Source organism: Equus caballus, chromosome 23 (genome assembly GCF_041296265.1).
Source record: "Equus caballus isolate H_3958 breed thoroughbred chromosome 23, TB-T2T, whole genome shotgun sequence".
Taxonomy (NCBI): domain Eukaryota; kingdom Metazoa; phylum Chordata; class Mammalia; order Perissodactyla; family Equidae; genus Equus; species Equus caballus.
In genome coordinates this window covers 30,660,392-30,924,086 of record NC_091706.1, presented here as the reverse complement: position 1 = coordinate 30,924,086, position 263,695 = coordinate 30,660,392, and the positions used below count along the sequence as shown (strand labels likewise).

The window sequence follows — 263,695 nt, the reverse complement described above, 5'->3', positions numbered from 1 at the left end:
TCATTAGGGTGGGCCCTGATTCAATATGGCTGGTGTCCTTATAAGAAGAAGAGGTTAAGACACAGAAACACTCAAGGGGAAGATCATGTGAAGACACAGAGAGAAGGAGGACATCTGCAAGCTAAGGAGTGAGATTTCAGAAGAGACCAGACATGGTGACACCTTGATCTTGGCCTCTAGCCTCCAGAACTGTGAGGAAATAAATTTCTCTAGTTTAAGCCACCCAGTCTCTACTACTTTGTTATGGCAGCCCTAGAGAAGTATTACAGTGTGTTACCATCTTTTGGAATTCCCTGCTTGCTCCTGAAATTTTATAAATAGGGACCTGGGATGAAGAGATGCTGGTAACAACAATGGAGAGGAGGAGAAATGATCTTTGGGGGCATGCATCTGCTGTGGGTGAGGATAGAGAATATCATGGATTGTGGGAGGACTGCTGAATTATTTTATTGAGGGAGTAGAGAGTATTGTGTTCTGCAAGATCACATGAATGTTGCAGATGAAAATAAACATGGGCTGGGCTTCATGAGAAGGGATGTTTGCCTATGCTAAAGGGCTTCTGGGAATATTTTAGCGCATAGGGTGGGAGGAGAGGTGCGGTGGTAATACATCATGTAGTCCTTAGTTTTGTACAACTGTTCAGTGTATCCTATTCAAGAAGCATTTATTGAGCCTTACTGTGTGTTATGCCCTGACACTAAGGTTAGATGACTTAGGTGAAATCCTATTTGGTCTTCAAGGGTCTCCAAGCAAAATAAAGAGTTTACAATATACTGATCCATTATTTCCAAGCAATAAGAATGATTATAATAGTTTTTTATATTATTATTATAGGTAGCATGTGTTGAGCACTGATTAAGTTCTAGTTGTAAATGTGTGCTATACATAATTTCATTTATCTAAATACCAACCGGAGAGGCTGGGTCTATTAGGTCCATTATAAAGATTTGAAAATGCTGCTTATAAGTTTAGTGACTAAAGTCAGCTACCCGGGGCGGGGGGGGGGGCCAGGATTTAAAAACTAGGTCAAATCAATGACATAGAAGTCTAGGCAATACTGGCCAGCGTGCTTAAAATTACTAGAGATTCATGTTGTGATAGGTTGAACACAGATTTGAAAGTCAAGACCTAACTTTGGCCACCAGACAAGAAAATCCAAACTGGCATCTGTGGAATGTTACCTTGTATCCTTTCTACATCTGTCAATGTCAAGGAAATCTTTCCCGTACAGTTAAAGGCCATTTATGGACTCTATGAGTCCATGGTAAAACCACTCCTTTTTGACATTATCACAAAGTAAGTACAAGATGATGAGTGGGTTCTTGTGAATCTGGCACTGTGTCTGCCAGTGAATTTTTCTGCCTCCACTTGCATTTCTGTCCCCCTTTTTTGCCTTCCTAGACAATTAGATATTTTAGTCAACACAACAATTAGCTATTAGATAGCATCTAGTGACATTCTAGTTTATCAATTTATAGTGAAAAACAGAGTCTATACAAACTACAAACCCTTTATGAGACTGATTATCACACTGTGTCCCTGAAGGCCTTGGAAGCTGGATTATAATCAGAGGGTTGCTTGAAGTACATGGGATCAGAACAAAGAGAGTTAGACAAATCAAATATTTAATGATGTCAGGCTAAGACATCCTGTTTCATCCCATCTTCTCCAGAAGGAGATGGCCTGCCAGTGGGACGGGACTACCCCAAATCTGCAATACTCCAGATGGATTCTAAAGGATGCAACAGAATTTCAAGTGACTCTTACATCAGCCTTGAGAAATATAGACCATAATGAGGAAATATTTTTTGTCTCCTCTTCCATCCTCCCTTCCTCCCTCTCTCTCTCTCTCTGTCTTTCTTTCCCTTTCTCTGATTGCCTATTTCTGTTACATCTTTTTACACTACACTGGCTGCAAGTGTGGACCAAGAAATATCATCAATTTGTAGTGAGGTACCAATTTTCCCAGAAATGTAGAATTCAAAATGTGAGAGCTAAAAGGATAGATGAAAGTAATAAGATCCAAAGAAATTATTCTTCATCCAAAGTTAGTATAACTATTGTCAGTGGAGGGACTACAACTCAGGCCTTCTAAGTCACCATCATTTATCTTAATAATAACTGAATTTGTGCATTAAGGCAAATAATGTTCTCTCATTATATTAAAATCCTTCTCTGTTTTCCTGAAAAATATTTAGATGTTTCTGTGACTAAAATTTTAACTTGGAAATCTTTATAAGGCTTTTCTTAAGATGGGTCAAATGAGATTTAGTTGTTTATGCTTTTTAATGAGGATAATACACTAGATATGTAATTTCAGAATTTTAGTTTCAAAATGATATTGGAAATTAATGATTTTAACACTGCATTTGCTTATTTTTATGTGCATATGTATGTTTGCATAAATGGAAAGTAGCTGTTTGAATACCAGTGTTGGGTGACCATTGAAGATTTCAAGTGAAAAGACTCTCTAAGACTTGGATTTCAATGAATGTTTCAAATATTTTGTATGATTTAAGATGATTTATGATAATTTCCTATTGTCATAAAAAGCCTCTTAGGACTGTGGTGTGCCTTGAATTTTCCCAAAAAGGCCTACATGGAATGGTAGAAAATTCTCTAGATTTTGGAACCAAATGCACTTAGGTTTGAACTGAAGCTCTGCCACTGAATAGTTTGTGACCTTGACAACTTGTTTAACCTCTCTGAACCTGGTTTATCATCTGAATATGGCAGGATAATCTGTTAATATATTGTCTTGTGTTTCTGCTTGCTGTTCTCCATCCCAAGAAGGTAGGTGGATGCCTTTCCCTCAAGATGTTAATGACTTACTGCAGAACTTGCAAGGCCCCACAGGACAAGCTCCCACCAGGACTTCCGGAAAATTGATGGGGGCTGGAACTTGGAGTTGAAGAGGCAGAGGAAGCCTACCCTGGGAAAGAGAAGAGCGATTCATTCCTGGAGATAGGGGAGATGGTGGTGTTTTGGGTGAGAGGTGCAGGGCTTGTGAAGGGCTAGTTCATGGATATCAGGAGAACCTGCTAGGAGCTATAGCCTAAGAAGTCACAAGAAGCAATATGTGTCCATGCTAATCATGGATCAAATGAAGCTTTCTGCCTGTGAATGGATCATATGGGCTGGGTCTGTGGGCCTGATGGCCTAAAGATTAGAAGCTCTCACTGTTTTCCAAGTGCCCAGTGAACTACCTTTGTTCTTTCTTGTTTTATAATCATCAAATATGACTCATATTGACTCTCTTGTCATTTTGGAGAGAGGGGACCTCTATCTAGATTTAAAAAAAATAAGGTAATATGCCATTTCTTGCACTTGAATGTTGTAGAGAAGATTCATTTCTGTAAGCTAATGTCTACCAAGCAGGATTATTCTGAGAATTAGAGGTAATGTACATAGAGCACACAATAGGCACGCTGAGAAATTATTATTAATAATTATTAGAGATGTTTCATCACCAAACAATCTCCAACCCAAGATTGGTGGAGCTGGAGCTGCTTCCTTCTCTCATTTTAAAAAATAGACTTTATTTTTCAGAGCAATTTCACAGTAAAATTGAGCAGAAGGTACAGAGATTTCCCATATATTCCCCACCTGACATATGCATAGCCTCCGCCATATGCTTCTCTTTTCAGTCAAAGGACTACTAGTTCATGACATTGATCCTAGAATGCCAAAATTGAAAGGATCCTGTATTAGGGGAGGCTAGGCAACAACAATAAATGGACACCAAAATGTGATGACTTAACACAATAAACGTTTGTTTCTTGCTTACTTAATGGTCTGGGACAGTCTGTGGTGAGTGGTTGAGTTCTTTGCGCCACACAGTCTTTCCGTGACCCAGGCTGACAGTGATTCTGCCATCTTTAACAGATGGGTACCAAGGTTGCCCTGGGCAATCTGCAGCCTCATCACCAGAAGGGGAAAAAACATTAAGAGGAGGAGAATACATGGAAGGTTTTATGGGCCAGTCCTGAAAGTGACACACATTCTTTTGTTCACATACCATTGGCTAGAACTCAGTCAGTCACAAGGTCATACCTACATGCAAAAGAGGCTAGGAAATGCAGCCTAGCAATATGGCCAAGAAAAAGAGAAAAAGGAGTTTGATGAACAGCTAGCAGTCTCCGTCAAATTAGGGATTATCTATTGTGGTCCAATTCCTTATTTGATTGAGTATGGTTCTGGAAGGCAGAGTGTTCTTTGGTATGGTTTTGGAGAGTGGGTTTTTTCTTTCTACAGAAATGTTTAATAAAAAGTTCTCCTTATTTAGGACACAGCACACTTTTGACTAACTCTGCATATCTTCTTGCACCAGACATTTCCAATATATCATCAGATATATTCCTTTTTATCTTCCCATAACTCATTTATAATGGCAAAATCTTGGGGACAAAAGAAGTAAAATCTAATTGGAGTGAGAGTTGGCTTTATTGAGCACTGTTAGTTTGGTGACAGCTATAAAATATGTCCATTGTAACTTTGCTCTCGCTGCTGGACCCCCACCCATCTCTCCCCTCACTATCCCTCTAAGCAACATCATGTGAAATCAAACATTTCTTGCCCTCATTTCTAAATTGTGTATAACCAGCTAGCAGGCATATAAGCAGTGAGGTAAGGGTAGAAATTTACATAAGGAGCCTATTAATATACTATACAAATGAGGGTCCTGGGGAGAATGTTAATTCATTTCCTACACTGGATGGCCATGATCGCTGTAAATTTTCACCGCACAAGAGCTAAGATGGAGGTGGAGGACTTGGGTATACATAGGAGATGGGAATGGACTAAATTTTATGAAGAAAGTTAATTATCATGTACCTTTTCTACAAAGTAGAAGATCTGAAAGGGTGCTCTAACTTTAAAGCTTGGATGCATAAACTTGAAAATGATTTTTAAGAGTCATCTTGGATCATTTCTTATAGAGCAGTGGGTGCGGAATTGAAACGTTTTAAGGAAATATTTCAATTTATCAAATTTTAAAATTGAAGTCATTTCTAGAGTACTATTGTCAAAATTTATGATCTACTCTTTTTTAAGCCCCCCAGGAACTATGGCTGACAGAGCATAGGGAGACTAGAGAGTTCATGTGATATTTTTGCAAGGCCCTGGTGGCCACTCAATTACTTTATTGGTTCAGTCATTGATTTATTGATTTAACTAAGATTCATTAAGTGCCTAGCATTTGTCAGGCACTGTGCCAATATTAATAAGGTGAGTGCTCACAGGTCTGTGGGAAGACAAACACGTAAAACAACCTCATTGCACCAAAAGCCACAATTGAGGCATTTTCAAAAATGCTTCTGCAGTCAAGTGAAGGAGGGACTCCTCCTCTCAAGAGAGGAGGGAAGGCTTCACAGAGAAGGATAAGGAGGAGTTTACCTGGTGGAGGGAACAGCAGCTGGGCGAGATGTTTGGGGACTGGTGAGTAACTCGGGTAGTTCTAGAGCATGTGTTGGGATAAGGTAAGCGGTAGCAAGAGGTGAAGCTGGGAAGAATGGGTAAATTTGTTAAAAGATTTTCACGTAATTCTAAGAAATTGAGTTTTATCATGCAGGCTAGTGAAGTTATGAACTGTTTTAAATGAATGTGGGTTAATTAATTCATTAATTCAGCAAACTTTTATTAGTCATCCACCAAGTATAAATTGCTTGGCCTCAGAAGTGTAACACTGAAGAGATGTAGGCGCTGCCCATAAGGAACTTGCAGTTTGGTGAGTGATTACAACGAGTAGAGATGGCTCGAAGAGACTTTTGGGAAGAGTTTTCATTGCTCATACCATGAATCCCTTCCAGGTTTTCTTCATATCACCATTAACATCAGATTGTCTTTCATGTGGCTGATGGAAGTTTTCTCAATCTTACATCAAGTGTGTTTTTGGACAACTCTGCTGTTTTATTGATTTATAAGATAAAACCTATATAAAAACAATGCCCTTAATATACAAGCAAAAAAGATCCCCACCCTTTCAATCAGGTTGCTCCCATCCCACACCTGTCCTGTACAGGAAGTCTGGAGCACCCAACAATGACGTTTTACTGTAACTGAGACAAGGTGCTCTACTAGGTGTCTACTGAGAGCTACACAGACCCAATCAGTTGTTATAGCACAAAGCTGTAGGTGGAGAGAGAGAAGGTACGTGCAGAATCTCTCCTGTGGGCACTTACGGTGCACGGCAAAGGGAAGCTTCCTGGAGGAGCTCAATCCTGCACCGAGTCACAGGGAATGTGAAGAGTTTGGGAAGAGGAGACAAAGGGCATTTCCAGCAGGGGGCGTGAGTGGTTTGATAGGAGCATCAGGTGTTTCAGACCAACTGCTCTGGTTGCTCTGTGGACGAGAGGCTGGAGGCTGAGGATGGAAGAAAGATGTGATCATCTTGATGAATAAAAGGTTCTGAAGAAAGTGTTCAGGCTCATGTGACCAACATCTATTCCTTGATAACCATCCAGTGGATTCAAGTGAGATGGAAAGAGAGAAAGAATGTCCACTTTTACTGACTCAGCATAGCTCTCCCATAAGTTCTTGTTCTTGTTCCAAGAAATCTCGTTAAACAATGAAAACCATGGCCCCAGTATAAACTGGCAAGGATTTCCTTGGCTGTAGTCTACTTTTCAATCTTGTTGGCATCTCTTTCATAACCTGCATGTCCTGGTCTGAGAAGTTGAGTGTTGCATATTTGAGCCTGGTTGATTTCCCTCAGACCAAGTGGACCACCTGGGTTAGTAAGAGTCCAATTTTCGTTGGACCTTAGGGTCTGAACTTGGGGACTCAGGAGAAGCATGCTGAGAAAAAACACACAAAAAAAACTGTAGGTATGCATGATTTTAAAACATGGAAAATGGCCTTGCCCCTATTTAATTTTTACAGGAAGTAATGAAAACTGAAGATTAAGGGCTCCAGCAGGGATGTAGCATTTCAGCTGACCAGATAGTGTTTCCTGAAATACCATGGACCATTGGCCCTCCTCTCACTGGGGTTGTCAGGCACACAAGCTCTGTAGGAGTGGGAGGCTTCTCATACTTGTTCCGGCCACGGTACAGTCTAAGCTTTCTTTAGCAAGGCAAGACTAGACCAAGAGTCTACATAAAGGAGTGAAAAGAGGTGCAGTGAATAGTTCTTAGGTTTGGCATCAACTTTCCTAACCATGGACATTTAAAAATCTCCTGACCTGACAGTCTTCCAGTAGTTTCTCTTTTCTTGCCAATGTTAACTGATTAACCATATCAATCGTTTATGGGCTATGTGCCTGATCCTTGTGTCTCTGACTCCTGCCCCTGCCAAAAGCATTTTGTAAATCATGAGTAAATTTTTACATTATGTATCTCTGACCTGTGTACCTTTGACTCTTTCAGAGAAAGTGTTTCATTCGGTTTTGGAGCATTAGCTGAACACTCTTGGTCTCTGGGCGAGGGGGGATTCTGCTGCCCAGGGCTCCCCTCACGGCCACTTGCCTACCTGGGAAGGCTGCTTTCATCCTCTTTTCTGGGAGGAAGAAGGTGGATAAGATCAGGGAGTACCATCATCCCTTATCCCTCTCTTCTGATACAGAAAGCTTTGGTGCCTTCTCATCTTATTTTTGGCCTTGCTCAGGTACAGTAACTTCCCGCTGGTCCAGCCAGATCCAGACACTCACCCCAGCCTCCATCCTGAGCCTTTCAGCCCCAGCTAGGACTTGAACTCGTGGTCCCGAGAGCTGGATGGATTAGTGCTCAGGGCTCCCACGCTGACTCTATCAAAGCTTTCCTCCGCACATCTCCATTATGTGAACAGCTCTGTTAACCAAACCTATTATCTTTTCCCCTTGGTTTTCAAGTTGAGAAAGGGAAAGCAACTTCTTTAATGGCCCACAGATTGATGATTAACATTTTACATGTCCCTGCTGCTAAGTAAAAGAACTGCTTTGTGGACAGTGAAAATGCCTAGGAGAAGGAAGCGGGAGTCAACTTGGTTTATTAAGTTGTGCTGCTTCATTAATCACAATCTTTTTTTATGGCAGTGCTTAAAGGCCCATCCATTGTACTTCTCGGGAATGGGGTAGATCAAAAACAAGTGCTTTTAGTGCACCTTTGACATCTGGCATAGCAGCCGGCTATCTGCGATATTGCTCTCAAGCAGTGTGGGGAGCTGCATTTACTGTGACCATGCTGGCCCTTCTGATTTAAGCTACTGCAGAGGGCAATGAATTACCTTAAAGGAGCTCCACTGCAGAACTCTAAGTTTTATGCCGGACCCCTGCCAGCTTCCCCGCTTTATGAGTATGAACAATCAGACAATTGAACTGATTTGACTTTGCCACTCCTGGAGTTTCATTGCCTCGAACCTGGCATGTAATGATGGCAATGCCATGCTAAGTGCCGCTCTGACTAGCAGCAGCGCCCGCTGCCCATTCAAGTAGGGCACCCATTCTTGTTAGCTGAAAACTGCTCTGATTTGCAGCAAGGGGGAACATAGATCCCATGCAATCAGATTAACTCAACTCTGAATGCTATTTTCATTTAACACTGTGGAACCAGGCAGTGTCCCAATTTTTTTTCCTTAATGGTAAACTCTTTAAAAGGCAGGGTTCTTTCTCAAGGAGTCTTACAGCACTGGTGCGGAAGGCACCTGCCAAGTCCTGATACCGATTGTAGACACACACAGTCCTATAAACTGACACACATGACACACATACACACCTACTCCGCAGACAGGCTCAGGCTCAACTACTATCATCAGTATACAAAAGGTCATCTGGTCCAGTCAAAATGACCTGAACACAGGTAATCTGTAATGTTTAAAGCTCGTGTCAGCACATACTCATTTTAGCTCTTTGGGTGAAACCGAAGACAAGTGCTAAGGGTTAGTTCTTGGACACTTTATGTGTCAGAGAACATATTCACTTTCGGGATTTATTATATGTAAAACGAATTTCCTCTAACACCCTTTGGAAATAGTGTTATTGTATTTGGAAGAACAATCCAAGGCTCACTGTAAAAAATTCAAGAAATGCAGTGAAGAAACCAAAAGAATGTGCAAATCACCCACTGTCTTACCGCTTAAAGATCCCTATTATTATAACTTTATCCAGACGTCTCTCTTTGTAAATGTGTGCTGGTTGATTGATTGCGTCATTCATTCATTTTGCATCTATAGGCAAATCTAAATTTTGTTAAAATAGTTTGGACAATGTGATTCCATTTATATAAAAACAAACACACATATGCTCTCACACACATACATCCACACCTGGAATGTCAGTTCCCTACGTCGGAATGCTTGCTTGACATGGACTGGTAGACTTGAAGTCTGGCAGACATTGCAAACAATTTAATATCTGAGCTCCTGATACCCCCAAAATCTACTTCTCCCACAATCTCTCCCATCCCAACCCATCCTTTTGGTTGCTAAGGCCCCAAATTTTGGAGTCATCCTTGATTCCTCTTGTTTGTTTCACTGCATATCCAGTTTATTCACAAATCCTCTGAGCTCTACCTACAAAATATGTGCGGAACACAATCACTTCTCACCATCTTCAGTACCATTATTACTTACTCACCTGAATTGTTACAATAACCTTCATGTTGGTGCCCCTGATTTCTGAATGCAATTTGGATGGAAATCACCTTTTAGGATTGTCCAATTTTTTTATGTCCTTCAAAAATATGGTGACAGTGAGGTATTTTGGAAAGAGCAGATATTTAAAACCAGATAGACCTGGGTTTGAATCCTAGTTGTGATGGTTACCAGCTGTGTGGCCTCAGAAAAGTCACTCTTATTTTCTAAGCCTGTTGGTTTCTTCATCTGTAAAGTGGGGCTAATAATATCTACCCCCTGGAGGTCCCATGAAGATTAAGGTAATTCACACTAAGTAACTAGCAACAGTCTGGTACACAGTAGGTACTCCGTAATTGTTCATTCTCATGTTCCCTCTCATTCATCCAACTAGGATGGTGTCAAACTCTTTCCCATGGTATCCAAGGCCTTCACAATTGTGACCCAGCTTCTTTAGGCTAGACACCTCTACCTCCTCATGGTGTATCCCATGTTTCATCTATAGTAAACAGCCCATCTTTCCCCAAACCCACCTTCCCTACCTCCTCCACAAACACATATTGAAGTCACCCCGTTGACCTCCCTGATGCCTTGTCTCCATCTTCCGCATTGATAGCAGATTGACTTATCACATATGCAAATCTGACAATATTATTAATGTCATCCTTCCAGCCCACTACAGGGTTTCCATTGCATCTATAATAATGTCCAAACTTCCTAATGTGGCATCAAATGCCCTCTACCTCTCCAGATGCAGGCCATCATAGTCCTTGCCTTACACTTCCTTTCTCTTGCCTTTGCTATGTTGCCCCTTCTGCCTGGAGTCTTCTTTCCCCACCTTCTCTTTGATGGATAAATCTTATTTAGCCTTTTAAAAAATGCTCATTTTCTGGGGCCAGGCCCATGGCCTAGTGGTTAAGTTCAGCAAACTCTGCTTCAGTGTCCCAGGTTCGTGGGTTCCGATCCCAGGAGTGGACCTACACCACTCATCAGACAGGCTGTGTTGGCATCCCACAAATAAAATAGAGAAAGAGTGGCACAGATGTTAACTCAGGGTCAATCTTCCTCAGCAAAAAAGAAAAAAAAGGAACCCCCCCCAAAACAAAAGCTAATATTCCTTACAGACTGATGAATTTTGACAAATGCATATATTCATATAACCATCATCTAGATCAAGATAGAGAACATTTCCATCACCCTAGGAAGTTTATCTCATGCCTCTTTCCAGTCAACCCCCAGCCCCTACCATGTTACTGATTTCTATTACTCTGGATTAATTTTTGCCTGCCCTTGAACTTTTTATAAATGGAATCACAGAGCATATTCCCTTTTGTGTCTGAATTCTTTCACTCAGCATGTTTTTGAGATTTACCCATGTGATTGTGTGTACAGTCATGTATCGCTTAACAACAGGGATACATTCTGAGAAATGCATTGTTAGGTGATTTTGTTGTTGTACGAATATCATAAGAGTGTACTGAAGGGAAACAAAATTGGCCAACCCAAAGTGTGTCTCTTTAATATGAGGGTTATTTTAGACTGATTATCTTTAAGTAACAAAAGACTCAGAAAGGTTTTCTTGTTACCTCCCCTTAACTACCTGAAAGAATTCAGGTAAAAACACCTGCCTTATGAAGCGAGCTATCACCTTAGCCTAACATGAACTAGGTGGTAAACTGGGAGACCCCTAGAAATGCCCATTTATTGGGCTCTCTCTCTGTTCTTCTGTTTCTGTGTGGCCAAACAGTTGTTTTCCAGATGTTTGCTCCTTTTCACTTACCTGTGAATTGTCCTCCTTCCCTTTGAAGTCCCTGACTCTCTCCACCCCCAACATCTTCTTTTGTCTTTAGCTGAGGATGGTATTTAAGGTGAGGGCTTTGGCCACTTTGGCAAATTACTCAGTTTTCCTGGTTTCTCCCATGTATAACATATTATGAAGCTTTTGTTTGTTTTTCTCCTGTTAATCTGTCTCATGTCAATTTAATTCTTTGACCAGTCAGAAGAACCTAGAAGGGTAGAGGAAAATTTCTTCCTCTCCTACAGTACTTACACAAACATAGAAGGCATAGCCTACTACACACCTACGCTATATGGTACTAATCTTATAGGACTACCATCATGTTTGAGATCCATTGTGATCAAAACATTGTTATGCAGCGCATGACTGTATAAGGAGTTCATTCTTTTTATGCTAGACATGAATATTGTGTATAACGGTATCTCATAGTTTTAATTTGTATTTCCCTGGTTGTCTAATAATGTTAAATATCTTTTCCTATGTATATTGGCTTATTTCTCCTTTAAACTAATGTCTTTCAATCTGCAGGTTTAGTCCAATGGTGAATTATGAAATCAGTTTAGTTGGTTGTAACTTGCATTTAAAAAAAGGGAAAAGGAAAAGAAATAGGATAAATTATAATGGAAAGTATCAGAGAGACTCACAAATGGTGAGGATAAGTATTGTTTTGTGAAAGTTTTTTCAGATATTGGTATGAGTGTGCAAATGTGTATGGGTGTGTATGTGTGTGTGTGTACTGGTAGAAATGTCATTTTTGAAAAGAGTTTGAAAAGGGTTTGAAAGCAATTGATTTAAATTTCAATTAATTGAGGCACAAACTAAACAGTGAAGGATGGAGAATGATTTGGGGTAGGGGGTGACAAACAGAAAATAAACATCATAACTTTCTTTGGGAAATCTTACCTACTTCCCCAAATAAGATTGAATTAGATACCTCATCTCTGATTTTATTTTGCTAATGTTTTGTCATCACTGGATTTTTTGAATCATAAGGATTACGCTTCTTTCTATTTGTGTTTCCCCTAAATATTGACTTCCATTTTAAATCCTGTTTTTTGGTGAGGGGGTTAAAAAGAACTCAGTCTAGGGCTGGTCCCATGCTGAGTGGCTAAAGTTCTGTGTGCTCTGCCTCAGCAGCCCAGGGTTTGCAGGTTTGGATCCCAGGTGAGGACGTCCTCCACTCATCAGCCATGCTGTGGAGGCATCCTACATACAAAGTAGGGGGAGACTGGTACAGATGTTAGCTCAGGGCTAATCTTCCTCAAGTTAAAGAAAAAGAGAGGAGGATTGGTAACGGATGTTAGCTCAGGGTGAATCTTCCTCACAAAAAAACAAAAAACAAAGAAACCCCTTAGTCTATGGGACTTTTAATGATAGAATTTAAACTCATTATACTATTGCCATAAACAATTGTTATATTGACTAATTTCTCTAATTTTATGTTTCCCTTCTATTTCAGTCTATATAGCTATCTTGTGGTTCTACTTATCTTTAGTCATAATTTGTCAGCTAGATACTCTACCATTTCATCTTAAGTCTTTTATCTAGCGTTTTTACTTGTCTGGAAAACTTTTTATCTCTCCTCCAATTCTGAAGGGCAACTTTACTGGGTAGAATATTGCTGGTTGGCAGTTTTTCCTTTCAGCACTTTGAATATATCTTGCCACTCCTTTCTGGCCTGCAAAGTTTCTGCTGAAAATTTTGCTGATAGTCTTATGGGAATTCCCTTGTATGCAACAAGTTGCTTTTCTCTTGCCACTTTTAAGATTCTTTCTTTGTCTTTAACTTTTGTTTTGTTTTGTTTTGTTTTGTTTGTTTGTTTGTTTGTTTTTTGGAGGAAGATTAGCCCTCAGCTAACTACTGCCAGTCCTCCTCTTTTTGCTGAGGAAGCCTGGCTCTGAGCTAACATCCGTGCCCATCTTCCTCTAGTTTATACGTGGGACACCTACCACAGCATGGCTGCCAAGCAGTGCCATATCCGCACCCGGGATCCGAACCAGCGAACCCCGGGCCGCCAAGAAGCGGAACGTGTGAACTTAACCGCTGCGCCACCGGGCCGGCCCCTCCTTGTCTTTAACTTTTAACAATTTAATTATAGTATGTCTTGGGGTGAGTCTCTTTGGATTCATCTTATTTGGACTTTCTGGGATTCCTGGGCCTGGATGTCTGTTTTTTTCCCCAGGTTAGTGAAGTTTTCAGCCATTATGTCTTTGAATAAATTTTTTGCCCCTTTCTCTCTTCTCTTTCTGGGATCCCTGTAACATGTATATTGATACACTTTATGGTCCCATAAGTTCCTTAAGCTATCTTCCCTCTTTTTCATTGTTTTTTTTTTTTTTTGCTCCTCTGATTGCATGAATTCTGCTGCCCTGTCCTCATGTTTGCTAATCTTTTCTTCAGCTTGATCTAGTCTGATGTTGAACCTCTATATTGAATTCTTAAGTTCATTTATTGTATTCTTTAGCTCTGTGATTTCTGTTTGGTACTTTTTAAATATTTCCTGGGGCTGGCCCTGTGGCCTAGCGGTCAAGTTCAGTATGCTGTGCTTCAGCAGCCTGGATTTTGTTCCTGCGTGTGGACCTATACCACTCATTAGCAGCCATGCTGTGGTAGTGACCTACACACAAAATAGAGGAAGATTGGCAACAGGTGTTAGCTCAGGGCAAATCTCCCTCAGCAAAATAAATAAACAAATATTTCCTATCTCTTTGTTGAAATTCTCACTTTGTCTATGCACTGTTTTTCTGACCTTGGTGACCATCTTTATGACTGTTAATTTGAACTCTCTAGCAAATAAGTCACTTATCTCCCTTTCATTAAGGTCTGTTTCTGGAGTTTTATCTTGTTCTGTTGTTTGGAATATATTCCTTTGTTTCTTCATATTCCTTGACTCTCTGTGTTGGTTTCTATGCATTAGATAAAACAGCCAATTCTCCCAATCTTGAAAGAGTGATCTCATGTAGGAGACGAACCTCATCAATCAGCCTGGCCTGAGCTCCTAGCTGTCTCTCAATGATTGTTCAAGTCCCTTTCTTTGTTCAAGGTGCCTCCCAGTAGTTGAGGGCATGCCAAGACCTGTCAGTGTCCTAAAGGGGAGGATTGCAGTCAGCACCTAGATGCAGGTTGTTTGGAAGCTAGACCCTCAGACAGCAGCTGGGAAAGTATGTAGTTAAGGCCCTCCAGGAAGAAACTGGGAGATGGGTGTTTTTGTCTGCTCCCTCTGCATTTGGCCTGGATATATAGCTGGTTTGGGGTGGGGGGGTGATCCTGTGCCTGTTGATAACTGCTTCTTTGTTTGTTATAGTCCTGTGGGACTTGTTAATGCCAGCCCCATCAGTTATGAGAGCTAGGAGATCCAGGAGCTCATCCCTTGGGCAGCAGCCACAAAAATTGGGGCACAGACTTGTGTTCAGGCTCCTTCTAGGGAGATACTTGTGACTTTGAGTGGGATAGAGGGAGAAGGTGGAGGAGGAGTCCCCTGGCTTCCCTGGTCTCTGGGGAGGACAACCATCAGCTCTGTTTTGATGTGGGTCTTTTCTCATTTGCCCAATGTGTAGGTGTCACTCAGCTAGTTTCTAGATTTCTTTCAGAGGGAATTTCTCCATGTGTAGCTGTACATTTGGTGTGTCATGGGAGGAGGGGAGTGCAGAAGTTTCCTGCATCACCATCTCGGACTGGAACTCGAAGTGATTTATTTTTATGAGTCCTTTCTACTCCTTGGGAGGCCAAGGCAGAGGAATCCCAGGCAGGACAGACTGGTTGCCATGTTCCAGGTGTCCTGGGCCAGGAGGCTGCGTCTGCTGCCCTAAAGCCACTGCCCTGCCAGCTGTCTGACATTTTTAGATGCCTTCCATGGAAGTTTTATTTGAATCATAGCTAGACCTTCTTTTAAATATTTTGAATGGCTACATTAAAGCTTTTTTTAAAGAACATTCTTATGTAATCATCAATATTAAAATCAAAACAATTTTGATTCTTCTTTACAGGCGATGAGTTTAGTATCTTTGCTTTAAAGATGTGTTCTGTACTTTTTCATCTTCATTAATTTTTTCTGGGGTTCTGCACTGTATCATTTGAAACAAAACTCTTTTTTTAGTGTTCAATTTTGTCATAATAAATAATTATTTAGGCTCATCAATTAACTTTTGTGATTATGTTTAAAGGTTTATTAAAGACGTTATAGGATAAGGGTTGTGAAATTTGGAGCCAGAATGCTGGGATTCAAATCCTAGTACCACCTCTTATTGCGTGTATCATTTTGACCAGGAAAGTGAACCTCTCTCTGTCTCATCTTCCTCACTGTAAATGGGGAATGATAGTAGCTACCTCATTGGTTTGCATGAAAATATTTAAATGAATTACTGTAAGTACCCAGCAGAGTATCTAGCATATAGCAAGCACTTTTAACTATTATTTTCTCTTTTCTTTGTGTTTGGCTCGTCTGTCAGTGCTTTGGTAAATGTCTTTGAAAAGTATTTCCTTTATCCAGGAAAGGTATACAGTTACTATTCTTTTGCAGTCTTGCATATTTGCATATGATTTTTTTGCATCGTCACATAGGAACAAGAGATTGGTGGAATATAGGATTCTTGCAAAATAATCTTTTCCCTGAAAGCTTATAAATAGCATTTTATTGTCTTCTAGCATTTATTGTTGCAAAAGTCAATGCAATTTTTATCCCTTGAAGGTGAATTGTTTTATCTTCTTGGATTAATTAATGAACTCAATAAATATTTATTGTGCTGATTCTATGTATAAGATACAGTTCTGCGCTCTAGACATACGGCAGTGAATCAAATCTCGTGAAGGTGACAACCTAATTGGGGTGGGGATGGGGAAAAGACAATAACCCAATTACCCAGAATTAGCTAAACTGCAAGGTCTGAGGAAACAGTTCCTACAAGATTGCCCTCACTTGTGACACCAATTGCAATTTTGGGGTCTTCCCCAAACCACCCTCAGATTTGGTAATTTGCTAGAAGGACTTATAGAACTTGCTAAAGGTTAGTTAGCAAAGGAAGAGATGCATGGGGCAGCATCTTAGAAGGGTCTAAATGCAGAGCTTCCAGTTGTCCTCTTCCGGTGAAGTCATGGTGGCATTACCTCCTCCTGACCATGATGTATGACAATAAGCATGAAGTATTGCCAGCCAGGGATGCTCACCTGAACTTTGGCATCTAGAGTTTTTACTAGGCTCAGTTGCATACTGTCTGCCTTGTTGTCTTTTGGTCTCTAGCCTCTCTTGGAGATTGGGCTAATGCTTTTAGTCTCCAGTCCCTCTGGAAGTCAGAACTGATATGGCATGGCCCAAAGCTCCCATCATAAATCACATTGTTAGACTACTCATTAACCAAGCTTCCAGACAAAGGCATTCCTATTAGGCAGGACATTCCAGGGGCCTGGTGATCATCTCCCAGTAGCCAAGGGCAAAATCCAGACCTCTCTTTGGGTAAGATTAATTTTTCACTACCTCCCAATAAGTATACAACAAATGCAATGAAGCATAATAAAGCAGGGTAAGGGGCTAGAGAGGGAAGTGGAGGTAGTTCCTCTTGTAGATGGGGTGGCAGGGGAGGCTTCTCTTGAAGCCTGAAGGAAGAGAGGGAATCAACCATGTGCCCATTTGGGGAAGAGCATTACCAGCAAAGGGAACTACAAGATTTAGGGCACTGAGGTGGTGCACAGTTGGGAAGGAAAGCAAGGAGGTCATTTTAGCTAAAGAGGGGTGAGCCCAGTGTAGGCATTGGGGGAGGTGGTGAGTGGGAGGAGAGAAGGTCAAAAGAGGTTGAGCTGAGGGGAAGGCAGATCCTACAGGCCTTGTATGTTTTGACTTTTACTCTCAGAGAGATGGGAATCCACTTAGAAAGGTTTGAGCAGAGCAAAGACATGCTATGTCTTGAGTTGCAAAAGCTTTGCTCTGGGTCCTGGCTGTTGAATAGTCTTTAGGGAGCAGGAGCAGAAGCAGGGAGCTCACTTAGGAGACTAAAGCAATAGTGAAGGGCAGAGGTGACGTCCTTGGGCTGGGATGATGGCAACACATGGGGAGAAGTGGGTGGATACTGGATAGGTCGTATTTTAAAGGAAGAGCAATCAGGATTTGCTGATGGGTTAGATGCCTAAAGATTCTTTTAAAATGTAAACATTTACTGCATTTATTTAGGCATAGATCTCCTTTTTAGTAAATTGCCTAGAGCAGACTGACTCCTCTCAGTCTGAAACGTCTTTTTTGATTTATCCTTGATTATTCGTCTTATTCTGTTCTATTTTCCTTCTTCATTGACTAGTTCTAACGTGTTTGTATCCAGTTATTTTTTTCTCAAATGATTTTTTAAAAATGTCTTCACTCTTTTCTTTGCATTTTCTAGATGCCTCTCAGGTTTGTCTCCTTTTTGTTTGTTTTGTTAATCAGGGATTTCCATTTTTGGTATCAAGAGGGACACTCAGGGTTAGACAGTTAGATAATTGGTCACTTTTTTTTAAAGATTTAATTTTTTCCTTCTTTTTCCCCAAAGCCCTCCATTACATAGTTGTATATTTTACTTGTGTGTCCTTCTAGTTGTGGCATGTGGGACGCTGCCTCGGCGTGGTTTGGTGAGCAGTGCTATGTCCCAGCCCGGGATCCAAACCGGTAAAACACTGGGCCACTGAAGCAGAGCGCATGAACTTAACCACTCCACCACAGGGCCGGCCCCAAGTGGTCACTTCTAAGTCAGGGTTGATGACAGTCTTGCAGTTGGGGGCAGGGAGGGAGACGGGCAAGGGCAACATAGGGCCTGACCTTTTGGTAGACGGACACTCAGGCCTAGGGATCCTTGTGGCAGGGAACAGAGGATCAGGGCTGGCCTAGCAGCTAGGGGAGTTGACGCTCACCTGTCAAAGGTGATGATCGTCCCATAGAGGCTCTGTCTTGAGCCAGCAAACAGGGTTTAAGCAGCCCCAGTTGTCGGGAGCAAGGTCTGCAGAGATAAAGAAATAGGTGGGAACTAATGGATTCTAGAATTTCCTGTACTGAAAGGCAGAGATGAATTATTAAAAAAGTTATGGTGCTCAGATGCCTGAGAGAAAGAAATTGATAAAATTGACAACACAGATATATATGTAGTTAAATTCTCCTAATTTAGTAATGTAGTAAAATCATCCCTGTTTCTGGCTCTCCCCACCCCACCACCTCCCAGAATCCAACCTGTCAGAAGTTCATCTGTTTTATAGCTTTTTTCAGTCAACTTTTTGTCTTGTTGATCAGCTCTACTTAATTTTGATTAATTTATTTTTGTCTACATTATTTCTTTCTTTCAATTTTATTTATTTTATTTTAATTTCTTGAGCTGAAAGCTTAGTTTTGTTTTTTAAAACATATTCACGTATATATGTCCATATATATACACACAAGTTGCATCCCATAAGTATTGGTATTTACAGCTTAGATTTTTTTTTTATTTCTAAATCATTTGTAATTTAAGTTTTGATTTCCTCTTTAATTCAGGAATTACTTACAAGTTTATTTTTAAATTTCCAGGTGCTTTCAACTTTTTGGTAGTTTTGGGAGAGTCTTTATTTTGTTGTTTAACTTCTAATTTTTCCATTGCAGTAAATAATTTCTTCTTTTTGGAATTTATTGAAGTTTGTGACTCAATACACAGTCAATTTTTATGAACATTCCATGTGTTTGAAAATAATGTGAATTCTTTGTTTATTGGGTACAGAGTCAAATATTTATCTCTTAGATCAACCTTGTTAACTGTGTTATTAAAATCTTTCCTAAATTTTCTTGAAAAAAATTTATTTGTTCTTCTAAGATCTGAGATATGTGTGATTTTTGTCCACTGTGTTTTTCTTTTTTTCAATTTCTCCTTGGAACTCTAACAGATTCTAACAGATTTTGCTTTGTATATTTCAAACTCCAATGTTAGGTACAGAAAAAAGTAGATGACTATTAAATCTTCTAGGTGAATTCATAATTTTAAAAAATACTAAATAGTCTATACTATACTTTTCTTGAATTTTATTTTGTCTGATTACTATTTCTACATCCTTAACAGAAAACCTTTTTCTTAGCATTTATCTGGGGCATCTTTTTTCATTTCTTTATTTTCAACTTTCCTGTGACAATTTGTTTTAAGACTGTCTTTGAAAATATTATGCATTCAGACTTTTACAAAAATCTGATTTGTGCTTCTGCCTTTAAAAGGGGAAATTAACAGCACATCTGTTATAAACGATTAATGTGCATAAGCTGATTTTGAAGCCATTTTATTATATGTTTTCTATATATTATGCTTTCTATTGTTTCTTTTCTCCTTTTTCCTCTAGGAATGCAGTATGTCCCTCCATGTACTTGAGTCTTATTTTATGCCTTATAATAAGAGTTTTTAATTTTGTTCATAAAGGTGCTGTACTTTTATTGGTAGATTTGTTCACCAGAAGTTTACAGTATTTATCACCACAGTGAATGAGATATTTTTCCCATTTCATTTCTTACAAATACAGTTTTTAAAAATGTATATTTTTGCATATTTAATATCCATGCAGCGATCTAGTGAAATTATCTTTTTAATTTGAATAGATTTTTGACAAGTAATCTGTTGGATTTTCTAGATAAATAATTTTATTGTTTAAAATAGAAAGATGATTTTGTTTCTTTTTTTCTAATATTTTCATTGATTATCTAGTTCTCTTTATCAGGTATACATAGTTTCCTTCTATTCATACATTAGAGTTTTTATTACGAATGTCTTTTTGGCAACTATTAGGACAACTGCCAACTCTTATGCTTTAGTCTATTCTTATATAACATTTATTTAAACCCAAACTTGTTAGGTGGGAAGCTTGGTTTACACTTTCAAGAAGCATTTTTCTTGGCACTGCAGATGCAGGTAAAAAAGGGGTCATGTTGCTACAAAATAATGTGATGTATAATTTATTTTAGTGGTAGAATTTATTTTGATAACTTTACAAATGGCCTTAATCTTGAATCTCTGGTAATATTAAGATCTGAATGGCTTCCTTCTATTTCTCAGTTATACTCTACTTCATTTTACGGTGGGAAATTGTATTCTGTAGCTGAATTTTGGAAGTACTGCCTACAAATATTGATGATCTTCTGTAATACCTGTTTTTCCCACAATGGGCTGTTGTGATGCTCAAATGAAGAATGTATGTGAAAGACATTGTAAGATGTAAAGAACTGTACAATACTTAGTCACTATTATTCGAGTGAGTGCTCAATCAGTATGTGTTAATTTGCTTTGATACCTACCCTGGCCATCTTCACCACTTACTTCCTTTTTCAATTATCTATGCCCTTTTCAAAAGGGATATGAGATCCTGTGCCCAGGGACACAGTGGATATGTGGGAATTATTTACTTAGAAATGAATTCCAACATACAGCTTCCTTTTAAAGGCAGACATTAGGGTCTTTTTTTATTGCTGATTCTGACAACACATCTGTGGAATACATGCTTCCCAGTGGTCATTTTGGTCAAATGTGAAGCTGAGCAGATGCTTACTTGAGCCCCAACCACCTGGCAGGCCTTTGTTGTCTTGGCAAGAGTCTACAGACTGGGAAATCCAAGGGACACATTTCATTCCAGCTGAAGGCAGGATTATGAGTTGATGATTTACTGTGAGATCCAAGCTTTACTATAGGCACCATTCAGAATGGGAAGCTTGGGGATTTGCATCCATCAGGCACAAGGACCAAGAGCCAGGAGGTGAATTATAGACCAAAGCTGTTTCACCAGCTGGTGAGACATTGCAATTCAATTCTAGTGCAGGTAGAGCTGAGCTCATTAACAAAGGGCAGTCAGGCAGGCTGGCAAAGACCTTGCTAGGGTCTTAGCCTACAAGGGCACTATCTTCCCATGAGGCAAGTGGTCGCCTGGAGAAAATACCCTCTGGCCTCTCCTAGCTTGAGTTCTATGAATCACTTCCCAAGTAGAGAACTGGAGACCCTCAGAAAGTTTTCTCCTGCTTCACGCTATCAGATGTGTTTGAGTGTCAGAGCTCCTGGGAGTTATGTTGCTCCTTACAGAAAAAAAATATTATTAAATGTTAGTATTAGTCATAAAATAATTTAATTATTTTGTTTCATTATTTATAAATTATTTATCATTATAAATAAACATTATTTATTATTCATAAATATTATTTCATCAGTGATTAAATTCTGGTATAAACTTAATATTGGCCAAGGCTTTCCTGTTCTATGAGATCCGTCTTAAGTATACAAGTCCATGGCCTGTGAAAGTCTAAACCTCTTCTAAAGATTTCTGTTAGTTTCTGGGTATTTTAATTCTCAGTCACATAAACCATTTTGAAGTTGACTTTACTGAAAATCAGGAGTCACCGTGGGGATGGGTGTGTACCATATTGTTCATTGAGCAGCAAACAACCTAAATCCATACATTTGCAGCCCTGTTCTTAAAACCCTTTTGGACATCCTGCCACCGAGAGTTTCTCATTCATTCTTTGGCCCGTCAGTGCTCAAGTTTCTTGATCTCATTGGCTCCTCTCTTGGTGTCTTCTCTCTCTCTTTCCTCATGTACTTCTATCTCTTGGAGAGCCTTGGAAACTCTGATTTCTTCTCCTCCAACACTTATGAGTCCAAAACTATTAAGTCTCAATAGAACTAAAGGTTTTCTGTTTAATAGAAACGGGCTTCCTGAGCAGGTAGTTGAGATTATAAATAACAGATATTTTTTCCTACTACTCCGATATAGATAAGTGGCAATCAGTCCCAATGTTTTAAAAAAGATTTACAAGGAAAAACAAATCAACTGTTTAATTTAGCTTGTGGATGACCAGTTCTGTGAGGGCATAGTTGTAGAAACACTGAGCTAAAAATAAGCTTTTCAGGTAGGCAATCCAGATCCTTCATAAACAGCCTACTTTTGACCTTTCTCCTCTCCACTCATCTTCCATCATTGCTCACCAAGCACTCAATTGTCTAAGGAACCAGGAAGGTAGGAAATGAATAAAGAGCAAAACTAGAGAAAACATGTCCTGTTTACTTGACTGGGCACTAGTCAGTTTTTCCATATGGGAATGTGGGAATAATGTAGCCAGATCTTCTATTTTTTATAAAAGAATCTGGAGATTCCAATTTTATATGGAATTTCCTAACTAAATGTAAGCCAAATGAAACATGCCTGGGAGTAATATTTGGAATGCAGCTGCCAGTTGCTCCATATTCTAGACATTCTCTCTTTTTGCTCATGCTTCTTCCACTACTGGATATACTCTTTCTTTTGATAAACTTCTTTCACCCTTCAGGGCTCAGTTCAAATAGTACTGTTTCTACAGGTTTCCCCTTTTTCTTCTACAGCTATTCCCAAATAGATTTAATCACTTCTTCACAGTTCCCAGAGTCCTCTCTCAAAATACCAATTTCGAAATGTGTCACTGCATCTGTTTGCTGGTCTGCCTGCCTTGCTACACTATGAAAATCTCAAGGGCAGGGACCATGTTAACCATCTTTTTATCCTCAGGACCAAGTGTAATGCTTAGTACATAGTAAGCCCTCAATTAATGTTTGTCAAATGGATGAGGGAAATAGACATGACTCTGGGCTGTGAGGTCTGAGCTCACCTTTCCTTTCTGCTTTACTTCTTAGATTTTTCTTTTATACTTGATCACAATGCCTTGTGTTTGGAAATTATTATCTCTGACCTTTGGGGACAAGCAGAAAAATAGCCAATACAATCTATGTGAAATACTAGTGTGAAAAAAATTTTCTAGTTGTTTTGAGCAAATGTCTGGGTTCTTTCTTTGAAGAGTTTATTTTTAAAGAGTGTTTTACTGCACAGTCCATTGAGGGCAATTGAGCAGACATTGTTCTTGCCAAAGTGAAGGGGAGTGTGTGAGGGCAGTACAAACTGGAAGTTGGATGGAACTGTCTAGATAGCATCTGGGACTCTTCTCCGTAAAATATATTAGAAAGAGCAATGTGACTACTACCTTGAACCTGTCTGGATGAGAGATTTAAGTTCTGCTAAGAAATAGATGAGTATTTCCCATAGATTGGTACCATTTAACTCTCTGAGAGTTGAGTCTCCACAGGTTTAGATAAAATTACTTTTAGGAATTTAATTCCTAATTTCAGAGAGGAATGGTGTTTTGGAATGGAAAGTTTAGAGAGAGAAAACTTAGACCCTTACCCCCTTACTAATGTAAACTAATTATTTTTAATAAAAAAAAATAAAGATGGAGATTTTCTCTTAATTGGACAATATAGAATTAAGATGTGTGACAAGGGATTATTATTTTTTGGGGGGACGTTATTTTAATAGCTAATATTTTCATGGCTTCTTCTTCTAAGAGTAGAAACACAAGACAAAAAAAATCAACAGTTTCCATGCCTGTCATGTTTTTATCTTGTCTAGTACGTGCACAGGGAATTTCACCATGTAATGAACAAGAATTCCCTGACCAATGATGTGGATGTGAGGTTTGAGGAGGGGAAGTTTCTGCAGACTGAGGGTCATGAGACTTACTGTTTATTTTGGGAAAGTCTTTCCTGACTTTGCTTTCCCCACTCACCCACCCTCAACCCTCAGTCAGCTCATCCCACCTTAAAAATGATGTTTTATCGTTCCAAAGGGGAAAATTCAAATGGAATTTTACCTGAGCATGCTAGAGAACTGCAGGGCTTCAGGTTTGTAAAGTGTGGCGAGGATGGAAAGTACAGGGAAGGAAGTTGTTAACAAATTCTAGGTGATACTAAGTGGTAGCTCAGTATGGATCACACTCCGATAAAACTCCCCTGCCATTTGGTGGATCTCCTCTGCTGCCACTTGGCGCTATAAAGAGATTGTTAATTCGCTTCTCTATCCTCCGGGTTAGATATTTTTAGCTGGCTGTGAGAAAGTGTTATACATTCTCTTAGTTCATGTTTGAATACATAAGGGGGGCATTTGGTCCCTGGGAAAAGTGCATGGAAGGATGAGGGGATGTTTAGGATTGGCTAGCCGTATTTGAATCTCAGAATTCCCACTTAATCCACTCATTTCTCAACTTCCTCTTACAGCTTTCTTCAAATGACTTTATCTTCTTCCTCTGCGCGCTATTTTCTGATGCTGCTTTGACCTCTTTCCTTTTCATTAGGAACAAGTTGTGTGATTTGTGCACTGTCAGTTCATAAATAGCAGATATTCAAGGAATACCTTTATTTTTTTTTAAATCAATTTAGAGTGTCATTATTTCATTGAACGGGTGGGAAATTACAAAATATCACTGGAATGTACATTACATAAGAGGAGGAACTTGTCTGTTTGTTCATTACATTCTCTCTAATTTTTACGAATTGAATTATGTATCCCCAAAAGGATATGTTGGAATCTTAACCCCTAGTACCTTAGAATGTGCTCTTATTTAGAGGTAGGATTTTTACGTATACAATGATAATCAAGTTAGAATGAGGTCATTAGGATGGGCCCTAATCCAACATCACTGGTGTCCTTATAAAAAGGGGGAATTTGGACACAGACATTCACATAGGGAGAACACCACCTGAAGATGAAGGCAGAGACAGAGAAGGCAGGGTGATGCTTCTACAAGCCAAGGAATGCTAAAGATTGCCAGAAAACCACCCGATGCTAAGGGAGAGGCATGGAACAGATTCTTCCTCACGGCCCTCAGAAGGAACCAACCCTGCCAACACTCTCATCTTGGATTCTAGGCTTCAAAAATGTCGGGCAATACATCTCTATTGTTAAGCCAGCCCATTAGTGGCACTTTGTTACAGCAGCCCTCGCGAACTGATATGCTAATGATCAGCACACTGTCTGGCCACAGTAGATGCTGAATAAATAAGAACTGAATGAATTAATAAACAGATGATCCCCTCCCATGGAAGGGCTTTGCAGTGCCTAGAATTGGGATTAAGTGACTGTGTTCTAGTCATCATAATCACTGCACATTTCTTCGTGATCCAAACCTTGAAGATAGAAAATTCTCTTCTTTGGTGCCTTGTGTGAGACAGAATAGTCTGTGCTAGGGCAGGGACCTCAGGAGTGTGGGATTCAGCTTTTTACCTTGTAAAACTTCTGGAAGTAAGGACTTACTAAGAACCCAAGGTATGAATTTGAACCCTGAGGAGAGAAAACAGAAAGGAAAAAACACAGATGAATATCTCAAACAAATCCTTCCACAATAGACAGAAATTGCTCTATTATTCACACATGAGGTTTGGGATAAGATATTTTCCCCCTGTGGGTAAAAGCACACAAATCAATTTGTATTAACCATGTCTTTTTATTCTGATGTCAAAATCTGGACATCAGATTTTGCTGACCAGATTGCTGACCTGGAAATACTAAAGATTGCCCTTCCCAGGGCTAGCCAGTTCCTAGGGATGGTAAATGACTTGCCTATGAGCACTCCTTTCATAGACCAACCAATCCAGAGCCCACGCCCCAACCGTCTCCTTTACTGGGCTCTCATGTTCTGCATCACTGTCCCCCAATCCTAATTACCCCAGGGCCTGGTACCACTTACTAGAGACAGCACCTAGACCCCAGAGCCCTCTGAAATTATCCAAAGTAGACAGTCCTAAGCCTGCTTACCCTGCCTCACCCGTTTTTTCCTAAGGTTTTCCTTCTACCTCCTGACTGACCTTGGTCCTTCCCCATGTGGACCTGTGTGGCGCGACATGGCATGCCCCTCTTCTTGGGAACTGTCAGTAACAAACTATCTTTTCAATGGAAATTGTCTCCTGATCTGTTGGCCTCATCATACTTGAATACTAGGTAATAAATAAATAAATAATAAAAGCTACATTTAAAAACACAAGTGTCTGTAAAAGCTGTGTTCTAAATGCACATGTGACTAACATCATTGATATAGACAAGCTCCCTGATCGGGGCCCATGTCACTGATTTGTGTTACTGATGAGGTTATGATGAGGTCCTTCAAATGAACAACACTTATCTTTCTGAGCAGATTGCATTGTGGGAAATGTTTGGGATAACTGAGAATTTTTAGTGTGTGAAAAAGAAGACTGGAAGTGAGAAGTGAATGATGTATCTGTTTTTTATTTAAGGTATTGCTATGACAAAGATAGGTTTAGACACACACTTGCTCTGCTTAGTCTCAATCAGCAGAACTAACTATAACTGGGGATAAAAGATATGAGAAAGAAGATTTTGTTTCACTATTCAGAAATTAATTAAAAATTAACATTGTTTAAAAAACCAGAATGGGCTATGATGGGTGACGATGAGTTCAAGAGGAGAGTTAAACAGAGAACAGGTGACCATCTGCAGAACATCCTGTAAATTTTTTTGTAGCTAGTGTAACAGTTGTAATAGAGTTTATCTTTTAGTTACTTGTATTATGGCTTTGTCCTCTTGTATTTCCAACTTCCTTGGACCTATACCACAGATTCCATACAGGCAGAGTCTGTATCTGCCATATTTCACTTTCGTATTCCCCATGAAGAGTGCCTGGCACATAGCAGCAGAAATAAATATTTGTTGGATAAATGTTTGTTGCAGTAACTGATGGGTAATCAAATTAGAGACTTTCTTGGATTCCTTTCACATTTGTGTCAGGACTGCTAAGTGTTTCCCCAACCCATTTCCTTTTCCCTGGGCACACAGGTAGACTACATTTCCCATAACCTTTGCTGTTATGTGGTACCATGGGATTAATTCTGATTGTTGGAATGTGGCCAGGCCTCGCTTATGCAAACCTACTCTGTAATTCTGCATGCTCTCTCTTGCTTCCCTCATCTTCTGGCCACATGCAAAGTATCCAGTGACTAAGACAACATCTAAGATAACATTTGGTCCACTGTTTTGACTGCTGCACTGGGAATACATGATCACAGCTGTAAAGGTTTCCATCTCTTAAAAAGTAGGACCGTCTCTAAAATTTCTTACTTGTGCCATGCTATAGCTCAAGAAGTAATCAGTTCTCCAGATTCTCCTCTTTTTGACTGAGACTTTATGATTTGATGAAACCAGACTGGGGGATTTGAGAGGGACATGCCAGGACCAGGCTTTTATGTCCAATTTGTTTTACAGATTAGGCTTCCTGACCTCTCTGTTTTTTGTTTCTGCCTAACTGAGCCTTCTCTGAAATCTCTTTTGGAGAAAGGAAGAGAAAGAGTGTTCTTCCATTGCCCTTTGCCAATTGGCTGCCATTTCCCATCTCATTGCTTATGGTAAAATTATGTCTGTGTCTGGTGCCTCTGCTGGCGGGTGATTTGCTCAAGGGCAAAACCAGTAAAATAACAGCACATAGATAGTTGGGCAGCTCAAATTACACAAGGAGAATGGACCCCAGTACATGTATTTGACACATGTATTGAGTGCTTACACGATGCCATGCCCTGCTCCATGAACTTGGGAGATTTTAAGGTCTGTGAGACACAGCTGTCGAGAATTTTATAGTCTCTTAGAATAATATTTATTCAATCAGTTAAACTTAGCAAGTTCGAGTTCAGGAAACAGTGAAAGGAAACTTTTAAGCATGGTGGCTCGGTATCTGAGATACTCTCCTACCAAGATGGCATTAGAGAACTTGCTTCACTTCCACCTCTTCTCTAATTGGGTCAAGGAGCTGCTGCCACTTAAGGTATGGAGCCAAACTCTGGCTACTCCTTTGATAACTGAAATGCCTCATGCACACTAGCCTCGTGTAAGTATGGGAACATGTTGCCATTTCTTTTTCTTAAATAAAGGAGAGAATCTATGAACAGAACAAAGCTTTGTGCAAAAAAGGGCTTAATTCATACTTTTTGGTAATGCTATTAAAAGTTAATTATTGTCTTATATGGTCCAATCTGAATTTAAAAATGGTAAGTTTCATCTTGTGTTTCAGTCCTGCTTATCTAGGTTTCTGAAAAGACTTGAGATGATTTTACAATAAAGAGTTCCGTGATCAATTGTTGGTGGCAATTGGCATGAGCCTGGGATAGGTCATGATTATATATTTGCTGTCTCTGACTAGTCACTTGAAGACCTGATTAGAAACTGAGGGACATAAATGGCGCTCTCACAGAAGCGTGTGTGCAGTTCTCTGTTCCTGTCCTCTGAACAGGGCCACATGGGCTCTGGACGTCTTGGGTGGAGCTGTTGCTTGAAACATACTGCAAGGATTTCCACTGATTCCAAAGACTGAAGTTGGGAGAAACCTTACTGAAGGCTTTCTAAGGCATGCCCTTTGGTATGGGCCAGTGCTTCTAGTTTTAAATCTGTTAGATCTTGCTGTAAACTACCATTCTTGAAGCATTTCATCTCTAGGGACCCCAACCTGCAAAAATATCCAAGCACCTGAAAAATTGCTGGCCTCTCCTAGAACCGCCTTTTTCAACATCATTGTGAGTCTGTGATTACCCTCAATTGCTTCCTATTATAGTTTCAAATAAGACTGAGAGCATTCATATATCGGCGAGCATTGATTTCGGTGGTGGAGCAGCTTGGTGATGTTTTGTTAAAAAAAAAAATCAGACCCAGAGACATTAATTATTATCTAAAAGCTTTCATCAGATGTAGGGATTGTCACATCTATTTCAAACCTGCTGCAACTTATTTCAACAGTGTTTGCAGAGGAGTTGCTTATGGCTCTGCTAGCTGGTGCTTCCTTTTATGAAAGTTCTAGAAAAAGAGAGCTATTATCTTTGAGAGATGCTGCTCTCATTTTTATTGCAACATGGTAAGCTCTTTGGCTAGAATGAAGTCTGAGTCTTTTCTCAAGGAACATTTCTAACTCGCTCCAGGTCCATGAGGACACAAGAATTTCCAGAAAAAAATTAACCATTATTTCCTGGAAGAAGGGCACCTCTGTAGGAAGACCCCCATGAGATAATGTTTTCAAAACCAAATCTATCTTCTTCTTCATCCCCTCCTTGTTCCCTGTAGGGGGGAAAGAAATAATTAGGCAAGACTTTTTTCTTTTTCTTCTTTTAATTTTGTTCAGCATTAAAGGAGGGAACTTCATAAACATTGATTGTCATTTACAGAAAACATTCAGAAATCATGTGTGCATTATCAGGGAATGCTAACAGTATTCAACTAATAATTTACAAGACATAAAATAAGGACGAAAACCTATTACATTCTAAAGTAATATAAAACTCTTTTTTTTAATTGTTAGGGATTGCTGTTTTATTCTAGTATATTTATAATTAAAAAAACTCAATGCTTACTTCCTAAATGACTCAGGCTGCAGCTTTACTCACGTACACAGAAATTAGGGCTTATATATTAAACAAGGAAAGAGAGATAAGAAAATTGTAGATTTTAAAACTATATATGTCACAGGGTTTATTTGTGGTTTGCCTTTTGCCTCTATAGGTCAATAACAATACATGATAATAATGTAATTAAGCTCCAGAAAAATCAGTGATTACTATTGGAGGCATTATTCTTTTTAAAAAGTATAATTATTATGCTTTTTAGAGTGAATATTTTTATTTTACATACGTTTGGCAATGCAACTTTTGTGTATTGCCAACAATGGTGTGCATGTTCATAAGAGACATCGACCTCACCCTCGCCGGCTGCTCCAAGGTGCAGTCGTGGTTGGTAGGTACAGCCAAGCCCCAGACAGCCCATGGTTCCAATTGCTGGAGGACTTAGCATTGCTCTTCACTTTACATGTGTAGGCCGGAGCTAAGGTAAAAAACATTAAATCTCGGAATGTTGGAAGTATACGAAAATCATTTCTCTCAATCCTAAAAGCAAGGAAGCATTGTCAGGGATTTAAAAAATATTGGAAAGTCTCATTTAAATCTAAATATCTTTTTTTTTTAATTATAAATTGATCATCATAAAATACTAGCCTTTTAAAGTCACATTTGGGATGCAGGAAAAGCATCAGGTTCGTTGGATTTGCTTCTGCCTGTGTTGTTACAGCTCATGACACCTTGGATTTTCCTTCCCTCTGAGTCTCTCCCCAACCCTCCCCCAGGTTCTTTACAACATTTATTTGGTGAAGGTCAGTTATGGCTTCAGCGAATGAGTGGTCTGACCTCAGGTTACTAATAAGAAACAAACGTGTACAAAAATATTTTGTTCATCAGAAAGCAGAGTTTGTTTTCCTTAAGCTATTCCATGCAGAAAGGATTTGGACAAAGCCATTTGCTACAAGGAAAGATGACTTACTCAGGCAACATTATTGTTTTTTTTTAACTTTCCTTTTACATATTGTCTAGTTCAGATAGAGTTTGCAGGTCTTAGGCCAATCTTCAATACAAATTCTTTGGAGCAGATTTAATTGACAGCCCTGTCCCTTTCTCAGCTGTATTACAAAAAGAAGCGTACACTTAACACCAATGACCCGTCAAGATGCTTAAACCGTTACAACCAGTTTCTGAGAAATACATAACACGCAGAAAGGAAGCCAGTACATATTTGTTCTTTGTTGGTTTTCCCCCTCTAAAAAAATTGTTACAAAGTCTTATGCTTAAACAGAGACATAGAAAAATCAGTGTATTCACTGTCTCCAGTTATTTACAGCAAAAATTACAGAGACAGCATACACCTCATTAGACCTTCCACAAGCATATATTAAAAGTAATTACATTTGAAAAAATATTTTTATTTTTCCTCTACATTTCTACAATACATACTCAATTTTCCGTGGGTGTAGTTTTCATTCTGTGTGTGTGTTAATCAGATGAAGCAGACGGTGCTGTGCTTGGATGTGGGCTCTGTAGCTTTTCAGACGTACCTAATGTGTGTCTGAATGTGGTGGTGACAGAGGCATGCAAACGCTCTCCCTCAGCCACTGCCAGAAGAGTGAGGATTAATACAGATTATGCTGCCCAGCTGGGGTAACCTGCGCTTGCCTCAACTGGGTTTATTCAATTCCAGTAACCTTGTGCTTTATTTTTGGCCACGAGTACAATCACTGAGCTGCTTTTTCTGATCCACTGGAGGTCGTGCAGGAGGCAAAGATGACCATGGCCAATTCACGTCAGAGGAATTTCAGCAGCTTACGGAAAAAGTGCACAAACAGACAACCCCCATCTGCTGCATAGGAATTCGCCATCCCGCACTTCAGAACGATGGAGGACTATGTTGTCATGACTCGAGAACTAATTCTTCATATACAACCAAGGGAAAAGAAAAACTTGTCGCAGATATTGAAGCCACACATTTAAAGAAACACAGTGAGACTCAAAAGCATAAAAATCGTGCATTTGACTTTCAGAAAAAAGTGGCAAGAAATCAAGCCGCCTGGCTCTAGGAAGCTAGGAGTTTGGGCACGACAAATAGAAGGATCTTTTATAAGCCACCATTACATTGAGTTATTTGCATTTTCAGACTGCTATCTTTTTCAACTGAACTCTTACTATATTCTCTAGTGATAGTCAAACATGGAAACCAAATTGAGTATCAGAAGGGGAAAATCTCCCCCATACTCCCCCTCCGCTCTAACATCATTCACAGTTGTGTCTGGACAGACTTGCTCCAGCCCAACAGGCCCCTCCATTCAATTTTGCATTAAACCAGAGGTTGCAAACTGTGGGCCCTCTTCTGCTCAGAGGTGTATTTGTTTGGTCTGCACTAAGCTCTGAATCAACTGACATTGCTTCCAACCTGAGAGATTTTCTAAGATTCAGAAGCTTTAGCAACACTTGAGCTTTAGCTGGCTAGTGGATGTCCCGTTTCAGATGGGGCATTTATTTGCCAGCTTGCCACTGGACAGCTTCACTCATTTGCATCCACTCTCTGGCCCTTTTAGACTTTTGAATTTTTAACCCTTGCTTTAAATAAACACATACCTCTGGTCCTGCAACACCCCCACGTCCCTGAAATGGTTGTCAACTCGTGTCTAAAAACCTGCATGGTTTCCCATATTAGGTTGCTGCTTGTACTAGCAATTGGAAACAAAATCAAATGCCACTTTGTCTAAAGCAGACAGTGGGCTCTTTCCTCTTCTTTATACAGGGGACTTTGTACAAAGTTTCACTACAGATGAACATTTTAAAGTTACTGCTGTTCTATTGAATGGTGGCTCTGTCAGGGCACAGATGTCCTTGCTTGAATTTACTGCCAATCATAGTAACTTCATTGGAAACAAAAGTTTATAGAGAAAAAAAGAGCCAGGATAAAGTTATTTCTTCTAATTTTCAATAGCAGTAGAATTTTTCCTTGCTTCTGTAATAAATGAAAACAAAGAACATGGAACAAAACTGACATCATTTGCATCTGACTGATGTTTTTGAAAAAAGCTCGTTAAGTTTTAGGTTGTCCTTGGGACACAAGAATTGCTTTTGCATTCAAGCCTAGTACACATGGGATTGTAGAGAGTGAGCGTGAGTTGACTATCCATGTGCGTGGTTTTCTACAGTTTATCTTGACTGCTGTGAAGTTAAGTGTTGAACAAGGCAGCTATGATAGGAAATGTCCTGATGCCTCCCTGGCACCTCTTGTTGATATCCAGGGTTCACTACGATTCTGGGTATCTCAGATTCTGCCAGGGAAGTATAATTACCCAAGAGACCACTATATTTTTTGTTTTCACCTACTCAGTGGCCCTTTAGTACAGAGCCCTGAAGACAATATTAAAACAAGGGAAATCCGGAAAGGATATGTTTGTAGAGCACATCTCCACCCTCAGCTTTCAGTCTTTGAGGATAAAAAAGCCTCAGAAAAAGGGATGCAAAGGTGACTGAGTCACGGACAGTAGGGGTATAGCTGAGATATTTAGCCAGATTTGGAATCCCTTATCCTCTTATATTCCCTCCAAAATTTGCTTTTCCTTTTACAGACCATAGATAGATTGCAGTTTGAATTCACACAGCTTCACCTCCCTTGTCAGGTTCATCTAACACCGCTTAGATTTCTGTATTTTCCTTGTACAGGAAGCTTCGGTTTGCTGGGAGATATACATTCCTATAAATGGGGCAGCTGGCTTATTTGGCTCCTAGCAGAGTTTAGAAAATGAGACTAAGTTGTCCTTATTCATGTGCAACTTTTCAGCAAGTCCAAACAGTTTACAACATGAAGTTACAGCTCGTTGGTCTGAAAGCCTTGTCAGAGAGGTTCTCTCATTGGCATATTTAATTTATGCCATTTACAATTTGTTGTCATTTTCCTGTTTTGTTCCCCCTTGTTCTTGATGTACCTTTTTTTTTAAATGAAACATCCCTGAGTGGATACAGTGCAACATCTGCATCAAGCAGTGATTGTCATTTACGAAGCATGAATTGAAAAGTACAGATCATGGGTGCTTTCTTCCAGTGCACGCTTTACCATGAATGTGTTGAGAATATTTGTGAGTCTTCATGTGGAAGGGACAGAGATTACATGTGAGAAAGAAAGTTCTTACCAAAATTTCAAAATACCTCGACATGTAGTCACAGGAGATGTTCAAAGGGCAACTTTTAAAGGTGCTTTGTTACCATTGAAAATATGACTTGGTTCTCTTCTAATAGGCAGATTTGGCAGCTGTGGCAAAAAATGTAAATCTTTTTTCTCCACTGAAGTGAACTGAATGTGTACTGGTTTCCACTGTTTTGTTCTGGTTCAGTCGCTAGCTGTTTCCTGTCCCCTAGCTTCAAAAGGTTCATGCCGTCCCAATGAAATGTTTGCACTAGTGGAAACAACACAAATTCAAATCCAGTACCTCCTGAGGCAGACGTGGGGAACAATCTTTTTCCTACATCACCCATGGGACAAGTAAGGAAAAAATTCTCAGCCACTTCATCAATTGAGCCAATTTAAATCCTCTAAGGTAAATTAGAGGAAACAAATGATTCCCTTTGCAACTGAGCAGGAATTACAGGCTGACAATGGAAAACACTAGGCCAACAGAACAATGAAAACAAAGTTTGACATAAGTTCAAAGCTCAGAGGGAAACACCAAGTAGACACATTAAGCATCGCCTATCACAAGCCAATCATAAAACATACATTGCATTTGGAAACGGCTTGGTTTAATTGAGTGCCTTCCATTACCCTGTTTTCCTAGCAATCAGTAGAGTAATCTTTCCATTAGAAGGAAATATGACTCTTGGAATTAATTCTTTATACAAAGAGCTAGCAGGAGTGACATTTACACCAAAAAGAATTGAGTCCCTATAGCAGCATAATAAGCAGTCTACAGCTGTCTTCTTAGACACTGAAGGTAATTTGGTTCAATGTAGTTAAATTAATTGAATATAACAGTAGTTGAGAAAGAGATTCATTATTTTAAAGCCTTTTTGTTTTTCCCCATTGGTTTGGAATTCATCAATCATGAGGTGGGAAAAGGCTCTGTTTTCTAAAAGAAAAGACTAACACTACCGTTTGCTCATCAATGAGGAGTTCTGTGGCACTGTGGAGATGGCTCTCAACCACACGACTTCGGGAGAGCACAGGAGATTAAAAAGAAATCAAAGTTTCCACTGATGGAAACTTTATGAAGCAAGTGTGTGTGTGTGTGTGTGTGTGTGTGTGTGTGCGCGTGTACGTGCAAGTTCGTGTTTGACAAGGAGAAAAGGGGCAGGTCTTCAGGAGTTGGTGGCTGGGCTACTCTTACAGGAGATCATAATTTTCCTTGTCTTGTACACAAAGCTCTCCTCCAGCTTCCTTTTTAAAAATCTCATTTTGGATCAGACGAGACCAAAGACATAAGGCTTCCAGAACACAGGCAGAACAAACTCCTTGGAGTTGACGCTTTCCTGGTGATCAGTTTGATTGGAGAGCAGGTAGAGAAGTGAGAACTTGTACTAAGTCTAAATTCTCTAATCCTGATCTCACCTTTTGCATTCTGTACTTCTAAAAGTTGCTAAAAACATAATCTCAGGCTAGATGGATGATGCAATTCCAAGTTGCATAGGAAATAGTTTTAGCTTTGGGGTGTATTCATTCTATAGAATAACTCAAATATTTTCTTCTAATCTTCAAGTTTTTGCTATCTTTTTATAATACAGCATTTTGGAGTTGAAAAGAATTAGAGGCTCCAGACTAGAAGGACATATAAAGTTCTGCTTCCCCCTTTATTGCTGCTTTTTCTATCAAACTTATTAAAGAGAATGAATAGAAAGAACTACTTCATTACGTTGTGTATTCTCTTTCTAGCTTTTCTTTGCCAAAAAAAAAAAAAAAAAATAGTTACAGAAAATCTTTACAAGAAATGGCATTGGGACCCTGGGTTCTGATTTACTCTTCTACTCTCATTTTATTAGAAAAAATTGCTGGTGGTGATAATCTACAGACTGTATTTCTCTGTTGATGACACAATAAGCACCAAAATCAAGTTTCTTTCACAACCTGAAATCCAAAGAAAAATAGTGTTTTATGTGTCCTGGTGAAAAAGAGGAAATATCTATTGTTTGGTCAAAAAAGTCCTGAACTCCACAATATTATCTGTGGTCTAATTCTTAAAACAGGAAAATGGCTCCAAGTACTTATTTTTTTCCCCCAAATATGTACCATCTTGACAAGGCTTTGACGTCATTGATAGAAATAGAGCTTTTATACAGAGGCCATGCATTATATTTATTCCTTCGTTGACTTATTTCTGAGTTGGTACCATCCTGCCATTGACTCTAGATGAAAACTCTGGCTGGGAAAACAAAATCCTGATTGTCTAACATAAAGGTAACATGTAACACAGAAGGTAAAGAATATAAGAGAGCCTGACTGAACCTCCTTTGCTAGTAGGTATGGTAGTTTAAGCCACAGTGCATGTGCATGAATAAGTAAAATCATATATAATATTCTCAGATATTATATACTTATTACATACATGCACAGTGCTTTCCAAGACAGCTACAAATTTACACATGCATCAACTATCTAAAAACATAGAAATAGGTAAGCCTATTAAGTGGAATTGTCTTAAATTATATTTGAACAATCAACAGGAAAAGTAATCATGTAAGGTACCGCTCTGTTCTCGTATATATCTACAATAAAATTCTATAAACAGTTGTCTCCCAAACATACCCAAATAAAATTAAAAAAAAAAAGATAACACCCAGTGTCCTATATTTGTATATTTATGGTCATTTCAAAAACAAACAAACAAATAAAAGAGCCCCACTCAGGTGCATATTTACATTCTTCAAACTGTAGCGGTGAAAAATAATTCTATTAAGTGCAGGACATTCCTAATGTTGCAGTAGTGACATTTTTCTTAAGTCTTCATGAACACATTGCTTTTGTCTTAATGGTGATGCATTCCATGACTATGAGACAGTTCTCTCGTCGCCTTCATTTGCAGACGGTGGCACAGTCAGGATTAAAGAGCTCCTTGTATAACGGAGGAAAGAGTGTATTCACTATGTCTGGATGCGATTGCTTAAATACCTGCAGTTTCTCCCCGTGCAAGTTGCAAACTGCCGTGATGGTTGGTATCTTGGCTATTAACTGCAGAATCGAGAGACAGGGAAGGAGACAAAGGGGAAGCTCATTAGTGCTCTGTCTTCAGAATCAGTGTCCTTCCTGGCCCCAGATGAAGGGAAACGGCTTTGGAAAAAGATGTTCAGAAAGAAAGAAGGCTCACTTTCAGCTTCTCCCTTCGAACAAAACAAAACAAAACAAAACGCACCCCCTCCCATCTTCCAAAGAGAAAAGAAAGAAGGAAAGCAGGACCAAGCTTCCTGATTCATTGTTCTTAAATAAAGTGTGCATGGGAGGTAGTCCAGCTTAATTAGGAGGAGTCGGTGCTCTGCAGGCAGGCTGACTGAGCCGGAATCCCAGTTCCAAAACAGCTAAATGGCTGTGTGGCTCTGACACACCCTATGTCTCAGTTTTCTCATTTGTAAAATGGGCTTAGTAACAGTACCTACTTCAATGGGTTGGTGTGTTTTTGTATAAAAATGCTAAGAACACCGTAGACGTGAAACACAATTGTTAGCTGTTATTATCTTTCATTTCCCACATGAATTTTTATGACATGGATATTAGATTTTTAGTTTTGGAAGTGACAGTGTTAGGAAGGGGTAACCTAAACTGTGTGAGGTGTGATCCACAATTATCTGGACTGCTTTGCGATCAAGCTCCCTGGCCCACCTGTCTCTCTCTCTGATCCTTTTCCACTGCAATGCATAAAATGAAACCTGTCTTTAACCTGTATTTAATCAAGAGAGAATTTGGGAGGTCACTGGCACTTAGCTTCCTTAAGGAGGTGTTTTAAAAACTAGTGGGAGAATATCCACTTATAATTGCTAGGTTTTCATACATATGTATCATGTGGAATGTAATTTTTTGAGTTCAGATACCTAAAAGACAGTGTTTTATAATAATTTAAAATGTCCACAGTTTGGTAAATGTTACATAGGTCTTAGGAGGGGAGCAATTCTAACTTTTAACATACTTATAATTTAGGAACACTTAGAATCTATCATTTAGTGTCAAAATCAATTTAAAACCAAATGCCACTGTAATCAAATTACTATGCGAATAAGAGTCTTATACAGAGAAAACTTTTATGAAAGATAAACTTGATAGCTCATAAAGCTGTCCAAAGAAACGCTTGAAAGAGATGATAAAACAAAATTAAATAAAACCCATCTAATCACCAATTAGGCTCACCGTGTTCCCTACCCTATTCAATAAGAAGAATCCATCTCAGCCTTTGAAGCAAAAGAGGAAATAGATAATTAGTTACTTTGTGACTTTTCAGAAGCAGAAATTTCCACTCTTTCATTAACTTTCCTTTTAACAACTAATGACTCTATAACCATACTATGAGCAATTTAAAAATAGCATCAGGGTTAGAGCTGTAGACGTATTCATTAAAGGGATCTAGAACACATAGAGAAGTTTGAGATTCAGACTTTCCAACCTAACCATTTCCATTGCTATTTAATGATAGGAATAAAAATGAAAAATGCGGAATCTTTGTCTGTAGAATGGATGTTAAACTTTAAATGGAGAATCAAGACTTTCTCTCCAACATTATGAGTTATTTAAACTTGTAGCAGGCCCTCTGCTAGAAACCAGAATGCGCAGAACAGCATGGTTCTTGCTTATAATCTACTTGTGAAGACAGATGTGAATGAGATTCCCGCATAGCCAAAAGGAGACTGAGAAAATGTAGTGAGGGCTATGGAGGAATGGTGCTAGGACAAGTGGTAGATAACAGAACATTCTGACTTCTTGTAGCAGGTCTAAGAAGGCTTCCCTAAGAAAGTGCCATTTAAGCTGAGCTCAGATGGAAGAGTGAGAGCTAACTAGATGCTGGGCCGGGGGTACATAAGATGCCCCAGGATCATATGAAAAGACGCTGTGGAGCCTGGTGCACTGGAAGAACCGAGGGAAGTTCAGTGTCTCTGGGGCAGTGAGTGAGCATGTTTGAGGGTTAAACTGGAGAAGTGGGCATGGCCAGATAAGGCAAGGTCTCATAGTCTGCATTAAGGTCTTTGGAAGGGTTTTAAGCAAAAAGAAAGATGATCAGTATCCCATTCTGGAAGATTCACTTTGGGTCCAGGGTGGAAAACTGTATCTTTTCTATATTTTCATAGGTAAAGAGTGTACCAGTGTCCATGTAACTGCAGTCCCTTGGGAAATAACTCAAGCTCTCTTAGCAGCTGGTTCACACAGAAGGAGACTACAACAATTTTGGAGCACTCCTTGCACATTACAATTCTCCCTGAAATAGCTATTGAATGAAGAGAGGCTTTGAAAGCTTTCTATAATCATCTGCAGTTGAATTCATGATGTGCAGAGCTCCTGAAACTTCCAGATGCAACTCTGTAATGACTGTCAATCTTTACTGTGCATAGGAATCACTGGGGTGCTTCCTAAAAATGCAGATTACTGGGATCTACCCCTAGGGATTCTGTTTCTGTAAGTCTGGTGGAGCTCAGCCTCCACGTTTGAAATAAACATCCCTTGGGGATACTGATGTAGTGGGTCCACGGAATAGACTTTGAGAAACACTGTTTCAGAGGCTCACATCTTCTAAATTTACAACTGGTTTTCAAAACTGAAAAGCAAATTCTGTATTGTATTTGAAACAGTCCTGGGAGCTGAGTGGAAAGTTAGCTCCCTTCCAGGTGGCAGAGAAGGAAGCTATCATATTAAGAGAGGGAAGGTTCCATTTGGTTAGACCTATTGGTTTGGTGAGGGACAAGTAATGAACTCCCTGTGTTTCCTATGACACACAAATACAACATGGAGAGCACTGGTCTAGTGATTGAAAAATGAGCTTTAAAGCCTGACTGCCTGGGTTTGAATCCTGGACCTGCTATTTACAGCTGGGTCATCTTGGGTAAGTCACTTAACCTCTCACCTTCCTTACCTGTCAGATGGCAATTCTAACAGTCCCTACCGCAGAGGGTTCTTGTTAGGGTTAAACCTGTCTAGACAAACTGTCTACAGCAATGCCTGGTGCACAGTGGCAATACATGTGTTAGGTGTCATGCTTCCACCCCCACAGAATGCTTCCTTTAAGGAGAGAAATAGTTGAGGCCATGCTTCTTCAGCGAAATGACATGGGGGACAAGAACTCAGCTTAGCCCTTAACCAAGCACCAAAAACCAAGTCTCTGTACATGATGTGTTAAAGCATGGGGAAATCAGCCATTTACTTTTAATGAAATGAGACAGCAACATCATATTGATTTTCACCTTCTTGTAGCAACTTTCTTAAGGTAAGCTCATTTAATAAACTGATTCATGAAGTAGAATCCTATGTGCTACAATTCCTAAAGCACTTTCTGCTCCTTCAGTGAAGGCGTGGTGTGAAATTAAATGTATACAAGCATGACCCTTCTATAGTTGCTCATCTGCATTGGAAATCTTTAACCATGTGTTTGGTTTGGAAAGTGAACACGGACTCTTGCTTCTTTCCTGCCCCAAACTCGGGTTTAAGAAACATCTGGTTCAGGACCTAGTTCTTCCCTCTTTTATGGGACTTGGATCCTGTTTCTGTTGCTCATCTGTAGAATGGGCTGGAGGGTGACAATTGCTTTCTGTTAAAGAGCACTGGGAGTACTTGAGCAAAGAGCACTGAGAAAGGCAAAGAGCTTCCCCAACTTCTGTGCTCTCAGAAGAAGCTGATTTAAAGGCGTCCAATCAGCTGTGGAAACAGAAGTGCTGACAGGGGCATCCATCACTCTGGAGGCGTGATGGGCCAGGAGGTCACGCAGAGGCAGCCAGAGCACTTGTCAGAACCCAGAAGGGCCTGGTGGAGGGAGCAGCAGGCAGTCACTTGCTGCTCATTAATATTATGTACTGCAGCTGGGGGACCCTCATTTCAAAGGGAGCTCGGAGCAGCCTCAGCAGCAGTTAATGGCTCAACAACTTTTTAAACAGCTGGGGAGGTGATCCAGAAGCACTTGGAGATGGAGGGGGTAGTCAATTTCAAATCATCATGAAATTTCTTCATGTTTAAATAATCCCCATAGCAGGAGAAGACAGAGGGTCTGTAAAAAGGCATTTTCACACTCATCTCTCTCTCTTAAGACGAGCATTTCTTATAAGAAGGAAGCTTTAGCTTATACCTACAGGGGTTTAGGAGAAGAAAAAGCAGCTGCTTGAGAAGAGATAATAATCCTATGTTTCTTTGCAGAGGGTGGTTTTATGAGAAAATCCACAATTTTATAACTAGTACGTTTGATGTTGGAAAAATGGAACAAGCAGAGGTAAAATTAGTGATCTTGTCCATATGGGCTTCCAGGCCATCACGATGCCTTCCAACCTGAAGCAGGAAGCCAGCAACGGTTTGCTCAAAGTGGAGGAAACTTCGAAAGCACTGATAAAAACGGGGCACACCAAGGGAGGATAAATAGATCCATTTCACTTGTCCATTCACTTTTCTTTTTTGGGTTTTTGTTTAGCTAAATTTAGACACTTGGATTGGAATAATAATGTCAAATTTGAGATACCTGTCTGGTCATAAGTTCTCCCCGCCCCATCCTTACTCCATCTTTGGCTGTACTGCAGGTTCTTTCTAACCTGGGCATGGCTGACTAAAGTGGAAGTGGACACTTGATTCAGCTGGGGTTGGGATTTGGAATCGGACTGAGAGACAGCAAGTGTCTTTCTAAATGTAGCAGAAACTACAAGGAACCTAAGAAGCTAAGAGCTAGCCACATGTCACCACATGGACCAGGGAAGCAGAGTCAACTGGTATTCAACGAGGGAGAAGAATGAAGTAGATACTTAAAGAGAGATAGACATGTGAGATGGAGAATTCTGAAGGCTTCCCAATTCTTTGTTCCAGTGCCTTCCTGAATGGTGGCTGAATTTTTGACCTTAGGTTCCATGAGATATCTCTCCATCATTTTATGTTAGTTTTTCTTTTTGCTTAAGCTAGAGTGAGTTGTTTCCTGTTACTTGTAACCAAAGAGTCCTAATTAATACACTGACTTCCAGCTTGATGAGTGAGGAGTACATCGAAGCTTTCTTCTTATTTATAGACCATTAGTCTGATGGACAACTCTTGGAATTTCCAGGTGTTGGACCTATAATGTTTGCCAGCAAACTATAAACAGCTAAAATGTACTGAAATAATCGGATTTCTTACGGGAATTCCACAAGAAAACTACTCAAGAGCCAAGGCCGTGTGTTACTCACCATTCTCTCCCTTGCCTCTGGCATATAGCACATACAGTAAATGTAGGTTGAAGTAGAAAACTATCCGAGGAGAAAGCTATGTTTCCTGAGTATGGATTTGGAATTTAAAAACTTGGGTGATCTTCTGAACTTTTTTCAATAATTTTGCCTATTCCTGAACTATTTTAAACCATATATACCATTGTGAGGAAGCCTGAGTGAGGCCTCTGGGGTGCCCGGTTTTATCTGGGCATTGGTTACACAGGTATGTTAACTTTGTGGTCATTCACTGAGTTATAAGCTTATGATTTAAGAACTTCTCAGCATGTGTGTTATACTTTAAAAAGTATAGAAATTTTAAAGTATAAAATAAATTATTAACCAAATAGAAAGGGGAGTGGGGAGGCTCAGACCACAAGGCCACATCATCTGGGTAGGGACCCCTCTGCTGACTGGACAGACTGCTGTTCAAGATGGAATTGACCCAAAATCCCTAGTTCTACCTACTAAGAATTCTAATATAACACATAGTGTCTTGCAAGAAGAATAAACAGGCTTTAGACATAAACATTCCACGATGAATCATGGCACAGTCTATTTTGATCTCACTGAAAAAGCAATGAAAATCAATGTCAATGACCCTTTGCAGTTTCCATTGATCTCTCAACCAGCATTTGCTCCATAGACTCTGTCTAAGAGTCAGCATGGTTGTTTTTTTCTAAATCTGTATCATAATAGCACTATTAATGTGTGAATGACCAGGAATGATTTCTTTCCGGTAAAATTTCAATTATTAACATGTAAAATAGGGCTGTCTAAGCCTTCCATCTTTTAGGCTTTTATTTAGTAACTTGGTGTTGTTATAACAGACAGAGAAACCTCCCTCTCTATGTCGATGATACAGTTTTGTTATTGTTATGCTAAAAAAAAAAAGGAATTAAGAAGTTAGTGAACCTGTTGGCTTGCTTGTACCTATCCTGCCTCAAACTATCACGGTTCTCCCTGGGAGGGCTGGAACCTTCCAGATATGAAAGGAAGATGAACCTCAAAGGAACAGATTTGTCACCACATGGTGCAGCCATTCTTCTTGTCCAGGACATTCTCTTCCCAGAGCCAAACTGAGATCTCCATATTATTCTCATTAACATGAAATAACCTTAGACTAAAGCTTTATGGATGAAGGGACATGGTGGGACATCTTCATGAGCAGCAAGGACTTAGAAAGACTGAGTAGAAAAGAGAGAGCCCAGAGAGGGAGAGGTAATAACTTTCTGGCCAACCAGGAATCAGAAGAAAGAAGGAGTGAGAGAGATTCTGAGCTTTGGCAAAATGACTAGACTCCTCCACATCCTAGGAGAATTAGAGGGGGTTTACTAGCATAGAACTATGGGTCTAAAGACACCCAGACACAACTAGAATATACAACTATGTACTAGGGGACTCTCGGGAGAAGGAGAAGAAGAAAAAAAGATTGGCAACAGCTGTTAGCTCAAGTGCCAATCTTTAAAAAAGATTTTAAAAATAAAAAGTAAATAAAAATAAAAACACCCAGAAGGGTGGCGTGGCCCATGCTTCCTGGAAAGGTAGCATCTATAGCGCATGGTAAGGCACAAGCATGTGAACACTGTTTTGAGGAGTGAATGGAGGGCATGGTACTCCCCGAAGAGTTCTAGTTGTGGTAAAGTAAATAAATGACACTCCCTCTAGTCTCTGCATATGCTTTGTGGTCCGAGTTACACAGTTCTCCATGCTTTCCCATTGGATATATGTGTTGCTACGGGGTTCGCTACTTTTAAATTTCTCAGTACAGCCTTGGGCAAGTACATACTTCCAGGAGTGTTGCATTTATTTGCAGGAGTGCTGGGAAAAATAAATATGCCACCTAACAATATTCCGTGACTCTAATTAGCCAGCAGACACACAGGAGGGGCTGGACTGGAGAAGACTACATGAAACGAGGCTCCAACAGTGGCTCTGATCCAAACGCTTTCTTAGGAAAGGGCTGGGAACGTGAACCTGAGGGCACGATGTAAGCAAGACCTGCAGACGCAAGCTTTTCTCTTGGCCATGGGTACATGGCCTCAACCCGGCCCCAGCTGATTGGCTCCCTTTTCTCCTTCACTCTCTGCCCCTCTGGTCAGGGCAACAAGAACAGCAGTTTTAGTGACTTGTAATAAAGGAAGTCCACAGGCCAGAGGACAGAATCGTCAGCCGTCTCTGTGGTTCAGATATTCACTGCTTTACCTCCCATCCCTTCTCCTCCTCCAGCAGTGCTTATGCTCTTCTCAACTGAGCAGAGAAAGAGCAACACAGCTTCCTAATCCCCTTAGTGGTCCTCACCCTGCAAGGAAACGGCTCAAAGTGAGTCATTGCAGCACCTAAAGCAAAGGTGACGGAGGCCCTCTTGAAAGCCTGATGGAAACGCAGGCTATAGAAACATAGTACGCTCTGTGGCTTTAGGGCTGGAATATCATCCTAAACTAAGCTACCCGTAGTGCACAGAGGACTAATTTGAATCTGCAAGACTTGGCAAAATCTGTTTCTTCACTTATTGTAATGGTAGAACATCTAAAGAATCCTTAGAATTATCACACTGGACTGAGTATTGGAGGACAAAAGAAGATGTCACGAGGGACCTTTGTTTTTCTCTTTTGGATTCAAAGAATACTACACTGAAGGGAACTTAATGATCGTACAGTCCAACCTGCTCCTTTCCCGGACAAGAAAAGTGAAGCCCAGAGCACAGATGGGCTCCCTCCCCTAGTCATATGGGGCTTAAAAATATATATGTATATTATATATTATATATACATATATATGCATATATGTGTGTGTATATATGTATATATTTTTTTTTTCCATGAGCCTTAGTGAAAATGACCAGTGTTATCTCATTTCCTGGCTTCTCAAATCCAGCATCCAGCCAAATGTAACTATTATTTATAGCCTTACACTTATACTTTCTTACCTATATATTATTGCTGCCATCACTTGGAATGCTATACTCTGCCTCCCCAATCCCCTAACTTCCATCTTTTCAAATAGTTTTCATCCATCAGTGATTAGCTCAAATATACCATCTCTTGGATAAAAATTTCTCTGCTGACATAAAATTTCTTCTGTCTACAGCACCTACAACGACAGTACTTACACACCACCTATTATGGACCATGCAGCTTGCTTATATTTGATCTCCTTTAGTCCTCAAAATAACCATATGACAGTGATACTATCTTTAGTTATATATTACAGATGAGGAAACTGAGGCACAGAGAGGTTAAGTCACTTGTCCAGGGTCCCCCAGCTGGGAAATGGTTCTGATTATTATAAGTATGTGACATATTATCATTATGCTCATGAGGAGAGGAAACTAGATTCTTTAATAAGGTTTCCCCTCCAACCAACAAGTAAATAAAAAAACAAACAGATTAATATATAGGAATCAAAACCTTCGAGTTAATGGACATAGAATTCCTGAATTTTCAAAGCTTCCTGAAATTCAAGTTTGGTCCAAAGGATACGGCACTGATACTTGAACTTTAATTTCAGGAAGTGGGCGGGTAGAAAGTGTTTTGGAGGCTGTGCACTCAGGAGGAAGTTCCATGACTGTGTCTGAGCCTTGCACCTCTCGCCTGATGTCTGCCACCCCTGTTCAGGGTTACCTTTGTCGGCAGTGTAAATAGTCTTTGCCCATTACATAGATGGCAGATCCACCCCACCTACTGGAGGTTTCATCGGAGCCCCTGGCCTTGAATACAACAGTCTGGTATGTGCACATTTTTCTAGAGACAGGTTTCATAATGTTTGCCAGATTCCCCAGGGGGTCTATAAGTATCAAATTTAGAGGCATCGTGGAGGCAGAAGAGCTCCATGACTATGAAGGCAGAAGGAGCATTTCCGGAAAGATGAAAAGAATCCGTGGTGGGGTAGAGTAGTTTTTCTTGGATTTAAATAAAATGTTTATTCCTTCTTTATATAAGAAATAATCCTCTTCTAATGCTTTCTCTGGTCCCCAGCTTTGCAATAGTCTCTAAGAATAGAACTGAATGGATGTTAACTAGACTTATTGTGGTGATGACTTTGCAATATATACAAATATCAAAACATTATTTTGTACACCTGAAACTAATGTTATATGTCAATTATATCTCACCAAAAGAAAAATCTAAAAAAACAAAAAAGGACTGAATTATGTACTTTCCCCACTACAGATGGAGAAAGGAGAGTTAAGCTGACCTATAGTCAATGTTTTAATTTTTTTCTTGCCCTTAAATATCTTTCATTCTTCAATTTCTCTGTCCCCTTTCTACCTCAAATACCTCAGATCACCACCATCAGGACACCAGGAGGTAGAAAATGGTGTAAGCATGAGACTTTTACTCTCCTAGGGGAGTAATAATCATAGTTCACAGTGTGTTAGAATTTATGCAGTGTATACCTCATTTGATCCTTAAAACACATCTTACAGAAGCAAGAATTCATAATCCTCATTTTATAGATGATGAAACCAGGGTTTTCTGATAAGCAGATGATACCCCTAAGCAGAATAGCAACAATTTTTGTCTAATTCTGGATTTTATCGAGACCTTAATTTTAGAGTGGTAAATATGGGGACCAAAGTCTTTGGGAGATCTCACAGAACTCCCCTCCGTCACCCCGTTAATTAACCAGTATATGTTACAGAGCAATTACAGAGACAGATGCAGATATTGACATTATGGTCTTTGCTGCCCAGTGTATCTGAAACCATGGAGAAGTTTTGCTCTTAACTGGGAGAAAACAGGTGCAGAGAGCAGGTGATTTGTCCTTGCTCGCGTAATAAGTGAAAAGTTACACCAAAGAGAACTATCACTCTACAGTGTGGAAATGTTCTTCCTAGTGATGTGTTAATTTGAACAAAATGTTACCATAATGAAACAGCATACTTAACTCATGGCGGCTTTTTATAGCAGTGCTCAGTATGTGCAAAGTAAAATCTGATAGTATCTCCAATAGAGTCTTCTCACTTTTTTAAAAATAAAGAACTTCAAGAGTAGAGTGCGAGGGTTTTAATAATAAATATATAAAGAGTAGGATTTCTATCACCTTTAACCAAGAATAAGCTCCATTTCCTAGTTTCCTACCCTCTAAAAAAAACTCCAGTTCTTAAGAAATCAAAGATACTTTCAGATCTAAAATAATGCTGAATATCAAGCATTGGAAAATTACTTCTTCCTTTTATGACCATTTTACTTCGGTAAACATCTTTTCCCAGGACTCTTCTTAAAGATCACTATTCTTAATTAAGTTGAATCAAGAAATTGATGACATTTTGCATGCATTTTGCCCCTGGGATATTTCACCATTTTGAAAGCACCCAGGACAAATCTTGCATGAAGAGATGAGTAGAGTTGAAGGGAAATTTGCAAGTAATCAACCTAATCTTCTACCCTGGGTAGGACTGTCGGTTACAAGGTTACAATATACCTGACAGGAAACCAAGCAGTATCTACTAGTGTCTACTAGTATTCTACTACTAGAATATGACCAATGACAGGAAGCTCACTACTTCACACAGTGGTCTACCCCTCTGTTCAGCAATTCTTATCATTTTATAGTTCTTTCTTATTTCGAATAAACATCTACCTACTCTTAACTTGAACCCAGACCTTACTCCCAAAGGGGCACAAAGTCTCTTCTTTCTTCACATACAAATTTTAGATTTGTTTCTTTGTTTCTTTGCTTCAAGCTTTTGTTCTCAGATGAAACACCCTCAGTTCCTTTGTCTTCTTATACCTGGGGTTCAGATGTGTCAATATCATCTTTCCCTAAGAAAGTCATTCTCCTTTCAATCCATTATAATTTCCTAGTCTCCCTTTTTAAAATTGGCACCTTAAAATGTACGCAGCCTTTGGCAACTTTCAGAAATTGCTGCTGCTGAGAAATGTCCCTGGCTTTATATAACAAGCCCTGTTTGCTCACTGAGCTTTCTTTCGGGGATGGGGGTCCATGATCTGAGGACCTACCTTTGCCAAGGTCTCATCATCCAGGTGATTCTTCTGAATCACATGTTGAAGTGCAAAATAAATTTTTTCCTGAAGCTTCTGGACCTTCCTTGGTTCTATCAGCCAGGCTCGGTCTGACAAAGGAAAAGAATGGGTAAGAAGGGGAGGGAACATAAGTTTTGCTTTAGTTCACAGACATAAGTGCTGAGTTTCAGACTCATTTCAAAGCAGTTCTAAATTGCTTCTGAAGACATGTAATTAGTTATATAAAACACAAATATTTCATAAGCAATGCTATGATGACAGTAATGCACAATACACTGACGCAGGAAATCAGGATGGAGGAGGTAAGGGTACAATGGTTCAAATTAACTCCTTCGTGTTTCTTCTAGTGTGTGACAATTTGCATCTCTTACTCTCTGTGGACACATGCTGAGATTTTCTTTCAAAGTAGAAGTTAATGGTTTGTAAAGGAAATGAATTTTAGCAGTGAAAAAAATTTCTTGTACAGGAATATTTTTGGTATTCAGGATCCTCCTTCCTTTTATAAGCTATGTTTTAATTTAGCACAAACATGAGTCAATTTCAAAAATTTAATCTTGAGTCCTCTTTCTCCATATTGAATTTTTAAATGGTGGATAGGATAATTCCTCCTTTCTTTTCTTTTTCCTTCATTCCCTCCTTTCCTCTCTCTTTCCTTCCTTCCTTCTTTTCTCCCTAGAAGCTTTATACACCATGGTGGCAAAATTCAGCCCAGCATCAATGCCTTAGGTTGGAGCTTCAATGAAGAGACACCCGGAGTCTCCAAATGCTGAACAAATACTCATGGAAAAGAACTTGGACGTGATCCTTCTGAACACAGTTCAGGTCAGGTGAGAAACTCGATTCTGTAATCCTAGACAGGGCAAGGACAAGTCTAGTCAACAGTTAAGCAAAACCTTACGTAACTGAGCACAAAAGCCTTCAGTGACAATTGTCAATCAGAATAAATTAAGTTTCCCCCCCCCCCACCCCTTCCCTAAACTATCTGGAGCTAAATAGACAGTGGCTATTATGGCAAGAAGCTGGGAGAAGGGCGGGGTCTGGCATGAGATGGAGCCTACACAGTCTGGAAATCTCTCTTCCTCTCTTTTTGAATATGGCAGTAGGCCAGGTTGGCAAATATTTGGAGTTGCTGAAGCCTCTGAGTGTGGGTCTGCCATCAGGGCTGGAAGAGTCCCCATTAGGTAGAGCAAGCCAAATGTCCTCTTCCAAACTCATCCCAATTTGATGAGTACAGCACGTTCTTTCAGAAAAAGGCTCATAATTCAGCTGATTTCTAACTTATATGGAACAGGCTTGCCTTCCTTCTGGGGCAGTTATCTTCAAAGACTACTTAGGTTTACCATGTCTTAAATATTTGCTGCTAGGAATTTACTGACATGTCACAAACATACCTAAAGAGGACGGTGAATTTTGCAATGCTTCCTATGAGTAAGCAGGAACCAGAGTGAAGCTGCCTCCCTCCTTAGACACCCACAAGCATAGAACTAGTCTTCTACTGAACTATACCCAATGGGAACAACCAAATGCAATGAGAAATGGTAGGATGGAAATTATTTGGCATGTGGTCGCTACCAGAAATAAATATTTCTTGTCACTTCTTCCATTTATCTTTGTGCTTGCAGGTCTGGGAAACTTTCTAGGGTTGAAAGAAAAAAAAAGCCTAGAAGAACAGCTTGATTTTAGACAGAGCCACTAAAGAAACGTTTGCAATAATACATCAAGTGATAACTAATTTCCATTTTTGATTAAGTGCTTAAATAAAAAGCAGAAGCAAACAAGAAAATCTTTATGAAATTTAAACATAAATAAATAAAGCCTAACTGATAAAAAGTGTATAGGTCGGTATTATCAGTAGATATAACTAGAAAGACATGTCAAAGTCTACCGTCACAGGTAAGACTAATTTCTTCCAGCCTCATTGAAAACTATGTTAGGGTGTAAAAAGAGATCTAGTCTCTAGAGATAAATGCGTTATAGAAGGAATGAGTCTCTGGACCATAAAAATTATTAGGAATGTGTCTTTTTTTCAATAGAGAACTGCCAATGACACTGCTACCCCTTGACCCAAAACCTAACCAAAAAGACAGCTGAATGAGTGACTCTGAATTCTCATTCTGGTTGAAGAAGCAGCCATGGATTTATTAGGACTCTAGACACTTTCAAGCTGGCAGATACTTTTAAAAAGAATTTCAGGGGCCGGCTCTGTGGCCGAGTGGTTAAGTTTGCGCGCTCTGCTGTGGTGGCCCAGGGTTCGGATCCTGGGCGTGGATATGGCACTGCTAGTCAGGCCACGTTGAGGCGGCGTCCCACATCCCACAACTAGAAGGACCTGCAACTAAGATATACAACTCTGTACAGGGGTGGGGTTTGGGGAGATAAAACAGAAAAAAAAAAAAAGAAGATTGGCAACAGTTGTTAGTTCAGGTGCCAATCTAAAAAAAAAAAAAAGAATTTCAATTGCTACAATTCTATTTGATTTATAAATATCGCATCTTACCTTCTTCGAAAACTTTCTGCTATTTTATTGCATTTTAGGGCTAGATGAGGTTATAATTATCAGGAAGTCCAGTGCTCTTACTTTATGGATGAGGAAACTGAAGTTGTGAGGGGTCAAGTGTTAAAGGTCACACAGATAAGTGGTGACACAGCCCGTCCTAGAATGTCTACTGCCGCATCAGAGATCCTTCCCTGTGCAGCCTTTAGCAGGAGCCATTTTTCCCTCTGCTGTTCTCATTCCTTTTAAAGCTCCCCATATTGCTAAAAACAGGAGGCACCAGCATTTGCCTGAAGCGGGCACATCAACATTAATTTGGTTAACAAGCCAATGAAAGAGGTCTTTAAAGAGGAGAAAGTGTATGTTTTACTTATTTTAGTCCCTATGCTAGGTGTCTCATTCCAGTATCCTTCTACTACTCTGGTTCTACTACTGCCTTACTGGACATTTTTTTTCTATGTCCTTTATTTTAAAAATCAAAATAGAACTTAGCTATAACTCAAACACTATCTGTTTTCATTTATTTGTTAAGGAATAATTTTGCTTATTTGAATCTGGAGTGACCCTTACCACGAGCTCTACTCTTGATTTGGGGACAAAACTAGTCATTTTAATTAACTGGAGGCTACTTTATTTTGAATTGTCCAAAAACATCAAAAGCTTATGAAAGAAAATATAGTTTTAAAGTTTCTCCTGAGCACCTTGGATTAGGTAGGTGGAATCCATGTTAAAGATAGTAAAAGAGGTTATTAAAAAAAGGCAAAGACCTCAGGCCTCCCTACCTGGAGAGATGAGAACAGCAGATGAGAACAAAGCAATCTCCTCCTCGGTCAGCTGCAAGGAACACAAATTCTTTGCAAAGTCAAATGCTTCATTCACTAGGTCATCAGAGCCTATAAAAGAAGGCAAATTAGATGAAAATACTTGAACAGAATGGGACAATAGTAAGACAAGTCCCATAATCAAGAAGTTATTCAACAATCTGCATACTACACACATAGAAAAAATATTTCCAAGTTCCTATCCATAAAAAGTGATTTATGGGGCTGGCCCCATGGCGGAGTGGTTAAAGTTCTGCCTCAGTGGCCCGGGTTTGCGGATTCAGATCCCAGGTGCAGACCTACTCCACTCATCAGCCATTCTGTGGAGGCCTCCCACATACAAAACATAGAGGAAGATTGGCATGGATGGTAGCTGAGGGACAATCTTCCTCAAGCGAAAAAAGAGGAGGATTGGCAATGGCTGTTAGCTTAGGGCAAATCTTCCTCACCAAAAAAAAAAACAAAAGCGATTTAGTAGTAATTACAGAAGAACAAAGTTGGGCAACATCTTGATTAGGTAATGAACGATAACATTACCAATGAGGGACAGTTGGAAATGGTGTGTGTCCATTGTAATATCCAACAGGGAATATATTACCTGACTCTAATATTATAAGTTTGAAATTAGTCCCAACTTAAATAATTTAAACAAGTGACTGGGGATCCTTTAGTATAAAGATAGCATTCATAGAAAACCTAAAACATTATGTATAAGGTGCCGAGGACTGTCAGTCTTAGTGGCACTTGAACTTTGCACTGTAGGTTGTCCAGGTGCATTCTATACAGAATGAAGATGAGGTAGCTATCGATTTTGTAATGTCCCTGGAAATTGGATAGAGGAGCTAGGGTTCATATATTTTTACCTTCTCATGGATGACTCACAGGTCAGTTGCTTAGCCATTGTGAATTTTGGCAAAGTAATGCTTCATCCCTACACTGATACGCGGTAAATGTTTATTTTATGAAGCTGGAAATATACCCAAGTTGCTTGCCAAGGCTTTTCCTCCTTTCTTGAAAATCTAGCCTTGGAGATGACATGGATGTGTATCAACCGCAGAGAGGAAACATTGCCAGCCCCATCAGCCTTGCTGTTGGCTTCTGTATCAACTAACGGTACAAGAGGTGAAAGGGCAGTGGCCTCCTTTGATGTCCATGGGCAGGAAATGGAACAAAAGGCACTATCAATGGTTAAAACCTTTCCTGGCATCAGCCCATCTTTGCTAATGTTCTTATCCACACTGTGCACTGATGACTGGATATGAACAATACACAACGCTTCCAAACAGAGACTGACTCTGTCCGTGCCCTCCCACAAGAATGGTCTGGGGATAATTTGGGGCAGGTCAGCACCCACTCTATCTGTGCTCCCAGAACTTAATGAATTAACAGGGAGAAAGTCATTGCTCTGAGTGAGAAACAAGTGAAGGAGGTCCTCTTTTAACTAGGTGTCTTAACTAATGATTATGAATTTACATAGGAAACTTAAGAGGTCACCCCTAAGGACCACCAGTGGTCTACATGGCAGACTTTGTGAAGCAGTAAGCTAGAAGGTAACAGAAGAGCTGATCCTACAAAGAATGACCTATAACACACCCCAGCTCTTTTAGATTCAATCTTCATTGATTTCTGAATGAGGCATGGTCGGTCTCAATAGGGTCCATGGTTCTCTCCTTCCTTTCATATTTGGATGCATAATTGTAGGATCCAAAGAATTAGATGAAACATTGGAGGCTCACCTAGTCCAACTCTTATCTAATAATGAGATACTAGTTCACATTAAAGAATCAAGGCATTTCATTTACCAATTTCAAGCTGAGTGGAGAAACTGATGGTACCTAATAAAATTGTGTCATTATCAAAGGGAAACTTACCTAAGGCCTTGAACATTTGCATTCCTCCATATTTTCCTTCAAACAGAACAGTGTTGTTTAATGGGTTGAAGGCACGGCACATTCTCACTAAAACCACTTCCAAGCAACCTGTTAGTAAAAAATTAAAAATATATATATAATATATGCAATAATAAAGAGGTTATTACTGCATACAGACCAAGAACCTTTCAAAAACTTTAAAACACACACACAGACACATATAGACACACACATACAGAAATCCTTCAAGATTTCTTCCCAGGTAAAAATTAACTGTTTCAGAAACAAAGCTCTAATAAAGATAAAATATACTTTAAAGGTGGCTAAAATGGAGGGCCGCAATAATATTTTTTTTAACGCATACATTTCCTTCTATTTTTTTGACTAACATTAAAGCTAGTTTCAACTCTCGAATTCATAAGCGATGAGAAGTGGCCCAGAAAGGAGCTTTGTGGCAGGCAAGTCCAGTCTGCTAACTTTTGTAGAAGTTTTGCTACTGGGAAAACTTGCTCTCTGCTTCAGTGTTTCACATATTCCATGTATACGTCAGCATATGATGACTTGAAATAGAGACCCCCTCAGTGTGTTTCTTGGAGGCACCATTTGTATCTGATATTCTTTGAAATAAGGGTTTCTTGGTCAAATAAGTTTTGGCAAAATGCTGAATATTATCTCACTCCAGAGAGTTATAATCAAGATTTACAGATTGAAGGCTTGGAGAAGTCCTGACTTGAAGGAGCTTGTTCAGCCTTGATGGACCCAGCATTTCTCTGAGCTCACTGTTAGCCCAATGAGGGCAGGAACCTTGTCTGCAGCCATAGGCAATCGTGGTTATTTTATTCACTTTATACCTCCAGGACCTAGAAAGGTCCCTGGCACATAGTGGGTGCTTAATAAAAATTTATTAAATGAATTATTGAACTACCTTTGTTTTGCCCTCTGAATGTATTGACATCCTGAGGAACCATAGCTGCACAGTTTCCCCACATTTTGGAGAAATGGCATTTGCCCCCTAGAGTATTGGAAGGTGACAGCCAGAGCCAGAAGCCACAAATTTGCATCAGAACATCATTCAGGCGATTTGGCTACACCCAGGGTGCCTTTTTTATGCTGCCACTTTATATTTATGACTGTGTTTTATTTCTTTTGTTCTGCTGATTTCTCTTTGCTTTCCCTCATATGTCACCCAGCATAGGGGCTTACACCTAAGAGGTTACTTGCAAGTATTAATTGAAGCAGTGCTTTTCTGACAAAAACAATAATAGGTACCATTTGTTGAGTATCTACACTGTGGAAAGCACTTTCCTTGGCCCCTTATATTCATCATTTTATTTGCTTCTTGCAATACCTCTTCAGGTGAGTTTTATTAGCCCTTTTGTATGGATGAGTTACAGGAGGTGTAAAGAGATTAAACACTCTGCCTTTTATACCACAGTCAACATTTTTACGGTTGGCAGAGATGTTGAAGATTATACGGTCCAGTGCTTCCCAAATGTCAGTCCATGGAGTGGTTACATCTGAGACTTAGTTAGAGATATACGAACTGGGTTCCCCTTTTGGAGATTCTGATTCCACAGGCCTTGGATGATGCCTACGACTCAGAACCGTCAGTAAGCTGCTCTGATGCTCCTGATGCCATTCCAAGTTTAGAATTTGTTATTTCTGGTCCATCTCTTTATTTTACAAACGAGGAAACTGCCATCTAGCGAGATTAGCTCAAGGTTATATATCAAGTGTGGCAGATTTTATTTTTCAAAGAAAGTTACAAAAATATCTTCCTTCCCACATGCTTCTCTAGAATCCTACTACTCCCCCATTAAGAAGTAGAATCCATGTCTCCTACCCTTGAACCCAGGTGGGCCTTCATGGCTGCCTCAACGGATAGAGTGTGGTGGAGACAACACGATGTAACTTCTGAAGCTAAGTCAGAAAAACGTTCTGCACTTCTGCCTTGTTCGCTTGGAATGCTAGCTCGGAAACCTAGCAACTATGCTGTGAGAAAGTCCAAGTGGGCTGTGGCAAGGCTCACAGGAACAGGAACTGCGGTCCCCAGGCCACAGCCTTGGCTGTACTCTAGGCTGTCGACCAGAACAAACTGCCAGCCAAGTGAGTGAGCCAGTTTGAAAGTGGATCCTCCGGCTCCTTGTCAAGTTGTCTCTGTGAATACCACCTGGGGCAGAGACAAGCCATCCCTGCTGAGCCTTGCTCAAACTGCAGCTTTGGGATTAAAATAAACCACTATTGTTGTTTGAAGTAAGTTTTGGAGATGTTTTAATCCAGCGACAGAAAACTGATACATCAAGGTGATGTTTGAGTCGAGATGCATCAACCCGTATCATTTGGTAAAGAAGCAGCAGTAACTTAGAATAACTCGGAGTTCTGTGTAGCCCAAGTTCAAATGTCAGCTTTGTGATATTGAACACAGCCCTTCACTTCTCTGAATCTCCACCTTCTCTTCTAGAAAATGGAAATAATACCATCTCACAAGATTAAATGAGATGTCATGGTAAACATAAACATACGTATGTATATGTTATTATAAATATAAAAGTATATTGTTATTATTACTAAGGCCTGGAATCATGAGTGTTAACACAAACACCATGGTGGTTCTTATTTCCTATTTTCAAATGGGGCCAAGAAAGACTTTTTTTCTGTTTGGATTATGGCTTCTGCAAAGTCAGTCATGTGCAGTTTCTTGAGCTGCTGCCTAAGTGATGGTGTGTGCGTCTGAGAGCATGTGTGAGAGAAGCAGGAGGGAAAGATGCGAGCAGAGTGGAGCTCCTCCTGGTGTATTCTGGCTGCAGGCTATCCTCATTAAAATGATTGGAAATGACCACAGAGGCAGAGCTCGGCTAGCCCGGATTTTTTCTCCTCCAACAGAAGGTAAGTACCACGTTTTAGAGCCAGCTCAGCAATTCAGCCACCTTGACACGCTAATTACTTGGTCTGCCTGTCAAGCTGGGTATCTCAACCTCCGCAATTAATAGCTCTACTTTCAATAAGCAAAATTGTATTTGACTTCAGAGGGGAACTGAATGAGTAGCAGGGCATTTTTATTACTGAGAGTTTCCTTTGGGAGTTGGCTGACAATGTGGGTGGTAAAAATGAGTTACATATCGGAAGGAGGATTTTCTAGAACCAACACTGAGCTAAGGGTCAACCACGTCCTGGTCTAAAATAGGTCCGCCATGAATCTTCTCCTTGTTTACCTGACTTCAGAAGTAGAATTTGATCATTTTGGCAGAGCTCCATGAAGCCTGTTATCCGCTTTGCAAACTCTACCACGTATTGGATGGCGTGAGTGATCTGGATGGCACATTGCTGCCACAGTGCTTCCCTGGACTTCAAGAGAGAAAACACAGAATGTACATGGAGCAAAGAACAACTGGGACAGTCACTGAAATACTCGGGGTTGCCCTACTGGTGCTTACCTGTCACCTGGGCCCAAGGTGGGAATTCACCCAATTCCTTTAAAAGAGGTAGACAATATTTTCTAAGATATTGTTTTGACTGTTTGAACCTTGATACATCACAATCATCAAATTACTGAGGCTCAAACAATGGAAACACTACAATAGTATGTAAAGATGGTTATCTATAGTTTCTTTACTCTTTTTTCCTCCTTTGCTTCCTTCCTTCACCTCACCTAAACAAACCCAAGCTCTTAGTCCATTTCGTAAAAACAAAACTCTTGCACTGAGGAATGGTGACTCATTTATAGACTTCCAAAGGTTATTTTCACGTGGTCCTGACCGACACTAGTAATATTTTTGTTGTGTTCTTTTTCCAGAACTTACAGAGGTTGTTTTTTGGTATAAGAAGAATTTCAAGGGAAAAGGTATCAAATCAGATCACTCTCTTAAGTAATATAGAATCCCAGAAATGGATTTTGATCTTTGGGTTATTTTTTTTGGAATGGGAAACATAAATGCAAGTGTGTTAATTCTGGCATTTATTGACCATAACAATACCTACGCTTTTGTCTTTGTATTTATATAAAAGTGGTAAGATTTAATTTTTCCAGTGGAGAAAATCAGTATGTTATAATCATATCTTTAGATACAGAAACATTTATATATTTTATTAAAATTCCATTTACTGATAGATCTTGTAACTGAGAATCTAAACCCCAAAGTAAAATAATGTGAATATAGAACAAAAACAAAAAATTCCTTCTCTTAAAGACTTCTCTAATGGACACAAAGAAATAATCATAATTATATAGGGTGAGTTGTCTTCGTTTTCTTTGGTCCTTTTTTAACATGTTGGGCAAAAAATCCATTTACATTGCTTTGTTGTATATCTTTGTGGTGTTAGTTTGCAACTATTATTCCTGCTGTGATTTCTCAATTGTGCTACTGGCATCTAATGGGTAGAGACCAGGGATGCCGCTAAACACCCTGCAATGCACAGGACAGTCCCAACAGCAAAGAACTGTCCAGCCCCTAATGTCAATTGTGCCAGGGTTAAGAAAGCCAGAAACAGAGAAATCACAAAAGAACTTTCCTGTAGCTTCCCAGAGTACCTTGCTTTGATACGCTTTGATTTCTTCGTAGGTGTGGGTCTGCCATGCCAGCTGGCGCAGCTCCTCCATGGTGTATTGACATGTCTCCAAATGGGACTTAATGATGTTCTGTGCAATTCGATCTATGAGAAAGAATAATTCAAGAGTTTGTGAACAAAATCCCACTCTGCTCAAAAAGTACTTTTAATGTGTTTACTACAAGAATGCCTTTTGGCAATACTTTAGCTGTATTAGAGTGTCTTTAACACTACTATCTATTTTAAAATCTCCAAACTCTTTATTGTCTATTTAAAATCGTCAATCTTTTAATCAAAATTTACTGCCTTTTCCTTCTCCTTTTGGTCACAAACCTGGTGTCTTACAAGTTGTAAATTGTTCAAATAATTATTTACTTTGACAATAAATACAAATTACCATGTTTCTTGGTTTTTCGCCTAAAAGTCCACTAACAGTCTTGACATTTACTCCAAATACTTTAAAATATTTTGAAAATCCCTAGATCTCCATTGTTTATGTTAGAAAGGGGGAATTTAAATATGAATGTATCTGTTTATATTTTGGAAAAGGGAGGATTAAACAATTATCTAAAAAAATAGTTTTCTATAGAAGAGGAAGGAGTGAAGAGACAAGGCTAGAAGCTAGACTTCTCTGCTGATACGATTTTTGTATATTTGACTTTGGTACCATGTAGATATCTTACATAATAAATAATGGGAGAGAGAGTATAGATGAAATAACATTGACTCATGAGGAGATAATTATTGAAATTTGGTCCTGGGGATCATTATATTCTCCTTTCTAATTTTTATATGATGAAATTTTTCTTTGAAAAAGAGAAAATGATTATATTCATAAATAAATAGTGACAAACATAGTCTATTGGGGCCATTTTTATCCCAAATGAGTTGCATTTGGTATTGTATCTTAAATACTGATCATTTTGGGTTTGGAGGTGTGAAAGTTGAGTGATAGAACACGACATAGGAGCTCTCCTTAAAAATATGCTCTGAGTCCCCTGAAGTTGGATAGAGCTTGTAGGAGATCCCCTATGTAATCCCATCTACTATTTGAACACAAGACAGTGACATCTTGGGAAACCAAAGCACACAGGAATACTGTATGTGGAGTGTGAGTAGACTGAAGATGACCAAATTTGCTGCCTGAGAGCTAATCTTGGTTCATACAGAAATGGAATTTTTCTTGTGTTTCAGGTTGTACCATTTCAAATACAATTTCTGTTCTTTCTAAACAGCCATATTTCATTTCTCTAGGATAAAGGAGTACTCAGGTACCTTCTTTTTACCTTGCTAAGCTTCTGGTAAATATGGCGTGAAATGAATTGAGTTTTAGTGATGTAGAGAATAAAAAATGTAAGCTTAAGCTTCTAGTAAACTTTCCAAATAAAAGATCTCATACAGCCCATTGCCTGGCACATTGTAAACGCTGAATAAATGGTAGCCACAATTACCATTATTAGGACATTCTATACAGTGTTTCATGGGAAAGCAATGTAGTGACTCCAATGGAGACAAAACAGAGATATTTAATTTTGGAATTAGTGCTGCTGCAGAAAGATATTTCAATATTTATTAGAGTTTTTCAATCAGAACTATAAGGTGACAGACGTAGAAGATGCTGCAAGGTGCTGCTAACTTATGATAGTTATGCTGTATTGGATTCAGCATTGAGCATTTCTAGACTTCCATTGTCTATCACATTACAAAATCCTTTCTTTAAAAAATCCAAGATTCAAAATTTTACTGAATATCCTCCTATGTTATAAAAAAGAGCAGGAATTACTCTATATATCATGTTAAAATAGATTGGTATGTCATGTTTCATCATTTTTCAATTTCACTTGGGCAGTCCAATTACTTAGAATCTAAAAAAACCATCTCTATTCCTCAGTAGGTACATAATGAAAACATAAGATTTTTATAGCTCTATAGTTTTCAAACCTTTATCTTCTTGGTGTAGTTTGTTTTCATCTTCAAAGATATGCTGATTTGTCAGTAATTTACAGGCTCCAGGGTTTATGAGCAAAACTACAATTGCCACTCAAAATTGCATTATGAAAAACTCTTTCTCTCTTCCTTTATGACATCTCCTGGGAACTGTTGGCCAAGGTTTAAGAATTCTCTGGCTTTCTGCCTCCAAAGCTTAGAGTTCTATTGGGTTTGAGAAGGAGTGGGCATAATAACAAGTGGACAGGTTAAGAAAAATTGGAAGTTAAATCTACACGCATGCTTTAGGCCTCAGCTCAGCTGTCCGCTCCTGCGCGAAGGCTTCCCTGCTTCTCTCTGTCCTCAGGTAGAAGGACGGGCTGCCATTACATTTTGATTCTGCCTGTAACTGAGCCATTATTCTATTCAGACTCACACTGTGGTTATTTGTGTGGATCTGTTTGTTCCATACCCTTCAAGATTGTGAGCTCTTCAAGAACTGGACTGCAGAGCCCAGCAGAGTGCATTCATATATTCATTCAACAAAAACAGTTTTTTGAGAAGCTATTATATATCAGGTTAAGGTACACATGGGAAAAGAAGACATTTTCTTTTGTTTAAAAGATCTTACAGTAATATCATATCATATCATGATGTAATAAGTGCCCTCAGTTATTGTGGGAGCCCAAAGGAGAAAATGTCTTACTTAGTCTGGGGGAGGCAGAAAAATAACCATAGAGAAGATGCCTGTTGACCTGGGTCTGAGCAGGAGTTTGTTACGTGGAGAAAAGAAAGATGGACCTCAGGTCGAGGGAATGATGTTACAAAGGCACAGATAGAAAATGAGCTATGAGCTAGACAATTTCTGACATTATATTTTAAATCTTTACAATTCTTACCTTTCATAAGCAATTTCCCTTTTACTGAGGAAAGAAGTGAGGTTCAGAAAGAGTAACTGATTCTAGACCCATTTTTACAGAGCTAGCAAATGGTGTTTTCAAATCGAGTCTGTCTTTTCTGGCAGGAAGTCTGAAATGTTTGCTACATAGAGTGCATAGAAGAGACAGGGAGACATGAGAGTAGGGCTGGAAATTTTGACTAGAGACACCACAGCTGAGTAAGCCGGGCTAAGGAATTTGGATTTATCTTGCAGGCAACTGGGAGCTAGTGGAAGCTGTGATGCAGAAGAGTGACATGGTCGGTTTTTTGTCGTAGAGAGGTGATCCTGGCCATGGCACAGAAGATGGCATGGCATTAGAGAGTACATGAGATTAATCAGGCTGTTGTGAAAATTCAGGCAAGATATGAGGAGGGTCTGGACTAGGTGAGAATGACAGAGATGGAGTGGAGGGCCAGATTCAAGACGATTCTCAGGGAGAATGCACAGGACCAGCAGATGTGTGTGTGTGTGTGTGTGTATGTGTGTGTGTGCGTGCGTGTGTGTATGTGTGTGTGTGTGTGTGAGAGAGAGAGAGACAGAGAGGGAACATTATATATAGTAGGTGCTCAACCAATGTTGAATTAGTAACGATAATGTTGAAAATGTCCATCCATCCTTCCATTTTCTGCTTTATTTCACAAAGGATTTTAGAAAGCTTAGATTGACTTTGATGATCTTAAAGCCTAACGACTCACAATGGCTTTGAAGTCAAACATTCAACATGCACAATTATTTCCCATACCCTTGTGGTGAGAAATAAAAGGCAAATCTCTGTTTGACCCAAGACTTATCAATATCAGTGAGGGCTAAGACACAGCAGCAGCAGTTGCTGAAGCAGACTCTTCCGTTTCCTTCCACGGGTCTGCAGTGCAAAGGTGAGCCACGTGGAAAACCCTACTTGACCCTCTCAAGGCTCAGGTTGATAACCACATGGTAAAGCTAGACTTGGTCCCATGGGAGCAAGGCCTGAGGGCTCTTTCTGTCAATTAGAAAGATGCATGAACATCAGAGGAGATGGTTTGCTTCGACTGAGAGTCTCCAGTTGTGAAAAGGAGAGAAGGATTTAAAAAGAAGGGACAAAGGGAAAGACAATGAATACAGTATGCAAAGTTCCTGCTGGGAGCCAAAGGAACTTTCAAGAGTCCTTGCCTGGAAAAATAGAAAAGGTAATAGTAAACGCAGTCCTCTCCAGGGACCAACCACATGAGAAAGTCCAGACAAAGAGACTGAGGTAAAAGAGCAGAGGATATGGAATCTTTCTGGGCAATCGCACTCCCTTCATCCGTTTCCCTGACTTGGGTTGCAGTAGCTTCTCGGAGCCCAGTTTTTGTCGGATTCTTTAACTAACTTGGGCTGCAGATGGCGCATGTTGAAGCAGTTGGCAAGCACTGAGCCGGGTTAATGGGCCCAACAGGAATATGGCCCAGATGACTGACTCATGGGAAATTCTACCACCTTCTGAGGTGATGTCCGCGGACTCTACACTCTGCTCTTCCTGAGACCAGGGATGAGGCTAGAGATTTCTTAAGCGGACATGAAAATGCAGCTCTATCTTCTCGTAGTTAAGTTTCTATATAAGTTCAGAGAGACAGAGGTTTGTCCAATTCAGTAAGTACGTGGGCTCTTTTGATAGTTAATAAAACAATGTCAAGAAACAAGAAAAAAAATTTATACGCTCTGTCCAGTCATTCTTCTTCCATCAGGATGAGGTAAAATGTAAACATTGATGCTGGCAAGGGAAAATTATGTAATTATGGGTTAATATTAAGTCCATGATCCTAATATTCTTTTGGTTAATTTTCATGAAAAATAGCTCACTCTCACTTTACTTTACTGACTAATGCGATTCTACCACGATTATATCTCCCATTTACATCTCTCTTTTCCTCTCCCTTCTATTTCCTCCTATTTACATACACGTAAAACTGTTTTTCATAAAATTGCCGTTTTGTTTTCAGACCCTGATACTTTTCTTGAAGGAAAGCTTATTGGAACCCAAGAATTATAACCAATTAACAGAATTTGTAACTTCGTGTGTTAAGCAATTTTCTTTATGAGATAGAAACAACGATGTGTGATTCAAATGAAAGAGTAATCCCAGAAATCTTTAAAATAATTGATATAGGGATATGTTTATGGCATAGATTGTGGTGATAGTTTCTTGAGTATATACTCATCTTTAAACTCGTTAAGTGGTATATATTAATTATATACAGCTTTTTGTATGTCAATTATACCTCAATAAAGAGGCTTAAATAATAACTGATATAGGCAAATATACTTTATCCTTTTTGATAAAAAATATTGTTACATTGTCATACTTCCCTAGAATCCTTAGGGGTAAGCTTAAATCCACTTATGACGTGGGCAATAAGAAGAGAGAAATTAAATTTTTGAAGGGAAAACTGGAATAAACTTGATGGTAATTCTAAACAGTGTGTGCAAAAATTATAGACCCTTCGGGCTGGAACTAACCTCCTTCCTCCATTTCCAAATGGACTGTATCTTAATAATCCCAGAAGTTAGCTGTGTCACCTGTCTTTCTCCGAGACTAAAGAATTCCCACATCTCCTCCCCGATCCTCATCAATCTTCATTTTGATCTATTGAATAAATCAAAGAAGTAGGAAGGAAGTCCCTCCTTAAGGCATTTATCAATGGCTGAGATGTATACAATAAAGTTCACATGGGTAAATGAAGTTTTAAAGATCAATCATATCAGACAATGTAAAAGTAATATTTTGAAGTACTGCTTAAAGAAATATATGAAAAATAACTTTTCTTATGTATCAATCCACATAGTAGAGCAAAGTTTGGAAACAAGTCATCCAAATTACTTAATTCTAGGTGGAAAAAAAGGCTACTTCTACTTATTTCGGTGAGAAATAAGTAAACTGACAAGCAAGGTGACAGTTTCTTGTTTATAACTGTAATGTTACAAAATGAGGACCAGCTTGCAGCTACTAAAATAGCAAGTGACCTTCTGCAGCTCTGATTTCAACCACTCAGCGGGTTTTTTTCCACCAAAGGGGCTTATTTTAGCTTTCATTAGACATTTCAGCAAATGGTGCTCTCCAAAGGCTACAGTGTCTCAGACACGGATTGCACGGGTGGTTTCATTAGAGTCCCACATCCTGGGAGCAGGGAAAGTTGAGTATATCTTTAAAAACTGCTGCTTTCAGTGTTATTACCAAAAGCACCCGTGGCCCAACTGTACCAAGGCAAGAAAGCTGAGACTTAAAGCTATATATAGCTCGAGAGGGGGCTGCATCCGAATTTCCTAATTTGTCCTCCTCCCTCTCCTTTTTTCTTCCTCCTGAGAAGGAATGGTTTCTTCTTGATGAACTATACCCCCTATTCATTTTCCTCCACAAGGGATTATTTTAAACTTGGAAGTATTCCTCCTAAAATACTATACCTCAGCCTCAATCAAAATGATTAACGAATTTTTAATTTATCACTTGCCTTAAGGATCTAGAGAGCTGCTCAATTCTCTGTTTAGTTTATATGACTAGTGTGAAGGTAGAATTCTTAGGGGATTCGCTTTGAATTAATGCCAGGATATCTCTATGGACTTGCTCAAGGCAAGTTTTAAGAGGCTGCATTAAGCTTTCAGAATATCAAGATCCTCAGAATCCAAGTGCTGAGGCAGTAACTATAATATATTAGAACAACTGGTTGAAAGCTGAAACATTTAACTAAGTGGGCATTTTGTCCTTTTGACAATACGCCACTCGTTTTATAAGTTTTCTATCATTAAATAGAACAAGTCTACTGGTTAGGGTGTAATAGATGGCAATGTCAGAGAGGACAATGTCAATTTCAAGACCTTTCTGATTTTTCTAAGCTCTATTTAGAGCTCATTATTTTTCAGCATAAATAGAATTCTGCTGTCAGCATAGAACATCAATAATATTTAAGCTTAAAACAGCTGTGTGTTAGCGATCCACAGTCTGAAATAGGAGCGCAGTACTTCTAGCTTTTAAGTTCCTCAAATTCTCTTAAGGAGTTGGGGGCATAAATAATCTATAACTCATTTTTTGGCTCAGTTTCATGGTCCAACAACTCATTACTCTCTTACCAACAAATTAGGATAGATCCCAGTCCACTTTCCATACAAGTTCTATTGCCAATTATTATATCAGAGAACGGCAGAACTGATTTTTACTTCATGTGGGCCTGAACCAAAATGTTCTTAAGAGTTTTTCAGAAAAACAGATTAACAAAATATGGTTATGTTATTAACTATAAAAATGATAAAAATGTGGTAAAACACAATTTGATGAAATATTAACATTGAGAAAAACAATGAAAGATAGCAGAATAATACCAATAATAACAATATCTGGGCAAAGATTGAATGAACAGATTAGTAAAATGGTTAACCTTTTCTCAAATTTCAGGAAGCTCGGGTAAGAGCATTTTAATAGGAGATAAGAAAGCAGCAAGTAAAGAAGAAAGAAAAACTGAAAGAATCTGTATAGCATTTGTGTTTAAGCAGAGTATGTCCAAAGGAAAAAACAGAAAAGGAGCAAAACAAATTAAGAGGTTGGCTTCTTAATAATTTAATAATGGAAAACTTGTTTTGGATCATAAGTGTTTTGTTTTATTGTAATAGTGCATGTCTAATTTTTGGGAAATTACAGTTCCTTTTCTTCGAACTAGCTAAGGAAATTGAGAAAGAATCTATTATGAAAACATTACATTTCAAAGTTAATTTTCGTGGTAAAAGACCTCCTTCACAGAACAATCAGAAAAGATCAACTCACTTCACTGTCCTAGAACGGGTGAGTTCTAAGGGAGCTATCTCGTAAGACGGAGGAAGCTAATATGGACCCCTTCAGACTTTTATTTCACACTCTTTGAGAAGTCACTTAACATCTTAAAGTCTTAGTTTCTTCGGGGTTGATTTTCCATCAACAGAAGGATGTGGCAGCAGCAATGTTTTCTAAGGACCATGTGAAGCATGGCGACTTGAGTCTGAGGAGCTATGTAACAATTTCTCTTTGTTTTGACTCACAAAGGAGAAAGAAGCCTTGCAGAGGTACAGAGGGTGAGAATACAGCTCACAGTCTTAAAAGCACTTGAAGAGTCTTAGATAGAACAAACAAAAACAGCCCAAAACAGTAAAATGGAGAGCCCATTAACATCTTTGCCTACTCTCTTTTAAAAACTGCACCTCCATACACTACCCAAAGGACGATTAACGGGTCACAGATAATGAAAACCTAATTATGAAAATTGCTCAGGGCCATCATTAGGATTGCCTTTTACTATTTGGATTTTGTTGACATATGGATTGACCGTTAATTTAAACAGAAGCAATCCCTCCCCCAGCCTACCACCCTTGTGGAAGTTTAGTCAATGCCTTTCTGACATTTAAGAAGAGCTAATTCAGGGGAAATCTTTGGGGGCAATTTTTACATTTCCAAACATTTAATTAATTTTTAATTTAGACCAAACATTTTAATCCAAACATTTAATCTAAACTTAATCTAAATTTCAAACATTTAATCTAACTTGATTATTACTTAAATAATACATTTAATAGACAAATGCTTTAAAATAAGTGTTTTCTAAACAGTCTAGCACCAAACTGTCCTAGAACAAAACTGTCTGAAAACCAAATAGCATTCCACAATAGTCCTCATTTATAAATAGGACTCAGATTTAAATGGTAATTTTTTCTCCTCAGTATTGAGGGTATATTGTCAAACACACCTTTACATATAGCTTACATCCTAAAATGAAATAGAATAAACAAAAAAAGTCTTTCCAGCTAGGAACATTTCCAACAGGTTTCCCTACATTTATGAACATTATAGAAATAAATCCTGTACTGGTTGGGAGAGAGAGCCTATTAAGTTGGTTGTATACTATGCTAAGGAAACCAAATTGTATTGATCTCCATCAACTTGGCCATCAATTGGTATTTCTGTGTTCCAAAACTCCTGTGATTTTTTTTTTTTTTGGTGAGGAAGATTGGCCCCGAGCTAACATCTGTGCCAATCTTCCTCTGTTTTGTATGTGGGATTCCACCACAGCATGGCTTGATGAGTGGTGTGTAGGTCCAAGCCTGGGATCCGAACCCACGAACTCCAGGCTGCCAAGTGGAGTGTGCAAACCTATCCACTGCATCACCAGACTGGCCCCTGCTCCTGTGATATTTTAACCCTAACCAGCTCATCCCAAAATAAGTGCTTAAAAATGTGGCTAAAGCAGTTCATATTCACCTCATTCAGTGGAAAAGCAATTCAGAGCTGTTTCCGAGAGCTAGTGTCAAAGCTTGCAATGCCTTGAAATGCTATTCAACAGTGGGGGCTATTTCAGAGGTTGTCTTATAAGAATAAACATTCCCACCTTCGACAAGTCACACACAGAACCTCATGAAATCTCCTTTCCTCTTCCTTACTGCAGAATATTTCATATCTACCATGGCTTTTGAAATTGAGTGCATAAAATGGAACTGGTTTTCCAACAGCTTCTCAATAGCATTTTTTTTTTTTTTTGGTTGGAGGATTTTAGAATCTTATTATGAAGTTTTGAACTCCGTGTCATAAATTAATCCGACGGAAACTAGTATCTCCAGGGGAAGTCTACTGAGGAAGATCAGTTTTGCACAACTTCAGCTCAAAATAGAAAATGTGATTTAGAAGATTTATCTAATCTAGTGAATGCTAGCACATTAGGAAAGCTATATTAACAGAGGTACATGCATGTGGTGACTAATATGCGTACGTGTACTATAAACAGATGTGTAGGGTTATAGCTACTTGAATATAAGTACTTCAGCATGTATGTGTGTATTGCTTTATAATGTAAATCATCTTTATATTTGTTTAGAGCCTTGCTGGTCACAAAGGCTTTTGAATACATGAGGCCATTTCCTCCAGTTGTGAGGAATCCCTGGGCACGAAAGGAGAAGGATGATAACATATTACTAGGTGACTCTAGACCTTCTTTGTGAGGTTATTAAAGGATATCTAGGAAGATATGGATTTGAATGCCCCTAGGGAATAACTAGTGTCCTTTGTCTCAGAATGCTCTAGAATAATTCACGGCCATGGACTGGTTAACACTATAGTTGCGACCCCTGTAGAAATCCCAGAAATGTGACAAATTGAGTTACTTAGTCCAGCCCCTACACTCAGGGAATTCGTTTTTTGAGAGAGAAGGTAGGATTCTGGATATTGAGAGATATTCTGTAGGTGGCAAAGAACAAGGCGGTGTTAAAATTTCAGAGGAGTCAGGTAAGTTCTTCTCATGGGACCAAGGTGCCCCGGGTAGGCCTGGGGCTAAGCCAAGAACACGTCTTTACTTTTTAGTCCCCCTTTTCCTCTCAAGAGTGGCTCAGGGAGGTGATCAGGTTGGAGCGGGCCAGGGAGGACAGGGAGATTTGCCTTGAAGCTATATCTTTACTTTGTACACGAACTTGGGGTGGTTGGGGATTGGCCACCACCCTCCCCTTGAGCTGCCCCTGGTTGTCCTTGACATTCTTTTTTTTTCTTTTTCAGGAGGGCGGATGGAGAGAAGAGGCTGGTGCCTAGTTCTGTTTTGACTGTGATTATTAACTGTGTAATTGATGGGGTCATCCCGCCCCTTGGAAAGTCCCAAGTGTGGTCCTGCTCCTTGGGAGGATGGTGTGACCGGCTACGGCTTTGGGAATTGCTTCAACATCATTCTGGATTGCCTAGTTGCCTCAAAGTCCCCTCCTGCCCACTACCCCATGCTTCTCCTTGGGAAGTGGCTGTAACAAAGGGAATATTTGTGCATATGGCCGAAGCTCCCACCAGGAGCTAATCTTTCCATGTCATTTAGTCCAATTGCCTTATTTTTTAGACCAAGAGACTGAACTTCAGAAAGCTGAACTAATTTTGAACAAGTTCACATGGCTAGTATGTGGAGTCAGGCTCCCAATTTCAATGTATTTTCCCTAAACTGCCTGCAAAAAGGTATCTAAATATACATTAAATATGCATAGATAGATTTCAGCAGCTACAACATATTTCTCTGTAGAAGCGAATGCCATTAAAAGTGCTGTCTTAAGTCTATAGCACCTGCTTGGGGTTCTTAATAAATAACAACTGAAACACCACCAACTTTTATAGAATTCTCCAGAGTGAAACAGCTCTGGTAATATCGTCTATCTTTCTATGCAAACTTGATAGAATGAAGTAGCTCAGTAGAGTGACGAGATCACTTTTAGGCCAATCCCTTTTTGTAATCTCCTCTAACTATTAATACTCAGCTTCTGTAATAGGTGAATCTTCTAAAAAAGAGGTTTATTTCTATTTTTGGTGCTTAAAATTCCAGGCTCCATAAATAGGACACAAAAGGAATATGAAAGTAAATCTATGTTTAAGATTATGTAGGAGAGACCAGTGAATTCACATTTCATTGTCTTTATCTGTAGAGAAAATACTGAATAGAACAGCAAACGCAGATGACGTGTGTAAAAGGCAATTGATCCCCTTCGCATCATAGCTAATTTGATGGATTTTTTTTTTCTTTCTCTTTTTAAAAGGATGTTGTTAGGCTGTTTGAATTGCCTCGTTGTGTGGTACCTCATCGTTACATTGCCAACCACCTTTGAGCTTAAATTAGCTTTCATTAAGAGTATTAGTCCTACAGAATCCCCCAACCCATCTGAAGGTGACAGTAGAGGAGCAATAACACCAGCTTCCACTTTCTTCTCTGCTTCTTTGCCAGGTATCCTTCAGCCAGCTTCCTCTCCCTGCCACCAACCACTGCAAAATTTTATTTCCAAAGATATCACAGATCCACTATGCCAGCTTGAAGCAAAACTCCAGCTCAACTCAGTCGCTGCTGCTGCCTAAATATTAATTTGCAGCTTGTTTTGACCTCTTCTTTCATGGCTTTTTCTCCTATGAGATTTTGAGAAACCTAAGGATATAATTCCAGAAATGTGTCATGTTTTTCTGTTTACTTTCCCACATTTTGTTTTCTGTTCCCAAAACTATGGGAAGAAAGCACTCCTGATAAGAGGTGTGGCTCAGGGTAAGCAATACCGCCACCCTCCCCTCCCATATCACTTTCCTCCAGGGGAGTTTGTGGTACCGTCATGCTCAAGGCTTATAATATGTGACACTGAAGTCCAGTTATTTATTTTCATGTCTGGCTCCTAGATGCTGAGGACAAGAACCATGTTCTGCTTGCCTTGCATGCCCGGCATATTTCAAAAACAGGTTTTTGAAAGAAGGCCTGGCAGTCTAGGGTAGCAGAATGATCTACAGTAGCATTTAAGCTTCACCACTTTAGCTCTGTGCTGTAGGAAAATCGCTCACTGTGTCTGACCCTTACTCTCTTCATCTGCACAATGGGATGATTTCTCCGTCGCCCTCCTGAAGGCAGTGGTGTGAGGCTTAAATTGGCTAATATGCATGAAAGGACTTTCTATACTTCTCTCCATACATAAAGTATTATTATCAGGGTCCTTAAACTAAGAAGTTTGTATTTCCTTTGTGAACTTTTAGAAAGACAAGTTTGGTTTTTCTGGGGGAATATTCCTGACTCTAACAATATTCATGTAACTGACCTTTTAATATCTGCATGCTGTTGCTGATATAGTTGTTTCATGGATCTTGAATATGTTTTTATGAAAAATTCAAAACTGTAAGATTGTATTCTATATGGAATAATCCAAAAACTTTTTTCAACAAAATTTTGCTTTTAAGATAATCCAATCAGGGGCCAGCCCTGTGGCTGAGTGGTTAAGTTCGGGCACTCCACTACAGTGGCCCAGGGTTTTGCTGGTGCGGATCCTGGGTGCAGACACGGCATTGCTCATCAGGCCATGCTGAGGCAGTGTCCCACATAGCAGAACCAGAAGGGCCTACAACTGGAATATACAACTATGTACTGGGGGGCTTTGAGGGGAAGAAGAAGGAAAAAAAAGATTTGCAACAGATGTTAGCTCAGGGCCAATCTTCAAAAAAAGCAAAAGATAACCCAATCAGAATAACGACCTGGTTGTACACATTTCATTGTTCTCTCAGAGACCAGAGGAAGCACATCAGGACTTCTAGACGCCAAGATTGACGTTTAAAAATATTTTAGTGCGATATAGCCTTGAACTCAACCAGTCAGAATGTGGCTAAAATCAGATTTTCTATATAGTCTGTACAGGGTATGTACAGACCCTGTACATACTATGACAACTTGCTAAGCAAGTCAAGTCAAAATGTCAGCATGCAAGCTCTGTAGCTCATGTGTAGCCTGGGAAGGATGTCAGGCAGCAAATAGCAAACATGTTTTGCTGTGGGAATGCCAATTAGCTTGTGAGGGGCTTCCTTTCTTTGACGGGAGGAAATACAGTATAATAGTTAAGAGTGGGTTTTGATGTTACTTAGACCTGGGCTCAAATGCTTCCTTTGCTTTTTACCAGTTTTGTAACTTCTGAGCCTCATTTTTTTCATCCGTGAAATGGATATACAAATACCTATATAACAGGCATAATAGAACTGTTAAGAAAATTAAATATAGGACACTGCTCAGCACAAGGTAGGAGCTCAATAAAACGTAATTATATTACCTGTAGTAGTCGCTAATGTTACTAAGTAAGAATGAGATTAATAACATTATAATATCCATTATATAACAATAATAATGATGATGACGAGGCTTAAGCATGACGGATGCTCTCCTAAGAATTTACGAATGTTAACTCATTTAATCGATACACACAGGTAGGGACTATTACTGTCTCAGGTTTACAGCTGAGACTCGGAGAGGTTAGGTAAATTGCCTGAGGGAAACGGCACAACCAGGTTCCCATCTCAGGCAGTCCAAGCCCAGAACCAGAGTTCTTAACCAGCATGCTCTACCACTGACGCCTTCCTGCCCAAGGATACTGTTATGGACTTAGCGCTTTAGTGAAATAAGTGGCAGTTCTTCGGATGGTGCAGGAAAGAAGAGTCTGTCACATTATCAAGGCTCATCGTGGGCACCTACATTCGACACCCATAGAAGGAGTTTGTGTCCACTAGATGGCATTGCTGTTTTAACAAAATGTGAACCAAGTCAATACTGAGGTTTAGGAGCCTGCTAAAATTGAGAGCACTAGCCAGACAATCTAATTGTAGTCCTAAAAATCTGATGGAAGAAACCTCCAAAATTTACAGCATATCAAGAGATCTCTAAAGACTACTGGTGCCTTGAAATAATTAAGAAAAATATATGCTAGTTCATTTTGGGTATCAATGTCTGTGTAGAAAATCTAGATGAATTTTGAGATCATCTAGTCTAAATGCCTCAGTTCATAGACGAATAGACTGAGGGGCAGAGAGGAAAAGTGACTTGCTAGGGTTGCTCAGACCTGATGGTTTTGGCCATAGTTTTCTGTCCGTAATACTTCCTACTGACTCTAAATCACAAACGAACTGTGATTTCTGAATTCTTAGAAGACTTTCCTTTTGGGTATGGGGCAGAAGATTGCCCAACAATCGTGAGTTTTTGTTTCGTTAGGTTTTAAACACGTGTTCCAACTCAATAGCAGATTCAGGCACTTAGATATTAAGTAGGATAAAAGCAAAAATGGTGCTTATTTCTTTTCCTTTTTAACATATCCTGTTGGAAAGATTGAGTGACTTCACTTAAAAAGACTGTCCCTACTGCTTGACAATGCAGTCTGTGGACATTAAACCTATAGCCAGTAGCAGGGTAATGAATCAGCACAAAGACTCTGGTATTAGACTGCCTAGGGTGGAAGCTGGCTCCATCCTTTAGTAACCAAAGGGCCCTGGGGAGGTAAAGAAACAACCCTAAGTCTCTGTTTCCTTATCTGTAAAGTGGGAATAACATTTTTACTTATAAGATGCTTGTGAAAATTAAACGTGTGTGAAGTGCCTGTGACATAGTTAAAAATCAAGGTTAAGGGTAGCAATAATAATGAATATTTTTGCTATTATAGCTGATGTTTAATTTTCTATATCTCCCAATTGCGAATGTCACTACAGGTATTTTGTCAACAACTTCTTTACTCACTGTCACATGCTGAATTACTAAAAGAGAGAAATAACATTTCAGGTTGTATAACTATGTGACATCGCTTCTTCCCCAACCAGATGGTAGAAGTAGCCAAGATGCATATGGCATGTTCTTCATTATGTGTTCACATCAACTTTATTTAAAACGCTCGTAGGCTTTAGGCTCCTACTCACAGTGTAGACAGAGAAGGTGACGGAGTACATAGTAGACAAGTAATAACAGCTAAGCGGTATTGAGGACTTGCTGGCACCAAACATTGCTCTGTTTTACAAATATTAACTCATTTAATTCTTACAACAACCATATGATCTACAACCTAATACTTTTCCCTTTTTAAAGACGAGCAATCAAACAAAGAGAGATGAATGAACTGGGATTGAGAAACTCGCTCCAGCTGAAATAATAAGCCATGATTTGAACTCAGCTGGCCTGGTTCTTAACACTCTGCTCTGCCACCTCTCAGGGCAGGATGTGAGGAGGCCTGACAGGTTCCTGGGCTCCACATCACTTTCCGGCATCCACTAAATACTGCAACGAAGCCTGATATAGCTCCTGTTTGTTAGCTCCTCTAGGCTACTGTTAACATGCAACTCTGTTACCCAGGAGGGTAATGTGTTAAGTAAACCTACATCAATATTTTTAGGGCAATTAGTTAATGAGATCAACTGGTTAAACCTTTAATAGACTCCTGAGCTTAACAGGGTAAAACAAAGCTGAGAAGGTCAGAAGAAAACCTGCCTAGGATAGGGCACTCTTGAAGGCCACTCCTTAGGAATCAAAGGACGTCACAGCAGAGAGAGGATTGGGTTGCTGATGCAATTGTGTCTGTGACTAGCCCAACTCACCGGAGCTTATTTGGTGCTCTTATGTTCTGGAACATTCCAGACTCCACTCTCTTCATTGCCAGTAATTCAGACTCCATTCCCATGTAGAATTCTTGAATTCAGACTTACAAGAGGCTTAGAGGTTGTCTGGTCTACTCCTCTGCCTTCACAAAGAAGGAAACTAAGGTACCATTTGCTTATGGTTTGTCCTCAGTTATCTTAGATGGAGAGTTCAAGCCCTGTTCATTCAGTTACTACACACTGTTTCTATCTCCTATTTTGCTTTAAATAGCATCATTTTGAGTACTTGCTGAAGTTTTCCTGTTTATACCAGTAACATTGTCCTTCAGCGATGAACCCAGACTCAACAGATAGCATCTGTTCTTTACAGATAACATCTCTCTATTTATAATTTCTTCTCTCTTCCTTTGCTTGAAACAAACTTTTATGGGGCAGGGGAACAATGACTGTCGTTAGAACATATTTTAAAATCAATTAGTTTTCTCACTAGAAGCTATGAATGCAAGTAATTCAACTTAGATCTAAGAAAATGACCATACTAAATAGGACCAAGGCAACTTCAAAGCAGAATTTCCAAAAATGAGCTGGAAAGAGACGTCCACTTACCGATTTCAGTCATTGTTATCCCTGGTGCTAACTGCCCGTTGTTGAAAGAGCTATAGGTAAACAAGTTGGGTACGGATGTGAGGTCATAGATAGGTTCTTGCTTTATCTGTTTGATTCCAGTCATGTCAAGTCCTGACTGATCAGGGGAAGGCTGGCCGGAATCCACGTTGTAATAACCCTCGGACTTGGGCAGGTCAATGACATGTCCGTTGGCATATGTGCCGCTGGCTTCATTGTTCAGGTTGCTGAGGCCATTGCTGATGCTGCTGCTATACACCCTGGCAAGGGCTTCCGCCTCCCCACCCTGCTGCTGCCGCTGCTCCTGCAGCCGCTGCTGGTGCTTCTGCACCTCGGCATACAGGCTGTCCCTTTGCTTCTTGGACATCCTCCCGAACTTCACAGCTGGGTTGGAGAGAAAAGCAGAAAGTAGCACTTGTGGTTATCATTCTCAGGAACCACCCTAAGTCCAAGGGGCCATGACTGCTGGTCCATCAACATCAAATGCACAAGCTTCTAGCACCATAGCCCCAGGGTCCATTCATTTGCACTCTACAGTTGGTGAAAGGTTATATTAAGGGGTATCTGTACTGGTTTATGTGCACAGTGAGAACTAAATCTAATTGAGGAGAAGTGTAAAAACTTATGTATTTCTCATTGACATGAAGTTTAGCGTATTTCCTTGTTCTTTCTTACTTACGGGGAAAAAAACCCCACAAAAACAAAAAACTACCAAATAGTACTTGATATTAAAATGTCAACCGATACTCATTATTAGCTTTTCCCTCTAAGCATTAGGATTACTAGATTGTCGGATAGGACCCTATTATTTCACTATTTTCTAAATAGCATGTTGGGTATGATCAAGGATGTGGGGCAGGGTGATAAACACAATTTTAAGCAAACCACATCATTCGCCATCAGTTGGCTTTGCACATCAAACGGAAAGGATCTCTGGAAAATAGCAATTTGGTGCATCCAAGGCCCAGCAAGCGAGCCAGCAGTAAGCCCTCCTTTCTCATTCTACCACCCCCAAGTTTTGCTGCCCATCTCTTCTGATAAAATCCTCAGCTACTCTGAGGAAAAAAGAAAAAGAGGCGTTGTAAGTGGTCACAGAGTAATATGAAAATGCTTTACTGATTGACATTACATTTCAATCTGAATGCGTTGATTTTTAACTTATAGAGCTTAACCTCCTGAACTTATGGACATTGACATTTTTCCTCACAAGCTGTCAACTCCCAGTTTAAGCTGTGAACATCCTGAGTCAAGGTGCCACCTTGTCTGAATTATCAAGCTCTGTGTTGTTCAGCTCATGCTAATGGTGGAGACTACGACAAGCCTGGAGATTCCTCTCTGTTTCTATTTTTTTTTTCTTTTGTGACAGTGTTCCCATCACCTGTTGGTGTTGGGAGCTCAGAGAATGTAGAAAGAAGAAAGAAGAGGGTATAAACAGGTTCAGTTCTTGGATTCAGTCACTAGGGTTGATGAGAATAACTTCTGAGGAGACCTACACGGCCAAGTGCTTAAAAACTCTCCAGCACGAAGGGCCCACAGAAGAAATTCTTGCTGTGAAAGAGCTACCATTTCACCCTCCAATATTCTTCCAGTATTCATTTTCTTCTTTCGTGGGTTACAGAGCTACCAAATTTTATCTGAGCATCGGCTGTGTAGAATGGGGACCACATATCCCAGCCTCCCTCGCTGCCAGCTGTGGCCACGTGATTAAGTTCTGACTAACAGGAAGTAAATGGAAGTGCTACATGTACTTCCAGGTGTTGGGGCATGATATTTTCCTCCTTCTTGCCTACTGGATTGTGGATGTGAGGGCTGGACTTAAAGCAGACCAAACTCTTTGAATTTGTCCTTAAGCCCTCTTAAAAATCTATGTTTTGGCTTTCTGATACTGCCTAAGTAGGAAAACAAGGTGGTAATTATCCAGTCATTTTTCTGAATGAAGACAATTAATCTGGTTAACTCAGATCAAACTCTCCTTTTCACCTCAACTGTTGTTTTTATAAGGTCTTGAATTATCCAGATCAGTGTGTTTACCTTTGTCAAGACACCATCTTTGTTAGCATCTGTTTCCTATTTTTTTTTTTAATTTTATTTTTTTCCTTTTTCTCCCCAAAGCCCCCCCGGTACATAGTTGTGTTATATTCTTCGTTGTGGGTCCTTCTAGTTGTGGCATGTGGGACGCTGCCTCAGCGTGGTTTGATGAGCAGTGCCACGTCCACACAACGAAACACTGGGCCGCCTGCAGCAGAACACGCGAACTTAACCACTCGGCCACGGGGCCAGCCTCGCATCTGTTTCTCAGAGACAATTTTTTTGCTTACTAATTGCAGTGGTATTTCCAGTTTGTCCATGGACAGAATTCTATAGTAATTTTTAGGGAAAACTTTCTCTGCACCTTATATTATATCTTTCTAAAAAATTTACTATGTATCATTCTCTAGGGAAAAAAAACTTTTTGTATAAGAAAAAGTAAATCATAATAAATTTTGATTCAGAAAGAACTCCCTCCAACCAAGAAAATCATGTGACATGCTTCTTTATTTGCTGACTCCTTTTTCTTTGGGTTCATGTAGGTTCCAAACAGCTCACTGTTACAGAGCTATAGAGGTGAACACAAAATTTGTATCAATTGCTATAGATGAAGATTTTTGTTTTGGCCAGAAGAGATCTACTTTCTGACTTACTTTAGTAGAATAGTTTTCCATTTGTTTGTTTAAATTTTATAGGGAGAAAACTGAGAATGAGAAACTCTCCAACATGGAGACAGAAACACAGTGTCTCTTTTTAAACTCCTTTCCTTTTAGTCCTTGCTTTAGATTTCTATATACTCTATATTGAGACGAAAGATACATTGTGGTGTACTGAATGCATTGATGACCCTGATTTCTTTTACCTATTTCCATGCCCTTCCCTGTGTAAATCTGCAATGCCTTTTCATTCTGTGCAAGCATCCTGTCTCACCCCTTGACTCAGGGTCATGTGACCTGCTCTGGGCCAGTGTAATATTGACATATGTGATGCTAACAGAGGCTTAAAAAGTGCTTGTGTGATTGAGTGTCTCACCATGAAAAGGACATGACTAAGCTAGCTTACTGGAGGATAAAATACGTGAAGCAGACCAGAGCCACCTCAGATATCCCAGATGAGAACATCTATGATCAGCGGATCCACAGAAGGACCTGTAGCTGGTGGCAGATGCATGAATGAGCCCAGTCAAGACCCCACATTTAACAATTTTAGGTTCAGAATTCTGCTGTTAGCCATAGATCTCATAATCAAAGCTAACAGTGTCAAATAAGTACGCTGTCAAGTCCTCTGCCTAGGTAAACATCTGAAACTCAGTAGTGAATAGTTAGGCCTTTTCCAGGAAATCAACTTAGCAGATTACTGAGCAACTGAAGTATTTTCAAAGAAACAACTTAAAGCTCCACTACATTTTAGAATGATCAGATTTCATCCTAAACCAAGGACTTTGCTGACAATTACCATAAAACTATTTTAGAATGAATTTTCCATTCATTTTAGAAACACAGATGAGCCAGTGTTTGTTTTATGCCCCTTCCTGTAATAAAAGTGATGACATATTTGTGAAAACATTACAGTACAGGGCAAAAATAAACCTACTCAACTTTCCCGACATATAAATAATTCCTCGTCACTATTTGTAAATACCTTTGTTGTATTCATAGGCCTATTTTAACAAAGGCTATATTATTATTATATTTTCAGGTATTAGCATTCTTCTTACCACTACCTATTAATCAGAATGGCACATATTTTAAGTGTTTGCCCCTCTCAGACTTGAATTACTCTGTTAATGAGATTCACTTGAGTATAGAGGCAGCCTCTTGTTAAACTGCTAGCTCTCAAAGAAACCAGCACAATTCTGTATACATTGCAAGTGCTTTATAAATATTCAGTGATTAAAGTATTTTCTCATGATATGCTCTTCACCCTCATTTTGATCGCACACTAGCAAAGAACAATTTTATGCAAAAAGTATTGGAAATCTTTCCATATTTATTTGGATTGTGAGATTCTAAATGGAACAGAAGTTTTGGGAGCAACTATAAAATAAACTCATTGCTTTTTCAAGGATTTCTTCTTACTACTACATGACAACTAGACATACGTTTTTGGTTTTAAGAGAACCCAATTGTAGAACTATCATCTTTGACTTTTCATAGTTATTTTGGAAATTATTTCATCTTACCATCTTTGGTTGTAAAGCTCTCTAAGTTTATATCTTGCTTACCAAGGAAGCTGGTCTTAATTTAACTCTTAAATTTCAAGGATATGCCTTTTTTTTTTTTTAGTGCTCTAAACTTTGTAGAAAAATTCTGTCCAAACTTGTTCATTAATTTTAAAATATTCTCTCTCATCTCTTTTCACTATTTCTCCAACAGAACTTCCTGTGATGATGGAATGTTCTCTATGCTTTCCAATTTGGTAGCCACAAGCCGCATGTGGCTATTGAGCACTTAAAATACAGCTAGTGTGACTGAGGACTGAAGAATGGAATTTTAAATTTTATTTAATTTTATTCAATTTAAATGGTGACACGTGGATACCATACTGGGCAATGCAGTTCCGGATAAGAAGACATTGTGAAATCTGTCCTTGTTGGGAAGCTTCCATTTTTTCATAGGTGTATATTTTAGGAGACATATTTGATTATTACAAGGTGAGTATCATGTTTTCTCTTTGAGGCTCAATATCTTCCTGATGCCAAGAGACAATATATGCCAATTATCTGTATTTCTTTAAAATCTGGAAGTTTTTCTTTCTTTCTTTTTTTTTGGTCCACATCACCTTGAATTTCACTGGAGGGAGTGTGACCAAAGGCACATGATCCACATACAGAAAATAATTATCATTGTCTATGTCTCAGGCTCTAGGAAGAAGAGAATTCTGTGGTTCATTCAACAAACATTTAGGCACCTGCTTTTAACCAGACCTTAAGCATATAGTGGGAACAAGATGGAAATGGCCCCCTGGCTTAGGGCAGCTCACAATTTAATACAGGAGTGCTGTGCCCAATGTTGGTGGGGAAAGAATTATCTTAGACAAATGCTTAAAAATGGAAGCAAAGCTAGACGAAATTCTTTGTTTCACTTTATTTGTTCCCTTTCATTAATCTAAGAAGTTCAGCTGGGACCCAAGCCACCCAATTGGGTTGGGCATGAGGATGGAGTGCACACTTGTGTCATATTCTGAGGACACCAACCTACGCAACCCTTCTAAAATTTAGACTTCTTCTATAGCCTTTACAATCTTCATCACGGCTCAGAATAGTTCAAATCCTTGTCTGGGTAGCTGTGACCAGCCAGTGGCGCTTCTGGGTTTCCTATAGAAGTATGTTCTTTTCCTTCGCATCTCCACATACTAACCAATTTGTGCACCAGCCAGACTTAACCCAGTGACCAAATGGTCCCAGTTTGACTGAGACTTTCCAGTTTTAGCTCTGAAAATTTCATGTCCTGTGAAACCTGTCATTCTCAGGCAAACCTGGACAGGTGGTCACTTTCAATCTAAGCCTATGTGGCTTTCACTTAACCTAGTTAGCACGGGTTTTGCTCCATGATCTACAGTAAAGCCTTTCTTTTCTTCTTATTTCATAGACAATACTAATTTTTATATGTTCTTACTTTTCCTCTTATGCCTAGCAGCACACGGTTTTCTTTGCTTCTCATCTGCAATTCCCTTTGTCTAGAATTCTTCCAGCAGCTTAAACAGACGCACGCAAAGCATTCATTTGAAAGCCTTTCAGTAAGAAATAGGAAGGCAATGCCTTACCATCTCTCGACATTCCTAGGGCAAGACACTTCTGCAGTCGGCAGTGTTGGCAACGGTTCCTGTTGGTTCTGTCAATTAAACAGTTTCTCTGCCTTGGGCAGGAGTAAGAGGCATTGTTCTGCTGGCTCCTCCTAAAGAATCCCTAGAGGGAAAAAGAGAATGAGGGAGACAGATTTATAAGAAGGGAAACAGAGACTATTAACATAGGTTTGCTACATTTTCTACAGTGAATATAACAGTTTAATTTTTAAAATTCTTTGGATCCTTCTCCTTGGATAGCTTATAGATGTTTCTACTGGAGGAAATACATACTATCTGCAGAGATATGAGGGTATCACTCATTCATTCATTCACTCACTCATTTAATCAATGTTTACTAAGGACATTAGTGAGCTGTGCTGTTCTATGCAAAGAAAAGCAGAAGGAAGTTTCTGCCCTCACAGAGCAGTGGGGAAGGAGTGGCAGAGAAGATCACTGCTAAGCCAGATATGACAAAGCTGGATGGGGACAATACTACAGGCTTATTTCGGGCACTGTGGGGTGAGAAACTTGAGTCACAATAGACCTACTAAGGCCTGTGGGCTCAGTATGTGCTACTATCTTCCTAGTTTCTAGGATGTATTTTTCCCCATTTGAAAAGTTTTGAATTTGGACTGATTGCATTTGAAAGTTTTTTGTTTTTTTGCTGAGGAAGATTGTCCCTGATCTAACATCTGTGCCAATCTTTCTCTATTTTGTATGTGGGATACCTCCACAGCATGGCTTGATGAGCGGTGGATAGGTCTGCACCCGGAATCTGAACCTGCAAACCCTGGGCTGCCAAAGCGGAGCACAGGAGCTTAACCAATATGCCACTGGGCTGGCCCCTGGAAGGTTGGTTTTTAAACCAATGATGTATCTTAAAATCAACCACATCTTTGAATAAAGGAAATACGGTATATAAACTGTTCAATAAAAAATAAGCAATAATTAAAAGCTGAACTAATGCTCTCTGCTCAGCCTCAGGCTATAGTGATGTAGGAGACCTTCATGCAAGTCAGTCTGGGTCCTTCTGGTACAAAATGAACTGCCATGGACCCTACGCTACCTTTCTAAATAAATCCACAGTTGAGTTTATTTTTTTAATTCTTTGGATACCACTCGGTTTAATCATCTTACAGAAAACCCTATTGGGGAAAAATAAACATTTTCTTTAGAGAAATGAAAGTATCAGTCACCCATTCCTTCACATATTTAATCAGTTTCCTTAATTGCTCTTTCCTCTTGAATTGAAATACAGCAAAAGTGCAAAGTGCCGTGAGCAAAGTCATGGTCTCTAACGGATTGACTGAGAGAAATTTTAGGAAAAGATAGCCCACAGTATCATCTTTTGGAAGAAGGCAGCCTTGAGACGGGCTGGGACGGTCAGCCCAATGCCTATCTTGCTGTGAGGCCTGGAGGAGGTCACCTGACCTCTGTCAAACAGTTTCTGTGTTTCCTCAACTATCAAGAGGAGGATAGAGCAGGGCCGGGACAAGGGTGAGGTGAGTGAGGCAATCAACTTGGCCACAAATTTAAGGGTCGTTGAAAGAGTGGGTAATCAGGATAAATATTTCAACACAATATGTTAAAAGTCAACATTAATGCAAAAAAATACTGAAAGTTTAAATAAAGAGAGGATCAACATTATTGATTTTCCTTTGGTCTTGGGCTCCAATATGGCTCAGCATGGCACTGTAAAGGGAGCTTGACTAACCTTGTGAAGAACCTCAGAAAAGGATGTTGTGGCTAAGTATCTCCTTGGAAAGAAAGGGCACCAATTGGCTTTGTGGTTGTAAACCCAAAGCCATTCAACAACAAGAACTAATTTTGCCCTCACAGATCCATGTGTATTATTTATTTAACGGACAAGTGGAGGCAGAAAGAGATATCTGATTGTCCAGTTTGAATGAATTCATGGAGCCCCTGAAAACAGAGATGGAATCCAAGCCCCCGGGGATTGAAATGATGTAGTTCACACACCATGAAAGCTGTCAGAAAGCATAACTTCAGCCCATTGGTCTTGATTAAAGATGACTCGAAATTTACATTTTAAGAAAGAAGCCTGTGGTTTTTATCTTTGGGTACTCTAGCGCCACTTAGCAAAAGAGTTGCCAGAAAAAATGAGTGAAGTCACAGCTACAGCCCTAATTTAAGGCCAATTTGACATTAATTATGAGGCATTTTTTGCTTATCTGTTGCTCATTATTGCAAATGAGGTTTTTGGCATGAAAAAAGAGATTCTCTTTCAAATTTTATTGAATGAATAGGAAATTTGAATAAATGCACAAGCTGCATTGATGTTATTTAAAATGGGTTGTTTATGTTGACTAGAAAACAGTGTTATGAAAATTCAGAGGTTGATACTGAATGTGCTGACATTGACATCTTATTCTGAATAGAATTTCCTGAATTTTCTATCTGCAGAAAAATGTAGCATATTTACAAACGTGAGTGTTTCCATGAAATAAAAAAAATAGTGTGGTGTACAATATCATTTTGACTAAAACGTCAAAGTATGCTTCAGAGTAACAGCATAATTTCTCTGATTGTGGATGCCTTCTTTAAATAGAAAAGATGACATGAATAGGACTAGTTCTTAGCTATTGATCTGCCGAAATATATTTGTTCAGTAGTTAAATCTTTGGGAAATTACTGTTTAAAATGTTTTGCTCCTTAAGATGAACATGGCCTTGTATTTTGAAATCAGACATCTTCCAAACAGACCTTATCTAATGAAACACAAAACATCTCCACTTTGACATTGATCTAAAATACATTTTTGCTGGACACTATGTAAACTAGACCAGAGCTCTTAAAACTGCATAAGAAACCAACAAAGTGGTAGAAATACTTTCACTGGAGAGGGTTCCGATTCCAAAATTATTAGTATTTACAAATAAAACTATTTATCTACCTGCCCAGAGGAAGTAATGACTTAATCTAGGAGGGTAAAAAATTGCTGATTTGTAATTTTGCTTTATTGTTTCTTTTGAAGAGTTGAAAAAATTGCATTAATGTAAATAACATTCAATTCTTAATTGTAAGTCTGCAGAGGGACAGAACGTAAAGCACATCTTATGATGTTCCAACATGGATTATCACTAATCACCTCGAAGCAGGTCAGTATGTTGATGGGTTAGGACATTAATGTTTTTCTCCCCTCTCTACATCCTTTGCCAGCTTTATTCTCATTTGTTGCTCTTTCTTTTCTTTCCTCCAGTTTCAATTCCAGGAATCATACTTTTTGAGAATATTACAAAGACATTGCCAGTTTTTTGCATAGCACCACTATTTGTCAGTTATAGCATTTTGCCTCATTTATATTTGAAAGTCTCTTAAGATTAAGATTGGTCCTTAGAATCCATGATTAGGCTACATCTCCTTCAGTTTACTGACCTTAAATTAATGATACACTGCTTGCATCTTGGATCAAAAATACAATTGCTTTCTCCAATAACTTTGCCAGGACATCACTTTTTCCTCCCAGACTGTGGCTGCATTTTATTTGCTCTGGTTACATATTACCCTTTAAAATTAGTTGTAGAACTGTTTTTATTTCCTCCTGGATACTTAATCTCTCCACTCTTTCTTTTTTTTTAAGGATGAATGCTAACAACTTACTGTTAGTTTCAAATTTCTCTTATTTCACATTAGGTCTACGTTGACTGCTATTCCCCCAGCTTCGTATTTTAAAGCAGCCTGCCCGTAGGAATTAGTTTGCCTTTGTAAGGATTGGTCGAATCTGTCCTGGAAAGGAACTCTGGACAGAGAATGAAAAATCCTGTGTTGTTGGCCATGCTCTCTTACTAACTACATCAGTGACCTTGGCCAAATGACAAAATCTTGTTTATACCTCAGAACTTCATTGAAAAATAAGGAGGTTGGGGAGGAAGATTTTTAATTAATTTAGAGATTATCTGGCTTACTTCTAACATTCCATGCTTCCAGTTTTATTTTTCTGGAATGTGAGAATAAAGGATGGCCATATGCCTATTGCAACTGTTACTTTGACTTCTTTCTCAAGCAGATAAATAAATGTAGCCTCGTTAGTTATAATCTTTATTTTAACCTTTAGTTCTTTAATATAGTAATAAACACCCTGGAGCTTGCTGGAGACAATACTGTTAAAAACCTCAAGAATCAGTATTTATATCTCTGTAAATGTGAGTAGTTCAAACTTTTAAATAAGAATCCATTTTTAAGCAGCTGCTGACCGGTTAGACAAAAACAAAAGGGTGAAAGGTCAAAGAACGGAAAATCAGCCCACCCACCACTCAGCAAGGATCCCGGAGTGTCAGCAGCGGGCACAGAACCCTTTAGCAAACCTTTAAAAAGGCGTGCTCACCAGCGCCCGCGAGGCACGCGGATGCCTGAGGCGGCCGCGGGTGCTGTGGCAGCGCTGTGTTAGAGCCCGTACCTTGCAGCCTTCACACGTGATGACTCCGTAGTGGATCCCGGAGGATTTATCGCCACAAATTTTGCATGGTATCACTTCAATTTGTGCTGTAGGGGGAAAACAGACATTTTGAGCTAACAGAGTTGCCTTCTTCCTTTTACCCTCCTATCTCCCTCCCCACCTCTCCCTGCCTTGACCTTAGTGTTTGGACACGGCGGGGTGGGGGTGGATGGGTGGGATCATCCGCTACTATTTGAATGGCCTCCCTGAGCTACTTCTGTGTGAAAGGGTATCCATTTACCATTGTTTGCTTTGTTTTTCTCAAACTAAAACGTATAACCAGGATCAGAAGTTTGCTAAACTCTTGCCTTCCCTGTGTTCTCCTTTTTAAACCTGACCTTGAAATAGCGTGACTCAAAAATCTCTTGAACCCCTGGCTTTGGTTTTCTTATTTTGCACTTCAAACACTGAGTTACTGAGAGCTATCACATTGCCTTATTTCAATAATATTTTAAATAAGTAAATAAAGCAAAACTGGAGGGGGTGGTGGTGACTTTATACATTATGTGGCTGGATGTTTATTTGTGAAAATGCCAATAACGAATCAGTCGAATATTTATTGAATGTGCTCTGTATGTCCACTAAATTAATAAAGTTTGATGACACAACATAAGATATGCTAATGATACCAATAACTTAATTAATAAAACATGGAGAAATCAGAGAAAAATGATAAAGTATGTGGGGACTTAACTAGGAACTGATATAGTTTCGTTGGAGATGAAGACAGCTTGGTTGATTTTGAAGACTGTGTAGGATTTGGTTAGGCTGGAGTGAAAGGCAGAGGGCATTTCTGCAAGCAGAATGGAATGAGGGAGGTCCAGAATGATTATGGCTTGTGATCACTAAAACAAACAACTTGGCTATATTGAAACTTGGGTCATATGGTTGCATAGAGGGGGTGATATCGGATTATAGAGCTCCTGGGAATTAAGTGGAGGAATTTTCACCTGGTTCCACTGGCCGTAGGAATCAAGGAAGTGAACCAGGTAAAGAAATGATGAAAGTGGTGGTTTGAGTACCTTAGAATGGTGAGTTTGCCAGGCTAACTGGAAACAAGGAGAAGACTAACTAAAAGGCTTTTCCTGACTTGGGTGTTAGGAGATTAAAGCGTGGATTACATTGGTGGCAGAATAAATGGAGAGGAAGAAGCAAATAGACAGACAGTTCAAAGGTAGAGGAGAGAAGATAAATGACAGAAAGGATACAGAGGTGGAAACTGATGACAAAGAGGCTTCTAGCTTCCTAGCTTTCAGGCTGAGATTAAATAGTAGGTTTCACAAAAGGGGGACGTTGGTAAGGCAACTATTTTGTGCAATACGGTGGGGCAGGGGATTTCCATTTTGCATGTGTGCTATTTGGTGTGATGTCTTGTAGGCACCTGTATATAGAACCTTTTGGAAAGATGACTTTAAGTTATCAGGATTGAGGTTATGGGTGAATCCATGGGATAAACTTTATTTAGAATGTAGTAATTCCTACGTCTCTGATAGTATTCTAAGAGTTGTTAAAATTATACACACTAGGAAGAACTACTATTCCCACTCCCAATTTAAAATAGTTATGCAAAATATGCTCCAAAATGCTTTGTACATCAATCTGCTACTTGGATGTTTTTCTACAGTTTCTTACCCTTGAATATACAAAACAAATAAGTGCAAGATATAATCCTCTTTGTCTTATTGTTTTACATTTTAAAAAAGATAATACTCAGCTTTAGGGTAGCCCATTAAATTTTTTGAAATTAAATATTTCACAGGAACTTCAAATGACCTTTATGAGCAAAAAAGCAGCGTTATGTCCCTATTTTTCATATGAGAAAACTGAGGATCAAGGTGGTTAATGATGTCTTTGAGTTGGCTTGGGAGATGACAATCAGAAATTAGCCAATTTCCTGATATTTCATTCAGTAACCCATTCTCTGCCTCCTGCAAAGATAAAATACAAATACAATTTTGAATTCCTATGTTATTCCAATAGCACCAGCTAAAGAGATGATGATAAAAACATTGGGAGAAGAGACAACTAAAGTCAACGAAAATACTTATTAAACTATTTATTTCTATTTGCTTCTGTTCTTTTGGCTTCCAGATTACATGAACTGTCCTGTTTCTCTTAGCTTTCAGATTACATGAACTAGTACTTGTTTTCAAGATCTTTTTTTTTTTGAGGAAAATTAGCCCTGAGCTAACATCTGCCACCAATCTTCCTCTTTTTGCTGAGGAAGATAGGCCTTGAGCTAACGTCTGTGCCCATCTTCCTCTATTTTATATGCGGGATGCCTACCACAGCATTGATTGATAAGTGGTGCATAGGTCCGCGCCTGGGATTTGAACTGGTGAACCCAGGGCCACCAAAGCAGAGTGTGTGAACTTAACTGATATGCCACTGGACCAGCCTTTCAAGATTTTGTGATATGGGGAAAACTCGAGATTTGATGTCATTCTGTTCTGTTCTGTTCGCCTGGGTTCCAGTCCATAATCTGTTAGTGATTGGGGCCATGGCTAAGATCAAATCTCTGACCTTGTTTTCTGGTTTATAAAGCTTAGCTGACAAACTTCATAGACTCGTGAGGATTAAATGAGATATTTTATGTAGAAGCGCTTGTAAATAGTAAAGAGCTACAAAATATCACTCTTCATCATCATCATCATCAACAGCACCACTGTTAACTGATATCTCTAACAATTTTGGACAAAAACATAGACAAGCCATATTGTTATTCCTTTATTAAAAATCTTATCATTAAAAAAACAGATGAATGACACTATAAGTTATTTGTACTATGGGTTTTTTTTTTTAATTTTTGTGATTGCCTTTCAAACAGTGGATTCTTTACAATGTTTGCAAAGTTGACTAAAATCCCAGGTATCCATTGTACAGTTGTTAGGCTTCTATGATATTAAGTCAGAGCACTCTGCATAAATTACTCCCCAGGGAGTAACTTACACGTGGGGAGAATCTGCTTGAATAAGTTCTTAATTATAAAATGATCTAACTCTAAAGGAAATGAAAATAGAGGTAATTTGCCCCCTGGGGTGTGAGAAGATCTTTTTGAAAGCCACAAAGGTTATCTTACACAACTTCAGAAATACAAACGGGATAAAGAATGATTCGATAGAACATCTGCATATTTATACATATTTATAATCCCAGCTCCACATGTAATCCTGAAGAGCCATAAACATTTTAACAGTATTTTTAAAGAGAAAGAATTCACTTAAAAAGGTATTTGTGTGGTGCTGTGTGTGGGAAGGGATTATCGGTTTGGAAAACGTATGACCATTTTTACCTTTTATGGCAGAATAGATCTGTTGAGGTTTATAATAGGGAAAGATAAATTTAAATAATTTAAGGTGCCGATCCTTTTCCTCTTCTCTCATTTAAAATAAACTGCCTCTGAGCTACTGCTTCATAGTTCATTCTATGTATTTTATAAAGCACATCTTTGAGGCAGAGTATTTCAGACACTGATGAGAACAACAGATCATATTATTGCTCCAGTGTTTGCTATTTCTGAACGTTTTGCCATAACACCAGCCATAGCCTCCTGTGCAATTGTCTTGTGGTGAATACAGATCTGGTGACGTGCTACTTATCATGGTTTCAGACTGAACACCTGGGGAGGATTTGGTGGCTTGGACCTCACCAGCTGTGACAATGAAGGGTGTTATAAGGAAGCTGAGGAGGGAGTTCGACTTTTATACTTTTGCTTGATTCATTGAGTAACTCAACAAAAGCATTGTCTGAGAGACAAACACAGAGGAGCTGAAAAGCCCTTGAGATATGCTCATTTCTCAGTGTTTCCATTTTTTATATCTTCCTCTTGCTTGTATTTTTCTATTGGTAATCCTTCGTGGAGACTATAGTTAAAATTTTATTTACCAATTAATTTTTGTGTTCATAAAAGCGATCATACATGGGGTTTTTTTGAAGTAATATTCTTACAATGTCAAAGAATTTCATGAAATATTTAAAATAATTTGATGTTTTATCTCAGAACAATTTATGAAGTAAAATTAATTGAATATCCCATGATTTAGAAGGGAGATCCCTTCAACAATTAGAGAGTCATCAAAATTTGTTTGTTCTTTGAAAATGGTGGTTCTCTCCTCCTAGTATCTCCTGCAGGGCCTTCCTTGCTTGGAGTCCCTCCCACGACATCTCAGAAAGCCACCACGTGTTCAATTCTTCTTCCTTATCAAAATGGACATATCTTTTGTTCTGCTCCCTCAGAAACCCCTGCTGGTGAAGGTAGGTGTTAAGTTAGAGTAACTAATCCAGGCTATTGAGCTAACTGGAAAATGTATCACTTTGATCCATCAAAATACCTTAACTCTTAAAAGCATCCATCAGGAATGGGAGTAACAGTGGACTGTTTAGGAAACATTTTTACTGTGTGCTCTTATGCTCTTAATTCCTACCATTCCATCTCTTTCAACTCACCCTGGCCATTTTTATGTTCTGGGCATTTTAAGCCCGTTGAGGACAGAGTCCAGGTCATACTTCTTTTTTATATTTTCTATGGAGCTCAAAAGAGGATATTTATAACTCCTTAAAGCAGTGGTCCTAATTTGTTTTTCTTTCAGTACAATTAAGAGATTTGACATCCTCCCTTTTATCAAAGTGGCTTTAAGCAATACTAATTTTCCAGATTTGGGGGCTGGGAGAAGAAATCAGAATCTTGAGATTTGGGTGGATATATATTTTGGAATAGACCCTCAGGTGCTTCTCATATGATATGATAAGGCTCCCATTGAAGAATACATGAATCAAGCTATTAACTAGGAATTCTCTGGAGCATGTAAACCATTTGCAAAGGAAATAAAACCTGGGGACAAGGCTAGAATCTGGGAATACTAGGGCATGACCAGTAATTCTCTCTCTGTTTCCTGGCCTTCGGTTTCAGGCTATACTTGCAGCATCTTTTGTTTTCTACCTTTTTTTTTTTCCTGAAGAGAAATAAGAAGCATCTGCCCCGTCGATGATAATCCCCTTTCCTGCACACTGGGTTTGCCTCTCAGTTTCTGTTTTCCAGAATTTTACAGTTTTGCTAAAAGCAGGCGGTACAGGAAAAACTTTTAATGTCTGAGTGAATCACAATTTGCACATATAAAAACTTCCAATAAAGATGACTATTTTGGTTAAAAATCCTTTTGCAGATGGTCTCAAGAGCCAAAGTTGTATCTTATCTACCCAAATTGTATCTCAGCTATCATTTGTGGCAAATCCAAGTTAAAATCCCTGTTTTTACTCTTTCCCTTTCTCGCTGGCAGACTGATAAATATCTACCTCTATTAGATATAAAAATCTTCAATGTCACATAACAACAAACCCAAAGGATGAAGCAAGTACTCCTAAGATCTGGTTCCACGGTAACTTTGATTTATCAGAAAATGGCCCCCAAGATTAGGGTGGGATGGAAGTGTGGAAAAAGGAGACCCTCAGGAAAAAAGTAAAAGTCTTTGAGTTTTTGCTCTTATATCATGCTATGTGGTGATTCTAAAAGATTCCTGACGGCGGATCAGGTTTGTGTTCACGTATATCTCATCAGGGCACACAGCACCTTAATGCCAGCTTTTTGCTTAAATATCAAATGTAGTGCATGAAATTCAGTGCACTCTAATTCCTATCCGAATGCCCTCACATATGTCCGCATTTGGGGTCTCCCTTTCTTTTCAAACTCTTCCTTGTAATATTCTGGGTGGTGGTCTATGTGAGCCTTCTATTCCGTTTAATTGATAGATAACTTCTAAATGACCTAAGTATAACATTTACTTTTATATTATTAAAATTCCCTATATATCATTGGAAGCTGGAATAGGAAAAACTTACTATCATATGATAATGGCAAAAAAAAGGGTTTTTTCAAAGACATGATTTGTAGGATTATCATGAAAGGAGTTGATTTATTTTTTACATAGGAACATTTACCCTTAACAAGTTGCTTGCCTACCCTAACTCCTCAGAAGACTGAAACAACAGAGAATGAGACCCACAAAGAACAGTGACAGCAATTATTATTATCATTAATAGCAATTACTGATAATAAGCTAAACATACCCCTTGGAAGCAAAGCAAATCACTTTTATAAGCTGTAGGGGTTTTAAACTTATAATTTATGAATTAATTCCCATTAAATACATCCTGTTGTGTCAAAGTTTTAATTATGAGATAATGTGTGTGTGCGACCTGGCATCATTTAGGTTGAAAGCAGTTCATGTCTTCCATGACCACTCACAGTATGGTCTGTAGACCAGTGACATTAGCGTGACCTGGGAGCATGTTAGAGATGCAGACCGTAAAGACTTACTCAAGACCAAATGAATCAGAATTTGCTTCTTATCAAGCTCTCCAGGACAGCATTCAAGTTTGAGAAGAACTGTTGTATGATGTCCAGGTAATTACAGTTGTAGCTACTCTGAGAACTGATGGAATTTTTAATTTCTCTGGCATTAAGGGAAATGAAAAACTTTACAGGATTCTGGAAATGTTGTTTCTGCTATTGTCTTTTAGGCATTTCCCCTTTATTCAAAAGGCGGTAGGACAATTGAAGGGTTAGTTACAAAAACTCTGGTCATTAATTGACGAGGCAGAAGAAAAAGAAACCAGTGTGTTTCCAGCTACATCTTGCATGGCTGTAATTAACACCCAGTGTACTGGGTTTCCTTTGAAGATTTAATGATCGTCAGCTGTGCTACATCTTCACGTTATAACACTGTGTGGTGGTGTGTCCTCCCTCTTCTGTGGACTCACTCTTGGGGTTGTGGCTGCCAGCTAACTCTCTCGATATCTGATGCAACGAAAAAGCCTCTTTTCAGAAGATTAAAAAATAATTTCTATTTTGAAGGTTGAATTGTACAAAGTTTACTCTTTTTGTGGAAGTAAGGAGGTCCAACAATGTTTAAAACAGAAATGAATTCATTTCAGCTCTCCATGATAATTCTGGGAATGAAACATTTGGAAAGCTGCCGCTTCTAGTGGAGGCAGATTAGTTAACACCGAGTTCAGTAGTCATGATGGATACTCATCGTATTCCTCTCGTCTGTCATAATGCTGTCCTGAGATGCGCTCCTCAAAGTGTGGTCCCTGCCTAGCAGTGGTAGCATCACCTGGGTGTTTGATAGAAATACAGGCACTTAGGTCCTACTCTAGATCAACAGAATCAGAATCTGCATTGTGACAGTATCTGCGATTCATATGCACAGTAAAGTTTGAGAAGTTCTGGAAGAAAGGGAAGACATTCTACAGTTTACCTCTTGGGGCATCTGCCCCCAAACCCCAACCCTCTGTGAAGAGAACTTTATGTAGAAAAGAAGACATGTACTCTACTTGATAGCTAATTTTCCCAGTTATAAAAAGAAGAAAACAGCAATTATTTTGCTTCAGTGAAAAAACCTGTCTCTCCTAGTTCCTTAATTTGTTTCTGAGCCCATTTCTCTAGTCACCATTTAGCTGAAGCCATCAACAGGAAGCTCATGTTTATACAGCACCCCCTTCACTGAGGGAGGGCAGACATGGTGACACTCCACACACCAGGTCTCACAGATGATTCAGGGTGACCAGGCTTGGAAACAAACAGGATATCCTTCAATAGGTGAGGGGATAAACCATCTATGGTACATCCAGACAATGGAATATTATTCAGTGATATGGGGAAATGAGCTGCTAAGCTATCAAAAGACATGGAGGAATCTTATATGCGTATTGCTAAATGAAAGAAGCCAGACTGAACAGGCTACATACAATATGATTCCAACTATAAGACATTTTGGAAAAGGCAAAACTATAGAGACAGTAAAAAAATCAATGGTTGCCACAGATTCGGGGGAGGATGGGGGGATAAATAGGGGAAACAGAGAATTGTTAGGGTAGTGAAACTGTTCTGGACGATACTGTAATGATGGCTATATGTCTATGCATTTGTCGAAACCCATAAAATGGTACAACACAAAGCGTGAACATGAATGTAAACTGCACTATAGTTAACAACGTATCAGTATTGGTTCATTAATTGTAACAAATATATCACACTAATGCAAGATATTAATAATAGACAAAATTGTATGTGTAGGGGTGAGTGGATATATGGAATTCTGCTCTATTTTGTAAATCTAAAACTGTACTTCTAAAAATTCTATTAATTATTACAAATAATTGAATTACACAAAAGTGCTTCTTTTGATGGAGGTAGTGAGGATCATCTGAGACAGCCCAGCAAAGACAAGTAAGGAGTACTTTAAATATAATCAACTCAGCAAACATTTGTTTATTTTAGGCTACAGGTATATGCAAAACCAGGTTTCTATTTTCAGAATGAATGCAGTGAGTGTACAACCACACACAGGTCTAAATAACCTAAATATAGGGCAGACAGAGATGAGTGCTAAATGAACTGGAAGAGGAAAACATTGATTTCAGCTGGGGGAAGCTGGGAAGTTTTGGTGGATGAGGTGGCTTTTGAGCTGGGTCTCAGAAAGTGAGCAGGGTTTCAAGCAGTAAATATGTAGGCAGAGGGCAAACTTAAAATCGGTAACTAAAGATTGAAAGAGGAAAATCCTATTATGAGAGTGAAAATTTCAGATTAGGTAAATTTATTTTGGGGACCTAGTTAATGGGGTTAAATGAAAAGTAAATAGGAGCAGAATGCTTTTAAAATTATCAACCAACCATGCTTTTAACTGTAGTCACATTTGTCAGGTTGAATCATAGGAAATTGCCACCTTTTTGTGCAAGAAAATAGTCAACATCGGCGATTTCATATGGTTCATCCTAGTGTTACTGTGCACTGTGCCCTAAGATGTGGTTCCTATACTACATTCTTTTCAAGAATATTTGAAAAGACCAATTAACAAGGACATGCTTGGTAAACATAAAAATAAAGCCATTAAATTATGTATCTGAAGATAGACAATTCAAAGGTTGGAACAGGAAAACTAATTAAACACACACACACCAAGAAAACCCCAAGTAACAAAATTGGAGATGGAAAGCACACAATACTCTCATTCCCTTCATTGACAGAAGCAGTAGAGAACATTCCTGAAGTTCTCAGCACTTGTTCAGAGAGTTCGAAAATTAAAAAAAAAAGTCTCTTTCTGCTTGTTGGCAAAGAAGATGAAATTTCTTGAAATGTGTTAAAAAGAGAGTACCATATAACCATATAACCACATAGTACCATATTAACCATATAAACATATAGTATCATGTTAACATTTTTTCTTCCTAATGTAATAATAACTTTATTTAACTGGCTCATAATACCCTACAATTTACTTGGATGGCCAAAAACTAAACAGTAGCATTATTTGTCACTGTTTCATATTTACAAACACTTCTGTTTTTTAATATACCCTTAGCCATTGATGCATCAGATAATTACATAAACAAATTTTAGAACATAGGTGAGATATTTACATCTGTTTTGTGTGTCAGAGAGAGAGACAATGAAATGGAAAAAGAAGAATCACTACCAGTAGCCCCAAGGACTTTGTTTGCCATCAGAGAGTTGATTTAAGGAAACATTTGTATGAATAGGCATTCCAACGTCATTAGGGAGGTTTCACTTATGTGAGAACATCTTGGACAAATAATGACACCAGTGATCATTCTAGAAGAACTTAGATTTTAGGAACTCATTTTTTGGATTATCTGCAAGAGCTTTGATTTTGTTTTTAACACAGATTATGCTACAATAATAAAATACATTGCAAGTTTCTGCAGTGAGAGCTACACTGTTATGTTCTAGCAAACTTGCAATTCAGTGCCCATTACTTCAGCATCGAATCTTGAAATGAAAAGAAATTGTTAGCATTGGAGAGACAATCTTGATTTTTACTTCATCTCTAGAGACAAGAACAAGTTCAGATATTGGAGAAAGGCATGTTTGGGTTTAGTTCATCTTTATAGATAGCATTTTTCAGAAAGAAGATGTAGAATTTAAAGGAAGGCACTCTCATCTGCACACAACACCAGAAATTATTTTAGTGCTCAAATGGTAATTTAGGATGTCACTCTAGAAGCTCTCCCTTATAATTTCACCCTATGCTAAACGTCACAAAGGTCCTATATCAATGTAAGCAAAGGCTCAACCACGCAACCGGTGTAGAGTTACTAGTGCAGAGCTCCCTCCAAGACTGAAGTGCCTGTTCTGCTGAGACTGCACACTTCCCCTAAAGAGATTACCAGCATAATCCTAAATATTATAGGACCCGAGCTATCTTATTTTTGAGCTCATCAGATCCAGCATGCTGCACGTAATCCCTAACAGCTTTATTCAGTGTTTATGTAAGCTGGTGAGGAGTTGTATGAACAACGATGACCAAGTACTAAGAACAGATACTGTGATTTTCAAATTCCATTTTAACAAGTTTCTTTTGAACTGTTTTTTCCTACAAGCAGAAAACTCATCATCATTGTTTGACAGTTTATAATATTTGCATGGATGTACTTATGGTTGTCCTATTTGTAAGCCGTGTTTCTTATACATTAATTTATGCCAAAGGTGTTTTGATGCTACCAGGTGGATTGAATTGGGAGGAAAAAGTGCATTCTTTTGGTTATTTCATCAGAGGTTTGAATTACTTCAAACTAGCAGAGATGTTTATTTTGGGGAAAAATAACAGAAGAAAAAGACTGGTGCAAACCAGAAATTGCTAAGCACAGCATCTAATATTCTACCATAGTAACTTTAAAAAAAAGCTGCAGCTTGAATTTAGGATATTCCTTTTAATTCCACCAAAATTTAAGAGGAAAAAGAAAAACATCTGGTTCTCTTTGCAAAGTGTAAAGAGAGTTTTTGTTCATACAGTTCATTAAAAACAATGAGGGGTGTGTTTGTGTGTGTGTGTGTGAACACACACATATAAGCTAAAATCAAACACTGTGTTTTATGTCATTTTACAACAGAAGGAAAAGTCATTTTTTTTCTTTTTTTTACACCAAGTCAGAGGAGAAAGGAACACTTCTGTTCACCTGTGAGCCTCTGCTTAATTGTGATTCAGACGCAAAGAGGATTAAGCACATAGACGTTAATACGTCCAGTGTTATTAATTTCTAAACAACAATAGCAACAATATCCTGAGCAAATCTGTCAGTAGTAAGGATAAATGATTGTTTAAAGACTCCACTGATGTCAGAACCGCAATCTGCTGGTAATGGCTTACTTCACCAATGAAGTCTTTACATATATTTTGAAACTGGTAAATAATTGCATCAAAACAATATCTATTCTTTTGTAAAAATACAAGCACCAGGAAGCTCTAAGCATTGTAGAAAGATGTAATTCTGAGTTCATATAATATTTGAAGGAGTTTTAGTTTTGATTAGTAACTTTTTTTGAACAATTGAATAATTCTTTTGAAAACTGGTAACTTTTTTTGAACAATTAAGGTTTATATTATTTGAAACAATTATATCAATTTAGATTTTAATATTTCCAACTGTTGTTCATTGCTATTTAATACTGGCAAAAAAATGGCAACAAATCATGTGTCATTTTGCCCTGAAACATTTTTAAGACAAATGCTCAAACCTGCCTGTGTTACGAGATAATGTGTGTTTAGGGAACTGTACACTAACTTGTAAAGAATTTAGGAGAAAAAAACATAATTCATCTCGTTGATAATAGTCATTCAACCAAATAGACTTTTGTGAAAATAGATTTCTTACATATGAAAAAGGGTCTGGTATAATATATTTAGAAACTGAATTTTTAAAAAAGATAGAAAAGTGAAGTGATCATAATGATAGCAACGCAATGACTAAAATCAAAGCTACCAAGCTGTGACAAGAATGTTCACACTGTTAACCTCATGTCAGTGTAACGTGGCAGATGACTACTTGAATTCAATCTCAAAACTTATGCATTTGGTAATTTACTTTAGGATATGATAATATTTATATATAAATATATTTTCCTGTGTCAAATAAAGCCTGAGTGACTTATTTATTATATACATTGTCAACTCAGAAAATATTTTATTGTCCTCACATGTAGCCATCAATTTATTTCGCTGAGAGCTTAGAAATGCTTACTTTCTTGCCTGGAGGAGAGTTCATACAGCTAAGCGTCAGAAGAGAGAAGAAAATGCAAAACTCACCAGTGGCATCAGCTTTAGTTTTGAGCTCGTTCTCACACATTTTGACGTAGCAATTAAAAATCTAACTGAAAAATATTGCACTTTTCACTAGAGGTCTGACGACTGGCCCTGTGTTACCCCACCACTAGGATCCCAAGAGACTGCATTAATGAGATTAAATGAGAGAGGAGTTAAAGGCATCGACCGTTCCATTTCATTAAGTGAGGGTGAAGGGCTCCTCGGGCCAGGAAGGCAGGAGGGAGAACGTTGGGCTTTCTTTTTGATACTACTTATTCGCAGAAGAATGCAGCATTTGCTAAATCACAATCAGCAGTTTAAAAACATCATTCCCCCCGCTAGAATTGTATAGACATATATAATTTCTGCACTTCAGTTCTCCTTTGTTTTCATCCCGTTGGAAGCAGATCCAACAGGCATATGCCATGTAACTACAGTCATCTCTGTGATTATAAAAGTATAACAAATTCCCTTCAGAATTAATTTGCTTCAATCCTTTTGGACCCTCTGTTGAGGTCCAGGAATGAAGGATTATATAAAGGTATTACCACGTTCCTACTCTCCCAAATATTGAATCACAGTGGTCTATGTACACAAACATTTTGCAGTTGAAGAAAATATGCATAATTTACAGCAGCAGTGGCAACAAAGCCAGGGAACCAGTTTGGAGACAATACCAGGTGGGTCACTCGGCCCCAACCCTGATGTCTAAAGTGACTTCATTCTCCCAGCATGCCTCAGTGCTCCCACTTGTAAAATAAGAGTGATGAAGACACACAGACAGAAATTTCTGATCCTCAACCCTTGTCATTAGGCAGGATAAATATATGAATATGTAAAAATTGCTTTGACTTCCATAGAAAAGAGCATGATTTTTATGTGAGAGCAAAATGCTCACAGGAGTGTCAGCTTTATTTAACTTTCACTCAGGGTTACTGAATAGTTTCAGTGATGAATCTCACATCTTTGTTTTTGCCCCCCACCTCCCCCTACCACCTTCGATAGCTCTCATTTTCTTTTCACTAATCACTTGTCACAAATGATTTGTTGATCTCCTTTCCTTCTGTTTCTTTCTTCTCTTACAACATCTCCACTTTTTCCTGGCCCACGTTGTAGTAGAACTGCTTTTCGGTGGGAAGAAAGGCAAGAGGTGGAGAGGTGGTTAGAGGAGGCTGGGTAAACCCATTAAATATTATTGTCAGCCTAGGAGAGCTGAGCCCGGTGGTTCTCAGCTTTGGATGTGCACTGGAATAATCTGGAGAATTTAAAAATATTTCTCTCTTACCTCTCATGGTTTGTTTAAAAACTCCATGGCATCTGCAGTTTTTTAAACATTTCCAAAGTGATTCTAATGGGCAGACAGGACTGAAGACCCCTGGAAATTTTCTCAGAATCACCAGAGATGTACGTTAGATGTATAGATTCAGGACCACCACCAAGTGCTGAGTCAGAATCTTCTGAGGAGGAGTCTGGGAAGCTACAGTAATAAGCACTCAGGTATTTGCTATGATTAGATAAATTTGGGGAAAACTCAAGGAAAGAACCTTGGACTTTGAATTAGAACATTTGGTTTTGGATTCTTGGGTAAGTTACTTCACTTTTTCTGTGTCTCAGGTTGCATATCTCAAAAACAATATCCTAACACCCACACACCAGAGCTGTGTGAGGAGTAGATGCGTAAGTCCTCAGCACAGTGTCCGGTACATATTAGAAATTCAGTAAATATACATGAAAATGAGTCAGCCTGCCCGTGCTGATCTCCGAGAATGCATTTTGGCTGTTGACTTTGGTTATCACTTGTTCATTCAGTCAACACATATTCATTAGTTAATAATTAATACTATTTATACTAGGCACTGAGAAATAAAAATGATGGAACTCACAGTCCACTGTGTATTTAAAACCTATGGATTTAATCCTATTTAAGTTCTTCCATTGTAATCATCAGTTTTTCATATATACTAGAAATAATATTTTTAGAAGAACTGTTGGTAATGAGGATCAGTAACAAAGCCACTTAAAAACTTTTCTTTGGTCGGAAAGTAAACAGATTTGGGGGATACCAAATATTTCATGTGTTACAGTTTAAATGTGGAGACAGAATTATTCCCTGTGAATTATTTAAAGGTTATTAAATACTAACGTGTGCAACGAAATTTATAGGCATCATTCATAGCGGGGTGGAAGCCAAATCTCAGGGTTAGAAACTTATACCTCCTCATGCCTCCTGAGCCTTGAAAGAAACCCAGCCCCTGTTCTGGCCGACCAGGAAATTGGTACCAAAGAGCATCACGACAGACTCAGTGGCATCTTGATGCACAGGGCATACTCATGCTCAACCCGCTAGAAACAAAGGGTAGGGTTGAAGACAGGAGCACATGCATGAGGGGGGAATCCAGCCTTATAAGGGGTGTATGGTAAGGAAAGAAGGAGGAAATGGTCAGGATTTCTTTAGAGTTATAGTTTAATCACATTGCTTTCTTTATCAAAAACTTTTCAGCTCTCCAGGGTCCACAAGATAAACCTAATCTCCTCCTTGGTCTGTCTTTCCACAGCCTGGGTCAGTAATGTCTTCAGGCACTCATTCTGTGATCCAGGGCCAAAATCATCCATTCGCCTTCAAATTCTGCCCCAAATTCCTCACTATCCTCCCTTTTTCATGCCACTACTCTCTCCTCTTTCATTTTCCCAAAGGCCTCTCTCCATTGCACTCCAACTACCCACATTCAACCTATTTTTGAAGACCCCGCTCAACTCCCACCACCTCTGCATAGCATCCCCTGACCACTCCATCCACAGTGATTATCCTGGACTTCCATGTCTTTACCATTCATTTGGTCCTGGTGTTCTTCATTAATCCTGTTTATATGCTTACCTTTCATCTTGACTGTAAGCTCCTTAGGGATAAAAGTCTCTCATTGTATGCCTCCCAGTCTAGCATAGAGATTCAGTAAGATGTATGGAGTCCGTCAGTGGCTGAGTGCACACCTGCTGACTGACTGCAGCACTGGGGGACCAAGATAAGTCTCACCACCCTCTCCCACCATTTCCTTTAACTCACATTTCACTTTGATAGCTCATCTTTGGGGCATGTTGACTTATTTGCTTGCTGCTACTTAGTGGAGATGAGAGAAGGTTAAAAAAAAAAGCTCTTACCTCTTTTTGTTCTTTATTTAACCATAGTTGGTTCTTAATGTAGGAACGAGGAGATTGGAACAAAAAACTTCTCTTGATTTTGTTTCCCTTAATCTGCTACATTTCCCTTCATTCCCTTTGTCTGACATTTAATTGTCACTTTAGACTGTTGTCCCATTTGTTTAGGTCTTTCCTCTTTTTTTTTTTTGATAGTTCTTTTTTTAAAAATTTTATTTATTTTTTAAAAATATTTATTTATTTATTTATTCATTGAAGTAACACTGGATTATAACATTATTAGCTTTCAGATGTACATTGTAATATATTTTCAATTCTGTGTAGCTTACATCATGTTCACCACCCAAAGACTAATTACACTCCATCACCACACATTTATGCCTAATCACCCCTTTTGCCCTCCTCTCTCCCCACTTTCCCTCTGGTAACCAACAACCCAATCTCTGTTGCTACGTGTTTGTTTGTCGATATTTTTATCTTTTACTTATGACTGAGATCATATGGTAGTTGACTTTCTCCCTCTGACTTATTTCACTTAGCATAATTCCTTTAGGGTCCATCCATGTTGTCACAAATGGCCAGATTTCATAATTTCTTATGGCTGAATAGTATTCCATTGTGTATAAGTACCACATCTTCTTTATCCATTCGTCCTTTGATGGGCATCTAGGTTGCTTCCAAGTCTTGGCTATTGTGAATAGGGCTGCAATGAACATAGGGGTGCCTGTATCTTTATGCCTTTGTGTTTTCAAGTTCCTTGGATAAATACCCAGCAGTGGAATAGCTGGATCATATGACAGATCTATTCTTAATTTTCTGAGGATACTCCATACTGCTTTCCATAGTGGCTGCATCAGTTTGCACTCCCACCAGCAGTGTACGAGGGTTCCCTTCTCTCCACATCCTCTCCAACACTTGTTGTTTCCTGTCTTGTTAATTATAGCCATTCTGACCAGAGTGAGGTGATATCTCATGGTAGTTTTGATTTGCATTTCCCTGATAGTTAATGATGTTGAACATCTTTTCATATGCCTGTTGGCCATCCATATATCTTCTTTGGAGAAATCTCTGTTCAGATCTTTGCCCATTTTTAAATTGGGTCGTTGGTTTTTTTCTTGTTGAGCTGTATGAGTTCTTTGTATATTTTGGATATTAACCCTTTGTCTGATACATGGTTTGCAAATATCTTCTCCCAATTATTAGGTTGTCTTTTCATTTTGTTGATGGTTTGCTTTGCTGTGCTGAAGCTTTTTAATTCGATGTAGTCCCATTTGTTTATTTTTTCTTTTGTTTCCCTTGCCAGGTCAGACATGGGACTTGAAAATATGCTGCTAAGACCAGTGTCAAAGAGCGTACTGCCTATGTGTTCTTCTAGAAGTCTCACGGTTTCAGGTCTTACATTCAAGTCTAGGTCTTTCCTCTTTTCTTTTTTTTTTTTTTTGAGGAAGATTAGTCCTGAGCTAACTAGCTAACTACAGCCAATCCTCCTCTTTTTGCTGAGGAAGACTGGCCCTGAGCTAACATCCATGCCCATCTTCCTCTACTTTATACGTGGGACACCTACCACAGCATGGCTTTTGCCAAGCAGTGCCATGTCCGCACCCGGGATCCGAACCGGCAAACCCTGGGCAGCCGAGAAGCAGAATGTGCGAACCTAACCGCTGCGCCACAGGGCCGGCCCGCTCTTTCCTCTTTTCTATTGGTAGATTTCTTTTTCTCTAGTTAGGAGTATTTTCATTAGAGGGGAGAATGAGTTGATCTCTCTCCCTGGATGGCTCTCTCTTGACCCCACTTCGCTGTAGGCAGCAGCTACTATACATTTGTCACACCAGTGTGGTACTTAGATTGTTCCTGGTATCATAAGACATTAAGGTAGTGGGACAGAGAAGTTCTAAAACAAACAAACAGCAGCAAACTCCCAAGGTTTGGGGAAATGAAAAATTAAGTTTCTTAGACAAAAGAAATGTCATAAAAGAGAGAGAGCTTGATTTTACAGGAAACTGTCTCTCTGTAGCACTGTGGTTCTCAAAGTGGGTTCCCCAGACCAGCAGGATCAGCAGCATCTCCTGGGAACTTGTTAGAAAAGCAAATTCTTGGGCCTCTCTCCAGACCTGCTGAATTGGAAACTCTGGGTATGTGTGTGGCAGTGGAGGGGAGGAGGGGCTCTGTCCAGAAATCCATGTTTTCACATGATCTTCAGGTGGTTCTGATGCATGCTCATATTTTGGAGCCACTGGTTTACAAGACGGGTTTCCCAGTCAGGAGCTGGTGGATAGAGTTCATTCACAGCTCTGTCGTATACTGGTTATGTGGCCTGGACAAGTGATTTATGACTCATCAGTTTCATCATTTGTAAAATGGCCATAAGAACACCTGCTTGGGGGCCGGCCCAGTGGCGCTGCGGTTAAGTGCACATGTTCCGCTTCAGTGACCCGGGGTTCACTGGTTTGGATCCCGGGTGCGGACATGGCACTGCTTGGCATGTTATGCTATGGTAGGTGTCCCACATATCAAGTAGAGGAAGATGGGCATGGATGTTAGCTCAGGGTCAGTCTTCCTCAGCGAAAAGAGAAGGATTGACTGTAGTTAGCTAGTTAGCTCAGGGCTAATCTTCCTCCAAAATAAAAAAGAACACCTCCTTGATAGAGGTGTTGAAGAATTTAAAGTGAGATTATTCTTGTAAAATATTCAGCACAGTCCTAGGCAGACGTAAGCACTCAGTAATTGGAGGCCATTACTATGATATTACTTTATCAGAGAATAGAAAGTGTTCTGTACTTTAAAAATCTCACTATTTTCTTTACAAGTTTCTCGAAATTTGGCTGCACATTAAAATCACTTGGGGAACTTTTTAAAAATACCTAATTCCCAAGACTTACTGCAGACCTATTCAGTAAGAATTTTTCGAAGTGAGTACAGGCATTTTTGTTTATAGAAGATATCAAGATAGTTCTGATGCACAGCATACTATACTGTTATTATACATTAAAATCAATATTGCCATGAAAAAGAGGTATAAGATTAAATGCAGGTAAGAATCGCCAGTAATGTCAGATGTCATATCCATGATTTCCATGATTTTTGCTCCAATTCAATGGTTGAAAAGCACAGAGAAATGCTCAAATGTGCAGTCTAGAGCAGGGTTTCCCACCCTTGCCATTACTGACATTTTGAGTTGGATAATTCTGTTTTTTGGGGAGCTGTTCTGTGGGTTATAAACATCCTTGGCCTCTATCCACTTGATGCCAGCATCACCCCCGAGTTGTGACAACCATGCGGGTTTCCAAATATTGACAAATATCCCCTGGGGGACAAAATAGCCCCCAGTTGATGACACTGGTTGTTCTAGAGTTTCAGTGCCTAGATACAAATCCAGACTTTACTATTTAACAACTATATGATTAGAACAAGATACTTAACCCCTCTGTGCCTCAGTACCCAGTCCTGTGAAATAGGGGTAATAACAGTACACACCCCATAGGGTTCTGTTATGCCATTTGAAAAATAGAAAACGCATAAATAAAGCACTGAGAACAGTATCTGGAACACAGTAAATTTATGCACTGAATATTTGTCTCCCCAAGTTTGTATGTTGAGATCCTAACCCCCAGTGTGATAGCATTAGGAGGTGGGAACTTTGGGAGGTGATTAGGTCATCAGGGTGGAGCCCCATGAATGGGATTAGTGCCCTTATAAGAGGACCCCAGGGAGCTGTCTCACTCTCTCCACGATGTGAGGATACAATGAGAAGTTGGCAGTCTGCAACCTGGAAGATGGCTCTCACCAGAACCAGACCATGCTGGCTGGCCCCTGATGTCGGACTTCCAGCCTCTAGAGCTGTGAGAGATAAAGTTCTGCTGTTTATAAGCCACTCAATCTATGGTATTTTGTTAAAGCAGCCTGAACGGACTGAGACAGTACATATTCAGTAAATGTCAGCTATCATTTATTTATATACATGTCTCTACATATCTCGAGTCTTACTTTGATTCCAAACCACTGGGAAAACTCATCTTAGGATCTACAGCTGGTGTAGGATACAGAGAGAAGCTGCCCTAAACATCCTCTGTGCTGTGTCTATTCATCTCCTCCCTTCCTGCTTCCCCTAGCAACCATTGATTTTTTTATTGTCTCCACTGTTTTGCCTTTAAATAACATTTTTGATATTAAGCAACCACTACCTAACTCAATAAAAATTCAAGCTATTTAAGAGTTGAGATCTGAACATTAGGAAATGGCTGAAACCCATTACTTCTTGAATTTTGACATTTGTGCATTCAGCGAATTCATGTTTGTTGAGTGCATACAATATTCCAGTAATCGAGTTAAATACCTTCCCTTATGGAACTTCCAGTATGTAAGTTTACTGTGCAGGAAGAGTAATAGATTTCCCTGGTTCTCATTTAGCATCTGTTTGGTTGTTCAATGATGAGAGGTTCAGCATTTTGCAAGGCAACCTATTACACCATTCCATTTTTCTGCTGGTCAATCAATTATGATTTCCTTCAGCCCACATATCTGTAGTATTCCCACAGCCTTGCTGAAATAAAGACATAATGTCTGTGTTGTTCCATTGGTCTCATCAGTATAGTAAACACCATCAAAAAGTGCTGTGGGGTTAGTTTGTCATTATTTAATATCTAGTGCACACAAGATGACTGCCAGTAATACTGCTTTATCTCCCTAGTCGTATGGCTCTCGTCTGCTGTTGAATGTCTATAGTGCATTTGCTTATATATGCATATATATGTATATACACACACACACACACTCCTATCTATCTCTCTATCTATATATATGTAGTAAAAATACTTGTTTATAAATAATTCATCTTTCTTTGCCAGCATTTTAATGTGGGACATTTTACTTATTTCTAATCTTCTGGAAGCTTTTCAGTTTGCAGGACTCTCAGAGATTACATCAGAGAAAAAAATACATCTGTAATCCCCAATGTACCATTTATCTGGTGACTTGTGCTACTTAAAGTTTCAAGTTTCACCCTTGTACCCCCTATTCAGTGGTGAACTGCAGTTCTGACTTAAAGACTCTTACTCTACCTCCTTCCAGTCTGAAAGTCATTCTCCTGAGAGGAGAAACCAGTCTCAAACAAACAAACACATAGACCTGGAGACCATATTGGTGGTTACCAAAGGGGAAGGGGGCAGGAGGAGGGCAAAGGGGATAAAGGAGTACATGTGTATAGTGATGGATGGCAACTAGACTTTTGGTGGTGAACACGATGTAGTCTATACAGAAGTCGAAATATAATGATGTACACCTGAAATTTATATAATGTTATAAACCAATGTGACCTCAATAAAAAAAAATAAAAAGTATGCTAAGAGATTGATACCATAAGAATGTTTCCCAAGGTATCTTAACCTGGAAGTTGACTTCAGATAAGCTTCTTCATAACCCTGTGTATGATGAAGACTACTATTATCTGGTGCCATGGGAGACAGTAGTAATTTTGCATGTTGCTGAATACACAACATTGCAGGATGAGCTTTGATTGTTTTAATCCAGGACACATGGCTATAAGCTGCTGCACCAGAGACCTATATTATTATATACTCTTGCATGGACTTCATCCATGCTAGCTCAGAATTTTCTAGCAAAACCATTCCCACCTCTCAAGAGTCTGGTTTTCTTCCATTGTGGTTATCAAGTAAAATGAATAACTTCTTACTTTTATAAACATCTGTGATTTTTAGCCTGAGATCTCTAAGGTCTGTCATTTATTGCTACTGCTTAGATTGTATTATTTTTCTTTCTGTACCAAGGCACCAACAACATATCCTAATTTACATGAGAATCAGGCAGTCCTGTTAGAAAGAACTCAGGTACAGTCATTAGTGCTAAACCAACTCAGTTCTGCTCCAAAATCACCAAAACAGTTGAGTTTCTCATCTTGTATCTTCTAAAGAACATATTCACCAAGAGACAACTGAACAACCAGATACAGTAAATTTACTTAAAGATGTAGAAAGTCCAAGAATGGTAGTATTATCTCTGTGTGCAGTCCAAGTTTGCATTAGTATAAAGAAATTTGTCCCTGAAGTATCTTACAAGGTAGAACGGTGCAGGGTTCTTTTCCCTCATTCATCCTGGGACATCTTACGGCACCTTACAGCCAACCAAAATCGGGAATATTTTACTGAACAGAGTGAGAAACAAATGGAGAATGTAAAACCACATAAACAAATCACATGTTGCCAAACTAAATGTAGATTTAGCATCCTTGAAGAACAAACTCTTTCATTTCTAACTCAAAAGTGAAAACAGGAGTTTAGTCTGATCTGAAGTTAAAAGCAGACAATCCAGAGAAGCTATTAAAAGCAAACATATCAAGCCATTCACTGTTTTCATTTGCAGAATCCTCCAGGGTCCACAGACTTAACAGCTATGGATTGAGAACTCTGCATGTCCCAAGCACTGTGTTAAGAGCTTGAAATGCATTATCTCATTTATTTATCACAACTTTGGGAGGTAGGTGTTAGTACTCTCAAGTAACTGGTAAAGAAACTGAGGCATAGCAGAGCTAAAGAATGGAATTTTACAGTGGTGATCTTAAAATGTGGTCCACAGTTGAGCAACATCAGCGTCACCTATCGCTCCTCTGTACTTGTTAGATATGCAAATTCTCTAGCCCACTTCAGATCTCCTGAATTGTGGTCCAGAAGCTTGAGGAGTGCACTTTATAGCAACTTGGTTTGAAGAAGCTTTCCAGCAGATTCTGACTGCTGAAGTCTCAGAACACTGGCTTAGATCATGTGATTAATAATGGGAGATCCATGTCTGTTTTGGCGTTTAAGCCCATACTCTAAATCATATACACAGTATATAGATTTGTTCACAAAGGCGAGTGATATTTACAAGCACTTCAAGAAAGACAAAGTCTTTACTGATTAAGTATGAAGTATTGCTTGTTTCTTCTCCTTCAAGAAATCCTGAAGGCCTGTGTTTTCAGTGAGCACAGTTTCAGCAGGGCTGGGTGATCTCTGCAGACAAAAGATATTACCCAAGCCTTTCCCTCTTTATTTCTAAAGAGCAGACAGACCCTGGGTTATCTTCTTGCTGGGGGCAATTTGGTGACTGCCATGGTAGACAGACTACCCATCCTGTGGAAAATGGAGCACGTCACTCTTGTTGGGGTTAAAATTCGACAGAACGTTTCTCTTGGGGACAGTGCTGGTCCGTGGAAGGTTACTGACCAACAGTCCCGAAAGTCGATTCTATGATCCTCCTAAGCCTCATGAAATTTGATTACCTGTCAAAAAATATGTGCCTGAATGAGAAAAAATTGCCACTTATTTTCTGTTTCTTCTTTTTAATCATAACATTAGGCTGGGTTGGCATTTTCATCATTACTATTTTTACTTATTATCATTAGTACCTTTGCTATACCTCATGCTGACTGTTACCTCAGGACTGAATGAAAGATTTAAATTCCGTCTCCCTGAAGAAAGAAAGGAGGAACAAAGAGAAATACATGTTTATGAGGATCTCTCTCTTTGCTTCCTAGGATGAAAGGGTTACTGTACAAAACGTGGAGGCTTACTCTATTTTGTCGGAACAAAGGATAAAATACTGAATGTAGATACAATTTAGTGAATGTAGTAGCATCTGCCCTTCCATTTTATTTATCTTTTGTTTTTTACCCTTAATACTTATTAGGTGTTCAAGTCGCTGTCTTAAGCACTATTAAGTGGTAAATTAAACTTATTTTCAAACTGCTTGAAAAGCATTATCAAAATATTGCTGCTTTGGAGGGCAATAAAGCCTGGGGAATTTTCAGTGATAAATGTCATGTCAAAGACTTAAAAGACTTTTTTTCCTCTCCTATTTAGACAACTGGTTTTTCTGGGGTGAAGATAAAATTGCCAAGTAGAAATAATTGCTATTTAACACCATCACGCTTACTACTAATAATTGGATGATCTGGAGGAATAAACGTTGAATTATTGTCTTATGGTTGAAAATTAAGAACTGTATCCCACTGGCTAAAGAATTTTTCAGATGAGCAGGGCATGGATGCTGCAGGAACATGTCCATAAATAAAGGATAATACGTATCTTCACCTCTGTGACACAAATGCTCGTAGATTGAATAACCCAATTTGCCCATGCTCTTGCAGCTAATGGGTCCAAGAATAGTTAGCACTTGGAATCTAAAAATTATCTTTTGTTTGCTAAAGGCAATTGACGGGTGATGTGTTGGAGGAGCAGCCGCCTTAGGTACGTTTCAGGAAAGTGCTTATTCTGATTTTCTGAAGAGAAACTAAATGGACTTGCTGAGGAATTTATATTGCTTAGGGTATGAAAAAGACAGAATCACTAGGATATCTTAAAACCAGGAAGAACTCAAATAATATTTACTCAAAAAATGAATCAACATGAGAATTAAGACAGAGCTAACCATCAGCATTGGATGTGTGCTGCTTTATTTGAAATTCTAGATCATTAGCTCAGAAAATAGCAGGATCTTATCCTATGTAAATTATAGGGATATAAGAAAAACAAAATAACATTTTGTGCTTAAGCTCCCATTCCATGTATAGGAAAATAATGTCAGCATCCTCTGTTCAGTTCACAGGTAAAGGACTAACTCTTGCAATAAACTGAATGTTTGTGTCTCCCCAAAATTCATATGTTGAAATCCTAACCCCCAGTGTGATAGTAATAGGAGGTGGGGCCTTAGGGAGGTCATAAGGTCACGAGGGTGGAGCTCTCATCAATGAGATTAGTGCCCTTAGAAGAAGAGACCAGAGAGCCAGCCAGCTCTTTATTTCCACCATGTGAGGATACAGTGAGAAGCTGGCAGTATGCAGTTCAGACGAGGGCCCTCATCTAACCGTGCTGGCACCCAGATCTCAGACTTCCAGCCTCTAGAACTGTGAGAAATAAATTTCTGTTGTTTATAAGCCACCCAGTCTATGGTACTTTCTTACAGTGGCCCCAACGCCTAAGACACTCCCTTCTCCCCTTCCATTTTAGCATAATGATTAGGAGAGGGGTACTCTACCCTTTTTATTGTAGCACACTTTAGCAAGGCAAAGACCTCACCGTGCTCCTTCCCCACCTGTTCCCACTTTCTAGTGGCTTTCCAACTATCTGTGTGTTTATATATTGTGATGGTTAATTTTATGTGTCAACTTGACTGGGCAAAGGGATGCTCAGATAGCTGGTAAAACATTATGTCTGGGTGTGTTTGTGAGGGTGTTTCTGAAGGAGAGAGAACTTAATTCAATAGACTGAATAAAGAAGATCTGCCCTCCCCAATGTGGGCGGGCATCATCCAGTCTGCTCAGGGCTGGAGTAGAACAAAAAGGTGAGGGAAGGGTGAATTCCCTCTCTCACTTCTTGGGCTGGGATATTCATCTTCTCCTGTCCTCTGACATCAGAGCTCCTGTTTTTTAGGCCTTCAGACTCCAGGACTTATATCAGCGGCCCCCCAATCCTTAGGCCTTCAGCCTCGAAATGGGAGTTATACCTTCGGCTCCCCTGGTTCTCAGTCCTTTGGCCGTAGGTTGAATTCTACCCCAGGCTTTCCTGGGTCTCCAGCTTGCAGATGGCGGATTGTGGGACTTCTCGGCCTCCATAACCGTGTAAGCCAATTCCTATAATAAATCTCCTCTCTATATATCCTATTGGTTCTGTTTCTCTGGAGAATCCTGACTAATACACATAAATAAAATAGCAAGTTTACAATATAATATGTTAGTCTGAATTCATTATAGAATAATAAATTAGAACCATCTGTAAACTGCTTAATGACAGGCTAATTTTAATTTCTGAATATCAACATTTTAATAACTCCTTGTAATCAACTAAGCAAGTTACTAGTGAATTGGTCCTTAGTCTTAAGCAAAAATGAAACTCTGTGGAATTGTCATTTGTCTATTATAAGAACTGAAAAAAAAAGGGCTTGCAATAATTACTTAGAGGCTGTCCCAGGGGACAGAGGATCACACTTTGAGAACCACTGGTTTGCGACACGGGCTTTAGGCCTGTGTTCATGTTCTAGTCCACTCGAGATGCATCTTTAGTCAAGATGATCAAACTGTCTTCATCTAGGTTTTCCCGTCTATCAAACTGGTAAAGTGATTCCTATCTCATAGGGTTGACAAAAGAATAAAATTCTGTTGTAAGGTAATTGGCCTATGCTTGCCACATAGAAAGTGGTCAGTATATGGTAGTGATTACCAAGCATGAATACTGCCCACCCCATAGCTGAGCTTGCTGCCACTGTGCCAGAAAAGAGCCATAACCCCAGGCAGGCTGTATACCTGCATTTTCCTCATTACTAGAAGTTGAGAGTCCTCCCAGAGACCCACCACACGTGTTTTGGGGTTCACTACCTGAAACTCTTATGACTTGACACATCGTGTGTCAAGAAGAGCTGTCCCACAGACCATGCATTCCTACCCCTAAAGGGGACCTCATCTCCCAAACTAGTTCTTACTCTCTATAATCCCATGACAAGGAAAATCACACCTACCAATTAATTCAGCAATAAATTCTTATCAAATGCACACTAACTGCCTGGGTCAGTACTCATGTATAATCACTGGTTATCCAGCTAACAAGTTGCCTATTATTTGGGGAGAACATTATTAACGTTATCATTCTTATGCTAGTTATAACAGTAATAACAGTTATCATAAATAATACTTTGTATGGCACATTTTTATGTACCTTTCTATGCACATTTTAAAATTTGAAAACGTTCACCATTTAAAAATAAAACCAATTTACATAGTGAAGAATTTCTTGACAAAACAAAAAGGAAGGTATTAAATAACTAGATATGGGGAAAGGAATTGCTGACTAAACACTGGAGTTCTTCAGAAAAAAAAAAGTGGTATATAATTCAAAGATCATTAAATTTTTTTCCCCTCTGTGTGTATGGCTCAGAATAGACAAAATGGCTTAGGGACATAACAGTCTGTTAGTAAGGTCAGCCGCAAAGGGTCATGTCATGTCTCCTGTCATCATGGATTCTTTAGAATCAGTTTTAGCAGCATCAAACCTTTCTCAAGCACAACTCCATGAGTCCTTTTCACACCACCAGAACTTCCACCTGTGCTGTTTTTAGCTAATATCTCATGCAGTGCCAAAAGGAATCATGCATACATCTTTAAAAAATATTCTTTGAAACAACAATACAAAATTCATTCATTTAGGCGTCTCTTTGAAAAATCATTGAGTGCTTATTATGTTCCAGGTCCAGAAATTCAATAAAAAGTTTATATAACAAATTTTATAACTTAATTTTAATCTGAGGAAAAAGCACCAAGTCTCAGCAAAAAAGCCATGGTAGAAGACATTTTATTCTGCCTGGGGAGACAGCGGTGAGGGTTGCTCTCTGGGGTTTGCCAAGTTTCCTCCAAGCTCACTGAGGGTGGGGGTGTTGATGAGGTCCAGGATGGGCGTTAGATGCACCCTAAGGATATAGCTGGAGCCCTGGCCTCAGCATGATGGAGAGCAGGACTAATTGGTGCTGGGGTGGCCAGTATACAGTTCTGCTGACCATGAGCTCAGCTAAGTTCAAGGTCTAGTATTGCTTTTAAGGCGAGAATGTGGTTCTTCCTTGTCACTGTAGCTTGTGCCAAGACTGGGGAGTTACTTTGCTTGTTCTGATCTTTAATACTAGAAGTATAGTCTCCAAGTCGCTATAGTCTAGGCTCAGAGAGAAGAAAACTCGTTCACTCCCACTCTCTCATCAAACTATAATAGGTTATTAGGAGTTTGAAGGGAAAGTGCCTACATGACTAAGCCTCCTTATTTCTTTTGCTCTTAATCAGGAGGTCTCTAAAGAGGGGTAGGCAAATAGGATTTCTAGCAATGTCACATGTAGTAAGTACTTCTAGAATGAAAATTTTGGAAATCTCATAGGAAGCTTTATAATAAGAAATGAGATAGAGTTGAATAGTAATCATTTTTAAAGCTACAAATTCAATATGAGCGTCCTCAAGTGAAAACAAACATTTTATTCACATGTGTTAGAACTTGAATATAAATAAAATGTCTCTGACATGATAAAATAAGAAACTGGTAATACTGTTTGTCTCTGGGGAGATGATTAGAGGTGAGGGGGGACTGAACCATTAAAATATTGTATATATATTATTCAACTATTCCCTACACAAAATTAAATAAAATTAAATTAAAATTTAAAATAAAAATAAAACAGCTGTTAAAATCTTCTCAAAGAAATATTACTTTTAGTGGATAATAATACTTCCTCATGTGGTTTGCCTTAATTTATTCAATTTCATCATACGTAGATATTTCAGTTATTACTAAGACTCTTTTCCCTCTTATAAAACGCACACCTCCATTTATTTCTCTTAGACTCCTACAAAAGGAACAGCTAAGAAAAAGAGTATAATTATTTTAAAGGTTGTTTGAAACATTGAGCATGTTATGCACATGCCTGTCTCATTATACTCTTTCTGACACTATTATTTTTTCAAATTAGTAATTACTAACACAATAGGTGAAGAATGACCTCTTGATATCTTTACGTTATAATATGATAACATATTTACCTCAGATTGGTGTCTACCTGCTACTTAACATAAATTTTTGGTTCTTATATGTTTTGTATCTGCAGAATGGAAATTACCAAAAGGATTAGTCTAAGAAAATTACAATTTTAAAGGGAAATAATCTGCTCAACCCTAGTTAGAAATAGTCTTTCGGTTTCCCACGATTTTGGTAAAATCTGCACTATTTTAGTTCTCCATTGGATGGACATTAGAGTTATGGTCAGTGCAGAGGATATTGTACTGATAAAATGGGAACTGTACTTCAATAAAAGATTTCAATTTATTAATGTTTCTAGCTCTGAAACTCACCTTTGAAATCTTTTACTATCTTGGTAGCTGAGTCTATCTCGGTAGGAAAACTAAACCAAAGCCAGCATGAGACCCTCAACTCGGTTCAGTCCATGTTGCACCAAATGACAGCTCTAGAACCTATCATGGCTCAGAGGATGATCTGAAATGATGACCATGGATGACAGGCTGTGTGGCCCATTAATGATCCCAAGGACACACACTGCTCTCAGAAGGGTCTTTGTGAAGGTGTCTACATCCTAACTAACTTTCAGCAAGATGGCCTACGCATCTCAGTGGTGAATAGGGAGGTTTACTTTAATTCACTTTGAATATGACCTTCCCCTATAGATAAATAGACAGTTGTTTCATAATTTGACTAAGGACACCATCCAAAGTCTGAAAGAGTCATTTCTGGTCTGCGCTGTGTCTGAAATTTTCCCTTTGATCATTTATTCCTTTTTTTAAGACATTGCTATCTCTAAGGAATTACTTTAAAAAATAAAACCACCTCTAGGGCCACTGCTATTCTGAACAAGAATGAATTATTTAGGGGTCAGGAGTCTAGCAAAGCTCTTAGTGAAGGAGACACAGGATGGGTACATTGTAATGGAGAAGGGGAGAGGGACATGCCTAGAGCTGCCCTGAGCGCCGTTACTGGAAAGCAATCTGTATGAAACAGTGGCAAAGTGTTGGCTATCTTAGGAGATGACATAATGCTGGGCAGGAGGCGGCAGGATAAGAAGAGAAGTTAGAAATTTGCTCAAGAAAAATTTCACCCCCTCCACAATTTGTCCAGGGCTGGTCTTGTCCTTAATTGGTTCAGGACAGTTTCATAGCTACTAGGTTCTAAAATAGCTTGAGTTTCTGGGATGTTTGAAGTTCGCCCCATGGTCTGGATCAGCCATGATCATGGGACAGCCATTAGCAGCCCAGATGAAGGTCAGATATGGTTCAGGTCAAAGAGCCAGAGCATGGAGACCGAGTCCTAGCCCTTCCACTGCTCAGCTTTATGACCTTGGGCACGTCCTTGAATCTTCATCCTCAAAGTGGTTAGTTACGGTACTTACAAGACAATTGGCAGTGATTTGTTATTTCAAATGAAATAATATATTTTAAAGTGTTTTATAAATGCTAAAATACTCTGCAACTACAGAATGAGTATTACTGCTATTTTATTATTATTATTAACAATTCTCTAGGATTTTGCAAACTGCAGGGATAGAAGAAGGAAAGAGATAGAAGATGGCATTCATAATGTCAGAGAGTGGGTTGTGTTAATTTTTTCTTCTAATTGTGGTAAAGTATATATAACATACAATTTGTAAGTGTACAGTTCTGTGGCATTAAGTATATTCACGTTATTCTGGAACCATCACCACCCTTCATCTCCAGAACTTTTTCCTTTTCCCAAACTGAAACTCTGTACCTATTAAACACTAACACCCATTCCTCCCTCCCTCTAGTCTCTGGAAACCACCATTCTTTCTGTCTCTGTAAATTTGACTACTCTAGGTACCTCATATAAGTGGAAGCATACCCAATTTCTCCTTTTGTGACTGGCTTATTTGGCTTAGCATAATATCTTCAAGGTCCATCCATCCATGTTGCAGCATATGTTAGAATTTCCTTCCTTTTTAAGGCTGAATAATATTCCATTGTATGTATATATCATACCTTGTTTCTCCATTCATCCATAGATGGACACTTGGGTTACTCCCACATTTTGGCTATTGTGGATAATGCTGCTTTGAACATGGGTATATCGTTTTAACTTTTAAAAATTTCATTTGTATGTGGTAGAAGTAAAGTTCATATTTTTGACCTTGGAGGCCACTGAAGAATAGTTGGCATTTTTTTTTTTTTTTTTTTGAGGAAGATTAGCCCTGAGCTGACTGCTGCCAGTCCTCTTTTTGCTTAGGAAGACTGGCCCTGAGCTAACATCCATGCCCATCTTCCTCTACTTTATATGTGGGATGCCTACCACAGCTTGGCTTGCCAAGCAGTGCCATGTCTCACCCAGGATCCGAACCAGCGAACCCCCGGCCAAGGAAGTGGAACATGTGAACTTAACCGCTGCGCCACCGGGCCGGCCCCGAATATTTGGCATTTTAATTCATGGCTGTCTAGTGTCTGACAGAAATGACATTTGTAGTCAGGAGCCCAATGTTTTGCTATACACAACAAAAACACGCTCCTTCTCCCCTAGTTATGTGGATATATGTTTAAGAAGTGCAACCATATTAGAAAAGTTTGTGTTATTGGTAATCTGGGCCTGACGTGTAGTCCTCTGTGGTTTAAGGAGATTCAAGCATCTTTTTCTCTGAACTGCAGATGGAGAGTGGGCTGTCATGGCCTTCAAAGGAAAATATTTGGCAGATTTGCCCAATGTTTGGATGACAAGCAGAGAAAAAAAGAAAGATTATCTCCTAGCAGTTTGTCTTGTAGAATCACAGATTTTTAGAGCCTTACAGGGCTTTTGGAAATCGCTAATCTGCTACTTCTTACCCCCAACCCATGACCCCAATTGATTGATGGGCAATTGATGGTCCAAGACAGTGAAGGTAAGTTCTGGATCAGCACAGTCCAATAGAAATATAATGCAAACCACATATGTAATTTAAAATTTTTCTAGTAGCCACATTAAAAAAGGAACAAGAAACAGGTGAAAATAGTGTTAATAATATATTTTATTTAACCTAATATACACCAAATATTATCATTTCAGCATGTAATCAACATCAAATTATTAATGAGATTCTTTATGTTTTTTCATACTAGATCTTTGAAATTTGATTGTATTTTGTATATATCTCAAATTGGATGTTAAATATTTGGTTCAAGTGAAAACTTAAAATTTAAGTGAATTCACTCAAGATTTTCAAGTGGAAATTTAAAACCAAGTTTTAAATTCTATTTAATTTTAATTAGCTCAAATTTAAGTTTAGATGGCTTGTTCTGCCAAAACAATATAGCTGTGATTAATGGAAAAAGTTTTATACTGCTTTAATATTTAAATTATAATGAATTAAAAGCAAATAATATTAAAAATCCAGTTCCTTAGGTGCATACTTACTAGTGCTTCACCAGCACACGTGGCCAGTGGCAACTGTACCGGACAGTGTGGCTCAAGATAACACTCCTTTTCAGCTACAGAATCAAGGCTTGATAATTCTAGCCCTGCATTATCCTGGTACTACTCCTACTTCCTGCAGAGCTGTAGTTGTCAAAGTGTAGCCCCGTGACCGGCAGCATCTGCATCACTTGGGAACTTGTTAGAAACATATTCTAACTAAGGGACCCCTAGTAGAAATACTGAGTCAGAAACTCTAGGGGTGGGGCCCTGCGATCTGTGTTTTATCAAGTCCTCCGGTGATTCTGACGCATGATCAAGTTTGAGAACTACTATTATAGGTGGGGGATGTCAAGAGAGCAAGAGCTTCTAATTCTACTGTCCAATAGAACTTTCTGTGACAACGGAAATATTCTATATCGGCACTGTCCAATAATGGTATCCATTAGCCACACGGCTACTGAATACTTGAAATGTGGCCGGTGCAAATAAGGAACCGAGTTTTAAATTCTATTTAATTTTCATTAGCTCAAATTTAAATTAAGATAGCTGCATTTGTCTGGTGGTTATCTAATGAAACTTTCTTACAGATAGGCATGGGGTTCAGCAACTGTGTGGATCGTTGATCTGAAGCTGGGGCAAGTTCAGGGTTAACTTGGAGGTGAAATCTAAGAGGCCACAGCCCTGTCTTCTCCAGGGCCACTCTCTCAGAACAGAGACTAGACAGATTCACTGAACTGGTGTGTGCTCCAAGCCCAGGATTAGGGTAGTCAAAACAACCTGTAGCCCACTGCCTGATTAAGACTGGGGACTTACTTTTCCAGGTCAGAAGTAGAACCATGAATTCTGACAAGGAAGCCACGACACACAATAACCACATTTTGTAATTAACGATTGCACAAGTTGTTCCCTTGCTTTGGCCCCTGAGTTAAAACTGACAGTCTATTAATTTTTTAATGGTACACACTATCTCGCTGTACTTATAGGGACCATTTTTAATTTGTTAATTATGTTTTCTAAAAAATGCTTTCTGGAGCTGACAAATGTCTCTCCCTTTGTCCTGGACCCTTTCTCCTTCCACAGTTCTTGGGCAATTACTATGATTTCCTTGCACTCCCAGAGTACAGGTATTTTCCACAATGACACAGAGAAAAAGAAAATGACTGGGTTTCAAGGTAGGAAGTGGAAAAACCTCAGTGCCATGGCTCTTATTACTTAAAATGAGAGTGGATAAGAAGAAAAGTGACTTGCATTTTTCGTTCTGGCCATCACATCTTACTTAAAACAACTCTAACTGCATGTTGCCCTGGGCATGAGTCAGGTTTGATCATGCTATTGAAGTGGGCTCTGCGGAGCTGGGATGTGGTTCCTGATGAAATTGACCTGGCAAGACAGAGGGACAGCAGAGCTCTGTGGGACCACTGGGCCCCATCACAACACGCTGTGTAATTTAGGTGCACCCAAGAGGGCAAGCGTGATCGCAGAACAACTCCAGCTCCCAAACCTGATCCTCACCCCCAACCCCTCCCGTGGAGAGGAGACTTAGTTCGTACCTAGTGGTAAACGCTAGAACTTTTGTGACGGCTATGCCATTTTTATTTGTAAGTAGAACCAGAAAACAACATATTATGCACAGAGGGTATCACACAAACTGGTGAACTGAAAATATAATTCTGTCTTTGACAAAAGGAAAATGACACAAAGCTGTTGTTTTCAATATGTCTACCTGAAACCTTCCTGAAAATGATCTCGCTCTACCTCATCCGTCTAACGCTTTAATTGGCAGACAGTAAAGTCTGATGGGAAAATAATGGTCTCCTAAATACCTGAGAATGAAAAGCAAATTAAGTTAGTACAGTGTAAAAGGCAAGTAATTACATAATGTCAATCCCGTTTTATACTATTTAGTCTTAAAGAGCATACAGAGAAAGGGCATGGTTAGGAGAGAAAAAATAAAACTACCTTTCAGATGACTTGTGCCTTGCTTACTTTTTGGTGAGCAATGAATGGGCTGCAGGGAAGTTTTCTCGCACGAGAGGCTGCCTGTACTCAAAGTCTTCTCTTTCTCCAGCCTGTCCTAATTTGCACCCTCAACAGGGTGACTGCCATTCTGAGCCAAGGATTGTTCTTTGATTCATAGATGTGTTTCTGAATAGGAGGATAAGCAGACTGCATATGGAACAGAAGCAGAGTCACAGAGAGCCTTATGTTGCTGGGAGAGTGACCCAACTGGTGGAGGGTCCCCAGTCTTTGGCTGTATCCAAGGCTGGCTTTGTGGTTTCAGGCTGCTTTTTATCCTTAGTGCCTGGGTTTTATCATTTACCAGAAAGGGACATTCTGGGGGCCAGGTGTGTAGAATAATCAATGGTAATGACAGGGAAGCCCCATACAATAAAAAGGGCAAGATATCCTGGCATGGAGAAGGATGAAGAGAAGCTGACAGGTTAAGTGGCATTCAGGTGATCAATGTACCAACTTTCCTCACCCTCCCACTCCTTCCTCCCTCTCTCCTCCCTCCCTCCCTTCCTTCATGCCTTCTTTTCTTCATTTGTTCCTTCTTTCTTTTCCTTACTTCCTCCCTCTTTCACTCTCTCCTTTATTTCTTTCTTTATATGTGTGTATGTGCATGTGTGTCTTCTTTGCAAAAACTTGATAGAACGCAGAAATGTAAAGGAGAAAATAAAGATGCAAGTAATTTTATGAACTTTTTCCTAGCATATTCCCAACCCTCTGTCTCTCTCTCTTTCCTTAGTACATTTGTGTGATAATATAATATAAAATATATATTTGTACTAAATATACTATATCAATATATACATTATGTAGAGATTCTATATACAATTTTCATGATACTTTATTCTCAGATATCCTTATTTTTGAATGTCCCTTAAGGAGCAGGCAAATATGGTAATGGGTCTTTTATTTGGAGCTTCCTGGAGGTTTAACTGAAATAACCCTTGAGAACCCGGAAATGGGGTTGAAATTGGAGAAGAACTGCTGACAGCTCTGAGTGCTCAGATGTGTCACATTCATAAACCCATAGCTGGTGCAAAAGCCCCATTCATGCTAAGAGCATATAGTATAAATCAGGCTCCATCAGAGAGTGTGTCCCTTATTCCAGTATATTGATGTTATGCCTGGCAAATTTTATCCTTTTAAAAACACATAAAGCCTCAGCTATCCAGAATTTTATAGCTTGAGCATTTGCAAACTCCCCTAAAGTGCTGTGGTTGCTCTTCCAAGAACCATGATTTTTCTACTGGAGCCTCTTCACGTGGAGAGCTTCCTAAAGTATTAAATAACTTTCATTTTTCTTTAAAATAGTGTTCTGAATATGATTCAGCTTTTTGTGAAGACTCAGGTTCCTTTTAAGAATCCATTGCCCTGATGTAATGTACCAAGGCCCAGGTCTTGTGAGGTGGACAGAAATACAGGTATCTACACAAAAATGGCTCCAGACGGCTGTGCTTTCTGAGCTCTTCTTGTGTCTTCTATGTATAGGTCTCTGTCCCTTTATTTATGGGAATTCTATTGCTCTATGGATCAGTGCATTTCCCTGTAGCAACCTGTTCCTTCCTCTCCATCCACTCTCATTCACTCTTTCCAGGGAGGCCTTGGAAACCAGGAAACTAAGCTCACTGGAATTGTGTGTAAAGTAGAATGAAACTGATGAATAAAAATAGACTCAGAATAAGGCCCATCCTGATTCTACGTGGAAGAACCATGAGCTTTAATAATGAAGTTTGTTGCCTATTTTTTTTTTAAATTTTTAAAAAGTGAGTCATGGTTATGGTGCTGATACATGCAACCAGTAATATTTGTTGAATTGAATTAAACTAGATTTCTGATGCAAACCTGGGGAAATGACGTTGCCACACAGTTGAGTTTTGGATGGACAAAGGGCTATACTTGGCCACTGTAAGAAGCTGGGTGGGCCCTTGAAGGGATCAAGAGTAGAAAGCAGCTGTGACTGTTATCAGCTCAAGAAACGGTCTATAGACACAAGGGAGACATTTCCAAGGTTTAGCAAGCTCCTCACGAACTCGTCACCAGTGGCACCTCTAATTTCCTATCTCTCTTCACCCATGAATCATGGATTTTGGAACGTCCTTGACAGGCTCGCAGTGCCTCCTATCACCCATTGTAGGTTTTGAGACATGTGACTGACCATGACTATCCAATCTAGGTCTGGCTTCTCAGATCACACACAGGTAATATCTGCTTTCCCCCTTGAGGTCCTCCACTTTCATGCTTTCACCTATTAAGTCACCTATTCCGAGAAAATGTGTCCAGACAGCGAATGGTGAGAGAGGAACGTCTTCTAGACACCTTTGGCTGTTTCTTACTCTCCAGTTCTATAAATTCTACAGCAATGTCATGGGGAGACTCCAAAGAACCTGGGGGCTGGAGGTGGCCAGCAGTGTGGGGGACCTCCTACAGCAGTGCTTCCTAAGCCTAATATACACACAAATCACTTTTTGAAATGCAGATTCTGGTTCAGTAGGTCTGGGGTGGAGCTTGAGAGTCTGTATTTCTTTTTGGAAGATTGGCCCTGAGCTAGTACCTGCTGCCAATCTTCCTCTTTTTTTCTTTTTCCTCCCCAAAGCCCCATTACATAGTTGCATATCCTAGTTGTAAGTCCTTCTAGTTCTTCTATGTGGGATGCTGTCACAGCATGGCTTGATGAGCAGTGTGTAGGTCTGTGCCCAGGATCCAAACCGGCGAACCCTGGGCTGCCAAAGCAGAGGGCACGAACTTAACCACTACACTATGGGGCTGGTGCCAAGAGTCTGCTTTTCTAATAAATTCTTCTACTCCAGGTGCTACACTTTCTCTAGCAAGATGGTGATCCTTGTCTTGTCATTCCTGAAGTTTTGCATTCTCACTGTTTATTTTCCAGGAATGTGTGAACGCTGCAGCAGGAGACTGAGGGTTCCAGGGAAAGTGACTATGGATAGCTATGGGCACTTCCTGAACTATAAAAATCTGGTTCATTGTAAGTATTAATCCACCACTTATTTTGCAAAATCAAACATAAAAAACGATACACTGTCAAAACAAAAAATCAACCATCATCTCATATCACACACACACACATACACACACACACACACACACACACACACTCAACCTCTCAGTAACATTCTAAGCATTAGAAATGATGAGAAACATATTTGGTTAAAATATAGGAGCTAGGTTCTCTTCTACTTGTTGTACATTAATAAATGAAATGTACTTTATCTACTGGAATCCCTGTGATGTAAACAATTTAATGTGAATACACTTGGCTTCCAGCTGTCAGTGAATTTAGGTAAATCCATCTTTGAGAAAAACATGCTTTATGTGAAAAACAATTTCAAATTCCATGAAAGCACCTATTTATTATCTCAATCATGTCACTCTAGGGTGGTGAAATGAGTAATCAGACTAGTCACTAGGGCTTTATGATCTATGTCCCCTTAGCAGCAGCTATCCACCTTAAATCAGAATGTTTATGGCTTTGTTCCACTTATGTTATTTGCTATAAATCTGATGTTTTCTTTGCTTTGTAACTAGATAGTGTGTAACTTTTGTGTTCTCCTAAAATATTTTTAAAGCTAAGGGACTTCATCTTAAAGAGATGTTAAATGAGAAGACCTTGAAGTTTTGCCTGTTGAGTAGACATTGACTCACAGCAAGGAAAGCCACTCATTCACATGCACAGAACACCATGGTCTCAGTTCAAGATGAGAGCCACTTTTTAAAGGTAATATAAGGCTAGTTGAATTTTAGAAGTTCAGTCAACATTAAAGTCCATTTTACAAGCTAGAACTTAAGCGAGAAATTTCACTGTTTCTACTATTTGTTAGAAGGTATCTTCATTGTTTCTCCTTTTCACTGCCATTCAGTTGGCTCTGAAATTTCCTTTAAAATAACCAAATTGTTCAGATTAGGAAGCTTTCCAAAGTGAAAATAGAAATAACTCCTAGAGAGCAATAATGTACTCTCACAAAATACCCTTTGGTCCCTTGTAAGGGACAGAATACAAAGCTGGATGGGCCAGGGGTCTCACTTGATGTGACAGCAAATCACGGAAAGAGCTTACTGTGTGAAAGGCAGTATACTTAGCATTCCACACGTACTATTCTTATTAATCCTCATGACAATTCCCATTCACAGGTGAGGAAACAGAAGATTACGGAGGCTAGGTGAACTTCCAAAAGTCACACAAGGTGTAGGTGGTAGAATCAGGACTTGAACTAAAGTCGGGCTGAGGTCAGAGTATAGACTCAAGCACTACAGCTCTTAGACCGTAACCCAGACTATTAGCAAATACTATTTTATATAACTGATAAATAATTTATGTTACATTTTAGAAGGACTCATGATCCAAAAGTAATCAGTCAGTCAAAGAACATATTTGAGTGCCTACTATGTGCCAGGCGCAAACCTAGATACTGAGGATAGAATGGTGAGCGAAAGAGGTGTGCATTGCAGTCCAGCAGGGAGGGCTGCTACTCCAAGGACTCTCAGGACTAGTATTCATACTGTTAATACTACTTGGAGCCTACTATGTGCCAGGAGGATTTTAAATACTCTCTCTCTCTATTACTTCCTTGAGAGAGGTAATATTGTTATCCTCAGGTTACGGATGAGGAAACTGAGGCAAAGAACTGTGAAGTGACTTGCTCCAGGTCATACAGGTAGTAAGTAGAGGAGGTGGAATCTGAATCCAGGCAGTCTGACACCAAAGTCCATGTTCTTAGCCACCACAGAAAGCCAATCATTATAAGGAATGAATTAATACCAAGTGTGAAAATTGCAGCAAAGAAGAACAAGGAGTGCATAGCTGGAGACCCAACCTAGTCTCTGGGCCTGAAAAGACTTCTCTGAGGGAGACCTGAGGCTTGCAGTATGGGGTGGAGTGCAGAGAAGGCCAGCTCAGCAGGTCCTTGGGAGAGGAGCAAGTGGGATATGTAGGGGGGCACGCACGAAGCCCTCTGATGCTCTTGCCCTATGGTTTTTCCTTTTCCTTTTAAATTTGGTTTCATGGTTGGGGAGATGAGGAAGGAAAGTAACAAAGCCAGATTTTGAAGCCAGTCCAGATCTGGGCTCTTATCACTGAACCATGGGGACCCTGTTTTGAAGAGAAAACTCTAAGTCACGGGGTGGGGTGAAGACCTATATAGTCATGTTCTGGTAATGGAAGAAATAGTAGAGAGACACAGAGACCCAGTTAAAGTTCCTTTAGGGTCACAAATCCTTCCCTATGACCACTGAAATCTCCCACTTCCTTAATTTCCATTTTCTGCCCTTCCTGTCTATTTGCAAAATTACTAGATCCTTAGATTGGACCTAACTGTAGACCAACGATGCCAAGGGATATTCTGACCTCAAACATGGATAATTTTTTGAAAGGAATGTTTTTAAGATGCTCTGTAATAGGACGTCCAACGTGTACTGAGTCCTGTATGTACTGCTCAGTGACTGTTAACACCGTGTTTTATTTTAAATAAAAATTATGGTTAGAATTATTCTTTTGCCAAGCATGCATGTAAAATCTTCACTTCTTTCTAGGTTCCTTGTTTTTTTAAAAAAAGTCTTATCTAATGGTCAGAGCCAAATCCAAAGGAAAACAAGAAGAAATAAGAAACGTTAACAGTAAAAACAGGCCAGAGAAATATACAACAGTTTTCCTCAGAGGATTAAAAGATATCTTGCTTTGAATCACTTTGTACACATACAACAAGGTAATACATGTACTTTAGCTGACTAAACAAGATTCATTGATAGCTTAAAAGCTCTGAGTGTTCTTATGTAATGATATACTATTTCATGTACTAATGGTCCAAAAAGAATGAGAAATGTTTTTTATCTTTCCTTCAGAGTAAAAGTTAACTGAATGATGAATTAAGAGTATAATACCCTTGGTCTAAATCAAAGAATATCCAACCATAATGAATGATGATCTGTAATAATACTACACTGTATATAATGCATTTATTAGGATGAGAGCTAAACTCATTTCCATCACTAGCTTTGGCTCTTAAAAGCATTATTTTATGTTTAGATTAAAAAGTGGGTATTGATTTCTTTTGAGGAAAACATCAAAATTTATTGACCTGAGTTGGCCAAGGTCAATATTTCCCTCATAGAGCAATACATCCATATGTTTGTCGAAACACAGAATCAATTTTTCTACTTTTATACGTATTCTGGACATCTTAGAGTTGTGGAATATCAGAGTCAGGAGGAGGCTTAGCCCAAATCCCTCATTTTCCAGGTGAAGAAATTGATTCTCACTGCAAGGGAGGGACTTGTCCTAATTAACCCACTCGCCCCACATCATGCTGGTGGAAAAGCATGCCTGCTTAGATGTAGCCTAATGTTCTTGCCACTCTATCCCCCTGCCTTCATTAGATGTTTGGAAAGCTGTTTTCTAAACCCAAAGAAACCTTATTTTAAATAAAATTCCTATGAGCAAGGTAGAATCCTGTAACCTAAAAGCTCTTTGTAAAAAGGGAGAAATGATCAGAATCTAGTGACAGATCATGCAGAATTATTTGGAGTGATTTTCAATGAAATACCAAGAGAAGGCCCAGTGACTGAACAGAATTCTTATGCTAGATTGTTGCAGTAATGGCCACCAATGTTTCACATCTCTCTGTATCCACAATTTTGGGTGGTGTCTCCCACATTTACTCTAGTCTCAGTCATGTGACTTCTTAGACGAATAGGACAAGAGCAAATCTGACAGAAACAGAGGTTTGACGTGTGTACACCTTGGGGCTTGCCCTGTCTTGTTGACCTTTGGAACCCTAAGACAACATGTGAAGGAGCCCAGGCTAGCCTACTGGAGGATAAGTCATGCCAGCTGAGGCTCCTTTGACCACCCATCCTGCCAACCACCAGACAGGTGAGTAAGGCCATCTGAGATCATCAATCCCCAGCTGAGTCTTCAGCTGACTTCAGAGATCAGCTAAACTGGCTCAGACAAGAAGACCCACCTAGCTGACCCACAGAATCATGGTTAATAACACATGGTTGTTTTTGTAAGCCCTTAAGTTTTGGTGTCATTGGTTAGGCAGTAAGGCTAACTGATATACTTGGCCATACTGTATGATGGAGTTAAAGTAAATGACTGAAAACCATAGAGAACAACACCTAAAATAGACAAGTGGTAATTCCAGGTTGATCCAGGTAGTCTGGCAATTCTTGAATTATTTCAAACTTAAAAAAATCATTCAAATTCTCTCATTGGTAAAGGTGATAGAAGTTCTCGTATAACGGTAACTTTTAATATAGAATTTGGTCTACTCCACTGGGAGGTGGTCAGGAAAGAGTCGATGTGAGCAGAATCTGATTTTGGCACTGAAATGCTAACCAATGCGAATCTAAATTCTGAAACCATCCATACAGAGCGCCGTGGATCAACCCAGGCTGAACTCCTTTAATTGTCTGATCTTTATTAATTCTCAAGTATTCCTTTCATTTATCACACCACTGTCAGGTTAGCTGAAGTTGTCGTTAATTTTATTGACGGAGCAAGTGAAACCCAAAGTCAAACAATCTGCTCTGCAAGGAATTACCAGCTAATGCCAGTGCCAAGAAAACAGACACAGTGGTTAGGAGCCCATTGGTATCAGACACGACTTTTAATAATGGAGCACTGAAGAATAAAGAAACTGAACAATCCATCCACATTGACCCAGGCAGAAGATGGCTCTGCTGTTAATTGTATGATTAAACCAAAATTAAAAATTCTCTTCAATCTGACCAACCTCTGGTGTTACCAGCACACATTACTAGAGTTTCTCTCACAATCTCTTCTCTATGCTAAATTCAAGTACATGGCAAAACACAGATAAAAACATTTGCCAGACTCAGAGAAAAGATTCCAACTTTGTCCATGTGGAGTGTATAACACAGAAGCAGGAATAAATATTCCAAAAATAAAATACTCTGAGAACACACAATATACACATACACACACACTCACTCACTCATACATGTACAATTTTATTTTTCCAGAATCAATAAGACAAATAAATATAAGTGTACTACATTTCTCTACAATATAAGCTGTTAGTTCTAGAATTTCATATGCCATTGGCATCTGTGGATCACTAACACTTTGGTAAATTATGGACTTTCTTCTGCGTTAATATCCTCCGTGAAAAAGAGTGCTGTGTAAGTGGGGGTGGGGGAGATGAATAGGCAGAGGATTTTTAGGGCAGTGAAAATACTTTGTATACTATTATAATGATGGATACAAGTCATTATAAATTTATCCAAACCTGTATACTATATAACACCAAGAGTGAACCCTTAGATAAACTATGGATTTTGGGTAACTATGATGTGTCAATGTAGGTTCATCCATATTAAAAGTGTACCCACTTTGGTGAGGGATGTTGATAATGGGGGAGGCTATGCATGTGTGGGGCAGGACATATATGGGAAATCTCTGTACTTTCCTCTCAATTTTGCTGTGAACCTAAAACTGCTCTAAATAAAATCTAAAAATAAAGTCTTTTAAAAAAAGATTGCTGTGTAGATTTTAAAAACTACATCTAAAGGCTCATAAACTTATGTAGGGTGAGAACTGAGTGATAACATGCACATGCCTAAAGTATTAGTTGAAAGCAAAATATGAATAGCTGCTTATGGGGGAGAAAGAAGTAGGGACTGACTGACAATACACCACCAAGGACGTTATTCTTCTTCATAATCTAATGCTCAGGATGAGCAAAGGGTGGACTGTGGCCGTCAGCCGCATTGCCTCTAACATATAGAATTCAGAAAGTGGAAGAGGAGGCACCAGGATTATGGAAAGGCAGCAGATCTGCAGTTTGGCAAACCCCAGATAATTTAGGATCTGGCTGAAAAGTCTGATAGCAGACACTTGCTTACATTCTTTATAAAAGCTCCATATAGAATACTGTTGTTCAACCTTTAAAGAACTCCATTCACTTTTGTATTTTCATGTTACTCTTTTGATCCCTGACATTTTTTGAAATTAGGCTAGGGTGAGTGGTTTCTAAAATCTGGAATAAAAACACTTACTTAGGGTAGGCAGATTTTCAGATCCATCCTAAATTGAACTTTTGGAATCTGTTCTTGAGGAGGATTCACAGTCATAAAATGCTACCAATACCCTTGACAAAGCATCTACATTTGAAAAATGGTCACATGCATCTGTACAAGATAACATTTGTTCAGCCTTCAGGCAACACAGTGTGTGCATGTAAGGTTGGGTGATTCTCCCATGACCCTGAGGGTCTCTGGTTGGACCGCTGCCTTAGTGCTAAGATTGAAAGGGAGAATGGAGACCCACTTCGCCAGAGCCCTAGGTATATTATCACTTTCAGCATGTTCCATAGCATTTCTGTATGCATGGCTGTTTTGTATGCAACAACCCAACTTCACATTATCTGATAGCTAGTCCTAGTGCCAGAAGCCTTCTGGCATTTAACTTAGGACCTCACTTTGAAGGCAGCCCCCAGACTCATTAGTTCTGCCTCCCTTTTGCTTACAGCTCCATTAGTCTGAGGGTCTGACAATAGTTACTGAAGAGAGACTTGAAATTGTTGCAGAGCATGTGTCTCCATCACCCATGAACAATGACTTTAAAGAGAATAAACTAATGTCCAGCTGAGTGTGTTCTTAATGGCTTCTGTCCTCTGTGATACTGAGCTGATGTGAAGAACAGTAGACTCTTGAATTTTTTCCAGTAACTTTTCCAATGCAATGAATGGCACTATGAAAGTCCCAGACAGCTCTTTAGAGCCTAGCACACTAACTTCCTGGAGAAATAATAAGAAATAAACACTTAAATGAGTGTTTACTACATGCCAATCGTTGTACTAAGTCTTGTTTCATATATTATCTCATTTAATCCTCACAACAACCCTATAAGCGGTTATCGTAATACTCATTGTATTATCATAATATTCATTTTGCACGAGGAAACTGAGGCATAGAGGATAAATATTTTGCCAAAGGTCACACAGCCGGTATAACCCCAGACATACTGGCTCCAAAGCAACTCTCCATCACTCCATCATACTGTCTATGGTGCTGCTGAAATGACACAGCAGTATTTAAAAAAAAAATAAGACAAAACTCATATAATTGGTAAGACTCCATAGGGGATGGGAGTAAAATTCCGTATGATTTGCTACACTGGGCCTACCAGGAATAGCCCATTTAATGATATTAGTGGTGTTTAATTCTCAGCCTGTCCAGCCAGAGTCTCAAGGTTGGAGACAGTGTTTGTGGCCATCAAGATTGGTGCACAGAGGGACAGCACAAGCTAAGTCCTCCAAAATGTCTTCTCACTATCACGAGTCCTTGCAGAAAAGTTTCAATCTGTATCAGCTCTAAGCAGAGGCAAAATTTGCAAAAACTTGAGCAATGCCATCAAAGTTCTGAGCCTGTTTCCTTGTGAGTTTATTTTCTGGCTGGGCAAAAGCTGAATGCTGCCTTATTCAGGGACAGCACATCTTTAACTCGTAGACTGCTCACCAGAACTAACATGGAGCATATTTGGATTCAGCCATCAGAGTCTCAGCAAGTTGAGAGGTCTAGAGCTAAATATTATTTACTCCTTAGATTTTATAACTCACCCAGAGGCCAAGGCCCTCACATCCAGGAAGAATGAAGCTGGTTTGTGGTCTGATTTGCTTGTCTTCTGTAACAGATACATCATCAACCTGGGGGCGACTTTTGGAAGACCATTTGACTCAACAAAACAATTATTTGGCAAATAGATAATTACCTGTAGAATTAGCAAACCCAATAAAACAGATAACACATATTTGGAAATATAAACAATCCTGAAATGGATGAAAAGGGGTGTCTGTTTTGCAGAATTACCAGGATCGTGTACAGGATTGTGTGTTTGGGAAAGATGCTTGGGGCACATGTAACTTTGGGAATTGTCCGTATGAGTGCATGTCAGTTATTCTTTAATCCATAAACTGCTTTATAAACATCTACTGAGGCAACAGTAAATTTCTAAAGAGAGACACTTACATGAGCCCTAGATTCACATCAGTGGATTGGAAAGCAGGTTTGTGTGAGTTCTTGAAGTGGTAAGCCTTGAAGAATTTTGGGACAAGAGGATGGTAGAGGGAGCTAGAAATGCATTCCCCACCCTTCCATGTGTACACACCAGGGCCCAGTCCATGTTCCACACAGCTGCCTTATGCATGAATAGAGCCCACTTGACATACAATCCCATGCAAAGATCTGAGCAAAAGAGCCACAGCGGTACAAGGTCTCGAGTTTTCTCTGGAAGATATAGCAGCTCTCACTTATCTATCCATTCAAAGCAAATTTTAACATCTACTAAATGACATCTACCAGATCTTTTTTTCCAAAAGATACACTATTAGATCCCACAACTGTTTATTTTGTGCTTATAAGAACTTTAGGAGGTTGCAAGCTCAGGTACTTTCTAGGGCATGGGTAGGTAACATACATGGTTAAAGGGAGATGAGTACAAGACAATAGGGTGCGGTGGAGACTGTGGTGAACCAGTAAGGACATACTCTATCCAAAGGAGCAGCTGCTGCTCAGATCCAGCTGACTGTTGCTAAGCAAGAATGTAGATACAAGAGGCAACCAGAATTTTGTGTGATATCGTCTAATTCTTTAATACCGGTAACTGACTCAGGTGTTTTTAAAACACTGTAGGGGCCACACAAAACAATATTGTTGAGGCTATTTGATGAGCAAGTTGCCAATTTGTAACCTTTGCAGGGTTCTCTTCCATTTGATAATTTTCCCACATTTTTAAGTGACACTGGCATTCCTTACTTGCCATTCATTCCTAGGGCATGGCTGTGAGCCATTTTTCTAATATTGGCCACAACTTCCACTGTTCCATTGACCCTCTTGGCTAAGTTCTTTTTTGTGCACATAGCAAAAGCCAGCTGGAAATTGATATTAGAGACAAGTAGGGAGTAAATTACCCCAGGATAGCTAACAGGCTCATAATTTCAACCCTAAACCTTGCTCTTATTAATCTCATGGCCTAACAAGCAAACCAATCAGTCATAAACTTTTCCCATTCCACTTAAAATGTAATGCTATTTTGGGTGTTATTTCTTATGACAGAATGCAATATTTCACCCATGCTGGGAAGTTCAAGAAGAGATATAAATAGACACTGAATAGATGATAGAATATTTATATTGTCACCACAATCCAAGGAATCTGATTTTTCTTTGAACTGATTGATACAGGTGAGAATTCTTTATTTCACTTCATGAGTACAGAATTTAAGAACTAAAATAACAATGCTACTTTTTAAAATGTAAAATAACAATCTACACACGTAAGTGTATAGCAGGTGTCTTTGAGTTTCTAAAGCTCTAGAGAAATAGTGGCATAAAATATATCATCAAATAATCCATCAGAGGAATGCCCGTGTTCTAAAGCCCACTGGCAGTCATGAATTCAATATCAAATGATGCTTGGCTCTCAGGGGGCATCACTTCATTAGGAGAGCATTTCATTGCAGGTTACAGAGACTGGGGCCTTTGAATAGACTGATGCAGATATGCTTGTAGGGAGAGTGGGATATTGGAAGAGGAGGATGTAGGCTCACGTTTTATCATTAACGCCTCTTGCTCCTTTGCATTTTGGCTTGAGGTCTACAAAATTTTCTCTCTCAAGCAGACGGAGATATTTCCTGTCATTTTGGTGAGGTTGTAAAGGCAATTAATTCATTGCTGGCAAACCTTGCTTGTTAATAGAAGCCTTCCTTTGGTCTTAAGTTCCTGGGATAAGAGATAAAACATAAAACAAATCTGGTTTCCCTAGTAAATGAGCTCTTCCCATCTCTATCCTGGCACCGGTCTTAGTTTTATTAATCAGATGATGTAGGAGCGGAGCGCATAGAAAATGTCTGTTTACAGCTGAAGAAAAAGCAGGTCTTCTGGATCCTATTTCACGCGCTACCTTTGACCACTATCAGTTTTCTGTGGCATCGTAATATTTTTGGAACTTGAGACTGCATGAGCCTTTTCTCTGGGGTTTTGGGTCTTTAAGAAGATATGGACTGAGGTTCTAAAGATGCCAGTGGATTTTTATGATGCAAGAGAGAAGCTGGTAAATACAAGCTTATTTCCACTTACGGACCCAGAGGAGTTATGAAGAGTCTCCGGGGTTCAGTGCTACCAAGGTCAGGGACTTGAGCCTTTAGGGTGGAGGGAAAGAGTCAAGCTCTTTCCCCATCTGAACTTCTGGCTCCTCTCCACAGTCTAGTGGGGCAAAACTTCATTCACATCTGGAAATTCAATGGAGTATTTGATTCTTCAAGAGCCATCACCTTCCATTAATTTGTGGACTCACTAGAGAAATTTGCCTCTCTACTACTTTAGTTGTTATAGAAATTTCCATGATACAGTCAAAGTAACTGAGCCATGGTTTATTTCAGTAACTTCTCCAAGATAAGGTGATATCATTATGAATCATTGGTACCTAGAGTGTTCTTGCCACTTGACTGGGATGATTTCTGTGAACTGTTTGGGATCCGCAGCTTCCTTGGGCCCCTAGAGGAAGATACAATTAGCAGCTTGACCTACCATCCCTGATGAGTAAACTTTGGTGGCCTTAATTCTTTTCCTGAAGAAGTAGTATATTCCTTAAAAATCATTATAGAATTCTTTTGGAGGAGCTGTAGTAACAGGTAAGAGAAGTGGCATTCACTCTCTAAGCTTCGCATAGCCACCATGAATTACTATACCAAAAAGGCTTCAGTGTTGGTCTTACACTGGTTGCTAGGCAATAATTCTGGAAAGATCATTCTGGATCCAAATCAAGGGGCAAGATCAGTGAAATAAGTCAGAGAAAGACAAATATTGTATGATCTCACTTATATATAGAAGCTAAAAACATTGAACTCATAGAAACAGAGAGTAGAATGGTGGTTGCCAGGTATGGAGAGGTGGGAGGGATGGGAAGATGTTGGTCAAAGGGTGCAAATCACCAGTTATAAGATCAATAAACTCTGGGGACCTAATGTACACATGGTGACTGTGGTTAACAATACTGTATTGTATTCTTGAAAGTTGCTAAGAGAGTAGATCTTAAGTGTTCTCAGCATAACAACAACAACAATGAAATGGTAATTATCTGAGGTGAAGGATAAGTAACCTTATTGTGATAAGCATTTCACATTATTTATGTGTATGAAATCATCATATTGTACATTTTAAACTTGCACAATGTTTTGTGTCATTTATATCTCAATAAAATTGGGGGGGGGGAAGAGGGCAAGACCAGCAGAATAATTTCACTTTTTTGAATATTCATGCAAATCACGGCAAGAGGTAACCTTGGCTTAGCAAATTAGCATGGAAAATCATTCAAATGTATTTCATGCATAATTTGGGGACTGTGTCACAGGAAGTTTATCTTAAACTGTCTCATGATTTCGTTGAGGCTTACTACATCTGTGCCATTTCCAAACTTTACCTCCTCTCAAAGAAAAGCCTTTGAAGGTTCTTCTGAAATGCCTTACAATGTTCTCTGGACAAATAAGTCTACCCAAAGGGAAGACAAACTGTCCACTGACAGAAGGGAGCCCAGGCTGACCGGCACAAATTGAAATCAAAATCTAGTAGTGTCAAATTCTTACAGTTGGTGTTTTATAAGAGATTCCCTTCCATTGTGGTGGATGTGATGTGATAGGAAAAGGGCTTCTCAAGTTCAGGATTGCCATTGATATTCTTAGGCAAATAAAACTTTACCATCTCCCATGTATTTACCATCATTTTACTTCTCTGTCAATCCATCGCTTGTGCATTGCAACATTGTAGCTTTTCCACAACGTTGAAGCTTTTTGCAACATTGTAACTTTTAATAAGAAAAGGAATCCCCCACCCCCACCCCACCCCCAGTCCAGTTAGCCCTGCTGAGATTCAGGGAGGAAACTGAGAATTCCACCTTTGAACGACGCTAAAAGATGCTGCCAGCAACTTAAAACAAACGAAAGAAATTTAAAAATAAATAAGTGAAAGTACACTCTGCAATGTGTAAATCATTATTAATATATAAATAAACAGTAGTTTTGCTATTGCCCAGCATTTAATATCTATCTAGCTTTAAGTTCTATGTCCAAATGCTTAACTTGCTGAAAGTCAAAATTGAAAATTTCTTATAAAACTAAAATATTGTGTACTAAATGTAAATTCTTAATTAATCTGGATGAGGAAATAAAGGAATAAGCATTAGAAAATCGCAAAAGGATCCGAATTTAATGATCAGCTAAAAATATTCATATTATATATATAATATCCATATCTTTATGTATATGGATACAATGCACAAGCTGGCTTATTCAGAAGAGGTATTCATCTGCTCACATATATGAAATCAAGGTCAGCGAGTGCTCTCTTTTCACACGCAGACAGCGATTGTCTGCATGTGAGCTGAAGTAGGGCTGGACAGGCAGAAGGAAAGGGATAAAGACATGTGGAGACACATCAACTGGCAGAGGACCTGACTGACAATCAGAACTTGTGCAAAAGAGCTGGGTGGCCTTTGGAGCAAAGATAGAATCCCAACGGTGATTTTAAGCATAACAGACTCCACATGGAAACAGTGTAGAACAGACTGAAGCCTCGCACAATTTCAGCTAAGTCAATGGCGTAAGGCATTGATAGGTACCCTTAAAAGAATCTACTACTTTAAGTAAATTTTTAATATTCAAAATAAAATTTTTACTGCATTTTATGGGCTCAAACAATTTTAAGAATTCATTCCCAAGATACCTGTATCACTGGTTGTCATAATTGATTTCCCAGAGTCCTTCATGCCCTGGACCTGAACACACTCCCCTGAACCAAATAATGTGGCGAAAGGACTGTCCCCAAAGAATATGCTCAATTTGAATCCTAATAGTACTCTCTGCAAACCGTTACGGTTCTCTTTCTCACATGAACATTCGATGGCCTAACATAACCTATACTTTCCATCCCCTTCCCAGAACCCCTACTTTTATCTTATGATCTTGGTGGTCACTGGAAACAAGGCTCAAAATTTAGAAATAGGATTGCTCTTGGCTGACCCCTACTGGCCAAAGACTTTCAGTACAGAAAAAAGCAGCAAGCATAATGAAACATGCCCCAGAAGAAGGCACAGTGCTTAGTGCAATTTTGTTTTCATCACTTGCGTGATCTATGATCTTGATACGCCACTTACCCTCTCAAGTCCTTAGTTTCCTTATCTGTATAATGGGAGGTGGATAGGGATTAATACCTTATCTGGCCAGGCTAGATAATATTTTGGGATTTCTAAGATTCTTTGAGTTGGAGCCTGGGGACCTGTGGAGCCATCTTCAAGCAGGGTCACAAAATTCCTTTTAGTCCAGGGACCAAATTGAAGAGAAACAATTATTGTTTGGCACTGCGATTAATTAATCAGCTACTACGTGTCAGGCACTTTACGCAGGTTCTCACACAGTTCTCCCAGCAAGCCTACCGTCAGTGTCATTGCCCCCATTTTACAGGTGGAAACTAAGGATCAGCAAGGCTGAAAAACTGGAAAGTAGGAGAGCTGGGACTTAAACTCAGGTTTGTCTGGCTTCTGGGTCTGCTCAATTTCACTTTGCATCCAGAATGAGTGTCATCTTCTACTAACTTCTTCTGAGGAAGTGTGTGCTCTTGATTTAGAAGGTGATCTACCACTCACCTCATAGTCCATAGCACTCTGTTTTTCTCAAATAGAAATATACAAATGAATTTGCCTATTGACTAGCAGGTTTCATGTGAAGACATGTCCTGTGATGCCTGCTATTGCTCTCGAGAGCAAATGTAGGATGAGATGAATGAAACCAGGTGGATTCCTAAAAGTAGACTGATGGTCACCCTGCATTTAAGCTCCTGACTCTAATTTAAGGCAGAAATAATTTAGAAGGCAAAGGAAAAGCCACCAAATCCATTCTTAAAAGGAAGACGGGACTCTTCTACAGAATTATTTTGACATTAAAGAAACTGAATCCAATCGATAGAATCAATTGTATAGGAAAAAACTGAAGAACACAGAGAGAAAGAAATCAGCAAAATTCAATTGCTTCAGTACATGAGATACACAGACCATGAAGACACACCACCCGGACACAGAAACAGAAACTGACTCCTCCCGTTATAGGTTGTGTGACTGGAGACAAGTTAATTAGCATTAGTGTGCCTCAGTTTTCCCACGGGCTCTTTAGGAGTATTGAGTTAACATATATAAAGCACTTGCCAGTACATGGCCGTAGTAAGCACTAGTTCAATGTTAGCTATTATTATTATACAAGAATGTTCTTAATAAAAGGCTTTTGAAACCCTACCAGAACAAAACATAAAAAAAGGCTTTCAAAATAACATTTTCTTAGCCCATCAATTGCTTCCATGGGCAGATTCAAAAAATAGACACTGATTAAAATTTTCAATTGAAAATGAAGCTATACAGACTGATGGCTAGTTTTCGAAAATGAAATCCAGAGGTTTCCTTGCTAGCCTTTAAAAAAAATATGTTTGCATTATAATCATGGTGACATGTACAAGGACAATTCCATTTTCTCCCTCCTACTGAGCTTTCTTTTGTCCACTATGAAATCTTGAATTCCCTTTAAGTCCCTTTCTCCCTAAGCCTAGCTAATGCTCTGGTCTGCCACTGTCGCCCTTATCACCACTTCTGTGATGTTTCCATACTTCAAGGCGGGTCACAGAATGGCTGGCGTACAACTGGGGATTCCCGCAAGGCTTGCCAAGTTCACGGTGATTAGCTGCTTCAGACAGGAGCCAGGACCAGTGTGGATGGTCCCCAACAATGGAGTCTAACATTCATCCACAAAAGCTTTCATCTTGAGAACATAACCTCTTGTGAGATATAACCGGAAGTCTCAAGGTAATTGCATTTTACTGGAATCAAACCTAACAAGTATTTTATAATTAAAGATCATGCTGGTTTCCTTTACCATCACCTGCAACTTAATCATGTACTTGAAGCTTCCCACAAATAGCAAAGGTACTTAATATTTATTGAACAGCCACAATTACCCTTATATTTCATTTCTCTGGAAACATACTCCTTTGGTTTGACTTCTAGGGACCTTGAAGAACACCATTATTTCATTAAGAAGGGAGGCAGAGAGATCTTGTGTGATAATATTAATAAAGCATGCTTACATTTCACAGTCCCTTTTCATGTTCAAAGTGCTTTCACATACACTATGTCATTTGATCCTCACAAAATTCTGTGTCCAATTTGTCCTTCCTACTCTGTGGAATGTAATATTCCCTGTACCATTCTGTAGGGAACCTGCTCCTTTTCCCTTCCCCTTCTGACTTTTAACGTGTGCAAAACTTCAGGAGGCAAATCCCTAACTTGTAGACAGCAAACTGTGTTACTTTTTTTGGTGTCAACTGCCTTGTGAGCTGGGGCAATCAGATCTTTAAAAATTGGGTCTTTTGGAATAGTTGACCTGTTCCTGGGTGAATGTCCAGGCATGGACAATGGTTTGGGAAGCCTGTAATAGCGAATAAAGTTACCACTGATGGAACATTCTGCAAGCAATCTATGAGAACTCAGGCTTTGACGTCAGGCAGATGGATTCAAATCATCTTGGGTGTACCACTACCCAGTGGACTTTGAAAAAGATTCTCACCTTCTCTGGTTAAGAGAGTGGCAGTGCTCAGCCATGCGAATAAACAATCGACTTATGTGATAGGAGTGTGACTATTGAGCAAATGCAGCCCTAACAGGTCCTCTCAATTATAGCTAATTTGGGGCTTTTTCATGGTGTTCCCAAGGCCCAGTTTTAAGTGATAAATTTACCTGTCAGTTACAGAAGATCCAAGAAGGGTGATGTTTTGGCCCAGTTCCGACCTTGTAAGGCTTTGTTCTTCAACAATCACCTGGTTGCACTATAACGTGGATGATGCTATATGCCTAAAGACTAAACCAATATGCTTGCTCTTGCCAGGCATCATGCTTCCTTTTATTTCCTTTTGGAGCTCTTTAATGCTACTTCTTTATGCAATTGTCCTCAACAATATATTTAAATGAATAGAGAAAAAGATATTAAGGGAAAATGTCTCTGAGGTGAAAGAGAAGATAATTTGAGGATAAACATTCAAGGAAACCAGCTTGATGTTAAAATGACATAACAATATGGCAGAATGTTGGCTGTTTCTCTCATAAACTCTTTCTGTAAATTAAGATCATATTGATTTGTTCACTACTGTGTTTACAGAGGAGTCCGTGAAACTGACTCAGTGCTGGGACTGTTTGTTGACAGCATAGCGGGAGGTGGATATGTGAATCCCAGCTATCCTCACCCCTTTAGGGGAGGGGGTGGGTATGATAATGAGAGTGCCAGATGATCAGGGAAGAAACAATGGGGAGGCAGTCAATCAAAGCTGTGGCTATCTAGAATGGACATCGTCTTCGTCTTGCTGGGGTGGTGCAGGTATCATAATGGCTCCTCTGTTCCTTTAAAATGCTGCTCAGATAATGGCTTGGCCTCCCACGCATTCCGAGAGGGTGCCTCTAGCTTTACTGAAACCCTATCCTGGCCACAGACCTTATTTCCCCTCACAGCTTTGATACCCTGTCCAGCCCAGTGATCCTCCAGGGACGCATTGCTGTTTCTTTCGATGCCTCCACAGTGGTTTTCGAAATTGCTTCGAGAGCACCTGAGGACAGAAGTCCCTGTCTTCCCTACCCTTTCTCTCTCATACCACATAGATATTGTCAAGAGTTTCATTAGCAAAGTTCTTTAACATTCATCTAGGGAGACAAGCTGGCAGTTAGCTATCGCTGAAAAGCAACCAAAAGGAGTTGGAAACCAGTCTATAACTGGGAGATTTTTTTTGCCAAGTGCTTTGTCCTCACTACATTTTGCAGCAGTGAAGTCATTAGCAAGCCCCTGCTAATTGAATTTGATTTAACGTCAACACTGTCACAGTCACATAGAGTACATCAATAAAATCCCAACCCTGTTTGCTGCCATCATGAGGCCCAGTTTTTCTCACAACAAAAGCTCAGCCTTTGGTTGAAGGCTGTCGCATGGAGCTCAGAAAACTCAATGCTTTCTGGCCTTGCACGGAATACATGCAAGCAACGAAGTCATCCTTTAGAGTGGAACCAAAAGTGAGTGGTACAAATGACATTCACAAGTGGCCGACTGGCCCCTCATTGCTGTCTGATGGGTTGTACCTTCAAAATAGTTACAGATCATGCTTGAATTCTTTACAAGATGTATCAGTTAATTAGATGCCCAAAATGGCACCACATACTCTGTTCAAAAAAGTAAGACCAATAGAGTTAAGATGTGGGAAAAGCACATTTAAGAACTTGCCCATCATTTCAGTAATCAAAATACAAGTGAAACTTGTTACTTCTACCTCTCGGTATTTTATAGCTTGGAAAAGTGGGGCTTCTGATTGAATTACCAAAAGAGGTGAGATCTTCGTATCAAAAGACTCTGAAAGGTGAAAATTACCCTTTCCTAATTCAGCTACAATTTGTTAATTTTTGAACAGTCATTCGATAAGCAATTTCCTGACATTCTAGAAGTTCTCATCCTTTGTGCCACAGACACGAGGGGAAAACTGGGCATATATTTCAGAAAGTGGCATTGGGACTTGTTTGAACTTAACATTGTAGTGTTACACCTGGATGAGGAAACATATGAAGTAATTAAATGAAATCTACTGAGGGAAAAGGGGATTTCAGTTGAATTTAGCTAATTAGTCCCAAGCCTGGCTCTAAGTATAGGAGGAAAAATATTCCAAGAGGTTTTTCCTTACCGGCTTTAATTCAGCTGTGGGCAATGGCAGTGTGATTCCACCGGTTCTGTATCTCGTTGCCCTCAAGATCACCCTTTTTTCCTTCTGTGACCTGTACTTAAAAGATGATACCATCGCCTCATCAATTGCCAATGCCACCAGTTCAATAACCAGCTATCACTGCGGGGCATCTTTCTTGATGAGAAGCAACTACAGGTCTTGGCTCTCTCCAAAAATAGCCAGCACTGCTGTCCCAGGCACATCCCAGATTTCCTCAGTCTTCCAAGTGCCAGAAAAAGACTTTTCATACCTGCGCTTTCTTCAGGCACTTTTGTAGTCAACTAAAGATTGTATTTCCTTTGACTTTGGTCTTGAGACATAACTGACAATATTTTCTTTAATACCAGTACCCATCATTCCCATTTTCCTTTAAAACCGGTGACAATCACCTATATAAATAAATGTTATCTGTGGTTCCCCATCCCGCTGAATTTAGTGGCTTGAATTTTAAAAGGAGGAAGAGAAAAAGAGAGCTTTTCATTTCGTATCGCATGCCACAATAAGAGTTCCTCTAGGGAACCTGCTTTCACTAAACCCTGGCAAAAGTTGCAAATTGATATCTCAGGTGGAGACACGGTAGAATTTAGAAGTTCTTCTCCAGGTAGGGAAAGGAGGTTCCCTAGAGGACTCTGTATTGTGCCACATAATGTAAGGTGGGAACCAGGTAAGAGCCACAGGTGGGAGGGAGAGGCACAGAGATGGGGACGACCCCAGGAATGAGGACTGAAGGAACCATCGCCTCTTAGCTCTGCTGCGAGGAGGATGGCTCAGCCAGCATTTACTCCACCTATGTGGCCACCCTGAGCTTCAGCCTTGCCTGCCTTCCAGGAGGACAGAGGGCTACATGAATGGCTGTGACCTCCCATTTCATCAAACTGCGGGAGCATGACATTGCAGCGGTGAAAGGCACACTAGAGATCAGCACTCTCATTTAAGGAATTTTTAAGTTCAAAGTTAAAAAAAAAATTCACTTTTTTTCTATCAGGAACTGAAAAGGGAATTATGACAAAACACTTCTAAACTTTGGGTGATGTTAAGTGCTCCTCAGAAATGATAATATTTGATTAAAATGTCACAGATAATTTAAGTAAAAAAATAGGATATATATTTAGTTTTTTAAATGCTGTCAATCATGGTAACATTTTTCAAGTAAAAATGTGAGACACTGAATAGAGAATTCTACTTTCTTTTAAGGAGAACAACTACTCCCCAATCTAGTAATTCAAAACGTTAGTCTTTTTTAATGGAAAGGAGCAAAGGCTGTAGTAAAAAATACTTCCCCTGTGTACTCTGCACCAGGATGATAATGCATCAATTCTCACAAGTGTCTGCACCGCATGACTCTAAAAGTGTATAATGTGAGGCACAAATTACTGTCCTGATATCATCTGATATAGGCGAAGTACTTTGTTTCAAATTTAATTTAGACAATGTATATTTAGAGCATTTTATTTGGCAGAACAGTAATTTTTTTCCAGCTTTATTGAGGTAGAATTACGAATAAAATTGTACAGCATAATGATCTGATATACATTGTGAAAGGATTCCTCTCACTGAGTTAATTAACACATCCATCACCTCACCTTACCTTTTTTTTGATGAGAACATGTAAGTTAAATCGTGGCAACAGGAATTAGAAAAGTGGTTGCCAGGGGCTGGGGGTGGGGGAAATAGGGAGCAGTCGGTAAAAGGGTACAAGCGTCCAGCTATAAAATGAGTAAGGTATGAGGATCTAGTGTATTACATGGTGACTACAGTTGATAACACTGTATTGTATAATTGAAATTTGCTGAGAGTAATTTAACTGCTTTTAGGAAACTCTCTGACTTTGCTGTTGATACCAACATCGACCACACGATGTCACCAATAACTATAGTCCCGACTAGAGCCTTAGGGAAGAACGTTAATGCATGCATTTCTCCATAGGTTAAATTATTTTCCATTTTATTGACGAATTTCCTTTCTATCCATCAACCTAAAAGACATTTAATCTTAATTTATTACTATATTATTATTTATTATTACTTTACAACTACATTTCTAAGTTTATTTTTAAAAAATATTATAATAAAATTTTAAAACATCCATAAAAGATCCATTTGCTTATTAAACTTCACATATGTTATGGTGATATAATTCAAAGGGAAAGTAAGAATTAGCCAAAGAATATGTATTGAACACTGTGTATCAGGTCCTATAGTGAGTTGCAGAGATGGATACATTTATAACACACACGTGCACGCGCACACACACACATATACACAAATAAATTGGCTGTAGTACACTGTAGTCCCAATCAATACTGCCTTCTAGAAATCTTTTATGGGAAAGTTAGAAAGAATAGGATACTCTTGCCCCTCAAAATTGTTCCAGTCATGTTTAATATTTATTACATAATTACTCTTTTTAGCTTAACACCGGATTAATTAAAATAACATTTGACTTCTCGCCATGAAGCAAAGCCAATCTTTTTTACCTCCAATTCTTTTCACAGATGTATTCTGAATATACAAGGTTAAAAAAATAAACATATTGTGATGGTAAGACCAACTTTTTTCCTTGAAATGGTTTATCATAATATTATGCTTAATTATGCAAATACGCTGGAGGCTTTTTTATGGGTGCATCAGCCAAACTCAAATACATTAAAGATGACAAATACATATTCATTTACACATTCAGCACATATATGCCTGTATGCAGAATTCTATTAATTTAACAAATAATGGCATGTAATGACACATTAAAAAGTGAAAGAGTGTGGAACAAACCTATTCAACAAAAGATTGTGCAGAAATTCATTTTATTAAAAATAACTCTAACTTCTAAGGAATTATGTTTATTTTGTTGATTATTCTCTATGTCATTCCCAAAAAGACTTCAGGGGAAGACAATATTTTAGTGTTATAAGATTGACAAAGCTTTATTAGCCCTAAAATATCAACTAAAGTTTTATGTTATTGGAATGTCCTTGCCATTCCTTTTTAAGGTATATAGGAAAGAAAGGGAGAATAAAAAAGATGATCTTAATCAAACACTGTAATGAGATCTGAAAAAGATGGAAGAAAAATTTCAAACTTTTCAAATATTTGGTAAAGAAAACATATAGCTGAATTTTTGATTGAATGTGCTGGATGTTTGGTTTTATTTACATACAACCAAAGGAAAAGAAATTTGCATTTGCATTATAGTTGTCAGAGTCATATTTATGAAAAATGTAGCATATAGTTCTTTCTTCATAAGTTCCCTGAGGAATAAATTTTAAAATTATTTACAAACAAAAGTGTCAAAATGTCTTAACTTTGTAGATCATTTTTGAAGCCTCCAGGTTGTTTCGAGGAGGAGTAGGGGTTCAGAAAAATAGCACACATTTGACCTTTGAGGTAAGGTATCTGTGACTGGTCTTTACATGCTATTTCAATGCAACACAGCAAATTTATGAAATAAGCTTTTCCCCAGAGACACCATAAAGTACAACATAAATAGCTATTACCTTTTTTTGCATTTAATAAACTCTCTTGAATTGGCCTCACTTTTAAAACTATCATAATGAACTTTAGCAAAAAACAGCATTGACATTTCTCATAAACCTTGACTATGACTGCATTATATACTTTAATAGGTACACATTCCTAATGCCTTTGGATACAGTCCTTTTAACAACAACAATGAAAACAAAAAAATATAAATCTCACATTTTTATAAGGGAGCTTTATAAGCTAAAGCTTGAAATAATGGTGAATATGTCATTGCATTCATTAATAAAATTAAGAAAAACTGGACTATAATAATCATAATAATTTCATTTTATCGTGGTCCATTAAAAATTTTTTCCACTTGTGTGTAGACACTGAAGTAGATCGATATATGCTTTATTCATATAATAACATCTCAATAGTTTATAGCCATTCTAGGAATAACGTCTTTAGCTAAGAAAAACTCTAACATTCATACATTCACTCTAATTCTCTAGCTGTGGGTATATACCTTATACATTATTAGAAGAGTATTTCTTGTAATGAGGACTTTTTTGAGGTTTATGATTTTTATTATTTGGTAAAAGATGAAGAATTTTCATAGTTGTAGAAATGTGACACTATAAATATCCTGAGGAAACTGCTAATTATTTTCATTTATATTTAGAAATATGATTTTAGATTTAGACTTTAAATGTTCATTCACTCTAAGTGAAAATGCTAATTCAAATCACTTCAACGTTTTAAAGACAACTTTCCAGTTTATTTTTTGGGAAGAGAAGTGATTGCTTCTCTCATAGTCCTATTTATTTTGCTAATTTTCATCATTATTAGGTGATGTCTCTCTATACCCAATGTAATGTCCTAAAAAAAGGTCACAATAATTTTGTTGGGATTCTATTTCTGGAAAATTTCCATAAATACACCATGCAGGCCAATATGGAAACAGTATTTTTCACCTGAATGAAGTAGCTTTGGGGAGTGCTGTCCAGTGCTGAATTTTATTTTATTTTATTCAGCAAAACTGCACACTTTTAACATGTGAAAGGTGTTATAAGAGTTTGGAATATTTGGACTCTTTTTGGAGTATTGAGAGCAGGAAGAAATGGAAAATATTTAACGGAAATGATATGTTAGATTATTAAACAGGGGAATTTGTATATTTAAATTACAGACATATGGTTAATGGAAACATAGAAAGCCTGAGTTATTAAAACTCTGGGTTGTATTAATAAAACGACACTAGGCTTAAAACTTCCATGACAAGTCATCTGACAATTCTTGATGTTTACTCTGTAATTGGTCAAAATGGCTTTCTTTCATGGCACTCCATCCCAAAGGAAGCACAGATATTTGCAACACATTTGAATAAAAGGACCCACTCACTCAAGGAAAGGGATATACTGTTTCAGAGTATTGAAAATAGGACTGCTGAAACTTTATACTTCAAAGAGCTATCATTTTCCTAAAGACTGGCAGCAAAGTTTTAGAATGAGGGGAGGTTATGGCGCAGAATTAAATCTGATATGTGTCATTGCTTTAGAAAAGATGGTACACATCAAAAATATGTCTGCTGTGGAGACCCTCATCATCATTTTCCCCTACATTTATCACAGTCCTGTTCCTGAGAGCCAAGACATTGGGGAAATCTACTTTTCATTCCTTGCCATCACCTGCCCTGACTTCTTCCCCTTTTTCCTTATGTGAAGGTTATTTGAGCTCAATTGTCAAAAAGAAAGGTGAAGGTTCAATTGTTTCAGAATAATCTCTGCTTCAGCTCCTTTGGAATGCACCCAGCTTTCCTAGGACTTGAGGGTCTTCTCAAAGAGAAGCCATTCCTTGTCCCAAATGAGGCAGGTAAGCAACAGCTTTTGGAAAACCAAAATAACCCACAGACCATACTCCTTTAAGGGGAAGCTTCTAGGTTATTTTAGGTTCCCACCTGGGAAAATAATTCATATCAAGTGGCAATACCAATATGACTGCATTCCTGAAATACTAATGACTTCTCTGATTTAATTGCGGCTATTAGCCTTACATCTTACCCCACTTCCTCCAGTTAACTAAGGTGGTCTTCGGTAGACTTAAAGATGGATAAAAGGTGAAGATTTGGGGGGGTTAGTGAGCATAAACAACCACTGTAGAAATATAAAACTGTTGATAATAGTATAAACAAGATAATAAAACTAATATCAGTAATCAAACAATAGAAAATAACGTAAATAATGTGTTCTTAAAATATGACAACAAATGCACATGCAGTATCTCATAACCTCCCAACAGCAGGGAGGAGGAACTCCCAACAGTATGAAACAGGATTATTTTGAGATTCTAACTTAAAAAAAGTTTAGATTTCATAAAGCTGGGAAAGTTGAAGAGCTGTGAAAGCTTTTGATGAAAGGCATTAACAGAGAGAATATTCTGGCTAATGCATTTCCCTGGTAGTGAATTTTATCCTTTCCTCACCCCTCCTTTCAACGTTTGAGGTGACAGAGGTTGGTGAAGGACAGAAGAGAAAGGGAGTGCATTTGCTCCTGGGTAGGCACTCTTTCACCTCCCTCAGTAGATAACAAATACAGAGATGACTACGGTCGTTTTCACTAATAGTCTGTCAGTGCCTGAAAGCAAGATTATGAGGCATGAAGTATTTTTACAGAACCTTTTTAACAGAAAATCTTAGGATTGGAGATCATCAGAACATCTTATTCAAAGAGCACTTGTCACTAATCAGGGCAGTTTCATTGGAATTAGGCAATTCTGTTATTCATGTAAGAGAATGTCATGAAGGAGACTGCGACTTATGCCTAAGTATAAAGGATAAAACGAGGAGATCTCACAGACAGAATGTCCATCGGTCAATCGCATATAACCCGAAAGAGATCTATTGTGCCAACACACAAGCAGAAAATCTTCAATTAAAATGTATGAAAAAGAAGATGTTTTTTAAGGAAAGGTACGTTTTCAGATATTAAGACCAGTTTTTACATTCCACTTTTGGAAGAAATGTAAAGATTAATCATCATCATCTCAACTTCACACTCTCTACATTTAACTGCTTAAGGGTTATGTGAGTGCCCACAAAGTGGAGCATCTTTAAAAATAAAATCACATTGATCTCTAAGATACAGATTGCTTAAAATAAAGTCTAATGCTGATGTCAGTCAGCTAAAGTGAAAGCTGGGCAATAAATAGTGACCAAATTAATTATTTACATGATTTTAATCAACATTCTGATTTTGATATGGATGTGTCTAAAAAGATCATTCTTCTCCTACCCAAGGTCCCTAAATGCTTGACCAAAGAAGAAACAGTTAAGAGCAACCTGTTGGTTCTCTCTTGAAATTCTCAAGCAGTAATCTTGCTTGTACAAATTTGTGAATAAATGGATATTGCACAGGAAGCCCTCTTCTGAGTGCATATATTGTGGTGTGCAAAGTGTGGGTGCTTTCAGCTAAGAGTTGTGCTGATATCTGGTATTTACGTCATTAGTTCCCGAATACCAGGTTCAAGTAATACACAATAGGAACCACCACTGAAAGAGATTTAACAATAAAATAGGAAATTTTAAAGAGATGCCTCATTTTCTTTTCAGGTATCTGACAAGTGTCCACTACATTAAAGATATAGTCTTTGTGAGAGTGACCACTGCTGGAAGATGCCAATGAACCAATATTTACTCAACCCACGTGGAGAAGACCTAAGTAGAAAGACCTTCTGAATGTTTGCTGCCAATCAAAGAGCCACACTTTCTTTATGCCACCAACCCAAGGCTAAGATCCTGGTATCTTTACACCATTAAAAAAATAATAAAAGGCACTAGGACTGAAATTGAGATCCTTTTAATCTCTACCTATCAGTGCTTTGTCTCATCCCATTTTTTTAATCTTCTTTTCATTTCTAAGTCCTCCTTTTGAATCCTGGTGGATGCTATTTTTTTTAACAGTACTTACAGAAAAATCATGTTTACATTCATTCTATCTACCTTCCACCAACCAGCTATTTACCGACTATTGAAAGAATCATAGTCAACTATAAAAAGTAATGACTACAGAAATGCAAAAGGGCAAGAAAAACAGAGAAAACAAGATAGGGCAGTCAAAACAAGTTCAATTCTTTCCAGCAATATCCACAAATGGGAGAAAATAGTGCTCTTGCAAGTTACAGCTATTTACGATTTGTGCAACTCACAGGGAAGTAGTAATGTGGTAGATGCAAGAAAAGCACATTACGCAAGAATATGGTTTTCTTGGAAAACAATTCTAATAAAGAAGCACAGGCATTCTCACTCTGAACACGAGGCATAAACACACATTATTATGCTTCATTTACTTTTGCTCTAAGTTAACGAATTATGGCTAGCTTCATAGCCCTACACCTATTATATAGCACAATAATAATCTTTGGAAAGACACTATGAAGGAGAAGGATAGACGTTAGGATACTGACTTTACAGAGACTCAGAGGGGCTGTCTGGCCTAAGGTAACATGGCCAGAAGAAGGTGATGTTAGCAATTGAGCCCAGGTTTTCTGATTCATAGTTTAGAATCCTTTATATTTTATTGTATAGAACATTGTGTATTGCAGCTTGATGGTCTGTGTTGATTAGAAAAGGAAGAATGAGAACTAGGAATCTTAAATTCTGCAGTGGCTATTCTCTATTTGCCTACCGGATCCACACTTTGCTTTTCTTTGCCTGGCTTTGGGCCTCAAAGGGCTGGCATTTATGAACTACATCACCAGTCTTCCTTGCCTTCTGGTTTCCCATTGTATTCAGCCATTGGGAGGCACCTGCTTCTGCTCCCACTGTACTTTGGCACAGCTTTGGCAGTGTCTACCTCCCTCTAAGACTATTGCTTTTCTCAAATGTGCCCCCGCCCTCATACCCACAAGGTTCTAGCTTCAGCTCACAGCAGACTCACCCAGGGACATCATCACTTCCTCTTTCACTAGTTCTAAGTGCCTCTGCCTCCCTTGCTGGTTTCCTTAACCCTGCCAATACCTGTGTATGTACATTGTCTCTTCGTTATGAGTCTCTTCAAGACACATCATTGTCAAAAATGTGCAACTTCAATCTAATCATGAGGAGATACCAAACAAAACCAAACAAAGGTACCTTCTAGAAAATAACTGGGCTCTACCCTTCAAAATGTCAATGCCACAAAAGAACAAAGCAGATGGAGGAAATAGTCCATATTAAAGGAGACTAAAGAGACACAATAGCTAAATGCAATGTGTGATCCTGGATCGGACTCCAGACAAGATTTTTATTTTTTTTTTATGAAGAACGTTATTGAGAAAATAAGTGAAATATAAATAAGGTCTGTGCATTAGGTAATAGTAATGCATCATTGCTAATTTCTTGATTTTGATGATTGTATTGTGGTTATACGAGATAATGTCCTTAAAGTTAGGAAATGCACAATGAATTATTTAGGGAAGTAAAGGAACATGTCTTCACCTGACTTTCAAATGGAACAGAAAAAATTAATAATGTGTATTATATAGAGAGAAAGAGAGAGAGAAAGAAAGAAGGAGAGAGAATGAGAAAGCAATAGTGATAAAGTGTTAACAACTGGGCAATCCAGATGAAGTGTACAAAGGAGTATTTTGTACTATTCTTGCAACTTTCTACAAATTGGAAATTTTTCCAAAATGAAAAATAAAAAAAAAATTAGAAAGAATTTTCAAAAATTCTAGCTGAGTGTGCTGTCTCATTCTTGCCAGGACCCTCACTGATAAGGATTCTAATCTCCATGTTAACTGCTGTCTACTAAAAAATGATGATTCCACCATTCGATCCTTTTGTTGCTTCATAGCCACATGAACCATCATGGTGATGGGCTGGGGAGGAGAAAAGATGGCTGCCTAGCCCATCAAGCTTAAGAGGGGGTAACTAGGGGACAGATCAAGGGACTTTCCAAAAGACTTCAGAACTAGCTCTGCTCTCAGATGGGATTCACAAACAGATGCAAATTTATAAGTTTCTTGATATTTTTGTATAAAATGCATCATGTAAGGCCATGTATTACATATACAAAAATGTATTCATATACACACACACACACACATACTGAGGAATTTGCAGGGGTCCCAGTACATGATGAAGTCTTTGACTTAAATTCTTGCTCCACTGGATCCAACTTTGAGATACCAAGAGTAATATTTTAGCATATCCTTATAGATAAGATATGGAGTCACATTTAACATATAATTGGGTGTACAACAGGGTAGCAGATTCGAATGCGTAGCACATTTGGGTATTGAAGTTTCACTGGCTCAAGGATAGCAGTCAAGATGACTAGTGATTTGGAAGATATCACCTTGACCAAATGATCCAGGTAAACACCATAAGCAATATGATATCTTGACATCATGCACCAGCCTCTGAGATAACGCATTAAAAGAAAACAACATCACTTTTATAATATTCTGGCCAAAATGCATTAACATCAATCTGTTCATGAGAAAACATCAGACAAACCCAAATCAACTTGAGTGACATCCCACATAATATCTGACCAGCAGTCATCAAAAAGTGTTAAGGTCACAAAAGACAAGAAAGTCTGAGATTCTCACATATTAGAGAGGAACATCTATGAAATGAAACGTGAAATTCTGGATTGGATTCTGCAAGAGAAAAAGGATGTTAGAGGACAAACTGGTAAAATTTGAATAAGGTCTATAATGTAGTTAATAGTATTGTTAATTTCCTAGTTTTGATCATAGCACGGTGGTTATACAAACTGTTAACATTAGAGGAAGTTGGGTGAAGGGTGTCTGTGAACTCTCTGTACTATTTTTGAACCTTTCTGGAAGTCTAAAATTATTTCAAAATAGAAAATAAAATATTACCAGGAATTCATTCTTCCTAATAAAACTATTGCAATTCTATGTTGAATGTCTCCAATTTTGTGCATCAACATGGCACATTAAATCCTAAAATGCTATTTTATACCAGGCATAAAAGGTTTCAAATTTTAAACTTGTATTAATTTAGTCAGTTCTTACAGACAGATGTGAAAGCATGATTCTATAGTCCCATAGTATTTATGCAAAAATAAGATACTTACTTTGATATCTTTCAAGGGAATGTGGTACTTTATTCACTATTTCCTCTGATATTTCAATCCTCTTTCTGATCTCCACTTAGGACAAGAGCTAGAGAAACATACAGTTGTGGGAAGGATAGCTTGATGAACAAAAAGAGTCCATTTCTCACATTTCTGGAAAAGAGTCAATGAAGGCATCCCAGGATGTTGGAGATTTCCGCTGTTGCCATTTGATTCTAATATTTCTCCTTCCGGTTCCATCCGTTGAGAGTATGTAGAAGCGCATGGCTTATTATCTCACACAAGAATGGAAGGGAAGTTGCATGTATTGGAGGCAACATCTTTAATTTGAATCAGGGGCTAAGAAATAGCAGCTTCTTATCTACTCCACAGATTGAAAGCTAAGACCACTGCCTCATACTAGATTTCAGACCTAATCCTGATAACAGGTGTATTTTTAGACAGCATCTTGGCAAACAGTACATATTTCCATGGCTCTGAGAAGATCCTGTAAGAGAAACTGAAGTCCACATGATTATAGGAAAGAACCATTTATGTGTCTTACTTTTGAGTTTTAGTGGGGCAAGTAATTTTGGAATTACAGGTAAGTTGTATAATCATTGATACTATCTTATCAATACTGAAAGACCAAGATCTTTTGAATCTGCATTAAGATTCAACCCAACAAACTTCAGTCTCTCTTTGGACAGATCTCAAATGTTTTTACCAAAGCTGAAAATTTATGAGAATATATCTATTTTCTTAAATATATGAATAAGAACCTTAATCATACTTTTTCCCCTGACATTTTCAGTTCAATAAGCTAGTTTAGAGTTGGTGGTGATCAGGGCATAGCAATGGTTAATACATAGAGCTACAGTGGTCTTTGACATGCTTTGTATAGAAGAGCATTCTTACGTTTCTAGAGAATTGAAGAGACTGTGCCACAATGTGCCCTACATGCTACCTGGGATTCTGAGGGCTTTCATTACACCACACTCACAGGCACACAATAGATTAAAAATATCTTGCACTTGAAGTTGTGACCTGCAATTTGAACTTTGGAGACCAGCCTGTAAGGGAAATAGCCAAAGGATGCCTCTAGAGATAGATTCTTACTCTTAAATGATTTTTAAGAGTTGTATGAGAACCATGAGGTTCCCACATGTCACTGAAGAACAGTGAATAGAAATGGGTGAACTATACAGGAAACAAATGCTCCAATTCTCTTAATGTCTTCCAGATACCTTTGCTATAGTTTTTTGAGACACACGACTTTCAAGCAGGAGTCACTCCATGTGACTAGTCAATATTAACACATTCAAATTAGATTTTGTAAATGGTTTGCAATGTGGTTGTATGACATTTACACAGAATTCTTAAATATTTTCTCAGTGTCCCTGCTTCAAAGACCCTGAGGGTCCAACTTAGCCACTTTCTGTATGACCTTGAACAATACATTTAAAAGAAGTAGGCCTTGGTTTCCTAGAAACAAGATAGGGTAACAGTATTGCATCTACTTTATGGAAATGTTACGAATATTTCAGTATCACTATCAAGGCGCATTCATCTCTTCAGTGAGAAGATGTCATGGAAAACCAGAATATTACTACTATTATCCCATCCGGCCTGAGTGCACTTTAAAGCCCAAAGGTCCTGTCTCTGTGTATAAACCTCCAGTCTGAAAGCTGTGAATTTGTTTTTAAATTTCATCAACTTTCTAGCTGTGTCAATAATGTGCAAAGTCAAAGGTGAAACTCTGGCTATATTAAAAAGAAAAGTTAACTCACAGAAAGAAAAACTAGCAAGGAAAGATGGTGCCCAAGGATACTGGGAACCAGTTTCATGGGCCATAGGCAGGGCATTGGCACCCAGTGACTCCATACAATACTAGCCTCATTTTCACATTCTGGCAGGAGCAGCTCTGATGTGTCTGCCTTCCATTAATTTCTGCACCTTGGAGCTGGGGAGCCAATGTCTGAAGACTTAGTCTACCTCTTTCAGGGTTTTTGAAGCTGCTACTTGGCATTCCGGTACAGAATGCAAATAAAATGACTTGTTCAAAAGATGCAAAGATACAAGGAAATGTGATTGAGAGATCCTGTGCCTTGGGTTTTTCAACATAGTAGTAATTTCATATATTCTGCCCCACTAGCCCATGGTGGTTATCAAATCCTATGCACTGAATTTAGAAAATATGGCTACTGAATACGACATTTCAAAGTCAATAATTATGCTTCAAATTCAAGAGGCTAAAGTCTTAATTAAATGGGTCAGTCGCACTCTCCCTAGAATTTTCTTGTCATAACTGTTGCTAACAATGACCACTTACATGTGTCTGCTTTCAATGAAGCTTCTCCAAGGGGCATTTTTATTACAACAGACAAGTGCTCAGATCCTTTCTGCAGCTAAAGTCCCACGAGAACCGGCCAGTAACCCGTCTTAAGGCTTATGTAAAACTGCATTACAACACAAACTTGAACAGCTGCTGAAGAGAAGTGGGCCTTCGAGAGTCTGCTTAATTCCCCTTCTACTTCTTCTCAACACTATGTTCTTACCTTTCTCACATTGTATTGTCATGATATTTTCATAGTCTATCTATCTCCCCCAGTAGACTGGAAACCCTGAAGTTCAGGTCCTCTGATCCATTTGTCACTGACTAGTTACCCCAGGGAACCCAAGGGTGGATCTGGATATTTTAACTGTTTTTCCAAATTGTTCTTTTTCCTTTTGTTATGTTAATGAGATGCAATCACCAACCACCCTGAACCAGACCAAGCCTCACCATGAGAGCTAGGCCTGTGACCTTTGATATCTTCAGGGCGAGCTTAAGCCTTATGACCATAGCCTGGAGTGTATGTGGAAGCATGTTTTCCAGCTGAGCCTGAGCAAGTGAATACCCACCTCTCCCTTTTGAATATTCATTCAAGTCCCTGCTTCCCTTTGTCCAGGGATGCCATGACTTTGGAAAGGATTCCTCATGGCCTCCTATTTGCTGCAAATATACTTTACATCATGAGACAACTACTTCTGGTGGAGAGTGTGATTTAACTCACCAGGAGGGAACCCACTTCTGTTTCCGTAACACATTCACTCTGTAATAGGGTGTGCTGAGTGATTACATGAATGCAGTTTCTGATAAAAAGTGGATCTTCTGTTCATTAGAGTTCCAAAGTCAACATAAGTATCTGTTTAAATGCAGTCAAAGCGGGAACAAGAGGAAGGTAAAAAAGGTAGAGAAAGAAGGGAAACTGACAGAGGTGATGGACATATCTCAAAAAGGTGCCAATCTAAGGACAGCAGATTCTTAGTGCTGAATAATAGCACTCCCCAGCTCTGACAGTCACCCCCTCCTGTCTAAGATCCTTTCAATCGGTAGGCACACAGGCTGGATGCAGCTCCCCCAGGAGCAGCCAGAAAAGGAAAAGTAGCTTTGTGGGATGTTAAAACTTAAGTGGAATATAACATTAATCAAGATGTCCACATTCTATGAAATATAAAATACTTTTAAAAATAGCATTTACATAAATATTAATGAAAATATATACTCCTTGATAAGAGAGTAGAAGCATATGTGGCTACCTGCCAACAGTGGCTTGCTCTGGAGGGTGGGATTATTATAGTTCATTTTTACTTTCTTCTTGTTTTAATATTTTTAAAATTTTATATAATAATTATCATATCTTAAGTTCTAGAAACTTAAAGTTTATAGGAAAATACAACAGGAACCAATGAATATTCCTAACATGAGCAACGTGAAGGAAATCAAACATGGCATTTTCTCTTTAAGAAATCATAACCAAAACTGAAAAAACGGAACAAGACAGAATTCCGGTCTTTTTCATACCGAGAGGCTACTTGAGTAGTGAGGGATCTCAAAAAAAGTTCTCTGCCATTCCCATAATTAAGAACAAAGTTCTGGAAGGCTGTCTTAATGATAGTCGGATTTTTTTTTTTTTGTCAAAGCACAATCCTATCGTTAGTCCAAATCACATATATGGGTGTATTCACATATCTGAACACATTAGTGTGTATTAGGTGGAATGTTTTGAATTGCAAGTCACAGAAACTGTGACTCAAATTGCCTGACAAGATCTAAAAAATATATTAAGTCACTTAAAACATCCAAAGGCAGAAGAAGCTCAAGGCACAATACCGCCAGTGTTCAGGCTGTTCTCTTGGTATTGCCCTCCTCTGCTCGTAAGGCTTGCTCCTCAAGTTGGCTTCCGCATAGTTTCAAGATGGCTGCCAGCAGCAACTGAGGCCACCTGCCACCTTGTTCGTGACTCCAGAAGGCGAAGAGAACCTCTCCCAAAGTATGGGATAAAAGTCCTTCCCACCAGTTTATTTGGGCTAAAAATGAGGTTAGAGAATACCCTATGATGATTGGCTTTAGCCTGGTTTCCAGGATCAATCCCAGGCAAGGGGGACGGGTTACCTTGATTGATTTAGACTTCAGACGGAAATAGGATCAACTGCGCCTGAGCCTTGTATACTCCATGGGGAATGAGTTTGTTCCCAGAAAAAAAAAAAAAGAGGTGGGGGTTGGGTGGGATAGAGTTCTAATAAATAGAAGAAAAGGGGCAATAAATACTGGATAGGCAAGGAACAGTAGCTACCACATGGTAGTACAGCCATAGTGGGAAAAAAGTCATCAAGATATGAGTCAGGGCACTCAGAATCTATTCCAGGGATTGGCATTAACAAACGATTTGACTGTGAAGAAAGTTGCAAAATTTCTGGGTTTCAGCTCCTGTAGCAATAGCAAGCTGATGTAAAAATAATTCCACGGCTCGGTTCAGCAACCTTATCAGATTGTTACTCATTTCCTCCCTCCCTGATCCTGGCCACCGGCTCCCCAGCACACAAAGAGCCCACTACAGCATATAGGTAAATACTTTTAAAGAAATGACTTTCCTGGTGATTTTTCCCCCCATTTATCTCATGGCAGATCAGCCAATTGCTATGACCCAGCAAAGCAAAACAGCATGTGGTGCAATTATCTGGGAAATATAAGACCATCCATGCCATCAGATAATGCACGGAAGGGTGGGCTTTGTTTCCTGGACAACCTGCCTGGTGGCTGTGGATGGTCCCCAAATCCTCAGATAAATGGATAGGCCTCCACTTTTCTTTGGCTGCCTAACTCTGGCTCTTTGTGAATTAAGATCAAACTCCTTGCTGTACAGATAAGATCATTTATGCCACATTTTAAAAGCAAGGGTTCCTTTTGAAAGGCTCATTTGACTCTTTTAGTGTCATATGACACTCTTTCACTGTCCCAGAGGGTCCTAAGACCTACAGCAGAGGCCCTTGTGTTTCTACAATAGCATATATCAATAAGTATAAGATATAAATAAACTGAATTCATATAATGCTTCTGTCTTCCTACAAATAGTTTCAGGAACTTACAGAAATCATTTCAATCAAAAGCCTTCACATTGACGGCTATATATATATACATTTGAATTCCTGAGAATAATTATTTTGTATCTGTATAAAAATTACAATGGCAGAAAGTAAAAGAGCACCAATTTGTAATGGAAAACAATCTCAGTGAAGTGAATTAAAAACTTGCAAATACATGCAAATAAAGAACCATTGATATTTTATGACTCAACTAATAAAAAAAATCACCAAATACATTTTAAGAAAAGGAAACACTACTTAAATTGTGGAATCAGCTGTAAGAGCTTGGAAGGTGACTTCTCTGAGAAATTTCTGCTGGGCTTACAGATGCTAATACCTTCTTATTTTCCCACGCTGACATCATATGCAAACTACCATGTCAAGAACGCATTTGCAGAATACATAAGTAGTGGAATGAAACATTATTAGTTCTTATTTGCAGCTGCTGCCAATCCCTGAGCCCAAGCTCTAATTGGAATAACAGTGAATTTAAAAGCAGTGGACACTTCAGGATCTGAATAACATACACGGAGCTGTCATCCAAGACCTACGGTCTTTCAGAATGCATACTTCTGAAAACTCAAAGTTAAATAAACCCCCATGCTTTATGACTTGACAAATGCAGAGTTTTAAAGCTACTTTAACAGTTGTGAGTTCAAGTCTTTGCTAAATTATGTGTGGATCGGTTTGAGCAATAATAGATTTTGAACGGAAATATAACATATATTTATCAAGGTTTTATTTCTCTTTGATCAAAAGTAATTTTTAAAAAGCTGTTGGTTTCTGGATTCTTCTCCATTGCAATGAGCAAGCTCCCACTTTAAATGTCTCCTGATTACTGGCTGCTTCTCAGGCTAATAAAAGCCGCTAAATCACTGCTAGGACAAAGGTCCCCACTGTGGTGCATGAAAAAGAAGATTTACAGTCATATGCTATGCTGAACAGCCTTGTCAGGGCAACACAGTGCCCTGCATCTGTGACAGGCTAAAACAAACCGCACGCCAGATCTGATTTCAGACTTACATAAGAGGCCAGCAGGGCTGCAGCCTCAGAGCTCGGGAGAATAAACTGGATTGGGAAGGGACCGTGAGGGAGGATGAGTGGGGGGACGCTCTGCAATTAGCATGTGCCTAGTTTTAATGACTGGTTTCCTCAGATAGCTAATTCCCAATGTTGATTTTGCTTCTTTGCCCATTTTTCTCTCTAACCGTTTCTCTGCTCACCTCTTCTGCACACAGACAGACTCACAATCACACCCGCCAGAAACACCACCCAGCCATTGGGGTAACTGTATCGGATTTGGCTATATTAACAACTATGGAAAGGAGATGCCAGGTAAAGTTCTAGGATGACAAGATCTCTTTTTAGTGGGGACTGAATTCGTAATACCATCTTACTAGCAAAGAAAGCAGGGGGTACACCACTGTGGCCTGCTGCTACCAAATAGTCACTGGACATCTGAATTTTCAGGCTAGTATTTCAACTATCTTTCCCCTTCTACCGGGACCTTTGTATTAATTCATTCCTCAACAAACAAACAAACAGAAAGCTAGTATTGAAGGTATGATCAGATAAATGCTTGTGAAAATAGATAGTGGACCTCTATTCTTTTTTTTTTTTTAAGTTATTCAAATTGCATCTGGAAGAGGCTGGACTTTGGGTAGCCCTACACTCCCTTCTAAGGTTTAGCCGTGGCTAAACAGGCTGGCTCTGCCTGCTCATTATTTATGCAGCTTCCAAACAACGAACTCCTGCAACTGTCCAGAAAGAAACGAAAGAGCCCAGGTGCTTTGGTGAAGCCCGCCTTTCCCTGATGGAGGAGAGGAGGACACAGACAAAAATCCATGATGAGTGGGCCCACCCTGGGCTTCTTGGGTTGCCATTACAGAGAAAGGAAGGAAGTCCAGTTTGAGATGCAAACACACTGCACCATGAGTCAGAAGGTCCAAGTTCTAGTCCTGGTTTAGATGCTAACAAGCTGGGTCATCTCGAGCAAATCACTTTACTCCTCTCGTCCTCAGTTGCCTCATCTGTGCAATAGAGTTTGAACTAGATCCGGGGTTTGCAAACATAATTATAGGTCAAGATCAATCGCCCACAGGTTTTTTAAAGCACAAATTGCTGGGTCTCATCTCCAAGGTTTTTAATTCAGCTGGTCTGGGGTGGGGCTGGGGAATTTGTGCTTCTAACAAATTCCCAGATGATGCTGATGCCATGGGTCAGAGAACCACTCATTGAGTACTGTTGAACTAGATGATTTCCAAAGGATCTGTGAGTTCTAAAGTGCTATACATCATTTCGTGCTAACTCTAGACTTGTATACTGTTTTTGCCTGGGCCAAGAGAACTGAGGAGTGGGCATAACTCAGCCTCCTGCGGTTTTAGTAGAAAATTACAAGAAAGAAAAATTACAGTTTTCTTTGAAGTCATTTGCTTGATTATTAAAACAGAGGTGACAAGTGTCTACTTGAAAGTACAAAATGATTGTTTTTTTTAAATTGGCAATCTATTAATCAATAGCTGTACAAATTGACCTGCAAAGACATAGTTGGAAATTCATTTGTTGAGATTCGTCATAATAGAATCTGTGCTCTCTCTTTAGATCTGTTTATTTCTTGCATTTAAAATCATGTTTGTTACATACATTTCAGTGTAGTGATTATAGTTAATAAGACTGTATTATACACTTGAAAGTTGCTAAGAGAGTAGATCTTTCATGTTCTCACCATAAAAAAGAAATAGGGGGCCGGCCCTGTGGCCGAGTGGTTAAGTTTGCGTGCTCCGCTGCAGCGGCCCAGGGTTTTGCTGGTTTGGATCCTGGGCGCGGACATGGTGCTGCTCATCAGGCCACACTGAGGCAGTGTCCCACACGCCAAAACTAGAAGGACCCACAACTAAAAATACACAACTATGTGCTGGGGGGATTTGGGGAGAAAAATGCAGAAAAAAAAAAAAGAAGATTAGCAACAGTTGTTAGCTCAGGTGCCAATCTTTAAAAAAAAAGAAAGAAATAGTTCTTACGTGATGTGATATAGGTGTTGGCTAATGCTATGGTGGTAATCATTCTGCAATATATGTGTATCAAATAAACACATCGTACACCTTCAACTTGCACAATGTTATATGTCAATCATATCAATAAAGCTAGAAAAAAATGAAAATAATAAAATAAAATAAAAGCATGTTTTTACATGAATTCATCTCACTGTTGAATACAACTCTAGTTCTTGGTAAATAAGTGCTGGTCTGAGTAGTCACTGGCAAATCAGGTGATATTTCTGGCTCTAGTTCTGTTATTGACAAAAGGTGACCATAGAAATGTCATTTCACTACTCTGGGTCTCAAAATTCTTATCTGTAAAATGAGACCATTCTTGCCTACAATTATTATTTGTTTATGATTCTGGATTTCCAAGTATCTAAGTACATGAAATATAGACCAAAAATATAAATGTTTCAGAACCAAAATATAAGTGAAAAAAGAGACAATCTACGTAAGTCCCATCTGGTAGCTCTAGATTCAGGGGAAAAAAATAATTGTTTAAACCATTTTCTCTCACCAGGATTACCCAAAATTGGTCTTCCTGTTTCTGCTTCTGCTCACTACCCTTCTGTGTAAAATTCTCCAATGGCTTCTTGTTATTCTTACAATAAAACCCAAATTCTTTACTAAGGTTCCTACCCTTCCCCAGCCCCATATGCTCTAGATAGTCTTCCCATGGCTTCCTAAACTCTACAGTGACCTTCTTTTTGATCCTTGCACATGCCACATTGGTTTCCTCCTTAGGGCCTTTGCACCAACAGCACCTTCTGTCTGAAATGCTCTCTGAGTTGAGTCTTTCCTTTGAGTCAGATCTTCAGAGAGATCTTCCATGGCTGCCCAATCACTTTGTATTCCTTCATCCCATGTCAACTGTATAGAATTTGTTACTGGCTATTTTTCTTGGTGGATATTTATAGCTTCATTATCTGTGTCTGCACCCATATCCTCTTGAAAATATCAGTCTGTGATGGCAGGAATTTTCTCTGTATTGATCACTTTATCCTTAAAGCCTAGCAGAGCTCATGGTGCATGATATACGCAATATATTCATTTGTTGAATGAATGATTGAATAAATAATGCAGTCATGCACCACATAATGATGTTTTGATGAATGACGGACTGCACATACAATGGTGGTCCCATAAGATTAGTACCATATAGCCTAGGTCTGTAGTAGGCTATACCATCTAGGTTTGTGTAACATACTTTGTGATGTTCGCACAACAATGAAATCACCTGATGACACATTTCTCAGAATGTGTCCCAGTCCTTAAGCGATGCATGACCGTGTTATAAACATGATATAGGAGCAATCCTTTTGCTCCTGTATAGAAACATGAGCCTATGTGAAACTAGCTAAACACTAATATTGTGTTTACACAGAATATTGTGTTTACATGCTAGGCACTTTTCTAAGCACTTTTTTATTAATATATTAACATTCACTTCTCATAACAAACTTAAGATGTAGTACCATCATCATATTTCACATTTTACAAGTGAGGAAGTTGAAGGAGAGAGAAGTTAATTGACTTGCTCAAAGTCAGAAAGTCAGTAAGTACATGGTCAAGATTCAAACCGAGGTGGTTTGTTTTCAGAATATGTACTCTGAACCACTATGTTATGCATGGTAAGATGAGGTTCTTAAGTCCCCAATTATTAATGCCAAATGACTACCCCATTTATGCTTAATCACTTCTATTGATGAGATTATCCCCACTTCAGAATCAGCCTGTTTCATATATTGAAAGTATTGATAAGAAGTTTTCCCTTACTCTGTGACCCCAAATTTCCCCCAATGTTTCCTCCATCCCTTGGTCCTGGTTCTACTTCTTGAGGCCTATAGAACAAGTTAATCTCCCTTCCACATGACAACCCTTCAAAGCTGGAAGCTACTTAGCATTGCCTTCCAAATGTTTTCTTGTTGAATCTGGCCATCCCTTGTTGCTTTAGTGGCCTCTTGCATTGTAAAACTTCAGTGTCTTACTATGCTGGTTGCTTTCCTAGTCTATATCTTCTAAAATTTTGGCCCAAACATTGAATACAGCATTCCCCGTATGGTCTCATCAACACAAAAGAGTGGACAAATTTTTTCCATCATTATTGATAATACAATTCTATTAATGAATGTTACTAATAGAGATTATAATTGGAGAGTAGCAGAAAAAATAATAACTCCATTGAGAGCCAGAGCACTTACTGATCCCAATTTTTATTTGAAAAATTAAAGTCACTTGAAATTTCTATTTTGTAATGTGTCAAAATTCTCTTCTCTTTAATTGTATAACTTTGTGTTAAAATTATACTTCTGTTTTTAAATAAAATTAATTTCTCAAGCAGGTTAATCAGTTGAAAAATGGCACCTGTGTCAAGATCTCCTCTTCTAAAATAGTGTTACCTCAAACTGTGGGTCACTATCTATCAGTGGGTTGTAAAATCTTCTTAGGGGATAACACGTTTCTTCTTCTTAAATTAAAAAAAAATATTTATTATGGGGAATGTCAAACATATAGAAAAGTGGACAAAATAACATAGTGAACCAACATGTGTACATCACCAAACTTCAACAATTACCATCTCACAGCCAATCTCATCTGATCTAAACCTCACCTGCTCCCTCTCCTCCTGAGCTATTGTGAAACAAATTCCATGCATCATATCATTTCACCTAAAAATAAGAAAATATAAGCACTTTTTATTTATATAACTACAAAATTATTATCACATCTAAATATTTCCTCAGTATCATCACATATTCAGTCATTATTCAAATTTCCAATGTTCTTATAAATATCTAAATTGTTTATACAACCAACATTAAAAAGATTGAAAATAGAGTACAGCACACATAGTAAGGGTAAGCACTATTTCATGACACTTTAGTTAAATTTATGTCTACATTTGTGTGTCTGTGCGTGTGTGTATGTGTACTGGGTCATGAGCAAAAATTTTTCAACAGTGAGTCCTAGTCAAAAGAGTTTAAAAAACCAGCTCTAGATGTATGGCAACATTATTTATTAATATACTAAAATCTCTTACTGAGTATAGTTCTGAGACACGCTTACCTTTCTCCTGGTGGAATTGACAGAAGGAGCTCTGCCATTCACCTACTTTTGTAATTGTGAACAAATCGCTACACATCCCTAGACCTCAGTTATCTCATCTGGAAAATAAGTGAGTGGTACTTAGCTCAAGTTTTCTAAATTGTGATGCTCAGAACAGTGGAACCATTGGGTGTGGTATAAAGGTTTGGAAAATGCCTTCCACCATATCCTCAACTTGAAGATTCATAATGCATATTAGCATTTAAGAAGACTCACAAAGAACGGGCTTCCTTTTAATATTTAAATCAGTTTTTTCCCTAGGACTTTTTTTCTTTCATGACATTAATCAACATCCCTGACTGATCTCAGTAAAGCCCCTTCCAGTTCTAATGTTCTATATAATTCTGTGGTCTAACATTACGTGATACTGAAGAGTTAATGTTCTTGTATTAGAAAGGCATTGCTTTCATTGGAAAAGTACTTCTTATGCAGAAAATCAAAATGCATAGCTCTGAACTTGGTAGCAAGATTTATACCTCAGAGAGACAATTGCTTTCTTCCAGAGTTGTACCATGGATTATTCTGTGGATTGAGACAGTAATCAGGGCTTGGGGACATCCTACTGATGGTGATCGTTGCTGTGTGCCCTGGAGCGTCCAGCCAGATAGCCTGCCCACATTGCATGCTGTCACTGCCTGCAGAGTGTGCTGCTAACCCTGATTGTCCTGCTTTGTTCAGAGTTTGTTTTGTAACAACTCTGTCTGGTTTACTGCATCCAGGGTGGCGTGTTTGCCTGCTCTGGCTTCCCAGAGATTCTATTTTGGAAACAGTTCTTTAATATGACCTTAAGAGAATTCTATCCTCCTGGGCTACAACTGGGCCACCATTTTGGCCACTGTATGATAAGGAACAGAAAAAGAGAACAAGTTTTATTTTAAACATATTTTGAGTAACATCTAGTTCTGTGCCTGAAAAGTCTTCAGTAGTTGTATCAAATCAGTTAAAAATGTTCATGTTCAAGTACAAAAATATTCAAGTACTGTACAATAAACTTTTTTTCGTGAGGAAGATCAGCCCTGAACTAACATCTGTTGCCATCCTCCTATTTTTGCTTGAGGAAGATTGTCCTTGAGCTAACACCTGTGCCAATCTTCCTCTATTTTGTATGTGGGACGCCGCCACAGCATGGCTTGATAAGCAGTGTCTTAGGTCTGGGCTCAGGATCCAAACCTGCAAACCCCGGGCTGCCGAAGCAGAGCATGCAAACTTAAACACTATGCCACAGGGCCAACCCCCACAATAAACTTTTGAGAATCAAACAAGTGGTAACCACTATCATTTTTTTTCTGGAGCAAACTTCTTGTGTTGCAATTACTCTGAGAGATTTTTATATACACTATGAATATGCCTAAGATTAAATCAAACTAAATTATCCACTCTAAGTCTCTAATTATATTCTATAATTTTAGATGCCTAAATTTTCAATAATGTGAAAATAAATTTAATTTGCCTCAGTGGGCATGCTTTATCTCTAGATCAGTGCTGTCTAATAGAATATAATGCAGGCCTTGCATGTAATTTAAAATTTTCTAGTAGCTACACTAAAAAAAAAGTTAAAAGAAACAGGAGAAATTTTAATAGCATATTTTAGTTAATCCAATACATCCAAAATATTATCATTTTAACATACAAGCAATGTGAAAATTATCAATGAGATGTTTTACTGTTTTTTTGTAGTCAGTCTTCAAAATCCATTGTGTGTTTTATGTTTATAGAACTTGTCAAATGGCACCAGCCACATTCAACCGCTCAACAGCCACATGTGGCTAGTGGCTGCCTTATTGGACAACGCAGCTCTAAACGTTCATATAAGAGACAATCCCCAATAGATGTTTGTTTTTTGGACTGCCTTCTAGATTTTGCTGTTTATGACCAGCATACAGGATTGACCTGACAATTGCTTTCTTCCAGAGTAGCCATATAAGAGGAGAAGAGAAAACTCTTAAGTGACTTCCTTTTTTGTCAAATGAACTGTCAAGTGGTAATTGAGAGGTGGAAGGGACAAAGGTTAGCATTGCCCAATCAAGACGTTGCAGAGAGCTAGAAATAAAAACTATTTCTCTTCCATTGGAAACTAATAGAAAAGTAGTTCTCAGCGTTGGCTAGGTTAAAGGATCACTTGTGAAACTTTAAAAACGTACACCTACCCAAGCCCCACGCCTGATCTGATAAATGAGAATTTCTGGAGATAGAGTTCAGGTGATCTTGATCTGCAGTCAAAGTTAAGAACCACTTATCATAGTCAGTTAGGGCTGGTAAAGTGTATTTCTCAAAGAGTGAGTTCTGTTCTTCACTGTCATCTAGAGGGGTATTTGGAAGTGACTTTTCTTTCATTGCATTTTAGAAACATAAATTGGCTCTCTCCTACTTTAATTGAAAAAATACCCAAGATTAAAAACAAATTCCACTTTTCAAACATCAAACGAATTAACAGTGGAAAGATAGAAAGCATTTCAAAATACTTAAGAAAATATTGATAACTGTGCTTTTGAATTGATGCTTATCAAATAAATTCATGAAATTACTTATTGTGGACAGAAAAAAGGGAATTAGAAATAGCACACGATCCATAAAGGGGTAGGATGAGACAAGTTGTCTCAAAGGATGGGATGAGAATGTGAACAGGCACAACTTTCACAGAAAATAATTTAACAGTAGATTTGAAAAGTCTTTAAATATTGTTACCATTTGGTCCAGTATTCCCATTTTGATGTGGTCAAAGATTTAAATAAAAGCTTTGAAATTTAAATAAAGGACTAGAATAATGTTATTTATAACAGATTTATTTGAAAGAACATCGATATCCAATAACGGTGCAATTATTAAACAACTATGATGTATCCATAATCCATATTATGGACCATGATGCAAGTTTATGAAAAATAACTAGGAGCATGGAAAAATCCTTAGCAAATTTTAAATGGAAAAGTAGGATAGTAAGTAGGATACTAAATTTGTTCACAGTATGATCTCATCTTTGAAAAACAAAAGTATATATTTATACACATGCAGAGAAAAGAAGGCTGGAAGAAACCTCACCAATGTATTTTAAAGTATTCATTACTTTTTGTTAATTTTTTCTTTACATGTCTCTGCATTGTCCACATTCTCTGCAATGACTAGTTATTACTTTAGAAGTCCATGTTGCTTTCAGGATATTTGCCTTGTGCCACTCCAGAGAGCAGGAGGCCACAACACACATGGTGGCCCTGGAGCTGTGAAGTCGCTGTTTGTGTAGCTGTAGGCAGCAGCTCAGATTATACTGTAAATCCACTTATTCTAAAAAAGTAAATTGCAGAATAAGAAGCACTAAAAAGAATTAATCTAGATGAAAAATACTGAATTCCAGTATAATAATAAAAATCTTTTCTAACCAGAAAACTCATTTCCAGTATATAGTTTGCCCTGTATTATCTTGGAATTACGTATTTTTTACACATCTCAGTCAACAGAAACTGCCATTTCAGAGAAGCTGAAGTTGCAAAAGTACTTTCTAAATATGAAAAACAAAACGAATCTATCTCAATAAAGGTAATACTATTTAATAAAGAAAGTAACGTCTGGGAGTAGAGAAGGTGATCCTAAGAAAAGTCACAATAACGACAGTACCTGAGCTGCCTCCTCCCCCCGCCCGCCATGGTCATCCCATTATTGGCAATGCTTATTGTCCTGAGTGCTCATGCTAAAAAAAGTGGGAAGTCATCCTTGCCTGATCTTTCACATCCATCAGCAATTCTCTTGGTTCTTTCTTTAAAAAGTATGTTGAAAACCAAATATTAAAAAAAAAAAAAATAAACACCATTATCAGAGGTACATTTTTGGTCCAAGTCACTCTACTTTGTAGCCAGGACTATTGCAGTAGCATTCTGGCTGTTCCCCCTGCTTCCTCACTTGCTCCTTTCAGCCTGTTCTCAGCAGCCAGAAGGATCATTTTAAAACATGTCAGATCATGTCACCTCTCTTCTCCATCCTCAAATGGATTCCCATTTTACACAAAACTAAATTCCTTACAATGTTGTACAAGGTCCTATGTGATCATGGATTGTAGGAACCCCTGTCTCTCTTCCTCATATTAATTCTCTGACCTTATCTCCTTGCTGACTGCTGTTCATTTAACACATCAGGTGCTTTCCCACCTCAGGGCCTTTGCTTATGCTGTTTGCTCCACTTGGGTTGCTCTTCAGCAGATATTCACATTTCTCACTCCCTCACCCACTTGAGATCCTGGAACAAATGTCATCATTTCAGTGAGGGCTCCCTGACCACCCTATTTAAAATCTCAAACCTCTTAGGTCTACTCTTAGAATTTCCCAAGTTAGCTATGACAAACTTTCTCCAGTCTTGGTTCCCCAATCCTAATCTTGTCTCTTTCACTGTCAAAGAATATTTTGTCCTTTGTTAACTTACAGGTTTGAGTTTTAAAAAAATGATTAAAGAAGACAGTTTAGGAGATACAAACTTTATTTATCACTTCATGAAGTGCACTTGGAGAACTTGGAGAACTGCAAAATGGGGCAGAAAGCAGGAAGCTTTTGTAGGATAAAGAATAAAGAACAAGGAAGAGAAAAATAGAAAGTATCTGATTGGCTGGGGCCACATAGTCAACCTTGTTTAGGGTGAGAAGGAACAAGGAAATATAGAGCCCAGAGTTGGCTTGGCATTTGGGGATTGGCTGCTTGGATATACAGTAGTCCCCCTTTATCCATGGTTTCAGTTACTCACAGTCAGCTGTACTCCAAAAATATAAAATGGAAAATTCCAGAAACAAACAATTCATAAGTTTGTAATTGTGGGCTGTTCTGAGTAGCATGATGAAATCTCATGCTATCCCACTCCATCCAGCATGGAAAGTGAATCATCTGTCTTTTGGATTCCCAACCATCAACATCATCTGTTCCTGACATCCAACAATTGACATCGTCAAGGCTCAATAATCCTCCTCCTGACATATTGTCAGAAGGTCAATAGTAGCCTAACACTGCATCACAATTCCTACATCATTCACTTCACTTCATCTCATCATGTAGGCATTGTGTCATCTCACATCATCACAAGAAGAAGGCATCTTATCAAAACAAGATATTTTGAGAGAGAGATTACATTCAGCTAACTTTTATTACATTGTTATAATTTTTCTATTTTATTATTAGTTATTCTTGTTAATCTCTTCCTCTGCGTAATTTACAAATTAAACTTTATCATAGGTATGTATATATAGGAAAAAACAGAGTATGTATAGGGTTTGGTACTATCCTCAGTTTCAGGCATCTACTGGGGGTGTTGGAACATATTCCCCGTGGATAAGGGGGACTACTGCACTGCATTTCTGGTCAAGCAGAGTATTTATGCAGACAAGAAAGTTATCTACGCTTTGGTTTGCTGACTTGGTACCCCGCGCAGGAGTGGCTCCATCTTGAGCCTAGAAATTTATTTCAACATTTATTATCCTTAAAGCTGAGTTCACCTATCTTCCCACCTGCCTACCTCGAAATCTTAATATGCCTAGCCTTCCTTTCTTCCTTTTATTCTTCTTCCTTCCAAGGAAGATCAAAACTTCTTACTTAAAGCTGTGTTCTATAATCGTGCTAAGATCCCAAACTTTCCTCCCTTCCTCTGGCTCATGTTTCACCAATGATCTGCTCTCACACATATTTTCTTATGGTTTCATCCTCTCTACCAACCTACACACATACTTAGGCCTCTCCTCTTAAAACAAAATAAACCAAGACTATCCAACAAATTTTGATTCTGCTATTCTTCTCTCCTCGGTCTCATTGTCAAAATTCTCAGAATATGGCCCTTTCCTCTATTTTTATCCCCACAAATTCACTCACAAGAGATTTAGGTCCCATCCTAAACCAACTGAATGGGATTCTCTAGGCGTGGGTTCTGATTATATGCATTAAACGAAAACGACAACCACCATCAAATCCACAGATGAATTCAAACGTACAGCGCGGCTGAGAACCACTGCCTCAGCTCTTAGCAGTCTATCTGCTACATCTCAAAATTTTTACCTCTTAGTTTGTTGGTCATTAGCCTTCTAATAATTAAAGGCAGTGGCTTTTTCTTAGCTCTCTTCTTCCAGAAACTTTCATCAGTTTATGGTGTCATTGATTATGTCCTTCTTCTAAACCTCCTCTTTTTTTTCCTCTTGTTTCTATGACAGTGTACTACACTGGTTCTTCTCTTTTTTGATGCACCCTTTGTTAGTACCACTTCCTCCTGCCTCCTAAATACAGACAATCCCCAAGGTTCTTATCTCAGCCCTCATCTCTTATCTCTCTACATCCTTTACCAGAAATAGCAGCTGCTTAGCAATTTCAATAACAACCTTTCTGAAGATGATTCCTCAGTCTCTGGCATATCTCCCCTTTCTAGATGTAAACCCAAATTTCTACCATTTTCCCACTGTATCCTCAAAGCTACCATATCTTCTACCAAACCAGTCATTGTTTCCCATAACCCCACTTTGAAACCTCCACGTCATTTTTAGACTATCGAGATCATCCCCAAAAATCAGAGGGCAAAGCTCACATTTTCTCTGTCTGCTATGTCTTTATGTCTGTCTCTTTTTAATATAACTATGAAAATTCTCATTACTACCACTTATCTGGACTAATACAACAACCTATAAATGTCTTTATATTGCTAGTTCCTCTCTTTTTATTTTTATGTCTTTGCATCATGTTAGATGAATATATCTGAAACAAAATGTTGACTTTGCCATTACCATGATTTAAAAGCTCTACCAATGACCTATCTATCATTGATTCATGTCAATGATAATAGACCTATGTCCCCTGAAAAAAATGCTTTTTGAGTAAAATAAGAGTGACTAAACTCTAATTTCCACATTGCAGGTTATTATTCTCATGTTCACTGTAAGTCTTCCAAAAGGATTTATGAAATGTTTCGAAACTTAAATGGCCCAGGAACTTTTTTCCCTCCAGAGGAATTGTCCCACTTAATCAGACTAGTTTTCTACAACTCCTCTCTAACTTTCTCATCTCTCTGCCTTTACCCTGGCTTCTTCCTCTTCTTGAAGTTTCTCTATTCTTCCCATGATTTTTAAAGGCTTTTCTCAGACATTACCTATTTCACAAAACCTTGCCTCATCACCAAATTGGAGAATTGGATTCTCCCATCTACTGGAACAGAGAATGACTTAACCATGATAATGTTAGAGACATTTACTGGGTCATTTCAAAGAGTTAACTGGGCTGGTTTTCTTTTTCATATAAAATAATGGAGAGATTTGATGGATACGAAAAGGAACTATAGTAGTATGCACAGTAGAGCTACTAATGTGCCAGAAATCCCTATGGTAGAAATAACCTTTCAAGTTACAACAGGGTATCCAGAATGCCCCTTTTGAAGCACAAAATCGGAAGGGAGAGAGGAGTTTTAAGTGAATTAAACCACGAGGTCCATTCAGCCTAATACCAGATAGCTATCACTTCGATAAGCAGAAGGAAGGACCCCCAAAATTATGATGCAAGAAATCCTCGAGGCAATGGAAGTAGAAGAGGAGAACAATTCACATTTGTGTCGTGCATCACAGTTTCCAATCAACTTTCAATACATTTCCACATTCAAGGTCCACAATATGCTATATAGTTAATCCCGATTTTAAGACGAGATGAATGAGCTTCTGAGGAGTTAAAAGCCTCCTTCTTTCCTCATTGCATGTAAGTGGTCAGTGGCCAGGCTGAATGCAAATTCTAAAGATCTGTTTTCAAAGTTTATGTTTATTCCTCTGGATAACAGGGACCTGGCTGTGACATCTGTCATCTTTCTGCAGGCTGAGGTTGACGCAGCCGATCCAGGTCGCTGGGTTGGGGAAGGCTTCCTCCCTCAGGATCCCTGTGTACGTTGTGGTAAGAGGAATCTCTGTATCCATTTCTGCCAGGGAGTACTTGGTAAAAAACCCAGAGGGGAGCTAGCGGTGATGGGGCTCCAGAGTCAAGGACTTCCGTGAGCTACAGCATTGCATGCCAGCCTGGTGAGGCAGGGATTAGAGGTAGCAAAATAAGCATGGAGAGAGGTGGGAGAAGAAATTTGGGCTTTGAAGATGAATGGTAATTTAGCACAGAACTAGCCCTCTAAAGCAGGACCACATCCCTTAGTGTATGTATGTATTTATTTAGACACACTGTATGCAACTTAGAAAATTATAAAGCAATCAATGGAGCACATCTCTTCCCCTATCTTTGGTTTTAACAATTTACAGTACGAAATGATGCAATTGTGCACAGACATCCTGTGGCCGCTGGAAACTAAAGAACAGTCTTTATGTGTGTGTGTATGTGTGTGCGTGTGTGCATGTGTGAAGAAGAGAGGGCTTGCCGTTCCGGTGTGGGCTTTTCAGCCTCCATCACGTGGCCAGATAGCAATCAACATCAATAGCTGTGTCCTCAAATCAGAAGGATAATGACAGAGAATGGAGCAAACAGAGGCACCGAGGCCAACGGCAAGACTGAGAGTGTTTGGAGGAGGCGGGGGGCAGAGGCTGAGTAATGAAGACAAAATAAGAAAGTGGAAAGGTATTGTGTCTGCCGACAGTGCATTTCACTGGCTCTTCTCCACCAAAGAGAGTCACTGGCACAATATCCTGAAAGATTCCATCCAATTTAAGCCCTAGGTCAAGGGATTGGAAATAAAACCCTCTAGCAGCTTGAGTCCAGCTTCAAGGTGTTCTGTATAATTGCAAGCCCACATCACACCCTAGTTTATACATATAGGTGAAACCAGGATTCATATCATATGCGTTTAGCTGAGACTGTGTTTCTTAGTAATTTCCTTCCACACTCTGGTGAAGTGATATTCATTTCCTTTGCATTACCACAGAGGAAAACACCTCCCAACTCTCTTTTAAAGATCACTGATAGAGGATTATATTAGTTTTTGATACAAGTGATTAGGGAGATATTATTTACTGACTCAATTTGTTTTTACTTGAACATACATACATCATTTCAACAGTTCCGACTCCTTTGTCTCCTCCTCTATCGAGCTAAGGTTTTTATTTTTAAGCCAAAATTCCTCGGACTTCTGAATCAATATATTTTTCATTTCTAAATTTTTTTTGATTTTTTTTCAGATATGCTCAATGTCTCGTATTTATTACTCATATATTACATATCACTTTTTATTTCCTGAAACATAGCTAACATACTAATTTTATATTTTGGATCTTATAATTCCAATATCTGAAGATTTGTGAATCGAATTTTTCTGTCTAGTGTCTCCATTGGTCTTATTTCCTTTAGGATTTGGTCATTTTTGACTTTAATGTATGGTCCTTAGAACTTCATCTGTGTGAATTCTTTGAGGTCTGGATTAAAATTTCATTTTTCCAGAGAGGATTGCATTTGCTTCTGTTAGGTATTTGAGGGTAGTGCTAATTATTTAAAACACATTTTTGGATTAGATTGGGCTTACCCTCATCCCCCATAGGTAGCATAAATTTGAGCTGCAAATTTACAAGAGGACTACTTTGTGGTTATTAATTCTCAAGAGAGATGTTTTTCCTCTAATGTCAAGGTTGAGGCATTACTGGCCCTTCCCAGTTTTATGTAGGGATCACTCATTAGAATCTCCATTTGGAAAGGTCCTAAAATGACTGTCCTGTCTCCTGAATCCCCTCACTCATCGATAGTCAAGATGGCTGGTCATGAGGGTTGGCAGATGGTTTGGGAATGAAAGACATCTTAAATGCTTCCCTCCCTCTCTCTTTTGTCCTGGATTAAGTATGTTTTATAAATTTACTGAAAAAAAGCATATTTTTCTACACAAAACTTTATATTTAAACTTTGAAAATCTTTCACAATTCAAAATCATGTCAAAATTATAATACCCCTCTCCTAGAACTCATCACTAGAACTCCAAAATGTAGTTTAGGAAAAGAATAAAAACACAGATGGAACCGTTTAAGAACATATAAGGTGGGTGAAAGGATGGGCTCAATGTTCAAAGAGGAGATTGTCGTTTTTACTGTGTACATCACTCTAAGTTTTCATCATAAGAATTATTTTATCATTTTAAACTGTCTTTTAAAATACAATATTACAGTAATAGACTCCAACTTTTTTCAGTCTCACTTTCTTTCTTTTCTTTTCTTTTGCCTCTCAGAAATCTTTACTTTGTTAGCTTAACGTATTTTAAAAAGACGTTTTCTCAGGCACTCTCATAGATTGCTGGTGGGGGTACAACATAGTATAACCACTATGGAGAGAAGTTTGGGAATATTTATAAAATAAAAAATGCATTTGCCCTTTGATCTTTCAATATCTCTTCTGGAAATTTGTCCTACAGATTTACCTACACACCTACAAAATTATATATTTATGAGGTTGTTCACTGAAGCATCATTTGCAAAAGCAAAAGACTGGAAGCATTCCAAATAATCATCATTGGAGGAATAGTCAAATCAAGAATGGTACATCTATTCGATGGAATACTATGCAGCAATAAAAAAAGAATGAGAAAGTTCTCTGTACTAATAGTTGAGCATTTTAAGCTATATTAAGTGAAAAAAGTCAAATTATAAAATAGAGCATAGTAGTCCCCCCTTACTTGCAGTTTTGCTTTCTAAAGTTTCAGCTACCCATGATCAGCAGTGGTCCTAAAATAGTAAATGGAAAATTCCCCAAATAAACAATTCATAAGTTTTAAGTTGTGAGCTGTTCTGAGTAGTGTGATGAAATCTCTCGCCGTCCAACTCTGAATGTGAATCATCCTTTTGTCCAGCATATCCACACTGTATATGCTATGCGCCTGTCACTTAGTAGCCATCTGGGGTATCAGATCAACTGTTGAGGTATCACAGTGCTCGTGCTCAAGTAACCCTTATTTTACTTGATCATGGCCCCAAAGTACAGGAGTAGGGATGGCAGCAATTTGGATATGCCAAAGATAAGCCGTAAAGTGATACCTTTAAGCGAAAAGGTGAAAGTTCTCAACTTAAGCAAAGAAAAAAAATTGTATGCTGGGGTTGCTAAGTTCTGTGGTAACTTTTATTACAGTATATTGTTATGATTTTTCTATTTTATTAGTTATTGTTGTTAATCTCTTACTGTGTCTAATTTATAAATTAAACTTTATCATAGGTATGTATGTGAACGCAAAAACATAGTATATACAGGGTTTGCTACCATCCTTGGCTTCAGGCATCTAGTAGGGGTCTTGGAACATATCCGCTGCATATAAGGGGGGACCACTGTATATTGTATTCTACCTTTTGTACAATAAAGAAGAAAATTAACATATTTTCTTATTTGTCGGGTATATTGATTTATTTCCTTAACAAACGTGTACCCAACACTTTTCATTTGTCAAGAACTCTTCTATGTATCCTTATGAACATCAACCCAATTCATTCTCATTTAAGACCCTTACGTGGACACCATTATCCCCACTTTTGCGGATGAAGAAACTGAAGCATAGAGAGGTTAAGCAACATGCCAAAGGTCACACAGCTAGGAATTGGAAGGATAAACAAGAGACTAATAAAAATGATAAATTAGAGAAAGCAGGCTGGGGCCCAGTGGGAGTAGATGAGGCCGGCAGAGGAAGGAGCAAGTGTCCTCACCGTATGCCCTGTTATATATATTTTTTGTTTTCAAACTATGTGGATGAATTACACACTCAAAGAAACAAAAGATGTATTTTTTTAAAAGTTTCCAGCATTTTTAGTTGTTTTCAGCGGAAGGTATTTCGTTTGCCATATTGCTGGAAGAGGAAGTTGCCAAGGGTAGTTTGTAAATCCTGTTTATTCCAGCCTTCCCTTTCTGCCACACTGACGAAGGAAATCTTTTCATTTGAATAAAATACCCTTTCCTTTATTGTTTTAAAGTAGAAAATGACGATTGCTTTTGTATCTGGGAGATGAAGCAAGAAGCAAAGTTACTTTGTTTTTCTTTAGAAACTTTTTTGAGGAGTTGGGGTGAATAGGTGATCTTGTAATTTCATCACAAAACTTAAGGTGTTCTGAAACTGGGCTTGAAAACGATATTTACTTTTTATCCACACATGGAATTCATAGAAAAAAGGTGGCCCCACAGTAAAAAGTGGCCCACTGGCCCTGGTCTCCTGCCACCCTTTACTCTTTCCCCCTGCCTGATTTTAGTGCCTGGTATTTATCAATAACGGCCGTTTGTCTCATTTTCATTGGCCTATGCATTTGCTCCTCGTCTGTCTCTTTTACTGAACTAATGAATAAAATGATTTTTGAGGGCAAGAACCTTATCTGGCTTATTGATGCTGTAGCCCAGTATGCTTAGAAACAGTGGCCCCCTTTCAGTAAATATTTATTGAAGTTATTAATAGGAAGTCCCAGTTTAATCTCTCTCTATCAATATATACATTCAAAGTGAACAGTTTTTTCTATCATTTTCTGTTGCTTTTATTTGTTTTCATCCAAAGAGAAATGCATCTTGGAATGCCGTGCATTCATTTTCACGGTGGTATGGAATTAGTTTCCCTAAAGACGTTACATTTCAAGGGGAGTTATAAAAAAGAAACCAGCAACATCTAGATGAAATCTAATGTAAAACACACCTAGAACTTTAAGAATAAAGGTATGTGGTTATCGCTGATGTTTGCTTAAAATTTTCTGCTGTGGTTCTCAGTTGATTGCTAACTTTCATAGGTATTGATCAACATAGGAAATATATTCACGAACACCATTCTACAGAATTTGTTTTACGATTTAACTTGATCTCTCTAACCTCATAGAAAAGTGAACTTCAGTTCAGCATTTGTTTTTATATTTCTGTATAGTCAGGAATAGGGGCAGAGGGTGTAGCTTAGGGTTTTGTTTTTGTGTTTAATTGCAATAGAGTCCATTAGCAAAGACATTTCAGGTATAAAACCAACAGCAGCCACCATTGTCTTCATTGAGGAGGTCATTATTGTCTCTGTTTTGCAGATTAAGGAGCTGGGGACCAGGGAGATTGGGTAAATTGTCCAAGGTTACACAGCTAGTCATCAGCCAAGTTTGGATTCAAACCCAGTTTTATCTGACTCCAAAGTCCATACACTTAATCATGACTGGATTACTTCCTTTTTCTTATTTAACTCTTTCTTTTAACTCTGTTTATTTGGTTTTTTGTTTGCATCTGTGTCTTTTATTGTAAACTGCTCTATTTTATGAAGTAGATCACACATAATAAATAATACATACATATACAAATGCCTCTCAAAGTTCTATGATTTTGTTTGTATATTAATTGAATAACTATTAATAAATAATTGAAATAATAATTGAAGTACACAGTATTGATCATAGTATTGCTGAAGCAAAACACTAACAAAGGAAGCACTTTCACAATGAATTTGTGTCAAATAGATTTTTCCCTGCTTTTCAAATCCTAGAGTTTTGTTTTCTTTTATTCATCTTTAATTTTTTAATGGAGGAGGTGAGCTTTGGGCCAATGCAGATAAATTTCTCCAGTGATAATATTCCTTTTCATTATTTAAAAATTATGCAAGTATTTTTCTTGAGACTAAGAGTATTGTGTATTTCATCGGTTAACAAAATCTTTTTATTATTTCTGTCTGTATTGCTAAAACTCATCAAATGATATTTAAAACTTCAAATGGCATGAAACTAGACAGCAATGAGGCCCTTTGAAAATGTTTCATTTTGAACTAATGACTAAAATGCTTACTTCTGAAGCAGAATGAATAAAGTTAAAGTGTCATTCTTGTTTTTAAGAAAACAAACACCTGCCTGAAGATTTCTCATATTTAACCAGAGTTGAGGGTTTCATGTGGAGGAAACAAATTAGCCTTTTCAAGTTTCAGAAGACGCTTTGGGGACTTTCTTTTGAGTAGACAAAAGTGAGAGAAAAAAATAAACCTTTTAAGAACTAGAAAGCCATGTGCAGAAAAATGTCTTTGCTTTCAGATGCTTAATACATTAATGCTTCACTCACCTCTGTTTACTACATAAGTAAGAGAATGTAAAGTCTTTATTCTCCAAATCCCTCAAGAAAAAACAGACTTTTGTGCCAGGAAGCATGTGGAAGAAGCAATGATGAAGGAAGCATAGTGATGCTGTAGGAAACATTAGATTAGGAGAATAATGGTCTGCATTCTATTTCCAGCTCTGCTCCTAACTGGTTCTGTAGCTTGAAATGAGTCATGTAACCTTTTGTGCCTCAGTTTCCTTATTTGTAAAATGGGTCTTACACCTGCCTTATTTATATCACCAAATAGTTATGGAAACCAATTCAAATAAATGAACTGCATATGCAAAGGATAAAGTTCAATATCAGTATGACAGAGAATTCTTCCTTATGTGGGCCACAGAGATGTTCACACATTTTAGGAAAGCTTAAAAATTCTTCCTTTCCTATGCAGGTTAGGAGCTTTTTGAATGGCAGAAAATAAACAGCTGTCTTTATTGCTGTCTTCCCCAGGTGACCTTGGGCTAGTCAGTTGATGTTTCCTCTTCGTAGTTCTTACATCTTCAGAATTTCAGTTTTTTTTCTCTTTTTCATGCTATGGGAACAATTTAATAAATGACTCCAGCTACACCATCCATTTTTGGAAACTTGAAGTTACTGACTTGGTCTTATTACTGTGGGACAGTCAGAGTGAGCAATTGATTTGAAATAATATAGTCAATTGTATTTGCTACAGAAAACGAAAGAAAAGGAGATTTTGAGCTGTTTATAAACTTAATTGACCAAATATTTGAACAAATGGTACTTTAATGTCCCCAAAAGAGGTGAAGGATTTCAGTTAATGTATTTCCAAGGACTTAGATGAACTCAAGGAACTAGTTTGCTAACACGGAGAGTGTCCTCTTTTTATATTATCCTACAGGGTTATGTCAGAGTTAATGTAATTTCGCTAATCCCCCCTTCCTCTTCTATCTCCTCTTTTCTATTTCTCCTCCTCCTTCTCTTCTTCTTCATTATCATCATTTCCATCAAATACTGAATTCCTACTCAATTTTAATGTAGTCTTAGTTTCTTTTAAGCACAGTAAGCATAATAGCTGACTCCCTCCTTATTTAAACCTAAAAACAAGATGTTATTTTAACCATCTAAACCAGAATAAACCATAGACTGAAGAAGGTCTTATCTTTTCTTATTGGAAGTAAATCTAATAGAACTTAATACTTTATGTAAGCAGATAAGTTTGTCATATTTTATGAAATTTTACAATAAATTTCTTTTTTAGATATGATTTTGTGGCTTCCGTTTGGGGGATCTCTGTTGAGTCAATGACCTGAGATGGTCCTCACACCATGATTCACTCTCTCTTATACCTGGACCTTACAGATAATCAACAACAACAACGCTAAATCTTACATTATTTTATTATTGAGTCATTTGTTTACAGATTTAGTTGCTTATAAATGACTAATGTTAAAATACATTTAATTTGTACTCCCCTAACCAATAAATTCTAACACACACACATTATTAATAGACTTCTTAGCAATTTACGGCTTTCTTCTGAATTTGGATGGCTCATGGGGATGATCTCCCCCTCATACCTTGAAACATTTCAGAAGCAGCCAGATGTTTTATATTCTGTGAATATGCTTACCATCAAATGACAGAGGGGGTTTCTCTACAATCCATGTAAATACCGAAAACATTTTTCAAAGTTCTTAAATGGAGAGAGAAAGGTGGGAGCTTTCGTTTTCATGAGGGTAAACAGAAGCCTCCTGAGATTATATTTTACTGGAAATAGGAGGGGAAAGATTGGAAAATTTATCCCAAGATTTTTTCATCTGTCATCCTAAGCATAGCACTGGAATCCCAGATATATGAATATATATTCTCATTAGCCAGCGGCTCCTTGATTTAGCCATTCTGAGTAACTTAGAAGCAGGTGGAAAAAGAAATCTGGGTGGCCTTTATCCAGTGGACAATGTAAATCCTTCTTCTGCAGCAGAAAGATTTGTTTCTTCATCTCTTTTCTCTATGTATTTTAATAAATGAATAGAACAATATGTCTCCTTTTGTAAGACGTACACACACACATACCTCCCTCTATATTGCTCTGGGAAAGACTGTAGTTTTCCTGTAAAATGACTACATGTTTCACCTTGTTCTCCAGTGCTCCAAATTGCCAATGTTGTGATGTGCTGTCACAACTTATGTGTGACTGACTGGTTACAGCGCCCGCTGATCTATATGGAGAGGTGAGAATTTGTCACTGTGCATAAGCAGAAAGATCAGTCAGATACAGTGATAGATCTGTTCTTTGCCTGGATTCGTCTGCTCCTATATTAGGGTAGCTTGGCAGCTGCCAAATCTAATTGTGAGCCTGGTGTTGTGGTTGAGAAAACAGAAAAAGAAGAAGTGATGTCCTGACATAGCCACTTTGGGGTACAGTAACTGCAGAGTGGAAATATTACTGTAATCATTACATCAAAATAGTCTCTGACTCCACATACACCCTAGTAGATGTAGCAGCTACTTCACCATCTTTTCTCAGGCACCACAGAGTTCATAGAGGACGGCTTTGGGGTTCAAGTTAGCATCTGGGGTGTAAGTGGGTAGACGGGCTCACACAGAACTCAATCTGACTTTTTCCAGGCCTGCTAATTAGAATTAGCATTTGTAATTAAAAATTAAGCCATCACTCTGGTGCCGGGGGCAAAATATGGTCAAATGACCCTTAAACAAGCTGCAATAGTGTTCTATGAAAATATTACAGATTTTGCAAAACTCATTAATGATGGCAAAGACAATGTGCTCATTAGATTGGAGCGTATAAAATGTGCACAGTAGCTTATCTGCTTTTGTGTTCATTCACTCAGCTGTGTTCATTACTATTCATGTGGATTAAAGAGAGAGAAAAGAAATAAGATCAAAGAAATAATATGAAGCCATTATCAATCATATTTAACTGGTGCCCTTTGACAATCAACCTCCATTCAGCATTCCAAATCCGAGAGAAACTTCTTTCTCAGAATGCTCTTCACTCCCCAAGGGAGTGCTATAAGGCATTTTGTTTATTCTTTGTCCCTTTATGAACCTGGCCATTTTAACAATAGGAAGGAAATAGCAAACACAGGCAAGGGATACTTATGAAACAGAAGGAGGAATTTCATCAGAAAAGTCACATTTGGACTCAGTCTGTTGGAGAAGGCCCAGCAGAGAAATGAATAATTTTGTCAACAGATCAGTTATCCGGGTGCCGCAGTGGCCATCCACTATTCAGATGGATCATTGTTCTTGCCACCACATGATTAAATCAAAGAGTCAACGGCAAAGTGTCCATCTTTAATGGGCCCTCTACCAAACTCACTGGGCAATTTTTTTTTTCTAGATTGTCATCAGCTTTTAAATTTTCAGGAAGAGAACAAAATCAGTATTCTTAAAAGTCTGAGATTTCGGCAGCAATGCATCCATTAAAAGAGAATTAAAAACATCTCTCCAGTTTCCTCCTAATTACAAAATCATAACCACTGTAGCTCATGGATATAATAACAAAGCCAAACTTGTGAGAACTGGCGCCATTATCTCCCCGGACTGACATTCAGCCTCGCCATCAATTTAAATAAGCTTGACAGGCCCATCCAGATTAAATGAATTTTTAAAAAGTTCGGGGTAGATTAAAAAACAACAACAACAAAATAATAAGCATCAGAGCTTGTTAACCCTTGGAGAACCGCATTGTGACTAAAACAGAGATGTGGAAGTGACCCTGCTTCCGTCTTCTCACCATCAGCACTATTCCAGGAAGGGATGTTGCTGTCACTGCTACTGTCAGTAATTTTTCAGGACATTTTACAGAATGTTTCAAAAATGCAGATCTCCTAATATTTCTAGGGTGGGAGCAGCTGAATGAGGACTCCTGGAGAACCATAAAGAAAAGTTCTGCAAAATTTTGCATAAATATGAGAAAAGCCACAGGAATAACATTTTAACACCGACTGGATCCTATCAGAGAAAAGCACCTATCATTTTGCCTCATGGGGAAATTGCATTTGTGAGGTAATTCTACAAAATGGATTAGAAAGTCTTTGAACAATGTCTGTGCAGAGCAGTGGTAGCAGAGTCAAAGGGCTAGGCAGGTGGCATAAGGAGTGAAGCAAGGCCAGTGGGCAAGGGAATGGAGAGTGCATGCCTATCCCAGGAAGGAAGCCACTTCCGGTTCCGGTTGTTGCCCCGTGGGAATGAAAGCCCAGAGTTTCTGATGTTTTAAAAGAGAAACTGGAAACCCGGATATTTGAGAAGTTTCCTGCTTTCAAACCTACGGTAACTTACTCAAAATGAGCTCAAACCATAAACCAACCAAAAAAAAAAAAAACTGCTGGTGGGATTCATCACACTAGTTGCCATTTGTAATTTATGGAGTATGTCATCACACTATCCATGTTTATTGAGAGTCTCCTAACTCTAAATTCCAGGATTGATGCTCTGAAGGACAGTGTTGTTGAAGATGAGGATTTTACTCTTAAAGATGTATGATGTGTGCCTGGGGAGCTGACCCAAGAAAAGAAAGTAGCTCTCCAACAGTGCTGCAAAGGGACAGTTTAGCCTTGCCTTCTTCCTTCTAATTAGAAATAAGAGTAAATTAGACTTTTTGAGGAATAAAGACTAAGAGGGGTGAATGAGACTGGAGAGAGAAAATAAAAACTAAGCTTAGAGTGGTGATTTGGGGGTGCATATCAGACCTGATCACTGAGAAAAAGGGAAAGAGTAGGGTAGGGTGGAAAATCTGTTAGATGTTAAATGATCTTCATATACATACATTTCTAGGTAATGCGACTGCTGTTGAAATAGGCCTGCATTTACATTTGGTCATTTCCCTTATGTGTAGAATAGCACAGGAAAGAATTATAGAAATATTCAGGTTTTGAGTCTTAGAAACTAATATTGACTGTAGAGGTCATGGATAGCTGATCAAGGCTAGGTAAGCTTGAAAGAAAATTTCTAATTGCCAACAATTCCACAGCATTATATGTTCTTTTATTTTTACTCACAGTGACAGTGTGTCAGCTTAGATGAAAAGAAACACTGAAGGCTTTTCCATGAGCTTCAAACATCACATAGCATTAATTCCAATGAAAAATTTCAAGACGACTTTAAATGGCAATAATTTTGACACTGCGAATTTCAAGACTAGGAATTCATCACCCCCTCCATATAAACTGCATCCCATCTGCAAGAAAACTTAGCAGTCTTCATAAAAAATTCTCATGCAAGGTTTAGCATGTATACACTCAAATTTTAGTGGGAAAGAGTAGAGAGAGAAAAGCTATTCTGAGTTGACTTATATTTATTTTTCTTTCAAAAGAAGATATCATAAAAAAAAGTAGGCCTTATTTTTTTCTCTTGTATATTAAAGAAGCCAAACAACAATAAAACTTGATTGTCTTTCTATTTAAAGAAGGCAATTATGCAGTGGTTATACATAACTGAAGCTCAGGTGTTTGAACCTAAGATGTCTGAGCCCTATAAACTGATCTCATAATATAATTGCATTTCACAGGGGGATGTAAAATGGCATAAAACTACAAGCTTGGTATTTCTGAAATAGGAATGGCATTCACTCAGGGAGGGAAATTCAGCTTCCCTGTACCTGCTGATCTTCACTTTACTCTCGGACGTAATACGCAGACAACTGAGAGTTTGGGTGTGCACGCAGCCCTCGTCTGAAGGTGGAGTCCTGCACCCACTGGAGCCGGGCAGCTGTGGGGTTATGGCTGCATTTTTAAAAACAGAAAGCTCGGAAATAGTATTTTACCTTGATCAGTCATTGTCACGTTGATACAATAATCAGTGAATTCCAGTGTCGAAGTTGTCAGTTTACATTTTAACAAGATGTGAACTCACTTCTGCTGACCGACAGCTCTGTTTCATAGGAAACTGCCTCCCCAGCAAAGTGTTCCCATGTCTTGGGGGGGGTCTCTTCATGAGATAAATAGTGTCATTAAGGGAGCACTTGTCTCGTGTTGCAGGAGAAATATTGAGATTAACAATATAATAGTCTGGTACCTCATGAAACAAGCAAAGAAAAATGAAGGATTATAATAAATTGATTTCTGGGATAAGAATCACATTTATTAAATGGGAATGACAAGAAAGAAGCTGCCATTTAAAAAATGTCTCATATATTCATTGGGAAATAAACAATTAGAAACAAAGTCACCTTGAGGCCAGGGTAGAAGGGCTGATGTCCCTAATTTGTACCTACAGAGGGAGTGAGATAAAGGAAAATGAGTGATTTCAGGCCACAAGCCGTGGGTGTTTGTGTCTGATTTGTAGATGTGTGCCTTTTGATGACCAGCATAGATGGCACAGTTTGACAATTTTTCCTCTGTGTTGTCCAACATCCCTGGATCTACATGACAAGACAGATCAAATTTCCTCTTCGTGTGGCCATATGGCCAGTTTTACTTGCAGAAAGCTACTCGAAGATTTCACAGCAGCATCCACAACTGGGTTAGTGTCACCTTTAAATATACGGGCTTCATTTTAATTGTTGAGGCTTTATTTGGTTTCAAATTCTGAGTATATCAAGTATGATAGTTTTGATTTTGCTAATCCTAAGGAAAAGGTAGAGAATTTACAGTCAATTCTTAAAAGGAGTGAACAGAATCATGTTTTACTCTCCAGTCACCGAAATCTAATAATAGGGAATAAAATTTTACTTCTATTTGGAAAATATTTTGGGTATGTGTACAACCTTTCATCATACTTGGGCTGGAATTTGGATTATCTTGGAGATTTGCAGAAATGGAAAAGGAAGCTCGATGTTCAGAAGAAACACGGAGTGCCCATACATTTGGAGTTAGAGTCGGAATATTTACACTACAGAACATCACCATCGGTCTGATACACTTCCATGAGATACAGCTCTGGAGTCTTGCTAAATTAATTAATATACCAGTTTATTAATAAATCCTCATATGTAGGACAGAAATGAAGGAATTAATTTTCATTCCCCTGGGTATCGTACTCTTTTACATACTGATACATAATAATAAAACTTGCCGTATCCAACATTTATTGAGTGTGTACTAAGTATCTCATGAACTGAGATAACAAATGTAAATTTCTTTGCACAGCGCCTGGGACAGAGTAGGCACACGGTAAATATTAGTTACTATTCTCACCATTGCAACAAAACCTAAAACAAGACACGTAGAACTAGCACCTATTAGCTCTTCAATGGAGGCTAGTGCAACATTACCCGTGGAGAAGAAAACAATTTCAGTAATATTGCAAAAGAAGAACATGTTAGGCTCAGAAGAAATAATTTTCAGTTTGTTTTCTAAATGGTATGGGAAGTTCAATATACCCACAGTGAGAATGTGAAACTGACCTTAGGTGCATCCACAGTCTCCCTCTGTCTTTCTCTCACTTGTTCACAGTTCACAGGTGGAGAGGGTAACAAGACTGGCCTAGCACACTAAATCCTGGATGGAAACCTCTAGGGCTGCTGCCTTTCCCACCGCCAGACACAAGTCTATGCGAGGAGAGATTAAGAGACACTCGAGACCTCGATGCCTGAGGCTTGCATTACTAACCACAACAAACATTTTTCTTTTTTCAGTGAAGCAAATATGAAGGGAGCAGCTGCACTAGGAGAATAGTATTTTCACAGTTACTTCTAGTAATAACTGCACTTTAAAAGTGTTTTCAACACTTGGACTGTAAGAATCCCCCGCTCCCTTTATGTAGACTACAATTTTACTCAAGCAGGGTAATTTTCTCGTTCCCTCTTCCTTCAAGGTGTCTCTGGTCCTTGCCCCTACACAAAGATGATCTCTTGTTTTATGTCACTGAAGTTGAGGGAAAAGGAAGTGACAGATTGGGAGTGTCTTTTAAAAGCAGATAGATAGTTTAAAAATAAATTATAGCAAACTATATTTATGGTCATCTGTTGATTGACGACATAGAGCTCAGTCTTGGAAGAGTAGCTCTGAAACTCCATTTGGAAACCATGTGAAATTACGTCATCACTCACAACATGGTGTTAACAGTCATCTATCTTCAAGCACATGAATTCGAGCGGCTACCCTATAAACATGTTGCTGGAGAAATATACACACAGAGAAATATTTTGGAAGAGTGAAAATATTCTTAGTTAAAGTTTGGCCTCGTTTGCAGTGACGAAAGTGGATTTGAAGGACAATTTCTAAACTCACAGGAAATGATCGCGATACATTGTGCATTTGTATGAGTAGACTTGAACTCAGGACTTGGAAATTTTTAGACCAAACAGGTACTGCTGTGGGCTCTGTTCTCTTTTCTGTAAAAATAGGAGGTTGAACTAAATGACGCTGAGTCTGTGAAGTCTGAAAACATTCCTGACGATAATAAACATGGCTATATTTTTATTACGTAAACAGAAAAATAGTAATTCCCTGGACTTTTTATCCTGCTAGCACTTCGATCCTCTTTCTTTGCCTTCTTTTTCTCTCTAGAAATTACTATCATCCATCACAAGTACTATAGCTTTTACTTGTTTTTAAATTGTCTGTGTTTCCCTTCTAGAATGTAGGTTTCTTTAGGGTAGGGATTTTGGTCTCTTTTGTTCCTGCTGTGTTCCCAGATCTTGGAATAGTGATTGGCACATAATTGGTGCTCCATAAATACCCATGGAATGAATAAGTCTACAACTGTTCATAATTTAGCATCCTGTTTTCTGTAGTGGAGTACTGTAGTTAAAACTTCTTGCTTCCTATCTAAAAAATGCTTAAGAATAAATTTCTAATTTAAAATTTGAATAATAATCAATCTTTTCACACTGAAAGATATATTGTCAGTTACAGATAATGGTCAATTGCTTGTGCTTATAGATTCTGGGTCCAAATTCTCATGAATTTTATGGTTAGCTTCAATTAATTAGGGTGCGTTTCCCAAATTGTCTTTGTGAATAGCTGTAAATATATCAACACAGAATATTAGCACTGGAATGGAATTTAAATCTTTAATCCCAATCTTCCATTCAGTGAGGCTTATGTTTGTAAAATGCCCTGAAAGTCACCATTCCAAGCTCTGCTAGAGCACGTCAACGAAAGAGCACACACAGCCTTCTTAGACAATTAGTCCTTATTGAGAATGGAAATCTACTTTCTAGTAACTTTAACTCATCAGCCCTGCTTCTCCCAGAGTGTCACAGAATGTCGCCTCTCTTACATTTGATCTTTATTGTCTTTGGTTTTGTTTTTTGGGGGGGGAGGAGAGAAATGGTGGTTGGTATTTGTTGTTGTTTATTGTTTTGTCTGTTTTTTTGGTTTTAAAGCATGAATTCCTGAAAGGTATATTTGCCTGCTTTTTCTTCTGATCAGCCATGAGTCTCTCACTTTGCCCTGTCTTTTATAATATTGCAGATGTGTATTCTGAAATTTGTTATAATTAAATAATTTAAAAAACCATTAATCATGGCAGCAAGACCACAAATCCTGGCTAATAGACCCATGGAATTGTGGCAGTCTTGGTCTGCGGAGGTGAGAAAGAAGAAGCCATCTGATGGAGGAGGCACTAAGCACAAGAAGGAATTCAAGCTCCATGCAAGGATCGCCATGATTGACTGTCCAGTGGTGTCTGGACAAGTCTTTTAGGCCTTTTCTCATTGGTTGCTCGAGCTGCAAAATTAAATGTAAGTCTTAGTTTTCCTAAGGGGAAAGCATGTGAAGTTAACTAGAGTAATGAATCTCAAGCTGTAGTGTAGAATCATTTGGTGGTCTTTGTTAAAATGGATGTCTGTTAAGTTATTGGGCCCCTCAAGTAGAGATTCTGGTTCAGTAAGTTGCATTTTAAGTAAATTCTCTGGTAGTTCTGATGCCAGCCAAGAGTTGACCACAACTTGAGTGAGTCCAAATTAGATGAGTCTTTGATGGTCCATTTTGGTTTTCCTACTGTGAAAATGAGCACTTGTGAAGAAGCTGTAAATTAGCTAAGAGCAAACTTTACTTCTTTTAAAAGTTACTGTATCACATCTATTTTCTAACTAGTCCCTTGGCAAATTTTTTCCCCTTGATTTTGAAAATTTAGTGATCAACTACAGTTTGTTTGCATTTGTTTTCTCAACGTCTCTCAGCCCTGGCTCCGTGTTGGAATTGCCTGGGATCCTTTCAGTAAGAGATTCTAACTTAGTTGCAGATTTCAGGAAGTGAAGGTGTACATTCATTATGGTGCTGCTACAGTGGGGATGGAAAGCCAAAACAGGATTCTATACCTATTATAAAAACTGAAAATAGTTGTCCTTTAATTTACTCATCTTCCCCTGGGAACATCTGAACTTAAATCAGGTTTTTCCACATACCTGCCAACTTACTGTGTGGAGAGAGGGAAAATTCTAATTTGTGGGTATAGTATGGTCTTGTCCTTTTAAGAGGGACCCAGGAAGAGAATCCTAGCTGATTTGTGAAATGCAGGATGGGAAACTGAAGATATTTGACCAATTATAAAGATAAATCTAGCTTTCTCTAAGAAAGAGTAAAAATAAAGTTCCATCTCCCCATTGTCTGACTTTATTAACTAGACTATACAACTGTTTGGTTTCCTACTGATTTCTAAAATAAGATCTTGGAAACATGGCTTCTCCCTGCCTTGATGTCAGAATCCATTTTATATGGCACGCAAGCCTTTAGCTAGTAATGAAAAAATCAATATAACTTCCAACTCCTTATAGCTTCTACATTTTACTTACAAAGGATTTAATCAGTCACAGTAGGGATTATGGCACATAAGCACACTCTTCTTTCTCCATTCAGTTGACAAAATGAAATATTGCTGTTTTCTGAAAATGAGGAGTTTCACATCATCATTCTTAGTCTAAAGATGATGGTTTGGGTTAATCTTTTGTGTTTATTTACCAGCATTAGGGATGTAGATCACTAAGGAGACTCAGCTTTACGTAAAATTAAATATAAGTCAGTGAGTAATTTTTGAACACCTTATATACCCTTAGCTTTGTGCTATAGCAAATCCAAGGTGAAAAGTAACAATTTTCCTTTCTAAAAGTCCTCCTTATTTTATGTAAATAGAATCAAAGATGTATTTTCCCCCAAAAAATTCTTTTAAAGATCATTATGTTTCTAGATGGTTTTTTTTTCCTTTTTAATTGTTTGAATATAAAATAAAGAAAAATATTACAAGTTTTTGAATTTGGCTTTTCATATTCGAGCTATGTTGGTTGATCTAAGCTTTGATTACCAGACAAGAGAAGAATCAATAGTGGTTGAAAAAAAGTATTTACATTATGCAAATAGAGAAGAGACCACAGGAGTAGTTTGAGCAAACAATAGAATAAATATTTGAACATTACCTTCTACTATAAATTAGTTGAACCTTTACATGCATGTATTGAAATCACCAGCTCCTCTTATAGGAAGGAAATGAAAAGCTCAGCAAAAAATAAAGTTAATTACCTTTTCAGCAGAAGTCAAGACCTTTGGATTTCCTTCAAGATCTCTTAAGACTTAGTATCTAAGAGATGATAATGATATAGTTGTGGTATCAATTATACATAGTAAGTTTTCCCCCAATTTTGTTATCTATCACAGCAAGTAAAACTGAATTCCTTTTCGGACATTGCTCTTGCTTGAGGTCATCTTAACTCTAAAGGAATCCCATCCTTCTTCAGGCCTTTGCAGACCCAAGGCAGATTAAGTCCCCTCTCCTATGACCTCGTAACCCTTTATGTAAAACCCTGCTCTGGCATATCGCCACACTGCACTTTAATTACTGGTTGGTCTGATCTCTGGCTCTCTGTATAAGATATAATCTTACTTTACTCCTATTCCTCCCTGAGAATCTAGCACAGGTCTTGGCACATAATATTTGTTAAAAAATTTGTGGTTGACCCAATGAACGAAGTCATGGCAATAATTTCCAGGCTGCAAATCTAAAATTCTGGTGTGTAGTACTATTGAATTATTCTCAAGAGTTTTTCATAGCTCAGGAATTAAAGATTGAGTATAAACCCAAACAGCTTCAGCTGCATAATCAAATCATCAAAATTCTCTGGCCACAGTTAATACTGATTGTAGAAGAAAGATTCAACAGGAAACAAAAGATTACTTATTGTTATTTAAAAGAATTAAGTTTAAAAAGCGTTTGGTTTAACAGTCTCCTAGAAGAAGAGTTCAACTGGAAAGCCAGTTTGGAAAACATCACAGGTCATTTTTTCTTTTAGCTTTTGATTATCGGGCACTAACAATAAGGCCAAAGACTTTACTGTGAAAACTCTGGCTGGAGTTTTCTAGTTGTGAAATGTTTATATATGTAAGATAACACAATTGTAGACAAACATTTTTCAATCAGATCTATGGCCTGTATGTATGGATTTATGCTTTGCATCTGATCCAGTATATGAGGGAACAAGAAAGAGATCTTAAGATCTCTTCTCTGTTAATCCAATGGCACTTTTGATAAACTTTTGCCAAAGGTAGAAGTGTTTAAAGGAATGAATGAAAATGGGCAGATTAAGGAAACTGGGAGGAGAAGATGGGTCAAGCAAACTCTTTCAAAAGAAATGAGAAGAAAATGAAAGGACAATTGAGATAAAGTGAATGGAAAATAGAAAAAAAAAGAAGAAGCAAAGATGGAAAGGACTGTAACAAAAGAAGAGAGAAAAGGACTCAGTCCCAAGGGAGAGAGAGCTGTGAGATGATGGAAAACTGAGAAAGACCAGGAATAAAAAAAATACGTTTGTAAGAGAATGTAAAGTGAAAACATAAGACTACAGCAAATTAAAAGACTATTATAGCAAAGAAAATTTGAGAGAATCAACAGCTAACAACCTAAGTCAAACCTCAAGAAATAACTACCAAATGCTTACTGCTTGTTAAGCACCTGAACTCAAATGGCACCGTCCCTACCCTATAAATCAGTGTGATGTGCCAGGTTAATAAGGATTAGAGAGAGCTGGAAGCTAGGAAAGAGGTGCTCACGTGCACTCTACATTCTCCTTTTTTTTGAGGTTAATAGTGATTTGCCGTGACGCCCTTATTCATCAAAACATTTCCTTCCATTCTTCAGTTTATTATCTTCTTGTAGTGGAAAGCAAAACAATGACTTCAGCTTACAGGTTGCTCCTTGTAAGGAATAACCTACACAGATTCTGATTTATGCTGTTCCTCTTTTTGGTAACCAGTTAAAGAAGTGAATATCAACACCCAATCTCAGGAGACAAGTCACAGACAATGCACTGCATTACATGATCTGTCTTAGCAAAATCAAAGAATTAGGCTTAATCCTTATTGAGGTAAACACCCTTCCACTGCCGTGTTACCAGTTTGTGATCAGTGCCCGGGTTAAGAACGTGAACTCAATTTCTCAGCCTTTATTTGACCTACGTACAGATAACTCAGAAAATAAGTGCAATAAAATCACTGTACAGAATAATTTTGGTCAGTATTTCCTGGAGACAAGGTGAATTCTACCTGCTACTTTTTCCAATGCTTGTGAAATTTTGATGTCGGTGACTTTCGATCTAAAAATGCTTGATCTCAATTTTTATATTAATGATGGATCAAGTATGGGCATTTTCAACATGCTCAGCACAATGCAATTCTCCAAAGATGATCAATTTCTTAGACAGCTGAAATGTAGAATTGAAATTGAAGGTGTGCTGCTAAAATTCAGCAATTACAAGTGTTCTTTGAAAAAAGTTATCTGTCCATCCATCCATCCATCCATCCAACCATCCATCAATCCATCTTCTGCTTTGTTGCAATAATGTCTTAAGTGACTGCTCAATAAATTTTATTGAATGTATCAGTCATGTGACAACAGAAAACAAAAGCCAGACAGGAACAGGACCAAGGTCTGTTGCAGCCAGGAGCAGGAATTGGAAGAAATAAGAGATAATACACAAGGAGCATATTTTTAAAAGATTGGAATATTGCAGCAATGTTGCTTTACCAGTCCTTATAATTTCATAGTAAACCATCCAAAGGAGGTCAACTGTACTTTCATACTATTATAGATTGGGAAACGAGATGTGGTTCCAATTCCTGGGTGCATTTATTCAACAAATACTCGTTGTGTAGGTACTATATTTGCAATTGGGATAAAATGGTGAAAAATCAGCCTTGTGACAATCTGAGATCAGGGATAAACTGTAGAAATCTGGCTTTTTTGGCTTCCCCGTGTTACGAACTCAGTAATCTTCCCAGATGACATGACCATGAGGTTTCAGGAGACTCCTATGGAAAAGTTCTAAAATGTATTTTTGAAAGCTGTGATATTTAGTATAGAGATATTGTCCATTGTTGAAACTTTTATTTGCTATCAAGTTTTTTTAAAAGTCTGAACAGGCTCACTTTTGCATGTGTTTGGAATTTTTTTTTTTTTGGTCAGATTTTAAAATCTGAATTTAATTTTGCACGGCAGAGTAAATTATGGCCCCCTGATTTATTCAACTAAAGGTCATGGGCTAAGCCTTTTGGATTATGGTGAAGGAAAAGGAACACTTTAGTTAATTATACAAGGAGTTTGCATGATTTATCATCCCTAGATCTGTTATGGAAAACTTTCAAGGGATATACATGTGGTTATTTTTCTGGATGATACTGTTGTTGTTACAGCTGGACTTCACCATCTGAATCATCTTGGGCTTATGATTAGACCCTAAGTGAAACATTATTTTGAATAAATCATCTTCCCAGAATAAAAACAAGAGTTTCGGCTCAAGCTCGGTGATTAATGCAGTGGTACAATCAGGTTTTAGTTAATGGCAGGATTTAGAAGCTAGGAAGTTGTTACGTTAATTTTTTTTTAGCTGGTAGGGAATGCCAGTTAGCATCCAGTTGCCCAATAAACTAAGTAGAGGGCTAATCACGTGAAGATTGTTTCCTCAATTTAACACCTCGACCTGGTTAATTTTACCATTTATTTTGTATTCACATGCATCAGACCTAAAAAGGTGTGGAGCTATAGAGTGTAAAAAGACTAAAGAATGTGAAAGACTCTAAGGTTAGTGACACTGCTTTAGCTGGTTATTGAACAAAATGCAAGATCAACACAACCACAGGCAGGTTCACAGCACGCAGAAAAACAAGCTAGTCCTACAAATGTGAGTGGCATATTAAATGCAATGCAGCTACTCAAGGTGAAGTTTTAAAAGTGCAAATATTATATTGATTGCTCTCTATTAGGTAATAATATTATTACTAATTAAGTACCTGCTAGGTTTGATATTTATTGCTTCCTTTAATTGTTGTACCTATCCAGTGAAGTAGGTCTCCGTCTACTATTGGACAGGTGAGGAAACTGAGACTCCAGCGGTGGGAAAATGATCCCTGCTGACTCAGAAAGTAAGTAGGGCAGAAAGATTCTTAATTTCAAAGCTCAATGTTTTCAATTTTTTTCTTTTTTAAATCAGTCTGCTTTCCACTGCTACACAAAAGTAATTTGTGCTCTTTGCACTAACAACTATCTATTTGTGTGGCAAGATTGCATGTGAAGGACAATTTAGTAGACTATGTGGCTGCAGTAGACGGGAAGGAATAAGAATGTCCAGGTTCTGGTCTTATCCTCCCTCGGATTGCCTGGTTAAGCCGCTAATTTTCTTTTTTTTTTTTTTTCTTCTCTCCTACAGTATTGGAAAAAATGTGTTTCTTCATCTTCTGCAAAATCCTTAAGGGCACGCTTTTTTTCCCCTTCTTTCTTTCTCTCTCCCTCTTTCTAAGTCTTTATGTGCTATGTGTAGCAGTTAGTAAAAAGTGGGCCTTTCACTGTTGAAGAAGGATAATACGCAGGGCGTTATTGTACCTGCCTCTCAGAGGCATTTTAATTGATACGTAGTTAACAAAGGATGGAGCAACGTTCTTCGAAATTGCTGTGAAATGTGAATAAAAAATGATCAACGGGACCAAAAAACACAGCTTGTCGGGCATGTTTTTCATTTGCATATATGTAACTTTCCTATTTCTGGGCATCCTTGTGAGGACATGTTTAAGCAATTAAAAGGGGGAATTTATTTTTCCAAAATGTTTGCTGACCATCACAGCATAAAAACCAATGAACCCCAGCTTCCGAGACGACAGACTGTCGGGCATTGTAGAGATGATCCGGCAGCGCATGGTTCCGCGGGAGGAGCTCAGGCCCTCCGCTACCAGAAAAGTCTAAGTCAGCATTTACTTAGAAAATTTCTTTTAAAAGAGTTACAGAGGCAGTCCAGAAGTATCAATATTCCCTGTACAAACTCATATCTTTGTTCTGTTCTCTTGCTCTTGTGCCGTCTCTCTCTTTTTGAATTTCCTATAAAAGCTAAATTAGGTCTCAAGGGTTCTGCACCACTAAGCAAGGATCTCTTCTAGTCCATTGTGATGGAAGTAAATGTACTCAGGAGGGAGATGTACTTGAAGGAAAGGCTAAAGTACCTCCCTTCATTGAATTCCCCATCTCCCACACAAGCTACCCACCCTGACTTCTCTAAATACTGTCCGCGCGCGCACACGCGCACACACTCCAACTAGCCCTCAACAAAATTGTGCAGTAGGTAGGATATTTATCTTAAATCAGCACAACAGCAGAGAAAGCTCGCCCCATCTCAACTCTGTCTAGAGAGGATAGAAGGATCTTTCAAGTTTTCAGGCCCTTGAGGTCTCTCCTTATATCCGACAAAAACATGTTCTTAGGAAAAGATTTGGTAAACTCATTTACCAGGGTATAAATGATATTGAGGCTACATGTCTCGGTGGTATATACCTTATAATAGAATTCAAGAACCATTAGACTCTTCTTTTAGTATCTGTGACTCTTAAAATCATTCTAATAAATATTGAATTATGGGTATATTATAACATATGGGACTATGTAGAAATTTACTAAAATTCTAATAAATTGGAGACCAGGCATCGTGTAGGAGACAGAACTATTGGACTTTAGAATTACAAAGGGCATCTCGGTTCAGGATTTTGGAATCACATGGTCCTGAGGTGGAATCCCAGTGTGTGCACCTTATCCCTGTTTGCTTTTAGACAGGTTACCTAATCTGTAAAAGTTTCTGTTTCCTCAATAACTAAAACAACTGGGAACCAACTGTGGTAACAGGGTGACAAAGCATTATTGTTACAGGCATGAACCCGTGGACTTTGAAAGTTGGAGGGACCCTGGAGACCATCTTATTTAGACATGAAGAGAGAGGCCCAAGAAGTGACTTGCCAAGGGTACACCGTCAGTTAGGGGCAGTGAAATCCCCTGATTTAAATTCTAGAACTCTTTCCACTGAATCCCCAGAAGACGGTCTGTCTTTTGTGAACCAGAAAATTATCATTGTGTTGGATGCTGCTTGCATTTGGGTGTGAGCCACACATTGTCACAGTAACACAGGTTGCCTCAGGGCCGGGCGCAATGTATGGTCATTCTTGGGAATTTTTTTAACTGCATGTTTATAATAGAAAGACATGCTTTCAAGTGATTCTGAGTGATCATCCTCTCATTCTAGATGTTCAATTAATGGTGCTGAGGAAGGACGTTTTAATATTGTGCATGACATAAAGAGAAAGATGAGAGAGCCGGCTCTGTGGCTGAGTGTTATGCGCTCCGCTTGGGCGGTCCAGGGTTTTGCCAGTTCAGATCCTGGGCGTGGACATGGCACTGGCTCATCAGGCCATGCTGAAGTGGCGTCCTACATAGCACAACCAGAGGCACTCACAACTAGAATGTACAACTATGTACTGGGAGGGGCCTTGGGGAGAAGAAGAAAAAAAGAAGATTGGCAACAGATGTTAGCTCAGGTGCCAATCTAAAAAAAAAAAAAAAAAAAAAACAGAGGAAGATGAACCAGAGTGTTTCCCCAGACCACTCACATCACTTTGGGTTGCCTTAGATTCAGGGAAGTCATGCACCCAGGAAGGACCTCTGAGACAGACAAGACAGACCAAGAACAGGGAATCAGCTTGCAGCATCCTCCGGCCATGAGTGAGGGGAGAGGAGGGCACAGCTGTTAGAAACCTAGATTCAAACCCAGCCCCTCAAGGTGCTAGTTGGGGTGACCTGGGACAAGTTATTTAATCTCTCTGTGCTTCGTTTTCCTCATCTGTGAAATAAGGATAAAAAATACTACTAATTTCAAGGACTTGTTCTGGTGATTGAGATAATTCATATAAAGTGCTCAGAATAGTAAGCACCTAGCACATAGTAAGTGATCAGTAAGAATTAGCTGTGGTCATGATGATGAAGAAATGCGAATTAATGCCAGGGGAACATGGACCTTATAACACACGTATTTATATAACACATTTCACATGATCAGTTATCTTGTAGTGGCATTTAAAACATAAATTACTTTTTCTAGAAATTGAACTCAAAAAAGTAAAATAATGGTTTTGGAAAATGCCAACTGTTTTTAAGAGTACTAAGCTAGCTTTTTTTTTTAATTAAAAGAATCTGGTAAGAAAATTTTTTTTTCCAGATTCAAATGTATGTTCATCAAATGCCGTTTGAACAGTACAGCTTTTATCTATAAAACTTTGCATTTAGAAATAAGTTCTGCCTGAGAAAGAGGTTTTGGGCTGCTAACAAGGTGCTAATATCTGCACCACAACACTGCACTTTTCTGCCAGCCACTCAGTTTGTATTTAATTAGACCATAAGATGCTGGGCTGTGTATAGTGCAAGTTACATAAATTTCACAATTTAGATCTCTTGACGTCAGTACCTTCCGCTACAGCAGAACACACAATTGAAATTATGACTCCTCCCAATGGGAATCTTACAAATAAAATGATGAATACAACCACTCATTTGTTTAAAGATGAAATAATGGAAAATTTGAATTTTCTTTTTAAGATTGTACACGCATTTTGCAGATGTGCATTGGAAAGTAGATTCAGATGAAAATTTTGAGGAGTCTTTCTAACGGAAAGCATAATTGTTAGTGGGAAGAAGAGAAAAGATTCAACTATTTTAGATACTTGGTAGAGTTTTTAAATGTTGCGTGTAAAGCCTAATAAAATAAAATATTGGGTAGGTCCTCTTTAAATAATCGTGAGCTCCTTGATGAAATACTGCCCTGAAGAACCGATCAACCCTCCACAGCTACAAAAAAACCATGATAGCTATAATAATATTCAGTGAGACAGTATGTAGAGAAACACTGCAATTTATACCTGGTAAATGTTGTGAATATAAGCTTTTTCAACCAGATCGTGCTAAACAAATGTAAATAAATATCAGGAAAAAACACCAAACTATAATAACAATCTTGAGTTTCTTCTCTGTAATTGGATCAATGCTACATTCAGTCCATGTTTTGAAATCAAGTTCACCAGATATGTCAGGACCTGTTAGATGAGAGCGAGGACACTTCTATGAGACAGGTTTTAGGCGGGCAACTGAGAGGTCAGCTAAGCCTGCTGACACTGCCATATGACAGACCACATCTCCAGACCTCCTCTCTGCTTTTTGCTTGACTCCTCTTTTTATTCAGTGACCCCTAAATCGTTAAGAGGCAAGTTTTAAACACAGGAACAGTCATATATTTTGGTTTTTTTTAAAAGTTCTAACACTAGGCTCCCAACATTCTCAATTCATCTTAGTACAAGAAAACTCTCAATTTGGCATTTCAGCATCTCTCAGTTCTTTAACCAAATCTCTACTTCCCAAGGAGAACTCCCTGGGAAGCCTGTTGTACTTGGAAAAATACATATATTACAGACGTTGGTCTGAGACTCTCTGATCCTCAGCTTTCTCATTTGTAGTATAGAGATAGCACTTCACGTTTTCTTGTGACAATAACAATTCCAGAGCAATAATAAAGCACTCAGTAAGGAATAAATACCAGAGCACTACGCTAAGCACTTTATAATGTCATCTCAGGTGATTTAACCCCTACAATGACCTCACAGTGCATGTATTATTTTTCTTCACTTTACAGAAAATTTGAGGCTCAGAGAAGTTACATAAGTTGCCCAAGGCCACATAGTAAGTAGCAGAGGCTAGTTTGGAACCTAACTGTCTCACTTTAATGCCTGGGATGGTAACGAGCCCCCTATGAGGTCAAAGACCTATGCAGTATCTGACACAGAGTAAGGGTGGGGTAAATTTTAGTTTCTTCTCTTACACTTTGACTCACATGAGGTGGTATAGACATACAATTTTGGCCTTATAATTCTGCCCCTAAACTTTTGTCGACTCTTTCCTTCTACCTGAAAAGTTTGTCTGTGATTCCTTGCTAATAAAATTCTACACAATTTGAAGGTTTAGTTCAAGGGACTTCCCATAAAGTTCATCCCAATCACTGTAGCATTGACCTTCTCACTTGGAACTCATCTAGCTGTTACTTTTTAGAGGGGTCATTTGGAAATGCCATATTGTGTTGTACTCTTAGTTAACAATTCACATCTGTCCTTTTGAAACCCCAGGGGTTCACTTCTCAAGAAAAGTGACAACATTTTGCATTGGCTAAGAACAGACTCCGGAGGTAGCCTGCTTGGGTCTGAATCCCAGTTTTACCGTTTACTAGACGTGTGACTTTGGACAAGTTACTTAACCTTTCTGTACCTCAGTCTCCTCACATATAAAATGGGCCTAATAATAAGCACTGTGTTATCACAAGTTGGCTGTGAGGATTAACTGAGTTAATATGTAGTAGGAATTAGACCTGAATATGACATGTAGTAAGTACTATATTGTACTTATTTTTTTAAATAAACAAATTGTCTTCATTGGATCTCTTCCAACAACTACATAATGCTTAGAACATACTAGATATGCCAAATACTTGTTGATCAGTTAATTGTCCATTTTTGGGTTAACTTTCCTCATCCATAATTAATTTGAAGTTTCAATGACTTATTATGTACAGATAAGGTATAGAGTTTGAAGTTGGGAACTCAAAGATGTCTGACCTCAAGGGGTTCAAAATATAGAGAAGGTAAGTATATAAGAAGTTATATTTGAATATTAATTGATCATTCGATATGGGAATGTGTAAAAATAATATGCTGCAGACTTATTCTATTATTGACAGCCAAGCTGCCTGGTACTTCTTAGAAAAACGTCTACTAGGCTAATATCTAAGCCCTGTGAGGTTTACAATTCTTTTGTTATTCTCCTCTATAGTGGAGTATTTCAGCTTTTATTTTGTTTGTTTGTTTTTGGTGCAGAAGATTGGCCCTGAGATAACATCTGTTGCCAATCTTCCTCCTTTTGCTTAAGGAAGATTGTCACTGAGCTAACATCTGTGACAGTCTTCCTCCATTTTTTTTTTTTTGTATGTGGGATGCTGCCACAGCATGGCTTGATAGGCAGTGTGTAGGTCCGTTGCCTGGGATCCAAATGCATGAACCCCCAGCTGCCGAAGTGGAGCATGTGAACTCAACCACCACGCTGCTGAGCTGGCCCCCATATTTTTAACACACTATTATTCTCTTAATGCTTGAATACTTTCACTAATTTATTCAGTATTAAATGGATGTCAGGTTCTGTTCAATAAGACATGGATTGTGTCCTCAGGGACTGGACAGTCTGTTGTTGGGATCAGCAAACTACTGCCCACCCAAATCTAGCCTGCTACTTTTTTTTTGTTTTTGTAAATAAAGTTTTATTGGAACACAGCCATGATCCTTCATGTACATATTGACTATGGCTGCTTTGGTGCTCCAATGTTAGAGTTGAGTAGTTGTGATAGCGACCACATGGGCCATAAGGTCTAAAATATTTACTATCTGGGGCTTTATAGAAAATGTTTGCAGACCCCTGGTTTAGCGGAATGTACAAAAGTGCCTCTTTTTTGAGGAAGATATTGTTTCTTTCTCATGGTTGCTGATTCTGAGGTTGGTGGTCATACAGAACTTCTACAGAGAACTGCTACTTTAGAAACCTGGGTGAAATGAACAGTTGGTTATCGTCCAAAGCCTCTCAGAAATGATTGTGCCTGGTCATCTATGAAAAGTTAATGGAGAAGAGGATATCATTCTTGGTTCTTAGAATTTGAAATAGTTGTTGCCTAGGTACTCAATCTAACGCAATTCCCAAGCAATTAGGATAGCAGGTTAAAATGGACCTGAAAAAACATGGTGACCACCATGGAAAATGAATTATGGGTCCTGGAGTATTCCCCTTCAACCTACAAATGTTGTAAAAGCAAACCATATAGTATATACTATGTCACTGCAAGGGATGTAATTTCTGAGGGATTTTAGACTTTATATTTTAAAATAAAACTGATGAATTGCTCTTTAAATATATTAATGGAATCTAAATCTCAAAATGTTTTGAGATTTTGAAAGTATTCATATCATACATTTGAAAAGAAAATGCATAAATAAACTTTTTTTTTTTTTGCAGGGGAAGATTCATCCTAAACTAACATCTGTTTCTCCTTTTTTCTTCTTTCCCCCCACCAAAGCCACAGTAGATAGTTGCAAGTTCTTCTGGTTCTTCTGTGTGAGCCACGACCACAGCATGACTACTGACAGACAAGTGGCGTGGTTCTGCACCCAGGAGCTGAAGCCAGGCTGCTGAAGCAGAGTGCACAGAACTTTAACTGCTAGGCCATCAGGGCTGGCTCAAATAAGCTCTGTTTTAACAAAATTTTATTATATACACTTTTCTTCTTAAATTCATACTTCCATTTCACTTCCCCCTACAGAATTTTATTCCAATGTCAAAATTTTCATGTTTGGAAGTATTTTATAATCACCTGGTTATACTTTTCTGCAACAAAAATATGTATACATATTTAAATTTAACATTTTTCCCCCTGTGAACTTGGGTTCTGAGTATTAATGTTTCTTCTGGATTGATTTACTGTTATCATTATCACTAAAACACAGTCGATAAAAACTACACAAATATATTACAAATTTTATATTTACTAAACATAAAAATAAATATTTAAAAGAAATTCATCTCTTAATAAGGCAGATGGGTTTTTTTTTCCTTCCAATTAATTCTGGTACCTATGCTTGTCTATTATTTACTACTAGAATATAATGAGGTTTAGTATCACTTCTATTCCTATTTTTGTTTTCAGAAATGTAAATGTTGGAAAATGTATTCACATAAACATGTAGATGGAAGTGGAACTGATTTTGCCATAGTAATTGAACTCACTTCTTTAAACTCCTTCTGAAACATATGCCTCAAATCACAGCATTCTATCATCAAAACTATTTTTAAGGATCTATAACTGACAATTTGATTAGATCTTCCTTCAATCTTGTTGAAAGTAAAGAAACGGAAACTACCTGACTTGCAAAAGGATGTTTTCTCATTCATTAGAATCATTCACTGTCTCAGCATCAGAGTCAATATTTCAAATTGTCCCTGTGTTTTTTAGTGCAATAGAAATTTTCCATCATGGGAACCACCTACATAATAAGATTTGAAATGAGAGCGAATTTGGTCTTTCTTTTGTGGAGTGGAAGCGGGGTTATTGTGTAAGGGGAGGTGGAAAGGAGGATCTGGCTTTCTCAGAGAATACATGAGAAAACTGAGGGTCTGTAAAACGATTCCATTTAGAGAGGCTTCATATACTCCTAGGACAGTGTTTCTTAATCTCAGCACTATGGACATTTTGAGCAGAATAATTCTTTTTTGGGGGGGCTGTCCTATACACTGTAGAATATTTAGTGGCATTCCCAACTACCTACTGGATGCCAGTAGCACCTCCCCACTTGGGACAACCAAAAATACCTCTAGACATTTCCGTATATCTCCTGTGGGGCAAAACTACGACCTGTTTTGAGCCACTGTCCTAGGAGTATGAGTACCCAGGAATGAAGACTGCCTTAGCCGTCAACATCCTACTTGAATTCTGCCCTACTAAGTGCCAAAGAGTTTCCAACAGTCTTAAGGGCAAATTGGGATTTCTTATCTATCTCAGAGCATAGGAATATTTAAAATCTTCCCACAACCCCATCAATAGGAATCAATTCATCCTCCAGCCTCTTAAATTTTGAGACCTGAGTATGTCTGTGTTGGTGTTCTTCAACATCTCTAGGGACTGCAAGGCTCCACGATGTTGTCAGGGGATAGATATGGGCTACTTTAATAGAGATAAAACGAAAGCAAGTTGATTAATTTTTCTATATGAGTATTCTGATCTTTCCTTCAACATTTGAAGTAATGTATCTTTCAAATTAATATGAGTCTTCAGAGACAAAAAAGGCAATATTAACCCACTCTTAATAAGAACTTACTAAGACAGAACCCTTCTTTTTCCAATGATAGAGAAAGTCTTTTTAATTGCCTATTATTATCTATATTATTGCTATTTCCAGTACTTATTATAAATTATAGCATATGGCTTTCAAGAAGACTAGACTCTAAGCTCTTTAGAGGATGGGAGTGAATCCTATTCACCCTCGTATCTTCAACACTTAGGATAGTGCCTGGTGCACAGTAGGTCCATGATAAATGTTTGGTGATGAATAAGTGAATAGTTGTGCAAATATCGAAGAAGCTAATTTTCTTAGTGAGCCGTTAAACTTTCACCTTAATCCTATTATCATACAAGCTGACCTCAGGCAAATGGATGAGCTAAAATACAATGAGTCATAGATAAAGTACAGCCTTACTACTATGCCAAAGTAATTGAGCAATAACTTTGACACTTAGGACTAATCTAGAAAGAATGTGTGGGAAATTCTGAAAGTACAGAAAAGGCAATGAAGAAGAATACAATTACCTGATATATTAAGATCCAGAGGTGAATTTTAACATTTTTATATGTTTTCTTCAGTTTCTTTTTTATGCATTTTATATAATTTAGATCATATAGTATGTACAGTTTTGCATTCCAGCTTTTTTTTTATGAGTCTTTAGGTTTGTGAGGTCATGGATGATGTCTTTCTTGCTCACCATTTAATCCCTAGAACCTAAAACATATTGCCAGGTACATATAAACACTTAGTACTAGTGAAGTATATTGAATACACGGTGATATATGCTAGTATAATAGTGAATACATACTAAATGAAAGAGTGCCATAAAGAGAGTTCCAACTTAGCTTCCCAATATTATTGAAAATGTCATAATGAGGCCACAATAAGTTTTTAGGCACAAGTCTTTAGGTATAAAGTCTTGTTGATACTTTAGTTTATTTCCTTTGGAAAGATTCCCATAAAGTGAATTACTTGGCCAAAGAGTATGATCCTTTTTAAGGGTCTCGCTTCAGTGACTGTACCAACATAAATGCCTACTATAGAATATGAGGGTGTCCAGTTCATCACATCTTGCCATAATGTGACAGGTGAAGATGCCACTCATATTGTTTAGTTCTTTACTAAGAGAGCTTGAGCTCTTTCTTTCCAAATGTTTGTTAGCTATTTATATTTCCTCTCTTTATAAAACAATTATTTACGTTTTTGATTGGGGACTAAATTTTAAGGTATTGAAACTGCATTTTTAAATTGTTAAAAAGTGTTCTGTTTATATTTTTGGGTTTCCTTTGGCTCAGCTACCCAGAGCACATTCCTATTCAGACCTATCCTGCCTATGTCACTACACCACTGTGTGGATGACCCAGACGGTGGCTACAGAAGATCGCTGAAAACTATAGAGTGCTAAACACAGGCAAGAAATTGTTATAAATTTTACCTGCTATTACATTTGTAAAGAGATGAGACTGCATCTGTCAGCTCCTCTCAGGTTTACATAGTTCCTTTTTAAAATGTTTTCAGAATTTTCCTTAAGAGCAGCTACAGTAAAAAGAATGACAGAATTAATGAGTATGAAGAAATATACTGCTGTTTCTAAAAGAGAAAGCAATGAAGAGAGTCTTTTACATGACACTTTTACAAAGAGAATCACGTGAGATAAGCTTACAATTTTTGCCAATGTGATATTATTAAACACACTAGGAACTACATATAGAATGAAGACAAGCCAGTGCAGATTCGGATGGAGTCCATTTTCTTTCTAATAGTATCTGTGGTCAAATTTAGTCGAGTTGTGGGAGTCAGGGCCATTATGTAATAAGATCAATTCAAGTCCCGGAGAATAAATGACAGGGTAGGGTCAGTGTTTCGAGCTGTTTGTACAGCACAGCTTACACTGCAGAGCCTGAAAAATCAGTAACAGTGGCTTGATAAATGTGCTTTTAGAGAAAGGTGAATGGACTTAATTTGAAAGCATAAATATTAACCATATAAATGATAGCTTGGTGTAACGAATATTATATTTCAGCCAAAGTGCAAAACACATTAAACTGCAATATTGTTAAGGAGGAGCAGAACTCTGCATTTATTTAGAATTAACGTCAAATTTAATTGATTTTTTCTTTATATTGCTAGGTACAATTAGACATGGCACCTTCTTAATGTTGTCAAGGTTCTTTCCTGAAGAAAATATTTTATGCTTGTACAAAACATAGAACTAGAGAGAAAATGCTAATAGGCCTTTGATACAGATGGTGTGCTGACAGGACTTACAATCCCAATCAGACAAAACTAATCAAACTCAGGTAGTAACATGGTGGTATGCTAGACGATTCAACCCATTCGTTTGCTTGAAACGCTTATGGCCAAAAGTAGATAACCTTGCTCTTGACAAACATAAAAACCAGAGGAGAGAACCGACAAGCGGAGGGACAAATGAGGGAATTAACATTATCAACTATTAGGCAAAAGCATACTGGCAACTGAATGAAGAGGAATTTCATATTTAGATGTCAAGTCTTTATGGCTACTTCCCATAAAATTGTTCCCATCCTTAAAGTAGATGCAGAGAGTTTGGGATCTTACTTAGTGAAAGAAACATCCATACATATACAATTTTACAAGAAATTTGAAATCTCTGTAAAAGGAGACATATTTGAGTTTATAAAATTAAATTTTAGAATCTTCAAGGCATGGGCCGGCCTGTTGGCGCAGCAGTTAAGTGTGCACGTTCCACTTCTCGGTGGCCCGGGGTTCACTGGTTCGGATCCTGGGTGTAGACATGGCACAGCTGGGCAAGCCATGCTGTGGTAGGCATCCCACATATAAAGTAGAGGAAGATGGGCATGGATGTTAGCTCAGGGCCAGTCTTCCTCAGCAAAAAAAAGAGGAGGATTGGCAGCAGTTAGCTCAGAGCTAATCTTCCTCAAAAAAAAAAAAAAATAGAATCTTCAAGGGAATAATCATGGTTACAAAAAATGTTACTATATATACTTTTACTTTGTTATTATTTTTACAGGACAGTTTCTATTCAGAATTTGTATATTTTTTCATGCTACTTATTTTAATTTTTCCTGAGATTGGCAAATGTCACTATCACTATTTTAGGAGTGAAAATGGTGGATGGGGCTGGCCCCATGGCTGAGTGGTTAAGTTCATGTGCTCTGCTTCCGTGGCCCAGGGTTTCCTCGGTTCAGATCCTGGGCATGGCCATGGCACTGCTCATCAGGCCGTGCTGAGGCAGCATCCCACATAGCACAACTGGAAGGACCTGCAACTAGAATATACAACTATGTACTGGGGGGCTTTGGGGAGAAGAAGAAGAAAAAGAAAAAGAAGATTGGCACAGATGTTAGCACAGGTGCCAATCTTTAGGGAAAACAGTGGAGAACTATGGTTTGCCCAAGGGGATCTTCTGTTTGAATAAAAAATAGTTTTTACTATATTATTATCTGTTATTTATATGGCCAAAATGCCCATGAAAGTTTTGGTAAAAAGTTTTATCTTAAGGGCCAATACTGGTCAAATGGTAGCAGAGGCTGCATCTGGACTTAGTAAGTATTAACCCCATGATTGATTAGTGATGTCTGCTGTGGGTGCAGGGGTAGCAAAAAATAGTACAGCCTAAGAGAAGAAGCATAGAGTAATGACAATAGAACTGGATTCTGAGTCAGAGGCCCTTGATTGAAGTCAAATTCTATCTCAATCTCTTTTACCAAATAATTATGGACAAGTCATCTGTTTTTCTCATTTAGGAAAAAGGGATATAATCAACAGTGGACATTAGAAAAATTCAAATGAAATAAAAATTACCTAAGGGGTTCTTTAGGAATTTTATAAGAAAACCACTTTTGTTTTGCTTGAGACTGTTACCATATAGGGCATCGCTTCTTATACATTGTAAGCACACAATATCAAGATTTGTTGAATCGCATTTAAACCTGATCCACTATTGGGGGTGTCATCTACAATTTTGTCTTATATTTTCTTGTACTTTTTTGCTCATTGTATTATGATGAAAGAAAGTTTATCTCTGACTCTAAATCAATACTCATGTAAACCATATTAGATAACGTTTCAAAAATCACTAATGAAATTTTGGTGGAAAGAAATTCAGAGTCAATTTATTTCATTACAAAAGAACACTTGATAAAACCAATAAAATAAATTTTAATTTATTCTGACATGGGTGGCAGCCAGACTGACTTTTAATAATATTAGTAAATAAAACAAAATAAAACAAACCACAACTGTAAGAATATCAATACTACCTTATTAGCCTTCTTATTATTGATATTTCTGAGCTGTCCTTGGAAAGATACTCCAAAAGCCGTGTCCCATTGGCACTTAACTTTTTCTTAATCACAAGAATGAAAATATATACGCAAGGGTGAAAGTGCTTAGAATTAAGCCTTTTAAATGGTATTAAGCATTTAAAAGAAAAAAACCCAGCATGTTGGACTGTTTGTTTTAAATTTAATTTTAGAGCAAACTGATGAATAGGTTAGGATCCTAAAAATTTTGAAATCAATTTATCTAAAATATTTTGTTTTTGTAAAAAAACAAATTATTGCCAAGAAGCACTGCACCTTAATGATATGATGTGTTTTTCCCGAACAAATGTTCCTCTATGCAACCAGACTGTGTGGCATTTGCTCATATTCAACAACTGTGGAAATTTGGAACAAGGTTTCTTCTCCTTTTTTAAGAAAAAGTGTTTAATTCCTTTGCTATGTGCCAGGCACAACGCATGTATGAGTTAATGGAAAATGTTCTGTGTAATGATTTTATTAGTTGACCTGACAATGATAACGATAGCCAATTAATCATTAGCAACTCAACCTGTCTAAGTTCTTTAAACTTGTGTGTTATTGTCTGATTCTGGAATCTAGAAGCCAGCAGCTGCTGGATGGTAAAATATGACTCGAGTGTTCATTCTGCCTCAAGCTATGTAATGAAACTTTTACTTGGGAAACTTAGAATATGGGTTCTCAAGCTAATCCAGTGTTATGGAACCTGTATGAAGCACTTTTGTGATCCATGCCTTGGACAGGTGAAATTAAACATTTTAAATACAGTTTGATAAATAACTAGTTTCAGTTATTTTCTTTACACTATTCAGGCAAATAAAAATAGTACTACTCTCTGAATTTCATATTCTCAGAATTAATTACAGGCAACAATACATTCTGATCCTATTTAACAAGATTGTCCTTAAATAGTCTTTTTAATGGAAAGATCAAAATAGTGGTTTAATATTTGCTAAATACTAGGCGTATTTCCATAAAAGCTAGAGTGAAAATCTAGACTCATATTACCTATAGCACTTCAAGTAAAACTACTATTCTCCAAAGGGTCAGTCTACATTTACCACCCAGAATCTCACACGAGCCCAGGCATAACATGAAGTGGCTGTACGTATCCATTGTCATATAACATATGAGCACCAGAGAAATTGCAATAAGAGGTGAAGAAGTGATGTCCAGAAAACCAGTTGCTTTATTAAATAACCATTCAATCAAAGCTTTTAGAAGTTAGAGGGGCCTTTGTGTGCCCTCTCTTTCACCTTTCACCTTTATAGAAAGGCTCCAAGAAATGTGGTCATTCAGCCACTTCTTGAATTCTTTTAGTTGCAAGAAATAAACAGATCAAGTACAATAGCCGTTATATTATCAGGGTGTGTTACGACAGAAGACCACCACTCCCTGGTCTAACAAATTCCAATTAATAATCAGCATTTTAAAAAAATGTATCTATTTTTCAAGACTGAAAACGTATCACTCTGTGGTCTTGCTCACCGTGTTGAAATTTGAAGATGAGGTTCAGCCTAATGCAGAGGGTTATGACCAAGAGTGGCAATTTGGCTGCCTGGAAGTCTCAACGGGTGACATTTACTTTGCAAATTCTTCCCAGCCCAGGGTCTGGTTGTCAACTTTGTAGGCTCAGAAAGTCAATCTCACCAGAGTTTCAGAGTGGATTAGACTTTAGGATGAGGATTCAAGTTAACTAAGCTCACAAGAGCTAACGTATAAGACCAGAATGCCAAATTACCACTTCAAAATGAAGAGCCTCATTGTGAAACGTAGTGGATATTTTTCCAGCCTAATCAGTGATTTCCCCAAACATAGTGCCGGCATGGACTCGGCCAACAGTTGTTTCTCACACTCCCATTTTTATTACTATAGAGGAGTCCAGGAATTTTCTTTCTTTACATATGCTTAGGAGAAAGAATAAATCAAAAGACAGCAAGATCATTATATATTGATTTTATAGCTTAATTTTCAGAGTTCAATCTTACATCTAAGCTCTTAGAATGGCAGAGTTTCAAGAATATCACTATGGCCCTCAGACACTGCCGACATACCCTACTACTTCAACGGATTTTATTCTCCCTGATATCTAGTAATCTACGGTACTCTCTATGGCAGATATCACTATTTTCAGGTAATACCTTGATGTAAAGAAAATGGAGCTCAGTGTGTATCAGCCATTTCCTTATTTTACAAAGATAAGAATTTATCTTATGAAAACAAATGTATAGGGATGTTGTAAAGTATTTTTCCATAATTTATACCAGTAATATATTTTTAAAAATTTTGTACTCTTCTTCACACCACTATTTCTCCTTCAGTATATTTTATTTTTGTAATTTATGATTACCTTAGAGTTTTTTTAAATTATCACTTGAAAATCATTTTACTAGCAAAAGCTTTATTCAAGAACAATGTTACTACCACTTGTTCTCCATCAGGATATGCTCCTCTTGGAATGGTTCTACTTCCATAAACTGAATTTCACATAGTACCAAATATAACAGGCAACTGGGGAATATAACAAACAATAATTGAATAAACCTCATTTATGAGGAACAAATTAACCAAAAGATGAACTTCTACTCATCCTTAGAGTTCCATCTCAAATAGCACTTCCCCTGCGAGAGCTGTTTTGATGTCTGAGAGCATCCTCGCTGTATTCTGTCCTGCTCTCACTTTGATTATGGTTTCGACCTCCTCAGTTGACTATGCTTTATCAACTTGAGCATCTTTAGGGCTCAGTTCTGTGCCGTGCTTTCAGTAGATGCTCAATAAATCAGGAATAAATAAATGTGAGTCACATACGTTTCTATTTGTATATATATGTAGCTGTAAAAGATGAAACCTTTGAGCCTGTCCCTTTTTAAATTAAAACTTAAAATTGAAATATTTGTGAAGACGTTCTTATCCTCATATTCAAGAGTATATTTTAACTTGGACTCAGAAATGAGTTGATTAATGAGCTTGACAAAGTTTTCAGAACAGGAGAAAATCAACTTAGTTGGTTCCAGATCAGAAGGAGAGAAATTTATATTTTTAAAAAACTAGTCAGAAAATTAAAATAAGATAATAGTCTACATTTTGTTTTTCACAGCCTGTAATATTCACTTATTTCATGCCAAGTAATGCTTATAAATGCCAAGGCCTTTAAAAAGAGCTTTTGCTGTTTCTTTTTTAAGGTTAATTTTGTGCCCAAATTCAGAGTATCTTTTTTACCTCTAATTCAAAATTAAAATATTGGATATCTGCTATTGTCACATGATTACAACTTAATCCTAATGAAATTCAGGTAATGGCGTAACAGTGTTTAGAAGGAGGATGATTTATTGGGCAGTCATGTAAAAATTTAAAACAATATAATTTAAAATTGACTTATTGCAATAGTCATCACAAAAAAGTTTTACAATGAGAAAAAATCTATGGAACAGTTTTCTTTAAGCACCTCAAATCTTTCTCATGCCCCATGGTGCCAGGATATTGGACTCACGTGAGTACAAAGTAATAAGTAGGCTGGTAACAAAAAACATAATTCAGTAAGCAACCAGATTAGTTTGTTCTTTCTCTGCTGATGTCTGTGATTCCTCTGAATTAGAGAAATATACCCCAGGACCACATGATATGATAACTAATTGCACAAAAAATGACATCAACAAATATCCTCTCTAGTAAAGTAATTTACACAGTCAGCGTATCCAACCAGTTAATAAAATATTCACTATGTAGAGGCAAACACATTTAAGTCAAAGCAAATTACTTTTGCTCTTTCACAAGAGCCTATTTTTGGACAAGTTTTTAGCCTCATGTTTTGGCAAAAGGTAAAATGTTCATTAGGCCTTTGCAATAACATGCCTAAACCAAGAACATTCCAATTTAATTTTGAAACAAAATTTATCATATAATTATAACTATTATAAAGTTACATTCTGTTTCCAATATTTATAACACAACCACTAACCAAGAAAAATGCTTTGCTACATTAAGTATAAAATACTGTAACTTCTCAGTGTTATTTTTAAGTGTCTTAAATGCTTACTATGAAGGCATGAAACAACATAGGTAATACATGTTGAATAACGGTTTTAACCCCTCGGATAAGCATTAATAAAATTGCGTTTATTATGGAGACAACAAGTCTGGGACTTGAAATATCTATGGCTACACAGATATGTTTTAAAGGTAAACAGAGCAAGCCAAAATTCTAAGTGGTTTGCAGTGCATAATAATTTTGTGACACTCTGATCACAATATTTCCTTTCATGAGAATCTGCCCCGCAATGCCATTAGTTAACCACATGGTTATTATATTTAGGTTGATTCACTATAAATGCCGTTATAACACCTGTGGTTTCCCTCATTAAGAAGTGAATGGATGGGGTCAGGGGTTGAAAGGGCAGCATATGCGCTATGAAAGAAGTAGTTAACATAGTCTATTATATTGGTGCACTGGTAAATCTCATTTCTATTCATCAGATGATTAGTTCAATCAATATTTATTCCTCTATGCTCCCTTTGTCTCCTGCTACAAAGGAGACATCCTTCAAATTCATGGCATAAGCCTTGTTATCTATGAATTTGTTGCTTAATTTGAGAGGGAATATTTTATTTATTTGGCAGTCTTGAATTCTTTGATTCCCTTTCCCTCTAATTATCATTAGGTAGTATAACGGAGTTTTGTGTGGATCATTTATAAATAGATGCTATTAACAGTTTCTTTTTTATGCGACTCAAGTACCACATGTATTCGTTTCTTCTTTTTGAATGCTCTGGAAAGTTGCTTCTGTTTCTCTAAATATGCTTGAATTTGGAAGTCTGGATTGTGAAAGCAAAGATAAGAATGATTTTCTCTCTCAAATATTCATTCTTCTTGTCTGAGTGGGTGGTTATAGGCACATACATATACATATTGTGTATCAGTGTATATCAACAGACGCCTCCAAAGACTGCTATTATCTGCTAGGGATTCTGTAAAGTCAGAGATTCTACTCAAAGCAAGATAAATATTTGCAAGAAGATGTAATTGGAAGATGATTACAAAATTACAGGAATAATACTTTATGTGTAGAATGCTCATTTTATCAAAGGTCATCATTCATTACATTACAAAAGACTTATTTCATTTGTCTACTTAATTTCTATCCTTTAGATAAGAATGGATGGAATAGTAAAATTACATCTAGAATTTAAAAACCTATATTAATTATTAAGTACAATGTCCATTCCTAATATTTACTTTTCTGTATATTTTAACATCATCATAAAACATTTGCTTAATGTCAATTACATTAAATTCATGACAACAAAATTTAAAGCCTTTATTTTTTTTGTCTTTATGAGATAAATACAGAAATGATTTAGTCTTAAGAAATTCTATTCATAATACCAGAATCAGTATAAAAAATACATATTTTAAATCACTTCACTCAGTAATAACTTTTGCACTAATAACATATACGCTTATAACCTTTGATTTGTTTCAATCTGGCCAGAATTTGATGGTCTTAACTTTGGCATTAATTCTCCTATTTCCTCCCATAATTATCTGTAAGGCTTAGATTTCACAGATGTACAGTGGCATTGATGTTATTGCTCACAACTTTAAACCTCACTTCATTTACAAATTTGCAGAACACCAGTAGACCCCATATAGAATTTTTAAACAATAATTTACTATAATAATAATAATAATAATAATCCTGTAATAATTGAATGCTGTAATATGTCTTGAAGTTAGAAGTGTATTATTCATTGCAGTGAAAAAAATCTAGTTAATGTGTTGTGATTCACACTGTTACGTCTTAGAATTACTATAGCGAAGAATATGAAAACTATAGAGGCCACATGACATTACTAAAAAGTGGACACAAGTTTATAAGATGCAAAATAATAGCTAAAAAAAGTTTTATTTGTCTTTTTATCTAGAAAAACTTTCTGTATTGAGCCATTTAAAAATCCTGGTGACAATTCTGTATATGTTACTTTCTGAAAAAAAGTCACTTCATATTTTCTTGGTGCTGTAAAACCATCATTGCTGTAAAACTAGGTCTCATGACTCTGAAAAGCTTAAATTTAAAATGCAATGTATGCAAATACACACCTGAATAATTGCTTTTAAGGCTGTTAATAGTTTAATATTTGACAAATTGTTACCAAGATAAGTAAATGTTAATATTCCTATTTGATTGAGTATAAAATAAATCTATCATTTATGTTAAAGTAAAACCTCACAAAAACCACTTTCATAATGATGCAAGAAACCATCCTTTATAATGAGCAAAACTTATACTGTTGTTGATGGAAAATCCAGGACTTCTAAATTTTCAATGAGTGCTAAAAAAGAGTTTTAACCTTTATCCCTCACATTTATTAGGTCTGCTGCTCAAAATTTCTTTCTTTATATTTCCATCCTGGTGTCCCAATTCCCGATATCTGAAAATACAGAAAAGTAAAAAGGCTTGGCGGCACTAATGTGTCTCCCAGAAGCCCAGGATGTCAAATATTTCTTACAAATCCACCCAGCATGTTGGGGGAGGAGAGAGGAGAGAGTCCCAAGATGTATCTACCTAAGAAAATATTTTATTTTTCTGGCTATATATTTTTTCCAGTAATACTTGAAATACAGCTTTAGGATTTTTCTTTAAACTGCTTGAATGTTTACTTTTCTTGGAATAAAGACAGCTTACTGATGATTACTTAGTGAACAATTATTAATGGACAACTGACAGAGATGTCCTTTCTGCGATGTCTTTTAGTTGTGGGAGGTGAATGTTGGTTATAATATTTAATTGGAATTCGTGGAAGAAACTAAGATGGAGAACTTGTTTAGGAAATCTAAAGGCCTGACCAGCTGGACATTCAGAGCTCCAGACTTCCGAGGGGCTGCCATACCTGTGAAAGTAAGCTGCTTCTTTTCTAAAGTTAGCAGTTAATAAAAATTAACTACCTGAAAAGAATAGATGAAAACTGGGCTTTGGAAAAGCCAAGCCCCATCCTTGTTTACAGCAAGCATAAAACCAGATTCCTAATCCGCCCGAGCCACAATCACCTATTGATTGCGAGGACATCTGTGCCCCTGATTTTGGAAGCAGGGTTCTCTGCAGAGGCAGGGCTGAAAAATCGGACCATTTCGGTGTCCCCGAGTAATAAACAGCTGACAGGCCTCTGAGGAAGGAGTCTTGAAACCCACACCTCGACTCACTCGTTTTTTCTCACCTATGAACAGACCCAATTAAAAGTCCTCCCTTCCGCCTTCAGAAGTTATTGTTTCCAGTAATGCAATCTACGAAGAAGCCTCTCGAGAACTCATGTGGTACCCTCTAGCAGACAAAGGGTGAAATGCTTTGTGCGCAACCAAATACAGCCTCCCCCGCCCCAGCCCAGCCCAGAGTAAGTCACCTCGCTCGACACCGAGACCGACTCAGTTCAGCTGTGGGGCAGGACAATGACCTCAAAGATCAGAGACTCTTAACCCCTTTCTTACCCCAGCGCTTCCCTCGGCATAACGTCTCTGAACTCTCCTAGACCTGGAGGGGGCGTGGTGGAGGTGGGAGGTGGGTTTGCTGGGTTGGCCCCCAGGGCGACCACCCAATCCTGGACCAAGTTTGCGTCGCGCAAAGCTCCCTGACTCAGGCTAGTCGCCAACTGCAAACCGTGGAGCCCAAGCCAAGGCACTGGCTGGGACCGCCTGGGGATGGGGTGTGTGTGTGTTGTGTGGTGTATGGGGTAAATGGAGTCGGCACACTGTAAAGCCGAGTTCAAAAACCGCCCCCTCCCCCCAATATAGGCTGCTTTGTAGCGCAGGCACAAGAGAAAGCTGATTCGTTTCCGCTCTCACTACACAAGTTCACACTCAAGTTCAACCCCCGACTCTCACAAGACGTCTGAGTAACTTGGATATTTTCTCAACCCGTCCTTAAAGAACAACCCTGATGTCGCGGGCGGGCATGGTCTGTGGGACATGCCCGGGGAACGCAGAGGAAGGATAATAGAGGGTTAAAAACGAGAGCCCAGGAGGACGAGAGAAGGACTCTGCCACTTTTGACGCTTGCTTTTCTCCAGCGCTTCCCCCCTGGCCGCCTTAAGTTAGCACTTCCAAGTTCTCCTGGGCAGCCTGGCGAGGGCGGCGCCCTCTGGAACAGGGGTGTGGGTTTAGACTGGGTTCTCAAGGTGAGCATGAGGCGAGCGCTTGGCTTTCAATCCTTCAAGCTGCTGGGGTCCCTGAAGCAAGCGCTGTGGCGAATCCGGACGGTCACCGGCAAAGGGCTCCTTCAGGAGCAGCGCGATCAAGCTACAATCCACTCCTGCCCTGTACTCCTCTGTTTTCTACAATGGAAGAGGAGAGTGAGCGGCTCTTACTCCCCAGGTCTTAGTGCCGGGATGGGCCCTTCAGAACATAAGAACTCAGCCATCGGATGAATGTTGGAAGGGGAGATGCAGGGGAAAGACGAACTGGCAGCCCCAGATGGAGCAGGGGAAACCGAAAGGAGAGCGGATGGTGGTGAGATGGGACAGAAAAAGAAAAACTAAGACCAGGACGTCTCGCAGTTAAAGGCTGTGCATTCAATTTCCCAAATGCAGTTTCCTGAAAGGATCTGGACAGTGGAGCATGTGACCAAACCCCTAATCGGCACACTAAACTTACTGGAGCCCCCACTTCCAATGCGCGGGTCAATCAACACCATCCCACCAGGACGTCCCTGTTCCTTACTTTCAGTCACTTCCTTCCCACCCACCTCCCTACAGCCTCTCGGTCCCTCCTCCTTCCCTCTCCTTCCACACCCCAGCCCTCAGCCGGCTGACCTAGTCTCTGCTCTAGCGTCCAGGCTCCGGGCTCACTGCGCGCGGGCAGAGGGAGCCTGCTCGTTTCCCCCTCAGGGCGCTCCTAGAGAGGTTTTGGGGCAGTGAATGGAAGGTGAACACAGCCGGGGGAAGGTGTTGAGTGTTTGCAGTCCGACTCTTCTAAGTTCTTTCTGCCTGGTCCACCTGTCGCGGGGTAAGGGATGTGGGAAGGTCCAGAGCTCGCCGTTTCCAACTTTCTGTTGCCAGGACCCGGAGGGACGCGCGAAGGGGAGAGGAGAGGCCTCCCAAGAACGCAGGGTGGCCAGGAAGAAAAACTGGAGGGTTAGAGGTGGGTGCCCAGAAGCTTGCACGTATTGCCAAGGCACGCGGGAACCAGGCTAGCTCTCCAAGAAAAGAGTGAAGTTGTGGCTAAGCAGAAAGTGGGGGAGAGCGCGTCCGGGCATAGCGCGCAGGAAACCTGGAGGTCCCGGCACCGCAGGGGAGGAGACAGACAAAGTGACTCCCTAAAGCCGATCAGGCCAGCGGCTCGGGAGGCCCAAAGTGCAGCCAGAGCAGACATCTCTCCCCCGTCCCTCGCGAGCCATTCCCACAGCTGCCACTTCGCCCGGGGTCCTGCCGCCGCTGTCGCTGCCGGAGGTCCTGGCCCGAGGGCTCACCCAGCACCGCCTCCTGTAGCGGCCCTTTGAGAAAAGAGCCTTCCCCGCCGCGGGTAGTGCGGGCAGTCCTATCCTTTGGAACTTTCTCTGCACAACTTTTTCGGGGTGGCGCTTGTCCCTGGGCCGCGCGAGCTCGGGCACGCGGACCTGGCCAGTTCGCTGAGCCGGTACGAGGGACGCGCGCAGGGCACGATACCCGAATCCGCGTCCAGCCCCGCGACACCGCCCCTCTGCCTACTACTCCCACGAGGAGACGTGTCGGCTGGCTCGGACGCTCCGGGCCTCGTAACCTGGAGAGTGTGTGTGCCTGCCCCGCCGCCTGCCTGTGCGCCCCACGCCCCAACGCCGGCCGGAGACCACGGCGCGCCGGGCGCCTCCAGCAGCTTCTGCCGAGAGGCATCCCTCTCCCGGCTCCCCTCCATCCGGCGGCCGCTCCCGCACCCGATAGTGACACTAAAATGGTTCAGCGCAACTCAAGAACCGGGAGGAAGCAACTAACGTCGCTGCCCTCTCTAAAAAGCGCCCTCCCGCGTTCCTCCAGAACTCCCAAGAGGCATCAAGACCTTCCCACAACTTTCTACGCCCAGGCCATTTGCAGCCCACCTGCGAACGCGAACTCAGGAACTGCGCCCCGCCGACCTCTCTCCCCTTCGGCTGGGTGCGCTCCCCTCCCCCATCTCCCCATCTGGCTGGAGTTGGCCGGACCCGGGCAGACGCGGTGCCCGCAGGCTCGCTTACCTCGCATGGTGTGGCCGCTCTCCCGCTCCGCGTAGTCATGAAGCTGCTCCCAGCCGGAACCCCGGAGAGCCCAAAAAATCCCGCTCAGCACGAGTGAAGAATGTGGTCAGCGAAGAGCTGCTCCGCCGAGAAAACCATCCCTTTAGGCGGACGCTGTGGCCGGAGGGTGACGTTTGCCGCCGCTGCCGCCGCCGCCGCTATGTTTACAGTTTTGATGATGGTGGTGGTGACTGTTTTGATGGTTGTTTGGTTGTTTGTTTGTTTTCAGGAAGGATGCAAAAAAAAATGTGCTGGCTGGCTGGTGCCTGGGTTTTGTTTTGCTTTTGTTTTTCTTTTTTCTTTCTCTCCAATGTGCTTGCTTTTTAAAAATGCCACCGCCTCGGGCTCAGAAGATCTCTTTTGTGATCACTTGGACTGAGGAGGAGGAAGGGCAGCAGCAGGAGGAGGAGTTGGTGGTGGTTTTGTTAGTTACAAAGAAGAGGGAGAAGGAGCAAGGAAAAAAAAAGGAAACAGAAAGAAAAGGAAGAAAGGCGGTGTGGATGGCAGAGCATGTGCGTTTTCACATGACATCTGTGCCTGTTAGCGGATCCACAATGTGAATTTTCACTGTTCAGTTACAGGGAGGAAGGGAGCTAGAGAGAAAGAGAGAGGAGAGAGATGGAGAGAGAGAGCCTAGAAGGGGCTTATACGCGAGGGCGGGTTTGGCCGGGACTTCCAGGCCCCGCCTCCTGTCAGCGCCGCCGCCAATCAGCGCCCGGCAGCGCGTGGAGGGGCTGGGACCACGGGGGAGGGGACCCGATTGGAGGCCAGGGGTGGGGGTTAGGGACACTGGAGCCGAAGGCGCCCTGGGCTGGGAACAGGCATTAGAGACTGTCCGAACTGGGCAGAGCAGAGGGACCAACAGAGAGTCGGGCAGATCTGCAGGTGACATTCACTTCCGACTGCAGGAGGAGGGAGAGGGCACTGACCAGTCATTCGGCAGCGAGAGACGCGGGGCTCCCGGGTCCCAGGTTCCGTTCGTCTCTCGCAAAGCTTGCGGGCCCGGGATAGATAGTTTTGAATTAATGGCAGCGCTCTGCAGAGTCCTTTTTCGGTAAACTCCGCATGTGTGGCGGGAATTTCCCTGGGCAAGACGCTTCGGTTTTAGTGGCAGAATAATTCAAATCAACTTCCATCACTGAGCACAACTAAAATGCAGTCCCGTGCAAGTAGCTGTCCGCTCCCTTTAAAAGTATCTTTCAGATTCTTCCTACTCCCAAACCTAAAAACAAGCCCCCCCCCCCCAAACGCTCAGATCTCTTCTGATTTTTAAAATTAATTTTAAATTTTTAATGCTTTCTTTCGTCAAGGAAACTGACCTTTATTAGCATTTGGAGAATCTCCTGGCGTTGGGCTACAAGACTCAAGGAAAACAGCCTCAATTAGCAGTGTGGCCACCTTAGTGATGCCAAGTCAAAGGGCTGAGGCCGGAAGGTGTGATTGCGTGGTGCTGTGTATTAAAGGTGCATGGCTTCAGGATGGGAGAGCTGTTAATTCTAGCGGCAACGAGAAGGTATTCACCTATTTAGAGGACATCGGCACTTAAATGTAGGTAAAGTTATTCACACTCTTTAGGTGAAAATTGTCATCTATGACCTTTTGTTTGTATTTTGATAAAAATCTAATGCATATATCAGAACTGTTCCTTTGCAAGTTTTCCCCTCTCAGTGCACAAAATACATATAGGTGATCACATCTCCTCCGTCCCTGCGGTAGGCAACTTCGTAAATACTTTGGCTAATTAACTGGTCACCCTAAAAGAGGTAAAAAATTTGCCTCATCTACTCAGTCTTAAGGCATTGAGGCATCTACTCATTAGTGTACCTGTTGGCAGAGCAGGCCTCACCACCATTTAGGCACCCGAATAATTTGATTCTTACTGGTATTTATTCATATTATGTCATGCAACACAAAATGCAATGTAGAATTGGCGATTATTTAGTTAATTAGATCACTCTACACTGCCAAGTAGCTTTTTTCCCCCCTGATTAAATAAAAAATGGATTACTTGCTGAATCTTCACTAGTGTTAAATTGACTTAGCCCTGCTGTATGCCCTTCCATTTGCAAGCCAATGTGTAATTTAGGAAATTTTTAGCACTAGGAGTGAAAGTTGATTGAGTCTTTAATTAAATGAAATGAACAAAAGGAAGTTACTGTTCAGAATAGTTATTCCCTTATAAATACCTTTCCCCTAGATTTGTAATTGACACAGTAGTTAATCTTTTAAGATAATATTTAAGGCTCCCTGGTTTTATCATTTTTAATCAAGTAAAATATATTCATCATAACTACATTAAACTGCACTAAGTTATGCCTAATTTAGTTGCTTCATTAAAAATTACTGAATATAAAACAGTCAAGTAACAAATTGTGACTACATCATTTTAATTTTATGTGCTTCAAGCAGAGACACAGGAATATTGAGAATTCCAAAGCCTTTGTAAATACCATAATTATTATTGTTGTCATTATTTTAGATTTCTATTTCTCATTAAACAGGAATTTCAAAATTCAAGAATTTTAACTCTTTCATCTAGTCTTAAATTTCTAAACTGTATTGCATTCTGAAATTTCTTTTTACTGCTGTAACATCTGTAATTCTTAAAAAAGATAGTCAACACATATATGAAAAGTACTTTTTCTTCCTCCTACACATTTTTATGCATCCTTTGCTTTGTGGGTTCAACAAGGTATACCTTTGCTTAGAATTATTTCACATAGTTCTTAATCTTTTCTTAATACTTTTGAAAAAATTGTCAATTAGAACTCCTTAATTATATCATTTTTTCAAACCTGTATATATAATATATTTTATATATATATGTTGGTGCAAAAGTATTTATTTTCTCTTTTAGAGTGGAATAAATGTTGATCATTTGTTATAATGTGGTGATCTGGGACATTTTGGATCTTCTTAAAAATTTAAAAACTGAGTTCTTGAGTGCTTCTAACAACTTTCACATTATTTCAACTGAATGGAACTTATTTATGTAAAATAAGTATTCAGGATTTAAATTAAAGAAATCAGCATTTTCCAAGAAGTCACGAAATACTTATATTTAATCTGATGTTTTTGTGACCTCTCTGCCAGCACATATCCATATTTCAAGCGGCATACTAATAATATATTAATATATGGTCCTTGTCCACATGAAGTACAATGTCAGTAATTTTATTTGAATGATTATGGAACTGTCTGGTTTCCTATAAGCTTGAAACTCTGCTTTTGACTCTGGGCCTGAAGGAAGTGCTAACTTGACGGCTAAATTTTGATAAATTTAATGATAGTTAGTAAGTCACAGAGCACTTTACTCCATCTCAAGAGGTGATATAATTTCACCTAGGCTTGCTGGCTTTCACCACATGTCACCACTCTCAGGTTTAGTGTAAGGCCATGGAGTACTAAGGACAAGAAATATCCTGACAGATGTAAAGGTTTAATATGAGCCAAGAAGTTAGGATGACAATGGCATTTAGGATTATTTCAATCCTAAAATGCTTGAACCAAAATAGGCAGAAATGGTTGACTATATTCTGAGCTGGTCAGTGTATATGGAGAGATTGTTTTAAATAATTATGAATCTTGGAGGGACATTGGCAATATTGATAACAATATTACATTTAGAATGACTAAAAGATTGGGTGTGTTTAGCCCAGTTTAGGGGGGCTGTGTGGCTTTGAAAGTTGAGAAAGAGATATAAAGCTGCCCTTAAATATTGGGAAAGCCAGGAAAATATGAGACCTTTTAACGTTTGAACTTATTAAAAATGGAAAAGATGAAGTACTCAGCTCCCTGTTGCTGGAGGCATCCAAGAAAAGGTTGAATGAAAGACACTGGTAAAGATGCTCAAGCATATAGATATCTCAACTAGGCTGGAAATTGTCACTTCTGTATCTCTAAGCGTATCTTATGTAACTCGAAGTGTATTCACATGTAGGCAGCTACCACTACCCCAGTAGCTATAGCAGATCTATGCTTCCTACCTGGGAATGAAACCTTCACGAGAGCAGGAGCCAGAATTTCCCTAGACTTTGAAAGACCTCTTGGTACTTTATAGGTGTTTGAAAGTTAGTGGTTGAATGAATACTTTCTACCCTTTGTTTGCTGGATGTGAAGCAGAGATGCAACAAAGACTCAAATAAGATCTCTTCCTTCTTATTTTGTAATGAATGGGGGTGGGGGAGAGATTTTTTGAATTTTAAACTCTCCTAAGTTGGGGAAGAAAAAAATGATGTTTGAGTTTGATTACAAAATTATGAAAGAAAGCAAACTGTAGTACCTTTCTTAGTTATTACTACTCTCAATTTTATTCCCAGATGAAGAGTCTTTATAATCTTTTAGTAGTTTAAATTCTGCTTCATTTTTAAGTATGGATGCAAATTCAACAAGTTTTCAGAATGAAAAAAAGAGCAAATACTAAAAATGTGTAGTTTGTGCTTTGTGTAATAAACTGGAAAGTGTGTTATGGGCCAAAACTTAAAGTGAAGCCTCATATGTAAGATAAGAGGTGAGTGAGGTAAGCTTTAGGAAAAGGACAAAATATACATGTCAGGAATAAAAGAGCTAACATTTATTGCATGAATCACATGAACTATCAACCTAATTTCTATTTCTTAAAAGAGTTACAGGGTCTGTATTATATCTATTATATCTCATCCCCTCCCTGCCCCCACCTTGTGTGTGTGTTTTTTTTTTTTAAAGATAAAGGAACAGAGGCTTAGAAAGGTTAACTAACTTGTGTAAGATCTCAAACCTAAGAATGCTGGATCCACGATTCAAACCCACGATTCAAATCCATGAGTGCAGGAACTTTTTTGATTTTGTTTTTTTCAGTGCTGAATCCCCAGAATCCAGAATCTTGCCTGGCGAATAGTAGATGCTTAAAATCTAGTTATGAATGAATAAGTGGACATTTGAACTCTTGTCTACTGTATAGTACCACATGCCCACACACTCTATAACTGAAGCTAAACGCCATTTAAGAAAAAGCAGTGAACTTGGACTTTGAAAATAAAAAGATACTGTGAAAAATGTAGTTAATAATTATCGAATGCCTGATTGAGGTCCATCATGGAGTCTAGGAAATATTTTTGTAATAAATATTTCAGTAATAGATAATGTGGGCCTGAATTAAATTGCAACCAGTAAAAATAAAAAGGAATGGAAAGGTTGGATGCAACATATATTTTGCAGGCAGAAGCTACAAAGTCTGGTGCATGATTACATGGTGGTGCTGGTGGGCAGTGTTAGGTTAAGGTGAGAAAGAAGTCAAACCAAAGCTTCATGAGTAGGAGGTGGGTAGAACGAATATACCATTAATAGAAGTAGGTTCTTGATTAAATAGGGGAAAATGTTGAGATTAAGTTTCAGTTTTGGTGTGTATCAATGACAATATCTAACAGATGGTTGGGTATATAAAACTGGAGATTTGGAAATTGGTAAAAGGTGAAAGCAAAGCTTTATAAGACACTCAAAAACACTAAGAAGAAAGAAATAATGTGAGAAGGAAACAAACGTGTCTTTTTATGGGGTAGGAGATAAGAGGACAAGGTAGTGAATGAGAGGATGGATGGAAGAGGGAAGGGTCAACTATGATGGTATTGTAGCAGAGTAGTCAAGGTAGGGAAGAGTTTCAGGAAAGAAGGAATGATCAGCAAAGTCAGGCAGAGAAGTAAAGCGCCATTGGGAATGTTGATTAGAAAGTTATTAGTGATCCTCAGGAGCCTTTAGGACTGAGGAGTGAAGAGATATTAGGACATGGATGCAAAGAAGTATTTGGATTACTCTTTCCAGTTGTTCAGCGGATGGAAGAAGACAGATTGACCACTAGTTTGAAAAGATGGTGGACCAAGTTGTCTCTCTCTCTCTCAAAACACACACACACACACACACACACCCCACTTCTGTCCTTCTATATAAATTTGGGACTGAACAGAATGGTAATTTTAAATATAGAAAGAGAGAGTCCAAAGAAATGAGATCAGGGGTCATAGGTTAGCTTTGATAAGAAGGGGACCTTTTCTTCTGAGACTAAAATCAAGAAATAGAGAATGAATAGATAAGACAGAGCAATTTTGTAGAGTTAACGGTGCTTGAAGGCACAGATAGAGGAGAAATATTACTAACTAGGTCCCAGTTAGCAATTAACTTACCTGTGTGACACCATGCAAGTTACATTATTTCTGTATCCCATTTTCCCCATTACACGGAGGGCATCTCAAGGATAATAACTGTCATTTTCATTTTGGTATCCAGCACCTGGCCTTCTAAACTGCTTGTTACATAATTTAGTTTAATTTTAGAGCTGGATCATTAGTGAAACTTTGTCTCAGTTTAGTGCTTGTCCTATTATTTTAATTATTTTATTTTGGTAAACTCTCTTCCAGTTTTTATCACGACCTTTGAAGACGAATATAGAACAAATCTCCATTTACATGAGCTAGACTGAGTAGATCTCTTTTCCTTGCAACCATACAAGCTCTACCAAAACAGGTTGATTCAGAAAAACATCTAAGATGGCGCCGGCCCCATGGCCGAGTGGTTAAGTTCTCGCGCTCCCTTGGCCCAGGGTTTCCCGGGTTTGGATCCCGGGCCGGAACATGGCACCGCTCATCAAGCCATGCTGAGGCAGTGCCCCACATGCTACAGCTATAAGGACATACAACTAAAAATATACAACTATGTAGGGTGGGAGGGGGGCGGCTTGGGGAGAAAAAGGAAAAATAAAATCTTTAAAAAAAAAAAAATTAAAGAATCTACTGCCTGCCAGTGTGGTTCAGACACCAAATGGTAAAAGATGAGTTATGCTTCATTATTTGGAACGCGATTAAAATATTTTAAAGTTTCTTTAGAACAATAAATGCCTGTGAATAGTTAGTGAAATTATAAAAAACATAAGATTAGTCCATAATGAATTTAAATGTATAAAAATGCTTAGCTAAAAAACTGGAAGAAAATAACAGTGGGTAACTGGATGAATTAGAGAGAGAATGAGGATTATAACATTTTGCACCATATATTTTATACTGTTTGATTTATTTACAAGAAGTAGATATTACTCTTTGTGTGTGTGTGTGTGTGTGTGTATGTGTAATGAAAAAGTGTTTTCAAGGGGACCAGAAGGGAAGAAAAGGAGATTAATGCAGGGGACCTCCCTTACCAAAACTTACTCTAAAGTCATTTCGATAAAAATGTAATATGTTGGCACAGAAGTAGAAAAATATCAGAGCGTACAGAAATTGACTTAAGACTATGAAAACTTTACATAAAAATCAAAGTGGATTTCAGTTCAGATTGGAAAACGTGATGCATTTTAATATGATGGACAATGCTAGATTTCTATCTCAGATTATAGACAAAATGCATTTCAAATGGATTAGAGATTTAAATGAAATGTATGAGTAAATACATAAAATAATAGAATTACATTTTGTGTCTATATATATAATATTTTTGATGTGGCAAACTTTTCTAAATTAGGAAGCCCAGTCTCTATAAAGAAAAATTTAGATGTTTTTCCTTATGCATAAATTAAAAAGTGAATATTTTGAACAGCAAAAGACCCCAAAATAAAGTGAAAATACATACAATAGGCTGGAAAAATATTGCTGCAAAAAGGATTAATAGTCTTTACAAACAAATGTATAGAAATTTACAAATGGATAAAAATTAAACAAAAAACTCAAAACTAGGGTTGGTAGAGAAGAAAGGTGAGCTGTTTAGTGGATAACTTTTCTTTTTACTTGATGGTTTTTGTGACAGGTGAACAATTTTCTCCTTCATGTTTATATCTCTGTTAAGGCTGTTGGAAATCCCCTTTCCAGATCACTTGACAATATTTAAGATACTTTCTTGTGTGTTTATTAAAATATGAATTAAAACACAAATGTAATATTTTGCATAACTTCACCTTAGTTGCTGATACATCACAAAATTTCTCTTGAATTGGTTGCTTTTCTCTATATTCCAGCCTCATCAATCCAAGCTACTGTTCTCTCCCACCAAGATGGGACCGTGTTCTCAGAATTTGTCTCTCTACCTCCCTTTTTGCCCCTTACCCATCAATTTTCCAATTGGCAGCTAGGGAGGACTTATAAAAACATAAATCACACAATAAATATTCCTCTGCTAAAACATTTTAGTGTCTCCCTACTGTATTTAAAAAATAACCCATACTCCTTACCTTGGCTTAGATGGAGAGTGAATACATATTCTGGTTTGCCCTGATGCTCTAAAAAATTATTAGAAGTGCCTCCTTTCACTGTGAAAAGTGTTCCAGTCTGAGCACTACAAAATATAGTTACCTGAATTATGAAGCTCTGCTGCCTTAAAGATTATGTTTCAGAGAGATCAACCCACATCACACCAGCTAAAGAGCATCGCTCATTTATAATTCTCTATCAGAGCATCTCTTTGTGGTCTTTATAACATATATCAGAATTTATGATTATTTAATTGTTTGTCTTCTCTTGTTATTATATAAGGAAATAGAATAATTTGCTGTTGTTATTATTATTATCATTAGCCCCGTGAGGCAGGGACCATGTCTCTGTTGTGTTGTTCTATATCATCAGGACCTAGGAAGGTGCCTGACACTTAGCACATGCTTAATAAAATTTGTTCAAGGAGTCAATAATGTGGACTAATTTCTAGGACTTGAGCAATGTAAATAATATTTTTATTTTATTCGTGAAAACTTGTTTCACACATTTGTTAAGATGTCTCCACACCTCATTATGGCTGTATTAAAAAATGCATGGAATATTAAGCTTTTTTTTCAAGACAATTGACATATATAGTGATGATTGTGTCAGCTGTGGAGTAAAATGAAACAAGACAACAACAAAAACAAAAGTTGTTTTCTGTTCCCAGATCTGCTATTTTCAATGTGAGCTGGTACTTAACCTGCCTGAAATTCACTTGAAAAAAATATTTGTGTAAAATAAGGCTAATAAACAAACTCAAAAGGATAAAATGAGATATACTAACACAATGCTTAACACATCATAATCATGAAAAAATCATCAATTATTGACAATTTTTATTATTTGCTTGTGGAATTCTGTTTCATGAATTAGCAGCAGCAAAGTTTTCAAGTCAGGTCAATTAGACTTTGCTGCCCATCACACTTCCCAGCTGCTTCTAAACAATCAACAAATGTACAGAATATAAACTAATTTAATACATATCACCTTTTTAGTTATCTTCAATATGGTTTTCCTCAATTACTTTATGAATCCTTTGTTCTCATTTCTTATTCTGAATTAATAAGTTTGCATTATTATATTTATTTTTCTTCTACTGGCATGCTGGTTGCACATTCTTTCCCTATTTTTTCCCTTTTTTTGTAGTGATTCTCCTAGAGGTTAAACATGTGCCCTTGGACTATTAGAATTAATACGAATTAGTACTCTTACCACATTCGAGGCAATGCTAAGACTTTAGAACATTTAACTTCATCAATCTTCCCCAACCCCTTAGTGTCATTATTGTCATGCATTTTAATTCTACATATATTTTAACCCCCTTGAATATTATTATTGTTATTATTATTTTATATAGACAGCATTCTTTCAGACTTGCTCCAAATTTAGCCTATATCATTTTTTCCTGCCTTTTTTGGTTTCCCCCTTTGGATCATTTTCCTTCTGCCTGGAGAGCTACCATCAGCATGCCCTTTCGTGTAGGCCACTGCTGAGGAATGTCTCAGTCCTTGATGGTCTAGAAATGTCTATGTTGCTTCACATTTGAAAGCGATTTTCACTGGCTGTCAGATTCTTTGTTCACACCCTGTTCATGTCATTCCGTTGTCTTCACTCACTTCTTTTCTGTTGAAGAGTCAGTTCTCAGTCTTACGGTTGTTCCTTTGAAAATACCGTATCCTCCCTTTTGGGTCCTTCTGTGATTTTCTCTTTATCTTGGTTTTCAGCTGTTTTACTGTGATGTGCATGGGTGTGGTTTTCTTTTCAATTGCCCTGTCTGGAGTTTGAAGCACCTCTTGAATCTACGGCTTGATATCTTTCACCATTTGGGAAGTACTTGACAGTTATTCTTTTTTTTGGCAGGGGGTGGGGTGGAGCAGCCCTGAGTTAACATCTGTTGCCAATATTCCTCGTTTCGCTTGAGGAAGATGGTCCCTGAGCTAACATCTGTGCCAATCTTCTTCTATTTTGTACATGGGATGCTGCCACAGCATGATTTGATAAGTGGTGTGTAGGCCTGCACCCAGGATCTGAACCTACAAACCCCGGGCTGCTGAAGCGGAACATGCAAACTTAACCGCTACACCACCAGGCTGGCCCCAACATTTTCTCTTAAATATTGCCCTTGCCCTGTTCTCTCTCTCTTCTCCTTCTGGAGGGAGATGGTGTTATGTATATGCTAGAACTTTTCAGTGTGTCCTATATACCCCTTTCATTCTTACTTTTAAAATTTATTTATTTACTTATTTATTTTTTCTGCTGAGGAAGATTTGCCCTGAGCTAACATGTGCCATCAATCTTTCTCGTTTTTTTGGTTGAGGAAGATTACCTGCAAGCTAACATTCATGCCAATCCTCCTCCATTTTGTATGTGGGTTGCTGCCACAACAAAGCTAACAAGTAGTGTAGGTCCATGCCCAGGATCTGAACCTGTGAACCCAAGCTTCCGAAGTACAGTGTGCGAACTTAACCACTACACCATGGTCCTGCTCCCACCCCCTTCACATTTGTATGTTGGTTTTATCCTTTCTGCTCTCCAGGCTTCCACTGGGGTATTTTATACTCACCTAACTTCCAGTTCACTAATCCTTTCCTGAGCCATATCCAGTCTTCCAGTTTGTGGTTAAACCTATCTATTGAGGTCTTTCCTTCAATTATTGTATTTTTCAGTGCTAGAATTTTTTTGTTTCTTTTTATAGGTTCCTCTTATCTGGTAAAACCCTCCCTCTTGTCATTTATTTCCTTGAACATGTGAATGCATAGTTATGAGTCCATACAAGTCCACGTCTGATAATTCCAATATTTGGATCGTCTGTTAGTTTTATATGTTGTTTATTTATTCTCCAGAATTTTTAAATTGAAATTCTGGAGACAGCAATTATAGAGTCTCTGGATGGTCTAAATGCTGCTTTTTTTTTTTGGAAGATTCACCCTGAGCTAACATCTGCTGCCAATCCTCCTCTTTTTTCCTGAGGAAGACTGACCCTGAGCTAACATCAGTGCCCATCTTCCTCTACTTTATATGTGGGATGCCTACCACAGCATGGCTTGACAAGTGATGTGTATGTCCATAGCTGGTATCCGAACTGGCGAACCCTAGACCGCCAAAGCAGAGCAAGTGAACTTAACTGCTATGCTACCAGGCTAGCCCCTAAATGCTACATTTTATGGTGGTGTTTATCTTTCTTTGTTTCAAAGAAGATTGGAACGGACAGAGAAAACAGAAGTGAAAACAATTTTGAAGACTTTAGTTTGAAAAAAAATTTTGAAAGGCATGAGCACATGCTAAATTTGACCCAGGGCATTTTTTCATTAAGATTAAAGAACTTCCTGTGTGTTTCCACTTCCCGAATATCAAAATTGTTCCTTGTATATTGCTGCATTTTACAATATTACTAAAAACACTACTTTCTCTTCAATTCACTCACCAAAATCAGACTATTTCTCAATGCAAATTTTGTTTTCATCTTTTCTGTTGATCAAAGGTGTAGATGGGAATGTGCATTTTGCTTTATAAGATGTGAGATCTCATCCTTGGAACTTATTACCACACTTCTTTAATTGAAAGAAAGAATACACAGCTAACTGCAGCTGCTTTAGGGACCAAGATTATAATGACCATGCCCCTCCCTTAGAATGAATCCACATACATGCCATGAGATTGCCCAACTTGAATGCTTGGCAGACCGGGGACTGGACGGCATTTTGATGAATGATGCATACACATAATTTGAAAATCTAAAGAGCTGGCAGAGATCAGGAGATGTTTGTGTTAATGAAAGCACGATTTTCTGGATCAAAGAAGATAAGGGAGGTCTAATTCTCTCACATGGGGAGGGCTGCAGAATCTGTTTAGTGAATGAAAAGGGAGGTTGATGCAAGATGAGCTCTTTAAATAGGGGCAAAGTACTTTATCAATCCAAACCAATTTTTGAATTGTCTATCCTCCTCTCTGGAGGGACACTGGGAGTAAAAGAATGCCATCAGCATGCTTTTTCAAAACTCTGAACAAGTATATCTGAACTCCCTAGCAGGAGGCTGACAATCTCAGTCAGCTGGTATGGAAATCTGGAGAAAAAGTTTTATGTTTTATTTGAATGTAAATTTTGTTCAATTCAACAGCCAGGACTCAGAAGAGGGAGAGAGAAAAACAATATGAGTGAGGTAGAAGGTGAGACTAAAGAGTGAGCAAAGGAATGAGAATTCAGCGATTAAAAAAGTTTTGGGAGAAGTGGGGAAGGTATATGTGCGTCTTTAACAGAGTGCTAACTAATGTGCATTGTAGATATAGTGGGCATATTTCAGATTAGTTAGTCTATGATGGATGAGGAAAAGTTGGGGCATAAAAATGGAGAGCAGAAAAGGAGAAGAGGGGATCAAGAAAAAAGGGAAGAGGGCAAATGGCAGCAGAAACTTTGTTTGGCTGTGTTTATTGGCTTCTGTGAAAGGCAGCTGATGGCTTAGGACCGGAGTTGACTGCCTGAAGAGGAGTACCTGGTTTTTGTTTGTTTGTTTGTATTTAGGCAATTTAGTCCCAAGAATGTTCTCACAATGGCACCCCTCAGCTGCCAGTCCCCATGTTTGAGCGCTGTGGTCTACCATGGGAAAGGGGAGGGATGGGTTCTTCTGCTTAAGTTTACATATGTCATGTAAATATGACACCAGTAACACAGGGAAGTATTCACAGTCACCAAATAAAGATTTCAAAAAGAACTTTGTTTTTCTTTACTGCAAAGTAAATACATAGCCATTAGCTAAGTTGTTTTATGAGTTTTGTTTCTTTTTAAGTTTTGGTTGTTAATATGTTCATTTGGGAATTACTTAAACTTAGTAAAATTAGTGCTATGAGACAGCTACTATTTTAAAAAGGGAGAAAAAGTTCCTTCCAAACATCAGTGAATTGACAAAAGCTATGATACATTTGAGTGAATTTTTTTTTAAATTCATTTGACAGGTTTGTTGCACTCAGTGTAGTAGAAATAGGAAGAAAAGTATTTTCTACAAGAATTAATTTTTGCAGGTCACAAGTCTCAATGGGTTATGTAATCAAAGTTAAAGCAGAAAAGTATGACTGAAAATAATTGGTCAGGTCATATTTCAACGCATGTCAAGCATGTCCCCCAGAGAAAGCTGGGATTATTTCATGTATTCAAACTCAAGGTAAATTGATAAACTGTTGTAGAGATTGGCTTAGGTCTCTTGCATCCGCTATCTTTGCTTCTGGAGATACTGGTGGGATATAAAGGAATGAGTAAGTGGAGGGATTCAGAGCAACAAATAAGCAAGTGTCCTCTGCCGCAGTCTAAGGGGAGGGTTGCCTTCATTTCCTGTCTCAACAGATTTGGAAATGAAAGAACAGTGTCCAGCAGAGGGCGCAGTGCTGGAGTCAGGAGCGCTGGACCTGGTTTAGCAACCATCTTTTTTTCTTCTTTAAAAATAACTGCCATTTGTTCATGGTGTACGATCCTTTTATTTTTTTAAACATATTTTAATTATTTTATTGAGGTCGTATTGGCTTATAACATTGTATATAGCAACCATGTTGAATCTACTAGTTAGAAGGAGCCAGAGAACCTGAACATACGGAAGCTATGGTAATAAAAGAGGTCAGCACCTTTCCACACTTAGGGAGCTAATTGCAGACCACCAAATCAATATTTTAACTTCAAGCCCATTGAGCTCAAAATTAAGTATACAAAACCAACCATACTCAATTGCCTTAACAGTTGTTTTAATTTTTTTATTAAAGTAGAGCATGTATGAATGAGGAGCTATGAGGGAAATACCAATAAGCTATTAATTTTTCATAGTTGCCTTCAGTCAAGAGTAGTTTATTACAGTAGGTCTCATATTTCTCATCTGTTATCTGTCCATAGAGTCCATTTTTTTCTGACTCACTCTATGTTTGTTCCATTTAAATGTTGAAGTAGCTAGGTCTTTAGCAACCTGGCTGCAAATTGATCTTTGCCTTGGGAGGCCACCTTTCCTGAGCAATAATAGATTCTTACATTAGCTCTCAGAAAGATCTATAGTCTCCAAAGGATGAGTTTTTTCCCAAAGGACTAAAGAACTTGGCGATAACAAAAGGACAGTAAGCGGAAACACTGAAATGCCAAAGGAAAAGGCATCCGGGTTTTGATTCTGTGGGCTGTAATAACTGGACAATCTTGGGGCCTGCAAGAATCCTGGACTTGATAGATAAACATGGATGATAAAGTTACAAATGATGGAGATGAAACTCAAGGTGGGAAAAAAGGAAACGTTTTTCCAAACCAGATGTTATGAAGCCATGACTATATTTCCAGGTAGTTTTTCATTCATTTAAAAATTCAATGAATAGGGGTGGGGACCAAGATGGCAGAGTGAGAGGTCTTCTTTTTCTCTCCCCCGTCAAATCTACAACTAATTGGACATTCACCAATTAACAAAGGATATCCAGATAGCATCTCAAAACACCTAAAAGTCTCGTGCTACTACACATCGGAAGGTGGACGGACTTCCCCCCGGGAGGAGGTGGAAATAGGTGAAAACTTTCCGACCCCCAACCCCCGACTCCCGGACAGCCTAGTTCCTGCAAGAGGCTCTCTTCCAGCGGACTCTCCCATAGCATCGCCACACACCAAGGGCAGGAGTGTGCACTCACCAGTGGAGCGATGGTGGAAACAGGTGACAACACCCCTACCCAAGCCCCCTTCAATCACAACTAAGCCCAGGGGGAAATCCCCAGTGTCCCACACCCACTGGCAGGGAAGGCCTCCGCTCGCCATTAGCAGGGAGGCTCCGCCCAGAAGCCAGAACAAAGAGAAGCTCCTGGCGGGCCCGGCACAGCACCAGACTGCAAGCTGCCACTGAGCTCATGGTCTCCGGCATACGGCTCGGTGCAGGGGGTGCTTCGACTTCCCATAGACATGCTTGGGGACACGGTTGGAGCTCCAGTGCCTGGCTCTGTGGTGCGGGGGAAGGCTCCAGAGTCCCACATCTCCCCAGCAGGGAAAGCCTCTGCTCGCCATTAGCAGGGAGGCCATGCCCAGAATCCAGGACAAAGGGAAGCTCCCAGTGGGAGGATCCCCTGGGGCAGCTCCAGGCTGCAAGCTGCCGCTGGGCTCATGGTCTCCTGCTCATGGGTCGGTGCAGGGGGTGCCCGGACTTCCCGTGGACGTGCTTGGGGACTGGGTGGAGCTCCAACACCCGGCTCTGCGGCCCTGGGGGTTGCTCCAGGGTCCCGCACCCCCCCAGCAGTGAGGGCCTCTGCTCGCCATTGGCAGGGAGGCCCCGCCCAGCATTCAGAACACCAGGAAGTTTCCTAGAGCAGGATTCCCCACAAGGCAGCAGCTTACAAGCCACCGCCAGGCCCACGGACTCTGGCCGTGTCCCAGACGAGGCAAGAGGCTCCCAGAGATCCCGTGAGAGTGAAGTGGGGCAGAGTAGAGCTCTGGTGAATTGGCTACGTAGCCCAGGGGGGATCTCCAGGTTCTTACAGCAACCTCAGCAAAAGCCTCTGCACAGCACTAGTGGAGAGGTCCCGACTGGCAATCACAAGGCAGGAAGGCCCTGGGGCAAAAGCAGCACAGGTGAGCTAACGACAGACTGCAGAAGATACCCATAGCTCTGCTGGGACCTATAGTGGACAAGTGTGATCTGGTGGGCTCTGTTAGGGACAAATCAGAGATTATAGGTGATCCTGCTCCTGGCTGATGGGAAAGCCCACAACACTGCTGCAGACCACAAGGAGGGAGCGTGTCTAGCTGGACTGCAGCAGTAGGCACCAGCAACCTGAGGCCCCCTTGCGATTGCCCCCACAACCGACAAGGGACCCCACATGACCACTGTGACTATGAGGAGGGGTCCAGGCCCAGTCAGTAACAGCTGACAGGGTTCCTTGTTGGGGCAGTCTAAACAGCTGCCCCCCCCCCGCACACACCAGACGCAACAAGTAGAAGCAGCAACTAAACTCTTTCTCTATGAGGAGGCACAAATCCACTCCATCAAGCAGTTTGAAAAAATATATTAAATCTCCAGAACAGAAGGAAAATGATAAGCACCCAGAAAACAATCCCAAAGACAATGAAATCTATAAACTAAATGACAATGATTTCAAAACTGCCGTTATGAAAAAACTCAACGACCTAAAAGAGAATTCAGATAGACAACTCAATGAGTTCAGGAGCTATGTCACAAAAGAGCTTGACACTATAAAGAAGAACCAATTAGAAATGCTGGAGATGAAGAACACAATGGAGGAGATTAAGAAAAATCTGGACTCTCTGAATAGTAGGGTCGATAATATGGAGGACAGAATTAGCAATTTGGAGGATAGGAATATAGAAATGCTGCAGGCAGAGGAGAAGAGAGAATTAAGACTAAAAAGAAATGAAGCAACTCTCCGAGAATTATCCGACTCAATTAGGAGATGCAACATAAGGATTATAGGTATACCAGAGGAAGAGAAGGAGAAGGGGGCAGAAGGTCTGTTCAAAGAAATAATAGCTGAGAATTTTCCAAACCTGGGAAGAGAGATGGAACTTCATGTCACAGAAGCCCCAATAGATCTCCAAAATTTATTAACGCATGAAGACCAACCCCAAGACATATAGTAGTGAAACTAGCAAAAGTCAATGGCAAAGAGAAAATACTAAGGGCAGCCAGGCAGAAGAAAATAACTTACAAAGGAAACCCCCTAAGGCTATCAGCAGATTTCTCAGGAGAGACCTTACAGGCTAGAAGAGATTGGAATGAAATATTCAAAACTCTGAAAGACAAAAACCTGCAGCCAAGAATACTCTACCCAGCAAAAATATCCTTCAAATACGATGGAGAAATAAAAACTTTCCCAGATAAAAAAAAGTTAAGGGAGTTCATCACCACAAAACCTCCTCTTCAAGAATTACTCAGGAAGAAACTCATTCCTGAAAAATCAAAAAAAGGAAAGGGGTTACAAAATCCAGAACAAAGGCGATAAGCAGAAGGACAATAACACAAAGTAACAGCTCTCCATCAGGACAAAATGCAAAAGAACCAGAAAACAAGTGATAAAATTGCAACAGTAGGCCCCCACATTTCAATAATCACACTAAACGTGAATGGATTGAACTCTCCAATCAAAAGGCACAGAGTGGCAGGATGGATCAAAGAACAAGATCCAACAATATGCTGCCTCCAGGAAACACACCTCAGCCCCAAAGACAAACACAGACTCAGAGTGAAGGGATGGAAGACAGTACTCCAAGCCAATAATGAACAAAAGAAAGCAGGTGTTGCCATACTTATATCAGACAAAGTAGACTTCAAAGCAAAACAGATAAAGAAAGACAAGGGGGGCAGTATATAATGATAAAAGGGATGCTCCACCAAGATGACATAACAGTTATAAATATATACGCACCTAACACAGGAGCACCAAAATTCCTAAAGAAACTATTAACAAAACTAAAAGGAGACATCAACAGCAATACAATAATAGTAGGGGAGCTCAACACCCCATTAACACCAATGGACAGATCATCCAGACAGAAAATCAACAGGGAAATTATAGAATTAAATGAAAAATTAGATCAGATGGACCTAATAGATATATATAGGACACTTCATCCAAAAACAGCAGGTTACACATTCTTCTCAAGCACACATGGAACATTCTCAAGGATAGACCATATCTTGGGAAACAAAGCAAGCATCAATAAGTTCAAGAGGGTTGAAATAATATCAAGCATCTTTTCTGATCACAATGCTATGAAACTAGAAATCAACTACAGGACTAAAGCTGGGAAAGGGCCGAAAATGTGGAGACTAAACAACATGCTACTGAACAAACAATAGATTATTGAAGAAATTAAAGAAGAAATCAAATATTATCAGGAGACAAATGAAAATGGAAACACACCATACCAAATTATTTAGGACGCAGCAAAGGCAGTCCTAAGAGGGAAATTCATTGCAATACAGGCTCACCTCAATAAGCAAGAAAAATCTTACATAAATAACCTCAAACAACACCTAACAGAATTAGAAAAAGAAGAACAAACAAAGCCCAAAGTCAGTAGAAGGAGGGAAATAATAAGAATTAGAGCAGAAATAAATGATATTGAAACAAAAAAGACAGTAGAAAGGATCAATGAAACAAAGAGTTGGTTCTTCAAAAAAATTAACAAAATCGACAAACCCTTAGCCAGACTCACTAAAAAAAAAGAGAGGTGTCAAATAAATAAAAGTAGAAACGAGAGAGGAGAAATCACAACAGATACCGAAGAAATACAAAGGATCATAAGAGAATACTATGAAAAACTATATGCCAACAAATTGAACAACCTAGAAGAAATGGATAAATTCCTAGCCTTATACAACCTACCCAAACTGAATCAGGAAGAAATAGAGACTCTGAATAGACCAATCACAAGTAGAGAAATAGAAACAGTAATCAAAAACTTCCCCAAAAGTAAGAGTCCAGGACCAGAGGGCTTCTCTGGAGAATTCTACCAAACATTCAAAGAAGATTTAATACCTATCCTTCTCAAACTGTTCCAGAAAATAGAGGAAGATGGAGCACTCCCTAATACATTCTATGAAGCCAATATCACCCTGATCCCCAAACCTGACGAGGACAACACAAAGAACGAAAACTACAGGCCAATATCACTGATGAACATAGATGCAAAAATCCTCAACAAAATTTTGGCAAACCAAATACAGCAATATATTAAAAAGTTTATACACCATGATCAAGTGGGATTTATACCAGGGACACAGGGATGGTTCAACATCCACAAATCAATCAATGTGATTCACTACATTAACAATATGAGAAACAAAAACCACATGATCATCTCAATAGATGCAGAGAAAGCATTCGACAAGATCCAACATCCATTTATAATAAAAACCCTCAATAAAATAGGTATAGAAGGAAAGTACCTCAACATAATAAAGGCCATATATGACAAACCCACAGCCAACATCATACTCAATGGACAAAAACTGAAACCCATCCCTCTGAGAACAGGACCAAGACAAGGGTGCCCACTTTCACCACTCTTATTCAACATAGTACTGGAGGTGTTGGCCAGAGCTATTCGGCAGGAAAAAGAAATAAAAGGAATCCAAATAGGCAACGAAGAAGTAAAACTCTCGCTGTTTGCAGACGACATGATCTTATATATAGAAAACCCCAAAGAATCCATAGAAAAACTATTAGAAACAATCAACAACTACAGCAAAGTTGCAGGGTATAAAATCAACATACATAAATCAGTAGCATTTCTATATGCTAACAATGAACTAACAGAAAAAGATCTCAAGAACTCAATCCCATTCACGATCGCAACAAAAAGAATAAAATACCTTGGGATAAATTTAACCAAGGAAGTGAAAGATCTATACAATGAAAACTACAAGACCTTCTTGAAAGAAATCGATGACAACATAAAGAGATGGAAAGACATTCCATGCACATGGATTGGAAAAATAAACATAGTTAAAATGTCCATACTACCTAAAGCAATCTACAGATTCAACGCTATCCCAATAAGAATTCCAATGTCATTCTTTAGAGAAATTGAACAAAGAATCCAAAAATTCATATGGGGCAACAAAAGACCTCAAATTGCTAAAGCAATCCTGAGAAAGAAGAACAAAGCTGGAGGCATCACAATCCCTGACTTCAAAACATACTACAAAGCCACAGTAATCAAAACAGCATGGTACTGGTACAAAAACAGATGCACAGATCAATGGAACAGAATTGAAAGCCCAGAAATAAAACCACACATCTATGGACAGCTAATCTTTGACAAAGGAGCTGAGGGCCTACAATGGAGGAAAGAAAGTCTCTTCAACAAATGGTGCTGGGAAAACTGGACAGCCACATGTAAAAGAATGAAAATCAACCATTCTTTTTCACCATTTACTAAAATAAACTCCAAATGGATCAAAGACCTAAAGATTAGGCCTGAAACAATAAGTCTTCTAGAAAAGAATATCGGCAGCACACTCTTTGACATCAGCTTCAAAAGAATCTTTTCGGACACCATAACCCCTCACATGAGGGAAACAATAGAAAGAATAAACAAATGGGACTTCATCAGGCTAAAGAGCTTCTTCAAGGCAAGGGAAAACAGGATTGAAACAAAAAAACAGCCCACTAATTGGGAAAAAATATTCACAAGTTATTTATCTGACAAAGGGTTAATCTCCATAATTTACAAAGAACTCACACGACTCAACAATAAAAAATCGAATAACCCAATTACAAAATGGGCAGGGGACATGAACAGACATTTCTCCAAAGAAGGTATACAGATGGCCAATAGACACATGAAAAGATGCTCATCATCACTAATCATCAGGGAAATGCAAATCAAAACTACACTAAGATATCACCTTACACCTGTTAGAATGACAAAAATATCCAAAACCAAAAGTCACAAATGTTGGAGAGGCTGTGGAGAAAAGGGAACCCTCATACACTGTTGGTGGGAATGCAAACTGGTGCAGCCACTATGGAAAACAGTATGGAGATTCCTCAAAAAGTTAAGAATAGAAATACCTTATGACCCAGCCATCCCACTACTGGGTATATATCCTAAGAACCTGAAATCAGCAATTCCAGAAGTTCCATGCACCCCTATCTTCATTGCAGCATTATTCACAATAGCTAAGTCATGGAACCAACCTAAGTGCCCAGCAACTGATGATTGGATAAAGAAGTTGTGGGATATATATATACAAGGGAATACTACTCAGCCATAAAAAAGGACAAAGTCCTCCCATTCACAACAACATGGATAGACCCTGAGAGTATTATGTTGAGTGAAATAAGCCAGACAGAGAAAGACGAACTCTGTATGACTCCACTCATAGGTGGTAGTTAACATATGGACAAAGAGAACTGATCAGTGGTTGCCAGGGGAAAGGGGGATGGGGGGAGGGCACTAGGGGTGAAGTGGTGTACCTACAACATGACTAATAATAATGTACAACTGTAATTTCACATGGATGTTAACTTTTATAACCTTAATAAAAAAATTAAAAAAAAATTCAATGAATATAGATTTAAGTAAAATCTGCCATTTCAATCACCAACATATTTCAGCAGAGATCAAACCTTGAGTAAATTCTGTTACAAAGACAATAAAGATGGTTAAAAATCAAATACTTACCTAACTAGGAATGCTTCTTTAAAATATTCTAAGATATGCATAAGCCTGAAAAATCATTGCCCTATATAGTTCTGTTTAAAAATTTATGTAGAAAATTTCTAAGAATTTTACAAATGAAAAGAAATACTCCAAAACCAAAAAATTAAGCAAGCTAAATAAAAACAAAACTGGAATTTACTGATGATTTTGTGAACCACATTAAAATTACTATTTTTAACAGACTTTAGTTTTTAGAGAAGTTTTAGGTTTACAGAAACATTAGCAGAAAGTACAGACTTCCTATATGCCCCACCCTCCACTCCCACAACAGTTTCCCCTTTTAGTAACATCTTGCATTAGTGTGGTAATTTTTTTTTTTACAATTAATGAACCAATATTAATACATTATTACGATGTAAAGTCCATAGTTAACATTAGGGTTCACTCTTTGTGTTGTGCACTTTATGGATTCTGACAAATGTTTAATGACGTGTATCCGTACATCCACCATTACAGAATAATTTCTCTATCTTAAAAATCCCCTCGCACCACCCAGTCGCACCACCACCTCTCCCTTTTTCCTGAGTCACCGGCAACCACTGATCTTGTCTCCACAGTTTTGTCTTTTCCAGAAATGTCACAGACTTGAAATCATACAGTATGTAGCCTTTTCAGAGCGGCTCGTTTCATTAGTGATATACTTTTAAGTTTCCTCCATGTCTTTTCATGGCTTGATAACTGATTTTTTTTTTTTTAACAGTGAATAGTGTTTCATTGTCTAGATGTACCACAGTTTATTTATCCACTCACTTATCGAAGGACAACTTGGTTGCTTCCAAGTTTTGGCAATTATGACTAAAACTGCCGTAAGCATCTATATGCAGGTTTTTGTGTGGGCGTAAGTTTTCGATTAATTTCAGTAAATACCAAGGAGTATGACTGCAGGATTGCATGGTAAAAGCATGTTTAATTTTTTAAGACACTGCCAAATCGTCTTCCAAAGTGTCTGTACCATTTTGCATTCCCACCAGCAATGAATGAGAGTTCCTGTTTCGCCACATTCTCACCAGCATTTCTTGTTAATGTTCTGGATTTTGACCATTCTAGTTAGATGTGTAATGGTATTTCATTGTTATTTTAATTTGCAATTCCCTAATGAGGTATGATGTTGAGCATCTTTTTATATGCTTCTTGGCCATCTGTTTATCTTGTTGGTGAGGTGTCTATTCAGCTCTTTTGCCCCAAAATGATCATTTTAAATTTATAAAACACATATAACGATCAACAGTAAAAGCTTGGAAAAAAGAAAAATGTTTCTTATAATCATATTTAACTATACAACTGTTGCCATTTTTTATTATCTTCCTTCCAATGTTCTCTTTTTTTCCCAAACGCATAAGGATTTTACATAACTATCATTATGTACATACAATTTTATGTTCTGGTTTTGTTTAATGTTATAACATATTTTATAGTTATTAATATAATTTATTATAAACAAGTAGATATTTTAGAATTTACTTAATCATTTCACTGTATTGGATATTTGGATTGCTTCCATCTTTCACACTATGTTTTTAAAAGTTTTTAACAAAATAAATGTATAAATTCATTTTTTTAGTTGAAAATGCAAATATTGCTAAATGTTATGGGTTTTTTGGGTAGGTTAAGATCACCTCTGTTTGAAATGCAGAACTACTTTGTAGAAATGTCTATGTGGAAGACATTTTCCAATGGATCTGCTGCCTGTAAAACCAGGGCCATGAGCTCTCTTGATTATCAATAGGAGATTATAGATAAATAAATACAGATCGTTTTAACATGTAATAAAATGCTGACTCGGTTTTCTTGTCAGGTGGAACCTGCAACATGTGGTATTTAATGTGGTAGGTGTGCAACACTCAGAAGGTAGGAAAGAGTCTCCCAGGGTACCCCTCTGCCTATCATCAGGATCCAGTGCTGTCACTCCCTTGAAGAACTGCTCAGAGGAGGCAGAGTTTTGAACTTCGGAGATTTGTGGGGGTTTTTGGTGAGGAAGAATGTCCCTGAGCTAACATCTGTGCCAATCTTCCTCTATTTTGCACGTGGGATGCCGCCACAGTGTGGCTTGATGAGCAGTGTACATGTCCATGCTCGGGATCTGAATCTGTGAACCCTGAGCCGCCAAAGCAGAGCGTGTGAACCCAACCACTACACCACCCAGCCGGCCCCTGGAGACTTTTAATGTGTTCTCTGTGGTCCTAGTGTTTCTAATTAGAATATTAATGCTTCTATCAACTTATCAAAAGTCCTGTGTTGGTGGAGAGCTCTGTAACCACTTTCTTGTGCTAGAAGAACCAGCTCAGGATTGAGGAAGGAGGGATTAAGCCAGGAAAAGAGTGAGGATTCACAGTCAAGGGCCAATCATTAATTTCGTCTCGTCTTTGTTCCTCATCTGTCATACTAATCAAACAGGACTTTTTGAGAATTAATTGAGATCATATATGAAAGCACTCAGCATTCAATTATTATTATCTGAGTCTTAATCTGCTTCTTGGCACAACTCCTCTTACCCATTCCTTCCTGTTCATGGTTTACTGAAATTCTATTTGTTAAGCAAAGGCCATGCTGTGGTATATCTGTGTGATCAGGATACTGTGGGTTGTAACTGATAGAAATATCACTCAAACAAATAGTACTGGTTGGAGAAAAATGGGGAATTTTTTGGCTTATGGCCAAAAATGGAACAATTGGATCTAGGACCTCACATAACATCCTTAGGCTTGTGACTTTCCATCTTTCAAATCTGCCTTACTCCGTGTTGAATTCCTTCTCAGGGACCCAGGAAGTGGTAAAGATGTCACCAGACATTCTGACTTACATTCTACCATCTGAGTGAATTCAACACAAATTGAGTATCTCTTCTAACAGTTTCAGCAAAAGTCCCAGATCTGACATCAACTGGCTTGGCTTGCATCAAGTTCCCATCCTTGAACCAAAGATGTGGGTCTGATTGGTAGGTCTGAAGGAGGTCCTTGGAGACCTTAGAGGGGGTCAGCCCTACTGGAATTATGTGGGAGAAGGACTTCCCCAGAGTAAACTGTGTTTGGCAGGCAAAATAGTACATGTATATTACACATTTCTGTGGGGAGTCATTTTGTAGCCCTTTCTAAGGAACACTGCAGGAGAGGAGGAGAGTAAAACAATCACATCTGTTTCCACTTGTTCTTTCCTGAGGGCAGGAAGAACTCCTGAATCAGCTGCTGCCACCACACGAATTATAAGAGAGCTGCCCTTGGGGAAAAGGAGGAGTCGTCACAGCCTCCCCTCCCCACCACACTATCAGGTCCAATTCCACCCCATTTCCCTGAATTTCCATTTGGAGCGCTATATAAGTAAGGATGGCGCTTGTGAATCACAGAAAGACCAGCTTAATTTTGGGTGAATGAAAAAGGGAGTTCTTTTTTTTCTTTTTACATTACAAGAATGCCAGCGGTAAGTGGGCCAGTACGATGTCTTCATGATTCCATCAAGGACACAGGTGTCTTCTATCTGTTCCTCAGATACTTATAGAATATGGCTTTTGTCCTCAGGCTTTTTCTCTGGAGGTCTCAAAATATTTTCTCCACTTCCTGCGTTACATCAGGAACAAGTGGAAGGCAGAGGGCAAAAGGTACATGCCAGCTAACGGTCCTTCCTGAGAGAGAGAAAAGGGGCCCTTGGCAGCGAGGAGCTGGCCTGGCACGATCAATGGGCCTTGGTGTTGCTAGGAGCTGGCCTGGCACTCACAGCTAGGCCTTGGCAACTGAAGGGACAGCACTAGAGATACTAGAATTATAGAGAGGGTTGCAGAGAAAAGAGGTGAAAAAAAACCTTTGGCTATTCACAAGTTGGGCTAGCTTTGACCTTCCTCCACAGCGTACTACCCAAGTAGACCTCTGTAGATATGGCCAAAAAAGTTAAATTAACTCTCTGTCTGGATTATGTAAATAGTCTCAGAGAAAAGCAAACTGAGACAGCAAATGGCAAAACTGTGAAATACAGTTATATTTGCAAACAGGAGAACCTAGTTTTGACATTTTCTTAAATAACCAAGATTTATTCTTTAAAAAATTAAATAACACAAGTGATACATAAACACATATGCATTATGAAAAATTCAAGTAATATAAAAATGTGTAGGGTGAAAATTACAGCCCCTTTATCTTCCTCCACAATCCTCTCCTTTCATTAACAGGAATCACTGCTAAAATATTATTGCATTTATTAGAAAACATTTCACTTCACATTCAGAGTCAGGATTTGTTTTTCTTTTGCACATATATGTATATACAAATGTGTCCATGTGTAGTATTTATATATACACACATACATAATATATATAATATACTACAAATTACTTTTTCCCCATAGCAAATAGAACTGCTAGGTCTAAGGTTTAAGATTTAACATTTTGGTGGATATGGTCAAACTCCAAAATGCCCTCCAATTTTGATTGCCACAAATGGTGTAGGGAAGCTCTCATTTCCTTAACCGTCACCAACCCAGATCATTCTTCACTTCAGCACTTGATACCCACTCTTGTTTTAACCTTCATTTCCTTGATTACTATTGTTGTTGAGTTTTCCATATATTTATGGGCCTTTAGGAATTCTTGTTCTATGCATTGTTTATTTTTATCATTCTCTTGCTGATTTGTAGGGGCTGTTTATATGGTATGGATATTAATCCTTCGTCACATTTTCTTTCTTTTAACTTAATATGGTGTCTTTTTTTCTTGTAAGAGATTTTGTTTCTTTGTAATGACTTCAAAAAATGTTTTTGCTTTAGCATCTAGGTTTTATGCTTTTTAATGAAGGTTTCCCTTACCCTCAGGATTATAAGAATATTCTCCCCTATTTTACTCAAATACTTTATGGTTTGGCTTTGGTTTAGCGCAGAATCTGAACTCTCTTATTTGGTAGGGTGTACGTAGGAATCTAACTTATCTTTTCCTACAGGATGTAATAGAGTCACAAGGCTTAGGTCCATTCTCCAGTCTGCTATTTCCTCGTAGTTCTGAATTACTAGTCTCTGCGCGTCGGTTTTATCATCACAAAATGTGGATAACATTTTACCTACCGCTTAGGGTTATGGGGAAGATGAAATGAATTATTACAGGAAAAACACTTAGAATAGTGCCTGGAATATTGTAAGCCCTTCTTAATATGTGCCATTCTCCATCTCCCTCACAAAAACATTCCCCAAACAAACCCAAAAAACAAAACAAAACAGCAACAAAACAAATCCAGTTTCTCCTCGAGAGAACTGATACACTATATTTATTATAATTTATATACATAAATGAATCTGATTTTGGATTCTGTTCTGTTTCATCAATCTCTTTATGTAAATTCCCTTTGTTTTTGTTTTTTTTCCTAAAGATTAGCACCTGAGCTAACAACTGTTGCTAATCTTCTTTTCTCTTGTTTTTATGCTTTTCTTCCCCAAATCCCCCCAGTATATAGTTATATATTTTAGTTGTGGGTCCTTCTAGTTGTGGTGTGTGGGATGCCACCTCAACATGACCTGGTGAGCGGTGCCATGTCCATGCCCAGGATCCAAACCAGTGAAACCCTGGGCCGCTGAAGCAGAGCGCAGGAACTTAACCACTCAGCCACAGGGCTGGCCCCTCCTTTGTTTTAAGTAATATAACTTTAAGGTATGTTTGCTATTTGGAAAGGTATATGACTCTCTTTGTTCTTTTTTTTTAATTGACATTCTTGCATGTGTTTTTTGTACAGATGAGTTTTAGACTTATCTTGTTAAGTTCCACGAGAAACATCTTGTTAAGTTCAGTAAGAAATCTTAAGTTCCATAGAAATTTGGTTTAGGATTGCATTACATTTATAAATTAATTTAGGGAGAATTGATATCTTTATGATATTGAGTTTTCCTGTGAACATGGAAACATGGTATGTTGCTCCAAAAATTTGTCTTTTTTAATGCACTTCAGTAAAATGTTATCATTTTCTTCATATTTTGCCTGATTAAATATTGGCTGCAGTATTCCAGATGTTGTTGCTGTTAGGAGTCAAGCGCAGGGGGACAATGTGAGAGTCTTGTTGTATCTCAATAATTTTGACTTGGTCAAGTTCCCGTCTCTGAACTGATCACTATAACTAGACGTATGTGATATACACTGCCTTAACCTTATTTCATGTGCCCCACTTGGAACACCTGGGTGACAGGGAAATTACCCAAGAGGGTAGAATGTATGCAATGTCAATTATTCCAATTAGGGGGTATATTTTCTCCTGTATTAACAGTTGGTCTGATTTAATTAACTGTTTTTTATTCTGTTTTTTTTACTAGTTTCTCAAGTATTTTCCTCGAGAGGGACTTCTAGATTGTATACTTTCTCGTTTTTTTTTTAAGATTGGCACCTGAGCTAACATCTGTTGCCAATCTTCTTTTTTTCCTTTCTTCTTCTCCCCAAAGCCCCCCTAATACATAGATGCATATTCTAGTTGTGGTCCCTCTGGTTGTGGTATGTGGGATGCCACCTCAGCATGGCTTGATGAGTGGTGCCATGTCCCCGCCCAGGATCCGAACCTGTGAAACCCTGGGCCCCGAAGCAGAGTGTGCAAACTTAACCACTAGGTTAGGGGGCCAGCCCCTAGATTGTATACTTTCTGAGTCCTTGCATGCCTGAAAGTGTCTCTTGTTTACTTGTTCATCTGAATTATAAAATGTTTATTTCACTTATTTTTATTTTCACTTAATCTGTATCTATATTCATATATATGTCTATTTCTATATCATCATCTAGATGTAAATATATTTGTCTGTATCTTCATCTATAGTAGGAGGGCAAGCTCAATCTAAAGTGGAATTCAGAGTCTAATGAATCTAATAAACAGCTGAGTTAGGTGTTATCATTAAGCATACACTTGGATGACCTGTTTTTATCAGAAGGAAGAGAGACATTTTGGAATGAGCACCCTAAGAGAGAGACAGAGAAAATATATCGTCCATTCTCAAGCCTGGTGTAATGCACCGTGTGTGAACGCTATAGGCATTCTCCTCATTCTGGTGGAACATAATTTGGTTTTGTGCATTGAGGATTGAAAGGAATATGCCTCTGTTTTAACTACTTGAGCTTCATGCACCAGGAGCCCCTGATTTAACGGAGGGCATCAACAGAGAGGCAATAGAAAGGTATGATTCTAACGCGGGGTTGTTGGTGATGGAGGAGAGCAGGGGGAAAGAACTTGAGAAGACTGTGAGCCAAGTGTACCACAAAGAGTGACAAAACTAACTGTGGGAGACTTAGCTGGAGAGGCAGATAGACAGTGAAGTCAGAGTTTTAATATTAATGTGAATTTACTGCTTCCTATTGGCTGGTGTATTCTGAAACTTTTAGATCACTGTAATAACCAATCATTTGCTGGCAACACTCCTTTTAATTTTCTTTCAACTGTATGCTAGAAGTTAAATATGAAAAAAGAAACTTTTGGGGGGAAGATATGGATAAAAATGATTCACTTAATGCCAAATGATAACAACAGATATTTAGAAGTGAAGAAAATCTGAAACCAAAATCCACAGACAGAGGCAAAAATCATCAGCAAGTAAAATGTACTTAATTGTCACAAATGATGTAGAGAATGAATTAGTGGTGGGAGAGTAATATCCTATTACCTGCAAGAGTTGTGTTTTTTAAAATTTACAGTACATATGGCATGATTTAATTTAGTTTCTCTTGAAAAATTTTAATTCTTCATTGCGGTACTATTTACGACTACTGAAAGTGAAATGTACCTTATGGGGTCCGATAGTTTCTGTTGAACTTTCCACGCTGGGGGAAAAAAAAAGAACCATCTCAGAACATAATAATTATTATATTTAGGAAAAAATTACAATGACATTATTTCTGGAAGAGAAATTTACCCCAATGATATCAAGTTCCAGTTAAAATAAAACTAGCCAAAGACGAAGGAAAACTGCGCCATTTGAACGGAGCTCGCTCATTTTTTGGCCGCACCAAATTCCTTTGGTTTTCCTCCTACTTCATTAACTACTCCTTTTAGGGGCTCTTTTGTCCCTCAGCCATAAATATAAGTGCTCTTCAAGGGTATATCCTTATCTCTCTTCTTTTCTCTCTTGTTATTTTTTCTATAATAAATCTCATCTAATCTAATGGCTAAACAATGCAAATGGCTCCCAATTCTTTACCTGCACTTTTATCCTTCCGCTGAGTGCTTCCATTTCCCACTTCAGTGGCACCTTAGCTCTCATATCCTATTGGCATCTCAAACAGCATCCATCCAATCTGATTTAAATCCATCCGACTCACCTTCATCTCTTCTCTTTTTGCTTAACTTCCTATCTATTTTGATGACATTGAATGCTGATAATCAACTACATTCAAAGCCAGACTTTGACATCTTCATTTTTTGTTGCCATCTATGGTCTATGAATATCTTGCAGCTGTTCTTTCCTTTCTATTCCTTCTGCAACTACCCTAGTTTAGTTACCATTATCTCTTACTTGGATAACTGTACTAGTTATCTCACTTGGTACCATTTTTATTCATTGCCATTTGTAAATTCACTTGTCCTCCAGTTAATTTGATTACAATATGTCCTTGTTTAAAACCTCAAAATGTGTCCCATTGTTCTTGAATAAAGCTCAATCACATTATCAGTTATTCAAATCCTTTCATCAAGACCTACCATTCCAAATCTACTTCCAGTTGACTTTCTTTAGGTGCCACAAGATCTAGTCAAACTCGTCTACACCTCCTTCCCTGTGCATGATAATGATTTCCTGCCCTTATTCCCCTTTTCTCTGTATTTTTTTTTTGTAGGACTGGATATTTTTTCTTCCCGTATCAAAATATCCGAATTAAACTTACCCATAAAAGTCCAGTTATAATATAATCTCCATTGAATTCAGCTAAAATGTATTGAGCATTTATGCTACATTCCATGCCAAGTACATTATCTCACTTAATTTCATAACAAGATATTACTACTCTTATTACATATTCATCTAAACGTATCTTTTACAAAACTGAAGTACAAGTCACATATAATTCATCTTGGTATCTCCCATAGTTCTTTGAGAAAGGTAGATGCACATCAATATGGATGCACAACTGAAACATATTAGTAACGTATTCGGTGGTTCTAGTCCATTTATGCCTATCCTGCATTGACAAGAAGGATTTAAGAGAGCTTACAATTTTTTCAATAAAATTTTTAAAAGAAAGTAAGAGTAAAGAAAAGAAAAAGTGAATTCATATGTAAGATTGATTCACAGTAAACATGAAGTATAGTCCAGAAGAATTTGTCAGAGGTGGGCCATGAATTCGGTGGTGAGCCAAGGCAAGGAAAGAAATACAATCATTTATTTACCCTAAAACTAACGTTCATGAAATGAAAATAAGGAAGTTATTGATGAGAAGCCCAATTCTTACTGGCACCAGTAAGACATTGAAAGGCATTTTTCTAAGATGTCTTCTCAAGGAGGATTCTGTTTGATGTAGTACATAACATCTTCAACAGCATGCTTAAAGTACAAGAGATGTGAGTTACCTTAAAAACCAAACTTATCCTTGGATACTCTCTCAAGAATGATAGGTGAGTTACCACAGGATAGAAACAAGTGTACAAGAAATGGACTTATTTTAAGAGTGGTAGAGAGGGTCATACATTATTCAGGTGACAACGGTATTGAGCTGCTTCATGTAAATTGTAGAGGGCATGATGACATATATCATGTACTCTTTCTTCTTTCTCCTCTTTTTAAACAGAAAATGAAGGAGCACTTTAGTGTTGTGATGGGTTTCTTAAGATATCTGGAAGTTATTAGCTACATGGGGGGGTCCTCCACACAATGGAAGGAATGACAAACACGATCACAGTATGATTGCATGTGTCTGTGACATCAAAACCATAATTACAGATATTGTGGCCAGCAATGATGGCAGACAGTAGCAATAACATATATATGTGTGTATCTTTGTGTACACACATACACACACATGCACAGACACGCACAATTTCAATATGTATTCAGTGTTACTTCACAAAACAGTCTATCACAGCTATTTAATCTCAGCTTTTTTCTCTCTCAAGGCTTAATCCTTTTTGTCAGATAATTGTCATTTATAATGATTATTCTGCTTTTGAGATGATTAGACATATTTCATTACTACAAATAAAGAAACTTCTTAAATTACTCCTTAAGAGTAAACAAGAAATCGTGTGTGCTGACATAAAACACTCTTGAATTTCCTACCTGGTTTTTACTGTCAAAAAGCAAATGGGCTTTCAAACAAGTTATCATAAAGAAAAATTCTGTTTGTTTTGTCACTCTTTTTCCATTAATTTAAACACCAGTGAAAGCCTGAAAACACTGGGGAGTGTGAAAATAACCCCCAATTTTGAGTTTTCAAAATGCTCTTGGGAAGCACATTTTGTGGATAATTGCAAATGCTTTGTGCAAGAGCTTCAGAACTGCATGAGCTTCTGGATTAAGTATACACCACTTTAGAGAACAAAAATGTTTTCTTGTGCTGTCTCACACCCTTTGTTTAACGAGCCTCATCAATTTATGCCAGTGATGAAACTGACTGATTTGGCTGAACAGCTCTATAATGCTTGTTAGTTAAATATCTCCTAAAAGTCACGAAAATTAAACATCTCTTAAAGTGCTAAAAATTAATTAAACATCACCAAAAGACTGAACATTAGCCAAACCCCCCAAAATGGTAACATTTTATGTAAGCATGGTCTTTGTGAAACTTGTATACTTACAAGTTGCTGGTGGCATTGTGGATTCGCACAACCCATTTGGAAAGCATCATGCTATTATGTAACATTAATTGCCATCTAACATATGGCACCCTCAAGCCACAAAAAGGTCCATTCTCTTCACTACAACAATTTCTTCCTCGATGGCCAGCACCTAGCCTTGGTCAGATGACAAATCTAAACCTCTTATATATTCTTATTCTCATTTTAGAGATGATAAAAATGGACCTAAAAATGATTAGTTAACCTAGCCACATCACACCTAGAAAAAGGCTCAGCTGACAAGATGCTGAGGTTACAACATTTGTAAATCTGACTCCAAGGCATGCAGCCTTAACTGCTGAACTCTCAATTATTATTATTTTTTGGGGGTGGGGAAGGTTGGCCCTGAGCTAACGTCTGTTGCCAATCTTCCTCTTTTTGCTTGAGGAAGATTGTCGCTAAGCTAACATCTGTGTTAATCTTCCTCTATTTTGTATGTGGGACACTGCCACAGCATGGCTTGATGATCTGTGTGTAGACCTGCACCCAGGATCCAAACCTGCGAAGCCCAGACCACTGAAGCAGAATGTGCAAACTTAACCACTACACCACCAGGCTCGCCCCTCAATTATTATTATTTTTTTAAAACAGGCTAGCTAGTATTTGATTTACTTGTGCACAAATCTTACTTCCCCTGATGTGGATCAAAGAACATTTAGAGTTGTCGCTCACAGTCTGAATCACATTTAAAGAAGCTCTTGACAGGCCAGAGAAACCCTGTGTGTGTGGAAGGTCTCTGCTTTTCTAGCTGTCTGTACATTTCCAAGATCTTGTCTGTGCCTCCCTTTCCAAGACTCCCAAATAGGAGAGCATGTTGTGTGTATACTGTACATTCCTCATTCAGGGCTCTCTCTGGCACCCATGCACGGTACCCTATATCCTTTGGCTATTTAGTGGAATGGATCATTCTCTTGCTGAATAAACCTGCAGTTCCCAAGAAACTTCCTCTCCCCTTTGATTGATCTTCGACTGCAGATCCTAACTCAGAGCTGCCCCATAGCCAATGTTCATGGGGTCCCTTGTCCCTTCCTGAGACCACCTTTGTTTAAGGCCAGTGGATTAGAAGGGCATCAGACAGATGCAAAGTAATGACAGAAGACCGAGCATCAGAGAGGACTGTTTCTCTAAAGAAGCAGAAGAATTGTAACTAAGATACTCTTGTACAGCGAAGTGCAGTTGGTACATTGGGACACTCAGAGTCTAAAGAACAGAAAATTCATAGGGATAATCTTATTTAGTCTTCATTTAATCATTTAACAGCCCTATCGTTTAAATGTTTACCACAACATTTGCTATGTTGTGGCACGTTAACTTGTTTTTTCCTTTCCTTTGCTATATAGTATTCCATTAAATGAATATTCCACAATTTATTTGACAATTCTACTGCTGATGGACATTAGGGCTATTTTCCATTTGAGGCTATTACAAATTATGCCGCTCTGAAATTCTTGTACATGTCTGTAGCTGCACATCTGTGTGCATTTACATAGGCATACATTTAGGAGTGAAATTACTGGGTCATTAGGTATGCTTACTTTTAACCTTAGCATATAATGCCAAATGATTTTCCAAGTGGTTGTATCAATTTATCCTCCATCAGCTTTTTTTTTTTTTTTTTTTTTTTGCTGAGGAAGATTAGTCCTGAGTTAACATCTGTGCCAATCTTCCTCCACTTTATATGTGGGTTGCCACCACAGCATGGCTGATGAGTGGTGTAGGTCATTCTTGGGATCCGAACCTGCAAGCCTGTGCCGCCGAAGCAGAGCACACCAAACTTAATCACTAGGCCACAGGGAGGGCTCCTCTCTATCAGTCTTTTATGATAGTTCCTAGTGCTTCTCCTCCTCAACATTTGGCATTGTTAGTCTTCTTAATTTTAGCTATTCTGGTGGGGGTGTACTATCATCTTTTTGTGGCTTTAATTTTCATTTCCTTAACCACTAATAAAGTTAACTTTCAAATGTTTATGGGACATTTTTATATCTTCTTTTGTGAAGTGCCTCTCCAAGTCTTTTGCTCATTTTTTCTTTTTGGTTGTTTGTCTTTTACTGAAGGATTTGTAGTTCTTTATATATTGTGGATATAAGCCTTTTCTTGGGGCTGCAAATATCTTCTCCTACTCTGTGGCTGGCCTATTCACTTTTTTGTGACTTTTGATAACTAGAAGCCCATAATCTTAATATGGCCAAATTTTTCAATATATTTCTTTACCTATAGTGATTATTGTGTCAAATTAGAAGAATCATTGCTTATCCCAAGATCATGAAGCTATTTTAATAGATTATATTCTAGATGCTTTTCTGTTTACCTTTTACTTTTAATGCTATGATTCATCAGAAATTGACTTTTAAATATGGTGTGAAGTAGAGCTCTAGTTTCCTTTTCCCCCCATATGTATACCCTATTGACCATGGACCATTTATTGAAAAGGCTGTCCTTCTTTACTGCTCTCCAGTGCCACTTTCATCATAATTCAAGTGTCCAGGTATGTGTGCATCTGTTTCTGAACTCTGTTTTCTATTCTGTTATGGATTTAGCTATCCTTGCACAAATCTCACACTCTTAATTACAGTAGCTTTAAAAATAAGTCTTAATGTCTGGTGCAGCAATACTTGCCTCTTTTGTCTTCTTTTCCAATTTTACCTAATCTATTCTTGGCTTTTTCCATTTACATACAAATTTTAGGATTCACTTGTCAATTTCCATACACACACACACACACACACACAAATTCCTGCTGAGATTTTGTTTGTGACTGAATTGAATTTATAGATCCATTTGGTGAGAACTGATTTTTTACACCATCGTTTTGTGATCCACAAACATGATATATTTCTCCATTTGTTCAGTTCTTCTTTAGCCATTTTAAGTAAATTTGTATAGTTTTGTTAGAGGTATTCACATTTGTTAGACTTATTCCTAGATATTTAATATTTTGATGCTGTTTTAAATGGTATAATCATAAAATTTAATTTTCAAATTCTTTGGTTGGTATGTAGAAATAAAATGATTTTTGATATTGGCCTTGCATCCTGGAGCCTTACTAAACTCTTGCAATGATGCTGATAATTTTTCTGTAGATTCTTTTAGATATTCTGCAAGACCATCAAACCATTTGCAAATATCACAAACCTTCATTTCCAATCTCTTTGCCATTTATTTAATTATTTGTTTGTTTGTCTTATTTCACTGGCCGGGACCTTCAATACAATGTCCAGTAGAAGTGGTGACGGTGGGCGTCTTTGTATACCCAGAGACGAAGCTCTCACCATTTTACCATTAACCGTTTGCTATCCTTAAAAAAGAAGTCACTCTATTAAATTAAGCAAGTCTCCTTTCTTTCCTAGTTTTCTAAGGGTTTTTACCATGAAGTGACATTAAAATTTATAAAATCCTTGAGCATGCTTTTCTGAATATGATGAAAATATGATTTTTGCTTTCTTTCTGTTAATCTGGTGAAATACACCAATTTTCTAACGTCAAACCAGTCTTATATTTTTGGATTCCTGAAATAAATTAGACTTGGTTTCTCTGAATTATGACATACACACATACACACACTCAATTACACAAACATATTCAGTATTAGTACATTGAATCATGTGAGATGTATATGTTGATTTAGCATGCTAACACTTTTGTTTAGTATTTTTGAATCTATACTCATGAGTGAGATTGATCTGTAATTTTTCTCTCTCAAAAAGTTCTCATCAGGTTTTGTGTCAAGGTTTCATGGCCTTGTAAAATGAGTTGGGAACTATTTCTGATTTTTAAAATTCTCTGGAAGTCTTTTATTGATTGGTATTATTTTTTCTAATATATTTCATATGTTCAATATTCACTGGTGAAGCCATTTGGACCTGAAGGTTTTGTATATTTGTGTGAGTGTCGGGATGTTTATAAAAATAGATTCAAGAACCTTAGTAGACATAGGAATATTCAGATTTTCTGTTGTTGGGGGTCATTTTTGGTATGCTGTGTTTTTCTAGGAGTTTGTCTTTATCATCTAAATTTTCAAATATACTGGCATAAAGATATTACAACATCATCTTTGTAATGCTTTTAAGAGCTGTAGCTTTGCACCTGTTCATTTTTCATCTTGGTTATTTGTGCCTCCTTTGTTTTCTTGATAAGTCTCTTCAGAAATTTATTTTATATTCTTTTCAATGAACCAGCTTTTATTTTGTTGATCATCTCTATCTTATGTTTGTTTTTCTTTCTTTATTGTCTGCTCTTTATTTTTACTTTCCTTCTAGTTATTTTGGTTATAATTTACTAATTTTTAAAATATTCTTGAGATTGATGCTTGTGTCATTGATTTTTAGTCTTTCTTCTAGAGCAAACACACAATGAAAGGACCATAAGAAATTTTAACTACATTTATCGCCCTTGTTACTTCATACACACTATTGTTGTATTTTATATATACATATTTATATATAGTTGTGTATGTATATATAGTTCTGTAATACATAGTTTTATATATGCATATATACATATGTGTGTATATATATATATATATATATATATATATACATACATACACACACATACACATACACATGGAGGGAATTACAGGAGCAAAAAGCATACTCTTTACTATCATATATATATATCTCCCTCCTGATTTCTTACACACAATAGCATATAAGAAGTCAGGAAGAAGATATATATGATAGTGAATACTATGCTTTTGTATACACACACATATATATGTATATATATAAAATTCACAACAATATCATATAAGAAATCAGGAGGGAGATATAAATATATATAATCGTTTTATTATCTATCTATTTTATATATATATATAATACTACTATGCTTTTTATTTCTGTAATTCCCTCTAATCTGGGCTATGCCTATGATTTGCTTTGACTAATAACATGTGACAGTGTGACACTCTGTAACATCCAAGGCTAGATTTAAGAAATTTGCTATCATGCTATGAGCCCATGCTGTATAGAGAGGCTAAGTGGAGAATGGAGGCACTTCAGCCATCAGCCTCATCTGATCTCCAGGCCGTGACCAGCCCTTCCTGTTAGCCGTGTGAATGGGCCATCTTGAGCATGTGCAGTTGGGCATAGTCACTACACTCCCAGCTGATACCAGGTGGGACGGAAGAACCACCCAACTTTGCTCAGCTTATATTGCAGAAATGTGAGAGAGAATAAAAGGTTGCTTTTGGTTTAAAACACAAAGTTTTGATGTGGTTTGTAATATTGTATAGTTTATCAAAACAGCAGATGGCATTCAAGAATGGAGAGAATTAATAAATACATGACCTTCTATTATTTTTTTAAATATTAATGAGATATAATGGTGATTACCTGATAAGTTTCTGTCAATTCTCATTATATTAAGAAGAAAAAAGTCAAATGTAGATTAATGAAAGAAACAGTGGATAAAAATTAGCTGTGTTATTGCAAAAGAACTGGAAATCCTTGAAAACATATTGAGCTCTCTAATGCAATTATGTATGTCTCTGGATACAGGGCTATCATGTGAATATGGACTTGTAACAAACATCTTTGTTTTTCCTATAAGAAGGTAAGGTAAGTAGTATTAGTGAATTAGGCTTTGTATCTGGCACACAATATAAAATCAGAAGTGAACATGGGTGGACATTATATTTTATGGAGTTTAGCTATAGTTTTCAGTCCCTGTTTTTATTAAACTTCTTAAAAAACAAAACACTTCTACACCTTCAAGAAACATGTCGGTATCTTAGTACCTATCAATTACCATGTATTTATAGATTTGCAAAGCAAAGTAGGAAATTATTTGATTAAAATCCTCTACTTCACCTTTCATAAATACATACTCATGGTCATTATATTTTTTTTAAGAAGTAAGTGAGATTCCTTAAATTTTCCAGTGAATCTGACAGCCAGTTCTTCTTTAAACATAGTCTAAATATTTCCATCTAAGTCCTTTTCCTCTTGGTTGTTTTCTCATGGAAATAGAGAAGGTTTCTTATAGATCACAAAGAAGATGCTCAGTAATTATTGCTTAAAGAGAAACCAAAAAAATTTTATTTTTTAGGGGAGAGGGAAAGAACCAAACTATAAAAAAATGAGATAAGTAGGAAAAACAAACGCTGGATCTTTAGTATTTAAAAAATCCCAGGTATATTTTTGTGGTATGTCCCAATTTTCTTCACTGCTACAGTTGCCTTTTGCATAAAGAAAAATGAGTTTTGTTGAGATTACAAATAGGTTCTTTCAATTTTCATTTTCTCTCTAGGGTGAAAGCAGTGAGCTTTTAACAGTGACAGACCCTTCATACTTTATACACTTTTCGTTTTAAAGAAGAAGAAAAACTCAAGGAACCAAAGGAATATCAATAGTTATTTGACATCATAAAAGACCGAAACTTTCAAGAAAATAAACATCAAAGGCTTTATTATTTTTGATAGAATAGCACCTATCTCACTTTCTAGAAGTAAGCCAATAGTAGGACACATGCGATTTTTAGCATTTAAATATATACTGATATATTTCAGCAGTATTGCCTAAGAACAAGGACATTGTCTTCTATAAACAAAATACAATATTATGCCACATAAATTTAACATTGACAATTCTATTATCTTTCATATAGTTCACATGCAAATTTTCCCAATTGTCCCAATGTTAGCTTTCACAACTTTTTGTCGTTGTTTTATTTGATTCAAGATGAAACCAAGAATCATATGTTACGTTTCACTTGTCATGTCTCTCTAAGTCTCTTTAATCTAGTATGGTTTCCCGGCCTTTTTGTGTCTTTCATGATATTGACATTTTTGAAAACATCCAGCTAATTGTGTTGAAAACACCCTCATTTTGGATTCTTTCCTCACAATTAAATCCAAGTTAAACAGTTTTTGGCAGAAATACTATATAGGTAATATTATGATCTGTGCCTCACAGGTTGCTAAATTTGATCATTTGGTTCATGTGGTATCTACCAGACCTTTCCATTCTAATTAACAAGTAGTCTATAAAGTGATACTTCAACAAAATGAACGTCTTTTCCCCTAACACTTCTACACCCAGTGGTTTTCTTGCCTAAGCCAATAATTATTTGGTGCATACAATCACCAAATTTTCTATGATTTTATATTTCTATTGCCTGAGGGCTTTTGCCACTTTTTATGTTGAGTTAATGTAGTATGTGTGTTTTGTTTAGGGTTGTCTAATATCCTTGCCCCTTCCTAAGAGTATCCCAAATTTCCTTTGGGAAACCACCATCCTCTTATTCTCCTCTGTGTGATTTGGAGCTTCTCCTTAGCTCTAAGGAGGGGCCCAGAGGACAGTCTAATCTCACCTCTGTCTATAATGCATGCTTCAAGAATGCCCATCATCCCATGCCATCGATGAGATCAGTGATTACATGTTTGCTGAGACTTCTGCAAAAGAGAAGCTCTTTCTTTCACAGGCAGTACCAGAGATAACCATCAGCTCTTTCCCAGGAACTTGATACTATGTGTCTAAATTGCTCATTTGACCACCCATCAAGTGCTATTGGTATGGACTAAACTGTGTCCCCTCAAAATTCATACGTTGAAGTCCTAACCCATAGTAGTAACTCAGACTCTGACTGTATTTGAGGATAGGGCTTTTAAAGAGGTAATTAATGTACAATGAGGTCACATGGGTAGGCTGTAATCCAATGTGACTGGTGTCCTTATAAAAAGAGGAGATTAGGATACAGACACACCCAGAAAAATGACCATGTGAAGACAAAGGGAGTACATGGCCATCTCCAAGCCAAGGAGAGAGGCTTCAGAAGGAAATGAATCCTGCTGACACCTTGATCTCAGACTTGTAGTTTCCAGAACAGTGAGGCAATAAATTTCGTTGTTTAAGCACCTAGTCTGTGGTACTTTGTTATGGCAGCCCTAAAAAACTAATACAGACATGCTGATGTCAAGTGTGGAACTGATGGTGAGTCTCCTGAGCTATGGGAATAGCCTAGGAAATCTGATGAGGAAGGCAAAACCAGAGAAGGCAGAGCAGGGATACAGAGAAACAGCACTCGATCTGCATCAACTGAAGCCAACCCTCTAGCAAAATGTGGAGTTGAGCAAGCCAATAAATTCTCTTAATTATTTAAATCAATTTAAATTGTTTTTTTCCCTCAAAATGCAGATTCCCACAGATACATGTAGCAAAGCCCCAGCAGTCTAGCCCCTTCTTGCCTAACTTGGAGTGGCTGACCAGCTTCAGATTATCTAGGTTACACAGGGTAGAGGCAAGCTCTCAGGGGGAGTCAGGAATAGCTCAAGAGTTTCCAAGGGAAAGGATGAGCTAGCCTGGTGGCGGGTGGGAGTAGGAGGTGAGGAGTTGGTGAGCCTTCATGTAATGGGTGTGTTCTTCCTTGGAGACAGGGCAGAGGTGGGGTTCTAGCTCTAAGAGTGATACTTTCTGTGAGTGTTACCAAAGTTCAGTGAATAGAAATTGAAGAGGAAAATGTGGAGAATTGGACTTTGTCCTTCATTCAATGACAATTCTGCTATTTTGTTCCCAATTTCTCTATTAGATTGTTCCTTCTGTGCTTAGAAGCAAAGTTATCATACTCATCTCTGTCTCAATGGCAAGGTTTCAGGATGAATTGAACAATTTACAGGCCATTTCAAATTTCCTACAGAAAAATGTTTGACCTCTAGATACAGGTTTTGACCTGCATTTTTCTTATTTAATGGTACTTTAAAGGTAAGTAACTGGGAAAATTAAAGACATGATGTAAAGATTCACTGATAATTTATGTGTTTGTTTTAGCTCCCCGTGTTAATTAATAATAAGTGCATGGGTCTTAGAGAATCATATAGAAAATTAATTTTCTCTCAATTATGCTAATATTTCATGTTTTCATGAGAATGTGCAAAGTCCACTAAAATTCTTAGATTTAACTTTGGAGAACATAGAGAACTTCCATTTACTTATGATTTAAGCATTAATTTTGACTTGAAAAAGATTATAGTTTTTTTGGTTTTATAAATCAACACTTACCACTAAAAAAATGGATTTTTACTATAGAAAATAAATAAACAAAACACCTTATTAAGTCTACTAAACTCAAAGGAAGGAACTGTCAATCCAGTACACATCTTGAGTTGAATGAGTTTCATCTAGAGCCAGTACCTGGTGGAATACATAGAAAATTTAAAGGAAGTCAGGGTCACTTCAATTCCCAGCAGTTCCATGGCAGCTTCTTCATCTTGAGGTCCCTTCTGTATCCTGAAGGAAAAGCAGCAGATATATTAGGTAAGTTCTAGGAAGCTCTCTTGTTGATACCATAATTGCCTGGATAGTTCAGGCTATTCATTTTTGCTTCAGTAAGGGGTGAAATCCTAGTTAGCAGAATGTTCTTGTGATCCAGATTACCTATATAACATTGCATCTAGGTAAGGTTGTTGCAGGGTATTAAATTCCAAGAGGTCAGGTTGTTAATTAATAAGAGTTTCTTATTTTAAGCAAATGCAAAATGTGAAAACAGATTTCTCTCCAAAATATTTAAATGGTTAAGACTCACAAAATAATTACAATGGAACGTCACCACCTGCATGGGAACAACTTAGGTATCCACGGATAATTGTCATCTGGATAATTCAGCAGCCCTCTAACTCATCTCCCAGAAGTCATTCTTCCCCTTTCATCTGTCTAGGCCCCATCACAATGCAGTTTCCTCAGTATAGTCAAGATATCTTTGTAAAATATTTGTAATCTCAAACTAAACCTGTTATCATGGAAGAAAAAGGTGACACATAAAGAGGTCTTATCTCTAGGTGGTGAAACAGACAGGATCTCTAGAGAAGGTTTCAGTAAGCCTTTCACTTGAAATTCAAGTAATGCAGTCACACTCAAATGAAGTCACAGAAATTTAAGAGAGGGCTTCATTATGATCCCTGACTTTTTCCTAAGACAAATGCCTGGGCTTGTGACCTTAAACCTTTATTCTCTGAGGACATCCTGTGGAGGTTTCCTGAGGACATCCTTCCTGTGGCTTCTTCCTGCCCCTCTCTCTTTCCTTAGCCCCTTGGCTCTAATCAACCACTCATCAGCACCGTCTCCTCCCCTGACCTTTCCAGGAGTTCTGGCATGGGGACTCTTCTTACTTTAGGTTTCATCAAGGATGAGGTGGGAATAGAGTCCTTTGGATCCTGAAAGGAGGTGAGTGTGCATGGGCCCTCACTTATTTGAGGTCTCAAGTTGGATTTACTAAAACAAATCTTTACCCTTTGAAGATCTTTCCCTTTCCTATTCTTTATTATGCTAAAAGATTGCTGTGTTTCTTTCCTTAGCCTTGAATTACATTACACTATTTATCACGCCATTCCCAGAATTACAGTTCTTATGACTTGGTTTATGAGACCCTATATAATCATCTCCCTACCTCCCCGTCCTTTTTCCTCTAAGCCCATTTCCCTGCCACCTCTGTGCTCTAGTCATATTGGACTTCTCTGATTTTGAACACTTAACTACCTCAAGGCCTTTGTTAATGTTTGTGCCTAGAATGATCTCCTAACACCTCATACCCTTACTTCACCCTGAAGTCCTTTGTCTCTTTCAGGAATCATCTTAAGTGCTACTTTCTGAGGCAAACTTCCTTAAAGACTAGGCTGTATTCCCCTGCACGTGTTCCATAGCATCCTGTGCAACTCCTTTGCAGAAAATATCTTTTAAAAAACTTTATTATGTTTATAATTACAACCTTATAGAGAAGTTGCAAGAATAGTAAATAGAACATTCTTCACCTAGATTCACCTATTGTTAATATTTTGTTTTATTAGCTTTAATATTTGCATCCCTTCTCTCGTTCTGTCTCTCTGTCTCTCTCTCTCTCTCTCACACACACACCACAAACACACATAGTATTATTTTTCTGAACCACTTGAGTATAGGTTGCATGCATCATAGCTTTTTACTCTAAATACTCCAGAATGTATTTCCTAAGAATAGGGATATTGTCTTGCATAACTGCAGTAGAGTTATTGGCTTCAGTAAACTTAACATTGATACATTACTTCTATCTAATTACCATCTGTGAGATAATAGAAAATATATGTTGGTCTCTGCCCCCAGTTCCTTACACAGAGCTCCTAAAACCCTGGCAATTTCCTAAGTGATAAGAATACTAGGAGCATCTCTTGTTCTAATATTGGTCTTTGAACTCTGTTGCTGACACTGAGCTCCCGAAACCCTTGTGATTTCCTGGGTGTCTTTTGTTCTATTGAGGTGACTCTGGCTGGGCTGCTGGATGGCTCCAGGGTGAGGGCTGGTCACCAGAAAGACCAAACCATGATGAGAAACTTGGAATTTTTTAGCCCCACATCTCATTCTCTTGAGAAGGGAGAAAGGCTGAAAATAGAGTTAACGATTGATCATGCCTACGTGATGGAGCCTCCATAAAGTCCCCAAAGTACGAGGTTTGGAGAATTTCTTTGTTGGTGAACACATGAAGGTGCTGGGAGAGTGGGTCGCCTGGACAGGGTATGGAAACTCCATGCCCTTTCCCACATATCTTGCCCTACACATCTTTTCCATCTGGTGTTCATCTGCATCCTTTATCATATCCTTTAATAAACTGGCAAATGTGAGGGTTTCCCCTAGTTCTGTGAGCCGCTCTAGCAAATTAATTGAGCCCATGGAGGGGGTTGTTGGAATCCTCAGTCTATAGCCAGTCGGTCAGAAGCACAGGTGATAACCTGGGCTTGCTTGCAACTGGCATCTGAAGTCGGAAGGAAGACTTGTAGGACGGAACCCTTACCTGTGGAGGTCGATGCTATCTCTGGGCACAGTGTCAGATTTTAGTTCAATTCTTGGATACTCCACTGGTGTCTGAGAACTGCTTGGTGGGGTGGGGAAAAACCTCCACACATTTGGTGACCAGAAGTGAAGTATTGTGTGTAAGTAATAAAGGAAACTCACAGGAAAGAAAGACATAGTAGAGAAGAGCTGGTTTTTTCCCCTGTACTGAACGTGGAAGACTGAGGTTTTTCCATTGTATCATCTATATACTATTGTTGTTAACTCATCTACTAGGACGGGATGCAGTCTGGGCTGGTTTTGTTATCTCTTTAGTCTTCTTTAATTCAGAAAATTTCCATAGCTTATCTTTTGTCCTCAAGGAATCGATATTTTTGAAGAATACAGTTCCTTTTTTTCTTTTAAATAGAACTGATGTCATTTTGGTTTTGTCTGATGTTTCAGCATAGATTTATTTTCTGTATTTCAGGCTGGAACAATGCAGAAGTGATACTGCATTGTGTCAGGGATATCATGGATCTTTTATTTCTTTCTTTGTGTCTGTTCTCCTTGCTGGATAGTAATCACCAAGAGGGCAGTGACAAGCTTCATTCTATTTAGATTTTTAGCTCCAGAACTGACTACAGGGCCTGGCACATTATAAGCGCTAAATAAATATTGGATGACTGACTGAAGTGACAAAGTAGATTTTTACATAAATTTTCAGAGCCCTGTCTGAAAGTGAGGTGCAACTTTGCACTGCTATGCAGGATTATCTTGTTGTTACTAAATTAAAATGGATCAGGATGGGGACTCCAAACTCTTTGCATTGATCAAGAAGTAGAGCTAGCTAGGTTTACCTCCTTTTAAAGCTCCTCCTTTTACTGTTGCAAGATGCACAATCCTCAGTGATGTGCGAGCATGCCCCATTCTGAGAGGCCACAGTGTGAGAGAATGCATATTTCTCTGCGTTTTGCCAAAAAAGCTGAAGGCATTTTTTTTCCCTCAGACAGCAATGAATGCATATTAAACCAACTGTAATTGTCTGCTAAAAGTATTTCATAAACAAGCAAACCAGAGCTAGATATTTTTGAGCCTTTAAAATACTTGGGATTCTAAAAATATCCTGTCAACCTTGAGCACAAAGCTGTCAAGCCAGAAACATTAAGCATTTCTGAAAAAGAATTCGGAGGAGGTTGGTGGAGAAACATTGAAATTCATTGTGAATCTCATTTTTTAAGAATGAGGAGGCAGCTATAACATTGATGTGTATTTATCCTAAATGAAGAGAATGAATGAATTCCACTCACATTGTAGGATGTACAACTCGGTGAGATTTCACAAATTATGGAACTTTCTCCTTTTGCTTTTCAGGAAGATTATCTGTGGTTGGTTTGTAAAACAGATATATGTCATTGGAATGGGGAAATTAAAGTTAAAAAATTTAAAAATAAGAATATATCTATATGCTTATATACATTGAAGAAAAATTCCTAAATATGAAAATGCCTCAAAATGTTTTGCAGAGTTTGACAATTTTTTTAAACATTCCCACTTGAAAAGTATCTACAGTAATGAACTGCTAGTCAGAACTAAAACTGAGAAAGGAAAAAAAAACGAAAGAAAGAAGAGGAAGGAATGATCTTCACTGAAGAGTATTTTCCGCTGGGGAGTCCATAGGCATTCACTTGTCTCATTTAATTATCCCTTGTGTGATTCAACCATTATTTATGAGCTGCTTCTTCTTCTTAAAGAGCTCTGGGCTCTGCTTGCCAATGTTGTGGCATATGATGAGGCAGGGGTGTGCGTGTGATAATGCATCGGTCCACACTGCTGGCATGTTTTCTATCTGAACTCATCAGCTGCCAAAAGGACGCAGAGCTCTCTCTTTAAAGATAAAACACTAACTAGGGTTTCAACATTGTGTGGGATTTGGCAGGCATCACATGCTCCTGCATTATTCAGGTGGAATATAGTCCCTAAAATGTGCACAGTACATGTTCAATAAAAATCATTTGCATGGGATTTACACCAGTTCCTGTCTGGTAATCTCTCTGCCACTTGCAATGAGGAAATGAATTCCTAGAAATAGGCTGATTTTAATTAATGGAGATGTTAAACATACAAGCAATTGAAGCATTTTCACATTTTTACTTTCAATCCAAACTCCCCTCCCACCTCCATCCTCAGTTTGAATTAAATTCTCTGTGGTGGATCTGCCTTGCTTTCTGCTGAGTTAGAATGTTGAAGTGAAATGCCAAAGCAATAGAGACATCCCACTAGTTTCTAGATTAAAAAAAAAAAAAGAGAGAGGGCAATAATTAATGTTGAAAAATGCTGAAAAAATTTGGTTGATGAATGTTGCCAGCAGCATCACAGATGTTTAAAACAAAACAAAACAAACATGTAGCATTGATTCAGAATGTAATATGGAGGTAAATGGTCTTTAATGAAGTTACAGTGATTTTTATTATTAGTAGCAGAACTTGGCTTCATTTCAAGCTAAGTAAGAACTCATTCCTTAATAAAGATTTTTTTTTCTGAAAATTATTGCTTCAGTTAGAAGGAACTGGTACTTAATAGCTTTTAATTAAAATGCCATGTCTAATGAGATATTTTTCTTTTCCGTGGGAAAAGTAGATCCCTAACACTGAAAAACCTCTAATTGACCAGGTTTGGAGGATGCCAGTAAACAAATTGTTTAATAGAAATGACTAAGCACATTGTGGTGAACCACTGATTCCACCAGCCTGGAACACTTCACTAAATCATATTCTCAAACTAGATTGGCAAAACGCAACAGATATAGCTATGACTGAGAAAATTAATAAGGTCTTATTCATATTTTAAAAGGATTATGAATAACAGAACATACATTTTAGTTTCACAGCAATGAATCACAGTTATTAGACTGATCTAGATTAGTTTCCTAAGAAACAGACTATATACTCAGAAAGAGTCTGCATGTCTAACCTCTTCTAAAGAAATATTAAAGGCTTCAGTACCATTAGTAGAACTGGCCTATTCATGCATCTCTTCAGAGGTTTGATACCCTTCCCTCTCACCATCTACAACATTAAGGTAAGAATATAACAAAGCTTTTGAAACAAAAAGTCCTATTTGCCATCCACATACCTGGTATCTGCAGCATGCAGGTCCTCCTCCAATCACTGAACAAAGCGTGTGTGTTTCAGTCTATGTCAGTGATTTCAAATTTGGCTTATCTAACATCAGAGTTTCTGTTCAGTCAATTGGCTATTAAGATGAATAATTTAAGGAACCCACACACAACTACATATTTTAAAAAACTCTTTAAGCTTTATCTCTGTATTAATAGTATAATCTGAAATTTAGTCATCCCACCTGTGATACTTGCTGCCTTTCTCCTTTATCTCCATGGAATTGCTTCAAAGGAATAACTTAATAATAATCAATATGATTAATATTAATAATGGTAATACCATTATTTTCAATTACTTAAATATGGTTGTAAAAATTTCAATAGCAAAGAAACTGTCAAATAAGGCTGTTTTATTGATTTTACCTTCAAAATAGATAATATCCCACATGATCTGTAATTATTTATTTTATAAAATACAAAAATCTTTGCTGCTAATATATCAAATATAAGTTTTTATGTATCTGCTCCCTTAAATCCCTTTTGAGCAAGAGCCAGTATAATACATGAATGAGTAAATAAATAGTAAATAAATGTTTTCTTTCAAAAAACAGTTCATGTATTTTAAGTGATTTTTAATGACATTTCAAATGTGGAGAAAACCACAGACAAGGAATGTAACAAACTCCTTTGTGCCCAGTGTTAGCTTGTTATATTAACCTTCCCGTATCAGCTTTAGATGTTTTTCAAATTGTCTCCAATCCAATAACCCTTTCTCCTTCAGTTAATCACTATCATGAAGTTGGCATGTGTCCTTCTTGACTGTGTTTTATGTTTTACTGCATATTTGTGTCCCCATAGTACTACTTTGTTTGTAAACTTTATATAATTGGTGTTAGACCATATGCATCATTCTGCAACTTGCTTGTTTTTAAGATTTATTCATAATGCTACAGAAGGATCTAGTTTTTTCAATTCAATTGCCATGTAAGAGTGCTTCTCAAAATGTGGACCGCGAACCAGCAACATCAGCATCACTGGGAGCTTGTTAGGAATGCAGATTCTCAGGTCCCATCCCAGACTCACTGAATCAGGAACTCCAGAGGGCAGGGCAGCCATCTGTGTTTTGATAAGCCTTCCAGGTGATCCTAATGTTAAAGTTTGAGAACCACTGCTATATACTATTCTACCACATAAATTTATTTATTCACTCTCATATTTGTGAATGCTTAGATTATTTCCATTTTTTCAATATTATAAGCAATGTTTTAATGAACACTCCTGGGCATACATTTTCTCCAGAAAGGGACTTGCTGGGTCTAAGGAACACAGATGTAAGAGGATGTAAAAATGAGACTTTTGCTATCCCATCAGGGGCTGAAGTCCTAAGATGACAGATGTGCTGATGAGCAATACCGTCATGAGGGGTTCTGATGAACTCACAAAAGCACCCATGAAAGAAAGAATTAGCTTTAACTGCTTGTCCAGACTAGAGAGCATGGATGCCAACTCATGATAGTACTAGACAAGTAAGACTGGCCCTTTCTGTGGAGCCCCAGTGTAGATCTGCTGAGATCTCTTTTCCGGAGAGAAGCAGCTGTTAGAAGTGCAGGTGGATGACAGCCTTGAGCTGTGCCATCTTCAGGATTCCCTACAACATCTGAACCAAAGCCTTGCTTTGGCCTGACCATTTCTGCCCAACGAGGGACTCTTCAAAGGCTGGTGTCTTTGCCAGAGTACCCCATTGGGCTTGCCAAGATGTTTTCAGATCTACACTACAGTCTGAGTCTCTTCCTTCTCAACCTTTTCTTCCCTCTTCTTATAGATCTGCATCAAAGTCTGAACTCTTTCCCTGCCTACCCCTTGTCCCCTCTTCATCTTTCACAGGTGTTATCCCCAGTGAATCTCTTCCACTTCTAACTCTACCTTGGGGTCTGTTTCTCGTAAGACCCAAACTGATACACTCTCTTTCCCTAACCTCAACACCACAAAATTATCTTCCAGAAAACAAAAACTGTCATTTGCATGCTGGTTCTTCCTTTCCTGTTGCAGCCTCCTCTCCTACATTAGGCTGGAGCTGGGTGACAGACAGAAACTTCAACTTTGTAGAAAGTGTGCAGTATTGAAGTATTAAATACTGAAATGCAACTATCTTTGTGTCTTAAAGTAACCAGTGGACTTTAGATTTACCAGGAATGTGTTGTTGAACTATGGGACTTGGCACAGGAGGAATGACAGTTATTTTATGATTGCATTTTGCTTGTTAAAAGCTCAAATTATACACTTTTCAACCTTTACTAGACATTGTCAAGTTGCTCTCCAATGTAGGGGTTCCAATATATACCTTTGTGTAGACTGCCTGTTTTCCTACATCTTTACCAATATTTCTTTTATTTAACAAAATGTTATATGATGCTTACAGTGAGCAGGCTCTGTTCTAAGAACCTTGAAAATATTAACTCCTTTAATTATCTTAACAATTCTCTGTCATAGGTAATGTTCACATTTTACTGATGAGAAAACTGACACAGAGGGGTTAAATGACTTGCTGGAGTCGTACTACTAATAAATGGTACAGTTAGGATTTGAAAGCAGACAATGTCGGTTACTTGCAAATTTTTATTAAAATTTTTTTTTTGCCCATCTGACAGGTGTTATCTTGCATTTTTGTAATTATTAGTGAGCTTGAACATCTTTTCATATTACTGGCAATTCAAGTTCCTTTCCTATACATTGTTTCTGAATATCATATGCCCACTTTTCTATTGAGTTTTCTGTTTATTTGTAGGAGTTCTTTATATCCTCTAGATACAAATCACCCCTTGTTGATCATATGTAATGAAAGCATCTTTTCTCAGTCCGTAGCTAGTCTTTTAATTTGTTTTTCATAGACATTTTTTCATGTAGATGTAGACAATGTTATCAATATTTCTTCTATGGTTAATAGTTTTTGTGCTTGTATAAGACAATTCTTTACCAACTTGAGGTCAAATAGACATTCTATATATTCTTTTAAAGTTTTAATTTTTCTTCTATTTTCAGTATTTCTAAAAAGAAATTTCATGTAGCATTGGGAAACAATCTAACTTTATTTTCCATTTGGAAAGTAAACTGTTACAATGAGTTTTACTGAGTAACTCATCTGTTGACTTCTAACTTGTAATACCACCTCTGTCAAATGTCAAGCTTCCAAAAAAGGGTACATCTCTTTGTCAGTTCTGCTCTACTTCCGTATGTGTCTATTTCAACAACAATTCCACCATGTTTAAAAAAACCATAGCCTTACAATGGTTTGGATATCTGGTAGAGTGAGTCTTCCCTTCTTTTCTTTCCTATTTCTTTTTCATGCAGATACTTTATGCTTTTCTTTGTAATTTTCTTTTGACCCTACATGCTAATTTGGAGTAATCTTCTTAGTTTACAAAATTAGTCTCCTTTTTACTTTGCTTTGGTTCTCTGTATTTTTATTTATTGATATTTCTATGATTGCCAGATTTGGAAAATAAAAATACAGGATGCCCAGTGAAATATGGATTTCAGATAAACAACAAGTACTTTTTTAGTGTAAGCATGTCTCAAACATCACATGGAACATGCTTATAGTAAAAATTATTTATCTGAAATTCAGATTTCACTGGGCATCCTATACTTTATCTGGCAACCCTAACAATTTCAATTGTTTTGAAAGTGAAATTAAGAGAATGTGATCTATATGATAGTCATTCTTTGCATTTGTTAAAAACCTGTTTTATATTCATGTTTTATAATTGTTCACGTATGTTTGAAAATAACAAATATATTCTTTGTAGGCTACAAGGTGCTATACACATATATCAGACAAAATCCATTAATTGGGTTCTTGCAAT

The 263,695-nt window shown here is 38.5% G+C and overlaps 1 protein-coding gene across 1 annotated transcript; it reads right to left on the bottom strand.

The window, feature by feature from the left end:
- Nucleotides 1-29,421: 29,421 nt before the first annotated feature.
- RORB (RAR related orphan receptor B) lies at nucleotides 29,422-213,487 on the bottom strand. Its single transcript, XM_014735412.3, has 10 exons — nucleotides 212,785-213,487; nucleotides 84,116-84,201; nucleotides 79,678-79,819; nucleotides 73,867-74,268; nucleotides 57,528-57,649; nucleotides 56,212-56,344; nucleotides 53,000-53,107; nucleotides 51,090-51,200; nucleotides 47,790-47,902; nucleotides 29,422-36,649 (listed from the first exon to the last, which is right to left on the bottom strand). The coding sequence occupies exons 1-10, from the start codon at nucleotides 212,789-212,791 to the stop codon at nucleotides 36,494-36,496; spliced, it is 1,380 nt and encodes a 459-aa protein (XP_014590898.1). The 5' UTR covers nucleotides 212,792-213,487; the 3' UTR covers nucleotides 29,422-36,493.
- Nucleotides 213,488-263,695: the final 50,208 nt, after the last annotated feature.

What these genes read in the sequence shown, in the direction of transcription:
- RORB (XM_014735412.3), bottom strand. An exon ending in AATTCTACTTCTGAAGTCAG is followed by an intron (nt 53,108 to 56,211) that starts GTAAACAAGGAG and finishes TTTTACTAACAG; the next exon opens with GTTGCTTGGAAGTGGTTTTA. An exon ending in GCAAATGTTCAAGGCCTTAG is followed by an intron (nt 51,201 to 52,999) that starts GTAAGTTTCCCT and finishes CTTCTTTTATAG; the next exon opens with GCTCTGATGACCTAGTGAAT.